The 271542-nt window shown below is 37.4% G+C and overlaps 1 protein-coding gene across 2 annotated transcripts; it reads right to left on the reverse strand.

Annotated features, from left to right (window-relative positions):
- Window positions 1-17619: 17619 nt before the first annotated feature.
- Window positions 17620-175293, reverse strand: Maob (monoamine oxidase B). 2 transcript variants are annotated; one of them, NM_001172981.1, is given in 15 exon segments: window positions 18169-18588; window positions 19594-19656; window positions 20517-20628; window positions 24303-24400; window positions 31094-31151; window positions 33275-33328; window positions 34431-34527; window positions 39100-39259; window positions 39592-39741; window positions 40763-40904; window positions 51044-51135; window positions 52184-52288; window positions 114257-114394; window positions 116260-116354; window positions 175158-175283. In NM_001172981.1, coding segments are annotated over 15 exon segments (1563 nt in total). In that variant the 5' UTR covers window positions 175204-175283; the 3' UTR covers window positions 18169-18435.
- Window positions 175294-271542: the final 96249 nt, after the last annotated feature.

A 271542-nucleotide genomic window follows, 5' to 3' on the forward strand; every position in this document is an offset into this window, starting at 1 on the left:
ACCTGAGAAATTTCACAGATGGAAGCAGCTTCATCCAGAACGGCAGAGGCAGATGAGTGGCCGGGGCAGCAGTGACCACCAAAAGGAGGTACTCTGGGTTAAGCGGTTAGAGCCTGGCATCTCTGTCCAAAAGGTGGAGCTCATTGCTTTGACTGAGGTACTAAAACTAGCCACAAAAAAAGAGGGTAAACATCTATACAGATAGTAGATATGCTTTTGCTAGTATACATGTACATGGAGCCATCTATTAAGAGCGAGGTCTCTTAACCTCGGCCAGGGCAAAGATTTAAAAAAAGGGGGGGTGGCTCCACAGATCCTAGATTTGCTGGCAACAGTCTGGCTGTCGGCAGATTGCTGCTATTCACCTGAGGAAACAATTTGGCAGATCAGGCCTCTCAAAGAGTAGCAATCACATCAGAGGGGCCAGCCGAGAAAGTAACTGCTCTGATGCGAGTCCCCCCGACCTTGTCAAAACCAGTCTACACAAAGAAAGACTGCACTGGTTGTTGTGAGCCATCTAACAGATTCTAGTCCCTGTGACTAAAAGACAAGTGCAAAATTTCTAGGAGCCACAGGACTGATCCAGAGTTTGGGACCCTGGCAAAGGTCTGTTGTCTACCTTTCCAAGACACTTGATTCTGTAACAACCAGATGACCACCCTGTCTGTGGTGATTTCCTCAGTGGCCCCCTCATAAAGGAAGCTTAAAAATTGACTTTTGGACACAAACTCTTGTTTCTTCCTGTTCCCTGGAGACTCTCATCAAGGCCCCATCAGACTGCGGATGTCTAATTCCTGAGCCATACATTATCAGGCACTATTTCTGGAAACAGCGGCTTCAAACTCTGGCTACTTTGCTGCCTGAGGATGACCCCTCGTTGCCTCACTACAATTGTACTGAGGTCATTGATCACCTCACGGGACTTCGACCTTATCTAGTGGATAAGCCATTATCTAGAGTTCCATCCTACTTCTCTGATGTCCTTATCTAGTGGATAAGCCATTATCTAGAGTTCCATCCTACTTCTCTGATGGAAGCAGCTACGTCTATCAAGGTAAGCGGGTCTTGGGAGCTGCCGTTACACAAAATCTCAGGTTCTATGGGAACAAATCTTAGAGCCAGAGACATCAACATAGTGGGCTAAACCCATTGCCCACACTGAGGCCTCAAGTTGTCTTTATCAAAAATGGGGTTTATTGTCTTCTGGAGTCAAAAGATTAAATTGCTCCCCAAATTTAGACTTGTTGGCTGCCATCTAGATGCCAAAGAAAATGGCTACTATCTGCTGTATAAGCCATTGGGCAGAAGATGATCTTGTTATAGGAAAAAATAATTTGACAAATGCCACCTTCCAAAAGATAGCCAGAAAGCCCCAAAATCAGTGGGGATTGAGATAAGCTTGACATTACTGCTGATCCCACCTATTTTCTTTGTCAGAGCCCATTTATACTTAAAAAGACCAGCATCTGGCAGCTCAACTTCCGAGAGATTCCCAGGGGCTAATATCAAGCTAGCCCAGTCTGTGAGCTTCAGATGCCCTCAGTGCCAATTGGTAAATCTAAAAGTACTGCAACAAATAAAAACCACTGGTTATCGTGAGACTATGCCTAAAAACACTAAAAAATAGATTTTACAAAAATAAAAAGCCTAAAACTTCAAGGATATAAATGTTATAATGGTTGATACTTTCATTAGATGAGTAAAAGCGTTTTCTACTTAGTCTGAGTCAGCTCTGATAGCAGTTTCCCTGATTTGGTCTCCCTTTTTATCCATGGGGTCCGACAATGGCCTGGCTTTTATAGCCTAATAACTCAAATTAACCTAAGCTTTGCAGATCAATTAAAAACTCGATTGGGCTTACCAGCCTCAGAGTTCAGGAGAGGTAAAAAGATAAGTTAGATTTTAAAAACTATAATTACTAATGGCCTTAAAAACTGGCGAAAACTGGGTAAGTCTCTTTTCCTTCTGCCCCTTTGTGTGCGTGATGCATCCCCTATGTTGCAGATATTTCCTCTTTTGAGGTTTCATATAAGAGATCTTCCTCTTATCATTAAAGGTTTCTAAAAATTAGCTGATTTAACTAATCAAGATCTTATTAAGTCTCCCCCAGACTTTTCAGCCAGCTCTGACTTCCATCCACTGGTTATTTCGCTGCTGCCCACTGCGAGCTAAAGAGCCTAGGCACCTAGACAAGCGACCTCACCATAAATCACTTGAGCTGCAATGGACTGTCAAAGTAGCTAAAAGCCTGCCTGGATTCAACGTTCCCACTGCAGACAGGTCCCCAGCTTCAAAAGACCATTAGCCTGCGGATAAATAAACTGTCATTTCTTCCAAGGACACTTTAAAGCTTAAGATTGTCTAATATAACTGATAATTTTGTGTTCTCCTCTTTTGTAGAGACCCCTAAGAGGCCTCTGTCTGACTTAAAAATTGTTACTTGTATGATAAAACAGAGTAAATTTAAATGTTGGTTTTCTTTCTCCTTTTGGTTAACAGCTTTAATGACAGCTACAAGACCTTTGTTAATCCTCCTACTGGGCCTTGTGTTATAAACAAGTTGATAAACTATGTCAAAGTTCTTAAAAGCTTATAATTTTAAAGACACATACAAGGTTATAAACAGATGCTAAAGAGTCAATGATTTGACACACTGACTAAAATCAGTGGGGAATGTTGTACCCTAAGAAAATAGCTTTGTTATATGTGTATTATAGCAAACCTGTATAGGGGCTTACTAAATGTGTTTGTTTTATCCTTTTTCCCTAACTGATATGTTAAGGGACCTAATTGATCTGTTGAGCAACACTCTCCTCTGTAAAGAATTGCAAGAATCTCACCTAATTGATATGTTAACCATTGTTGCTCTCTACAAACTACAGAAGCTGTGCTAAAACAAGCTAACAAGGGTTGTTAATCACTGCTAAGAGCCTCTATTCTCTGCTAAAGAGCTAAGGAAAACTAGAATGGCAATTAACTTACATTTGTTTAAAGTAACCTGCTTGTGTGCAGAGAGATTTGCGTGTGAGTTTAACCCTTTACCCTGACCTTGACACATTACCGCCGTTTTCTGTTCTGTATGGCGCCTTATTGCCTCCCTCTCCCCTCACCTATCTATCTAGGCCATAAAGAATTTGGGTTTCTGGTGACCTCCCCCTGACCCGGTGATGATCTGTTGTAAAATGAGCCTGCCCCAATTTTAAGAACTGCTTAGCTTAAACAAATTACCGGGTAATACTATGGCCCAAACCCCAATCGGTGCTTTCCTTTTGTTCTGTATGTATCCAATGAGTTAGATATCAGGTCTTCATAAAACTTAAGTTCCAGCGTCTCATAACTTGTGACCCCTTCGCACTCACTAGCGAAGACAAGCTGTCCTGAGATAATTAACTGTCCACTTTCTTCTCCAAATATTGCTGCAGACGTGCCACTCTGAGATAATGTCAGTCTGCAGGATGGAAATAATTTTTAAAAAACACCAGAAACTCCCTAGATTGTCAGAGCTAAGTAGACAGCAATACAGTTTCCAGACTCGGGTCAACAAGTTTGATGGCTCTACAGGTTTCTTTGTTTCTCTCCCCCCCGCCCTTTCCTCCAGCCCCTTTTTAAAGTCCTCCCTTCAGCTCCTAGGGGACAGTCTCCAAATTGGCTCCCGGAGACTGGTCGCCAGGCCTGGAAATAAAGCCTTTGCCACTAAATTTTCGGTCTCTTGCCTCCTTGGATTTTATACCGGGGCTCAAGTTATAACAAGTTTTGTTCATGTAGTCTTTGCCTACCCCTAGGGCTTCAAGATTCCTACCTACTTTCTCTTTTAGTAGGTTTAGTGTTTCTGTTTTAATACTTAGATCTCTGATCCATTTTGACTTTAGTGCATGGTGATACACATGGATCTAGTTTTAGTCTTTAGCATAGGAAAATCCAGTTTTTCCAGCACCACTTATTAAACAAGCTTTCTTTCTTCCAGTGAAAATATTTGGCCCTGTTGTCAAAGATAAGATGGCTGAGTGTGTTTGAAGTTGTGTCTGCATCTTTTATTCTGTTCCTCTGATCTTCAGGCGTGTTTTTGTGTGGGGGGGGGCGCTTTTGTTGTTGTTGTATTTGCCAATGTAATGCTGATTTTATCAGAATAGCTTTGTAGTAAAATTTCATGTCTGGGATTGTGATATACCCTTCCTTGCCTTTGTTGCCCAGTATTGCTTTTGTTATTCTTTTCTGGTTCCAAATGAATTTTCTTTAGATCTGTGAGTTATGTTAATGATAGTTTGATTTGAGTTGCATTAAATCTGTATATCAGTTATACAGATTTAGAGTATAGCCATTTTCATTATGTTGGTTCTTCCTATTGAAGAGCAAGAGATACTTTTCCATTTTCCAATAGCCTCTTCAACCTTCTTTCTTTGGGTACTATAATTTTCACTTTACATGTCTTATACATCCTTTGTTAGATTGATTACTAAATATTTCAGTTTTTTTGGATGTTATTATGAGGGTGTTCTTGACCTAATTTGTTTGACTGTTTGTTGCTTGCATAGAGAAATGTTACTGTTGAGTGTTGACTTCGTATCCTGCTATACTGCTGAATTGGGATATTAAATCTTCTCATTTTGGGGGTCTTCTATGCTGAGTATCATGTCATCTGCAAATAATGACAGTTTAACTTCTTCTTTTTCTATCTTTATTCCACTTATTGTTTCTCTTCTCTAATTGATCTAATTTCCAGAACTATATTAAATAGGAGTAGTGATAGTGTACGTCATTGTCTTGTTCCTGATTTTAGAGTGAAAACTTTCAGTTTTTGACCATTTAGCTAATTTGTCATAGATGGCTTTTGCAAGATTGATGAAAAGACCATCTATTTCAGTTTTCTGTAGGGTTTTTTTAAAAATCATGAATGGGTGTTGGCCATTTCAAATATTTTTTCTGCATCTATTGATCATGTGATTTTTGCCTTTGGTTCTGTTAACATGGTATATTACATTTATTGATTTGTGTATGCTGCACCATCCCTACATCCCCAGGATGAATCCTACCTGGTCATGATGTATAATCTTCTTGATGATGTGGTGCATTTTGTTTGCCAGTATCTTATTAAGGATTTTTGCATCAATGTTCATTAGAGAGTTTGGCTTGTAGTTTTACTTCTTTGTTGGGTTCTTCTCTGGTTTTAGAATCAGGGTAATATTTGCTTCCAGGAATGTCTTTGGAAGTACTGCTTCCTATAACATCTTTTTCCTGGACAAAAGAAAGATGTTATAGTTTGTTTCTCTCAATAGAACACTTTTAATTTGCTTATTGGCCCTTATATATGAAAGTTCTTGGGCACCATTGTATCCTCTCAGCTCATCTTTTTGCTCCTTCCAGTGCTGCAGCAACCAGAGATATAAGCTGACATCAGTACCGTCCTCAGTGCCTGGTCTTATATGTGAACAGACCTTGAAGTGAAAGAGAGTTAGTGTTTCCCACTTGATCAGGGAAATAAATACTCCCTTCTTTTGTCTATCAGATGATCTATCCTGAGGTACATTCTTCATGTCTCTTTTAAAGGTCCCCAGCAGACCTGAGCCCCAGTGACCCATTGCAGTGACCAGCTCCAAAACACAGCTCCCACTCCTCCTTCCTGGGGTAATTTCCCAGAGTGAATACAATATATATATATATATATATATATATATATATATATATATATATTTTATAATATATACATATATATTATATGAATATAATATAATATATATATGAATAAAATATACATATTTTTATAAAAACCTGATTTTTGAGGTTTTTTTTTTCAGAGAGTGGACCATAACCCAAGACACTCAGGGCTTTCAATCAGATATGTTTTCCCTAACCAAGTAGTTCTATGATCCAGGAAACATGTCTGGCTCATTCACTTGTTGAATAAATGCTGTTCTTTCAGAAAGCAACACCAGTTCTTTTCATTCAGAATCATCTTCCAGCATTTTTCCACCCAAATATAGCTCTAAAACTGAAAGAGGATGAAGGTAGAGGAGCACTCCTACCAGAAAGCCTCAGGGCCAGATCTCCAAGCCTTTCTGTATCTTCAAAGCAGCAGTCTTAGCCCTTGGTTATGACCTTCACAGAGAGAAGGGCTGTTAAATGCTCGTCTGCTACAAATCTGTTATGTTAGACTTTCCATATGTTTACACACATGAGTCTTTTCAAAGCCCTGTAGTCATTGACATGTTCACCCCTTTTAAGAAACACAGAGTTAGACCTATTGATGCACCCAGGAAGGACACTGTATCCAACAAACTATTAATGCTACCTCAACTAATATAGGCAGGGAGACATTTGATGCTTTCACAATGAGTATGAGGAAAAAAATGATAACTGAATCATTGCAAAAAGGAGGTCAGAGTCATTCCATTTGCTAAATAGGAGCTACAGGATTGTCAATCCAGTACTAAAATGAAAAGTACAGGAATCTATTATTAATTGCTTGCCTGGTAGATATGAGACACCCTGAAGGTTCAGGGTGGAGATGTGGAGAACAAAGGTGCACAGAATACAGTCTCTCAAGAATAGATGATACTATCTTAATCACTGCATTGAGTGGGGAGAAATCATAACTGTAATTTTTTATCTTCCACAGTGCATTTCAACCTAGCAAGTGAAGTCTCTCCCTTTCATGTGTTTGGAAACCCTAGCAAGCCTGTGATTCTACAAATCACTCTTAAAGAGGAACAATTCTATAGTTTGTTTAAGTCTCAAACTTCAGTCTTAAATGCAGTAATTTAAATGGGAAATTAGCAAGATGAACTTGGAGTCCGAACTTCTCTTCCAGTTAGGGACTGCTATATCATCTCAAAATGGTTAACTTTGCCTGTTCTCCTGTACTCTTTGCATTTTTTTTTGTTATTGTTGTTGTTTTGTTTGTTGGTTTGTATTTGCTAAATGTGGATTCTGGGACTTCTTGGGTTGGACACAAAAAAGGTGGAATGAAAGGGGTTTACTGGACATTCCCGCTTGACTGGTCCTTTCATGACATCTTCATGAGCTCCAGACCTGGCTGTTATGGAAACTGGCTCTGTAGGGACATTATGGAATTATTTTTCACAGACTTTTATGCTGGCCCTGACTTTGACAACAACAACCCAACATAGTACCCTAGGGCCCTCTGGTTAGCCAGTTTTGGTCCTTTTCAGCTTCTGTTTTCTGGAAATCTCTGTAGCATCATTTAACGTTCTAGGCAAAACTATCTCTTTTTATTTAAAAGAGAAAAAACACAGAAAAGAAAAGCAAAAAAACCACAACAAAGCCAAAACAATAACAATATAGGCTTTCAAAACAAGATGATAGTAATTTAACAGTGATTGTTATATTGCATATTGTTATCTTCAAAAGAATTGCTTTAGATTAGCAGATATAGACATGCAAAATTGATCTTATCATAAAAGTATTAATTGTTCTTTTCCAAGAACTAATAGAATCAGTAGGATTGTCATTTTAGCTATCTTATATATATTTATACAAATTCATATTTTTCCTTTTCCCTTCTTTATTTCCTAGTTTCCTCTATTCCAGTTACTTTTCCCCTTTGAGCAGTTTCTTACCTTTACACAATATTTATTGTAGATTTTGGATCTTATTTGTTCTTTCAGTTTCTTACACTAGGGAAACAATATAGTATTTATACATGTGAGTCTGATTTATTTCACTTATAAGTATAGTCTCAAGTCATGTCCATTTACCTATAAGAGCCTCAATTCAATCCTTCTTTATAGATGATTAGTACCCCACTGTATAAAAATACTACATCTTTTCTATCCATTACTCAATTGATGGGCATTTGGGTTGATTCCAAGATTTGGCTATTACGGATTGTACTGCTATAAGCATAGGTGCACATATTCCACTGTGGTATGATGTTTTCAATTCTTTTGGGAAAATCACCACAATTGGGATAGATAGGACAAATGGGACCTCTAATCCTAGCTTTTTGAAGAACCTCCAGACTGACCTCCACAGTGGTTGTGCCAGGCTGCACTCCCACCAACAGTGCCGAAGAGATCCTTCTTCCCCACAGTCCCTCCAGCATTTGTTATTGGTTGATACCTTGATAGTGGCCATCCTTTCTGGAGTGAGAGGGAATCTCAGGATTGTTTTAATTTTCATTTCTCTAATGACAAATAATGCTGAATATGTTTTCATATGTTTACTTACCGTTTGTATTTCTTCATTTGAGAAGTGTGTATTCATCTCAGGTGCCCATATTTGGGTTGAGTCTTTGAACTGAGGGCCTGATTTTTTTAATTCCTTTTATGTCCTAGATAGAAGTTATTTGTCTGAAGGACAGCTGGATAAGATATTTTCCCAATTCATGGGTTTTCTTTCCACTCTTGGTGATTTCTTTTAATGTGCAAAAACCTTTTAATAAGATGAGATCCCAGTTGTTGATTCTGGGAAGCATTTCCTATGCAGTTTGATTTTTGTTCATGAACTCTCTGTGGACCCCTATGTCTTCAAGTTTCTACCTACTTTGTCTTCCAGCAGATCCTGTTTGTATTTTAATACTTAGACCTTTGATCCATTTTGACTTTAGTTTAGTGCATGATAATAGACATGGGTCTAGTTTTAGTTTTTAGCATATGGAAAGCCAGTTTTTCCAGCAACACTTAAAGAAGCCATTTTTCTTCCAGTGTATGTGTTTGGCCTTTTGTGAAAGATGAGGTGGCTGAGTGTGTTTGTAGTTGTGGTTGTATCTTCTAATCTATCCCATTGATCTTCAGGTCTATTTTTATGCCAGTACCATACTGATTTTATCACAGTAGCTTAGTAGTATAACTTTAAGTCAGGGACTGTGATGCCTCCTGCCTTGCCTTTGTTGCCCAGAATTGCTTTTGCTATTCTAGATCTCTTCTGGTCCCACATGAACTTTAGGAATGATTTCTCTAGGTCTGTGAGGTGATCTAATGGTATTTTGGTGAGAATTGAATTAAATCTGTATAAAAATTTTGGAAGAATGGCCATTTTCACAATGTTGTTCTTCCTATTCATGAACAATGAATGTCTTTCCATCTTTGATTTCTTTTTTAAGGGAACTGTAATTTTCACTGTATAGATCTTTTACTTCCTTTGTTGGATTGATTCCTAAGTATTTCATTTCCTTGGATGCTATTGTTGAGGGTGTGGTTTCACATGTTTCTCTCAGTGAGTTTGTTGTTTGTGTACAGGAATACTACTGATTTTTGAGTGTTGACTTCCTGTCCAGTTACACAATTAAATTTGGTTATTACATCTAGAAGTCTTTCAATGGAGTTTTGGGGGTCTTCCATGTAGAATGTCATATCATCTGAAAATAATGATAATTTAACTTCATTTCCTATCCTTATTTCTATTATTTCTCTCTCTTGTCTAATTGCTCTGGCTAACATTTCCAGAATTATATTGAATAGGAGTGTTGATAATCGACATCTTTGTGTTGTTTCTGATTTCAGGTTGAAAGTTTTCAGCTTTTTTTTTTATTTTAAAGAGATTAAAGCATAAGATGACAGAATAAAGAAGATCAGAGCAAAACAATATAAGCAAAATGGTACTTCACCACAAGACAACCCAATATTAACAGTAGATACCATAATATCTCTTTCTTCGAAATAGTGGAGCTATTGCTTATTGAGTATTGACTTTTTATCCAGCTACACTGCTGAATTTATTTATTATATCTAGGAGTCTTTCAATGGAGTTTTGGGGGTCTTCTGTGTAGAGTATCATGTCATCTGCAAATAATGATAATTTAACTTCCTCTTTTCCTATCTTTACTCCTTTTATTTCTCTCTCTTGTCTAACTGCTCTGGCTAGTATTTCAAGTACTATGTTGAATGGGAGCAGTGATAAGGAACATCCTTGTCTTGTGCCTGATTTTAAAGTAAAGGCTTTCAGTTTTTGACCATTTAATATGATGCTGGCTGTTGATTTGTCATAGATGGCCTTTATCATATGGAGGTAAAGATCATTTATTCCAATTTTCTGTAAGGTTTTTAGCATGAATGAGTGTTTGACCTTATCAAAAGCTTTTTCTGCATCTATAGAAATGATCATGTGATTTTTACTTTTGGCTCTATTGATATGGTGGATTACATTTTTTTTTGTCTTTTTCCTTTTTTTTTTTTTTTTTTTTTTTTATCGCTACCGGGTATCAAACTCATGACTGCGTGCTTGCAAGGCAGGTGCTTATGCCGCTGAGCTAAATCCCCAGCCCCCAATGGATTACATTTTTGATTTACATATGTTGTACCATCCCTGCATGCCTAGAATGAATCCCACTTGGTCATGGTGTATAATCTTCTTGATGATTTGCTGCATCCTTTTTGCCAATATTTTATTGAAAATTTTTTCATCTGTGTTCATTAGGGAGATTGACCTGTAGTTCTCTTTTTTAGTTGGGTCTTTCTCAGGTTTTGGTACTAGAGTAATATTTGCTTCCAGGAAGATTAGCTTCCCTTTCGATTTTATTGAAGAGTTTGAGGAGTGTCAGCATTAAGTCTTCTTTGTATTTCTTGTAGAATTCCACAGCGAATCCATCTGGGCCTGTGCTCTTCTTTGTTGGTAAGGACTTAACTACATTTTCAATTTAATTAATAGAAATTGGTTTATTAAGCAGTTTTACATCTTCTTGACCCAGCTTTGGTAGTTCATATGTTTTTAGGAATCTGTCCACTTCTTCTGTGTTATTCAATCTATAAGAGTAGACGTTTTTGAAATAGGTGTTGATGATCTTCTGTATTTCCACAGAGTCTATAGTGATTTCACCTTTTTCATTCCTTATTGCATGAGTTGGAGTTTTTCTTTCCTTTTTAAAATAAGGCTGGCTAGGGGCTTATCAATTTTATTTATTCTTTGAAAGAACCAACTCTTTGATTCTTTAATCCTTTGGATTGTTTTCTTAGTCTCTATTGCATTAATTACTGCTCTGATTTTTATAATTTTCTCCCTTCTTTTGGCTTTGGGCTTGACTTGCTCTTCTTTTTCTAGATGTTTGAGGTATAGCATCAGGTTGTTTATTTGTGTTCATTCTGTTTTCCTGATGTGGGAAATCAGTGCAATAAATTTGCCTCTGAGGACCACTTTCATTGCATCCCACAGATTCTGGTAAGTTGTATCTGTATTTTCATTTGCTTGCAGGTATTGTTTAATTTCTTCTTTAATTTCTCCTGTGACCCACTGATTGCTCAGGAGTGTATTATTCAATTTTCATGTGTTTGTGGGATTTTTTTTGCAGTTTCTTTTATCATTAATTTACAGTTTTATGGCACTATGATCCAATAACATGCAGGGGATAATTTCAGTTCTTTTGCATTTACTTAAATATGTTCAGTGGGCTAGTATATGGTCTATTTTAGAGAATGTCCCATGCACTTCTGAGAAGAATGTATATTCTAATGGTGTTGGATGGAACACTCTGTATATGTCTATCAAGTCCATTTGTTCACAGTTGTGATTGAGTTCTGTTATTTCTTTGCTGATTTTCTGTCTGTTGATCTGTCCCTTTGTGTCAATGGCATGTTAAGGTCTCCTGTTATAATTGTGTTTTTGCTTGCTTGATTTCTCATTTCTATTAATACATGCTTTGTATAGCTGGGTGCTCTGGAATTTGGTTCATATATATTTAAGATTGTTATCTCTTCCTCTTGAAGTTTTCCCCTAACCAGTATGTAATGACCTTCTTTATCTCTTAGGATCGTTCTTAGCTTGAAGTTCATATTGTCTGCAAATAGAGTAGCTACATCTGCTTTTTTCAGGGTTCCTATTGCATGAAGTATTGTTTTCCATCTTTTGACTTTTAGTCTATGAGTTTCCTTTTGGGTTAGATAGGTTTCTTGTAGACAGCATATGGTTGGATGTTGTTTCTTGATCCATTCTGCCAGTCTGTTTCTTTTAATTGGTGAATTGAGACCATTTACATTAATGGTTGTAACTGTTACATATTGGTTTATTGTTGACATGTTACCTTTCTGTTGTTGTATCTTTACCTTTCCGTTCTGTTTAATTGTCTGCCTTGCTTAGTGTTTTTTTCCTATGTGTATCTAGAATGTCTTTTGGTATTCTTTCCAGGTTTGGTTTGGTGATCTTGAAATTCTTCAGCTGTTCTTTTTCATGGAAGTATCCTATTTCTCCATCCATTTTGAAGGGCAGTTTTGTGGGGTACATCAGTCTGGGTTGGAAGTCATTTTCCTTAAAGATCTGAAATACTTCACTCCCTGCTCTTCTTGACTTCACTGTATGTTGAGAAGTCTTCTGTGATTCTGATGGGTTTTCCTTTATAGATGATCTGTCTTTTCTCTCTAACAGCTTTTCATATTCTGTTTTTATTTTGGATTTCTGGGATGATTATTATATGCCTGGGTTTGGTTTTATTCTGGTTATAGCTATTTGGAATTCTGTATGCTTCACTAATCCATATGTCAGTTTTCATTCTCATGTTTGGGAATTTTTCAGCTATTACTTCTGTAAATAGCCTCTTGATATCATTTGTGTTGTCTCCTTCTTTTTCCTTTTTTATCCTTTTTCCTTTTTATCCTTATCAATCTTATGTTGTTTTTCTTTGCATCATCTTGCAGCTGTTGAATTGTTATTTCCTGATTCCTTGTTATTTTTAAAAGATATTTCTTTTCTTGTTCATTAGCTGCAATCTTGTCTTCGAGGTCTGAAATTCTATATTTACTTTCATTGAGGCAGTTTTGCCAACTTTCAATGGAATTTTTTTTATTTCCTGTATATCTTTTTGAATCTGCTTCATGCATTCTGTTTGTTTCTTATATTGTTCATCCAGGGATTCTATCTTTTTGCATTGTTCCTCTAATTTTTTAACTGTGTCTTCTTTAGATATGTTCAGCATTTCTTTCATTACTTTCTTTTTCTTTTACATTTCTTCTTTTACCTGGGAGATTATTTCTAATTTGGGTTCCTTTATTGCTTCTCAGAGTTGCATCTTTATTTCACTTGCCATCATTTCAGGTATATCAGGTGTACGGCTTATATTTTCTCCCAAGTACATGACTCCTAGGCTTTCTTGGGATGGGCTGAAGGTTTGAGATGGCATTTTGGTCTTTCCTCTTGTCATTTTCCTGTATTTTGTGTTTCTAGCAATGTTCCAAATCTTCCCCTGAATGTGTTGGAAATTGTCTCCTATGCCCTCAGCTTCTGGGACTGAATGGAGGTTACTGAGCATGGCGCAGTCAGGCCCACAGGACCTTTCATGCCACTTCCAGTGTCGCAGGAATTGGGTGGGTTCCTAACTGCTGGGGGTGATGGCCCAAAGCTCTCCCTAGGCTCGCACCAACACATTGGAACTCACCTCACATGCCCTTAGCTCCACTGATTGAAGGAAGGTTACTGGGCGTGGTCCAGTTAGGCCTGAGAAACCTCCTGAGCCTAGTCCAGTGTTTCTGGAAGCTGGGTGGGCACTTAACCGCTAGGAATAATGGTCTTAAACTCTTCCCAGGCCAGTGCCATGCGCTGGAACTCACCTCCAGTTTTCAGTTTTTGTCTATTTAATAAGATGTTAGCTGCTTGTTTATCTTGGCTTTAATCATATTGAGGTAAAGACTTCTATTCTGATTTTCCATAGGGTTTTTATCATGAATGAGTGTTGGATTTTTGTCAAAAGCTTTTCCTGCATCTATTGAGATGATCATGTGATTCTTGTCCTTGGCTCTGTTAATATGGTGTATTATGTTTACTGATATGCATATGTTGAATCATCCCTCCATCCTGGGATGAATTCCACTTCATCATTATGTATAATCTTCTTGATCATTTGCTGCATTCTGTTTGCCAATATTTTATTGAGAATTTTTGCATCTATGTTCCTAGGGAGCTGGGACTATAATTCTCATTTTTGTTTGGTTCTTTCTCTAGTTTTTGTATTAGGGTAATACTTGCTTCCATGAATGAATTAGGGAGACTTGATTGCTTCCCAATTTCATTGAAGAGTTTAAGGAGTGTTGACATTAAGTCTTTAATTTTTTGTAGAATTAGCAGTGAATCCATCAGGACCTGGGCTTTTCTTTGTTAATAATTTTCTAATTACATTTTCAATTTTATTAACTGAAATTGGGTTATTCAGCAGTTTTACATCTCAATATAAGTTTGTTAATTCATATGTTTCTAAGACTCTGTCCATTTCTTCTGTGTTATTGAAGCTATAAGAGTAAAGGTTTTAGAAGTAGACATGATGATTTTCTGTATATCCACAGGGTTTGTAATGATTTACCCCTTTCATTTCTTATTCCATGGATTTGAGTTTTTTATTTCCTCTTTTTGATAAGGTTGGCTAAGGGGTTATCAATTTTATTTATTTTTTCCACGAACCAACTCTTCCATTCATTAATTTTTTGTATTGTTTTCTTAGTTTCAGTTGTGTTGATTTCTGCTCTGACCTTTGTAATTTCCTCCCTTCTTTAGGTTTTGGGTTTGACTTGCTCTTCTTTTGCTAGGTGCAGCTTTAGGTTGTCTATTTGTGTTCATACAATTTTTCTAATGTGGGGGTTTACCACTATAAATTTTCCACTGAGAACTGTTTTCATTGTATCCCACAGGTTCCAATAAGTTGTACTTACATCTTGTTTCATTTATACATATTGTTAATTTCTTTAATTTCTTCTGTGACCCATTGGTCATTTAGAAAGTATTATTTAATTGCCATGTGCTTATGCAGTTCTTGTGGGTTTTTGTGTCATTAATCGCCTATTTTATTGCATTATGGTCAGATAATATGCGTGAAACTATTTCAACTCCTTTGCATTTATTTAAGCATGTTCTGTGGGTCTATTTTAGGGAATGACCTCTGTGCAGCCAAGAAAAATGTGTATTATGATGTTGTTGGGTGAAACACTCTGTACACATATACTAGGTCCATTTTTTCACAATTGTGATTCAGTACTGTTATTTCTTGCTGATTTTTTGTTTGACTCATCTGTCCCTTTGTGACAATGGAATATTAAGATCCATTGTTATAACTGTATTATTGTTTATTTGATTTTTCATGTCTATTAAGATTTGTCTTACATAGTTTTGTGCTCCCATATTTGGTACATATGTATTTATTATTGTAATCTCTTCCTCTTGAAGTTTTCTCCTAACAAGTATATAGTGGAACTTCATCTGTTTTTATCATTCTTGGCTTGAAGTTCATGATATGTGCAAACAGAATGACTACCCCCACTTTTTTCTGGGTTCCTGTCACATAGAGTACTGTTTTCTATCCTTTGACTTTTAGTATGTGAATTTCTTTTTGAGCTAATTGTGTTTCTTGTATACGGCATATTATTGGATTGTTTGTTAATCCACTCTCTCATTGTATTTCTTTTTATTGGTTATTTGAAGCCATTTACATTTGACGTAACATGTGTACTTACTTATATTTGACATGTTATCATTTCCGTTGTTCACATTTTCTCTCTGTTTAAGTGTTTACCCTGCTTGGTGATTTCCTTCTGCTGTTCTTCTTGGAATTATAGCCATCATTATCTCTTTCTAGAGTATCTTTCAGTACCCTTTGTGGTGTTAGTTTGATGATTATGAATTTCTCCAGTTGTTCCTTGTCATAGAAGTACCTTATTTCTCCATCAATTTTGAAAGATGGTTTTTCAGAGTATATCAATCTTGGTTGGAAGTTGTTTACTTCCAGGACTTGAAATGCTTCACTCAAAACTCTTCTTGACTTGAATGCTTATATTGTGAAGTCTGCCATGATTATGATAGGTTTTCCTTCATAGGTGATCTATTTCTTCTGTCTGAGAGCTTTTAGTATTCTGTTAGTGTGCTGAATTTCTGAGATCTTAATTATTATATGTCTGGGTGAAGATTTATTTTGGTTATGGTTAACTGGGGTTCTATATGCCTCACTTATCTAGATATCAGATTCTTTTCCCATGCTTGGAAAATTTTCTGTTCTTTCTGTAAATAGTCTTATGTCATTTGTGTTGACTACTGCTTTTTCATTGACATCTATCATTCTTATATTGTTTCTCTTTGCATCATCTTGAAGCTGTTGAATTGTTGTTTCCTGGTTCCTTGTTGTTTTTATGAGATCTTTTCTTTCATAATCATTAGTTTCCATCCTGTCTTTAAGGTCTGAAAGTCTATCTTCAGCTTCATTCAAATAGTTTTGTCAGCTTTCAATGGAATTTTTAATTTCCTGAATATCCCTTTGAATCTGTTTCATGCATTCTAATTCTATCTCCTATTGTTCATTCAAGTTTTCCATAAATTTCTTATACTGCTCTATATCTTCTTTAGATATACTCAACTTTCTTTCATGTTTATCATTTTTTTTACCTGAGATATTATTTGTTACTTGATTTTCTCTTTGGCTTCATGGAATTGTTTCCTTACTTCAGTTTCTATCATTTCAGAAAGTTCAGTTGTGTGATTCCCAGTGTCTTCCATTTCAATGTTTCTTGGGTTTGTTCTCCATGGGCTGGAGGACTGAGACTACATGTTGCTCTTTCATTTTGTCATTTTCCTGTGGGATATGTCCGGCTGGCCTGGCACCCTCCTGATGGATTGCAGTGGGACGCTGGGCTAGGCAGAACTTCAGTTCTCCAAAACCCACATGGCTATCTGGGGTGCATTCCCTGAACTATGGTGCTGGGTCCTTGCCCTGTGATGAGCAGAGCTCAAAGTCTCCAGGACCCATTGGCTAGGATGGTTGCTCCCTGATGGATGGCTCTGGGGTTCTGGGCTGGGCAGAGCTCAATACTTCTAGGATCTGTGTTCCTAGCTAAGCATGCCCCTGATGAATTTCACTTGCATGCTGGGCTAAGAGCTCTGATCCCCCAGGACCCATGCATCTAGCAGTGATGTGCCCCTGGGGTGTGGCACTAGGGCCTTGCACCTGATTGGGTGGAGGTGAGAGCCTCCAGGAACCACACAACTAGCCATGGTGCACCCCCAAACTACGGTGTCTGGGCCTTGTTGCCTGGCTGGGTGGAGCTTAGAATCCCCAGGTTAAAGTTCCTATAAATTCACACTTGTGAACGTTACTGTAAAATTAGAAACTGTATTACTATTGATTAATCTTGGGAGATTTTTTACATTTCACATAGGAACAATCACTTTCATTATCTAAAGGAGAAAGTAAAAATGATCACTTAGGGAATTTAAAATACATCTTGATAAAAAACTGACCTTGGGAGTGGAGAGGTATGAATGCTTTGAAATAATGATCTCATTTTAAAAGTATTTCAAATAGGATTTAATGGACTGTGAAGCTATGATTTTAAATTAATGAGTGTACCTAGTAAAAAGCTTTGCACTGATAAAGAATATGAAAGGTCAACTGAAATATAATTTTCCTAATAGTTTAAGTATCTTACTTATTAATATGTCAATTATTTTGACAGATTTTGGTAGGAGAATGGAAGCAAAGAAATGTGTACTTTAGCATCTTTTACCATATCATTATAAATCATTTTCCAGTTGCTCACACATATGCTACCAATGATGGATCACACAGTCAAAATGTATGCATCATCCAGGCTTCCAGAAAATTTTGACTAAATGTTTTTAAGTCACAGTTATATGCCCAATACTCCATCTTGATTTGATCTGTCAAAACCTTGAAAGTCATTACCCAAGAAGGAAAGACAGAACACATCTGGTCAATCAGCTTTATTTTTAATTACCCAAGTGTGTACTGACCTTTGTATCTAGATATAATGGAAGATATGATAGATAGACAAAGATAAGATTACTGATCTTAAAAAAAAAATTAAAGTCAGCTTTGGGGCACTGCACAAGATAGCAAGACCTATGGATATATACTGAGTAGCATTTGAGCAGCACAAGAAAATTTAGTACACAGTAAGCATACACATAGGACATTATGGACAACTATGACGAGGGATAGAGGAAGACAATTGGAGAACACATCCCAGGAGATTATAGGAAATGGGAAAAGCATTAAATGTGTGTCTTAGTTGTCTGTATAGCAGTGGCTTATTGTTGACCTTGACTGATTAAGTTGCACCTCTGTGGGATTCATTTTACTCAACTCTAAAACAGGAAGTAAAATCCAGATGGTATCTAAGATCTTCCAGCTATAACAATACAGAATTATAAGGACAAATGCAGAGAATCTGAGAAGTTGAGCACAAGCACAAAGTCACAGAAATGGGAGAAAATTAGCTGTGTGAGTAGGTAAGATCTGCTATGGGAAAGCAAGGACTTTAGGCTTATTTATTCTAAACATTCTAAGGTCAGAAATTGGAAATGGGTGAGATAGAGCACTAAATTAGGTAAGGAATACTAGCCAGGGTTCGAAACAGTGAAAGCAATACTGTGCTTCCTGTGGTCTGACTTATCCTCATGCTTCCTGCTGTGTTCTTTATGTGGTCATGGAATTTCACGGCACCCCTTCTACAAACCCACATCCCAGAGTAAAGAGAGGGGGTAGTTACAGATGGATTCTCTTTAGATCCTCAAAAGTAGCCCCCTTTTTTGGGCCAGGAAGCCAAGTGCTACTGCTGAAACAACAGTGGTCAATCCAATCAGCCTCAGCAGACCTGGCACGGAGGGCAAATGTCTCTCCAAGAAGGTCGTGGTGATGGGCTGCGCAGGAACATCCTGGATTGAGAGAACACTGGGTATTAGCATAGGGCTCATGCGTTTCATTCCAGAAAATCTGTACTTTGTCTAGTTTTCTGAGAGTGACTCCCGTTTATACCTCTAGACCATTCAACATGATGTGAAAATACAGTTGTGTTTTACTAGAATGGCCCAAGCAAAACATGTGTCATAAATATTTATTAAGTGCACCCCCTCCCAAGCCCACAATCCCTTCTCTAGCAAAAGCACTAGGAGAATGACTTTGGAGTTTTTGGGCTTGGTCTCTTTGACTTCACATTTAAAGGGCTAGAAAAATAACTTTTCTTTCTTCACTCTGTCTTCTATGCATCCTTCTTTCTAGCCAGGAAAACTCCCTGTGTTATATTACAAATAGGATAAGTATATTGAAAATGAATTTTTAATCTAAATATATTCCATCCCTTTGACCCTGGACAGAAGATAATATACTTTCATTCTATTCCTACTTCCAGTTAAGAATCATCACGTCAGATACTTATGCAATAGACGTTTATTAAGTTTTTTTAAGTTATTGTTTTTTTCTTTTTTGAGACATGTCTCTTAATGTAGTTCAGGCTGGCCTGGTCTCACTATATAGCCCAGGCTGGCCTTGAACTCACAGCAGATATTTATTGAGTTAAAGTTTTATTTCATTTTTGTTTCTTTTTGCAGTGCTAAGAATTCAACCCAAGGCCTCGTACACGATAAGCACATGCTGTATCCTGAGCTACACTCCTAACCCCTACTGAGTTCTTAATATTCAGAACTCTGAGAAATCCCTCCTCCATAAAGAAATCTTATTTTCCCTAATAATCTGCAATTAATGGCAGCTTCCAATTTATCATTTGAATCTCTTACTTCTGTCCTACTCATGATACCTATTTAAACATTCAAGAGCTGGATCACTTAGGGAAAGTGTATAAATGTGGCTATATACAAGTGTGTACTTCTTGGACATAATTGTTCTCAGAGGAAAGACATTTAAATTTATAAAATATAATGTACCACAGACTCTGGTTCTGGCTGCCAGATTTCATCTTCTGGAATCTTCCCTATGGCATTCAAGACCTGAAATGAAAGAGCGCTTTTAGTGAATAGTAAAACTGACATCTTTCTCTTAGTCTGCTTTTTAAAACAAAGAACTAAGCGAATGTCTCTTGAAATAGCAATCAAAAACACCAAGATAAAGGCCAAAGCAGTACACTTAACCTTTAGAAGTCTCTAAAAGGTCTTTCATCTATAGTATAAGACATTCTGACCATCAGTCTCAAGGTAAATTTTAGTAGTTGGGAACAGGTTTTAATGTTAATGAGATTAGAGGAGTTGTCAAGAAACATAAAAATGAATTTTCTGGATCACAATGGAAACACGTTTGATTCTGTGACAGACCTAAGTTATCTTTCAAATATAACCTCATGGGTTTTTCTGTAACCTCAGGCAATATGTTAAATGTTTTTGTTGTTACTTTTGGGTTAAGGCATTCCTTGACCTAAAACTGTTGTTATAATGGAGTTTCATGGATCTTCAGGTGGCGGCTACTGGGAAGATGGTCACAGCGTAGCAGAAAATACCCCCTTCCCATTGCTCAAGTAACCTCTTTACTTTAGTTTCTCTTACAGCTCCTGTTAATTCCGTTTCCTAGAAATGGCTGATTACTATAATTCACATTGCATGAATCAATCCCCAATTAACAAGCACTCTGCCTCTGTGCTTCCACTTTGCTATCCCATAAAAACATCCCTCCCTGAGCCTTTGGGGCCTGATACTTTGGGAATAAATCTCTGTCAAGGTAAATAAATATGTCTCCAAATCCTGGGTGACTTTTCAGTGTTTCTGTTTACTGCTGCAACAGGATCTCAGACATATCGGTCTGCTTTTCAGGCCCATGTGTTGTCTCCTTCTCCACAGTCATTGACGCAGGGCCTTACCTCTCTGGCAGCTCTCTCTCCAGCCTCTACAGCACCCTCCATGTAGCCACTCCAGTGAGTGGCAGTCTCAGTACCTGCAAAAAAAATCCTGCCCACTGGCTGACGTAGAAACCTGAGAACAAAAGCAATAAATAAAACTCACAGACAATTGGAGATGAGTATCCCTACAAGGACTAGGGCTTGTTTCTTCAAGTTCAAAGCTCCAAGAGGGACATACAATTTTTTAAAAAAATGTTCATTAGGTTCCTCCAGCTTATGCCTAATCTCAGTCACAAACAAAATGGAACAAAGACCAAAGTTCACTGCTGCACAAAGAGCTTACATCGAAGTGTTGTTGAACTGACAATGATGAAGGCAAGATACATATTTATTCTTTGATCTTTTCAAGAATTCCATGACATAGCTATCACTATTAATCTCTTTTCACACATGAGGAAACTGAAGCTGGGAGAAATGTTCAGGGACTCACCAAAAGCTATACTGCTACAGAATAACAGAAACAGGTAGGATTTGGAACTGGTCTGTCAGAAGTCAAAGTGTCGGTTTTTATCCTATATACTCTGCTTGGTGTATCATCATCACCAAATAACAGTGACCTCATACACTCATTTGTCACAGTACTTAGCCTGAAAGAAGGGGAGTTAGTTGTCACTGTGACAAAAATACCTTAGGGAAAGCACTGTCAACAAGTGACAATTCATCATATCCCAGGTTGACATTATATCAGATAAGGGATATCCAGAGTTCATGGCTATGTTTCATCTTAGTCAACACTCTATACCCTGGGCCTCTTATTCAAAAACCAAACAGGTTGATTTGCATTGGTAGGTTTTTCTTCACCTCTACTTACTACAGCTATCAAAAAATGAGGGAGGGTATGAAAGAAGATACTATATAATATTGGTAAACTGATAATATCACATGAGTTCAACTGGAATTTTCAAGAGCCTAAGGGTATTTAGGAAGAGTTTCTTTCAAGAGACAGGGGATCTGCTTTTTCATGTTCATTAAACTATGCTGTCTTTCACTGCATATTTACTTTTTACTAACAGAAGGATCTAAATCCAACCAGGGACCCCTGGGAAGCCTCATCAAACCTTACAGTTAAAGACTGGAAGTGAGAACAAAGGCTTCAAGCACTAATCATGCTAACCAAATGTAAAGATGAACTAATCAGAATATAAAGATATAAAATCAAGAATTAATTTAAACAGACAAAAATATAGCTTCCCCCCACTAGTTAAGTGGAATTTACCTTTCATTAAGGTAAAAAGTAAAGTCAAAGGAGGTAGGTAAGAAAATCCCTGCTCCTTCTTTGGCAGGTGAGTGAAGAGTCAATACATTCACAAAAAGATACAAGACATAAGACATCAGAAAGGAGAGTCCTGTGTATATTTCTTGTGACTTATGTGTTTAACTGAGTAATTAATTATTACAATCAGTTTTTTATTCTATCCAGAAGAAAAATTTCTTAAGAAATGTGTGTTTAGTTCTTTACTAAAATGATGTTTTTAATTTTTTCCTCTGTCTTCTATTAGGAAACAGAACACTGACTATTTTTAGGACCCTAAAGATAAAACTTCAGAGTATCACAAATGTCACAGCCTTGAAGGATCAAAAGAAGTCTTGTGGACCCATAATCTCTGCTCAGAATTGGTTATGTCACTAATCTATGCTGTGCCTTGGTTTATATTATACAACTTGAAGGTAGTGTTTGACTGAGGTAAGTATCCTACAAGAGGGCCATGAAAGTACTCTGGGAACACACGGTGACAGGAAGGTGTCTTCTTTGGGGAAATCTACAAAGCCCTGTTAATGCACATGCCATCTGCAGGGTATAGGAAGCAAGGAACAAAGATGAAAAAAAGTGTTACCATGATATCATCAATGCCTGATGAAATAGGGTTATTCTTGCTTCCTGTATGCCACCAGGATCAGGCCAATGCAAGTGAGTATCTTTTAGGCATTTCCCTGACATTCTCTAGAATTTCAAACACAACTCTCCACTCTGTGACTAGAAATATAATCACACAGAAATCTGTGGCACTTCGGATTTAAGACAAAACAAAAATGAAACCAATGCAGCGGTGGTCTTTCTCTATTGAAAGATCAAGTTTATATTCCTGAATGTATCATATGAGGTAAAGGGTCCTACCTACCTTTCTGGTCAGATTCTCCACTTTGTGTCTGCAATGTCATCTACTGAACTTTGCCCCAGGACTTCTTAAAACTTGTAGGATTCCAAGCATTTGCTCGTACCACTCCTACTGCCTCACCTGCATCCCAAGGAGACTTCTACCTCCCACAGGCCTCAGGTAAAGCCCAGCAGATTTCTCTGGGCAAGGCTCCATGTGTTTCTAGGGTATTTTTATACCCCTCTATTCAAACACTTATGTCAATACTCTAAAATCCAGGTTCTGATGTTATGTCCTCTCCCCATCTTCATATTACCACCCAACATTAGCAACTTCTCAACAGGGAGGGTTGTGCTTGATATTGAAGTTTCTAGCACAATTCTTGGCCTGTGGTTCGCCCTTCACCAATAAATGCTTAATGAAACAATTATCACTGACTTCTCCTACATGCAGTATAATTGAAAAGTAATGACCCGCTAGCTTAACAGGTTCTACCCTTTGACCCCAGGATATTGTTTTGGATTATATTTGGCCATATGCAGGAAAGATAAGAAAGTGCCAACTGAAGTAATTATGTATTTTCTGATAAGCAGATTGTAAGCATCCTCTGACCTGTCCATTTCCTCACTCTCTGCTTTTGTTGCATGCTCTCAACAGCCTTTCACTCACCATTCTACACTTCCCATTTTGTTTAGATTGAGTTCTTGGCATTATGTTACTGCTTGGCTTCATAAGACTCTAATGGTCATAACAATTACTGCTACATCATTAACTCATCCCTTGCCATTGTAAATGCAATTAAGGATCAATGATTACACTTGCATGCACAACACTGGAAATGCTAAAAGCCAGTGAACTGTGCACTTTAAGAAAATATGTGATGTGTGAATTATATCTCAATAAAGTTGTTTAAAATGACTCATGCTTTTATTAACATACTGATTAGTGTCCATTGTACACCACCTTGTGTTTTCTCATTCATATGTTATGGAAAGTGAGATCTGGAGAGAAGTTACTTATACAGGACAACCAAGAAAGTTATCGGCAGAGTCAGAATGGAAAACCAACTCTTTTCAAACTTGGTCTAGAACTCATTTGGCTTTTATAATGCTGTATCTACACTGGCACTTGCACAGGCATTTGAGGTAGTTTTGGTGAGTTCTAAACTCATTATAAGGAGACTTTTGACTAAATTATCTAAATTGATTATCTAAATTGCTTTGGGGGGATTAATACTAGGAATCAAACTCAGGGGCACTCCACCATTGAGCTATATTCCTATCCCTTTAAAAAAAATTTTAGATAGTTATGCTAAATTGCCCAGGCTAGCCTCCAACTTGAGATCCTCTGCCTCAGCCTCCTGAGTGGCTGGGTTTAAAGATGCATGCTGCCACATCCATCTAAATTGCTATTTTAATACTGCAACCTTCTTTGGCTATACAGTATTTGTTCCTCTAGAAGAATGAAGAATGAAAATCAGCACCGTGGTGCAGAATGAGGATGGCTTTATTCCTGAGACTCACAAAATATAAAGAAAATTGGGATTTTTGTTTCTTTTTGGTATTCACAAGGAACAGGGAAAAGAGTGGCATTAACTCATTTAAAGTTTGGATTCCAATGCTGGGGGTTTCACTCCCAGCTTTTACTCTACCTTCCATATTGAGTCATGATCCCAGGGGGAAAGTAGGCTGTGTAGCAGCCCCCAGAGTACTGCTCTTCACACCAGTTCTTGTCTTCATAATGCACCGGCTAAAAGGAACAGAAGCAATAGCATCATCACACCATAGAATGACCAGATATGCAAAGCATGATAGCTAGATTCAAAAAAATCAAACACAGTCCAGTAGACTTCACAATGGAGAACAAATTTGCAGTCAACCCTCACAATCTAAAGAGAATCGGTTCCAGGACCCCTCATGGATGCCAAAGTCCCTGAATGCTCAAGTCTCATATAAAATGATGGAGTATTTGCATAAAACTCACATCTTCTTGTAACTTCTAGTCATCTGTAAATGACTTTTAATACCTTATACAATGTGAATGCTATATAGATAGTTGTTGTACTATGCTGTTTAGAGGACACTGACAAAAAAAATGCTGTATATGTTCAAGACAGATGCAATATTTTTCCAAATATCTCCCATTCATGGTTGGTTGAATACACAGATGCAGAACCTGCAGACACAGAGAGCTGGTTGGCCCCACTTCTGGAACAGAACCTTATTATCTTGATGTTTTTGAAGATATATCTTTAAGCAGGTAAATTCCCTTAGTAATAAACTTGTAAGAAATTCAAATTAGAAAAGTTTTCTCAACTGATTCATTCATGTCTTAAATAACAATTATCAACCACAATTATCTATATCCATTTTTAAGTTAGTCTTATTTATTTATTTTTATTTTTTATTTTTTTATTTTAAAGAGGGTAAGATTAAACATAACAAAACAGAACAAAAAAGATCATAAAGAAACAATTTTAAGAAACACAGATTTCAAAGCAAGTCCACTGGAGATCTTCACTGTTTATCTTATCGTCTCTAGTTTTCTTCCAAATAGTTATCCCCATCTTCACACACATTGAATACATACTGAACATTATAGAACTAATCAAATATAACAGGATGATGAAGGCTTTTTAGGCCTTCAAGGCCTGACATTGGGGAACTCAATAATGACTACGATAATGCCTCTCATTCTCTTTGTAGTAGCTGTCCTTATCTTTACGTATGCTGAAATTGAACATAGGAGACTAGACTAATATCACTCTGAACAGTGATTAATAATATTGCTAGATTTTATATCATAATGCTACAGAATTAGCACAGGGTTTCTTAGTGTCTCTTCTTCAGAGTATCTGTTCATCACATCATGCATTATATAATCTGTTCTCATAAACAGTTTAGAAATTCTCCCCATGTGTGAATCTCTACATGTATATCTATCCTTTCTGTATTATAGGGAAAAACAGATCATAACAAGGCAACAAAACAAATTACTAGAAAAATATGAAATGAAAAAGACATATAAAATCACAATATTAGGTGGTTTACAGTAGTTACTATGCTTTCTCTTATTTTCAATAGAATTGTCCACATCATCAGGCATAATATAATTGAACACAGCATTACATAGCTATTTTAATAAAAATACAACTTTGGAAACATTGTAGGACTTCGAAAGCAGTTAATAATCAAACTGGAATGAGTATGTTATTACATCTTGTCATCTTCAGAGTAGTTGCCTCTACTCTTAGACTTGATACTATCAAGCATACCAAATTCGAATAAAATCAGTCAAGGCAAAACAGCGGTCTAACAAACCAACTTCAAATAAGATCAGTTATAGTAAGACAATGTAAGTAATACAGGGCTTCAGTTTAACTTAATAGGGAATTAAGGATAGTTACCGTGGTATATAGCCTGCTATTTTTGGGATATCCATCTGTGTCCTCAAATCTAATATGAGTATACAGACTGGAACAAAATAAAATTAAACTAAGCAGCACAATAAGACTACTGTGACATTTATATCCTGATACACTATTAACAATGTCTTCTGCCTTCCTTTCTTAGGCATTTCCTCACCTTTCCCCTTCTCAGGATGCTTTGCTTATTTTGGGTCCCAGTAGCTCCTTTAGTTTTTAGATTAGGGGGTCAACCCGTTGTCTATCTGAGTGGTGCTGAACCTTTTTACCCCTGGGCTTGATCTTGAGCTATACTCCTTTACTTACCAAAGCCACAAGGTTTTCCTTCCTTTCAGCTGTGTAAAGTTCTACACTTCACAAAAGTGTTATAACTTTCCAACCTATTTGCAGCTGCTAGACGAGTTGTACCTATTTCTCTCTGGTTCCCTGTCACATAGACATTGTTTTCTCATCTTTTAACTTTGTTTATTAACCCTCTTTCATGTTGAGTATATTTCCTATTCAGAGCTTCTCGATGGATCCTGCCTCCTAATCTACTTTGCCTGTGTTTCTTTTTGTTAGTGTATCAAGGCTATCTATATTAAAGATTATGCCTACCTTCTCTGCCTCATCTCTGCTGTTCTATTTTTCTACTATTATTTGTCCACTCTTCTCCTTCATTCCACTGTCTTCCCCATTCATTGAGGCCTCTGCCATTGTTGCTAGAATCCTGGTATTTTTTTCTCTCTCTCTAGAATGTTCTTCAGTATTTTTTGTAGAGTTGGATTGGTGGCCACAAACTCCCACAGGTCCCCCTTGTCTTGGAAACATCTTGTTTCTCCATTAATTTTGAGAGAGAATTTTTTAGGGTAAATCAATCTGGGTTGGAGGTTATTTTCTTTCAGGGCTTGAACTATTTCCCCCCAGGCTCTTCTTGATTTGAGAGTTTATGTTGATAAATCTGTCATTATTTTGATGATTTTTCTTTTGTAGGAGATCTGCTTCTTTTTTCTGACTGCTTTTAATATTCTGTTCTTGTGGTGGATTTCTGGGATCCTGATAATTATATGTCTGGGTGTAGATCTGTTTTGTTTGTAGTTGGTTGGAGTTCTGTATGCCTCATTTATCTGGCTATTGTTTCTTTTTCCTATGCTTGGGAAGTTTTCCTTAATCATTTCTGCAAATAGTCTTTGTAATTCATTTGTTCTTCATTCACGTTTTTTATTCTTAAGTTATAGATACTCTTGTCATCTTCTAGCCTTTGAATTGTTTCTTCCTGGTTCCTTGTTATTTTTAAGAGATCTTTTCTTTCACGATCACACATTATAAATCTCTCTTCAAGTTTTGAAAGGCTATCTTTAGTTTCTGTCAAGGCATTTTGTCAGCTTTCAATGGAGTTTTTAGTTTCCTGGTAATCCCTTTGGATCTGCTTCATGTAATCTAGATTTTGTTTATATTCTTCACCAAAGGTTTCTCTTCCTTTTCTGTGTTCCTCCATTCTTCCATCTGTGTTGCCTTGGGAGGGGCTTAGCATTTCTTTTATTAATCTTTTTATATCTTGCCTCACTTGGATTAGAATTTTAGTTTTAAGTTCGTCTATGAATTCATGAAGGTATTTCTTTATGTCCGCTGATGTTGTGGCTAATATTGCATGAATACTGCACTGGTTCTCTTCTGTATTTACCTTTCCTGGGCTTATTTTCCCAGGGTCAGTGGCTGAAGGTTTTTTCTTATTTCTGTCTCTTGTCATGCTTCTGGTTTCTTTCAGACAGGTCTGTTGTGGAGGTCTCAGGTCCTTTCTGTATTGCTTACAGTTTTTCCAAAGTGTGCTGATTGGGGCTTTGCTGCCCTCTCCAGTTTGCTGTTATCTGAAGTGCACACAGGGACTGTGGGCTAACTGCTCTTCTCTGAGCCAGTCAACCAGCGAGTGCCTTCCGCAACTTAGGCTGTGTTGTGATGGACATCACAGGATCATGACAGTTTCGTCCTTGGCTATTGGGTCCCAGCCAGAGGCATGGCTCAGCCCAAGTAGATCCCACCAGTCCTCTCTGGGCCAGGGGTGGCTGATTGATGCCACCATGGCGTCGGGCTCTGCCCCACTCCAAGATGTCTTCCATCCAGTGACACCCGCCAAGGAACCCAATTTTCCAGCACTCACCGAGAGAATTAATGCAGGTCTCCACCTGGGCTCCACTCCATGCTGCGCTGCATCCTCCCACCAAGGGCCTGGGACTCACCAACTCCTGTTATTGGTGGCCATGTTTTCAGCACGACCTTGAATCACCTGATTCCTCAGCGCTCCCAGCACAGTATGGGATGGAGCTCAGTGAGCACATCGGGCTCCAGCCCTACACGTTTTTACTTCCTCTTCCTACTTTTCTTTTTCCTTCAGTTTCCTCCTGGGTTCGTGAGAGTCCCTTTCCACTCATGTGGCCTTCTCCATGTTGTCAAATTTCAGCATCTGAGCTGTTTTTCCAGAGAGGCTCTCCACCAAGCTACATAACAAGCTGCCATCTTCTCTCAATCTTCAGTTAGTCTTATTTATAAAGAAGTTCTTAGTACTTCATGATTTCAAGAAAAAATTTAAGAAGGACTTAAAGTTACTGGAGAAGTTATATAGAAAAAAAAAAAAGAAAAACATGTTTGTTGAAGAAAAAGCATGACCAGATTCATGTTTTGGTGGAAGTGAGCTTTGTTAAAAGAAGCTGGGCAGATAAATTAGTGTTTTATGGCATGGAGGCACAGCTATTAATGGTTGTACTTTATTGGCTTGGAAAGTATGTTTTTGCCATTGACAGGCAAGACTTACACTGAAATCTTGCAAAATTTAAAATTTTAATAAAAATAGGAACTGGGGAGGTAGGTCAGTGTTAGAGTGTATCCCAGGAATATTCAACAATTTAGGTTCAATCTCCAGCACCAAGAAATAAAACAAAGCAAACAAAAAAACTAAACAGAAACTTTGTCATAAATATACTACTTTAAAAAGATAAAGCCAAGCAAAAATGAAAAAAAAAAGATAGAACATATGGAATTTTAATAGTACTAGTATTTAACACAGATTTTGAAAGATGTTTTGTTTAAAAAATTGTGCAATCACATAGCTGATTTTGAATAGGCTCTCGATGAGACCTTTACAAGTGTTTTTTTTTTTTTTTTTTTTTTTTTTTTTTCTGGTGCCAGGGATCAAACTCATGACCTTCCGTTTGCCAAGTAGGCACTTAGACTGCTGAGCTAAACCCTGAGCCCCTTGCATAGGTCTCTAAAGGCATCCTATTCATAAAGTATGAAGCCCAGCCTGAGGGGTTGCTTGGCTCCAGGCCATTTGCAATGTCACAATACAGGCATCTGCAGCTACTCATTCATCTCTAGCTGTTTGCAGCCAATCAGAAGAAAGGCTGGACTTTTTCTTTCACCTTTCCTTGTTCCCTGGGATTTCTTCTTTTCACACAGTAAATATCAAAGCAAGAATAAAACCAGTGGTTCTCTCTATGCCAAAAGCACGCAAGGATAAAACCAACTCATTTTTTACCATCAAGAATTAAATCATCGGGCTGGAGATTTAGCTCAGCGGCATAAGTACCTGCCTTGCAAGCAGGCGGTCGTGAGTTCAATCCCCGGTACCGATAAAAATGAAAAAGACAAAAAAAAAAAAAAAAAAGAATTAAATCATCTACATTCTTCGTACAAAGAGATTTTCTCTAAGGAAAAATGATCAGCTCTTTTTTGGATATGAGAATAAATGCTTTCTTGCCAAGTAGATTTTTCCAACTGTCTTACAAGTTGCTGGAGGAACTTCAGTTATAAAACATTTCAGCCTCTTCCTATGAGCTGGCAGAAACCATGTGTATACCAGAAAGGGAAACAAGAAGCCAGTTGGCCCTTCCCATGAGCCAGCTGGGCTGGGAGACATGCCCTGCTCCCCTTAAGCAACCAGGTAGTTCAGAGGAACACGGGCTGAGTTGTTAGCAATTGAGTTGTTAGCAACAACTTAGTGCTTATGTTGTTTGATTGACTTTGCAGGCCTAAAGCCAGTAAGAGGATAACAATATGTAATATAGCAAATATGGGTCATTTCTCTCTGTCTTGAAATCCAATATTGTTCTTACTGTTTTGTCTTGTTCCATTTTATTGTTTTGTTTTATTCAGTGTTCTGTTTTGATTGGTTTTATTCTGTCCTATTTGTCTGATTTTATTATGTCTGACGGTATGGGCAGCAATTTTCAAAATAACAGGAGGCATTATGGTAGCTGTTGTTGATTTCCTAGTATCCTGCTTTGAAGTCTTGCATCACTTTCATTGTTTTGGGGGGTTGGCTTTATTTCATTTTATTTGGTTTGGTTTTATTCTTTTTAAAATAAAATTTAAGAAAGAAAAATATATTACAGCATGAGAATTCCTCAGAATGTGACTTCAAAAAGATGGATTCTCTACCAGCCCCTTCATTAGCTTTGTCTCATATTCTGTCACTTTGTATATTGCTCTCCATTGTCTTCAAATGCCTCAAGGATAACTGGATTTAATAACCACTCTTAAAAGATGTCATAATCTATGTCAAGACATTAAAAGCCCAGCATCCTGATAACTGTTATAAGAGCAGCTATTTGTCATTTTAAACATCAATGAAGGGGGTGGTTATGGCTACTGGTTATGATTGGGCCCTATAACTCTCACCAGGTGTCCGAAGACAGAAGCACTTGCTTTGCCTGCCTGCCACGTGAACTCTTTAACCTGCCCACCCTCATCCCACCGTTAACCACTTCAGAGTTCTATTTTATTAATTTGAAGATCACCATTTCCTCAGGCTACTTCCAAAGGTGTCTAAGAAACTCACTGACAGAGATAGGCCCATCCAACTGCCTATCTTCCATCCCTAATGTTGGGACACAAGTGTGGAGTGAGGGTTAGTTTATGTACATGAATGAAATTTTGTCCTTTTACAAGATTGCCGGAGGAAAAGAAAGCTCTTTTTCACTGTCATTCTGGCTGCCAGGATCTAGGACCTATATCGTTAGGGAAGGGGTGAGAAACAGCCTTACCTTCAGAGCTTCTTTAGAGCCAAGGACTTTTGCATAGAGCTCACAAAGTTTCTTTAACCTATGGAGGGGAAACATTAGATAAAAATGAAATGGAAGAAAGAAGACAAAGAAGATATGAGAGTCACTTTATTCTCTTATTTAAAAGAAGACACTAAGCCAGGTACGGTGGCACACACTTGTAATTCTAGCAGTTTGGAAGGTTGAGACAAGAGAATCATAAGTTCCAGTCTAGCCTGGTAAATTTAGAAACTTAGCAAGACTATGTCACAAATTGTTTTAAAAAAATCAAGAAGGGCTGGGCACGCAGCTCAGTGCAAAGGGCTTTGGATTCAATTTCCAGTACCAAACGGTGAAAAAGACTGTGAGCCATGGTTTCCAGTTAGTCACTCCAATTTAAATTTTTAAAACCAATGCATTTTGTTTATTTCAAATATGTTAAACCTAAAGATCACAAATATGAGTGATGCAAAAGTGTTGTTAAATAATAGAAAGTAAAGTGAGACATTGTGAATCACTGGAGACTCATGATATTCTTGGGTCATTTGCAAAATTAGACTATGTACATCTTAAATGTTAGTCCACCTGATAAGCTCTGGTGATTTCTGGTAAGATGAAGATACAGCCCTTGTCAGTTTAATTATCCTCTTACCATGCTGTGAGGCAGTGGGAACAGAAAAAAGGATGGGGAGCACAAAAAGCTGTGATTTCAGCTTGCTGAGCTTCAATTTTATCACATGATTGTTGCATTAATGATTTAAGACTGAAATTCCCAGATCAGCAGCATCAGTATCATCAGAGAACTTGTGAGAAATGACAGTTCTTGGGTCCTGCCCCAGACCTCCTCACTCAGAAAAGAGAGTGGTAGCAGTTTGTGTCTTCACAGACCTTCCAGATGATTCTCAAGTTTGAGAACCACTGATACGAGGTGCTCTAGTCCAATAACTGGTATGTAACAAAGAAATGCTCAATAAATACTGGCTTTTAAAGGTAATGGGAGAATTAGAAATCAACAGTTATAATTAATCAATTAACTTAAGTCAATTAAGTAATTCAGTTCACATAAGATGAGTCAACTATATTTTTGTAAATACTTATTTCAGGCCTGGTTTTTAAAAAATAGTAATGCCAAAGGGTATCTTGAATGTCATTTATAGTTGAGCCAGTGGTCTTTTGTGTTATTATTGTAAACTCAAAAATTCTTTCTACAAGTAAAAGTGTATAAAAATTCTTGATTTCTCCCCTTCCCTTTGCATAATCAAATAGTTTAACATAATCAGAAGATTGTCCAGACAAAGCAAAGAAGTAAAATTGAATTTAGAAAAAGAACCAAATATATAAGGTGATTTAGAATTCATAAAGTTGGGTATTTTATTTAATAAAATGGCACTGTAAATAAATTTTATCTTTTATGTGTCAAATTTATCCATTTTAAAACCATGCTTCTAAATAGCTTATCATATATAATAAAGTTTTCCTTATTCTATAATGTTTTTTTAATCACTCATTTCCATACTTTTCTGGATTCATCTATTATATGAAAATCTTTGACCCTTCTGAAATATATTTTGGTGTGAGAAGCAATGTAGGTGATTGCTTTATTTCCTTCAAGCATAGCCAACTGTCCCAGTGGTAGCATGGCAACACATAACTTGCAGTGGTGAAAACTAATTGCCAGAAGAAACTGCAGCCGCCGGAGAAGTTAGCCCCTTGAACCTATAATGTGTAGTTTTATGCATGGCCCACGCACTGCTCTGCAATGCAGTCACTTTTTTAGTCCTAGGTTATATTCATTCTCATAGTCTCTATAGTTTTTATCATGGTGTCTTATACATAGTAAACTCAATAAATATTTGAATTCTTGACTCTTAAATTATAAGTACAATGTCTTTCTACAAGATCCTTGTAATTAGCAGATGTAACAATGGCAAACATATTATTAGGCAGTCTCTAAGATCAAAAGTTAGGTAAAATTGAAAACCAAGCAAGTAGACAAAAATGAGAAAATGGGGAATTGAGAGGAAGGGAAAAAAGGGAGAAAAGGAAAAAAGGAGGAAAGAAAGGAAGAGAAAAAGGGTTGGAAGGAGTGAGGGAGGAGGAAAGCAAAGAGGAAGGGAGGGAGACAGAGGAAGAAAAGAGGGAGGGAGGCAGGACGGATGGAGAGAGAAGCAATTCTTTTGTTACCTTTCTTCTTTAGTAAGTCGTGCCAGCTTTCTGGCTTTGTGAGCAGCGATGAATCTAAAAGTTACAGACAAGAAAAAGAGGAGAAGTTAATGATTTCTCTTGTCCTGGTCTCACTTCTGTAGTTATACACGTATCTAGTGTACAATGTTGAAAGCATCCAGCGGAAGCAATCTCTACACTAGTTTAAATCATCTTAATATTTCTACTACTGAATGCCACCACCCTGACACTGAAGAGCAGCTTTTAGCTTTGAGTAGTCGGGGATTAAAAGTAAATGAGTGGCAGTGATTTCTGCCTAGGGTAACATGAGGACTGAGCCACCTCCTCCCCACATGGCTGATGGCCAACAGGAGTGAGCCCTGGGTCTCAAATGCCCACTTACGTCTCCATCTGAGCCTTTCCAATTTCATCCAATCCCTGCCCTTTAGTTCCATCTCCACCATGGTCTCCCCTTAGTACCCAACCTCCTAAATTCATTTGGAGTAATGAGGAATCCACCTTCAATAAAGGATTAATACAGCTCCCAAGAGAGTGGATTAGTTCTTGTGAGAGTGCATTGTTACAGAGCAATTTTGACTTTTTCTCCTTGTTCTTTTATTTCTTCTTTTTGCCATGTGATCTCTTTGAATCTGCTAAACTTTTGCTTCACTTTTCTACCACACATGGAATAGTACTAGGCCCTCGCCAGAAGCCAAGCAGTTGCTGGTACCATGGTCTTGAACTTCTAGAACTATGGGCTAAGATAAGCCCCTTTTCTTTATAAGTCACATGGTCTTGAGGACTCTGTTCTAGTAGCACTAAACAGAGTAAGAGAACACCGATGCCCACATTGCCTTCACAAGAACCTGTTTTAGTAAAACATCCCAATTAAGGGCTTTATATAATGTTTCAACACAAAGTGGATTACTAAAATTTATCTACCTTAGTGCTAAATATAACATATTTAAAGTGTTGTTGGTATTCTACTTTTCTAGAAAGGCATTCCTTGGAAGACGCTGAAAAAGAGAAGGAATAGAATTTTTTCTATTGATGGATTTGGAGGATATGTTATTAATTAAAAGAAATTTATTTAACAATGTTTGATACACATTTATTGAAAGCACTTGATTATCCTGTCAACACCAAATACAGCCAGAATACTCTAATAGTGCCTTACCCTATTATGGCGGCATAGCTGCCATCAGGTTTGGTATCATCCATTGTGTAGAGAACAGGAGCTTCCTCTCCTTCAATCACCATGGTTCCACAGAAGTCTTGAAAAATGACAAGATGGAAGAACATATTCACTATCGTATCAAACTACCCACAGCAGTTATAATGAATCACACATTTTTCAACTCAAAAAGCCTTAAAATCAAATATGGCATATTATACTCTGAATGCGTGATATCAAACCAAACCAACAGCAAAATAAGAATTAAGTAGTTAACATTTTTTTTTAAAAACTCAAACTATAAACACTTCTCTACAAGCAATAAGGCAACGTTATGTTCTAAATTAATCATGGCCACTACTTCATGAAATTTGGTTTTCCCTGATACATGTTAATATTTGTGTCCCTATTTTGTCCTTCAAAAGAAATCAGAATACAGGGGTGGGGGTTTAGCTCATCAGCACAAGCGCTTGCCTGGCAAGCATAAGGTTGTGAGTTAGATCCCCAGTACATAAACAAACAAACAAACAAACAAAAAACCCAAAAAAGAAAAAAGAAATCAGAATACAATCAAAGATGTGCAAATGAAATAGTAGTCCATCCTTGCATACAGTAAAAGGAGAGTTCACATTTTATGCGGAGCCACATTTTTTGTTTGTTTTTTTGAGATGGGCTTTTGCCCAGGCTGGGCTGGAACTCCTGGGCTCAAGTGGTCTTCCTGTTTCAGGCTCTTGTCTAACTGTGACTATGGTTTTATCACATGCCTTGCCACCTATTCTATGTGAAGTATTTTTGACTCTCAGCAAAACAGGGCTGAGAGGACATGGAGAACTAAAATTCATAGCTTCCCAAACCCTAATTTTAAACATGACCTCCAAAACTCCCTTTTCCTCTCAGGAGCAATTTGGAAAACAATGTCAGTTCACTCTGGATAGAAGTGCTTCCCTCACTCCCATCCTGAAAAAATATAGTTGGGCATTTGAATCCACATGTGTGGATTCAAATCTAATTGTGGGTAGAAATACTTAAGAAAAAATTATATGCATACTGAACTTCTATGGACTTTTTGTCATGATTCCCTAAGCAATATAATATGACAACTATTTAAAGAACATTTACATTGTATTAGATATTAAAAGTAGAGATTATTTAAAGTATTGGTGGGGGAGAGTATGTGTTCTATGCAAATACTGTACCACTTTATGTCAGGAGCTCAAACATCTGAGGATTTTGGTATCCATGGAGAGTCCTAGGTCTAACACCCCAAAGATGCCAAAAACGCTGTATATATAATTTCAACAAAAGACTGTGACAAAGTAATGGTGGAAATGTCAGTCCAGAGTCTAAAAGCTTATAGTAACACCCTACTGCAGTGTGCTCTTCCTACTGTCACATCATTTAGGTTATTTGCACAAAATCAGGATGGAAGAGTTTGCATAGAAGTGTTAACAAAAGGGTTTCAAACTAAGGAAGAAAGAACTTTGCAGGAACACACCTCCCTGACCTGTGAGCAGTCACATCTAGAGGCCTTTTAAACTGCACTCACTTCTCCTCCTATGTGTCTCCCTACTGAGCACCTATGAGAATCCACGCCCTTTCATCCACTGGCACTTGCATGCCCCTTGGGTAAGCTGGGATAGGAAAGACACGAAGAAAGTCTTCAACATAGGAAGAGAAAATGTTCCAAGTCTATGCAAGAACTTAAGAATACAAGAGAACTAGCTAAAGAATCACCTGTTATAAGAAAACAGCAAAGAGGGAGGTGACACACGGTACAGAATCTCATCAGAGAAAAGAGCAAGTGTACATTGGTTGTGTAAGGATCACTGAGAGGATGAGGGTGAGCACAGGAGGGCCGGGGGGAAGCACTGCTTTCTGAATGTAGGAGCTGTTTGGATGCATCCTTCATAGAGGAAAGATAGCCTCTGAGCCAGATACCTCAGAAAATGTGAAGTAATGCGAGGCAGAAAGAAGAGTCATATGGAACCATGCAACATCAGTATGATTTCCATAACTCCCAGAGGGAAAGTGCAGGGGCCCTGCCTGCCTATGCACCCAGAGCATCTGACAGCTAGGCAGGGCCACCCACTTAAGAGGACAAGCAAGGACATCCAGATATTTAATAAAGTTCTTGACAATAAAAGTAAGTACAAAGCAGAAACAAGCAGTGAACTAACCAATCCTTTCTCTCTTGTTAGTTAATATCCCTGAGATTTTCGTTACTATTGTATATTAATGTATTTATTCAACTAATAGCTATTGGGCAGCATTACAAATCCAAATGCCCATTTTCTAGTCCAGATAATTCAGTCATGGGAAGAAGATGTAATATAAACTAGTAGTTATATAACAATATACTGAATTCTGGGCACTTATAGAAACACAGAAGAGAGCTCCAAAAGCCATCCTACATGATTCTTGTTACACTGGTAGCATTCAGTAATGCATATTTGAGGAAATCTGTAATGAAATCTGGTTGTCTCTTACAACAGGGCATCGGCATTGCATGCAGCTGTCGACATCACTGTCAAAGATACTGTAGTTAATTACAGGTTGAGCATCTCTTATCACTAATGTTTGAGGCCAGAAGTATTTTGGATTGGGAATTTTCTTGGATTTTGGAATATTTGCACATACTTAAACAGTTACCTTGGGGATGGGACCCAAGTCTAAACATGAGATTTACTTGTTTCAATTACCCTTAGACCATATATATATATGGTCTAAGGGTAATTTCAGGTAAAAGGTAGATATGATCAAACACATTACATGTATTTGTGAAAAGGTCACAACAAAACTGATTATTTTGTACAGTTAATATGCACAATTAGAATAAAAATAAATATAATCACTTCAGATCAAAAACAAAATTTTCATGGTGTAGAACTTTCCACTTGTGACACCACATGGATGCTCAAAAAGTTTCAGATTTTAGAGCATTTCAGAGATTGGATTTTGCAGTTACAGATACTTAATACGTAGTGGTAACTTAAAAGAAATCTCAAATGCTTGAGTGGGGCTATGCAATATCTATAATCATTTTTTAAGTATTACTAAGTTTCATTTCCAACAAGGACCAATTCATATCTGGTTCTTTCATGAGAGGAATTTGGGCTTTCTTTTTGATATCAGGGACTGTTTGCCTGTCAGATGGCAAATTTAACACAGAGGTTTGCAGACATGAATGAAAAGTTTGAGATTCTCTCCACACATCAAGGCATTGATAGTCATTAAGAGAAAAGCCTATAGTCCTCCTCCTACACCTCATCTACTTGCCACTAGTCAGTCAATCAAAAGTGGGACCTGGATGATCACAAATGTAAGCAACTCTGCACCAGTGTGTCACTGACATTCAAATCAGAAACTAAAATGGCAAGCTCTTTACAATGGGTCCTCTACAAAGTGGAGTTACTTGTGCAGGCAATGCACCAAACCTTGTTATCCATGGTTATCTCACAGGGAATTAGAAGCCTGTGATGTGACTGAAAAATGTTACCACAGGTAACACTGATACAGGTGAAGGATTGATTCCACAATATCTGTAGATACCAAAATCTGTCAGTATACAAATTCCCTATATAAAATGGTGTTGTTATTTGTATATGATCTAAGCACACTGCTCCATATATTTTCAATCATCTCAAGATTTCTAATTATACCTAATAAAATGTATGGTAATTACTCTGTAAATATTGTTATACTTAATTGTTTAGGGAATAGTGGCAAAAAATCCTTACATTTCTGTATAAACACATTTTTCCAAATATTTTAGATACATAGTTCATTGAATCCACAGATGCAGAACTTGTGGATAGAGGGCCAAATGTACAAAGGAATACTACCCACAGGCCAAACTGTGAATCTGTCTCCATTTGCTTTCAGCACAATCTTCTCCTTTCTCCTGTCTTTATTTTTATTTCAGCACACGCTGCCCTTTGCCCTCAGTCTCAGGGACCAAATGTTCTTATCTTGGTCTCTAATTTAAAGAAAAGTAAGTGTGGTCAGAGTAAATATGTTAGGACTCCAGCATGGTGCTGTCATATCCAGTAACTACTAGTCAAATGTGGCTGCATACAATCACATTTAAAGCAGTTGAGTCCTCAGCATCATTAGCTACACTTCTGATGTTCAGAACCCACATGTGAGTAGTGGCTAGTGGATTGAACAGAGCAGATCTAGAGCATTCCTGTCTTGCAGAATCCAGCACTTCTGTGAGAATCCCATATATTGTTTTACCAGGTAAGACAATCAGTAATAGCACACTTGATGATCACATATAAATGCATAAATGGCTTTCATTTAATGTAGTAGAATCTTGACACTAACAAGAAATGGCCTTAAAAGTTTTAGAATCCTCATCTTTGTGAATGCCTTTATAAGCTCACACTTTAAAAAACTTGATCAGAAAATTCTAATCATCTATTTGCACAACAGTTTGTGAGAATATTAAACTCTATATTAAATTATAAAAAGAGTGGTCATATACCAAGGAAAGTTAACTGCATGGGTTTGTGCCAATGTATTTTATTGGAGAAAATTTTATTTGGGGAAAGAATTGTACTATGGCCAGAATTCTAATAAAAATGGTTACATGCAAATGTAGGTCCTGACACCAAGCTTCTTGGGACCTCCTTCCTTCTCCTAAAGGTCTTTGTGTAAGGAAAATGCTTACCCATTTTCCTCCAGAAAGGCTCTTTATAATAGACTATGCACTTGATGACTGAACCCAAGGGAACACGGGAGACAAGCTGGTTTTTCATCATTGGCAGAGGAGGTTTGAAGTGAATCTTCATGCCCAGAGCAGGAGGAATAGCACTAATCACATATTTAGCCTGAAATAAAACATTGTGCTTAAATATTATTGGTGTGTTTTAGTTTTTCCCCAAAGGCAAATTTGAGAGTAGCTTGGGCTATGAAGTGAGCTCAAGGCCAGCCTGAACTGCATAGCAAGACCGTGTCTCAAAAAAAAAGTTAAATTAAAAAAAAATATTTAAAAAGAAAATCCCTCCCCTCCCCAATAACCTTGTTCCACTTTCCTTTCTTTCAAATACAGTTAGCGTTTTGTCAAGTCATCTTTAAATTCTGGAATATCCTTGATTTTATTTAAGCTTTGGTTACCTGTAGCACTGTAGCTTCTTTTTCCCAGTTTAAGGATCTTGGTTACCTCATAAATTTCATGGTTCAGGGTCTCCACGAGGACACTTTCTCCAGTCTGGTCAATGTAGACCACAGGTCTCTGTAACTTCACTCTGTCCCCAAGGAGATTCATTATCCGCTCACTTATTTGACCAGATCCACCCACAAATTTTCTCTCCTGGAAAAAAAAAACTGTGAGTAGAAATTATGGCTTGTGTTTATATGTCCCCTCAAATCCTCATGTGGTTGTACGTGGGGCTTTTTCAGAGGGGGCTGGATCTATAACGTGTGATGCTGGAATTGATACATGGAGCAATACTAGGATCAAGGATACTAGGATTAAGGACAAATAGCCTGGATAAAATACAAGGGACAGAAAGATCTGTGGTCATTTCTTATTGCTTTTGTTGTCTTCTGCATACAATGAACTGTTTCTCCTCTGTGAGGCCACTCTGCCAAGCCTCTCTGCCTTGGAGTCAGTCAACTACGGACTGAACCTCTACAAACTGTAAGCTAAATAAATCTTCACCCCTTTAGCTTTGAGTCTTGGGCATTTTATCTCAGCAATGAGAAAAGTAATCACAACAGTGGAGAAACACAGGAATGATCATTAACTGACTAAGTGTTTAGTTCTCTCTTTTTCTCTTTACTCCGAGATATATAACATTGCCTTTTACTGTTGTGAACCGTTACTTGGTAAGGTCTGCTGACTTTGGGCAAAATGACAGGTTTTCTAAGTCACCTTCAATGCTATGCTCTCCGAGGCTGAGATTCATCCTCACTACATAGGCTCAGAACCTTCATGCCTCTGCATACCCTATCCCCAGGCTAGACTCCTCCTGTCACTGGCTGTCCATCTGACCTTGAGTCAGGTACCTGCTGTTCTACAGTGAGGTGGTCAATTCACCTCACTGCACCCACCCACCCTGAGCCTAGCTTCCAAACACCCCAAAGCAACAAACGTTCTACTTGGCTGTGCACATGCTTGAGCATTCTCTTCTTAAATTTTCAGTTAAGCTAATTTTTAAAAAGACATTGTCAAAGGAAGGAGGTAGAGAAAAAGAAGAGGAAAGGTAGGAAAGGGAGAGGGAGTAGAGAAGGAGGAGCTAGGAACTTGAGACCATGTCTAGCACTGCTCCTTATGCAATTCCAGGACTGGCACTGACTTAATAGATGGAATGAGGGCAGTGAATGTCTACCTGGCCTCCATTGGTTGTTGAGATGATTCTGGTCGTGCCCCCACACTGCTTCACATACCACAGGAACCAGAGAGCGGAAACTTCATGGGTCTCGGCAGTGACACACAGGTTTACAAAAAGAGTGCCAAACTGCCTTGCAGAGCTGCTCAAGAAGAAACAAAGTAAAGTTGGTAAATGCAAGAGATCTTCTTAATCATCTAGAAATTATTGAGATAATATATTGTCTTGGCAAAGTTTAGCGAAATTTGACAAATTGCAGGAAAATGTCACTAGAATCTGATACAAAGCATGACAACAGATATTTGGGGGCTATGAGGTTTACTTCCTCACTAAGTGAAACACTTCAGTGAGAATCAATTTCTTTTCTAACCTTCTGCAACTATGATTTGTCCCTACACACCTGCTGCTGGTCTTCCAGAGATCCCATCTCGGTAAAGGGCATTAAGTGGTTAAAGCCAACACTTAGAAAACAAGTTTAATCTCTCTCTGTCTCCCCTCCGCCCATCCAATCAATCAGAAAATCCGGTCGTCCTTCATCACATCACTCTAACTTCATCACCACTGATTGAGCATCACAACTATTTCCTCTAGGCTGGTCTCTCAGCCTTCACTCATCCTTACCTAGAATCCACTGATTACATGAAAAGTCAGATGATGGTTACCTCCCTCTGCATCATGATGCTCTTTCTCAACCCTAAGTCAACTCACGTTAGTCTCTTGCTTAAAACCCTCTCCTGCCATCCCATTAAAGCAGAATAATATTCAATAATATAATATTTTACCATGGCTTCCCAACACGAAGTAATGCAGCTGGTGCATACCTTTTTTTTTACTTCATCCTATATCCCCTCCCATTTATTCTAATGTTTCCTGAGAAAGATGCACTCATCCATCCACGCAAACAAGTACTCTATACTCACAGAACCCTAGCATTCTCTGTCATCTTACCATTGTATACTATCTTTAGAAGTTTTTTCAATGTCTAAAAGTATCTTCATTATTGTGGGCTTTTCTTTTAGTTACTAAGGAATGAATCCAGGAATGTTTTGATTCTGAGCAATATCCTCAACTTTATTAGTAAATTTATTGGTACAAATTAGGTATACGCAATGATCACACTTATTATAGTGATTTTGTACCCATACATAACATACCTTGATTTGTCTTTTCCCCTTTCCGTTCCCCTCCCTCCCATTAACCTCTCTTCCCTTCCTTATTTACAAAGCTTTGTTTCCATTTTATCTTTTTCTTCTCTTTTTTTCTTTTCTCCTCCCCTGCCCCAGTTCCCCTTTCCTTTTGAACAATTTCTTCCCATTTCACTATATCTCTTATATGATTAGGTTCTTATTTATACTTTCAGGTTCCCACAGTAGTGAGATAATGTGATATTCACATGTGTCCATTTACTTCACTTAAGAGTATGGTCTCAAGGTCTATCCATTTAGCAATAAATGTCTCAAGTTTATCGTTCTTTATGGCTGAGTAGTACTCCACTACAGAAAAGTATGACTCTTTTTAGCCATTCCTCAGTAAATGGGCATTTAGGTTATTTCCAAGGTTTGAATATTACAGAATGTGCCACTATAAACATAGGTGCACACATATTGCTGTGGTATAATGTTTTTAATGCTTTTGTGAAAATATCAGGAAGGGGAATAGCTGGGTCAAATGAAATCTCTAGTCCAAGTTTTTTTTTAAGGACTCTCTACAGAATTCCAAAACGATTGCAGCAGTCTACACTCCCACCAACAGTAGAGAAGTGTTCCTTTTTCCACACAGCGTCACCACCATTTCTTATCAGTTGATTCCTTCATGAGTGAGATGGGATTTCAGTGTTGTTTTAATTTGCATTTCTCAAATGACCAGCGATGTTGAGCATTTTTCATAAATTTATTTGCCATTTATATTTCTTCATCTGAGAAGTGTGTAATTATCTCAGATGTCCATTTTTTGATTGGGACTTTAAATGTGGGCAGTCTGATTTTTTTCAGTTCTTTTTATGTTCTATACAATTAGTCCCTTGTCTATGGAACAACTGGCTAAAATTTTTTCCCACTCTGTGGGTTGTCTTTTTACTCTGTTGGTGATTTTTCTTTTCCTCTACACAACTTTTTAAAAATAAGATAATATCCCAGTTGTTGATTGTTTGTAGTATTTCCCATGTGATATGGGTTTTGTTTATGAAATCTCTGTCTATACCTATATCTTCAAGAGTTCTACCTACTTTCTCTTCCAGCAGCTTTAGTGTTTCTGTTTTGATATTCAGGTCTTTGGCCCTTTCTGACTTTAGCTTTGTGCATGGTGATAGACATGTGCCCAAACTCTTTTATTTTTTTTTCATTTTGAGACAAAGTCTCCCTCAGTTGTCCAGGCTGTCCCTTGGACTGGCGATCTCCCTATCTCAGCCTCCCAAGTATCTGGGATTATAGACATATGCCACCATCTCTGGAAATTTATTTTTTATTACTGTTTCTCACACCAGAATATCAATTTATGAGAACACAAACCTTAACTTTCTCACTCTCGGTAGTGTCTCCTTTAACAAAATAGTTCATGCCACATGGTAAGCACCCAATAGTTACTTGTGGAATGATCAATGAATGAATGATAATACAAGTCAGTTAAGCATTTTAAAAACATTCATAATGCACAAAAGACATGTTAGGTGCTGTGCCAAGCACAAAAATTAGTTACAATGTACTTTTTATTTTGCTCCCAACAGAAGACAGGTCTAAAGGATGGATGAGGAGAAAAGTGGTACATAAACCATAGATGCATGAACTTTTGCTTGTGTCTTAGAAGGTAAATAGCTAAAAGTTTTATCCTACCAAGAAGTATACCAAAAAGTGAACAATCCCACATAATTTCAAGAACTCAGTAATATGTAGCATACCCTAAATTTTACCTTAGTAATGTGCACTCTAGGATATTTTTGATAAAGACTGATTTCTCTTAACTTTTATGTGAAGTTTGCATGTTGCTTATCTAGTTACACTTGGGGCAGAATTTTTTAGATGGTAATGATAACAATGGATAGCTACCATCTTCCATTTGTTGAATTCTTTCTACACTTCATTGTCTTCAAACTTTTATCTTATTCAATTATTGTAAGATTCCTGTAAAATGGCCATTGTTTCTCCCCAGTTCACAAGCCAGAAACTAAATCTCAGAGAGTTCCATAATACATAGTTACAAAACTCAATAGTACAATTTCAAACCAGATTGTATCTGACTCAAAACTCAAAATCCTTTTAATTAGCCAATTGACAACCTTCCAAGTGCAAATATTCACCAAAGGACACCTAATTATCCTACTGTATCTTGAACCTGGAAGTTTGTAAGACTTTGCCTAACACGCAGACCAGTTATCAACAACGTCTGCAGTTCTTACAACCCAAAAACACTTTTGTAATAGTTCCCATCTTTACAGTCTGAAAAATGTTGTCACATTTACTTTGAAGTTGCTTTGAGTTAGTTTTGTAAGATTCCCCATGATAGCTGAAGGGATGGAAATTGCCATGGCAATTTGTGGTATCTATTTAAAGCAACTATCCACATATTGGTTTAAAAATATTACTTCAAGGTGAAAGATACATTTTGTTGTTTCCTGATATCTTATTTCCTTCATTCTTTATTTTACGATTGAATTTTGGGTATGAGGTGTAATAACTAAATGTAATGTGTGCTCAGGTAGATAGTCAATATTAAGCATAAAATATTGCTGATATTCTAGTTGTTATTGTTGCCAATTTGATGGGAAGGAAATAATCATAGTTTGAAATGAAGGAACATCTTAAAGTACAGTTATACCACCCAAGTATGGGGGTCCACAACTGTAAATCTGGTATTCTTTAGAGGCTGAGACAGGAGGACTGCATGGTTGATCCCAGCCTGGGCAATCTTGTGAGATCATATCTCAAAATAAAAAGGTTGTGGATGTAGCCCAACCACAAAGAAAGTAAAGTTGTCTCCCCTAATCAATAAGAAATATATTCCAGAACTCCTGTGGATTATGAACCTCATGTTATGTTTTTTCTATACATAATAAGACAAAATTTAATTTGTAAATTAGGCACAGTAAAAGATTAATAATAACTAATAATAAAATAGAATAATTTTAACAAATACTATAATAAAATTATGTAACTATAATCTTCTCATAAAAGAAATTCTCATGAAAGAAATTCAAATGGAGGCTGACCAGGAATATCTGAAATCACAAAAAGCCAAACCATGGATGGGGGAAGTTGTAATTCTCTTTGGAGGGCAAGTCTATTTCTAATCATTATTCCATTCACTCTGGGAGCTTTAGTAAGAAAAGAAGTGAGCTGAACAATATTTAAGAGATAGAAAGTCAAGAAAGCTAATGTAATATTTTTGTATTTTTGCCTTATTGACATTTTGAAAGACAAACATTATAAAGTTTTCTACATGAAAAATATGTGCATATTATATAAAATTTTTAAAAATTCATAATAGAATGAGAGGATGAGTATTGTTATTTTGGTTTAAATATGAAGCATCCCCCAAAGGTTCACATATTGAGAATTTGATCCAAAATGTAGCAATGCTTCGAAGTGAGGCCTACAAAGGTGACTGGATCATGAGTGCATTACCTTATCAATGTATTAATCACACTGAGTTCATTAGTTGAATTCCTCTCTGTCTTTCACCTCACTCTCTGCTCCCCAGATGTCATGATGTAGCCAGCTTTCCTTCCATACATCCTTCCATCATGGTGTCAGATGGAGCCAATCGATTATGTACTGAACCCTCCAAAACTACGAGTCAAACATCTCCTTTATGTTGTGTATGTTAGGTATTTGGTCACAACAACAAAATGTTGACCAAATACGAGTATACTTCATACTGTAGTTCCCCAAGAATAGGACCTAACTGGAAAATAAGCCTTAGCATGATTATTTGGGATACTAATAATATAAGCCCTAGTTAAGATCATCAACCAGATGGATGCATTTAGTATATCCACTGCAATACATAATGATATATTGGATTATAAAATAATATTAATATATAATTAAGAATAAATAAACAATATTAATATTAAACTTTAAATATAAATTATAATGAAGTATCTATAAATACCCAAGCAGGCACTTTGGCTAAGAAGTAAATGCCTATGAAAACAGATGAACTTCAGATTCATTGCCAAATGACCAATTGGAGTACACATGAACAATGTGCAAACTTGATAGCAAATGGATATGGCTGTGTCTAATATGAATCTTCATAATTCAATATGTCATGTGTTGTAATGGTGTACTTAATACACTCATGTGAAATAAAGAAACAAATCTGTGTTTTGGTTCCTGCAATTTTATGTCACTTTAGTGTGGACCATCATTCTTAACTGTAATCATTTTTGTTGCCATTCCTGTCTCTTAAGTTTTCAATTAGCACTTGATTTAACAGAAACTTTATGAAGCTAAGTCTGCAAGAGGTTGAGTCTTGGATGAATAATTTATGGAACAAAATCACTGACAGCTGTGTTGTCAATGCACTATGAGAAAGCTACATGAAAAGGAAGCAGACATTTAAGGATAGCTTGATTGCTGGACATTAGAGAGTGCCTCTACAGGAAACAGAGTCACAGGAAATTCAAACTGGAATTTGGGGTTTTCACAGTTACCACAATGTTCCAGAAGAAGATGGCAAGACTGTATTTGAATAAATTTAGATTTTAATACATGATTATAAATAGATTGTTGTTAATGAAAAATTAGACATTCCTCAAAAACAAACCCTATTGAGTCTTTTTGAGAAATAATTAATATAAGACCTGGTCTTATTTTTTGGAAATATGGTATTTCTCCAAAATATTATTACTAGTCTCATTTGATGTGTGTTTTTCTAGGCATAGGTTTTCTAAAAATGATCACATACTTGTAATCATATTTAAAATATAAGTTGTGCTTCTGAAGAGCATGCTATAAAATGACAGCAACTGAAAAAAATGATCAACATTTGTTTTTAAATGTATAATTTTTTTTTAGTTTGAATCACAATAGATTGCATATTGTGGGGATGACCTCCTTAAAACCAGCAAGTGAACCTGACTTAGAAAATTGCTTTTTGTTAGCTCCTAATATCTCAAAATATTTCATTTAGTCAGTGAACAACCTGTATTTACTAAAGTATTTACTAAGTGGAGGACTAAACCAAGGACTGGCATAGAAAATTTCAGATCTCTATGATACCAAATATAATTGGCTCTATCTTTTGGGAGCTAAGAAGCTCTCTGGGGAGAAAATAAAACTAAATTTATGAAAAACTTTTCATAATATCAGTTATAAAGCAAATGCAGATAATTATATACTCGCTATAGTTTGAAAAATTAAAGTATAGAATTATAAACATACAATTTGATTATAATCAAAATAAGTTACATTACAGACTACATACTTGTAAGAAGTGTTAACTAGCATTACATAAATGTTTAAAAGGATGCAGTTAATACTAGGCATTGATTTCATGGCATAAAATGATTTTACTATTCCAGAATGGGTTTCTTTGGAGAAATATGGGGATGTTTATTACAGAGTTTTATACAATAATGATAATATTGAAAAAACAAAAGTAATCAAGATGTCCAACAGAAAGATAATAGACAAATATATTATGGCATTCACTTTCCATGGAATATTCTGCAACTAAGAAATATGATGTTTGGCAAAGAATTTTCAATGATTTAATTAAGTCTTCTAAGCCATTTTAATATAAGTGTTTAGATTGTAGTATTAAATGTTAGAGACATTGTGATGGATTACTATCGCTTTAAGAGTTTATAGAAAGCAGTTTTATTTTTAGGAATGAAATGATATATCCCACTGTAATATTTCATGACTTCCTTCTTAAGTGCTTAATATTATTATTTCTCATCATTAAATATTTCTCTACAACATTATTTTAAGTGATTCTAGAGTATTACATTGTTTGGTGATGTAGAATTAACACAGCCAATATTTTACTACTGGATATTTTTATTTTTATTTTGAAAAGTGTTGCTTGATAGTGTCTTTCTCCCTCTCTCCCTCCCTGTACACTACAACAATCCTCCTTCATTTTAGTCTCCTTTAAAAGCTAAATTCTTTTTTTAAAATTTTTTTATTATTTAAAGAGAGAAAAAGAACGGAAATAAAATAAAAAAAAAACAAAGCAGTAAAAGGGTACAAATAATACAGAATTTCAAGGAAAAAATACAGTAAGATATCACTAGTTAATAGGTTCCATATTGTCATCTTTGAAATAGTTGTCCAAATTATAAAATTAAAGCATGTAAAGTGAACATTCATACAATGAGATTGCACACAATGCCTATCAACGATCCAACAAAAGTTCAGTAATATAGATTTTCATCCTACACACTCAAACATACATGCAGTTATATCCCTTATACCATCTTCCTTTCCTCTCTTTTTAATAACAATTACAATTTTGGGTTTTTTTACTCCCACAATTCTTATTATTTTTTGGAGAGAATAAAACCTAACGTGGCTAAACAAAACAGAGTCGGTTAGAACAAAAGGATGGGCATAGTACATGATGTAAAAATAGAATATCAGGTGATCTAAAATGGTTACCATTGTGCCTCATGATATTTTTTTAAAAAGTTGCCTATATTGTCAGGTATAATAGAATTGATCAAAACAGTACAGAACAAGACCAGTAAAACCTACACTGGAGACCTTACAGGACTTCAAAAAAGATAATAGTCAAACCATAATGGGCGTCATAGTATATCTTATTGCCTTCAAAGTGGTTGCCTATACCCTCAAACTTCATACTATCAAACAAAACAGAATATAGAATAATCAAACAGAACAAGATGGGGGAGAGCAATACTGGGGTACAAATCAGGTTAATAGGAAAACAAAAAACTTACTATAATATGTCCCGCTGTTTTTTAATTTAGTTTTCCCTTCATTAAAAAAATGTAAGAAAAAAATAGATTAATTTTTAAAAAAGGATGGGATTGAGGTAAAAGAGGACATTGTATTAGAACAACACAGGTCAGAACCGAACTATTTAAGCATCATTGTGTTTCATCCCCAGATAATCTAACATAATAGTAGTCACCAAGATCTGGCTATTACAAATTATGCTGCTATAAACATGGGTGCACATATATCACTGTGGTATGATGCTTTCAGTTCTTCTGGGAATATGCCTAGAAGTGGAATAGCTGGGTCAAATGGGGCTTCCAGTCCCAGCTTTAAAAGCTAAATTCTAAGTTAAATTTTTAGAAGTTAATTTTTTTATATCAGGAAGTATATCATTGTACATCTTTTGGTTATTTCTACATTGTAGATATAGATATTCTTAAATGTTTCCATAGTTAATTTTCAGTGTCCTATTTCTCTCCCTAGTACCAAGAGAATGATAGCATCAACCCCAGAATCAAACATATTTGCAACTACTGGCTTTTATTTTGTTTTGATTTGATTTTTGTGATACTGAAGGACCCAGGACCTTGACACTGAGCTAAATTCCCAGCCTTTTAAAAACATTTATTTTTAAAATTTTCAGACCTGGTTATACTAAATTTCTAAATTTCCCTGGCTGGCCTTAAACTTGGGATCCTCCCCTCTCAGCCTCCCAGAATACTGAGATTACAGGAGTGTGCCACCACATCTGGCTTTGACTACAGTTGTTTAACATAAACAGTCTCTTTGGATTTACCTTCCATCTCTCTTTTCTGTGGACCACAAACTCACCATGCACTTGAATTGGAACCCCTCACAATCCTTTCCACTTTCCCTGCTTTCCAAGAGCAGCAGGGAACATCTAAAAGGCCTCCACAATTTTCTTATAGGCTCCAGTGTCACCAACAGGATTATTACGTTTGATTCATAAATGCTTGCTTTCAACTCTACAGGTTTTTCATTAAAGGACAGCAGTAGGTCCAGTCACATTTCCCCGTATAGTTGTGAACTGCCTAGAAGGTCCTGTTCAAATTCTTCGAGTTGCACAACATCACAAAAAGTGTTCCAAAAGCATAAGTTAGTCATCTCTGCAGCTGACTACCAGTCAGGAGTACGAAGATATCCCTATAATAGCAACCTGATAAATGAGATCTTCATTTACCAATGGCCTTTATACTGCTCTATAAGGAGGTAGCACATGTTCTGAGGACTTCATGAAGCTAGCATGACAAAATAGAACTATAAGGTTAAATTTTTTCCTTTAGATACAAGTGGTTTCTTCAAACTTCTTTAGATCTAGAGCATAAATGCCATCTCCCCCTCTTCTCAGCCCAGATAAATGGACAGAATATGCAAATGTTGGCACCATGAGATCTGCTTCTCCAAACATCTTTATGCCAATGGTATAACTAAAGCCCTCCCCCAGCCTACATAACTGGGAAGAATAGGCAAATCTTGGCTCCAGAAGGTCAGGGTACAGGAGAGATTAAACAAGCTTGGGGATATGTATTATCTCACTGTATTTTCCTCTCCTCTTTGTTCTTTGCTGTAGGAGATGCTTGCACATCTGTACACAGGGAGATGTTGATTTGAGGCTATATCACTGATTTGTGTCAATGGCTTCCAAGCCTCATGCAGTTATGGACTCGACCAAATCTAGTCTTTGTGATCAGTTCGTTGTCTATCACTTGGAGTGGTGGTGTGAGTTCTACACCCGCCTAGGGGTAGAGCCGGAAAGGGCTGTATGGGTGGGAAGAAGGCTTATCTCTCTTGCTGGTTCGCACCTTGCTGTTTGTAGCTGGCCATGAAGGGCTGCCCCTCCATGCCATGCTGCCTTTGGCGCCACAACATGCTGCTTTGGAGCCGAGTATGGACTAAAACCTCCAAGAACTGTAAGAAATAAACCTTTCCTTCCCTAACTTTGAGCGTCAGGTATTTTGTCTCAACAATGGGGAAAAATTAACTAAGACAGAGGCAAATAAGGTCCCTCTATTCTCCTTAGAGCTATCTTTGAATAAAGCCTTTCTTCAATTCACAAAAGTAAATGGATTGGTCCTTTGACTTGGTCAGCAGTGAGAAGTGGACCTGAGCATATATGGACCTGAGTAGTTGTTAACAATATCATTTTTAGGATGCAACATTACTTCAAAGAAATAATTTGGATGCATTAGCTATCTTTAGAGTTGCACACAGTTCCAATATTTTTCAGCATTTCACTTGGCCAGTGGTGTGGTTTGAGACACAGAGCAATTATGTGTCCCATCCCCAATGAATGCTACCGCTAAATAAACCTGAAAGATGATCACAATAAACACCCGTGCCGCATGTTGAGTCTCACTTAGTCCAGCAGATCTTGTTCAGAAGCTCCTTCATGGTCATGTGGTCCCACTCTTCTGCAAGGGGGGCCTTCCATGGGGCATCACTGGGGATCTACATACAGAGAAAGAGTCGAAGGAGAAAGACAAAGGTAATTTCCATCTTCGATAACTATTCAAGCATTATTTGAGATTTTCTCACTTGAAAAAAATGTGTTTTCAAATTCCCCCAATAATACCTTTCATCTCATAAACGTTGTCTGTGTAGCTTTGCAACAACAGATCTATATCAGTTGATTTATATTTCATTTGCACTTCCTTCACAATAAACAAAGATGTATTGTAAATGGCTATTTCCAAATATGGATTGCAGTAAGTAGTTCTCTCTAATCCATCCAACATCCCAAGATGTCTCAAAATATAGATGGTACTAAACTCTATACACATACTCTTTTTCCCATACATACACATCTACAATAAAATTTAATTTAATAACTAGGCTCAGTAAGAGATTAATAACACTAATAAAATAGAATGATTTAGATATATATTATATTGAAAGTTATGTAACTAAAAAAAAGTTATGTAACTGTGGTCTATCTGTTTATTTCTATAATTTTCCACTTAGCACTGTCAAACCACTGTTGACAGTGGGTAATTGAAACTACAGAAAGTGAAACCATGGCTAAAGAGGGACTACTTTGCTAAAGTTACTCATTTACACAGAATAGTCACAAACTCAACTCTTTAACAATTATTAGACAGCTACACCAAGTCACTTCTAAGTAGAAGTTTTCACTAAAACTTTGAATGTGTGGGCTGCGGGTTTAGATATGATAGAGAATCAAAGACGCAGATATCTTGTGCTATTGTGTTCTAAAGATTTTCTAAATTAGAAACATCACCCCATGAAGATTGAGTGATATATATTCTTCTTCCTATTCACCAGTAGTTTACAATAGCAATCTGTTTGGTCCCTCATTTTTTTAGAAGTCAGAAACAGGTTCATTAATTCATTTCACAAATTTTTACTGATTGCTACTATGCACCCAGCAATATATTTGGCCCAAGAGATGAGTGATACATTGCACCTTTCTTCCCTTAAGGATTAAACTTGTCATGAAAAATATCAATATAGTCAAAGACACTTTAGGAAGATTTACCTCTTTCCCCATATCATCCATTGTCCTCCAAAGGTTGTTATGATCTAGGTAGGAAATTGGATTCCACACAGGTGGGAATGGGCCCCTGAAGGGGTATGATTTGCCCTGTGAAGATAAAAGATAATTTTAAGAGGAAGCACTGACTGAAATACAAACATAATTAAATTGGCCAGGTTGGTACGTATCTGTAAGCAAAGTCACATTAGTTACCAATATGGGACAAACACTCAAGTTTTTTGTTTGTTTTTTTCTCCTTGTATCCTTAGAGTTCTATTTAAATTTTATAGCATATGGATTTCCAACAAAATCCTTTGTTAACTAAATGTTTGGTGCCACATCCAGCATTTCTCTTTGAAACCAAAATACTTACCACATAAAATTTTTTTAAAAAAATTATTTAAGGAGGAAAAAAAAAGCAGAGAAAGGGTACAAGTTATACGGATTTACAGAAAAAAATAAACAGTAGGAAATTGCTAGTTAATGGATTACATATTGTCATCTTAGAAATAATTGTTCAAGTCACAAAATTAAAGCTTGTAAAGTGGACATTCCAACAGTGAGACTGCAAATAGTTCTGTTCAATGATCCAACAAAACTCAGTGATATCATTATCTATCTTATACACTTATATATACATGCAGTTATATCGTTTAGAGCACTTTCTTTTCCTCTCTTTTGTACAATGACAATTACCCATTTTGGGTTTTGTTGCTCCCACAGTTCTTATTACTTTTTTGGAAGGGATAAAATTTAAATGCCAGAATAAAAGTAGGGTTACCAAAAATAATCTCATTTGCCACCAATGCTTACCTTGGAATCAGGAACACTTACGTGTATAAAGAATCAAAAATTACAACTATAAAAATTACACAAATTAGGAGTGAATCAAAAATCAATTGCAGAAATGACCTGTAAAACAGGACCCAGTAAGCTTTCTCAAAGAGACAGAAGTATTACATCACTCAGAGCTCAATAAAATCAAAGCAGAAAGGTGAGAAAACTTCTGGCTTACTGAGCCAGAGCTCAGTAAAGTCAAAGCAGAAAGGTGAGAAAACTTCAGGGTTCTCTGATCATATTTATACAACATGTCCTGCTCATAGGGAATTCCTGAAACAGAGACAAAGGGAATGCATTTCTGCAAAGATTTTAAAAATAGGATAATGTGCAAATCAAGTCTGGAAGAGTTAATGTGTTGATGACAGTTAAGAGACACACACAATGTGTGTGTGTGTGGGGATATAGGTCAGTGACATAAGCATCTGCCAGCGCAAGGTCGTGAATGCAATCCCTGATACCAAAAAAAAAAAAAAAAAAAAAAGACAGACACACACACACACACACACATACATGCACAAGAACTACTGTGGGTGAATTTGAAAATGAGTCAGAAGTCAGGCTGTGCATTCTGACAGTATCTTTTAACTGAATCAGAACTCATTCTCCATAAAACAACCCCCCACGTTCCCCAGTAACTCTGAATCATTCAGCAAATATTAATCTTGTAGGCAGAGAAACTAGAGGTGAGACATGAGAAGAGATTTCAGACTGGTTCTCGTGTTTATTCTGTGGCCGTGTTGGTCTTCCCTCTCGAAGACCACAAGAATCATAGGGAAGAGCTCTTAATCAGGGTTTTACAGAGAAATAGAGGAGAAGGAGCAAGAGAGTGACAGATGGAGAGTGAGATTTTAATGGAAGGAATGAATGTGTTGGCAAGAAGCAAGCCCAAAGTCTGCAGGATAGGCCAGGCAGCAGAAAGAGTTGCAGTTCAAGTTCAAAGACAATCAACATGCAGAAATAACTCTTCTCTCGAAAGTCAAATTTTATCTCTTAAGGCATTCCACTGAGTGGATAAAACCCAGGTGTATTATGGAGGGCAATCTGCTTTATTCAAAATGTATTGATTAAAATGTTAGTCTCATCTAATAAACACCTTCCCAGGAATATCTAGAATCATGTTTAACCAAATATTTGGGTACTTGAGTTTAGTCAAGTTGACACATAAAATTTATCATCACACTTCTTAACTTACTTTATTGTGCTATAATTTACATATGATATGCCAATTTTATTTTATGTATTTTAATTTTCATGGTTAAAATAATTAAAAAATTTTAAATTGACCAACAATTGCACTTATTTACCATGGATGTGCCGTTTGAAATATACATACATTATGGAATGGCTAAACTAAGCTAATTAACATATGTGCCACTCACATTCTTATTTTTTGCAGTGAGAACTCTTAAAAACTATTCCCTTGGAAATTTTCAATAATACAATATATGGTTACTAACTATTGTCACTATTTATACAATGGGTCTCTTAGTATTCTTCTTACCTAGTTGAATATTCTTTCTTTCTTTTCTTTTCTTTTCTTTCTTTTTGGGTTTTTTTTTCCACTGAGGGTTGAATTCAGGGCCTTCATACTGAGCTACATTTCCAGACCCTTTTAAAAAATTATTTACTTTGAGACAGGGTTTTACCAAGTCACTAAGTTGTCTGGCCTAGTTTCAAACTTTCGATCCTCCCACCTCAGCCTCCCAGAGTGCTAGGTTACAGACATGTGCCTAACTCAAATTTTAGATCATTTGAACAACTATTTCCCAACAGTGTATTTATTTTAAATGCACATATGCACCTATGTAACTACTGCCACAATCAATACATAAAACCTTTCACTCAAAGTTTCCTCTCTGCGCTTCCCAGATAATCCCTGTACCTTTTTGACAACCGTTTTAAATGCTGACTGGTAGTTCATCATATGAATATGTTTTGTTTTGTTTATCCACTCATTGACGAATGATTATTTCTGGTTTTGGTCTATTGTGAATGAAATGCCTATGAGCATTCTTATACAAGTCTTTTTGTACATATTTTATTTTCTCTTGGATAAACGCCTAGTTGTACCATCAATGGCTGAGTTATATGGTGGGCATGTATTTCATAGTTTTCCAGACTGGTTGTAGACTTTACATATCTATCAGCAATGTATGAAAATTCTAATTGTTCCACACACTGATAGTCAGTTGTTTCTGACTTTTCTTTTACATTTTATATTCTAAATATATTTTTATTTTACAATAATATTAGACTTTACAAAAAAGTTACATAGACAGTACAGAAATTTTCATTTATCCTTCACCTAGTTTTCTCTCACAATACCATCTTTTATGACCTTGAAACATTTACCAAAATTGGGGTATTGGTGCATCACTATATAATAAATTTAAGGTTTTATTTGGATTTCACTCATTTTCTTATGAATATCTTTTTCCTATACCAAGATCCATCCAGTAACCCATATTGCTTTTCATTGTCCTGTCTCCTTAGTCTTCTCTGGTCTGTGGGTCTGTGACTGTTTCTCAGTCTCTACTTATTTGGTTTCCTTGTCTAGTGAAACCTGAAAGATTTGAAGAACACTATTCAGGAATTTTGTAAAACGTCCCTGCATTTGGATTTACCTGATTTTTTTTTTAATTTTCAGATGAAGGTTGAAGATATGGAAGATCGCAGAGATGAAGTGTCTTTATCATCTATCTTCACAAGGGCCCATGTGACATCAATATAACTTTTTTTTTGCCTTTTTCCTTTTTATCAGCATCAGGGATCGAACTCATGACTGCCTGCTTATAAGGCAGGCACTTATGCCGCTGAGCTAAATCCCCAGCCACAGACATCAATATAACTTATCGCTCATGATGTCAACCTTGACACCTGCCAGATCTCTCCACTGTTAAGCTGCTATTTCCCCTTTCTACAATGTGCTTTTTGGGAAAGCATTACCATGTCCAGATCACCCTCAAGAAAGCATAGCAGGAATTAAGCTCTACTTACTTTGAGACTGGTGGAGGAGTATCCATATACATTTTTTGGATTCCCCAAAGAAGATTTCTCTCATTCCATCTTTTTATTCACTTATTCAATTATTTATTTATATCAGTGTGTACTTAGATTTATTTTATGAATGCAATTATAATCTAATTCTACATTATTTATTTTGTTGCTTGAATTATTCCACCTGCAGCCAATGGGGTGTTCCTTCAGCTTAGCTCCTTGTGTTTCTGTAGCACTTCCTTCACTTCTGGTGTCAGAAAATTCTCCAGTCTCCTCTTTTCTTCCCTTAAGATCTAGTATCTGTCACTTGTCCAAGGAGGCTTAGTTCCTTTGATCAAAAGAGTGACTGATATGTAGAAACAATTTCTGGTTGCTGGATGCATGCTGATATTTTTCTTTTCCTTTGCTTGTTTTCAGTGCTAGAGATTGAATCCAGAGATTTGTACATGCTAAGCAAGTGCTCTACCACTGAACCCCGATTTTTTCTTTCATTTTTTTTTTTGTTTTTTGGTTTTTGGTTTTTTGCTTTTTGCTGGTGGTGCTGAGGATCAAACCCAGGCAAGGCAAGAGCTCTACCATTGAGACACATCAGCCACATCCTCAGCCCCTTGATTTTGCTTCTTCAAAAACTTTACTGATATATCATTCAAATACTATATACTTTGTAGGCTGACTTTTTAAAAATTTATTTAAGAGAAAAGAAAAACGAAAAGCAAAAGAGACAAACAAACATTAACAATCTCAATAAAATAACAATATAGGTTTAAAAAACAAGATGATAGAAATTTGACAATGGTTGTAATATTGCATATTATTATCTTCAAAAGAGTTTTTTAGAATAACAGAAACAGACATTTAAAATTGATCTAATCACATGAATACTAACTATTCTTTTTCAATAACTAACACAATTAGTAATATAGTTATTTTAGCTATCATATATATTTATATACACATTTTTATGTCTTCACCTTTTCCCTTCCTTCTTTCCTCCTTTCCCGTATCCCAATTTTTTTCTTCTTTGAGCAGTTTCTTACCCTTACATAATACTTATTGTAGATTTTGGATCTTATATAGCTTTTCAATTTCTTACACTAGAGAGACAATATGGTATTTACACATGTGAGTTTAATTTATTTCACATATGAGTATGGTCTCAAGTTGTGTTCATTTACTTATAAAAGTCTGGATGCAATCTTTTTATAGCTGAGTACAACTCCATTGTATAAAAATATGACATCTTTCTTATCCATTCCTTGATTGATGGGCACTTGAGTTGTTTCCACAATTTGGCTATTACAAATTGTGTTGCTATAAACATGGGTGCACATATATCACTGTGGTATGTTTTCAATTCTTCTGGAAAAATGCCCAGAAGTAGGATAGCTGAGTCAAATGGAATCTCTAATCCTAGCTTTTTGAGGAACCTCCATCCTGATTTCCACAATGGTTGCACCAGTCTACACTCCCACCAACAATGGAGAAGCGTTCCTTTTTCCCCACAGCCTCTTCAACATTTAATGGTTGATTTCGTGATCTTGGCCATTCTTTCTGGAGTGATATGGAATCTCAGTGTTGTTTTAATTTGCATTTCCCAAATGACTATTGATGTTAAAATTTTTTCCATATATTTATTTTCCATTTGTATGTCTTCATCTGAGAAGTGCATATTCATCTCAGATGCCCAGTTTTGGATTGGATCCTTGAATTGTGGGGAGCCTGATTTTTTAAAAATTCTTTATATGTTCTAGATAGAAGTCTTTTGCCTGAAGGACAGTTAGCTAAGACATTTTCCCAATTTGTGGTTTTTCTTTTTACTCTTTTGGAGATTTCTTTTGACATGCAAAAACATTTTAATAAGACATGATCCTCATTGTTGATTCTGGGAAGTTTTTCCCATGTAGTATGATTTTTGTTTATGAACTCTCTGCCTACTTCTATGTCTTCAAGATTTATACCTACTTTGTCTTCAAGCAGAGTTAGTGTGTCTGTTTTAAAATTTAGATCTTTAATAACCCATTTTGACTTTAGTTCACAATGACAGACATGGATCTAGTTTTAGTTTTCAGCATATGGAAAACCACTTTTTCCAGCACCACTTATTAAAGAGGCTGTCTTTCTTCTAGTGTACATGTTTAGCCCTTTCTCAAAGATAACATGTCTGAGTGCATTTGTAGTTGTGACTATATCTTCTAACCTATCCCATTGATCTTCAGGTCTGTTTTTATGCCAGTACCATGTTGATTTTATCATAGTAGCTTTGTCATATAATTTCAAGTTGGGATTATGATACTTCTTGCCTTATCTTTGTTACCCAGAACTGCTTTTGCTATTCTAGATCTCTTCTGGTTCTAGATGAATTTTAGGGATGGTTTCTCTAGATCTGTGAGGTAATTTAATGGTATTTTGATTGAAATTTCAGTGAATCTGTATAACAATTTTGGGAGAATGGCCATTTTCACAATGTTTGGTCTTCCTATCAATAAGCAAAGAATGTCTTTCCATTTTCTGAAATCCTCTTCAATTTCCTTTCTCAGAGTAACGTAATTTTCACTGTATAGATCTTTTACTTCCTTTATTAGAAATGATTTCTAAGTATTTCAATTTTTTGGATGCTATAGTTAAGGGTGTGGTTTCCCTTATTTCTCTTCCTTATTTCTCTCAGTTTGTAGTTTGTGTACAGAACTGCTATTGACCTTTGAGTGTTGATCTTGTGTCCACCTACATTACTAAGTTTGGTTATTATATCTAGAAGTGTTCCAATGGAGTTTTGGGGTCTTCCATGTAGAATATCATATCATTTGTAAATAATGATAATTTAACTTCTCCCTTTCCTATCCTTATTCCTTTTATTTCTCTCTCTCTCTAATCTAATTGCTTTGGATAATGCTTCCAGAACTTTATGGAATAGAAGCGATGATAATGGACATCCTTGTGTTGTTCCTGATTTTAGATTGAAAGTTTTCAGTTTTTGTCCATTTAATAAGATGTTGGCTGTTGGTTTATCCCATATGGCTTTTATCAGATTAAGGTAGCACCTATCTATTCTGATTTTCTGTAGGGTTGAAAGTTTTTAGTTTTTGTTAATTTAGTAAGATGTTAGCTACTGGTTTATCTTGGCTTTTATCATACTGAGGAAAAGACCATCTATTCTGATTTTTCATAGGGCTTTTATCCTGAATGAGTGTTGGATTTTGTCAAAAGCTTTTTCTGCATCTATTGAGATGATCATGTGATTCTTGTCCTTGGCTCTGTTAATATGGTGTATTATGTTTATTGATATGCATATATTGAACCACCTCTACATTCCTGGGATGAATCCCACTTGATTATGGTGTATAATCTTCTTGATGACTTGTTGCATTCTATTTGTTGGTATTTTATTGAGGACTTTTGCAATCATGTTCATTAGGGAGATTAGCCTGTAATTTTCTATTTTGTTTGAGTCTTTTTCTGGTTTTGGTATTAAGGTACTACTGGTTTTCAAGGATGAATTAGGGAGACTTGTTTCCTTTTTTTTATTTCATTGAAGAGTTTCAGGAGTGTTGGCACTAAGTCTTCCCTAAATTTCTTGTAGAATTCAACAGTAAATCCTTCAGGACCTGGGCTTTTCTTTATTAGTAAGGTTCTAATTACATTTTCAATTTCATTATGTGAAGTTAGCTTATTCAGCAGTTTTACAACTTCTTGATTCGGCTTTGGTAATTCACACATTTCTAGGAATCTGTCCATTTCTTCTGTGTTATTGGACAGATGAGAGTAAAGGTTTCAAAATAGGTACTGATGATCTTTATTTCCATAAGCTCTGTAGAGATTTCACCCTTTCCATTTTTTATTGCATGGGTTTAACTTTGTTCTTTCTTCTTTTTGATAAGGCTGGTTAGGGGTTTATCAATTTTATTTATGCTTTCAAAGAACAAGCTTTTCAATTCATTAATCCTTTGTATTTTTTCTTAATTTCAATTGCATTAAGTTCGGCTCTGATCTTTATTTTTTTTTAAATTTTATTTAAAAGGAAAAAGAGAAAAAACAAAACAAAATAAAGTGGTGTAAGGGTACAAGTAATACAGAACTACAAAAAAAAAAAACAGTAAGAAATCACCAGTTAATAGATTACACATTATCATCTTAGAGATAGTTGCTCAAGTCACAGTATCAAAGCATACAAAGTGGACATTTAAACAGAGAGACTGCAAACAGTTGTGTTCAATGATCCAACCAAAAACATTAATATGGTCAGCTATTTAACACCCCTAAACACGCTTGCAGTTGTATCCTTTAGAGCACTTTTTTTCCCTCTCTTTTTTACAACAAAATTTACACATTTTGGGTTTTATTACTCCTTAGTTTTTATTACTTTTTTTTGGAAGAGAATAAAGTCAAATATGGCAAAACAAAGCTGTCAGTCAAAACCAAGGATAGACATAGTACATGATGTAAAAACAGAGTACAAGGTTATCAACAATCGTTACTATAATGCCTCTTGCTTCCTTAAAAAGAATTGTCTATCTCATTAGGTATGATAAAGTTGAACAAAACAGTTGAGAACAAGACCAATAAAACTTAAACATTGTAAACATTACAGGACTTCCAAAGGAGATAATAGTCAAACCAGAATGGGCATCTTAGTGAATCTTATTGCCTTCAAAGTAGTTGCCTATACCCTCAAACTTGATACTATCATACAGAACGGAACAGAGTCTAAATCAGTCAAAACAACATGGTGGGATGGTGGGAGTATTACAGGACTTCAAATCAAGTTAATAGGAAATCAAAAAAAGTTACTATAATATATCCTGCTAATTTTTAAAATTTTTCCCCTTAATTAAAAAAAAACCATAAAAAATAACTAAATAATTTTTTAATGAATAAGGGAGAGATTGAGATAAAAGAGGACATAACAACATAACAATACAGGTCAAAGCATGACTGTTTTAGCCACCTAGTGCTTCACCACCAAATAACCCGACTTAATAGTAGTTACCATAGTGTCTGTCTTTTTCCTTGAAATATTTGAATATAACTTCATATACTATAGCTTCAAATATTTCCATAGCAAGAAACCCAGAATAAAGCCATTCCGATTAATAAGTGAAAACTTTATAAGGCTTCAAGGCCACATAATGGGGAATCATGATTACCACATACTTTTATATATTTGAATCATTACTTACATTAGGGAAACTATTCGGTATTCACACATGCGAGATTGATTTATTTCACTTATGACTATGGTCTCAAGCTGTGCCCATTTATTGATAAATATCTCAATGTGATCCTTCTTTCTGCTCTGATCTTTATAATTTCCTTCCTTCTTTTGGATTTGGTCTTCACTTGCTCCTCTTTTTTTAGAATTTGAGGTGCAACAATAGGTTATTTGTGTTCATTCCATTTTCCTCATGTGGGAGGTTAGCACTATAAATTTTCCTCTGAGAACTGCCTTCATTGTGTCCCACAGGTAATTTATATTTGCATTTTCATTCAGTTGTACATATTGTTTAATTTCTTCTGTGATCCATTGGTTGTTTAGGAAAGTGTTATTTAATTTCCATATGTTTATGGGTTTCTTGTGGGGGTTTTGGTCATTAATTTCAATTTTATTGCATTATAGTCAGATAATATGCATGGAATTATTTCAGTTCCTTTGAATTTACTTAAGCACATTCTGTGGGCTAGTATATGATCTATTTTAGAGAATGACCCAAGTGAAGCTGAGAAAAATGTGTATTCTGATGTTGGATGGAACACTTGGTACACATCTACTAGATCAATTTTTTACGAGTTTGATTCAGTTCTGTTGTTTCTTTGCTGATTTTTTATTTGGTTGATCTGTCTCTGTGACAATGGAGTGTTAAGGTCCCCCCTTATAACTGTATTATTTATTTGATTTTTTATGTCTATTAATATTTGTCTGATGTAGTTGGGTGCTCCCATATTTAGTGCATATATATTGGTATCAGGGATCAAACTCACAACCTTGTGCTTATGCACAGGTAGGTGCTTATGCCACTGAGCTAAATCTCTGGCCTGTGTGCATATATTTATTATTGTTATCTCTTGCTCTTCAAGTTTTCCCCCTAACAAGTATGTAGTGACCTTCTTTACCTGTTTTGATCATTCTTGCTTTGAAGTTCACATTGTCTGCAAACAGAATAGCTACCCCACTTTTTGCTAGGTTCTTGTCACATAGAGTACTGTTTTCCATCTTTTGACTTTTAGTCTATGAATTTCCTTCTAAGTTAAATATATTTCTTGTATACAGAATATTGATGGATTTTTTTCTGAATCCACTCTGCCAGCTTGTTTCTTTTTATTGGCGTGTTGAGATCATTTACATTGATGGATATAACAGATAGGTATTTTTCTGTTGTTGGTTTTCTACTTTTTCTGTTTAATTGTTTGCCCTGCTTATTGGTTTTCTTCTGTTGTTGTTGTTGTTGGGATTGTAGTTATCATTGTCTCTTTCTAGAGTGTCTTTCGGTAGTTTTTGTAGTGTTGGTTTGGTGGTCATAAATTTCTTTAGTTGTTCTTTGTTGTGGAAGTATCTTATTTCTCCCTCAATTTTCAAAAACAGTTTATCAGGGTACATCAATCTGGGTTGAAAGTTGTTTTCTTTCAGGACCTGAAATACTTCACTCTAAGCTATTTTTGAGTTGAAGGTTTGTGTTGAGAAATCTGCTGTGATTGTGATAGGCTTCCCTTCATAGGTGATCTGTTTCTTTTCTCTGAAAGCTTTTAGTATTCTGTTAGTGTGCTGAATTTCTGATATTCTAAATTATAATATGTTTGGGTGAAGATCTGTTTTGGTTATGGCTAACAGGGTTCTATATACATCACTTATCTGCATATCAGATTCTCTTCCCATGTTTGGTAACCTCTGCTTTTCCATTGATACCTATCATTCTTATATTGTTTCTCTTTGCATCATCTTGCAGCTGTTGAATTGTTATTTCCTGGTTCTTTGTTATTTTTAAGAGCTCTTTTCTTTCATGAAAAGCTTCCATCCTATCTTGTAGGTCTGAGAGTTGATCTTCAGCTTCATTCAGGTAGTTTTGCCAGCTTTAAGTGGAATTTTTAACTTCCTGATTATCCCTTTGAATCTGTTTCATGCATTTTAATTCTGTCTGATATTGTTCATTTAAGGTTTCCACCATTTTCTTATGTTCCTCTATTTTTATGTAAATCTTCTTAAGAGACACACATTACTTTTATAATGTTTGGCATTTCATTTTTTACCTGAGATATTATTTCTGATCTTATTTCCTCTATAGTTTCCTGAAGTTGTTTCTTTACTTCAGTTGCTTCAGAATGTTCAGTTGTGTGATTGCCAGTGTCTTCCATTTCAGCTTCTCTTGGGTTTGTTCTCTGTAGGCGGGAGGACTGAGAATGTATCTTGCTCTTTCATTTTGTCATTTTCCTCTGGGACCCATGTGGCTGGCCAGGCACCTTCCTGATTTATTGCACTGGAATCCTGCCCTGGGCAGAGCTTCAATCCTTCAATGTCCCTGTGGATAGCTGGGCTGCACCCCCAAACTATGGCACTGGAGACTTTTGCTTTGTGGTTTTTGAGGCTAGCTGGGTGTTTCCCTGATGCATTGCACTGGGTTGCTCTGGGGTGCTGGACTGGGAAAGGCTTGGATCCTCCATATGGCAAGTATGGATACACTCCTGAAGTGTGACACCAGAGCCCTACACCTGGCTGGGTAAAATTAAGAACCTCTGGGACCCAAGAGGCTAGGCCGAGTGCACCCCTGGAGTATGGTGATACTGGGACCTTGAGTATGGCTGGGAGGAGGTCAAAGGCTCTGGAGTGCACAGTGAAGTATAACACATACCCAGCATATGGTGCCAGGGCCTTGTTCCTTTCTGGGCAGAGTTTGGAACCTCTGGGACCCCCCCCCCGCCACATGGCTAGCTGCACTGCACCCCTGAACTGTGGAGCTAGAGCCTTGTGCTCTCATGGATGGAGCTCAAATTCTCCAAGATCTATCTGTTAGGCTGGTCACTTCCTGATGAGCAGTTCTCGGGCTCTGGTCTGGGATAGGCTTGATATCTTTGTGACTTGTGAGGCTGGCCACACATTCCCCTGATGGACTGCGCTGGGACACTGGACTGGGCAGAGCTCAAAACCTCTATGCTGCTAGCTCTGATCCTCCATGCAGCTAGTGTGGATGCACCCCTGGAGTGTGGTGCCAGTGCCTTACACCTGGCAGGGTGGAGTTCAGAACCTCTGAGACCCAGGAAGCTGGGTAGAGTGTAGCATGCTGACTTTTTAAAACCTCTCCTTATATTTTCTCCATCAGAACTAAGAAATTACTCAGCAGAATCTGTGGATGTATCCACAGGCTAAAAGCCAACAAAGAAGATGTGGGTTGCCATCCAAGTCTCTTTGCTAAGCTGGCTGGCACACAGCAAGTCAGTTGCTTAATGTTTCTGGGTTCCAGATATCAGTCTTTCCAATGTAGCAGCCCTTGACTCTATCATTTTCCTCCAGGAAGTATGCTAAGATTACCATAATCAACTGGTTTAAGCAGTGTCTTAGTCTCTTTTCTGCTGCTGTAAAAAAAAATACCTGAGATCAGGTAATTTATGAAGGGTAGAAGTTTACTTAGCTCATACTCTGGAGGCCCAACAGCATGGTGCTAGCATCTTTTTGACATCCACTAAGGGTCTTCTTGCTGCATCCTAATATGGTGGGGAAATCATATGGCAAAACCGAGTAAGTGTGCTAACTCAAGTCTCTTCTCCTCTTCTTATGAAGCCATTAGTTCAACCATGGAGGATCACTTGATGTTCTTTCTTAATCCCAGTTGCCACACAAACACCACCTAATCCCCAGATATCAACAACATATTAATTTGAAGATCACATTTTAGTACAAGTTTTGGAAAGGACATTCAGATCATGGACATGTGCTTCTCAGTGTCCTGAAGCTCCATTTATCTTGTACCTGCCACTATTCCACTGTCCCAAATTTATGCATTGACCATTCTGTGTCACACACTGTTCCCTCCCCCAAGTTGCAAGGGCACAGGATTTGGAGTTGAATCATTACTTTGCCACTCTGTGCTTCAGTTAATTCAACTGTAAAATGTGACAGTAGCAACCACCTCAAAAACATGCTGAGAAGATAAAGTGAGTTGAGCCATAGAAGCCATATTGTGAATTCTCAATTAATGTTATTATGTAACTGTTACTGTTTCAATTATAATCTTTATATGCCTCAAGACTGAAGTCTCAGATACCTGGTACATAGTAGCTTCCCAATACATATTTGATGTTGTGTTAGTTGTGTGACCTTGAACTTGGTATCTATTTGACACAAAATATCCTGATTTCAAAATTGAACTTTTGTACTTTGATTTTCTATGCTGTTGTTCACCTCAGTGCTTTTAAGTCTCCCACTGAGCACAGATCCATTCTGACCTCTGCAATCTCCATCAGCAGAGTAGTGCCGAGTAGGCTTTTCAGTCTTTCATATACATGCACTTATACGAAGGAGTTTCAAGATGGACACTGAAACTCAGCAAAAGAAGTGTGCATTTATGACTGGCATACAGTTATCTTCCTGGACTCCTCAGGTGGCACTTGTGGCCACAGATAACAAGGATTGAAAATAGACAAAAGCACAAGCAAGCTGAATGTTCATCTCTAAAATGGGACTAACAGTACATTTTCATTTGAAAAACCCTTAGGACAAAGATGGAGGGGAAGAAATTAGTAGTCAGGATCGGTGTGCAGAGGAGGAGCTGCGTGGATCCGGAGCGCCTGCAGAAGCCCCTTCCTTTGTCTGGAGGAGGAGGGATCCCGGGTTCCTGAGGCACCTCGGCCTGTGCCCAGCCGCGCCTAGCCATCGGTGTGCAGAGGAGGAGCTGCGTGGATCCGGAGCGCCTGCAGAAGCCCCTTCCTTTGTCTGGAGGAGGAGGGATCCCGGGTTCCTGAGGCACCTCGGCCTGTGCCCAGCCGCGCCTAGCTATCGGTGTGCAGAGGAGGAGCTGCGCGGATCCGGAGCGCCTGCAGAAGCCCCTTCTTTTGTCTGGAGAAGGAGGGATCCCGGGTTCCTGAGGCACCTCGGCCTGTGCCCAGCCGCGCATAGCCATCGGCGTGCAGAGGAGGAGTTGGGCGGACCCGGAGTGCCTGCAGAAGCCCCTTCCTTTGTCTGGAGGAGTGAATATTTCTGCAAGCAGGGAGGGATCCCAGGTTCCTGAGGCACCTCGGCCTGTGCCCAGCCGCGCCTAGCCATCTGCGTGCAGAGGAGGAGCTGGGTGGATCTGGAGTGCCCGCAGGAGGCACTTCCTTTGTCTGGAGGACTGTGGATATCTCTGCAAGCAGGGAGGGATCACAGGCTCCTGAGGCACTGCCGCCTGTGGTGAGTACCCTAACCCGGCTGCGATCCAAGAGCTGTGGATCTACCAAGGGGCAGGTGGGCGCACAGTGTCCCTGAGGCCCAGCTTGTCTGGAACCACGGAGTTCTGAACAAGCAGAGGAGGGCCATTGGTGTTACAGGCCCAATGGCCTGGGGTAGAGTGGTGCCAGAGTCTCAGTAGCTGCAAACATAGAAGGGGATTTTCAACAGATCCTGAGGAGGCTTTCAAATAACACTTGAAACACAGAAATATAGGAAAATGACAAAACAAAAGACCAAATTACAACCTCAAACCTCCAGCCCATCTCAGGAAACCCTAGGAGGAATGTATTTAGAAGAAAATATATCCCATCCACTTCATATATCAGACACAATAGCTACTGAAGTTGACAAGCAACTCCAGGAAGCTTTAAAGAAATTCAAACTCGAAATAATATCCCAGATAAAAGAAGAAATGATAAAAGAAATGAAAGAGATTCTAAATATATCTAAAGAAAACACAGATAAAAAATTGGAGGAACTAAACAAAAAGATAGAATCCCTAGATGAGCAATATAAGAAACAAACAGAATACATAATGCAGATGCACAGAGATATACAGGAAATAAAAAACTCCACTGAAAGTTGTAAAAACCGCCTTAATGAAAGTGAAGATAGAATTTCAGACCTTGAAGACAGGATTGCAGCTAGTGAACAGGAAAGGAAAGATCCTTTAAAAATAACAAGGAATCAGGAAACAACAATTCAACAACTGCAAGATGATGCAAAGAAGAATAACATAAGAATGATAGGGATTAATGAAAAAGAAGGAGACAACATAAAGGATATCAAGAGGATATTTAGAGAAGCAATAGCTGAAAACTTCCCAAGCATGAGATCAGAAACTGACATCAGGATCAGTGAAGCATATAGAACTCCAAATAGTCATAACCAAAATAAAACTACACCCAGACACATAATAATCACCATCCCAGAAATTCAAGACAAGAATAGATTATTAAAAGCTGTCAGAGAGAAAAGACAGATCACTTATAAAGGAAAACCTATCAGAATCACAGCAGACTTCTCATCACAAACAATAAAGTCAAGAAGAGCATGGAGTGAAGTATTCCAGATCCTAAAGCAAAATGATTTCCAACCTAGACTGATATATCCTGCAAAACTATCATTTAAAATAGATGGTGAATTACGATACTTCCATGACAAAGAACAGCTGAAGAACTTCATGAACACCAAACCAACCCTGCAAAAAATATTGAAAGACAGTTTAGATACACAAAGGAAAAAACCACTAAGCAAAGCAAATAATTAAACAGAACAGAAAGATAAAGATGCAACAGCAGAGAGATAAGATTCCTACAATTAACCAACATTTAACAGTAATAACCATTAATGTAAATGGTCTCAATGCACCAATCAAAAGAAACAGACTAGCAGAATGGATCAAGAAACAAAATCCAACCATATGCTGTTTACAGGAAACCCATCTAACCCAGAAGGATACTCACAGACTGAAAGTCAAAGGATGGAAAACAATTCTTCATGCAGCAGGAATCCAAAAAAAAGGCAGGAGTAGCCATTCTGTTTGCAGACAACATGAACTTTAAACCAACAATGACCATAAAGGATAAAGAAGGTCACTACATACTCGTAAGGGGAAAACTCCAAGAGGAAGAGATAACTATCTTAAATATATACGCACCAAACTCCAGAGCGCCCAGTTATATAAAACAATTATTAACAGAAATGAAAACTCAAATTATCAGTAACACAATTGTAACAGGAGACCTTAATACGCCATTGACACCAAGGGACAGATCGACCAGACAGAAAATGAGTAAAGAAATAACAGAACTTAATCATACCTGTGAACAAATGAGTTTGATAGACATATACAGAATGTTCCACAAACAACATCAGAATACACATTCTTCTCAGCAGTACATGGATCATTTTCTAAAATAGACCATATATTAGCTCATAGAACATATTTAAACAAGTGCAAAAGAGCTGAAATCATCCCTTGCATGTTAACGGATCACAGCGCTCTGAAATTAGAAATTAACGATAAAAGATACTGCAAAAATCCCACAAACACATGGAAACTGAATAACACACTCTTGACTAATCAGTGGGTCACAGAAGAAATTAAAGAAGAAATCAAACAATACCTAAAAGAAAATGAAAATGCAGATACAACTTACCGGAATCTGTGGGATGCAATGAAAGCCGTCCTGAGAGGAAAATTTATTGCACTGAGTTCCCACAACAGGAAAACAGAACGAATACAAATAAATAACTTGATGCTACACCTGAAGCAGCTAGAAAAAGAAGAGCAAGTCAAGCCCAAAGCCAAAAGAAGAGAGGAAATTATAAAAATCAGAGCAGAAATCAATGCAATAGAGACTAAGAAAACAATCCAAAGGATCAACAAATCAAAGAGTTGGTTCTTTGAAAGAATAAATAAAATCGATAAGCCCCTAGCCAGCCTTATTAAAAAAAGGGAAGAAAAAGCTCAAATTCATGCAATAAGAAATGAAAAAGGAGAAGTCACTACAGACCCAATAGAAATACAGAAGATCATCAACACCTATTTCGAAAACCTCTACTCTCAAAAGTTTGATAACACAGAAGAAATAGACAGATTCTTAGAAGCATATGAAGTGCCAAAGCTAGATCAAGAGGATGTAAAATTGTTGAATAACCCAATCTCGTTTACTGAAATTGAAAATGTAATTAAGTCCTTACCCACCAAGAAGAGCCCAGGCCCAGATGGATTCACTGCAGAATTCTACAAGAAATACAAAGAAGACCTAATGCCGACACTCCTCAAACTATTCAATGAAATTGAAAGGGAAGCAATCCTTCCTAAGTCATTCCTGGAAGCAAATATCACTCTAGTACCAAAACCTGAGAAAGACCCAACTAAAAAAGAGAACTATAGACCGATCTCCCTAATGAACACAGATGCAAAAATCCTCAATAAAATATTGGCAAATAGGATCCAGCAAATCATCAAGAAGATTATACACCATGACCAAGTGGGATTCATCCCAGGAATGCAAGGATGGTTCAACATACGCAAATCAATAAATGTAATCCACCATATCAATAAAGCCAAAAATAAGAATCACATGATCATTTCTATAGATGCAGAAAAAGCCTTCGATAAGGTCCAACATTTATTCATGATAAAAACTCTACAGAAAATTGGAATAGATGGTCTTTACCTCTATATAATAAAGGCCATTTATGACAAACCAACAGCCAGCATCATACTAAATGGCCAAAAATTGAAAGCCTTTACTTTAAAATCAGGCACAAGACAAGGATGTCCTTTATCACCACTCCTATTTAATATAGTACTGGAAGTACTAGCCAGAGCAATTAGGCAAGAAAGAGAAATAAAAGGGGTAAAGATAGGAAAAGAAGAAGTTAAACTGTCATTGTTTGCAGATGACATGATACTCTACATAGAAGACCCCCTAAGCTCCATTGAAAGACTCTTAGATACAATAAATAAATTCAGTAATGTGGCTGGATACAAAATCAATACTCAGAAATCAATAGCATTCCTCTACACAAACAACAAAACCACAGAGAGGGAAATAAGGGAAACTGGACTATTCACATTAGCAACCAAAAAAATGAAATATTTAGGAATTACTCTTACGAAAGAAGTGAAAGACTTATACAGTGAAAACTATAATACACTGAAAAAGGAAATTGAAGATGATCTCAGAAAATGGAAAGACATCCCTTGCTCATGGATAGGAAGAACAAACATTGTGAAGATGGCCATTCTCCCAAAACTCTTATACAGATTCAATGCAATCCCAATAGAAATACCATCAACATACCTTATAGATCTAGAGAAATCACTCCTAAATTTCATCTGGAACCAGAAGAGACCTAGAATCGCAAAAGCAATTCTAAGCAGCAAAGACAAAGCAGGAGGCATCACAATCCCTGACTTGAAATTATACTACAAAGCAACAGTAGTAAAATCAACATGGTATTGGAATCAAAACAGAGCCGAAGATCAATGGAATAGATTAGAAGATACAACCACAACTACAAACACACTCAACCACCTTATCTTTGATAAAGGAGCCAAGCAGGTTCACTGGAAGAACGACAGTCTCTTTAATAAATGGTGCTGGAAAAACTGGCTCTCCATTTGCCGAAAACTAAAGCTAGACCCATGTCTATCACCATGTACTAAATTAAAATCTAAATGGGTCAAAGATCTGAATATTAAAACAGAAACGCTAAATCTATTGGAAGACAAATTGGGTAGAAACCTTGGAGACATAGGAGTAGGTAGAGAATTCATGAATAGGACTCAAACTGCACGGGAAATACTTCCCAGAATCAATAACTGGGATCACTTCTTATTAAAAAGTTTTTGCATGTCAAAAGAAATCTCCAGCATAGTGAAAAGAAAACCCACAAACTGGGAAAAGATTTTAGTGAACTCTCTCTCAGACAAGGGACTCTTGTCTAAAACATATAAAGAATTAAAAAAACTCAGACCTCCAAAATTCAAAGATCCAATCCAAAAATGGGCATCTGTGATGAATACGCAATTCTCAGATGAAGAAATGCAAATGGCAAATAAATACATGAAAAAATGCTCATCATCATTGGTCATTAGAGAAATGCAAATTAAAACCACACTGAGATACCATCTCACTCCTGAAAGAATGGCCAGGATCAAGAAAACCAACAACAACAAATGCTGGAGAGGCTGTGGGGAAAAGGGAACTCTCCTACACTGTTGGTGGGAGTGTAGACTGGTACAGCCTTTGTGGAGGTCTGTCTGGAGGTTTCTCAAAAAGTTGGGATTGGAAATCCCATTTATTCCAGCTATTCCACTTCTAGGCATATTCCCAGAAGAACTGAAAGCATCATACCACAGGGATATATGTGCACCTATGTTTATAGCAGCACAATTTGTAATCGCCAGATCTTGGAAACAACCCAAGTGTCCATCAACTGAGGAATGGATAAAAAAGTTGTGATATTTCTATACAATGGAGTATTATTCAGCTATAAAGAAGGATCGCATTGAGATATTTATCAATAAATGGGCGCAGCTTGAGACCATACTCATAAGTGAAATAAATCAATCTCGCATGTATGAATACCGAATAGTTTCCCTAATGTAAGTAATGATTCAAATATATAAAAATATGTGGTAATCATGATTCCCCATTATGTGGCCTTGAAGCCTTATAAAATTTTCACTTATTAATTAGAAAGGCTTTATTCTGGGCTTTTTGATATGGAAATATTTGAAGCTATAGTATATGAAGTTTTATGCAAATATTTTAAGGAAAAAGACAGACACTATGGTAACTACTATTCTTTAAAAAAATTATTTAGCTATTTCTTATGTTTATTTTAATTAAGGGAAAAATTTAAAAAATTAGGATATATAATAGTAACTCTTTTCGATCTCCTATTAACTTGTTTTGAAGTCCTGTAATACTCCCAAGATCTTGTTTTGACTGATTAGACTCTGTTCCATTCTGTGCAATAGTAGCAAGTCTGAGGGTATAGGCAACTAATTTGAAGGCAATAAGATTCACAAAGATGCCCATTCTGGTTTGACTATTGTCTCCTTTGGAAGTCCTGTAATGTTCACAATGCCTAAGTTTTATTGGTCTTGTTCTCCACTGTTTTGTCCAACTTTATAATATCTAATGAGATAGACAATTCCTTTTAAGGAAACAAGAGACAATGTTGATAACCATTGTTAATAACCTTGTACTCTGTTCTACATCATGTGCTATGTCTATCCTTGGTTTTGACTTACAGCTTTGTTTTGCCATATTTGACTTTATTCTCTCCCCCCCAAAAAAAGTAATAAGAACTAAGGAGTAATAAAATCCAAAATGTGTAAATTTTGTTGTAAAAAAGAGAGGGAGGAAAAAAAAAAGAGCTCTAACGGATATAACAGCAAGTGTGTTTAGGTGTGTTAAATAGCTGACTATATTAATGTTTTTGGATCATTGAACACAGCTGTTTGCAGTCTCTCTGTTTGAATGTCTACTTTGTATTCTTTGATACTGTGATTTGAGCAACTATTTCCAAGTTGATAATATGTAATGTATTAACAGGTGATTTCTTACTGTTATGTTTTTTTTGTAGTTCTGTATTATGTGTAACCTTACACTGCTTTGTTTTGTTTTGTGTTTTTCTCTTTTTCCTCTTAAATAAAAAAAAAAAGAAATTAGTAGGCAGTCAAACAATTTCATTATTTAGGGTTGTCAGTTTGTTTTCATAAACACAAAGTCTCTGTCAGAAATAATGATGACTACTTGGGTTAAAAACATGTACAAATAAAACAAAATTTTAAAAATGATGATTTGAACAAGAGTGTGAGCCTAGCAGATTTTGTCAGCTGGTTCCTACTGAGTCAATGCCAAAGTCTGCCCCAAAAGCTGTGGCAGATTCTGGGAAAACAATAAATGACTGTTTCAGAAAGGGAGAATTCCAGCCTGCCTCATGAGCTTGGCCTGAGGAAAGGAGGAGGACATATAAGGGGTGAGAAACTGAAATCTTCATGTGGAGCCCCACTTATCCATGTAGCTTTGGGAGATGGGCACTTCACCATGTCCTCTCTTCCCACTCCAGGGATAAGATCTTTGCTCAGAACGAGTCAAGGGGAGGTCATGTTCAGGGATTGAGGTGGATGGTCCCTTCTGAGACTCCATTCAAGAGATCCCAGGTCAGCAACCCAACTGCCGTGTGTTAGCTGAAGTAGAGGAACTGTCTCTCAAGATGTCCCAAGCATTGTGAGGCCTGTCCAAACAGTCAGCTTTCCAGGAAAGCACTGGCGTCAGAGGACAGCTGCCAAAGTCTTTCTGATCAAGGACACTCTTAAGAAAGGAGTTGATTCAGGAAACCCCAAACCCCAAACCCCAAAATGATTACCATAAAGGGGTCTCTGTGAATAAATGGAAGCTAGATGATATGTGAAGAGCATTATGATGAAGAAGAATAAAACACTGTACCTTTTGTATACTAATTTAATAACAGTCCCAGTTTCTCATATTCAAACAGGTAATGACTTAGCTTATAGGATAGATCCATAAAAGCAAATATTCTTTTATGAGATCAGGGAAAGCTACTGAAAAAAGCAATTGTAGAACTCATAAACAACCTCAAATCTTCAAGCTTTAGGGAATAAGCAAGTCAAGGAGGAACTGTCTAATTTTATAAGATTACATGACTAAAGTCACAATAAGAGGTTGGACCTCAGATTTGGCCATGATAGAGACATCCCAGTATCTGATATGGTTCAGAACATGTTTTAGGGAGGTTCATTCTCCTAAAGAAATCAGGAAAAGCATAAGAACAAATCTCCAGATCAGGATGTCCCCAAGTTATAAGTCAAATTTCATACAACATTCTTGTTTTATCTTCAAAATAGTCTGTGATTTAGCCCAGCAGTTCTTCGTTTCATAGGTAAAGAAAATAATGAAGCACAGAAAAGTTTAAGTGATTAGTCCAGGATCTCACAGCTCAGGATTGAAAGCTACTGTAAGTTAAATTTATAGTAGCTGCATGGGCCAAAAATGTGTGCACGTTCATGTGTTAATGTATGTGTATATGTGTGACAATGTATATTTGTTTGCATGTGTAGAGAATGTTTGGCAATTGTCAAGAAACATTCATTAACTGAAAGACTTAGGCACTGGTGACTAATATCACAACTCCTATGATAAAAAGTAAGTAAGTATCAATAGCAAACACTATGAGATAGGAACACCACAATAGGGATCTGAGGATTTGAAAGCAAGGTTCATTTTTCTCTGAGTTTCCTGGAAAGAGCACTAAAGTAAATTTAGAAATAAAGAGATGACAGTTCAAAGTATCCCTGAGTTCTTTCAAGGATCTTTCAGGGAGGGTGAGTGCTAGTGATATGGTAAGTTAGGGGTGAGGTGTATGCATCCTTCAAGCGGAGAAAAACCAATGGCCAGAAGCTAAGCTTGATGCAAATGCCATGTGTGCATGTGTGCGCATGTGCACATGCACGCACACACACACATACACACACACACATGTGGTATGTATATTTTATTGACTAGAAATTCTGGATGATGGAAGAATGTATAAACAGTAAGCATGTATAATCCTGCAAAGCCAAATTCATCCTGGCTATTCATACTTCAACATGCATCATTCATCTTTTCATTTATTTTATATATTTCACACTTTGAGTCCTGCGGCACATGCAACAATTATCCTTCTAGCTTTTAACTGATGTTATATCCTAAACATATATTATGCCATCCATTAACCTTCACTAAGCATACTTTTCTTGATTATTGCATAATATTATATGGCGCACAGAGGCCAGTGGTTTTTAAACTCCAGTTTGAAGAGTGCTCAGGTTCCTGAAAGACATTCAGCGAGTAGTTGAGAATCTTCCCTTTTCTAAACACTCTGACATGAGGAAAATTTTTCTTCATGTATTTTAACCAAAAAAACACATTGCAATAGATGAAATGTCAATGCAGATAGGATTATCCAGCTATCTTCTATCTAGGCAGATGTGAATGAGATATCGAAAAAATATACATAAATTCCATTCATTCAGTCTTTGTTTCAGAAACTAGTTTTTTCCATAAAAATACAGTCTTTCAAATTGTAATAGGGTGAGCCCAAGGAAACTTTCTTCCTGGCCTGTTTACCAGGCCAGTCCCTGACAGACCGGTGAGTGGAGCAGCAGCTACAGGGAATCCCGCCCAGCCTGAGGGAGCTCTCTTCCTGGCCTGGGGACCAGGCCAGTTCTCTACTGGACAATAAGTGGAGCAGCAGTGACTGGGAATCCCGCCCAGCCTGAGGGAACTCTCTTCCTGGCCTGGGGACAAAGCGCTGATTCCCTGCCAGGTCCAGTGAGTGGGGCCACTGCAGGGAACCCCATCCTAGACTGGCAAAATTCTCTCCCACACCTGGAACAACACTTGAAGCTCCAAAATACAGGAAGATGACAAAATGAAAGACCAAAATGCAATCTCAAACATCAAACCCATCCCAAGAAAGCCTAGGAGCCATGTGCATAGAAGAAAACACATGCCACATAAATGAAATGCCTGAAATAATAGTAACTGAAATAAAGAAGCAACTCTGAGAAGCCTTAATGGAATTCAAACTAGAAATAATTTCTCAGGTAAAAGAAGAAATGATAAAAGAAATGAAGCAGATGCTAACCATAGCTAAAGAAGACGCAGTTAAAAAATTGGAGGAACTAAACAAAACCTCAAAGACAAGATTTCAGCCAGTGAAAAGGAAAGAAAAGATCTTTTAAAAATAACAAGAAATCAGGAAATAACAATTCAACAACTGCAAGATGACGCAAAGAGAAACAACATAAGGTTGGTAGGGATAAATGAAAAAGAAGGGGACAACATAAAGGATGTCAAGAGGATATTTAGAGAAGTAATAGCTGAAAATTTCCCAAACACGAGATTGGAAACTGATATCAAGATCAATGAAGCATACAGAACTCCAAATAGCCATAACCAATATAAATCTACACCCAGACATATAATAATGACCAACCCAGAAATCGAACAAAAGAATAGAATATTAAAGGCTGCCAGAGAGAAAAGACAGATCAGGAAAACCTATCAGAATCACAGCAGACGTCTCAGCACAAACAATGAAGTCAAGAAGAGCATGGAGTGAAGTACTTCAGATCCTAAAGGAAAATGATTTCCAGCCTAGGCTGATGTACCCTGAAAAACTGTCCTTCAAAATCGATGGAGAAATAAGATACTTCCACAACAAAGATGAGCTGAAAAACTTCATGATCACCAGGCAAACCCTGCAAAGAATACTGAAAGACAGCCTATATACATTTAGGAAAAAACCACTAAACAAAGCAGACAAACAGAGCAGAAAGATAAACATGCTACAGCAGGATAACATGTCAACAATAAACCAATATATAACAGTTCTAACTATTAAGGTAAATGGTCTCAGTACACCAATAAAAAGAAACAGACTGGCAGAATGGATCAAGAAACAAAATCCAACCATATGCTGTCTACAAGAAACCCATCTAACCCAAAAGGATACTCACAGACTGAAAGTCAAAGGATGGAAAACAATATTTCATGCAACAGGGAACCCAAAAAAAAAAAAAGCGGGGGTAGATATTCTGTTTGCAGATAAAGTGAACTTCAAGCCAATAATGATCAGAAGGGATAAAGAAGGTCACTACATTACTGGTTAGGGGAAAACTCCAAGAGGAAGAGATAACTATCTTAAGTATATATGCACCAAACTCCAGAGCACCCAGTTATATAAAACAAGTATTAACAGAAATGAAAACTCAAATTATCAGTAACACATTTGTAACAGGAGACCTTAACACACCATTGACACCAATGGACAGAACAACCAGACAGAAAATCAACAAAGAAATAAAAGAACTGAATCACACCTGTGAACAAATTTTCTAAGTAGACATATACAGAGTACTCCACCCAACAACAACAGAATACACATTCTTCTCAGCAGGTCATGGGACATTCTCTAAAATAGACCATATATTAACTCACAGAACATATTTAAATAAATGCAAAAGAGTTGAAATTATCCCTTGCATTCTATCAGACCATAGCACTATGAAATTATAAATTAACGATAAAAGATACTGCAAAAACCCCATAAACACATGGAAACTGAATAACATGCTCGTGAGTAATCAGTGGGTCACAGAGGAAATTAAAGAAGAAATTCAGCAATACCTACAAGAAAATGAAAATACAGATACAACTTACCAGAATCTGTGGGATGCAATGAAAGCCGTCCTCAGAGGAAAATGTATTGCACTGAGTTCCCACATCAGGAAAACAGAACGAATACAAATAAACAACCTGATGCTACACATCAAACAGCTAGAAAAAGAAGAGCAAATCAAACCCAAAGGCAAAAGAAGAGAGGAAATTATAAAAATCAGAGCAGAAATCAATGCAATAGAGACTAAGAAAACAATCCAAAGAATCAATGAATCAAAAAGTTGGTTCTTTGAAAGAATAAATAAAATTGGTAAGCCTCTAGCCAACCTTATTAAAAAAGAGAAGAAAAAGTTCAAATTCATGCAATAAGAAATGAAAAAGGTGAAATCGCTATAGACTCTATAGAAATACAGAAGATCATCAACACCTATTTCGAAAACCTCTACTCTGAAAACTTTGATAACACAGAAGAAATAGACAGATTCTTAGAAACATATGAAGTGCCAAAGCTAGATCAAGAGGATGTAAAACTGCTGAATAACCCAATCTCTATCAATGAAATTGAATATGTAATTAATTCCTTATCTACAAAGAAGAGCCCAGGCCCAGACAGATTCACTACAGAATTCTACAAGAAATACAAAGAAGACCTAATGCTGACACTCCTCAAACTATTCAATGAAATTGAAAGGGAAGCAATCCTTCCCAAGTCATTCCTGGAAGCAAATATCACTCTAGTACCAAAACCTGAGAAAGACCCAACTGAAAAAAAGAGAACTATAGACCAATCTCCCTAATGAACACAGATGCAAAAATCCTCAATAAAATATTGGCAAATAGGATGCAGCAAATCATCAAGAAGATTATACACCATGACCAAATGGGATTCATCCCAGGCATGCAGGGATGGTTCAACATACTTAAATCAATAAATGTAATCCACCATATCAATAAAGCCAAAAGTCAGAATCTCATGATCATTTCTATAGATGCAGAAAAAGCCTTTGATAAGGTCCAACATTCATTCATGATAAGAACTTTACAGAAAATTGGAATAGATGGTCTTTACCTCAATATAATAGAGGCCATCTATGACTAACCAACAGCCAGTATCATACTAAATGGCCAAAAAATTGAAAGCCTTTACTTTAAAATCAGGCACAAGACAAGGATGTCCTTTATCACCACTCCTATTTAATATAGTACTGGAAGTACTAGCCAGAGCAATTAGACAAGAGAGAAAAATAAAAGTAGTAAAGATAGGAAAAGAAGAAGTTAAACTGTCATTGTTTGCAGATGACATGATACTCTACATAGAAGACCCCCTAAACTCCTTGAAAGACTCTTAGATATAATAAATAAATTCAGTAATGTAGCTGGGTACAAAACCAATACTCAGAAATCAATAACATTCCTATACACTAACAACAAAATCACAGAGAGAGAAATAAGAGAAGCCACACTCTTCACACTAGCAAGCAAAAAAATAAAATATCTAGGAATTACTCTTACGAAAGAAGTGAAAGACCTATACAGGGAAAATTATAATACACTGAAAGAAGAAATTGAAGATGATCTCAGAAAATGGAAAGACATCCCATGCTCATGGATAGGAAGAACAAACATTGTGAAAATGGCCATTCTCCCAAAACTGTTATACAGATTCAATGCAGTCCCAATAAAAATACCATCAATATACCTTATAGATCTAGAGAAATCACTCCTAAGGTTCATCTGGAACCAGAAGAGACACAGAATAGCAAAGACAATTCTAAGCAGCAAAGACAAAGCAGGAGGCATCACAATCCCTGACTTGAAGTTATACTACAAAGCAACTGTAGTAAAATCAACATGGTACTGGAATCAAAACAGAGCCAAAGATCAATGGAATAGATTAGAAGACACAACCACAACTACAAACACACTCAACCACCTTATCTTTGATAAAGGTGCTTAGCAGGTTCACTGGAAGAATGACAGTCTCTTTAATAAATGGTGTTGGAAAAACTGGCTCTCCATTTGCTGAAAACTAAAACTAGACCCATGTACTAAATTAAAATCTAAATGGATCAAAGATCTGAATATTAAAACAGAAACACTAAATCTATTGGAAGACAAATTAGGTAGAAACCTTGAAGACATAGGGGTAGGTAGAGAATTCATGAACAGACTCAAAGTGCACGGGAAATACTTCCCAGAATCAATAACTGGGACCACCTCTTATTAAAAAGTTTCTGCAAGTCAAAAATATCTCCAGCATAGTGAAAAGAAAACCCACAAAATGGGAAAAGATCTTAGTGAACTCCTCCTCAGACAAGGGACTTTTGTCTAAAACATATAAAGAATTAAAAAAAAAAAAACTCAGGCCCCCAAAATTCAAAGAACCAATCCAAAAATGGGCATCTGAGATGAATACACACTTCTCAGATGAAGAAATACAAATGGCAAATAAATAAATGAAAAAATGTTCATCATCATTGGTCATTAGGGAAATGCAAATTAAAACCACACTGAGATTCCATCTCACTCCTGAAAGAATAGCTAGGATCAAGAAAACCAACAACAACAAGTGCTTGAGAGGCTGTGAGGCAAAAGGAACTCTCCTACACTGTTGGTGGGAGTGTAGACTGGTACAACCTTTGTGGAGGTCAGTCTGGAGATTTCTCAAAAAACTGGGATTGGAAGTCCCTTTTGTTCCAGCTATTCCACTTCTAGGCATATTCCCAGAAGAACTGAAAGCATCATACCACAGTGATATATGTGCACCTATGTTTATAGCAGCACAATTTGTAATTGCCAAATCTTGGAAACAACCCAAGTGTCTATCAACTGAGGAATGGATAAAAAAGTTATGGTATTTCTATACAATGGAGTACTACTCAGCTATAAAGAAGGATCACATTAAGATATTTATCAATAAATGGGCGCAGCTTGAAACCATACTCATAAGTGAAATAAATCAAACTCGCATCTGTGAACACCAAATAGTTTCCCTAGTGTAGGAAATGATTCATATATAAAAAAAAGTATGTGGTAACCATGATTCCCCATTATATGGCCTTGAAGCCTTATAAAGTTGTCACTCATTAATTGGAATGGCTTTATTCTGAGCTGTTTGATATTATGGCCTGTGATGCAATGAACAGCTATTCTGAAGAAAACAAGACATTATAATAGCTAGTGCTGATTTAATACCATCTTGTTTTAAAGCCCCACCAAACTATGGCTCTTCTGTCTCCATTGGTTTTATCATGTTGTATCTTGCTGGATTTTAGCATATGTGGTAAGTCGGGTTATTTGGTGGTGAAGCACTAGGTTGCTGAAACTATCATGCTTTGACCTGTATTGTTATGTTGTTAAGCCTTCTTTTATCTCAACCTCTCCCTTATTCATTAAAAAATTATTTAATTTTTTTCTTTTTTAAACTAAGGGGAAAAAATAAAAAAAACCTGCAGGATATATTATAGTAACCTTCTTGATTTCCTATTAACTTGATTTGAAGTCCTGTAATACTCCCACTATCTTGTTTTGACTGATTAGACTCTGTTCCGCTCTGTATGATAGTATTAAGTATCAGAGTATAGGCAACTACTTTGAAGGCAATAAGATTCACTTGATGCCCATTCTGGTTTGACTATTATCCTCCTTTGAAGTTCTGTAAGGTTTACAATGTTTAGGTTTTATTGGAATTGTTCTCTACTGTTTTGTTCAACTTTATAATACCTAATGAGATGGACAATTCTTCTTAAGGAAGCAAGAGGCATTATGGTAACCATTGTTGATAACCTTGTACTCTGTTTTTACATCATGTGCTATGTCTATCCTTGGTTTTGACTGACAGCTTTGTTTTATCATGTTTGATTTTATTCTCTTACAAAAAAAGTAATAAGATCTATGGGAGCAATAAACCCCAAAAGGTGTAAATTTTGTTGTAATATAAAGAGGAAGAAAAAAGTGCCCAAAGGATACAACAGCAAGTGTGTTTAGGTGTGTTAAATAGATGACCATATTAATATTTTTGATTGGATCATTGAACACAACTATTTGCAGTCTCACTATTTGAATGTTCACTTTGTGTGCTTTGATCCTGTGACCTGAATCACCGTTTCAAAGATGATAGTGTGTAATCTATTAACTGGTGATACCTTACTTTTTTTTTTCTTTTTGTAGTTCTGTATTACCTGTACCCTTACACTGTTTTGTTTTGTTCTGTTTTTTTCTCTTTTTCCTTTTAAATAAAAAAAATTGTAATAGGGTTATAATGGAATTTAAAGTGGGTTAATAAGTATTTTGAAGATTCACGCATTCAGTTTCTAATATGGGAAATATAGATATAGCCACATAAGCTAAGGCTACTTGGGATTCTGATTCATTGCAAGAATATAAATGTTTGACAGCCACTGGAATAGAATTTCATGAAAAGTGGTACAAGGTGGCTTTTAAGAGTCCAACAAAACTAACTAAAATTGACTCTAAAGCATGGTAGCTACATGACTACAGGGAAAACACACATGTGTAAGCTTCAGCTGTGTTATTTTTAATTTTAATTTTATTTATTTATTTTGTGGTATTGGGGGTGAAACCCTGGGGGTCTTGATCACATTAGACAAGTGCTCTACCACTGAGCCACAAACCCAGCCTTTGTTCTCTCACCTTTAGAATCAAAATTATGACACTTATAGCATAAGTGGATGGTAAGAAAAACTGAGATTATAATGACACAAAACGCACACACTAAACAGATATCCCTGATGACATTAAGATGATAATAAATGAAGTGTCACTTATAAAATCACTTTTTACTTATAAATCTATGTCCATATTTTGGTTATTTACTTTGGATATATTCCTAGACTCTAAAATCCTGGTTGGAATATAGATTTCTGTTTTTTAAAGAAAACTTGCAAAAAATCAATAACCAAATTGATCCTCGTGGGCCCTTATTCTGGGGCCTGTAAGGACTCGTCAGGGTCAGCAAAAACATCCAAACTCAGCCAGGCGCAGTGCAGAAAACCTGAAATCCTGGCTACTCAGGAGAATGAGACAGAAGTATTATAAATTCAAGGCCAGCCTGGGCAACTTACCATTATCCTGCCTCAAAATAAAAAAATAAAATAAAAATAAAAGGGATGGAGATGTAGCTCAGTGCTAGAGTACCCCTGGGTTCAACTAAAACACAAAACTAAAATTCTGAATTCTGCCTTTTGGAATCTTCACTGAACAGAAACAGGCTGGCTTCATGATACAAGCATTGCTAAAGACGACTTTAATGCTTCTCTTACCCTGCTCCTGACCTTTATTCTGGAGGCCAAGACCCCACACAACAGTTTCTCTCATAGCCCCTTTGCCACCGTATTCTTGGTGCTGGCCCCAGGGCAGGTAGGAACATGTGGGCTAATCTCCTAGATCTACTTCCTGAAAAGTGATTTGTTTCTCTCAGGATGTCTCCTCTGATGTTAAATAAGAACCTTTCCTTTCTAATCATGGCAACTGAAGACAGACTATCTGCCTATCTATAACTCAATCATTTTTACTGTCATAAGTTAGGGCTACACTTGGACCATAAACTAATTTGGAGGACCAAGCTTTGATTTTTATCTATATTTCCAGTTTGAGAAACTTAACCTTTCCCATGGAGTAGGAGAGATGAAGTCCTGCAAACTCTCCTTGAGCAAATGATTTTCTTCATTTGTTGATGTGCCTACTTCATACATACATATACTTCTAAATACCCAAAGCTGGCATTGACACTATCTCCCAGTCACATGGTGATCAGAATCTGCCAGCAGCACCCCAGAACATGAAAGTCCCATGATTATTCATGTAAGGAGAAAAGATAAAGATACACAAATAAAAATAACAAACAGTAATGACAACAGCTAACATTGAGTGCATCCTCTGTTCGGGTTCTGTTTGGTACACTATACATCTGCTTTGTGCACTTCACAATGACACTAGAAAATATGCTTTTCAGATGGAGAAACTGAGGCAGGGATAGATGAAATCATTATCATTTGCCTAAATTCTCACAACTAGTAAATGGCAGCAAGATTTCAATTCAGACGTTCAAAGCCAATTCCCTTGATTAGGAAGCTTCCTAATAGTACTTATAATTATTGAATGCTATTTATCAGACATTGAGCCAACAATTCCAATTATATTTAATCCCGTCAACAACCCAGTAAGTACCACTGTGGTAATAGAATGTTTCATTTTGCAACTGTGTTCTGAAGCACTGAGGGGTTCACTACTTTGTTCAAAGTTGCACGGTTTATGCAAGGTAGGATTAGAATTTAATTTCAATCTTGTGTATTTCTAGCTCAAACTCTTTTTTAAAGAGCTCTATTGATGTTTTAATGATATACAATGAGCACCACACATTAGAAATAGAGCTCAGGTTCTTACTAATTCTCTGCTCTATGAGCTACTTCTCAGTTTGTGTAGAAGACGTCTCTGGAAGGCATTTAAATCCAGGAACCACTTTACATTCTTATAAACTAGGTAGAAACTAATGACAGGTTTAATGACCAGCTGAATCATGTTGGTGGCTGTCTCTCTTTCCCAAGCAAAGCCCGGGTCAGCCAATCCTTAAATGGTTGCTACATCAGTTCATTCATTCATTTGTTCATTCATTCAACAAATACTTCTTGAGGGCTTCCTATATGCCTGGCACTGTTCCAGGCACTAGAGACAACAGCCAAAAGTTGATTTTCATGGGAATTCTAGTAGATGAAAACAAAATAAACAGGCACTAAAGAAAATCAATAAGAAGGTCATGTAGCAAATTGGAAACTGAAGGTGCTAAGAAGACTAAGAGAACAAAGAAGACTAAGCAGAAATGTTGGAAGTAGGGGTTGGTTACAATTTTAAATAAAGTGCTAAGGGGAGGCCTCATTGATAAGGTGACATTTGAATGGAAAGACGGAAGACATGAAGGAAGGAACCATGTGACTATGTTGAGGGCCAGTGCTCTCAGGGAGGTGGACACCTTAAGTGTCTTGAGATGGGAGAATGATTGGATTGTACAAGGAACAGAAGCAGACCAGCTTCATCTTCTCTTTTCTTCTCTGACAAGCATGCCCCTTTGCTCACTGGAACCAATTCAGGGTCCTGAATTTGGTTCTCCACAAAGTAACCGCCTTTGCTCTGGCCAAACACTTTCCCTGATCTTGGCAGGCTCTACTCAACACTATACTATCACAGCATCTTCCCTCAAAGACCCTTTACCTTGTATTCTCCATCAGTAAAAAGTATAAGCATATTTCTCTGACAGCTCAAGACTCACTTTCACCAAGAGGCTTTCCAAAACCTAATTTATCCCCACTGGTACTCTGCACAGCAAGTTCACTCTACATTGAGTCCTCACCATGTTAGCCTGTCCTTGCCCATGTTATCCTAAAATTATTCTCTAGGTATTCCATGTGAGTGTTTTTTTTTTTTGTCTACAGTTACATCAGGAACACCAATCATTTGTGTCTTGATATAAGATTGCTATACAGTCAACTGGTAGTTGACAAGCACTGGATGGGTGAATGAGTAGCTTGGTGGGTGGGTTGATGAATGGATACATGGGTGGTGGACAGATGGAGGATGATTGGATGAATAAGAATTACGAAGAAAGGAAATTCTTCACAGTCTGAGGTAGAAGTCTGAATGTTTTCTAAACACAATCAAAATTAAATTCTTTCAGTCAAATAAGTGTTTCACCTAGGGAGCTAAAAATTGTAACCAACCATAAAAAGACCTCATTAACGGTTTTTCTTTTTACCCTAATAATCTGTTGTAAATATATTTACTGATGGAGCTATAGTTGAGTTCTACAGAAAAGTATCTTCAAAATTAGTGTGTATACTGAACTCAAAGAATAAGAGTATGTTCCGAAGGATACATGCTTTTCTGCCCTTACTCTTGCTGCTTGACTCTGCCATTTCCAGCCATCTCACATTACCAACCATCAGCACATACCATCAGGGCCAAGAGGGAATTTCCAAAGGAGAATAATCCTCATGGCTACAATCTGCTTTCTTGTGCCAACTTTTTCACTCAATTTGTAGACACGTGTTTATTTGATCAAATAACAAGGCATCTAAAATATCTCAATAAATATTAGTGCTTTATTTAGAGCATGTAATTTTGGAATATTCCCCCAAATATTATCCAATATACAACAGCATTAGAAAAATTTCAGAGCACTTAGCCCTTGAAAAACGTGTTTTTCATTTTTAAAAATTTTATTTAAAGAAAAAAAACCACAACAGTAAAAGAGTACAAGTAATACAGAATTTCAAAAAAAATAAACAGTAAGAAATCACTAGTTAATAGATTACATATTGTCATCTTAGAAATAGTTGTTCAAGTTACAAAATTCAAATATGCAAAGTGGACAGTCAAACAGTGAGACTGCAAACAGTTGTGTTCAATGATCCAACAAAAACTTAGTAATATGGTCACCTATCTTACACACCTAAACACACTTGCAGTTGTACCCTTTAGAGCACGAAAAACGTGTTTTTCAAGAACAGAGATAACTACCCAGCAATACTGGCCTTCTGAAGAGAATTCTTGGGTTAAACATTATGCTGTCTCATCATAATGTTAGAGATTATTTTTTAAGCCAGAAATTTGATTGCTCTTCTCTGGAAAAAAAATTTTTCACTACTGGGAATGAAACTCAAGCCTCAGCTATGCTAGGCAACAATCTACCTCTGAGCTATATGTCCTGCCCTGAAATCTTGTTAAAAGCCATAGACTCTGGAAAATGGAGGGTGCAGGCCCAGGTAATTCTGTATATAATACTGAGAGAATGTATCTGAAGTTTACCTACAGGTCATCCTCCGATAGTTCAGAAATTTGAGACTGATAAATTCAGATGAAAATACCAAGTGTTGGTAAGGTTAAGAAACAACAGGGGCTGGGGATTTCGCTCAGCGGCATAAGCGCCTGCCTTGCAAGCAGGCAGTCATGAGTTCGATCCCCGGTACCGATAAAAAGGAAAAAGACCAAAAAAAAAAAAAGAAACAACTAGAACACTCACTTCCTGCTCATAGGAATGTAGCATAGTACAGCCAATTTGGAGCACTGTTTGGTAGTATTTCCTAAAGTTCTATAGATATATAGCTATAGTTCACATCCCATACAGCAATGAGAATGAACCATTTATAGTTTACCCTTTAAAAACATGAATGACTTTTGCAATATAAATCCAGAAAGAAACCAGTAACAAAGACTGTACGGTGTAGGGTTCCATTTAAAGTTCTAAAACAGGCAAAATTCATCAATGGTGATAGAAGTCAGCACAGTAGTTATCCTTAGGGGCAGGATATTGTCTACAAGGAAGCATGAGGAGGCTTCTTGGGCCTAAAACTATTCTATATCTTGGTCTGAGTTCTGGCTTCATTAATGAAGCTCACTGAGTGAACATTTATCACTTTGTGAACATATATTAAGTTGCTTGTTTACATTTTGTTTCTTTTTCTGTATCTTTTACATCAATAAAAAGTCACATGCTCAGAATGAGATTGAAGACAAAGAGAGAATTCAAAACCCTGCACTGAGATTCTATTGAATTGTACACTTTAAGTGGGTGAACTGCATGATATGTTAATTAAATCATAACAAATCTGCAAAAAATTAATGGTTCATGTAACTTCTGAGTTCAAGGTAAGGAAGGTTAGCAGCCAGGAAAAGAGGCCTGGAGTTGCTAAAGGAATACAGATTCCTTGACTACTTGAGTGGGAAGGGATTCAGCTTTCATTTTGGTTCAATCAGCACAGATCTACCATTATAAAGTCAAGATTCTTGCTCAATCTGATGCACAGAGATAGCATCCACATCACTAGACAGGGTCCCTTTCCTGAAAAAGGACATTCTACGTTCACACTGACTGTAGGTAACTGACTCCCTCAGAGAGCAAAAGGAAATAAAAGGATTGAAAAATCACATTCCCGTTCGAGTTCTAGTTGCTTTGACTTTAGAGTGGCCACTGTCAGATATGACACAGACATCGAACAGTCCTGAGTCAGCCTGGTGGTGGTGAGGCCACCCTGAGCAAAGCGAGCCACAGTTCTAAGTCCAGAAATTATGAATTTAATGTCTCCCAGCACATGACATTTACTCCTTAATTAGATGAGCTTCAGGAGCCTCCCACACCATCTGCAATGGCCATGAACAAGAATCGACATCTTCCGGTGTGATATTTTATTTCTTCAGCTCAGATATTCATTTTCTCTCCCTCTCCTTCCCCGCTCCCTCTCTGCCTGTTTTAACTGACTGAAATTGTTGTATGGACAGTCTGGTGAAATTCATGATTCCCCCTATTCTTTTCTCTACCCCTATTCCTTGCTCTTCACTCTTACTGTTAGACAATAATAATCCATTCCTCTGTAAAACCACGTTTCCTGAAATCAATTGCTTAAACTAAAAACTACCTTTGAATTTTCTTTCTTCAATCTCATGCATAGTCAGATTTTAATGTAAAATACATCTAGGAATCAAACTACTCACTTCCTTGACTGTGAGTTCCCTGGTCCAAGTCATCCTCAGCTCTGATCTTTATTGTTGCATCAGCTTTCTAAATTCTTTCCCTGCTTCCACTTTTGTCCCCCCAAATCTCCCAGAACATCCCTCTCCCAAACTCATGTTGAAATTTAACTGTCTTGGGGGCTGGGGTTTTCTCAGCGGCATGAGCACCTGCCTTGCAAGCAGGCGGTCGTGACTTCGATCCCTGTTACCAATAAAAATGAAAAAGAAAAAGACAAAAAAAAAAAAAAAAAAACAAGAAATTTAACTGCCTTGGGGCCTTTGTGCCTATCATATGTGCATTTGGGAACACTTTTTTCCTATCAGATATTTACATGACTACTCCTTCATCTCATTCAAGTCACTATGCAAATGTTTTTTCTGTCAATTTTTATTATTGCTCATAGCAACCAAAACTGTTATACATTCATTCTCAAATGTGTTTAGTGCTTTTCCCTTCTGAAAGGTAATTCCCATAAATATAGAAATTTTGTCTTTTTCACTGATATATTTACAGTACCTAGGACAGTACCTAATCAATAAATACTATGTGAACAACCAAACATTTGATACTATGTTCATCTGAAACTGTGGTTAAAGGCCAGGAGAGATTCATAGCAAATAATAACAATGGGCATATAAGCAGAAGCATATAACAGGTGTTCTTTTGTGCTTGATTTATTTCACTTAGCATAGCATTTTCATCCGTGGTGTTGTAAATCTCTGATTTTATTCCTTATTAGAGCTGGGTAATATTTCACCACACGGATATATTATATTTTGTTTACTCATTCATTAATTGATAGACATTTGACTGATGCTAGAGTTTGTACCTCCCAAAGGCCCAAGTGTTAAAGGTTTAATTCTGAGTCTGTTGCAGTATTGGGAGGTGGTAGAACATTTAGGAGGTGGGTCCTAGGGAGAGGAAGTTAGGTCACTGGGGGCTGTCATTGAAGAACATACTGGGTCCCATTCTTTGCTCCTCTCTTTCACTTCCTGGTTGCCATGAGGTGAATAACCCCTCCCCCACACACTCCCATCATGATACATTGGGCTGCTATAGGACAAAAGCAACAAGGCCGAGCAGCCATGAACCAAAACCTCTGAAACTGTGACCCTAAGAAACCTTTTCTCCTTACATATTGATTGGCTCAAGTATTTTGTCATAGGGATAAAGAGCTGACTAATACAGATCTGTTTGTACATTTTGGCTATTATGAATAATGCTGCTTTAAACACTTGAGCATTATCCTATTTCATAGAGAAATATAATCTTAAAAAAACTAATTTTCCCAGGGCCACACAGTTAATAAGTAAAGTTTGGATTCAAGTCTGCTTAAAGTCAAGCTAGTTTCCTAGATCATGCTATCTCTCAAGCAGCAAGAGACCTAAGACATGAAAAGATTTCAGTGTCCAAGGCCTCCATCACCATATTACTCTGTCTGCTTCTATATTATTGTGATTTTTAGGGCCCAAGTTAGGTAAACAAATCAAAAAATAACTATAAAATTAAATTAAACCTGAGACAGGAGTATAGCTCAGTGGTAGAATGCCTGCCTAGCATGCATAATACCCTAGGTTGTATCCCCTATACTGCAAAAGAAGTCACTAAATGTGTTTTAAATAATATAGAGAATCAAAAACTCTTACTAAAAGGCTTGGACAGGCCAGGAGAAATGTCTAGATATCACACTTTCAAGTGCTCCTAACACTTACACTATTTCTTCTTATGTAAAATAAGAACACATTAACAAGTTATGAAACTGGCTCTGGGGAATGCTCTGAAGATATAAGGATGAAATAAGACATAGTTAAGACTCAAGGAGCTCCCAAATCTACTGGAGAGGTAGGTCCACAGAAACAGAGAATAATGGCACTATAATTATAGTGACACATGGCTGGCCTCCTGACTTTGCCTGGCTACATAGCTGTGTACTGCATGGCCCCTTGAGGCATCTCCAGGCTTTGGGTACAGGGAATTATTTCATGGAGGATTCAGCCAGCAAGACTCATAAGTGCATTTATGTTATTCCAGATATCTCTATCCGTCTAGGCCCAGAGCTATCCTGTCAGCTAGGTGCAAGGTTTACAAAAGCCCCAGTATATAAAGTTTGGCCAGGAACTACTAAAGAGTGCACCTTCCAAATGGTCAGGGTAAGAAATTTAATGTCGGGGCTGGAGATTTAGCTCAGTGGCAAAAGCATCTGCCTGGCAAGCATGAGGTCATGAGTTCAATCCCGGGGACCTCCCCCCCCCCAAAATTTAATGTGACTGGCTGGGGATTTAGCTCAGTGGCATAACTACCCCAGATAGCCATTCAGAAACAACATACTTAGTCCTTCATCTTCTGGGGGTGCTGCTGGCAGGCAGCCTCTCATTCTTAGCTCCTTTCAGGCATCTTCCCAGCTGCAGAAAGCTACTTTGCCCAAGGTCATGTTGCACTCTCTGTGCAGCTTCCTCACAATGACTGAGCGACATGATGGTGTAAAGATCTTGCCTCCTTGGCCCACTCAAGAAAGCTCAGGAGTCATTCTAGTTTTAGACTTCCTTGCAGAGTTCATTGAGGCTTCCACTCTCACCACATCATATTCGATTTCTCTGCCTCCTTCCTCTCCTAGCCTCAGCTGTCGATACCCAGTATACTCCCTACCCAACCTCATGCATGCTCTTATCCATCTCCTGTGACTGCAGTGGGCATGGCAGAGCACCACAGTCTTCTGAAGACTCTCAATCTCAGGTCTCAACCTCAAGGTCTCCAGACCTCATGAGAGCCTTCTAAAACCAGGTTCAACAGGAACTTATTTGAGACTAAGGATGTTTTCATTTGGGGGAGTAGCAAGGAGATTCCAATCTTCTTCTCCATGATCCTCACCACATTTGCTGAAGAAAATGGGAACTACAGCAAGGGTTTCTGCAAACAGACTCAGAAAGGTGAGCAGACCAAAAAGGAATATTTGAGAGGAGAAAGTTTGTAATTAAATCTAAGACCCACAGGCAAAGCTTACTTTTAACTTTAAAATCCCACTAATGCTCATATCATAAAAACTTTGTGCCAGGAGTAAAGGCAAATGTGTCATACTAAAAGTATCTCCAAGGGCCTAAAATAAATTCCTCGTATACATTTTGAGTTATACAAGAAGGGAACCTTGGAGCTAAAATTCACATGATCTCGAAATTCCAATGAGTCTTAAACAAGTTTAAATATTGAAACCTTCTCTTTCACACACTTTAACTTGCTCTAGCTACACTCACTTACATATGATTCTTAAATTAAAAAAAAGATAACCTTTAACCTCACTACAAAACTTCATAAAACCTCCCATAAATAATTTACACGGAACATAATTTTCCCAGCTCTCATATTCTACTTAATTAATAAATCTGATGTGGTTTTTCACAGGCAAAATCACCAGTAAATTGCTTGTTAGAATATTATTATTTAAAAATCATAAACATTCAGCTATCTTATGACTTGGAAAATTTCACTATAGATGTAAAGTGATTTTTATGGTTATTATACTGCAAGACAGTAAAGAAAGAAAATCAAATACAGTAGTGTTAGCAGGAAAGGAACAACTGGTATCGCCATTATCCTTGCAAACCCCTATTCTATAACATTTAAATGTCCAAAAACATTTGAAAAAGATTCCTTTGAGGACTGGGTGTGTGGCTCAGTAGTGCAGCACTTGCCTAGCATGCACTACGCCTTAGATTGCATCCTCAGCACCAGAAAAAAAATACATTTTTGCTTATTCATACACGTTATTAGAGGTCAGAGGCCAACTTGGGACAGTCAACATTCCAGTAGATAACCACAAAATTCAGGCATACAGCAAACTATCTGGATCTCTGGATGTGTAGATAGAACAAATGTAATGGTGTCATTGAGGACAATGAGGTAAAATATACATCTCTGAACATAGTGCCTTGCACATAGTTTACGTATCAGTGTTTATACACTAATATGATTGTAACTAATATCATTAGTGATCAGTATTAATGTTATCATTAATAACATCAACATTGCTGTCCCTACAATTTTCTTCCCAAAGAAGGCATCTCCAATTGTCATTTAGAGTATGGGAACACTGGCTCCAGAAATGAACTAATTTTGATTCTATGACCTTAGGTAAATTATCTCTCTGATGCTTCCTGGAAAGCTCATTTCCATATTACAAATGATTCTGTAAAATTTTGACAGTTAATAACCTACCTCCAGGGCTGTGGAGATGATTAATTTAGTTAATTTATACAAAGTGTTTAGACAGATATAAGTCATCATTGTTATTAGGGTTTTGATAAATTCTACAAAACCCTTTTCGATATACACTGTGAGCATCCTGTGACCCTGTAAGACAATTCCACCATATGAGTCTGCAGGTGACTTTGTAGCAGAGAACTCAAAGCTTCCCATCCTTACAGCATTGCTGAGCATGCTGGGATCTACCAACACAATCCCCACCCCAAATGCTCACTTGAGCATGCCCTTGTTGGAGAAAGTGCTCTTCTAGTCACTTTATCTAGCAAGCCCATTCTGAACCTCTGGGCTGGACCCTGAACTCCAGTTTCCAGCAGCAGCTCAGCTAATTGAAAGCGGCTGTAGCTTTGATGGGATTATAGGTATCACATGACAGGTATGCCCCTCATCTTTTAAAGATATTATCTGAATGCTTTTAAGTCTCTGAAGTATACAGAGTAATGAGAGGATGGAAATGCTGTTTGTAACCTGGATACGTGCTTAATACAATAAAAAAGGGATCTTTTCTCTTAGATGTCAATTACTGTCTTTGGGTTACCAGACTATCATTTTGCAATTTGAGAGCATGTGATGATCTAAGCCTAGAAAAAGTGTGTCTTAAAAGTAAGTTATCAGGCAACCTATTCTGGACCCCTCTTGTTGTTTCTCAGAAGCTACTCCTATTCCCCATTCCTCCATTCTTATTCCCCATTCAATTTTTCTGATAAATTTTCCTACTTTTAAAAAAGCAAATTATAAAAAACCCTTCCTACAGGAGTTCTCTACTACACAAAATAATAATGATGAAAGTACCTGGTATTTACAAAGTCATCTTAAATATTGTATTTGATTCTCATGGCAACACTAGGAGAAAGAAACTAACAGTCCCACTTTACACAACAGGAATTAAAGCTTATAAAATCAGGCTTAAGGTCTATGGGAGTTTACTGAAAACCCAGGAGTATATCAGTCTATACTCCAAAGTTAAATGACTTTGTCTCTAGAAAGATCCTTGTATTTATCGAAGTACAACATGAGGTAATATATACATCTCTGAACATAGTGCCTTGCACATAGTATATGTGTTGAATTATCCAGCTCCAAAGTCTGCTTCTGATTAATGTCAGTACCTGCACCAACTTTTACTCCATAAATTATTTGGTAGAAATGTTGGCATTCTTCGTGATACAAACCAAAATGCTAATTCACTTGAGTCAAAAGATGAGTCAAAAGATTTCCTTAAAAAGAACTTCAGTGCTTTGAAATAAGAACCCGACTAGATAATAAATTCAAAGAGAATTTATGCACAATAGATTTCCTGGGGGCCCCAAAAGAGTTTTGATGCTGTGAACATTAATTCCTAGAGTTGAAATTATGCTGATTTAAGCAATATTCATTTCTTGAATCAGTAAGAAGTATGCTGGACAGGTTCTGACTAAAAGAACATTCTGGGGACTAGTAGAGAAAGGACATGTCAGGAGAAACCAGGAGTGAGAGTCAGATAAAGCAACAGGCAAGTTTGGCAAAGAAACAGCTTGTGAATTTTACATGGAAGACATTTGGAAACACTTTAAGAAAATTTAAATTTTACTAACTGGACTGAGATTAAAAGGATATCACAGAAGCATCTGTTCCTACGAAATAATTTTCAAAGGAACTCACTTAAGGAATACTTCTGAGTGTCACCCATAATGCTTTTAAAAATACCATTTCAGAGAACTCATGAGCAAGAAGAAAGTGGATATCTAAGTTACTTGTCTCTCATTGCTGAGACAAAATACCTGACACCCAAAGTTAAAGAGCGAAAGGTTTAATTTAGCTCACAGTTTGTAGAGGTTTCAGTCCATAATTGGCTGCGCCCAAGGCAGAGTGGCTTAGCAGAGGAGCATTCCAGAAGAGAAACACTTCATGGTGACAGAAGTTAGCAAAATCAGGTCAGGGAAGAAGAGGTAATCCTGTTTTCAACCCTTCTACTCTATCCAGTCTACCAGGATTAGGGTGATGCCAATCCAATCAGTGGACTGATCCAGAAATCACCTACCCTTAATCCTAGCATTGCATCATGAATCAATCACACATTCTCGATTCAGCCATTTCACAAAAAACCCTATGACCGCATGAGCCTTTGAGAGGACACCTAGACACAAACCATAGGCAAGATAGGCAAGAGTGCTGGGCAGGTTTCCACTACTGGAAGGAACACCTCAGATAACACAAAGAAAAAAGACTTATTTTCATCTTTAGAGGTTTCAGTAAAGGATTGGTTGGCCCTGTCACTTTGGGCCTGTGACAAGGCAGAAAATCATGGCAGAAATGTTTGGCAGAGAAGAACTACTCACTCATGACTTGGGGTGGGGGAATGGTAAAAGGAAGAAAGATGATCTGAGGTCTGATGATCCTTTTCAAGGGCGTATTTCTAATTATGGGACAACCTCCACTGGACCTCACCTCTTAAAGTTTCCACTGCCTCCCTACAGCACCAAGTTAGAGACTAATTCTTTAACATGTGGGCCTTTGGGAGACACTTAGGATCCAAACTACAACAGCAAACATAATTGCCATCACCACCAGCATCATCTTCATCATTGCCACTATCTTCATTCTCATCACCACGGCTAACACCTTCAGAACATTTGCTGTGTACCAAAATCTTTTCAAGAATTTGGTACATTTAATTTATCTATCTCTCAACAACCCTATGAGAAAGGTTGCTATAATTATCTTCATATTTTAGATTAAGAAATAGGCACAGAGAAGTTAAGAAATATCCCTCAAATCACAAAATGATTAAATAGTGACACTAAATTGAAATTCTTGCCTTCTGGATTCTAAGCTTATGGTCTCAATCTCCATATTATCATAGATGTGCTTATTATCATGTATTTTGAATTGCTTAAGAAAATATATTACAAAGCTATAAGGAGCTCTGGTATGATAAGGCCTACATATCTTGGAGCTTCTGTAAGATATTAGCAGGAAACCACTGAGACAAAGGCTATTTCTGTCACAGCTAAGATATATTCTAACATAACAGTGGGTCCAGTGTACTCACCCCTCACTTTTCTATTGTAAATTTGTACTTTAGCATAATGGTAGTCGACTGTGAGTCTCAGTGTCTTCCTCTGAGGGATTCAAGAAGCAATCTATGTGTTTACCTACTTGGTATGAGTGGCAAGGTGTGAGCACATGTGCAAAAGTGATAAAATGGGATTTTTTTATCCACCTTATGTTCTGTCTAATTGGTTTGCACATGTTTATCAAAGCATTACAGAAGGTCAAGTAGATCCACACCACTCCAGAATTTTTTTTAAAAAGTTTTCTTTTGATTTTTTTTTCTAGTAGAAGTAGCCCAATTCAGTACAATGGTACATGAAAAGCCAGATTTGCAAGTTTTGGAGGAGGTCAAAATTGAATCATCAGATTAGTCATGCATAGATGATGAAGATGATCCAGTATTATAAAATATATGATTTCATAACAGAAGACTTGTGTGGGTGGATGATAATGATAATGATGACAACAGTAATAAGAGTACATATTACAACAAGGCAAAATGTTATGAAATGGCTATGCAATACAATGGAACTATCCAATGTCAGAACTAGTCCAAAAATATAGTAAGGGTCTTGACAGAAATGAAAGGTATTGGACAGAATGCCAGAAATGCCATTCAGTGTTGGAAATTATAATAAGATAAAATGCTACAAAATGCTGTGAAATACACAAACGTTTAAATATAAGTAAAATATTCTGTATGCAGCAATAGCCATATTCAAAAATGTATTTGTTATGACACCTCACTAGCTGAACTAAAAGCATTAATTGGTCTGCTGTACTTTCACAGATTTCTCATGGTGATCACAGGAATGTAAGAGACTTACAGAAAAGTGATAGGTCAAACTATGCATACAAATGTCCACCCTTGTAGATGTTAAGACTTACGCTTTCAATTGAGACATTTATCTTGGCACTCACTCACTAGGTCCTTATTCATGTAGTAATAAACCAAATGATTTTGTGAACACACTTGTTTCTCTCATCTCCCAAATTAATCAGCATGTAACACATGACAACTGGTTTACCAGTTTCCATTTGATGTTACATTTACTAACAGAGCATAATTTGACAGGCCAGGAACTATATTCAGAAACAAAGCAGAAATTCCAAATGAAATGTTACAATTTCAAAACAGAGATTTGTACAGTACAATCTTTGGATTTCAGAAAGATGTAACATTGGCTAGTATATGGCAGAGAAAAACAAACTGGTACTGCCAATGTCAATATTGCACCATGATGGAAATATGATAGAGAAACCTCAAGAAAATGAAAGTCCTAAATGGAAACTTTTTAGAACAAAACCAAAGCTGGAATAGATGTTGAGTTATGTAGCAACTATGGTGGCACTTGAAACACAAAGCATTGGCCAATAGTTGTGTTTTACTCAATCCTAAATATATATATGGCAGAGTTTGATAGTTCACAAAGAAAATAACAAATCCAAAATATAATAGAGGAATTTTCTTAAGAGCATTAGGACTGGAGCTCATAAGAGAGCATTTATAGCATAGGAAAAGAAAATGCTTCTGACCATGAAATTACATAAAAATATTGTGAAGCACACTAGTTAGCTGACAGGTGAACAAGCAGGTGTAGCATCACAAAGACCTACTATGACAACAGGAAAACAAAAAAGATGTCAACTGTGCCTTACCAGAAAGTACAGGAAAACAAAATGCATGTGCTATCAGTGCAAGTGATACTTATATATGGAACATGAAGTTGTCATGTGTGAAGACTGCCTTGGGTGTGACAGTTGAAGCCACGATTATTTATGTGATAGACTTTTTTGTGTTTATATTGTAGTTCACATAGGGTTTTATTTGTATGTTATCTTTTAGGTTTTATAACCAAGTTACAGCTGATGTGACAATGTTGACGTCTATTAAACACTCATTATATATTTGATATGTTATTGATATCTTATTTCCCTGCTAAATTCATGTTGTACAATGTAGGGAGAAAGAGAGAAGAAGTGACAGAAAGAGAAAAGAGGTGACAAGATTGCCACATAGGAAAGAAAAGCTAAGTACACATGAGGTCAGTGTAAGCAAGACATGTGCATGGAATATGCAGTTATCATGTGAGAAAACTGCCTTCAGTGTGACAGCTGAAGCAAAGCTTATTTTTGTGGTAGAGTTCTATTTGTATTTTTATTGTAGTTCATATAAGAATTTATTTCTGATGTTATCTTTTAGGCTTTGTAAGAAAGTCCACAGCTGATGTGAAAGCATTGATGTCTATTCTAAACACACAATACATATTAAGAATTTAATGCTTTATTTTATTGATGTTTTATGTTCCTGTAAGATACACACTGTATTATATATTGAGAACCTCATGACAAAACAGCAAGATCACTGAAATGTCATCTATGTCCTACAAAAAGGCCAAGAAAGCAAAACACACATGCTGTCAGTATGAGTGATATGTGTTTATGAGCATGCTGTTGTCATGTGTACAGAATGCCTTAGGTATGATAATTGAAGGTTTTTTAAAAATATGCTATTGGTATTTTCATTGTAGCTCACATAGGAATTTATTTGTGCTGCTCTTTTTTAGATTTTGTGCACCAAAAAACAGTCGATGTTGAAAATTTTGAGGCTCTCTTATAAACAACAAATATTAAAAATTCAGTGTTTGCCTTTGTAAGCTTTTCCTGTTAAGTACTCGTTGCTTAATACAATAAAACTCAAATTTAAAATTAATAATTCATCTATAGGAATATTCTAAAGAATAAACATGGGTCTAGCAGTTCTCTGTTGCCACACCTTTATAACAAAATTATTGGTATGCTCCTAGTATGTATAAAAATTCATGATTTCTGTTAAATTTATAAGAATTTACTTCTTTCTCCTTGACATTATTTAAGGTTTTCTCACCTTTGTCTATATTTAAACCTAAGTATTTGTACTCAGAAAGTATGTTCCTATGCCAATATTTTTTTCTCTCTCTCTCTTTGATCTATATAATCTAGACCCACTCAAAATTAATCTTTTAAAAGTTAGAAGGGTCATAAAATGGCCCTAATACTATTCTTATGTATAGTTTAACTGTAAAATTCTTTTCAGGGATACTGTCTCATATGATGACTTTACCATAGAGTACAGCTAATTTATGCTGACCTAAACTAGATTTCCACATGACCTTGATAATAAGAAATGTCAAGTGGTCTAAGTGTAGTTTTTTGCAATTCTTCTCCTTGAAATTATTGCTGCCAACACTCCCATTTCCCATATATACAAACATCAGCTTCATCAGCTTCAGAGCTGGGGAAGAGAATGGCATCCTTAGAATATTTCCATTATTAACGAATGAACCGAACTAATAGGACTAGTCATGATGATAACTTAAGGCTTTATAATGTGCTGCGAGGGTTGAATGTGCCTTGTATTCTCAGACACATAATATTGGGAGGCTGAGACAGGAGGATCACTATGAATTCTAGGCAAGCCTGGGCTACATAGTGGGTTTTAGGCCAGTCTGAACTACATAGCTAGACTCTGTCTCAAAAAAAAAAAAAAAAAAAAAAAAAAAAAAAAACCAAAACCCATAGTAGTATAGGGCATTCTTATTCTAGCAAGTTTTTGGTTGAATGCCTAACTGAGGAAAGGGGATTGGTCCTTTACAGCAAAGAATGTGTATCCTTTTTTATATCTGCCCAAAAGAAAAAGCAGAATAGCAACTAGAATGAACTGTCATCTCTGAGAAGAAATATACACAGACATGAGTTTATACACATCTGCACCCAAACAAAGGATCTACTTGCACATGTGGAAACGCCTGCAGAATACTACTTTTCTAAAAAAGTTTTGATATAGACCCTCACTATTAGTTCAGAGTGGCCTTGAACTCACAGCAATCCTCCTGCCTCAGCTTTCCGAGTGCTGGGATTACAGGCATGTGCCATCATGCCTGGCAAAATGAAGATGAATCAGATCCTACAATATTAAGTGAAATAAATCAGACACCAAAGGTTAAATAACATGTTGCTTCTCTAATATGCAAGAACTAAAATATAAATAATTTAAAGAGCAAAATAAAAGAGAAAAGGAAACAAGGAGGTAGATTCTGTGGAGATGGGAAAGGAATTGGGGAAGGGGCGTGGGGGAAAGGGGAAGTAAAAATGATCAAGATGAATGTAATTACTGTGCATCACATACATATACTAATGAAAGATGCTGAGAGTCAGACTGCATAGCTTCTCTGCTTCAAGCCTTCCAGTGACTTCCCACAATACCTTGTGTTCAATGACAAACCCAGAAAAAATTTCATTTATACTGAATATGTAAAGACTTTTTTGTCACTAGTCCCTACACAGTAACAGTATAAAAACTATTTCCATAGGATTTACACTGGTGTTTAGATATTCTGAGTAATCTAGAGATTATTTAAAAGCAAAGGGGAAGATGTTCATAGGTTCTATGTAAATACTACGCTATTTTATATTAAGGACTTGAGTATCTGTGGATTTTGGTATTTGTACAGATCCTGGAACCCATCCGCTACAGACACCCAGGGACAACTATAATTGCCTACCAGCCCCTGAACTATCCAGCCTGGTTCCTTCACTTACTTTCCAGCAATGGGCTGCACCTGTGCAAACAGAGTCACAAGAACCAACTATGCACATTGTTTCCCAAGTCTGCATTCCTAGCAAGTTGGCAACTTGACACAGGGCTGCGAAATATGCATACCCTGCAAACCTACAGATAAAAGGTTCATTTGTTTGGTTTTCGTTTTGGTTTTTATTTCTGTTTTTGAAAGTGGTTTATAAGCAAACCATAGTTTTCTGGCCCCCAACTCTCCCTTGTCTCCTCTGCTCTGCTCACATGGGGCTTCTTGTTTCATAAACACAACTGTCCCGTGCCACCTTCAGAGCTCTGAATTTGCCGTTCATTCCCTCTAACTGGAATGCTTTTACCCAGAGAATCACTTTTTACTCTCTTGTCTCCTTGAAGTTTTTGCTGGAATGTTGCCTCCTCAGTGAAGCCCTCCCTGACTGCCCTACTAGACACTGGATCCCACCCTCTCACACATTCTCATAGTCTCCATTCTCTGTAACTTTATAACTCATCACTTTGTGAATATATACAGAGTCCACTGAAAATATGTATACACAGTTTAGGAAAAGAAAGATATGATTTTTTTTGACAGATTGTGTTACCCTTGAATGGAGGAACCCTAGAGGATGACATAGATTGCAGAAAACCCATTACACTGGCAGCCCTTAGAGAAGAAATTGAAAATGCATTTGCAGCAATCTCAGTGACCAAGGTGACCCAAGTAACAGTTCATCATACTAAAAAATGTCTGGAAGCTAATGGCTTCTACTTTGAGCACCTCTTCTAATCATAGAGGCCAAAGGCAACTTGTCTCATGATGTCTCAATACATTTAGTATTGCGATATTCATACCAGTTTTTCTTTTCCTGAAGTATATAGTGTGTATACATTTTTTGGCGCTCTCTGTCTCTGTCTCTGTCTCTGTCTCTGTCTCTGTCTCTGTCTCTGTCTCTCTGTCTGTCTGTCTCTCTCTGTCTCTTCTAGTTTCTTGACATCAAACTAGACTGGCAATTATTTTCTTGTAGGACTAGATTACTCGGGGCTAAACTATTTCAGTTTTCCCCAGAAGTGGTATCAAATCTTGCTCTGAAAAGGAAAGGCTTATCTAGGCATGAAGACCTGCTCTTTCAGTCATTTATGTAAGCAACATTTACGTAAGGCCCAGTTCCATGTCCTGATCCAAATTCTGAGGATATATCAGCGGACTAACTACATATAGATATAGGCATAGATACAGATACAAATATGTCTGTCCTTTTGGAGCCTACAATCTACCAGGAGAAACTAGACAAAAACAAGTATGCATATAATATGATGTCAGGCTTTTTTTCACTGTTCAGGGTCTATTTGGTGTTGTAGTTGGTATGACATTTGGTTGCACTGAGCACAGGTAGATATTTATTTTTTACATTATATGGTGATATACACTACTGATATATATAATACACAAAATAAAATCCTTTAAAACAGTTATGCACAAGACATGCAATATCGAATTTATACACTGAATCCAAGTCTGTGAGCAACTACAAAAAAGTCAGACTAGGCTTGGTTTGTAAAGTTACACAGCGGAATATCACACATCTGGTTTGAAGGGCAACTGGAACCTATGTGGCATTGGCTATGGTGTTTCAGAGATGGTAGGCTACTTTATACTAACAAGTTTAGGGCTACACAAGTGAAGTATTATCTGGCATCAGGAAAGAACTGTGGGATTTTGTAAACCATTCCTATTTCTAACTTTGGGAAACTGTTGTTTTCCCCATGCCATCTTAACAGTACAATAAAATAGACAGGAGATAATTTAGGATAGAGAATACCAGATGAGAGTGAGGGGTTACTCCTTACAATGGGATCATTGGAGAAGGTCTCCCTGAGTAGGTGATATTTAAGGTTCAAGAAAAAATATTACTAGTGGAGGGAATTATTGGTGTGTTTTGGTAACCTACTGCTGCATAAAGAAATAACTCCACAATTCAGTGGCTTTTACTCAGATTTGTTCTCTCTCATAGGTCTGTATATGGGCTGAACGGGCTCAGCTGGGCAGTTCTTGCTTGAGTTGCTCACAATACTGTATCCCATAATGGCTGAGACTGGAGTCATTTAAAGGCTCCAGTGAGCTGGACATTCAGGATTTCGGCCACCCCCCAACTGGAACAGTATCACTTCTGTCATAGTCTCCTGGTCAAAGCAGTGACAGAACCTTTCCACATTCAAAAGAAGGAAGCACGGAACCCACCTGTCTCTCTCTCCATGGAAACAGTCAAAATATGTGTGGCACATCAGCTTCAATCTGCCTCAAAACTCAAAAGCTATGGAATAGGAGTAGACTTGGCACAATAGAAGCCAAAGTGACTGAAATAGAGCTGGGTTAGGAGGTTATCAGGGGTATAACATTCAGGTACTTGAAGGCCACAGTAAGGACTGAATTTTGTTCACTCTCCTTTTGGCTTTTTCTTCCACAGGTCTACAGTCAAGAAACCTTAGCTCCAACCTGGACACACAGACAGGATGTCAACATGGCTCTGGAAGAAATGCCTGGAACCAATCAGGGAGAAATATGAGGCCCCCAAAATAGAAGCAGCACAGCCACCCTGACCTTAAAAAGAGCAGAGGCAGCTTAAAAACAACCTGTTGTTTGTCAGTGAACTCACATCCTTTCTAATCCAAAGGATAAATGTCACCAGGCATCATAATGGCACTATTCAACTGCCAAAATGTCTACTCTACATAGGTCATGCCTAAATATATAGCTTTATCTTCTCTTTTCTGCCTAATCATGAAGTTATATACAAAGCGATGCTTCTTCCAAGCTTATTATGTTCATACTTCACAACAAAAACATGAAATGAACCTGAGATTCATGTATGGGCAACTATTCTTAAGTTGATCTCATGTGACGCAGCATTCCAGGAATCTCACCAGAATGAGCAGTCTTAAATTCATGGATTAAGAATGAAATGAGGGCTTAAGATTGTATTAATCTGTTTTTCATCACTATAACAAAATACTTGAAGGTAGTTTATAAAGAAAAGAGGTGCATTGAGTTCATAAGTATGGAGATTGAAGAGCCTTGCACCAACATGTGTTCAGCTCAATGAGAGCACTCCAACCTATGTTACATCATGGCAAATGGCATTATGACAAGAGTGCTTGCGAGAAGGAGAAAGCACATGGCAAGACAGGAAGCCAGAGAGAGTCGGGAGGGGTAGTCCTGCTCTTTTATAAACGAATTCTAGAGAGAATTAATCAGGATCCCCTGATAACTCCCTTAATCCTTCCAAGGGTAGCACCAACAATGATGACCTAGTGACTCCACACTAGGCCTCACCCTTTAAAGGTCTCCCTACCTCTTAACATCTGAACATTTGGGACAAAGCTTCTAAGACATGAATACTTGGGGGACAAAAGAGCCAAATCACAGCAAATGCCTCCCTCTAGTCCTTGATTAAACCAAACGGATAGTACGTATCCATGGCCCACATGGGCCCCTGATACCACAGGAAGATTAGGGAGGTGCTAGGGAGTCAAATATGGATTTTAAAAAAGTAGTGATGTTTTATAAGATAGAAAAAGCCAGCATTAAGAAACAACAACAAGGGCTGGGGATTTAACTCAGTGGCATAAGTGCCTGCCTTGCAAGTGCATGGTGGTGAGTTTGATCCCCAATACCAATAAAAAAAAAAGCAACAAGAATTTGAACAGAAAAGAGGGTTGGACCTCAACACTCTCACCCTATTCTTTGACTTTTTTGACACTTTATTCTTTCTTAAGTAGAATGTCCATGTAGGTCAGCACCTCAGCAAAGGTGCCAGGTTCCTAAATTCTGAATGAGCTGGTTCACGGTCAGAGTCCTCCATTCTATCACTTACCAACTAGAGTATCTGGAGCAAGTCACATAATTATATTTTGTTCCTCAACACTCTCATTGGTAAAGAAAGGATAACACCTGGGGATTTAGCTCAGAGGCATAACCACCTGCCTGGCAAGTGCTAGGTCATGAGTTCGATTCTTGGTAGCATCTTCATGTTTTGGAGTATTAGTGAATTAAGCCATCTAAAGTGCTTAGGAGTTTGCATATATCTCAGAAGATGTCAGTTACTGCAATTTCTAAATTCAGTTTTGAACTGGATCTCCAACAGCCACTGTTGTACTCAGGGTTTGTAAAGAGAACAATTAGTACAGGACACATAATTTATAGTATTATTTATAATGGCCCCCAAGGAGTCAAATACAAAGAAAGTGCAGAAAATCTGTCCACACTCTCAAGACCTAGAGAATCCAGCCAAGGGCCTAGATCCCACAGCAATGTTCTGCATGAGCCCAGTTGAAGACCCGATGTCCATAACAGTGTCCCCTAAGAGTCCAACTGGAGGCCTAGAGCCACAGCAATGACTGATGTAAGTCTGTCTCACAGATCTGTGCTGGAAAGGCCTAAAGGTCAGAGGTGGAAGCTAGAAGGTCTGTGCCAGTGGGATGAAGGATCTGTGCAGCAGACTGAGGGATCCACACCACAGCCAGGAAGCAATGCTCAAAGTAATGACCAGGGCTCCCTTGAAAATTACCAAAGCAATCCTCAGTGACAAGGTCCTGAGAGCCTTTGACAGTGAGAATAGCCACGTTCATATCAGGAAGCCAGTATGAAAAGCTTCTCTTGGAGACTGAACAGCACACATCTTCCCCTTTGGAGTCAGGAAGTGATACTCAAAGTAAGGACCAGAGCTCCCCCACAGTCAACTGCAGCCAATCTTAGCGACAAGGTCTCAAACTCCTTTCATGATAACAGCCAAGTTCATTTCAGGGAAGCCAGCATGGCAAGCTCCTCCAGGAGACCAACAGCTCCAAAAGAACTAAGAGCTCCAAATGACACTCACTTGGAAAACCCACAATGCTACTCTTTGTCTCCAGATCTCCTTTTTATGCTGGCAGCTTTCCTCAAGTGGGCCATTCATGCTCAGTACCATATTGATTCAGTTCAGCTAGTGCTTAAGTTGACCACCAGTTTTTAATCCACCACAATTACCATCATGTTTGGCTTAGCTCAAGAGCTTAAAATATAGCGAATTAGGAATTGTGATGTTTTTCCAGTTTGCACATGATTACAAGGCGTTTGCAGCACTTTCCTTTAACATTTGCCAACCTAAATAAAGGGGGAACAGTAAAGGTCAGCAGTAAAGGGCTGCATGTCACTATGTAGCTGTTTTGTTCAGAATTTTTACATGAAGCATGTGTGTTGAATGAAAAAAAATAACTTCTCACACTAAAGAAGGCCTATTTTCTCTACAAGTCCTTGCTTATTGGGCTCTTCTCAGACTATATTTTAGACTTAAGACTGTCACCATTGATAGCTCTTTGGAACAGTTCAAGGGTTTCTCTTGAGTTGGTTATGGTAAGGAACACATCTTAAAAACTATTAAAATAATCTCTATAAAAGGTATTTATGGTCTCTATAAATTTATTCCCTTAGATTTATTGAGCAACATCCTTCAAAGTTTGGGGAAGTGCTCAAACCATTCACTTACACTTTTCTCTCTGGCCACTTCAACTTCATAGAGTTCCAACTTGTTCACTATATTATGTTTTAAAATCACAAGGATATAGTGTCACACTGTGCACACAATAATTTCCTCAAAATGATTCAAAACCAGTTTGTCCTTAGGAAGCAATGGAAACATAAAGAATTTCATTCTGTTTATTTCCACATTTATGCTCACATCTTTAATCCTAGCACTCTGGGAAGCTGAGACAAGAGGATGACATATTGGAGGCCAGGCCGGGAAACTTAGTGATTTAGCAAAATCTTGCCTCAAAATAAAAAACATAAAAAAAGCTAGAGTAATAGCTCAATGTAATGGTCCTAGGTTCAGTCCTCAGACTGAATAAAAAAGAATGTGGAATATTTCATTAATAATTTTATTTTGAGTATGAGTTGAAATATCTTGGGTATACTGAGTTAAATAAAATGCATTATCAAAATTAATAGGTTTTTTTACAGTGCTGAAAATCAAACTCAAGGTCCAATGGATGCAAAGTATGCATTTTACCATTGAGCTATATCCCAACCCTCAAATTCATTTCATGTTTCTTTTCACTTTTTAATATAAGACTTAAAATTACTTATGAATACACATTATATTTCTACTGGACAATGCTGTTTTAAACTACTTAAATGAGTATTTCCAGATTTCAGGCATATGGCAAAACACAGTATATTTTATTTCTCTGAATTTAGCTCTATAATCCAGTATGACCACTTAGCAATCAAGAGAGCCTCAATTGGTTTAATTGCAATTATTGTCCCATACTCTAAGGTCTAAAGAAACCAGAATGGAGCAGAAGAAAACTTAAAAGGTAGCACAATTTTTTTTTAAAAAAGCATTTTATTTCTCTCTTCTGTGATCTATTTAGCCTGTTGGCTTGTCCATATAAGTTTCAACATAGCCAAGTGCTAATCTCTGAGGTTATTCAGAATGTAGGAAAAAGACAAGAGAAGATTAGATTTAAAGGAGACACCCAGTTTAGTGTCTAACAAATCGATGCAAATCTTTACAGAATGAGTTTACTGGCCTGAAAAGAACTTGTAAAGCTTCATCTTCCCTGGTATCTCATTATTTACATTCTTACTTGGTGAGAAGTTCTACTATTACAAAAACATGTTTTCAGAAGGAAATTAAACAGACCAGCTTTCCTATTAAAATGTTCTTAGGATTGTCAGAGTATCTCTGCAGCCTTGTTGGTGACAATGACTCACTGACATCACTTAATGCAGATATCCCTCTTCAGAAATCAATGCACAAAGCATAGTAACATGGCAAGTTTCCACAAAAGGTTGAGGATGGTGATGATAACGACAATGACTGTGTGTGTGTGTGTGTGTAGCAGACAACTGGGAAAATTCTGTAGCCCAGTAATACCAGGATAAGACGCTTTGAGGTTCTGCATTAGAACAGCTGCTTTGAGATCTAGACCATCTAAACTCAAAAGATCTAAGCTCAGTCACTAAGCCTGGCTGGAAGCAGCTTGGTTATTGTTAATGACCATGTAACCTGGGAGACTGCTGCATAAACAGGTGAGAAGCTCAGAGTTTTGTCGGAAACCTAGGGCCTAACTTGTCACAGATCATGAGCTCTCCAAAGTCTGTGTCTAATTTCATTTCAAAAATAAACATGAGAGGAGATCTTTATGAAAAGTTTTAGCAATACAAAAAAGTACAAAGAAAGAACAAATTACCTCGTACCACACCATCCAGATTTTTTTAAAAACACACATCACTTGTTGTATGACATTCCAGACCTCTTTTTTAGTATCTAGAAGACGGAAAAATGAATACATGAATGCGTAGGGGGTTACTAAGGAAGGATAAGTAAACAAACGGATGATTGAGAGACTAAAACCAAGAAAAAAGAAAGAAAGGAGGGAGAGGACAAAGAAAAAATAAATGAGAACTATATTTGTTATTTTAACTGACATAAAGGTACTTGAAAATTCCTCCAATTTTTCATATTTAAAACTTTATTTAAATGTAAGTATTTAATACTTAACACCAATTTCACCAAATCTGATCCATTCCTGAATTTGTTGAGTCATCACTTGATGATATTTTAAAATGGAGTACTGCTATTACAAAAGAGTTTCAAGTATGTGTCATTAGCTTTATGTACAGGCTGTAAATTGCCAGATAACAGGTTTCATAAGATTGAAAGGTAGAGAAAATGGCAAGGCATTGGCAAACTCTTTCTTGGATAATTACAAAGCAGGCCAAGTATTTCTCAGCCCTGAAGCTCTAAGAGACACTGCTTGGAAAGTGTTAGTGATTGTTGACTTTTATGTGTAATATATTTGGTTTAAGCTATGACATAGTTCTGGAGATGGAATAGCCAGGACTAAGAACCCTAATCAATTTAATTGCATCAATTTTTAAATATTATCATATAAGGCTCTTATCTTTTCCTGGCTTGATTATGGCATGAGTATATTTTCTTTTCTTTCTGTTTTTTTGGGCTTTACTTTATGGTTTTTCCTGTTTTTTGTTTACTTCATTTCAGATCAAAAAGACAATCTTTGATCCCACAAATCCATTATCATCTATAACTCAGATTACCTCAAATTATTCAGCCCAGAACCTTCCACATACTAGATGTCAGATAAATTTTGGATGATTTGAATATATTATATTTGTTTAACAGTAACTAATTGGCTAAATTTCTACTATATTATAGCATTCCTGTGACAGAATAGTATGTATCTACTTAAAATGGCATTTACAAATGACATTAGATAATATTGTAAATTGGTCATAAATCAAAAATGGACTTCAAAACATACTCTGCAGGGGATGGGGATGTGGCACAGTGCTTGCCTAGCATGCACAAGGCCCTGAGTTCAATCCCCAGTACCACCACCACCCCCAAAAAATTTACTCTACAGGAAAAATTTATACTTTATAAACAGGAATCTAGGAACATTAAATATAAACAAAATATGCTATACAGGTATGTATGTATGTTTGTATGTGTATGTATACATATGTATGCATGAAAGATTATAAAATCTTAGAAACACAAGTATCAGAAAACTATTCATCCTACTTCCACAAAGGCTCTTACAAAGTAAAGTATAATCAAGAAACTGTGAAGCTACAGGGCTTGGGATGGTGCGGGGGTTCAGAAGAAAATGACAGAAAATTCCACCCATCCAGCCAACAGGAAACTCTTTATGGCATGTTTCTGACACATGAAGGCATTGATTCATGCTCTGATCCCACTGCTTCTTGTCTATTGCAATTAATTTACTTAACTTTTATGTCCTCAACTGATGACCACAGAAGCCAAGAGAAAAGCACAGGCTATGCAGTGGACAGCCAGGGAATCTGTGCCCATGCCTGTCTGCAGGGTGTGGCAGCAAAGGTTGTGGCAAGGCAGAACAGCATATTCGAAACCATCTTGTAGTTCCTGCTAATTCCTTAGTGCCACAGGCTGCGGACGCTCTGGAATTTGTTGAGCGGTTCCCTTACATCTTGGTTACTTTTTCTTTTTATTGAGACAAAATACCTGACCCCAAAAATTAGGGAAGAGAAGGTTTATTTTTTTCAATTTTGGAGGTTTCAGTGCATACTCATCTGGCTCCGAGGCAGGGTGGTGTGGCGGGGCAGTTATTCATGATCACCGCAAACAGCAAGCACAAACAGAGTAAAAGAGGAAAGACATGCCTTCTTGCTGCCTATACACTGCATGCCGTCTCCACTCCTGGGCAGGTGCACCACTCACATCGTCAATCCCAGCAACCAGACAACAAACTAATCACAAACACTGGATTCAGCTGTGTCCATGATTGCATGAGACTTGGAGAGGGGAATTGGAACACAAACCATAACACCTTATTCATCGCCATTCTTTGGTAGCTGTGTTGCTTTGGACTTATCTGGTGCACCAACTCTCCTCTGGAAGACTTAACCATATCACATGATCTCATGATACAGACGTGGTAAGATTTTGCACATTATTTAAACTGTATCCCTATTTTCTTCAGTGAATCTAACCATCATAATTAAATTCTATGCATTCTCTATTTCTACCCCAACATAATTTAAAACTCACTCTGTATTTCCCACAAATTTAATCTCTGTTAAATTTACCCACATCTGTATGCACAGAAAATATGCTTACTGGTTTTATATTTCAAGTTCCAAATGGAATCTGTGAAGGCCTAAGATAAATTTATTTCATAGCCCAAAATGTTACTCCACATCCAGCCGTTGAAGGCATAGGTTTATTACATGCGGAAGATCTGCCTGTATTCTCTAAAGAACACAAATGAGCATTTTGATTTCCAGAATGGCAGCATACGCTTCAGAAAGATCACTAGACAAATGGGGTTCACTTGTTGCAGAGAAAATTAAGTAGTTTCCACATTTTCACCTTTAAAAAAACAATCTTACATGATGACAAGCTGTACTTGTTTCCAAAAAATATGAAATGGGCTGGAGTCTGGGTGTAGGTAGAAGACATGATTCATTAAGTCCACCTCAGATAAGGCAGACTTGTTGAGCCAGTAAACTGGACATGGCATGTGTGAAGATCATGTAAGGGCTAGGCAGCTGTTGCTGGTGCCATACAACAGTTCATCAAAACTGGTCTGGAGACTTTCATCATAAGAAAAGCAAGTGCACTCTGGACTTTAATCTAGGCTTCTCTGGATTAAGATAAAGAGTAAGGACATGGAGAAGGGGCATGAGTAGCCTAAAGAAGATTTTATGCAACAGGATGATTTCTATTTTCCAAATACAATTATCATTTGAATGTTTTATTTTTCAGATGTGTCTACTCTAATTCTGTTGCTAATTTTAAATAGCAAGACAATTTATTTTGAGAGATTTGTCACAATGATATAATACATAGATATCTACAGTTTCTTGCCTCTGCTTTTATGTGATTTTCAAATACCATGTCTTTAGCTGGATTTCAGAGTTGTCATCAAGACAAAGCGCTATGCCAGATGCTGCCACTGCCATGAAGTTGTTTGAGCAATGGCAGTTATAGCAGAGACACGCTAGTCAACAGTTGTTTCCTCATCACGCGCCTCTGTATCCTTGAAGCTGATCATATAAAACACAAAAGAAACTTTGAACGTGGTCTTGGCTTCTGCCCACTTCTAGATACACTATGGTCTTTTTGCTCAGTTGCTCCAGGTAGCTGAACTTTGGAAATGATGAAGTCAGACTCTTAATTTTAAATCACATTATAGCTTTACACTGACCAAACTCTTAAAAGGATCACCTTGAGACCTAAAGAAGTTTCACGAGTAGTGTGATTGGACTTCAATTGCAAATTTCAGGGTGAAGAAAGCTTCTGAGACAGAGAAATTTTATTTGCTAGAATTGTATGTTGTGCCAAACCTCCAACTTTTCTAAAGTAAGGTCTCAAAAGAACAAAAACCAAACAACAAAACAACTACACACCGATGCACATGTAAATAAATGCACACATGCACAAGGAAAGAGGAAGAGCCATGAGTCAAAATACAGCAAAATTCCTTAAGAAGTGTTTGTGTTTTACTTTTTAACTATGAGATATAAAAGAGAACATTTTTTACAAGTCACTCCAAGACAGCTGAACACTTCCCTTCTAAACTATACCAACAGAAATTAGCATGACTATTTGCAAAACCTCAGTAGACGTTCAAAAATACTTAAGTACTGTAATAATTGTTAATGGCTGTAACTATGACTTTAGAAGTGATGAAAATACCTTCCAAATTATATAAATTTCAGCTGAAGTGATGCCTTTTCCCAGTAATAATTAAATCCCAGTACTATATGATATCACATCCATTACCACAAAGTCATTTTTGGAAAACCACATTTTAACAGCATAAAAACAAATCTATAGTAGCACTAAAAATGAATGCCATCCAGTAGATATAAACATTTCTGAAAGATTGGATCTAGGCAGAATAGAAATTTGTTCATCACAGTACAGCAGGAATTTATGAATGCTTATTTATGGGTCAGTATGAACACACCCTATCTATCTGCTGACCATTTCTTCTTAACCTACCAGGGAATTTATGATTCTGGGAGTCATCTTGTGTTGAGGCAACATACCTTTTCAAGAGGCTACTTAACATACCATGAGCTATTGTGTCCTTCTCTTGTTCTGGGTAGCTCAATTTCATCAATTTTAATGCCAATCAGTCGAGCTGGGCATGTAGCACAAGGAGTAGAGTGCTTACTATGTGCAAGTCCTTGAATTCCAACCCCACTACCACCACCAAAAAAATCAGTATCAAGCAACATAAACAACTTTCTTAACCTAATATCATGAAGGATGCACATAAAACTCTCTCTCTCATGAACAATCACACAAGAAATGTTTAATAAAAGATGCCTTTAAGGGGCTGATTTTCACAGAGACTCTGACAGTGTGGCAAGCAGAATACCTGATACTCTCAAGATTCAGGCTAAAAAATGCTCAGTTTGCTGAGGAAACAAGGCACAAATACACCATACATTCACATGAACCACAGTTTGCACTTGGAGACAACAGTTATTAAAATAGGCAACAGAGGGAAATGTACAGATGCCCAAAGCTCTGTCTTTCTTGATAGAAGAGACACATTTCTGGACGATATTCTCTAGCATACAATAGGAGACAGAATTTCATTTTTGTCAATAATTCTAGAAGTAGATACAGACATCCAAGATACTTTTTACAAGTTAAAAATGAGAAAAATAAAGTGTGGCCAAAGATATGGGAATGGTGACAATAGAGCAAAAGTATTTAGCTTGGGAGGACTTCTTAGATACATGGTCTTTATTATTTTTTTATTATCCTGTAGCTCACTGCTAGATATGACCACAAGGTAGCCAAAGTGGTCAAGATTGTAAAAACGTTTGCTTCATAGAGTCATTAGTGCTTCAATCTGTCTGATTAGCGATAATTAATTAGAGAGTAAATTAGTATATATATATATATATATATATATATATGCGCATAGGTACATGTTAATCTTTAAATGCTCTGATATTTCCCACTTCCTCCAGCAGAGGTCAGAAGAATAGCAATTTTGGAGTATGAAAATCTAGGAACCAACAATTTTGGAGTGATTTTTCTCAAGACAGGATTATAGCAGGCGTTTAAAAAATTGTTTTTCTTTATCCATGTTTTCTAATTATATTTTTACAGTAGACACGCTTTACATTCACAATAATTTAAAAAGCAATAAGATTTATTTTAAACTGTATAACAGCACTGCTGGAATATGCAGCTACCCTCTACTAAATCAGAGATGCTGCTTAATTATTCATATTTTCCTACCTGCACAGAGAGTATTGCAAAGAGTCTAAGAAAGCAGCACATTTGTCCATGACTATAAAAGATCATATAAGTATAACATCATCATTTCAGTAATTGGTAACTGGAAACAGTGTTTCTCAAGCAAAGGACTTAATGGCAACTATAAGATTACCAGGAAAAAAAGGCATGCTGGACATAGCTCTTAACTGACCAGAATCCCTATCTGGTCAAAGGCAGAAATGTGAATATAATCCGGCTCATCTTCTGTGTCTGGAGAAATCTAAGAGATCTGTGTATTTGGAGAAGTCAGTTTCTTTAAATTGGGTACTTAAAATAAGAAAGACATTAAAAAATTGATCACCTTGACCTACATTTTAAAAAAAACCAAAGAACCCAATAAAGAACTGTTGACATTTGTTCAACATATGACACTATACCATGTTTCATTTTCATTTCTAATTCATGTGACCCTTTTTTCTGTTAGAAGAAAGAAATGGCTTATACAACAAGATCTGATGACTAATGAAAATGCTTATAATTTAAGGAAAACTTTTTACCTACCTTATATCAAATTAAGTAGATTCTTAGATCTTACTTTATTAACCAATTCATAATGTATAGTCTATTATATGTCCTTCATAGTATCACACACAAATGTATGAGTGTCAAAATTGCTATGTAAGGGCTGGGGATTTAGCTCAGCGGCATAAGTGCCTGCCTTGCAGGCAGGCAGTCGTGAGTTCAATCCCTGGTACTGATAAAAACGAAAAAGACAAAAAAAATTGCTATGTAAATCAAAACTGACTGTTTCTGGTTTGCTTTTGGTTTTGTTTTCTGCAGTGCTGGTGGTCAAATCCAGGGAATAGCACATGGTGAGCCCACATTGAGCACTAAGCTACCATCCCAACGACTATCTTTCTAAGGGAATGACTTCTACCATGAAGAATGTGTCTATACTGCTTATTTCCACCTATGGGACAAGAGAGGAGAGACAGAAATTTGAAACCTCTGCCAGTTCTGTGAGACTCTAGGGAGGGGCCTAGAGAACATCAGTGGGATTTTTTTGGACCAAAGTGAGGATTCTGGGAAAACAGGAAACAGGAAGATGTGAACAGAATCTGAGGACCAACAAACGCAGGGAAATTGGAATCCATGGAGAAATGTGACTAATGAGGAAATCCTCAGGGGTGCTTTGGTCTAAGGAGTTACTGGAATGTGTGATATTCATTTCTAAGCTGTTTGTATTTCTGCAGTTCAAAAGCCTTCCATTGCTCAAAACCTCAGTCCTGCTGCAACACACAAATGCTTGGGGTGTGAGAAAAATCAAGATGAAGATGTGAGTTTGAACTCCGGTTGGCATCAGGATAAAGGAAGAAAAGAGTTACAAGCTATGAGCTATGAATGAGTGTAAGTGTCATGGAAGCTGGAACCATGAGAAGTAAAGACCTAGTACATGGACAGAATTAATGGAGAGATCAGTGGAGCTTCCCTGCAAATGAGATTTGGAACTTGAGCCATTTTCCCATCAGCCTTGAAGAATAATTTTATCTGACATCGGACAGAATGATAGTATTTTGAAATATTTCGTGAGCCATATTCCAAGTAATCTCTATAATATAAAGCCCAGGGCAGCATTTTATAAAATTGTACGTAGTTTTTCATATAACATGAAAGTGTCACAGGTATTTAAAGATAGATATTTAATAAAGTTATCACAAACATCTTTCTCCACTGAATTTTTCAAACATTTTAACAAATTGACAATATAACCTTCCTAAATAAGGGAGAATTCCTAATTCTTTACTAATAAAGAGTAGCTGGATTTATAGAATATATACACATCATTGAAGAAGCAGAAGATTCTCTGAGAGAATTATCTGGAAGTCACAGGGTTATATTCATAGACAATTTCAAATTTTTAGTGTCCGGCCTCAGCTTACCTTTACATGGTGTATCTGACGCTCAACATCATTCACTCTGTAGGTCTCCAATCCCAGCTCCTTGGCCAACCTTAAGATGCGATTCTGGGTTGGTCCAACATAGGCTCCTCCAAGGTCCACATATTTAACATTTTGGTTCTGTTTTCCCATGGAAAAAAAAGGTGAAAATGTGAGAAAATTTGAACAGTCCTAAAATAGGCAAATTGGCATTTTACATGTTACAGATGCATTTTGAAAAATATTCATGGAAAACTGGATTCTGTTCTCAATTCGACTTTACTTCACATGATTGAATAGTTTTTGGTTCAATCTTTACTTTAAAGCAAAATTGCTTGAATATTAAATGAGTGAAAGATTTCTGAACACCATTGTCCAATTATACAACAACATAGTTTGCCTTGAATTTATTAATTGTTCAGGAATCTCTTTACTCAGTACTTGAGGCTCATTTTGAGTGATTTAATGCTATAGAAAAAGCAAGAAAGGAAGCGATCACTTCTTTTAAGGTTTGCAAGATGCTTAAGAAATATACTACCTGGTCATAATTTTGATCTTTGATGTTGATTTTTGGCTTAATAGTATTTTATATGCTTTTGCTAGATACTTTGAATTAATATATTTTTTGCTTTTTGTTCTGTTCTGTTCTGTTCTGTTCTGTTCTGTTCTGTTCTGTTCTGTTCTGTTCTGTTCTGTTCTGTTCTGTTTTCCCAGTAGTGGGGATGGATGGAACGGAAAGCCTCATACATATTAGGTAAACCACTCTTCCACCGAGTTATACTCCTAGCCCCAATCTGAAACATTTCTAAATACTAAGTGGCAACCTTTGAATAAGAAATGTGTAGAAAAGCTCAGCTATCTCTGATCATGTCCATGCAGAACCAGGTACATATTAGGGACACCATAATGGTTGTGCTTTTTTTTTTTAAATCTAGCTCTTTATTCAACCTCCTGAAAAGGAAAACGATTTTGTATGGATGAAAAAATGTGGTTTACATACACAATGGAATACTATACAGCATTATTAAGAAAGAATTTAGAGCAGCATGAATTGAACTGGAAGACATAATGTTAAGTGAAATGAACTGGACACAGAAATATAAATTACTGCGTGATCTCACTCACATGTGGAATCTTTAAGAAAAGCTGAACTGATAAAAATAGAATGAGGAGTGCCAAGGTCATGGGTGCGGATTTAGGAAATGGGGAGTTACTGGTCCAGGTACACAAAGTTTCAGCTAGACAGGAGGACTGAGTTTTGAGAGCTGTTGCACCGTATGATGACCTTGGTCAGTACTAATACACATTTCAAAACAACTAAGAGTAAATTTCAAGTGTATTGGCACAAAAATACCCAGAGAGAAGACAGTTAAATTAATCAGGTTGATTTAATCACTCTATATTCTATATGTATCACATCATACTTTACAAATGTAGCACAATTATGATTTATTGATTAAAATAATATAGATTAAAAGTAAATAAATGAGACCAAGGCTCTCCTCACTCTACTTCCTAAATTTCCTGGCTTGTGTGGTTGAAATGATTGTGTTAATGCTTAAAGAAGCACCAAAGTTAGAGGTTAAAAGTACAAAAACTTGTGATATCTTTATCCTTACTTCATACACACACACACCATTTCTCTCTCTTCATCATAACTATAATGCCAAAATTCATGATATAAGAAAAAAAAGGTAGAAGAAAGAGTTGAAAGGGAGGCAAATTATAGGAAAAGCTGAGGAGGGGGCGGGGGTGTAGCTTAGTGTTTTCTTTTCCAAAACAACAGGGGAGGGGAGGCAGATAAACAGACAGACAGAAAGACATGGAGACAGAAGAAGGAGAGAGACAGAGACAGAGACAGAGACCAAGACAAGGATGGAAGCAGACTTTTTCAGGGCAATTTTCATGTTCGAAAAGAGTCAAATGAAATTGAAAACTTTCAGGGAAAACAAAACACAAAACTCAGCTTTGGCTCACATTTCACCAGCCCACCCTCAGCTTCTTACCCTAAGGGTGTAAGTCCTGCCTCCCACACGGTCCCGGGCTTCCAGAACTACCACATTCAGGCCGGAATCATGCAGAAGTTTGGCTGCTGCCAAACCTGAGGGGAAGGACAATAAGATATCAGGATCAAATATATCACAGGATTCGAGGGTGGTAGCATGCACCTATAATCCCAGTCTGGAAGGCTGAGGCAAGAGGATTACAATTTTCAACCCAGTTTGTGCAATTTAGCCACTTAGCAAGACCCCATGGCAAAATAAAAAACACAAAGAGATCTTGAGATGCAGCTCAGTGTGAAGGCCCAGGGTTGAACCCCAGTAACACACACATACATACACACACATGTGCTTGCACACAAAGTTACAGGGACTCCAGACAAGCTCCTCACAGTAACAGCCAGTGTGCAAGTCCACATTGGTTCATGTAATGACCTATTGTTTTGTTCAGCTTACACATTGATAAGGTTTCTCAGTAGAGGCTCAGGATCTAAGTCTCAAAAGCCAACTGATATTTCCAAAAAGACAAGAAGGAGTTCATTTTTGGCAAATACTTCAAATCATAAAAAGCCAAAGACATAAAAATTGACCCAATTTGCATCCTAAACCTCAACATACTCCATCACTGAAGAATGAAATTACTTCATTCATGCACCCATTTAATTATTCTTTAGCCAAAAATACTTAATACCTATGACATTCTCACAGCCATGAGTTCAGCTTTTTAAAAATTCAATTTTATTGAGTTAAATGTACATACAATAAATTTTACCACTTATAGTGTAAAGGTCAGTAAGTTTTCACAAAGCTTAGAGTACAGTATGTGTATGCATCCTTTGGTAATAACACATCCTAGATATCCTTTTAGTGTTGTTAAAATCTTGCATACTTAAAACCATTCTTAGGACAAGGGTATAGCTCAGTGGCTGAGTGTGCGCCTGGCATGTGTAAGTCCCTGGGTTCTATCCCCAGCACTGCAAAACATAAAACAATTTTTTATAAATGAGAAAACCACTCATCTGGGATTTAGCAAGAACTTCATCTGAGAACAGAACTCTGGTGCTCTTACAATGAATTGAATTTGCTCAGTTTCAATTACCTTACTCATTTGCTTTATGGCACCAAACAAAATCAATGAAATGCCAAGATGTTATTGTACCTCACAGATAAAGAAAACAGGTTCAATGTTGTCCTGCAGAAAGAAGAATTATGTGACTTTTAGACCTTATTATAGCAAAAAAAAAAAAAAACTAAGGTTCCTAGAAAAATAACTGATAGGCATATAATGCTCTCTACATTTAAACTACTGTTCTAAGTGTTTTAGCATATTAATTTGAGTTGGAGATGTAGTTCAACAGTACAACTCTTGTCTAGAATGCCCAAGGGCCTGAGTTCCATCTCCAGCATTGCAAAAAAAATTATATGATATTAATTAATTCAATAAATTCTTACAGCAATCCAAAGAGATAAGGTACTGATAGTTCCATTTCTGTGGCTAAGGAAACTGAAGCAGAAATACGTGTGCACAGTCACATACAGAGTGGACGGCATAGCCAGTTCTGCTCCAGCATCTGTGTTGGTGGCCACTACACTGCCCTGCCTTCCATGGACCCCATGGCCACCTTAATCAATGATCATACGGCCCCATGTTTGCTACAGGGAGTAATTACATTTCAAAAGATAATTTTACTTTATCCAAATCACCATGTCCTGAAGACACACTTGATTTTGTAGGTTAATAAGACTTCATAAAATATGAGCCCCCAGGAAACCCACAATGAGTCAAGGCTTCAATCACCATCAGTCAAAGATTTTAAAAAAGGAGTCACATTTCTCAGAGAGCTTGATAGGACATTTCATTACTTAGATTAATGTGTTTTTCCCTCACTGTTCCCATGGGAAAGGCCAAGGTTTCCAGTTGGTGCCAAGGTAATGATCCCAAAGTCCACACTTGCACATAGTGCACGTACTTGCACATACATTGCACAACCTAGATTTAAGAATACAGTGCTTGGACTTTTAACTCCAGTTTCCTCATTTTACCTCCATAAGGAAAACTGCTCAGTTGAAATTCACAACTGCAGACAATTTAATGACATTTCTCTTATCAAGCATCAGCTCCACAAATGAAATAACATGCAGCCATAGTAACAGCTGTTATCAGTGAGTTCAGATGAACTGCAGGAGCATGCTGAGGCTTAAACAAAAGGGTGAGATAAATACAACATCACTCATATGTACTAGTATATGAGACGCCACAAAAGCACTGTCTTTCAGTAAATGCAGTTATCTAATATTATCTGCTATGTCACATAAACAGTTATTAAAACAAACCAGGGGCTTATCAAACCACTGAATGGCATTCTCTAAGCTCATGTACCTTAAAACATTCTAAATAGAAAATTATAAACATCTTTAAAAAGAGCAACACAACAGTACATTATTGGAAATAAAAACCTTGCAATTTCTGTCAGACCCATGGGAGGATTGGTCCAAATGTTTGCTTGGCATGTACTGACAAAACCTGATTTGAAAAACAATTGGCCCAAATATTGGTGGTTTAAAGTCACTGCATTTTAGGAAGAGGGGATTTGGGGAACCTAAATATTGCAGAGCTAGAGTCTGATCAGGGGTGATTAAGATTGCCAAGAAGAGGAAGCTGTCAAGAGATAGTTCAGTGATGACTGGTAAAAGAATTAAAGGTTTGATTGCTCAAAGAATATGCAAACAATACGCTCTTCAGAGCCTCCCAACTTACCAAAGAGTTTTCCCCAAATGGTCCCTTCTCTATTGGTGGTTTGGAACTTTTAATACACTTTACCATAGAAACAAAAACATGAAAGATACAGTACATTCTCTGAAGTCTGAGACTTGTCAGGGTCAGTAAATACTATTGCAAAAAAAAATCATAAATTAGCAGAAACAAATCATTCTTAAAAACATTAAGCAACATAATCAGCACAGCCGAAACATAATCTCTTCACAACATAACACAATAATAGTTTTTAAAAATTAAAATACCCACAATAACAACAGCAACTACCACAAAGCTCTCACGTGCATCCATGAGCAATGGTTAGTGCCCAAAGCCTTCCTGATCTTCACCAGAAAGTTGAGAGGTATTTTTATCCTCATTTTAAAATGAAAACAATGGCAACTTAGAGACATAAAGAAACTTGCTGTAGTTTGCACAGTTAGTTAGTAGCAGGGTCAGAGCTCAAGTGCAAAGAACTTTTAGCCATCACCCATAGATCAACATGGAAAAAAATACAGTAATAATTCTGTACACCAATTCTTTTTTTTTTTTTTTTTATTTAAGAGGAAAAAGAGAAAAACACAAAACAAACCAAAGCGGCGTAAGGGTACACGCAATACAGAACTACAACACAAAACAAAACAAAACAAAACAAAACAAAAAAACATAACAGTAAGAAATCACCTGCTAGTAGATTACACACTATCTTCTTGAAAATAGTTCCTCAAATCACAGTATCAAAGAACACAAGGTGGACATTGAAACAGGGAGACTGCAAACAGCTGTGTTCAATGTTCCAAAAACATTGACAAAGTCAGCTATTTAACACCCCCAAACACACTTGCTGTTATATCCGTTAGAGCTCTTTTTCTTTTTTTTTCCCTCTCTTTTTTACAACAAAATTTACACATCTTGGATTTTATTACTCCTTAGTGCTTATTACTTTCTTTGGGGGGGGGGAAGAATACAGTCAAATATGGCAAAACAAAGCTGTCAGTCAATACCAAGGATAGACATAGCACATGGTGTAGAACAGAGTACAAGTTTATCAACAATGGTTATCAACGTTGTCCCTTGTTTCCTTAAAAAGAATTGTCTATCTTATTAGATATTATAAAGTTGGACAAAACAGTAGAGAACAAGACCAATAAAACTTAGGCATTGTAAACATTACAGGACTTCCAAAGAAGACAATAGTCAAACCAGAATGGGTATCTTAGTGCATCTTATTGTCTTCAAAGTAGTTGCCTATGTCTTCAAACTTGATACTATCATATAGAATGGAACAGAGTCTAATCAGTCAAAACAAGATCGTGGGAGTACTACAGGACTTCAAAACAAGTTAATAGGAAATCGAAAAGAGTTACTATTTATATATCCTAATTTTTTTGAATTTTTTCTTTAATTAAGACAAACATAAGAAATGACTAAATAATTTTTTTTGAAACAATAAGGGGGAGATTGAGATAAAACAGGACATAACAATATAACAATAGAGGTCACAGCATGACTGTTTCAACAACCTAGTACTTCACCACCTTATAACCTGACTTAATAGTAGTTACCATAGTGTCTTTTTCCTTGAAATATTTGGATAAAACTTCATATACTCTAGCTTCAAATATTTTCATATCAAGAAGCCCAGAATAAAGCCTTTCTAATTAATGAGTGAAAACTTTATAAGGCTTCAAGGCCACCTAATGGGGAATCATGATTACCACATATTTTTATATATTTGAATCATTATTTACATTAGGGAAACTATTCGGTATTCACACATGCGAGATTGATTTATTTCACTAATGAGTATGGTCTCAAGCTGCGCCCATTTATTGATAAATATCTCAATGTGATCCTTCTTTATAGCTGAATAATACTCCATTGTATAGAAATACCACAACTTTTTTATCCATTCCTCAGTTGATGGGCACTTGGATTGTTTCCAGGATCTGGCGATTACAAATTGTGCTGCTATAAACATAGGTGCACATATATCACTGTGGTATGATGCTTTCAGTTCTTCTGGGAATATGCCTAGAAGTGGAATAGCTGGAATAAATGGGATTTCCAGTCCCAACTTTTTGAGAAATCTCCAGACAGATCTCCACAAAGGCTGTACCAGTCTACACTCCCACCAGCAGTGCAGGAGAGTTCCTTTTTCCCCACAGCCTCTCCAGCATTTGTTGTCGGTTTTCTTGATCCTGGCCATTCTTTCAGGAGTGAGATGGTATCTCAGTGTGGTTTTAATTTGCATTTCTCTAATGACCAATGATGATGAGCATTTTTTCATGTATTTATTTGCCATTTGCATTTCTTCATCTGAGAATTGCATATTCATCTCAGATGCCCATTTTTGGATTGGATCTTTGAATTTCGGAGGTCTGAGTTTCTTTAATTCTTTATATGTTTTAGACAAGAGGCCCTTGTCTGAGAGAGAGTTCACTAAAATCTTTTCCCAGTTTGTGGGTTTTCTTTTCACTATGCTGGAGATTTCTTTTGACATGCAGAAACTTTTTAATAAGAAGTGGTCCCAGTTATTGATTCTGGGAAGTATTTCCCGTGCAGTTTGAGTCCTGTTCATGAATTCTTTACCAACTCCTATGTCTCCAAGGTTTCTACCTATTTTGTCTTCCAATAGATTTAGTGTTTCTGTTTTAATATTCAGATCTTTGACCCATTTAGATTTTAATTTAGTACATGGTGATAGACATGGGTCTAGCTTTAGTTTTCGGCAAATGGAGAGCCAGTTTTTCCAGCACCATTTATTAAAGAGACTGTCGTTCTTCCCGTGAACCTGCTTGGCTCCTTTATCAAAAATAAGATGGTTGAGTGTGTTCGTAGTTGTGGTTGTATCTTCTAATCTATTCCACTGATCTTCAGCTCTGTTTTGATTCCAATACCATGTTGATTTTACTACTGTTGCTTTGTAGTATAACTTCAAGTCAGGGATTGTGATGCCTCCTGCTTTGTCTTTGCTGCTTAGAATTGCCTTTGCGATTCTAGGTCTCTTCTGGTTCCAGATGAAATTTAGGAGTGATTTCTCTAGATCTATAAGGTATGTTGATGGTATTTCTATTGGGATTGCATTGAATCTGTATAACAGTTTTGGGAGAATGGCCATTTTCACAATGTTTGTTCTTCCTATCCATGAGCAAGGGATGTCTTTCCATTTTCTGAGATCATCTTCAATTTCCTTTTTCAGTGTATTATAATTTTCACTGTATAAGTCTTTCACTTCTTTCGTAAGAGTAATTCCTAAATATTTCATTTTTTTGCTTGCTAATGTGAATAGTCCCGTTTCTCTTATTTCCCTCTCTGTAATTTTGTTGTTCGTGTATAGGAATGCTATTGATTTCTGAGTATTGATTTTGTATCCAGCCACATTACTGAATTTATTTATTGTATCTAAGAGTATTTCAATGGAGTTTAGGGGGTCTTCTATGTAGAGTATCATGTCATCTGCAAACAATGATAATTTAACTTCTTCTTTTCCTATCTTTACCCCTTTTATTTCTCTTTCTTGCCTAATTGCTCTGGCTAGTACTTTCAGTACTATATTAAATAGGAGTGGTGATAAAGGACATCCTTGTCTTGTACCCGATTTTAAAGTAAAGGCTTTCAATTTTTGGCCATTTAGTATGATGCTGGCTGTTGGTTTGTCATAAATGGCCTTTATTATATTGAGGTAAAGACCATTTATTCCAATTTTCTGTAAAGTTCTTATCATGAATAAGTATTGGACCTTATTGAAGGCTTTTTCTGCATCTATAGAGGTGATCATGTGATTCTTATTTTTGGCTTTATTGATATGGTGGATTACATTTATTGATTTGCGTATGTTGAACCATCCTTGCATTCCTGGGATGAATCCCACTTGGTCATGGTGTATAATCTTCTTGATGATTTGCTGGATCCTATTTGCCAATATTTTATTGAGGATTTTTGCATCTGTGTTCATTAGGGAGATCGGTCTATAGTTCTCTTTTATAGTTGGGTCTTTCTCAGGTTTTGGTACTAGAGTAATATTTGCTTCCAGGAATGACTTAGGAAGGATTGCTTCCCTTTCAATTTCATTGAATAGTTTGAGGAGTGTCGGCATTAGGTCTTCTTTATATTTCTTGTAGAATTCTGCAGTGAATCCATCTGGGCCTGGGCTCTTCTTGGTGGGCAAGGACCCAATTACATTCTCAATTTCATTAGCAGAGATTGGGTTATTCAACAGTTTTATATCCTCTTGATCTAGCTTTGGTACTTCATATGCTTCTAAGAATCTGTCTATTTCTTCTGTGTTATCAAACTTTTGAGAGTAGAGGTTTTCGAAATAGGTGTTGATGATCCTCTGTATTTCTATTGGGTCTGTAGTGATTTCTCCTTTTTCATTTCTTATTGCATGAATTTGAGCTTTTTCTTTCCTTTTTTTAATAAGGTTGGCTAGGGGCTTATCAATTTTATTTATTCTTTCAAACAACCAACTCTTTGATTCGTTGATTCTTTGGATTGTTTTCTTAGTCTCTATTGCATTGATTTCTGCTCTGATTTTTATAATTTCCTCTCTTCTTTTGGCTTTGGGCTTGACTTGCTCTTCTTTTTCTAGCTGTTTGAGGTGTAGCATCAAGTTATTTATTTGTATTCGTTCTGTTTTCCTGATGTGGGAACTCAGTGCAATAAATTTTCCTCTCAGAACGGCTTTCATTGCATCCCACAGATTCCGGTAAGTTGTATCTGCATTTTCATTTTCTTTTAGGTATTGTTTAATTTCTTCTTTAATTTCTTCTGTGACCCACTGATTACTCAAGAGTGTGTTATGTTTGCGGAATTTTTGCAGTATCCTTTGTCATTAATTTCTAATTTCAGAGCGCTATGATCCGATAATATGCAAGGGATGATTTCAACTCTTTTGCATTTGCTTAAATATGTTCTGTGAGCTAATATATGGTCTATTTTAGAAAATGATCCATGTACTGCTGAGAAGAATGTGTATTCTGATATTGTTGGGTGGAACATTCTGTATATGTCTATCAAACCCATTTGTTCACAGGTGTGATTCAGTTCTGTTATTTCTTTGCTCATTTTCTGTCTGGTTGATCTGTCCCTTGGTGTCAGTGGTGTATTAAGGTCTCCTGTTACAATTGTGTTACTGATAATTTGAGTTTTCATTTCTGTTAATAATTGTTTTATATAACTGGGTGCTCTGGAGTTTGGTGCATATATATTTAAGATAGTTATCTCTTCCTCTTGGAGTTTTCCCCTTACAAGTATGTAGTGACCTTCTTTGTCCTTTATGGTCATTGTTGGTTTAAAGTTCACGTTGTCTGCAAACAGAATGGCTACTCCTGCCTTTTTTTGGATTCCTGCTGCATGAAGAATTGTTTTCCATCCTTTGACTTTCAGTCTGTGAGTATCTTTCTGGGTTAGATGGGTTTCCTGTAAACAGCATATGGTTGGATTTTGTTTCTTGATCCATTCTGCTAGTCTGTTTCTTTTGATTGGTGCATTGAGACCATTTACATTAATGGTTATTACTGTTAAATGCTGGTTAATTGTAGGAATGTTATCTCTCTGCTGTTGCACCTTTATCTTTCTGTTCTGTTTAATTATTTGCTTTGCTTAGTGCTTTTTTCCTTTGTGTATCTAAACTGTCTTTCAATATTTTTTGCAGGGTTGGTTTGGTGTTCATGAAGTTCTTCAGCTGTTCTTTGTCATGGAAGTATCGTATTGCACCATCTATTTTGAATGATAGTTTTGCAGGATATATCAGTCTTGGTTGGAAATCATTTTGCTTTAGGATCTGGAATACTTCACTCCATGCTCTTCTTGACTTTATCGTTTGTGCTGAGAAGTCTGCTGTGATTCTGATAGGTTTTCCTTTATAAGTGATTTGTCTTTTCTCTCTGACAGCTTTTAATAATCTATTCTTGTGTTGGATTTCTGGGATGGTGATTATTATATGTCTGGGTGTAGTTTTATTTTGGTTATGACTGTTTGGAGTTCTATATGCTTCACTGATCCTGATGTCAGTTTCTGATCTCATGCTTGGGAAATTTTCAGCTATTACTTCTCTAAATATCCTCCTGACGTCCTTCATGTTGTCTCCCTCTCTTTCATTAATCCCTATCATTCTTATGTTATTCTTCTTTGCATCGTCTTGCAGTTGTTGAATTGTTGTTTCCTGGTTCCTTGTTATTTTCAAAAGATCTTTCCTTTCCTGTTCACTAGCTGCAATCCTGTCTTCAAGGTCTGAAATTCTATCTTCAGTTTCATTAAGGCGGTTTTTACAACTTTCAGTGGAGTTTTTTATTTCCTGTATATCTCTGTGCATCTGCATTATGTATTCTGTTTGTTTCTTATATTGCTCGTCTAGAGATTCTATCTTTTTGCTTAGTTCCTCCAATTTTTTATCTGTGTTTTCTTTAGATATATTTAGAATCTCTTTCATTTCTTTTATCATTTCCTCTTTTATCTGGGAGATTATTTCGAGTTTGAATTTCTTTAAAGCTTCCTGGAGTTGCTTGTCAATTTCAGTGGCTATTGTGTCCGATATATGAGGTGGATGGGATATATTTTCTTCTATATACATCGCTCCTAGGGTTTCTTGAGATGGGCTGGAGGTTTGAGGTTGTAATTTGGTCTTTCGTTTTGTCATTTTCCTATATTTCTGTGTTTCAAGTGTTATTTGAAAGCTTCCTCAGGATCTGTTGAAAATCCCCTTCTATGTTTGGAGCTACTGAGACTCTGGCGCCGCGCTACCCCAAGCCATTAGGCCTACAGAACCAGTGGCCCTCCTCTGCCTGCTCAGAACTCCGCAGTTCCAGACAAGCTGGGCCTCAGGGACACTGTGCGCCCACCTGCCCCTTGGAAGCTCCACAGTTCTTCAATCGCAGCCGGGTTAGGGTACTCACCACAGGCCGCAGTGCTTCAGGAATCTGTGGACCCTCCCTGGTTGCAGAGATACCCACAGTCCTCCAGACACATGGAGAGGCCGATGCAGGCACCCCAAATCTGCCCAGCTCCTCCTCTGCAGACCAATGGCCAGGCGCGGCAGCTAAACAGGCTGGGCTAGGCTGGTAGTGTGGGCCAGCCCACCTATCGGGAGCTCAGCAGGTCTCCAAATGAAGCCGGAATGGGGAGGCTGATGTGGAAGCCTCAAACCCACCTCTCCCCTTCACTGCACCTGGAAGCCTGAGGGAACTCCAGCAGTCTGGGTGCAGATATCCAGAGTCCTCCAGACACGCAGAGAGGCCGGTGAGGGCACCCCAGATCTGCCCAGCTCCTCCTCTGCAGGCCTATGGCCAGGCGCGGCAGCTAAACAGGCTGGGCTAGGCTGGTAGTGTGGGCCAGCCCACCTATCGGGAGCTCAGCAGGTCTCCAAATGAAGCCAGGAATGGGGAGGCTGATGTGGAAGCCTCAAACCCACCTCTCTCCTTCACTGCACCTGGAAGCCTGAGGGAACTCCAGCAGTCTGGGCGCAGATATCCAGAGTCCTCCAGACACGCAGAGAGGCCAGTGAGGGCACCCCAGATCTGCCCAGCTCCTCCTCTGCAGACCTATGGCCAGGCGCGGCAGCTAAACAGGCTGGGCTAGGCTGGTAGTGTGGGCCAGCCCACCTATCGGGAGCTCAGCAGGTCTCCAAATGAAGCCGGGAATGGGGAGGCTGATGTGGAAGCCTCAAACCCACCTCTCTCCTTCACTGCACCTGGAAGCCTGAGGGAACTCCAGCAGTCTGGGCGCAGATATCCAGAGTCCTCCAGACACGCAGAGAGGTCGGTGAGGGTACCCCAGATCTGCCCAGCTCCTCCTCTCTGTACACCAATTCTTACAAAGTTTCTTAAAACATTCTCTATATCCAACTTCAAGAATCTTAAACTGTCCTTTTAGATTTATTTTATTTTATTTATTTGTTATTGTTGTTGTTGTTGTTTGAGACAAGGTGTCATTATGTAATTCAGGCAGACCTTGAACTCATTATGCAGCCCAGGCTGGCCTTGAACTTGCAGCAGCCCTCCTGCCTCAGCCTCTGGAGTGCTGGGATTACCTGCATGTGCCAACATGCCCAATTCTTTTAGATATTTAACTTTTGCAGACAGTTTGGGAGCATACTTCTAGTCACTTTGTACTCCTCAAAAACTAAGAAACTCGAATTCAATGTGAAGGATCAATTAATATTTTATAAAAAAAAATAAGAAACTTTCCCTTTGTGCTCCAGGCAGGATCTCAGATAAAGAGCTGTAGCATGGCACACATAAATAATACTAGATTAATATATAATGTCATGAAATTATAAAACTAGTGCATCTCTCCCCCTGAGTAGTTTACTTCAGAGAAATTTTATCAACGTGATGACTATATCAGTTAAGATTAGATACTTACTAGTTTAAACATTCAGAAATCAGTGCTATGCAGCTTTATTAGCTTTACGTGTTTCTACTTTTGTGCTGTGGAAAATGGCCTGAATTAGCTATTGGAAAATTCCAGAAAATGCAGAGGACTGGAAAGGAGCCTCTTCAAAGTGTCTAGAGCAGTTGGAGGTGATAGCACAGGAAAAGAAAGAAGGGTAAAATCGAAACCACTACTCACCTCATTCTTCCTTTGTCAGTCTGTTTTATGCACTTCATACAGAAATGTGATATTTAACACATTTTAAATACTTTCCGATGCAAAGTTAATTGTCTTAAAAACATTACAAAACATTAGTACTCCACAAGGATTTTTTTTTCCAGTTTAAAGTTACCAAAAAGAGTTGAGCGGACCACTGTAACTGGAATTGATCATGAAATTCACTGTACTTGTAAGTATCTCTAACCTTGTAACCACAGTAAATGATATAGGCATTCTCTCAGGATTTATAAAAGCCAGGAATATGCAGACAGGCCTCACCATTCTGGTCATTTTTGACACAGTCAAAGGAAATTGGAGGAAATTCTAGAAACAACCGAATGATCTTCTGATCAAAGAACTGGAATTCTTTGATATCACCAAGGTGAACACTTTTTTAGTTACTTAAAAAAATACACACAAAAAGGTCTAGAATAAGAAGAAAAGCATCTCCCAATTTGAAGTCAAATTTATTGAAGGAAAGTGACATTTGTAGATAAAATTCAGGTGTTTACTGAACTTTTCAGCAGAGAGGCACAGGAGACTAAACTGGTAAAGTCATTCACTGAAAGTGTTGGGGCACAATATTAATGTAAAAACACTTTTGTAAAATAGCAAACTTGTAGGTGTTTCATGATCAATTAGAGGTCTCTGATCAAGTTTCTGTTCTGCTGCTTCTGCTGAATCCAGTTGGCCCTGACAGTGTCCACGGCCCAGCTACACATCTGAGTCAGAATAATTGTGTATACCTTAAGGCCCACTGGACTCATCAAGACTGCCTTTTTAACTATGCTCACTCTGTAAGGGTCCCTTCCTTTGTTTCCAGAGTGTTTCTATATTATGATAAAGAATTCCTTTGTTTCAACAAATTCAATGTATGACTCAATACATATAACCAATTACGTAGCTTTTGTCACTTGGTACTTATTTACTTCTAAATGCTACATAAACTAAACTCTTTCTAAATTTAAAACTGTTAGACAGGCATGGTGGTGCACACCTATAATCCCAGCATTTGAAAGGTTGAGGCAGGAGGATTACTGCAATTTTGAGACCAGCTTGCCAGCCTTAACTGCACAGTGAGACCCTGCTTCAAAAACACAAATAAATAAATTCAGTGCTGTTGCCTTTGAGGAACTATCCTGCAACAGTCTGCTGGAGTAGAGATTAAATTTGCCATCTTATCCCTTCTGTGCAAAATCTTCCTTTCAGTTTGACTTCGGAATTTTCCTACAAAACAGCCAGTCTTTTGGACACCAACTGCGTGCTAGCTCCTCTTCCAAGTGTTTCACAAATAAGAATTTACTTATCCTCCCAGAAAAATCTGGGAGTGAACAGATAAGAGAAAATGAAGTACAGAGAGGCCAAGTAATGTGCTCAAGATCACATAGCTATCAAGTGGCAAAGCCAGTATTCAAATCCAGACAATCTGACAGCAAAGCACACTCAACAGTGAAACACTGAAAACCTCTCTAACATCACACACCATCCAACACTGGGGCTGTGTAAGTGAGTACTCTATAAGAAGGCACACATTCCTTCAGGTAAAATTCCCTTCAAGTGAATTTCAGGTACGAACAGCTAGGCTGGCAGAGTGGGGACTGGATTGTGTTGCCCTTTTCCTGCATCAGCCTGGTACCCTTGAAGCTCAGAAAATTTATTTCTGGAATGATAAGGTCTTAATTATCTATTATTTCTCTACTCAATGCTGGGACATAGCTGGTACCTAAATGTTTGTTCAATAACTGTATTTAATGCCCTCGACAAAGATGATGCTTAATTACTTTTCAATAAACAAAGAAATGGCTACAACAGTATCTATCTAATCATAAATATTTTTAATACAGTATAAGAAACTACAATATTTAGACATATTAAAACTGATTGCTTCTAGTCACATGGGGTGTTGGTACTGTATAGCAATACTTTTTTGAAGGCAAAAAAAGCCAGGCAACCCATAATAATAACCATCTTTCATTTGTACAGCAACGCAGAGTTTTCAATGCTCACACATTTGGTCCTTAATAAAACCCTGTATGTTTACCATCATTATGCCCATTTCTCAGATAGGAAATAGAGGCTCCAAGATTCAAGGGCTTGCTCTGAGTTACGCAGTTAGTAACTAGGTCTGAATCCTAGTTCTATTTCTGCATCTTATGAGGTTTTGTGTGCTTCGTCACCTCCTATAACCTACAATGGTTTGTGTTGTTAAATTCTGGAAGCATGCAAAATTTTGATATTGGAAATTGTTCTGTATTAAGTTTCTTGGAAAGAAGACTTTTTGCAGTACTGGAGAATACGTTCAGGATCTCTATGCTGAGCTACACCCCAGGCCCTTTCTAAAAAATTTTGTTGAGACAGTGTCTTACTAAGATTCCCAGACTGGACTTGAACTTGCAGTCCTCTTGGTACCTGTCAGTGTGTAAAGCCCAAGAACACCATCATTTGGGGGAAATCTGATTGCATGTGGAGCAGGTAGTGCTCTCTAAACGGCTTAGCTGCTACATATTACAACAGCTTTGACCTCTTGAATTCAGACTGACTTCTCTCTTTCAGGCACCCGCCATCACAACTTTTGGGAAAACTGAAATACAGGGCATAGATAACACATAGATGATAGGACATAGGATCACCGAGAAAGCCTACAATTACATTATTTGCATCTTGTCCCCCAAAATGAAAAAGCGAGACTCTAAACCCTTTTTACAACCTTTGCTCTATTTTCTGTAAGACTGTTAAAATACATAACACAAAAACAAATTGGCAATAGCTTGTAAGACAAAGGAGACCTTTACTGAAGCCTCAGGCTGTGGGGTGATTTATGCTCTTATAAAGGATAAAAAAATTCAAGCTTCCAGAAGTTACCATAGAAACCTTTCTCCAGATGCAGCCGCTTTGAGATACTAGGAAGAGACTGCCTTCTGAGGCCTTTCAGAATGTCTAAAACCATAAAAATTGTTTCTTCATCACACTTTCTATGCAAATGACTGCATTTTTCTAAAATGTCAGCAATCATAATGAATCTTGTTTCGTATCCAAGCTTTTGTCTTTACGTTTTGTTGTTAGAAAGGAGCTGAATATTTTTGTTTATTGTAATCGTGATTTACAAAATTTGTTTTTGCTTTACCTCAACATGGTCTCCCATGAATAAAGGAAGCAAACCCAGAAAGTACAGCTTTGTCTTTCTCACGTTTGTGTGTTATGCTATTGATTTTTTACTCATTTTTAAAACTAGTCTATGACTCTTAATTCACCTGCTTCAAATTCTCCTGGGAACTAGATAAACTATGTATGAATACACAAACACACACTTTTAAGAAATGTTTTTTTTTTACTCTCCACCCACATCCCATTGCTGGGGATCAAACCCAAGGGCTTACTTTTACTAGACAAACCTTCTACCACTGAACTACACCTGCTACCCGAAACTGGTTTCTAAATATCAAAGTAATCACATGATGCTGTGATGGTTTCCTTGATGGTGATTTGAAAATGAAATATCTTTTGGTCACAATAAAGACCCTACTAAAACAAAACAGTTTTTAGACTCACAAAGTTCTTGAGACCTAATAAAAACGGAAGAGTTACCAGGCCCAGAGGCTCACACAATCCCCAGATCTTTTACCGAAAAAAAAATGCCTGTTACAAATAGCAGAAAGAGGATTGAATGTCTGCATCTCTGTTAAAACATCCCCTTTCACCAAACATGAGATGATAGGTTAGGAAATCTACAAGGAGAGGATCGAATATAGGCACTGCCAAAGAAAAGAAATCTGGGTGTGGATTTATGAGTGACTTGGCCCTCCCTCCATCTTCTGGGTGCCTACTGAGCCTTTAGGACTGGTTCAGGAGGTTTACTTTGCTGACCCCTGAAACACACCTGTAAAACAAAGACCAAGGCAGTCTGCGGTATGCAAGGACCAGATTGGTAGGAAAAACACAGCCTGATTCTAGGACTAGACAGAACATTACCCCTCCATGGACAGAGCTCTCTACTTCATGGGCGCTTTTCTTGATGGATAATCTCAGGCAAGCATCTTCAGCTCTCTGGACTTCATTTTACCCTTTGTAAAATAATGCAATTAAGTTAGGCCCTCTGTAGTCTGTGATTAAACTAAACGAGACAGGATGATGATTTCATACAAGATCTCATCTCATTACATAGATGGTGTCTTCATGATCCCAAAGAATCTGTCATGTGGAGCTTGAAATTTGGGTGACATCAACAGATAGGAACAAAAACATGCAATTTTTGTGTGCTCCTAGAGGATGAGGAAATGCTGATTTAAAGCTGGTTAAGTATAGGGTGTGTGTGTGTGTGTGTGTGTGTGTGTGTGTGTGTGTAAATAATTAGTGATGAAACATCATCATATCTGTAACTTATTTTGAAATACATCTTAAACAAGTGACGTTGATAGATGGAGAAAGGAATAGATAAATGGATGCATGAAATAATGCAAATACAGCAAAAACATGAATTATAGAATCTAGTTGGTAGATATGGGTGTTCATTGTACACTTCTTTGAAAGTTTTCATAATAAGGAAATTCTGAGGGAGAGTTATCACAGCCTTAAAGTATCACATAACTCTATCAGGAGATACTACATATACTATTTATATAATTCCTTAGTCTTTATTACTTATTGAGGTATAAGGGATTGAAGTGATTTCTCTCAAGGGCACAAATTTCTCCTTTCACATTTTGAGAAACAAATCTATAGCAACTGGTCAGTTTTTTCAGTGTGGCTAAACTTGGTGCTGGGTTTGCCCAAGAACCTTCCTCTCAAAATGTAATCCTCTTTTTCCCCCAAAAAATTCATTGGTGACAGTGTCATTGTCCTCAGGCTATTCCTATAGAAGAGCTGATGTCCAAAACACGGCTTGCTTCCAGAAAAGAACAAAGCCTAATGAGAGAGGGAGCACATGGACAGGGAAGAGGGTGATGCCAAGGCTCAGTCATGATATGAATTATGATACTTTGGTCATCAATAGGCCATGTATATAACCATGGTCACATAGATCATGCTTCCCAGTGACATTATAGCAGCTTAGTTTGTGTTAGACACACAATGATGTTTGTGCAACTGTAACCAGCTGTTAGCATCAGCGACTCCATCTTGCTTTATTCCTGGTTCCTTTCTCATTGTTAAGTTTTAGACTTTACTCGCCTGCAATTGTGCTTATTTTTCTGAGCTGACTGTTGGAACTGGCTGACTCAAAACAGGAATGTCCTGCCAGCAAGATAATCAAAAATGCCGTCATAAGAAATTCACCACCTGTGCCCATATGGAGCCAGACTGTCTAGATCAAGATCTTAGAAAAATGCTAATTTTTAAAAATGTAGCCCCTAATCTGATAATCATATAAACACCCCCCACTTGCTGGAAGAAGTAAGTGGAAGGTAGTAATTGAGACATCAATTTGCCTCTTCCCAGGCTGCTAGCACCCTACTTTCTTTCTCCCCAATATTCGTCTCTCAGGCATTAGAATTCCTATTGGGAGCTTCTGAAACTGAATTCAGTAACAAAACGATGAAATCACTTGAGAACACATTCTTAGAATATGCCTGCACTGTTAAATGACATGTGACTATATCTGGGAAGGCAGCTTCCTGGGAAGGCCAGAGGTATATCTAGTGTAGCTGAGTTAAAGAAAAGCAGAAAATTATAACAAGAGAAAGAGAAGAGTACTGCAAAGAAAGGAACAGGATGCTTCCTTCTTTCTTCTTTGGAGACACATGATATTGCAGAATCACTCAGGCAAACATAGGCCAGAAGGCCTGCAGGCCATGCCCTCTGCAGTTGCCTTGAAGAAGCAGAGGGAAATGATGAGTAAATTTAGTTAGCTATGATGTTATGGAATGAATTATGCCTTCTTCAACTCATATGTTAAGTCCAGATCCCCAGGAACTTCAAAATGTGACCTTATTTGGAGATGATCTTTATAGAGGTTATCAAATTAAAATGAGGTCATTGGGACAGACTCTAATCCACTCTAATTGGTATATTTATAGAAAGGAGAAATTTGGACACAGGCACGCATTCAGGGAGAATACCTTGTGAAGATGGAGGCAGCATCAGAGTGATGACACTACAAGCCAAGGAATGCCAGGAGTACCAGCAATCACCAGAAGTTAGGGAAGAGACATGGACAGGTTCCCAGTACAGCACTCAATGAGCCAGCCCTGGCAACACCTTGATTTTCAAACTTTAGCCTCAAGAATTGGGGAAGGATGCATTTCTGTTGTTTCAATCGACCTGTCTGCATTAGTTTGTTACAGCAGCCTACCAGCCACACAGGAAATCTCATCTTCCAAATTACATTCACTTTACTGTTAATGGCACTTACTATGAGGATAAGATGGTAATGAAACTGCTAGTTAGCCATTTTAAGGTGGCATTTCTTACGTTGTCACAAGTGCTAGGCTGTCAGAAGGGGGTGAAGGATCACAGGGGGAATTTGTATAAGAAGTCCTATTTTATGTGACCTGTTGGACTTAGGGAGCAGGGTGTTGACCTAAGTAGGTGTTACATGCAGCAGATGAGTGAGACTCACAGTGACAAAGCTTCAGGATCAGAGTTCTAGCCTTAGACCTGTAAACAGGACACTGAAAGGAGAAGCTGTCCAACAATCAACACAGAGCAGTAAATAATAATGAGGCCATGTGGTATCTAGAACCTAGGAGCAACAGCTTTCTGAGATGTGTATTAAGAAATCAGCCATTAGACGGGCATGGTGGCAAAGTCTTGTAATCCCAGGACTTAGAAGTTTGAGGCAGGAGAATCATTGCAAGTTCAAGACCAGCCTGGGCTACAAAATGAGCCCAAGTTCAGCCTGAACCGCATAGTGAGAGTCTGTCTCAAAAAGACCAAAAAAAAAAAAAAAAAAAACCCAGGAATTAGTCATTGTCAAGCTTATACAAGTTTGGTCTGATATAAATTCCATAGCATTTTTAGATCTGGTGTGTAAGTCTCTCATTAAACACTCCTCTAAAATTAAAGGATTGCAATGACATTTGTGTAACTATGTAGCTCATCATGAAATGCTATGATATCAGAGTCTTACTGCTTTTCTCAGTGTCATGAAAAAGTTGTGATACACACAGACACAAGAGATTCTATCTTGCCAGCTCAGGTGCTCTGGGTCTCTAAGCACCCAGACTAGATGGCAGAGAAACCCAGTGGCAAGTCAGGAATGTGAATTTTAGTGGGACTAGGCCATTCAAAAACATGAGTGGGAAAATTTGTCCTTTAAGGCAATAATAACCACTTTCAAACAGAAGTCAAAAAAGATTACAGGTCAGTTCTGGCATTAAAACACTGGCCCCAATAGTCACAGGCCAAGCAGGTTCTTATTTTTTAAAATCTAACTTTAAAAACTCATGTTGGGCTTCTGGTAAAGATGGTGGATAGGTAAGAGCAGATTACAGAGGCTCCCTGAGTCAGACAACTCAGATGCCAAAATAACACAGTGTGGGGAGTTCTGGACAGAGGGAGATAGATCCTCTTGACCCAGGAAGAAACTAAAGTGAAAAGAACCAGTCAAACATGCTGTCTCGGGGCTACTATTGAGGCAGCTAAGATTCCATGCTCTCGCGCACCTGAATTCCCACTGCTTTGACTCACTGGAACTGCAGTCGCACTGAAGTACAATTGCACTGAAGTCAGAGGTCGGCAGGCCCAATGGAAAAGGCGGCCAGCAAGAGACCTGCATTGACCTGCGGTGAGTGCTGCGAATAAGACCCTTCCACAGGAAAGGGGAACCAACAGGACAACATTTTGGATTCAGGCAGGACTGGCAGGAACAAGGAACAGCAGTGACTTCAGTCAGTTGTTCCCTTCCCAGATGAGATTGGTGGGGTATGCTTGGCCTGGGTCATGTCCCTGGCTGAGACCCAATAAGTTGTCCCAAACCAATTCCCTACACGTGGTGCACACTAACATAGTGAAGGCCTCAGCAGGTTGACTGAACCAGAGGGAAAGAGGCAGCATATGCTTCCCCTGTTTGCACTTCAATAGCACACTGGAGTGGGCAGTATTACCTAGCCAGCACTCCAGAAGAACTGTAATCAACAAAGAAATGGACTGGGACCTCCTCTATATGTCTGTGTGGAAGAAAACAAAAACATGAAAAGAGGAAGCAACAAGAAAATTTCCCCAGCACCCGACCTTGAGAACACTGATCCAGGAGAGGCAAATATAAAAGAGATTGAGGACAGCAAACATGCAATATCAGACACTACATCAGCAGACATAAAGAGAAATCTTCAGGACCACTTAGATGAATTCAAAAGTGAAATATTTAACAAAGTAAAGCAAGATATAAGTAGATTAGTAAAAGAAATGCTAAGCACCTCTCAAGAAGACACAGATGGAAGAAGGGAGGAGCACAAAAAAAGGAGAGAAATATTTGATGAACAATATGAAGAAAACATAGAATACATGAAGCAGATTCAAACAGGTTACCAGGAAATTAAAAAATCCACTGAAAGGTGGCAAAACTGCTTGAAAGAAACTAAGGATAGATTATCCAAACTGGAAGACAGGTTTGAAATGTGGGATCATGAAAGGAAAAATTTCTTTAAAATAACAAGGAAACAAGCAGTAACTATACAAAGACTAGAAGATGACAAAAGGATCTATAACTTAAGAATAAAGAATGTGAATGAAGAAGCAGGGGTAAAAACAAAGGAACTACAAAGGCTATTCACAGAAATAATTAAAGAAAACTTCCCAAACATAGGAAGAGGAAATGATATTCTGATATATGAGGCATACAGAACTCCAGCCACCTACAACCAAAACAGAGCTACACCCAGGCATATAATAATCAAGATCCCAGAAATTCTATATAAGAACAGAATATTAAAAGCCATCAGAGAAAAGAAACTGATTACCTGTAAAGGAAAACCCATGAAAATCATGGCAGACATTTTGACACAAACCACCAAATCAAGAAGAGCCTGGAGCAAAGTATTATAAGCCCTGAAAGAAAATAACCACCAGCCCAGATTGATGTACTCTGAAAACTGTCTCTAGAAATTAATGGACAAACAAGATGCTTCCAAGACAAAGAAGAACTAGGGGAATTCAAAACCACCAATCCAGCTCTACAGAGAATACTAAAGGACATTCTAGAGAGAGAGAGAAAAGTACAAGAATAGTTGCAGAAAGGCCTCAATGAATGGAGCAGAAAGTGGAATGAAGAAGAAAAGCAGACATCTAATGGCACAAAAAGAGCACAACAGAAATGAGGCAGAGAAGATTGGCTATAATCTCTTAATACTGATGGCCTTGATACACTAAAAAAAAGAGAGAAACACAGGCAGAGTAGAGCAGAAGGTAGGGTCCACTGAGATGCTCTTTATAGGAAACATAATTAACCTGAGTAAGGGTTATGGTCCAAAAATCAAATATGAGAAAACAATGCTCTAAGTGACAGGGGACCGGTGAGTAATAGGGGCAACTAGACCAGTATTTGTGGATAGGTTGGAAAGACAGGCTTTAATAGGTAAAGGAATACACCTAGAGATCAAGTCCAGAAGGGAGAAAGAAGGTTTGGAACCACTTAAGTAAATAGCAAGTCACCTCCCCAATCTAAAAGCTAAGGGTGTTGGTGAGACCCAAAAATGCAAAGTGCATCCTGAGGGAGTGAAAGGGGAGGAATAGTCTTTAAAAAGATGTCAGAAGATTATTTATTCTGTCCCAGTTTGTCTACATGCACTAGATCTGAGGGCACACACAGCTATCCCAAAAATAACAGAATATAGTACAGTAATCATCTTTAATTTCCTACTAACTCAATCTGGAGTCCTGTATAACTTATACTGTTTTATCATGACTGACCCTAGTTAAATCTGGTTTATTTAATCACTGTTTGGTATTGACACATTTTATTCAAAACTGTTATGATTGATAGTATCAAGTCTGAGGGTATAGGCAACTACACTGAAGATGATAAAATTCACTATGATACCCATTCTGGTTTGATAACTACCTGTTTTTGAAGTTTTAAACTATTTACAAAGTTATGTTTTTATTAATATTGTTATGTACTGCTATATTTAGTTATACTATGTCTGATGATATAGCCAACTGTATTGAAGATAACAATAGACAACACAGTAACCATGGTAGAACTCCTTGTACATTGGTTTTATATGTCTTTTTCATTTCATGTATTTATTGTCATCTTTCTTTATTTTGTTTCTCCCTCTAATATAGAAAGGATAGAAATACATGTTAAGACTCATGGCATGTGTTGAACCTATAAGCAGTTTACAAGAACTAATCTTATAATGCATGATGAAATGAACAAATACTTTGAAGAAAAAGAGACACTACAATACCTAGTGCTGATCCCATAGTTCCATGATGTGAAATCCAGCAATACCATTATTCTTTGTTCGGAGTGATTTTATCCTTCTTTGGTTTGTTTAATCTCAACATAAATGAAGATATGGATAACTGCATATATGTTTAAGTGTATAGGATTGACAACCACATTACTAAGTTTTTGTTGTATAGTTGAACAGCATTGTTTGTAGTCTCGCTGTTTGAATCCTCACTTTGTATGTTTCACTTTTGTATCTTGAACAACTATTTGTAAAAGGACAATATGTAATCAACTAGTGATTTCTTACTGTTTATTTTTTTCTTTGAAGTATGTATTATTTCTACCTATTTTCTGTTTTGTTTATTGTTTCTTTAAATAAAATTTAAAAAACAACAAAAATACTCATGTTAAGACTACATAGTCCCACCGCTACAGTGTGTAAACCTTGACCTACATAAACTGTACAGACTTATGCTCAATGTCTAGCACACTACTGTAAGCATTTGTGCACAGACACATGCACAAAAACACATATACACACTCATGTGCTGGAGCAACATGCAAGACCAGGAATGTTACCCAGGGATGGGGGTGGGATGGGGCAATAATGTAAAAGCTACTACTGTTCCTTTGATTCTCATTGGGTGTTGGGTTCTGCCCTCCTGCTAAAATAAGGAATTGATGTAAGACTACCACAATGTGCAATTGTAGTTAGATTATGAAAACAAGGACTTGGAAGTTCTAACACTAACAGAATCCTTGAACTTTATTGATTGAAATAAAACAGACCTTCTATTCCAAACAGATCAATAAAAGGCCATGAGACAAAAGTAGAAGTTTAGCTGTCCTAGCAAGTGTCATCAGAAGGGGATTAGATCCCAAGAGTAGTACCTGGGAGCTAACTATCCTTGCTTTAGCAGCCTCATACCTAAAATCTGTCTTGCTAGCAAAAACCTAGATATCAGGAAACACAATATAATATCCATTACCAGGGAGTCTGCATACTCATCCAGAGTTCAAGAATTTGCCCTTCAAAATCAAAACAACAAAACAAACAAACAAACAAACAAAAAACCTCTGCATGATATTTTTTAAATTGTTTAACTTTTCTTTGTGGACTACAGATGGTCTTCTGGCTGGACTCCTTGTGATCTTCCTGCCTTAGCTTTTCGGCATGCTAGAATTACAGCTGTATGCCACCAAACCAGCCTAGTTCATTCAACTGTTTTCATGCTGAGAAAAGATCCTGCTGAAATTCATTTTAAAATGCCATTATGACAACTTTTGCATAATACATATACCTGCCTTCACTGTATTTTCTCTTGTGTGTTTCACTTTACTGAAGTTCCAACTATGCTTTTCTTCTTTTAAAATAGAAAGCAGGGGGTATTGAACATTTCCTTGATGCTGCCGTCTTATCATCAGCAACATTTATTAACTGGAAGGTCCTTTCCAGTCAATTACCCATTTTGGGACCATCTCCACATAAAACTGAATGTTGGACAAGACTGACAGACCAAAAGCATTTTCCTGGGGTGCTGTGGTGTATTTCACCCTGGTCTCCGCTTTCGCAAGAAAGGAAGATCTGGCTGCAAAGAACGTTCTACATTTGTGACTGCACAGTAAGCAACCTCTGCGTCCCATCTCCTCAGTCCTAGCCTCTGGAAATTATGTCCCTTGGCCTTCTCTTGGAATTACAGATAATGTGTCTGGCAAGATCTTCGTTTTTTATTCCATATCATGTTTTGGAAACTCAAAAGCCCCAGGGAACTGGGCAGAGATGGTAGAGCATGAAGCAGGCAGGTCTAAAACAAAAGCCACGAGCATAAAGAGCACATGCCTGAACAAAGGAACAAATTTTGAGCCAACTGAGAGGCAGCCCAAACTTGTGAGAGCTTCAGCTTATGGGCTACAATTTTAGAACATTTGCTTTAAGTTGCCATTCAGCCCTCCTCTCATTACTGGGGATGTGGCTTCAGCAGAGGACACTATTTTCCTGGGTCCTCACTGATTCAATTCAGCTGTCTGCATGGTTTCAAAGATGAAGACTTCCTATTCTCAAGCAGAATGCTTTGTCAAAACACTAAGGAAATCTTAGTTTTCAGGGTATTTACAATGTAAGGATCATTGACTATTCTGAAATTTATGAATAATCAACTCCTATCCATTTTCCCAGGTATTTTTCTGCCTTATTATTTGGGCCTGATCATCTGCCCAGAAGTTCAAGCCTAAAAACTGGTTTTCCTGGTCCCTTATTTCATCTTATCCATAATTCACCACCTGGCCCCTTCTGATTTCTTTGGCTTCTTCTCTTTCTACCCTGACTCTACACTCTGGCAATACTTAACTGTCTCCTCCATGGTTGTTTCTGTATTCCATATTGTTCAGTGCTTGCAAGATTTTGTTCTGCTGAAATTTCACCTAATTCCACCTCACCTACAAAACATGGCTCAGATGTCACATTCTCCAGACACCTTTCCTTAACTAGCTCCCAGGGTGTGCCAGGAGTCCCAAGGGGGAATTTCCACTGCAATGAATGTGTCACCTTTCCTGGATCATCCACAGTAAAAAGAAGAAAATCATAGCAGGCCAGGAGATGGCAAGCTGAGACACAGTTTGCATGTAAATCCACAAGTATCATTTTGGAAGTATTACAATTTTAAGATTTTTTCACTCAAATTATTTTTTGGAAAGAGATTTTTCCTGTTATTTTATAGGATCAGATTTGAGATAGGTTAAATCCTTTCCATGTCTGGCCAAAACCCAGCTGGTGGTTTGATAAAAGACTTAACAGAAAGCCAAAACAAGCTGGCAGTGTTTATGGAGACAAGGCCTCAAATGGAACTCAGATGAAATTACTTACGCTTTTATTAGGTTTGATCCGTTTTAGAGAAAAGTAGACTTTAAAAAATAATGATAATTCTAGATCTCAGTAAGAGGTCCTTGACTTAGTTGTCAGGGACAGTATCAGAAGAGGAACGAACATATAAAAAATTAGCAGTACTGTGAAGATTTAGATAAAAATAAAATATCTATCTCTACCTGGGGAGATTATTCCAAGGAGATATATATATATATATATATGTATATATATATATATATATATATATACCTGAGATCCAGTTTCCCCACTCACATTAGGACATCTGCTCAGTCACTCCAAATTAAAAATAAATCTAGGTGCTTTTAGTCAGAATATATAGATGTCACAGTTAGCAGTGGGTCCCAACTCTTTCCAATCCAAATGTTTTAATTAATATCTCATGTTAAACTGGCTTTCTATTACTTCAAAATGAAATTACAATGACTATAAAAATTAGGCATCTTTCATATTCTGGGTCTTCCATTGAGTAGGTGGTGATCAGATTTATTCTCTTCTTTAATTCTTAATTTATAGAACTGTAAAAGAGTGAAAATGTTTTCCCCTACCTTATCAAGTAATGGTAAAAATAAAATGAAAAAAATATATGTGTAGTATTCAGTACAATACTTATTCATGGTAAATGCCCAACAAATATTCTAATGAGTGAATGAGTCCAATATCTTAGAAAATATTTGACTTTAAAATTGGGAGAATTAAGTTCCTAACTGTGGAATCATGAAAAGTAATTATTTATTTTTCTTAATTCTAGTTTATAAAATGTGGACTGTGCCTTCCAGGGAGGACTGATGCAAAGATTATGTGAGTAAGATTATGTGTGTAAAACTGAGCCTACTGTTTCTGTCTCATGATAAACAGGCCATACCTGAGAATTAACAATTCCTTTACTTCACTTTCCTTTCCCTACAAATGCTTACTGACAATTTAGTACTTTTTGTATGACTTTATTTTTTGGGGGGTGGGGGCAGGGATTTTTAGGGATCAAAACCAGGACCTCACTAGCAAATACTCTATCACTGAGCTACATCCTCAGCCCACCACACAACCTTTTATCATTCTTTGATTCAATATAGATGATTTATCTATAGATCCAATCTTACAATATTGTTTTAACCTTCTAGGTTTTAATATTTGCTCAAACTGTGCATCATACACATACATAGATGACAATCTAAAATCACTCCCCTTTTTAACATATAGCAAAACAAAGGGATAACTTGAATCATGGATTGAATGAATGTCCAGCAACCATAGCAGAGATGAAATAAAGTTTTTTTCTATGTTTATAACATTTTAATCATGGGCCTGGAGTAATCTAGGCAGTACATGGTGTGACTGAAAACTATAGTGAATGTTTAAATTTTTAAAGTTTATTATTATTGCCATCAGTCTTCCTCCAGATATTCTCCCTCACTTCAAACACACAGCACACTTATTTATCCCATTGTCCTTGCCACCTTCTGAAGCAGTTCTAGAAGTCCTCTTTTGTGAGTGTCTTTAGCTGTGCCGTCATGGCTGCCTCAGTGTCTTGAATTGACTAAAACATTTATGTTTCATTTTCATTTTGAATTTTGGGAAAAGCCAGAAGTCACATGGTGCCAGATCCAGGGAATAAAGTGGATGAGAACAGACCATGTTTCTATGAACCTGCCTTTCCATCAAATGGCACTAGGCAGCAGCATTCACCAAATTTTTTATCACACCTTGTGAAGACACTCATAACAAACTGGCAAGAACAACACGGTAAGTGTGTTTGAAGTGAGAGAAAGCATTTTTAAGGGAGGTTAATGGTAATATGTCTTTTTCTGTAAAAATCTTTTAAAATTGAACATTCACTGTGTATTTCGATCACTCTTTTTATCTTTTCTTGCTTGAATATCATTAGAAAGAATATTACAGCATATATTTTCTGAAATTAAGACCATCGTATTTTACAGATATCTTCCTGCAATAAAATGAATAGTGTTTCTGAACTCTCCTGTATAATTTCTTACTGTCTAAAATGGCTGCTTTATGCCTTCCCTTCTTAAATTTCCTGCATGACCCCATCCCACCTTTCTTCAGTTCATGACCCTGTGTTGTGGTGTAGGTATGGTTTGTCCCTCAGGGAGTCATGTGCTGAAAGCTTGGTGCCTAGTGTGGTGATATTAAAGTGGTGAAACGTGTGAAAGGTAGAGTCTAGTGGAAGCAAATTACATCATGAGGGCTGTACATTCAAGAATGGATACAAAGAATAGGTTAGGTCTGGTAGGAGTGGATTAGTTCCCAGAAGAGTGGGTTGTTATTAAAAGAGTATTCCTAGTTCCTCACATTTCTTGCTTTCTTTTCATGATATGATCCCTTTTGTGCTCAGTCTGTTCCCTTTCTGCTTTTCTGCCATGTTGCAACATGGTCAAGAGGGCCCTCACTAGAATGCAGGTACTATGATATTTGAACCTTTCAGCCACTAAAATTGTAAGTTAAATAAAACCCTTCACTTCATAAAATATCTCAGGTATTTCATTATAGCAAAACAAAACAGACTAAGACATTCTGTGCCATTTTTATGAAGAAAATGAAAGAACTCAATTACCTTTTCAAAATAAAGCTACACCTTTACCTGTGCCTGCAGATGCTGATATACTTGTGGTAACTTAAGTGGTGTCCTCTCTTTAGATCCTATGTCCCTCCTCCATGGTTTTGATTCTCTAATCATGCACTTTATCTCCTAAGTCACCAATTTCTCCCCTGCTGGATCATTGCCAGCAGCCTTGACTCCTGCATTGGTATCTTTCATCTCCAACAAACCTAAATTTAGCCCAACATCTCCTCTTAGTTGTAACCTTCTCCTCTAAATTCCTTCCCAGTACTTCCTCAAGAGTAGTTAGGGCTGGAAGTGTAGCTCACTGGTAAAGTGGTAAAGTCTGACGGAAAGAAGGTTTCGGTTCTATCCCCAGCACTGAAATTTTTTTAATTCTTTAAAAACCAAATCTAATTTTTTAAAAATGTAGTATTTCCCCATCTCCCTCCAGTAAAGTTTTATCCTGCTCATTCTACTGAATGCTTTTGTCAAAGACATTAATGATTTTCACAATGCCAAATCCAATCTTGAATCAATCTTTGCCCTTAAATTATTTGTTCTCTTACCAACCTTTGACCATGCTCTCCTTTGCCCACTATCTTCACTTTCTTTCTACACCACACACTTCTCCTTTTTCCTTTCTAACTCACCGCTCCTCCTACTACTCCCTTGTGAATCTTTCTCCTCTTCCCAACCTCTAAAGTTTGGACAACCCAAGGACTCAGTTCTTGAACCCCTTTTTTATTTCAAATTCACAGGTGATCTCATCTAATTCCAAGGCCTTTTAACACCTACTATGTAAACTGCCTATTTGAGTCTTTGGCTATGTAGTAATCATCTCACACTTCTCATGTCCCAAGCAGAATCTTGAGTCTCTTCTCCCAAAACAATTCCTTTCTAGGCTTTTCCATCTCGATAATAATACTACAATTTACCTAGTTCTTCAGGTTAAAATCCAATAATGGTCCTTGTTTTTTTTTTCTTTTCCCCTGATTATTTTGCCCTCCAACTAATATACAAGTCATCTCTACCTGAATATGCCTATTACTATAGCACCCTATAGCACCCTATACTATACTACAGGGTGCCTGAATAGCACCCTTACTATTGCCACCTTGGTCTGAGATTATATATTTCTTTTGGAGCACAGTAGCCTTGCAATTGCTTGCAATCTTACCTTTCTAAGATTTCAATTCACACAACAGAGTATCATTTAAAACAAAGTCAAACTCAGGACAATTCCATGTTTCAAACCTTCCAATGACTTACATTGCAAACAGGAGATCCCATCTCATTACTTAATGTACAGGGTCCCAAATGATCCCACTCTTACCTGTTTACTTTGCTTTAGTACACCTCTTGCTCATCACACTCCAGTTATACTGATTTTCCTTCTGTTCTTTGAATATAAAAATGTTGTTACCATCCTAAGAGCTATGCAATAAGTATCTGCTGCAAAGTTTTCCCCCCCTAATATTATATGTCTAACATTGCAGATCTCAGCTTGCATTACCTCTCTAAGGAAGAGACATTCCCTAACTCTGTTCCATCACTCCAACCGATTTTGTTTATCATGGATTACTTATCACTAGCAACACTTTGTAGGTGGGTACTATTTGGTTGGTTCTTTGGCTATTTACTGTGTGATCCCCTCACTAGACTACAAGCTCTGTGAGAGCTAGGATCTTGCTTGTGTCCTTGTCTGCTTTATCTGTAGCACTTGGGAGAATATTCGGCATTTAGACATTCTTAATAATTACTGAAGTTAGCATGAAAGACCTCAGACAAGGCAATTAGTACAGCTGAGAAGAACAAAGAGTAGCTCGTTTTGCAAAGAACTTACTCTAGTGGGCCCATTGATATGCATTTATATTCAAAGTGAAATGTATGACAAAATTCACCTTAATGTCATTGTGATCACTTGAACACAGGAGTCATTTAAAATTTTAGAGCCCCTAAGTTTTTGTTCAAAATGTCTTTTTCATTGTAAATGTAATACAAGTCTTTTTTTCAATGACATATTAAAGCTTCAATGTAATTCTCCACCTGGACAAAGATTCAAGACAGGCCCCAAAATATTGACAGCATAATGTCAGCTCTGCAATACCTCTGCCTCATATCTAACATCTACGGATTCCCTTTAATCCACACTATAATTTTGGGCACTTGTCAAAACTAAAATTCTTCCTTTTCTGAAGCTCATTTGAGTATCTGTAATTTTTAAATTATTTTAAGGATTTTATTAATTATTAATTCCTCTGGAGTATTCAAATCTATATCTTCACTGTTAAATTGTTGAAAAGAAGATAGTCTATGGTATACTAGCTATTTACAGAAATTTCTTACGAATTAAACATGTTTCAATAATATATTGTAGCTGAAATATCTTGTGTGTACACACACATATTTAAACAAGCTCTGTAATCCTAAGCTTTGGACACAGGTCAAAACTGTCACATTAGTCCTATCTGCATTCCAAGTTAAAGGGTGAAGTGACCTCTAACAGAAGATATGAATTGCATCAGGGTGGTGGAAGCTATAATCCAGATCTGAGGAAACTTTGATCCTTGACAAATTCCACCTAGACAAGGGAAAAAAATCCTTTGCCAGCTGAAAATAGCAAAGTCTCCACTCATACCTTCAATTGCAAAAATACAACATTTTGGGTCTTTAAAGGCAAAATTTTAAATCTCAAAAATTATGCTATGGTGTCATGTTCCTCTGCACCTCATTATCTCTCTGTATTTACCTTTGATTCCATTTCTGGAGCTCTTTGCTCTGTGTTGTGTCTTTCTGGAGTTTCATGTACTGTATGTGGTTAGCTCTGTGCTTTTCCCATCCATCTGTAGCCTCTCTTAACTGACCCAAATACAAAGCCAATAAGTATTTACTGATTTTCACATTTGTCAGGCAAAGCTAAAAATATGCAGAGATTTGTGAATTATCTAGTAGTTTTGAAATTCCTGTGTACCTCTAGAACTTTGTATGCAACTTTACTCCTTTTACAATTATTTATTTATTTACTTTTCACAGTGCAAAGATGGAACCTATGGTCTTACATTTACTAGGCAAACACTGTAAGACTGAGCCACATCATGAACTCTTCCCTGAAGGGTTGTAAAGGCAGTAGAATCACAACACAAATTGTACAAATAAGAAACTACGGAGATTTTTTTTTTTTGGTGCCTTAAATTGAACTTAGAACTTCACATTTGCCAGGTAGGTTGTGTGCTGCTGAGCTATACTCTGGCCCTAAACATAGAAGAACATTATGCAATCAACATGTTCAAGGAAGTCTACTTATTGGATTAGGTATTTTTAATTGCAGTATCAGAAATCACCTGTGGCAGTTGATCCTGCACCTGGCTGTATAATCTTTACACTGAAAGCGGATGTAAAAACATAAAAAGGAGTACACAAACCAGAAAGGCATGAGGGTTCTCAAGGCCAAAGAAAGCAACGTAACAGCTTGACTAAAATATTTCTAGTATTAGCTACCTAGCTGTTCAGAAACATCAATATAAATGAACACTAGTTTATTCAAAACAACAAATGGATCTATGTTCCAACTTCTAGTCAAGAAAAAAAAAAGAAATAAAAATCACCCTCCTAGAAAATATAATTGAGTTATAGGCACCAGAAAAAAAGTTTGCCTTTGCTAGTAATTAAAAATGAAAAACAATCATTCTATTTCTCAAAGTAAGAAAGATTGAACAAAAGGGATCATATTAAATGCTCTCAACAGTGTGATTAAACAAAGCTGGCTGAAAGAGTAATTGAAAACGCTCTTGAGAAAAGTAATTTAGCAGTATCTGTCAAAAAATTTAAGCTCCTCATATTACTAAATCAGCAATTATTACTGTATGATTAAATTTTAAATAAATAATACCAAATATGGAAAAAGTAATTATTTCTAAAGATGTTTAGTAGAATGTCATTTATAATAAAAATACACACATAATAGATAATGTTTCATAGTCTGGTATTAGGTAAGTAAATTATGAATTGCCTTATTCGATGTTATTTAAATTATATTCATAAAGACTGTAATAATATGGAAATTTTTTATTATAATGTCAGGTCAAAAGACATGAAATTGTGTTGATAAAGACTGCAAACATAAATACATGTGCACACACACGCACATCAAACAAACAAATATATGAAAAAAGGCAGGAAGAAAAAAAAGAACCAAGTATTAAGAGTAGTTGTTGTTTAAGAGTAGGAGTTTAAAATAAACTTGCAAAAATAATATACCCGGGGGCTTGAGGTAGCTCAAGAGGATAGTACTTGCTGACCACGTGCAAGCCTTTGGATTCCATCCCCAGTCACATGCACACACACACACACACACACACACACACACACACACACTCCAAAATTAGTCTCCAAACCCCTATTTAATCATGACAATGCTATATGCACAATTTCATTTATTGAATCTTTTCCAGAATGTTTTCTATAATCAACTTTTCTTAATAAATTTATACTTTCTTAGAGACACAAATTAAGCATTTAGAGTGATGTAACTACAAAATTTCTCTATAAATGACAGTCCATCTTCCTTTACATGGCCACTGATGCTATTTCAGAAAAAAAGGAGGCAAGTAAATTAATAAAAATACTTTTCTAAAGGTCAACTGTATATTAACTTAAAATAAATTCAACCACTTGAAATTTTATGAAATTTATTTCAATTACAACCTAATGAGCAGACCAGGGACTAGTGAGAAGAATGTACATTATTGTTTCGAGGCTAGAGAGCTATTTCCCTTAATTGCTTTTTCTTTATACCACCAATGTATCTTTATTAGATTACACTGTAAACTTTGGAATTTAATAACATCATTTATATAATGTGCTTTCTAAACTTCTGAAGGCAATGGAATTACTATTCACCAATTAAGGAATTCAATTTGGCATCACTATCGGTAACTTCAGAAAATACATATTGCATGTTAATTACCTAAATGTGTATATATATATATATATATATATATATTCATGTAAACATACATATTGTAAACATATATATGAATATATTCATGCAAGTATTGTCTTTAAGTCAGGTTTTCATGTGAATGTTGGGGCATTTTATATTGCAAACATATATTCAAGATACATATACACATACACTATCGGTATGCATAGTCATTTTTAGTGATTAATATGTTTTGCCTTCATTATTCTCAAGAGTATCACTAATGGGGGCTGGGGATTTAGCTCAGCAACATAAGCGCCTGCCTTGCAAGCAGGCAGTCGTGAGTTCGATCCCTGGTACCAATAAAAACGAAAAAGACAAAAAAAAAAAAAAAAGAGTATCCTTAATGAATGGAAACGTAAAGTGTGTCAGAATTTTGAGTTAGTTTGCATTTCATTTCTGGAAGCTTCCCTTCATTTATGATAATCCCCAGGAATACACCAAATCAGGGCATGATCCAGCAAATAATCGCCTCCAACAATAGATGGGTAAACATTGCTTTGATAGATGGGAATAACCTGGCAAATCTGAGATCTTATTTGGATTTGGGAATTAACTACACAGAGGATACTTGTGTTTGAATATCAATTCAACATTCAAGATGGCACAAAGTCAGCTTTTAAAGGATGGGAGTGGTGTGGTTTGACAAGGTTCATTGATTCCACTCTTCTCTTTAGCCTGCGGAAAGCTAAATAAGATCAGAACTGGGTTGGTCTCAGGGCAACATTTTTCCGGAAGAAGCTTATCTGGTTAAGCATTTTGTCCAGTGGATCTCTTCCATAACCATCCATCTGGGAAATGCATACTAGAAAAGAGGACAACCCAGTAAGCGAGGCACCTTATCCTCTTCACAGAAGGCAACACATAACAATGAATTTTCTCAGTGCATCTGTGTTAGAAGGCATATTTTTACATCTTAAGATGATCCTCAAAAGATTAATCATAGAGTTACCACATGGCCTACAACTTTTACCCCTCAGACATATACCCTAGAGACAAAAAAAAAAAAACACCCACAAAAAAACTTGCATACAGGTGTTCACAGCAGCACTATTCATAATAACTAAAAATCAGAAACACGTCAAATGTCCACCAACTAGGGATAACATAAATACATTATCATTTGTCTGTGCAATGGAGCATTATTCAGCCTTAAAAAAGAATGAAGTACTAAAAAAAAAGAATGAAGTACTAAAAAAAAGAATGATGTACTGATACAATGGCACCCAGTTCATGAATACTGTTGTTTATGAACAATTTGTTTCTCAAACAAAAGCATCTGGAAAAAAAATTTTTTTGTTCACATACTGCACATCAGGAGACAACCATGACTGTGGCCACAAATGTGGCCATCTTAACCAAAATCATGGAACAAATTAAGCTCGTGAACTGAGGTACCATTGCACATGCTACCACCCAAATGAACCTATTTTTTTTTTTTTTTGTCTTTTTCATTTTTATCGGTACCGGGGATCGAACTCACGACCTCCTGCTTGCAAGGCAGGTACTTATGCCTCTGAGCTAAATCCGAACCTTAAAAACAACTATGCCAAGTGAAATAAGCCAGGCACAAAATGTCATGTATTTTTTAAAATTCCAGTTACATGAAATGTGCAACAGAGGCAAATCCATAGAGACAGAAAGTGGATTAGTGGATTAGAGGTTGCCAAGGTTGTGGTGGTGGTGAGGAATGGGGAATGACTACTAATGAGTACAGAGTTTCCTTTTAGGGGAACAAAACTATGTTCAAAAATTAAATTGACATGATTATCACATGATTCTCTGAATGCAAGAAAAACCAAGGAATTGAGAGTGAACTGTATAGCATGTGAATGATGCCTCAACAGAACTATTATTTAAAAATCTTGAGATTAAATTTTGGAACCTAGTAAGATTGAATATCATTATTATTCTAACTTCTTCAAGCTACCTGGAAGTTTTAATGAGAGATCTGCAGCAGGTGTGACTGAAGCCCCATCCATATTTCCCTTTCCTGCACTTTTATCGACAACCGTTGGTTCTTGGAGCCCAAAGGCTTTTGTCTGGTCACAGGCACCACTGAGCCCATTAAATCCTAAGCTCCTTTATGCCTCACTAGAAATAACTGAGGAGGATCCTACAATGTGTCCCCAGTTCCCCAGTAGGACTGAACTCCAGGTTTGAAAATGAGCCCTTTTTTCATTCACCTCCCTGCCTGCCCTGCCTGTCTCCTCTACTTCTCTACTAGAAGCTGGCTGAGCTCACCTCTGAAATAAATGACTTGCATTCAAACCCTTGTCTCATTATCTGCTCCCAGTAGAACCCAAACCAACATTTCTACTCTTCTCAAATAATATTCATCTTTTGGATATTTTCCCAGAGAAATTGAATATGTCATGCCACAGCAATATATTGTCACCCATGTTTATAGCAGCACAATTTGTAATTAGCTAAATCTTGGAAACAACCCAAGTGCCCAACAACTGCAGAATAGATTTAAAAAGTGTGATATTTTTATACAATGGAGTATTACTCAACTATAAAGACAGGTAATCTTGAGGCTTTTATAGGTAAATGGAGGCAACTTAAGGCTATACTCATAAGTGAAATAAATCAAATTCACATTTGTCAATATCTGATTGTCTCCCTAGTGCAAAAATCACTGAAAAAGTAATATGTTCCAAAATGTACAATAGATACTGTGGTAATGAAAGGGAAAGAAAGTGCTGAAAAGGAAAGAACTGGGATAGGAGAAAGGAGAAAAAGAAGAAGCAAAACGATTATATGTATATAGGTATACATATATATGTGTATGTATATTATATATACATATATATACACACACGATAGATAACTATACTACTAATCTGTTCGATCATCAAAAAGAACAGTTTATGCTTTCATTGATTGTTTGATCATTTTTTCATGCCTGAATCTTGTAACCTGAATAACTACTTATAAGATAGCAATATTCAATATATTAACTACTGTTAATTTCCTATTTTTTGAAATTCGGTATCATTTCTACCCTTTTTTTCTGTTTTGCTGTTTAAAATAAAATTTAAAAATATAGTTCATAGCTTGCCTTATTACAGAGATACTAAATGATAACTAAGCAAGTCACTGAAAACATTTCTGTGGTTCTCTGTTTGGCCAACACAGAGAGACAGATGTAGGATTAGATTTTGTTGATTTGTGTTAAAAACCAACACTAAGTTGTCCTATATCACCATAATAGCTTCAGAATATCTTTTGAAGGATCAAATCTACAGACTGGGCTGCATGGGAAACAGTGGTCTCTGGAGCCACTGCCTCTCACTGGGGACACAGACCAGAAGATTTTGAGGCCATGGTCTACCATTGTAGAGGAGCAATTGACTGGGCAACTGTACCATCTCTGGCCCATGGAAACACCAGAAAAGACTTCAGGGAATCAGAACAAGTCCCAGGGTGGCAGAAATGAGCACATGGAAGGTTCCAGAATCAGCCAAGTGTTAGTGAATAGGAAACCTTCCATGTCATACAGGATTTAGTATGAATGATGGCCAAATTCAGAGGGACACAAAAGTGTCTGCTATGGGAGTACTTCCATCAAAGTGCTAAAAGCACAAAATTAGGACATTTTGTTGGATCTTCCACATACAAATTTTCGCTAAAGTTTGGTGGGAATAGTTACATCCTTTTTAGGAAAAATGAGCATATATGTTAACAAAAATACCAACAAACAAAAACTTATGATGAACATAAAGATAATGATCATTTCATTTGAAGCATTTTTATTTTCCAATGTAGGCCATTCTCCTAGTGTATATTTTAAATGATTTTCCTAATCTAAAGTCCAAATGCATTTCACAATGATGAACTTTTCAGATTTGAAAAACACAACACAGTGTGTTTGCTCATGTTGTATAATAGTCCAAGTGGGAACTGAGAAAAACACCCGTAACTACCTACATTATTATATCTATAGTGAAGTAAAACATGGTTATCAAAACCAACTAGACATACTGGTAATGGTCAAGTTTTGCTGAGAATTCAGAAACATATTTTCAATTTTCAGAGCTCTGGGGGGTTAGGAAATGCAGATAAGATACAGTAGACTGGATTATGGTAGACTACAGCTGCAGTTGCCTTCAAATAAAGTTGCTGAAGACATAGATATCAAAATTGGGACCAAAAAAAAAATCTCAGAGAAAGTGAAAATACTCCCTTCATTATATATCTAGTTTTACTGGCCAACTAAGTGGTTTCAAAACAACTGTTACTAAAACACACCCTTTAATTCATCACAATAATTATATTAAATTAACTCAGAGAAAAGGACAACACTGAAGGGCTCAAATACAACTCGAAACCCAGGGTTCTAAATTTATTTTTCAAATAAAGATTCATTAATCAATCAATATTTATTGTGAACCTACTATATGTACCAGGAAAGGTACAAATGGTGAAGACAGACATAGAGCTTGCCCTCCTGAATATATGGCAGGGAGGGCAGAAAAGACACAGAACAAAGTGCACAGGAAGGCAGAACAGGGAGATGCAATACAGTTGCACAGGTGGTCCAGCAAGAAGCCCAACACAAGTAAGTTTTAAAGTAAACTCAGGAGGATGATGAAAAGTTACATAAGTCATGGATGGAAAGGAAGAGAGCTAGGAGGATATTCTGTGTGGAAGAAGACCAACTACATAGATCAGAGACTGCAGTAGATTGTTTGAGAATTTGAAAGTGGCCAAGATGGATTCAGAGCCATAGGGAGAGCAAGAGATGAAACTTGCGAGGTAGCGGGCAGTCAGATCTGCCTGTGGGCCACAATCATCATTTAAGACTTTATTCTGGGGTTCATGGGAGGCCACTGAAGAGAGCTGAAAGCAGAGAAGTAATCTCAGCAGGGTGACATTTTAGAAACACTGCCCTTCCAGGAGACAAGTACCGAAGGCCACATACCAGGCTGTTAGCGTGGGTTATTTCAAGAGGGAGGAAATGGAGTAAAGGTCAACAAATACAGTAATTAGCTTTGGTTTTAAATAAAAATTTGCTTCACTTCTAACAATAATTTGTTTTGTTACCTTAAAAAATTCCACTAGAAACATTGTTCTTGTGTAGTATAAGAATGGACTGGAAAGATGAATCTTGACAATATGTGCTAAGTGAAATAAGCCAGACACAACAGGGCAAATCCTATAATACTGCACTCATATAAAGACCTAGAGCAGTGAAATTCAGAGAGACAGAAAGAATTGTGGTTGTCAGGGGATGCAGGGAAGGAGGAATATAAAGTTAGTGTTGAATTTCTCCTTGGGAAGAAGAAAAAGTTCTGGAGATAGATGGTGATGGCTGTATGTCAAGCTGAATGTACACAATGCCGTTGAACTGTAAACAGTTAAAGTGGCAAGTTGTATGTTATGTATGTGTTTGACAACAATAAAAAATACATAGAATGGGCTGGAGAATAACTGGACCAAATGATGGGATGTAAATGAAAACATTCTTTAAAATACTATAGAGCCCCAGATTCAGAAGCAGTGTGGTGAACACGGTGAGTTATATAAGTTTGAGATATATTTTGAAACTAGAACCAACAGGATTTTAGAAATGATAAAGGAAGACAACAAAATGTATCTAGAATAGTTATGTCTTGGCTTGAGTTGATCTAAAAGCAGACCCTGAAACACAGATTTGGACACAGCTAGTTTGTTTGGCAGATAATCTCAAGAAACCCAAGTAGGGGTCTAGGAGGAGAGACAAAGGTGGACAGCCAATAAAGGAGACAGTGTCACATGGCTCACAACTGTGGGGACAACTGGGAGACAGTGTGAAATATGCCTCAGTATTCTATGCAAGAGGTGAGGATGCTGGGTTACTTATCCATCAAATCACATCAGTCACAGGTTGTCAATTGCCCCTGGGAGATATTAAGCCCACTCCCATTGCTAGCCTGCCCTAAATATGAGCTAAGGGTACACCAGTGGGCAGAGAAAACCACAACGCAAAGACATGCAGCATACAGAAGCCGTTAAGTCCACAAGTCTGAAATGAGTGCCAAGGGGAGAGGGCAGAACCCCTCCAATGCCTGCCACAAATGTCAAGAGTCTTGGCTTAAAAATAGGCCTGATGGTGTTTCCATTTCCCAAAACAGGAAACCCTGCAGACAAGGCAAGGAGGACTAGGCAAAGGAAGACAGCTGCCAACAGAGACAGAAGAGCAGTTAGAGATTTAAGGGGAAGCAGGAAACTGGTATCATTAGAGTGACAAGGGACAGCGATGTTTTGAACGTACAATGAATGCACAAGAAGCTGCAAAATCTTTTCTTAGATGTGAAAGCTATTTTGGAAAACAGTATTGGTAAAATAACAGTACTACACTGTAACACAAGCCTCAAAAGCCAATGATAGAGCAAACAATATTCAACTACACAGCAGTGTGAAATAAAATAAGCTCTCAATTGGTTGCCACCCTTCATTTTTTCCTGACTTTCCATACTTAATGCATGAATTATAAAAAGCACTATCCACATAATATCTTATAGGAAAAATGGTTTTGTTGAAAGAAAAAAAAAACAACACTGCCTTTCTTATTAGGAGTACAAGGATTATACGTAACTAAGGTTCTTTAGAAATGCCAGGCAGATATTATTACTATATTTTGCATGTATTTTACTTCTTCACACACAGCTGTGATTATTTCTGCAGCAAACTGAATAAGCTCTTACTTCATAAATTACCTCCAGACATCATTTTTCAATGTCAATGAAGTCTTCATCCATTGTATTGGAAAAATGGTGAAAAATAGCACTAAAATCTTATTTACAAATTACATTAATCTGAATACTGGTTTAAATTCCAATTGCTAATATATTTTTCAATTCCTATTTTTTAAAAAAGGTATTCAAATATCTTACATTAATATATTTACTGGAAATTTAAAATTCACTAGAGCTTTTAATTTGAAAGACTGGCCTTAAGTTTATCCTCAAGCAATCTCTCTTTCAAAGGAATTAATGCACAGGGAAGGGAGCCAGGTTTAAAAGATAGATGTTTGCTGAAATATATCTTTAAAAGAACTCAGCAAGAGAAAAAAAAGAGCTTTCTTATTTTACCAGCTTCTTAGAGTTTTCTGCTCACAAACTGAAATAAAGCCAGCACAACTCCCAAATGATTTTTCTTTATACAAAAAATGCTTTTGCCTTTCCTACTTTCCTGTCATCTCAACCTCTTTGTACTTTTCCCTATTGCTCAGACCTGACCACTAGAAGCTCAGTACTGTGGACTGGAAAACTAATTTATCTACAGAAAATTCATTTTCCCCGTGGACACACTCTCTGCACAATCAGAGAGAAAGGAAAGAGGAGCGAAAAGTAGAACATGGGCAGTGCATTTTGGATGTTCTGTCTTTTATCAAGTAGGACCACATGATTTCCTTTCAGACACCACAGACTGCTCCTGTGTACAGCCCAATCCTTGATAACATAAAAGGCATGTCTGATAGTCTACTTAACCCTCTTAAGACAGAAATATCACACCACCTAGGAGTAAATTTTTTACAAACTAGCAGAGGACAGAGAACTTGGAAACCAAAACCAGTGATCTTAGAATCCTTTCTGACTTTGTGCACAGGTATGCTCTTTTGCGGGAACAGTCTTGTTTCATTGGAAAAGTACATTTTTGTGCCTGGGCTAATGATAAACAGGCACAGGAAATGTAATTTCATATCACCTAGTGTGTGTGTGTGTGTGTGTGTGTGTGTAGCTGGAACTGTTACCTAATTGTTCATTCTAGCATCTAGTGTGTAAAAAGCATTTAGTTAATGTTTTCTAAGTGGAAAGACCAGTAACAGACAGAAAGACAGAATGGCGTACTGCTAGCCAAGATTCAAGTGGATCACAGAATTAAAAACCATCTCTCCAGTTGGGCACAGTGATGCATGCCTATAATCCCGGCGTTCAGGAGGCGGAGGCAGGGAAATCACCATGAGTTCAAGGCCAACCTCAACTACATAGTAAGACTCTATCTCAAGCAACAACAAATTCCACAAGTTTCTTTTATAGACAGGTCCATAAGTAAAATGTTTTTTTCTCAATCTGATAAGAGAATTCTCATGGTACTACACAGGATATCTCTGTGTAGATACTACTAGTCTACTGTCATTAGGTTTGCTTTAGTGGGGCATGAGAAAAAAGATAGTGCCCCCCCCCCCGCCACCTGCCTGTATGGTTTGCTGTGGAACAGGACAAAGCGCTATCCCTAATTGAGTTTAAATAATGTTGTTGCCAGGGATAGTGGTACAGCCTGTAATTCCAGCACTGGGGAGGCTAAGGCAGAAGGATCATCATGAGTTCTAGTCCATTCTAGGCTATGCTGAATTACACAGTCCTTGCCTTTTTTCTGTATTTCTTATCATCTTCAGGAAAACAAGCTGGTATATAAAATCTACCTTTGCCTCCCAGTCTCTTCACACTGCTGGACACTGAGTACCTGCCATGTGACCCCTGCCCATCCTCCTGTACATCACTTTCCTGTACTCAAATTGAGGGGTAATCCTTCCCAGTAATCTCATGCAACTGTAACACACACAGCTATTCAGAATTCTCAGGACCCATACTATATGATTTTCTGCTTTTTTTTTTCAGATTAGCACAGAGGCCAATCAGACAGCTCTAAACTGAGACCCATATTGTTGTCTCTTTGGTCTTACTGGAAAATTAATAGTTGGTTAGTATTTTCCAAAAGAAATTTTTTTTTCTGGTTCATAAATCATTTGCTGATTCACACGTAAGTTTCTATATCAGAATGTGCAGATTCAAAATGTTACACATGGGGATTTAGGTCACGTATCAGTGTACAGCATTTTCTTAGTATGTATGTGGCCCTGGGTTCCAGTCCTCAGCAATGAAATAAAAGAAAACAAGGAAGAAAATATTATAGTAATTTCCAAGGAGCACAATCAAAAGATTAACCATCAAAATCCTACCATGTAATCCCCCACAATCATGATCCTCTATTCTTCTAGTTTACTTGCTCAGATTTCTCTAAATGGACATCCATCAGCCAAAGACCTTTGACCTATTCTCCTCTTTACTTGTACCTACCAACCAGCTAATCCACTCACAGCTTCACTCTGTCCCCTTTCATCTGGGATTCTATTGTCCATTTTTACAATCATTTTCAGTATCTTCAACTCCTTCGGAGAAACCCTACAGAAAGCTGCACAAAAGTATGGTAGGTTTAGGGAAAGAAACAGAGGTATGCACCAACAGTGCTATTTTTTAAAGAACCCAGAATGTGAGTCAGATCCAAAATGGTAGCCTGGAATAGAAGGACAGCCTCTGAGCTTCTCTATCCAGTCCTCAGAGTTGAGGATTGTCTCATCATCTCTCCCTCTTGGCTACACTACCACAAATGTCTCCATTAAAGGAAGAAATCCATATTTGCAGCACTTTCAAATCAAAGGTCACAGATCTTAGTTCTGAAACACTCCGCACGCTAAGACAGTGGTGCATACCTGTAATGCTAGTACAGCCAAGGCAGAAGGATCACAATTTCCAGCCCAGCCTGAGTAACTTACTGACTTAGCAAAATTCTATCTCAAAATAAAAATTTTAAAAAGAACTCGCTGTGCTGCTCAGTACAAAGGCACTAAGCTCAATCCCCAGTACTGCACATGAAAACAAAAAACATTCAAATAAAAAAACAGGCCATAGAATGGTGAGAGAAGTAGATTTCTTGGAGCATGTTTGGGCCAATATAAGTAGTCAGCCTCCACCTTCTGTCTTTGTACTGGAGGCTTTCAGGGCCCTCGAAGAAAGACTATTGAGGACGGATGAGGCTAAACGACCTTCTTGGGCCCTGTTGGTCCCTTATATCCTCAGTGGGAAAGGTCATGTTCTTTAACAGTCTCCACCTTGAACTGGCTGAAGCTTCATCATTACAACGTCTTATGACATGTCAGGGAAAAATACTCTTCAATCAATGTTTGTCTAGATTAGGTTTCCTAGCAAGAAGCATTGGAGAGATGTTTGCATGTAGAAGCTTTATCACAGTTCAACACATGTAGAGAAGGGAGGGAAGCACTGATCAGAGGGAGGAGTTGAGCTGAAATTCAGCTCAACTGTCAATCCTGTAGGCAGCCCTGAAGCTGGGATGGCCCTTCACAGTCATCCTGGATTGAGGCAAGGAGGTCAGGTCTTTAAGCCCTTGTATTTTTTCAGGAGGCCTCCAGGGGAAGGGGATACCCTTGGGTCAGTCAGTTTGCTTCAGTCAAGGGCAATTTCCAGAGAAAGTCTCAGGGTGAGTCAGAGCTGTCAACAAATCTCAGCAGGTTCCTGAAGGGGAATCCAGTAGCTTACTACAATATCCACTATCCTGCCATCTTAGGATCAACCATGAAAAGAGCAAAACTGAAATTTCAATGCCTTAGGTCTGTTAAAGCATAGATTTAAATTTCAATCATAAAGCTATTGATGTAGGGAGAGTATTTGAACAGGCTGGCAATCTCTCCAATATATCCCACTGCCAAATCTTCCCTCAGTATCTCTGAGACACCTGACGTTAAGCTACCATCTTTTCCTTTGTTTCTTCTAACCCAGATAAACATGTCTTTCTCATCCCTCAGGGAATTCACCTGTATTTGTCTGCCTCCCTCCATTTAATGTACCCCACAAAGGTGGCCACGTATACTAGCCATGGATATATCCTCATGCCTACCCCACTTTTGGTAAACAGTGTCCTGAATTAAGGTTTACTAAATAAATGGGTGAATGAATGAATGAGTCAACTGATCAGACTTATTTTTCTCCTCTGCAGAAACAAGGTAGCAAAGCACATTTAATGAAATGATGACAACTCATTTTAGAACACCCCTTTATGTGTGCCTATCATCAGTGCTTCCAAAGGCTCTTTGATTTTGATTAATTGGCACTGCATAAAAGGGCTATTCTGAAACAGTCAACTATATCTTACAGGTCTCCTAAATAAACTAAATCTATCACAGGATTTGAATACAAACTAGAGAGGAAATTAAAATGTAAAACATGAAACAGCTGTTTGATCAGCTGTTACAATAGGCTGTGGACAAAGGTATATTTATGTCTTATCTAGATAGATAAAAAATACTCATAGAAAATGGCTAGTTGCAAGGCTATTATCTTATTTTTTTCTACACTGAAACACAACAGTCAACTAACTAATGATGCCAAACTTCTAGAAGCACAGGATAAATAGTAACAAATAGATTAAACAGTGCTATAAAATGTACATTCTCAGTAAATAATAGTAGGCATTAGATAATTGTTGCAAAAGCCACTTTGCCTCAATGCTGGAGAGAAAAAAATTTACTTGCTATCAACATCAATGAATTAGAACTATAAACTGGTGAAAAATCATGGTTTTCTTTGTGCTGTGCCAAAGGTTGGGAAAATGTTGGTTTCCTGTTGAAATGGCCGTTATTAAAATTCCACCATAAAGTAAATTGGTAAAACTTGCCTCAGATGACAACTTTGTAATAATTATTAAATGCCTTAGAATGATTTCTGAAATGTTCTAAAGAAATAATCACACTTATGCACGACAGTTTAGGCACACACTAGCTTTGTTTAAAATAGCAGAAACTTGGAAACAATGCAAATATTGAACAATTTTAGGCTAGTTATACAAATTTTAATACAATCATGTGAAGTGATATTTAAAGTTATCAAAATCATATCGGATAAGAGCATTTAAGGCATGAGTAAACATTCATAGTATGTTATGATTCATTTTAAAAAGGATGCTGGTTAGTATAGTAAGAACAATATATGATTTGCATAAAGAAATATAGATGGCAGTAGTAAGAGTTATTAGTTTTTGTGTGGTCCTATTATGGATAGTTTTAATTTTCTTCTTGCCATTTTCTGTGATTTATAGACTTCCACAGTGAGTATGAATTATTTGTGCTATTAAAAAAATTCCCACATCTCTAAAAATTCTTCAAACATCACACCACCACGATGGAATGCAGCTGCATCTTTTCCATAAGAATATTGAGGGACTTTTTTATCAATTAATTTGGTTGTTGATTTTCTACTAATCCTTCTAAAAAGATGACCTGTCACATAAGAAGAATGCCTTCAAAGAGGTGGATACTTTAATGTAGAAACTTAGAAAATAACATGAAGTGGGATATTAATTAAAAACACATACTATATAGATACAATTTAAAATAGAAACATAACTTAGAACACTGGAACAAATGCTGCCCCAACTCCAAAATATGAGGTCAGAATTCCAGATTCCGTATAAAAAGTCATTAGAAATATTGGAGAAGATAATAGAAAGAGAGGATTATTTACAATGGAAGGGGAGCAAATAAAACTAAGAACCTGTTTGGTCACCTTCACCATTGTGCAATTCTGATGAATGTTGATGAAAAGTAGGCCAGAGTAAAAGTTGGAAGACTAACATAAGATCCAGGGCTTACACTTCAGGGATGAAGTGGAAATAACTAGACTATGACATTTAAGATGCCATTTAACAGAGATTATGCTAAGAGGACTAAAATTTAAAAGGTCAGACCTACCTGAAGACTCATTCTGATCGTACACCCTCTGTCACAAAAGGTTTCAATGACAGCTTTTATGGAAAAATAGGATGGGTTACTCAGTGTTAGATATTGCTCAAGGCATTTTTTATCATTTACTAATCAGAGTCACTGCCCTTAAGAAGAAAACCTCTCTTTTTTAAAAAAGAAAGAAAATTGTAAATACAGCCAAGTCCTTTAATTAAAATTATAAAATGTCCGCAAAAAGTCATTAATTATTTTTGTTATACTTCTTTTCTGAGTTGGAGCTCAACAAAATAGAAAAGAATGCAAACTCCCTCTTGCATTCCTTTGAAAACTCCCTTTGAAAACTCCCTCTTACCCACCTTTGTCTACTCCCTATTCTCTTTTTGAAACCTCCCTTAAGTATTAGGATTATCTGATTCACTGCAGTTAGATGGCCATATCTAACCTGTTCTTGAATCTCTATCCATTTCTTGGCTTATTTTGCAATCAGGCTTACAACCATCCACCCCTATCTTTATAGCATACATTTTCAATGGCTCTCTGTTTGCAACCACAGAAACAAGTAATTTATCACTTTCCTTGTCAGTGTCTCATTTTCTGACCTTGCCTTCCTTCCAGTAGCTTTATTTCCCATTTTTTCTTTATCCTTTTATTCTAGATGTGCTGAACTGCCTGTTGTCGTACAAACGGACACATCATCTGCTTGTTGATTTTCTACTGATTTTATACTGCTGATTTTTTATCTGGAATCTCTGGCCATGTCATTTACATTTTTCTACTATCTTCATGCCTCACTTTTCTTCTCTACCCACCCAAAACTGGACTATTCTTCAGGAGCTGCTAAATTTCATTCCTTTGGACTTGGGGTGTAATTCAGTGGTAGCATACCAAAGGCCTTGGGTTCTTTCCCCAACACTGCAAAATTAATTACACATTTTTTCTTTCTTTATTTTGCAGAGAATAAAACCAAATGAAACAAAATAGAATAGAATCAATCAAAACAAAAGGATGAATATGGTGCATGACTTATAAACAAGGAGATCAATGATGGCTACCATAATGCCTCTTATTATCTTCAAAAGAATTGCCCATATCATCAGGCATAATAAAATCAAACAAAATAGTAAAGAATAGAACCAATAAAAACAAAACAGTGGAAACATTATAGGACTTCAAAAGAAGGTAGTAATAGAACCACAATGGGTATCATAATGCATCTTATTGTCTTCAAAGTAGTTACCTATGCCATCAGACATGATACAATCAAACAAAACAGAATAGAATAAAATCAGTCAAAACAAAACAGCAATACAGGGCTTCAAATCAAGCTAACAGGAAATAAAAAATTGTTACCATAATATATTTTGTTATCTTTTAAATAGCTGACCATGCCATCAAATATAATATGATTAGACAAACTGAAACAGAATAAAACCAACAATGAAAACAATATGGGTTTCAAATCATGAATAGGTTAACAGTGGCCACTGCCTTCCCTTTTTAGACAATTCTTCCCTTTTCACTTTCACAGGATGTATTATACATTTTGGATCCCACTAAGTCTTTTAGTTTTTATACTAGGGAGGCAACATACTATTTACCTATGTGACTCTGAAGCTTTTTAACCCTGAGCATGATCTCAAGAGCCTCAAGGTTATCTTTCTTTTTAGCTGAGTTTCCATTGTATAAAATCGTCATGGCTTTCTAATCAATCTGCAGCTGATGGGCAAGCTACCCGCACTTTTTTCTGGTTTCCTGTCACATAGAGCATTGTTTTCTTATCTTTGACTTTCAGTTTATAAATCCCCTTTAGGGTTAAATGTCTTTCTCATATAAAGCATACTGATGGACTCTTCCTTCTGATCCACTCTGCCTGTGTTTTTTTTATTGGTGAATTGAGGCCATCTATATTAGTGATTATGGCCAACCTTCTCTGCCTCATCTCTGCCATGCTATTTTCACGTGGTTGGTTGCCTACTTTTCCCCTTCATTATATTGTCTGTCCTGCTCAGTGAGCTCCTCTACCACTGTTCCTGAAACCATGGTCTTTTTTTTTCTCTTTCTAGAATGTCCTTCAGTATTTTTTGTAGGGTTAGCTTGGTGGTCATGAATTCCTTCACTTGTTATTTGTCATGGAAGTATCTTGAATCTCCATTAATTTTGAAAGAGAGTTTTGCAGGGTAACTCTATCTGGGTTGGAGATTATTTTCTTTCAGGACTTGGAATACTTCACTCCAATCTCTTCTTGATTTTATGGTTTGTGTCAAGAAGTCTGTCATGATTCTGGTGACTTTTCCTTTATAGGAGATCTGTTTCTTTTCTCTGACAGCTTTTAATATTCTGTTGTTGTGTTGAATTTCTGGGGTCTTGATTATTATATGTCTGGGTGTAGATCTATTTTGGTTATAGATGGCTGGAGTTCTGTATGCTTCACTTATCTGAATATCATTTCTTTTTCCTGTGCTTGGGAAGTTTTTTGTAGTTATTTCTATAAATAGCCTTTGTATTTCATTTGTGGTCAAACCCCTGCTTTTTCACTCACATTTATCATTCTTAAACTATACTTCTTTGCATCAACTTGTAGCTTTTAAATTGTTACTTTCTAGTTCCTTGTTACTTTTAAGAGATCTCTCCTTTTACAATCCCAAGCTGAAAACCTGTCTTCAAGGTTTGAAAGTCTATCTTTAGTTTCTTTCAAGTGGTTTTGCCAGTTTTCAATGGAGTTTTTAATTTCCTGGTAATCTCTTTGAATCTGTTTCATGTATTCTAAATCTTTTTTATATTCTTCATTCAAGGTTTCCCTCATTTTCCTATTTTCTCTATTCTTCTATCTATGGTCTTCTTTAGGGGTGCTTAGCAATACTTTTATTGTGTTTCTCAATTCTTCATTTACCTGAGATAGTATTTCTGGTCTAATCTCTTTTATAACCTCATGAAATTGTTTCTTTACTTCAGCTGCCATCACTTCAGAAACTTCAGATGTGTGACTCCCTATCTCTTCCATGTTGACATCACCTGGACTTGCTCCTCTTAGTCTGGAGGCCAGAAACTGCTTCTTCCTCTTGTGAAATACCTGGTTTCTTCTAGACAAGTGGGTAGTGGGATCCCTGGCGCTTCCTGTGCTGGCTACAATTTCTCTGAAGTGGGACTAATTTTTCCAGCCAGGGCTGCCTAGGGATATTTGATGGTGACCATTTGGTGCACTGGTGTAGGGCTGTCTGCTGCTTTTCACCAGTGGCTGGTGGAGTGCAAGCAGGAGCACAGGGCAGGCTGCTGCCTCCCTCCAGAGCTGGTTAACAGCAGAGAGCCTCCACCACATAGAGTATGTGCAGGGGGCAGAGATGGCTGGGAATAGATTTAGGGAAACCTCATCGATGGCTGTTGGAATGCGCAGAGGAGTGGGACTCAGTCCAAGCAATTTCCACCTGCCTGCTCTGAGCTAGGAGTGGCTGAAGGAAGCTGGTTGCAGTTCTCGTTCTGGTCTTATCCTGCCTGACTCCAAAATGGCTCCCAGCCAATCACTCTCTCTCTCTCTCTCTCTCTCACAGAAGGACTGAGTCCTCTACAGTCACTGCCAGCCAGTGCAGTACCCTGTCCACTGCTCCCCTCTGCCACCACATCTCTTTCCAGAGGCCTTTGGGCTTGCCAGCTACCACCTTCACTGTGACCGTGCAACCCCAAGTTTCAACAGCTCTTCTGGCATGCTGGGTCCAGCTCTGGGTGAAAGCACTGCCAGCTACCACCTTCTACTTTGTTTAAATTTTTCTTTTTTACTCTCTCTGTGGGCCTCAATTCTCACTTTAGGTTCTTCCTGGGTCAAGGAGACCCACTTCCTTCCTTCTTGTCTTCCCCACAATGTTATATTCCAGCATCTGTTCTGTTTCTCTCAGAGGCTGTTTTCTCTGCTGCTTACTGTTTTGCCGTCTTCCCAGAAATCCCTTAATTACATAATTTAATTTGATTCCACTCCCTTGATAGGAGCTTCTCCAACTCCAGTGCTCTTCAATGATGTCTTCTAACTGGTAGTGGTTTGAACTGGAAGTATGCCCCCAAAGTCTCAGGAGCTGTACACTGAGTCTCAGGCTACTAGCTGAGTCACTATTAGAAGCTGGGTCCTGGTTAGAGGCTGGTTATTGGGCCATGACGTGGAGGGATGTAGCTCCTGTCCCACCTCCTCTCTTCTCTCTTTGCTTTGTAGCCATAGTGATGTGTTCATTTTTAATCTACCCAGGCCTTTCTACCATGCTATTCCTGCCTTAGAGACAGTTGATCATGGACTGAAAAGATAAACCTGCACTTTACATTGTGACTCTCAGGTATTTTGTCCCAGCAATGAGAAAGTGATTCAGACACATTTTAATACCAAGAGTGGATTCACTGCTGTGAATCCACTTATGAACCACCTGGCCACGTGATTCAGAAGTCTTTGGGACTGATTTGTGGAAGGAGTTTGGAATGATTTGAAGATGCTCTCTAGAAAAGCCTTACAATGCTGCAAGCCAATTTTGATGGAATATTTTGCCCTTAAGAAGAAAATGTATTTATTGTTCCTTTTAATAAAAGAAAGACATACATCTTTGGTGGATGGAACAACCAGACAACCGAGACCCAGGACAGCCAGGTCAGGTGTGCGGGCACACACAAACCTTTGGAGGGTAGAGTAACCATAAAGACCAGCAACGTGGAATTGTCTGAAACAGCATAGAGGAGCCAGCAGCCCCAACATTCAGGTGCTTAGATCAGCTCCACACCAAGCACGGTTTCCATGGCAAACTTGGCTTGAAGTACACAGCATATTTCTGGGATCTGACAGGGACACTATCACAGAACTGTAAACATCAGAGATATTTTACTACTTTTATTCTCCCTTGTTCGACTGATTGGCTATCCTTTGTTTTGTTGGATGCCATCTTGTTTTGTTTTGTATTATGTGGTTATTTTTGCTTTGAGGAGAGAGTTTATTTTTTTCTTCTTTTTCTCTTCTCTTTTTTGATCTCCTTTTCCCCTCTCCTTTCTTTTTTTTATTCTCTTTTTCTTTCTCTTTCTCTTTCTTACAACTTTATTTCACTGTTTAGGCTTCATATCTTTATTTTTTTCTACTGATACTCTTTCTTTCAACTATTTATTGAATTTGAAGTTTCAAGTGAGTAAACATTGTCTCTTCCCTTTCTGATTATTCCTTTGCATTCTGTTTTATTTTTCTCTCCTGTGATTCCAAGTTCCCCAAAACTCAGGAGAGCACACTTTGACCTCCAGCCTTGACTCTACTATATCTGACCACACTCGTGACTTTATCCTGTTGCCTACTCATTTTAATCCTCTCCCATCCCCCACAGAAGGGTAAAATCACTCCACTAAGGGGAAAATCACTGCATACAAGTACATGATATATGTTTGATTTTGTTATATAACTTTAGAATTTGCTCCTGTGGTCAGAGGTATCAAGTTAATGGTTATCATAGTTTATCAGCAGATAAGGTATACTTGAAACTGTTGATGGGAGTGTATTCTACTGCTAACACTGTGGATATCAGTGTGGAGATTCCTCAAAAAACTAGGATTAAAGGTGCCACTCTATTCAATTATTCTCCTTTTCAGTATTTTCCCTGAAGAATGAAAAACATCATACCACAGCAATATATGTTCACCCATGTTTATAGCAGCATACTTTGTAATAGCTAAATCTTGGAAAAATTCAAGTGTCCACCAACCAAGGAACCGTTAAAAAAAAAAGTGATCTTTTTATACAATGGAGTACTACTCAGCCATAAAGAAGGATAAACTGGAGACTATTATAGCTAAGTGGATACAACTTGAGACCACACTCATAAGTGAAATAAATCAGACTCACATGTGTAAATATCATATTGTCTCATGAGTATATAAAGCTGAAAGAGCAAATAAGATTCCAAAATGTACAATAGATATTTTGAAATGAGAAGAAACTGTTCAAAGGAAAGAGAAACTGGAACTTGAAACAGGAAAAAATAAGGAAAAGAAAAGAAAAAAAGTATATATATGCAAGATAGTTATACTACTAATTTCTATTAGTCATTGAAGTTTGTGTTTATATGGTTTAATCAATTTTGCATGCCTATATAATGTTTCATGCCTTGTAATCTAAACACCTACTTTGAAAACAGTAATGCACAATGTATTAACCATTGTTATTCTCCTACTACCTTGATTTTAAATTTTGTAGCATTGCTTTTATTGTTTTTTCTCTTTAAAATAGAAAACCTAAAGAAAGATAAAATGAAAGAAAATTCTAAATACAGTAAAATTTTCATTTCCAATTATAAAAATTCAGCAGGAAAGCTTAATTGTTGTTTATGATACTTCCTTCCTGGGTTGGACCTCAGCAAAATTGTGAAGAAAGCAAACTATGTCTTTGAAAACTACCTCTTACCCACTTTTGCCTCAAAATTTAGAAGACAAGTACCCTGATAAAATTATAGACAGTAAAGAGCAGGCTCAGAAAGTTTTAGTTGAGAACACACCATTGGCAGTTGGACTAAAGGCCACACATGCTATGATCTGGCAGAAAATTTGTCTACATTTTGTTCATGCCCATGGCACTTTCTGGGAAACCAAGATTAAGGATGGCTGACTAAATAATGTTGCAGAGAGAATTTCAAGGAAGCCAAATATTCAAGCTATGGATTTCACGTCTGTTAGCAAGTTTGTATTGATAAGCAGGAACAAAGCACCCATTTGAGATGTTTTTAGTTTTGCCAGAAAGGAAGAGCGAGTACTACTCACTCTGGAACAGCTGGAACAGAGGAGCGCTTAAGTGCTGAAAAGATTAATATTTTTAAAATGCCAAGTACTTTACATAGGGCAAGAAGAAAGATGCCTTGAGAGCATCTTAAAATCAGCAAGACCCTACCCATCACAAGTTCAAGAACCCCAAACTATAAAGCTTTCATTTGAGAAAAAAAATCCCTAGGCCTCCTGCTCAAAAAAAGGCTACGTAGGGCAATGGTTCTTCAGGATTTGTTTTGTAGTCTTCAGCAACTCTGGCACTCCAAGGTCTCTGCACCCATGATACAAGAAGGCCCTGGCTGCTATTTGAGCTGGAAACAGATGCTGGCATCATCCACATCATGTTGGTTTATAGACATGCAAAATGCAAGAGTTTTGGGGTCAGGAAGGCTTCACTCAGATTTCAGAAGGCCTAAGAGATCAGGCAGTGAGTGAAGCAGTGATAGGGAAGTCAAAATGCAGTAATTTGAAGAAGACAGGGATGTAGAATGTCTGTTGAGGACGGCCACAGTCAATGAGGAATGCCAGCTCAAGACACAAGCCTGCAATCAGTAATGCTGTAAACACATGCCTGCCCAAGTCCCTTGGAGTTCACATATTGTCACATCTTGCCTTAGGTGCAGGACCAGGAACCACACAATTTAATGTTTGCCCTGCTTGGATTTAATCTCACACTGTTCCTGTTCCTTTCTGTCTCTCATTCCTCCCTTTGGAATGGGAATATTTACCCAGTGTCATTATATGTTGGCAGTGTTTAAATTTCTTTTTTTTTTTTTTTAATTTTTACTGGAGCTCATAGTTAAGAGTTCATCTTGAATCTCAATGGAGACTTTGGCCTTGGGCTTTTCAGCAATACTGAAACCTTTCAAGACTTTAGTAACTCTTACAGGCGGATTAAATGCATTGTGCATAAATAGATGTGCATGAGTCTTCTGGGAGCCAGAGGTGGAATGTTGTGGTTTGAATCTGAGATGTCCTTCTAAAGCCTCATGTGGTCAGAAGTGGGGCCTGTGGAAGGCAATTGGACTATGGGGGCTCTAAAACTGAGTTGCTGTTAGGAGGTGGGACCTGGTTGGATGAGGTGAGACATTGATGGTGTGATCTCGAAGAGTATGTCTCCCTCCACAGCTGCTTCCTTCTCTCTCTGTTTCCTGCCCATGATGATAGGAGCAGATTTTCCTCTACCCAGGCCCTTCTACTATGCTATTCTTGCCTTGGAGCCAGCCAACAGACTGAAATTGCGAGGCAAAATACACCTCTTTTCCTTCAAGATGGGAGTGTCAGATATTCTGTCCCAGCAATGAGCAAGTAAATAAAACATAACTTAATCTGTTGGTCTCCAGTTCAGAATTCAATTATACATTGTTGTTGTTTTTGTTTGTTTGTTTGTTTGTTTGTTTTTTACTGTTCCTTGTTTCTATGTACCAATCTTGTGTCTCCAGCTACATTTTAGGTTTCCTGAGGCTAAGAGTTAGGTATTACTATTTTGCTGTACTTCTCTTCAGGAAATAAATGCATGCTGACTGTGGAAACACTGCTAACCAGGGCTTGCCTTTCTATGATATCTTAATTTACTAAGTTAACTGAAATGGCCAAAGGTAGATCCATTTTGTGAACATCAAAGTAGGAAACAGAAGCACATCCAAAGTATTACTGATTTTTCCTCCTAACCAGCACCATCTGTCAGATTACATTTCCTCCTAAGGTTGAGGGTTCATCCCTCAGGAGAGTAAATTTCTTCAAAAGAAGTGGCTGTGAGCTACAATCAGCCTATTGGCCTCTTTGTCTGCTATTCCTTGCATTTAAAACCAGGTGATCTTCCCTAGTAGATAAAATTCTAAAGGCGCTTTCATCTTCAGACCCTATTGATCTATTAATGAAAAATATTTTTAGCTTGGAAGACGTTTTGTCAGTTGTAAATTCAAAATTAGAAAGGAATTTTGCACCCTCAGACTTCTCTCTTAGGGGAAATATCTTTTATACAGGCATACTAGTAATTTCTAAGTTTAACACACTTGAAGCCTTTGTAAAAATGATAATGATGCACAGTTAACCAGAGCAAATCTCCAGAGCATTCTGTTATGGGAATAAAATCACTACTTCTTCAGATGCACAGTACATCTGCATGTGGTCTCTTATTTGGCTCTTTGGATGAGGAAGAGTATTTAATCTTCCATGTTTCCAAAGTTCCCTCAGTGGAGTATCATCACCCAGTGACTTAAAAAATAACAAAATCAACATTTATTGATTGATCCTGGAATAAACCAGAAGACCATTCCTACAGTTTATAATTGAGGAACTGAGGATGAAGAAGTAAATAACTTGCCAAAGCTGCACATTTAGAAGAATAGGTGGAATTCGAATTGAAGTTCCAGGTCCACGAAGCCCTTGTATTTAGCATCAAGATTACCCCACCCTTTCTGCCAGGAGAGACAAAATCAACTCCATTTTTTTCAATAGGTTTCCACCTGTGAGGTTTGCCTTTCTTTAGTTCAAAGACTTGAAATTACTTCTGTAAGATTAATTACTCTGTCTTCCTTAATCTTAGGCTCAGGCAAAGTGTATGGATACTAGCAAAATGCAGACAAACTTTCTGCCAAGGTATAACACACATCATCTGAGTCCAACATTCAATGCAGTTCTTCTTCCCTGCAGGAACATCTTGAGCCTGGTCTTTACCAGCAGGATTTGTGTCAGCTTTCTGGTCTTCTGAGCTCTGACCAGAATCTCCCGTCAAGTATTGCCTAAGGTGTTCTGGCTGTACTTTTTCAGCCGGCATTTTTGAACCTTTCCAAATTGTTCCCACAAATCATTCCCAAAGACTCCTGAACCACATGGTCAGCTATGGTTACAGCAGTGACCCTTCTTTTGGTACCAAATTCTGTCTTAGTTACTTTTTCATTGCTCATCCTGGATGTACATTCTTTTAAACCTTAAAAGAAGCTGGTCAAGTAGAGATTATGAATACACTGGAAAGACAAGATAAGGGCTGGGGATGTGGCTCAGTAGTAGAATGCTTGTCTTGTAAGTGTGAGGCCCTGGCTTTAAAACTCAGGACTATGAAAAAAAAAAGGGAAACATGTTGATTTAAACTTTTTCTTTAACAGCTGTCTTGATTTTTCTAAATCCAAAATTTCTCTTTTTTTTCCCCATTGAGGAGATGTTCCATCTTCCCTAGTTACTGTGAAGTTTTGAGATCATGGTACACATTCTAAAACATTTTTGTTTTGGGTAGTTTTGTACAGTTTTTATCAATCATTAAACCATCTAGTGAGGAAAGGAAAGCAATGAGGCAGCTGAAAAACAGGGAGGTTATGTAATATACTGGGTTAGTTATACAATAGACAAAGTATAAGAAACAGGATTCACAGCCAATCTGCCACTGAAGCCTGTGCTTAGTTAATATTACCAAGTTGTTTCTCTGTTCTCTCTTTGACAAATTTCCAAGCACGGCTACATAGTTATTATTTTTTAGAACATTGAAGTAAGTTAAATAGGTCCAGAGAAGTTCGCATGTTTCTTCACCAAATGCGAGAAGGAGGCTTGGCCATCAATACCTGGGGCCACATCTCCCCACAATACCCTTCAACTCACGATACTTCATGAACTGTCTTTGGCACTTCCTATCCAGACCAGTCCCAACAGCCAGCAGCTAGGATTGCTCTCTTGTCTGCACAGGTCACATGCCAGGTGTTGGTTACAATTTGGCACCCTGGTTGTGACATAGACCTCAAACTTAGTGCTTGCTACCCTCAAGTGACTGAATCTTTCTCCCAAGCCCTGCAAAAAGCTTCTTTCCATTTAATGTTGGCCTTTTTTAACTTTTTATTTTGATGATTGAGCAAGATCCACTCCAGAGTTGCAAAAGATAGTTCCCATGGTTCCACCAACCCAAACTCTAAAATTGAGACTTGGAACAGAAGCAATGTGGTGCTGGCTGACTACACATGAGAAGCATTATTTGCTCTACCAATCTCCAGAAATGATCTGTCCAAATTTCAGTAGAGATTCATTTATATTCCATATACATTACTAAAATGGTCTTCTACAAGTTCCTTGGAATTTTCTAAACATCAAAAAAGAAAGTTACACATTAACCAGCTATTCTCCCAGTGTTTCTCTTTATCCCAAAGACAGTGATTAAAATACATTGACAGCTCTTAAATTATCAGAAAATTGCCAGGATGTTCTAATCATTAAAATTTTAAAATTAGAAAAGAATTCAAAGACATTTGAGCATAAATCATTGCATCAATCCCTTACAGATTTTAAAATTCGATACTCTACACTTTTGGTTTTGGCTATTTCATTTCATATAGAGGCTTCAACTAAAACTTATCTGTCATCTACCTCTGTAATCCCAATTTCTTTCCCACATTTCCAAGTGCTAGAGTTGTCTTCCCAGCTGTCTTCCTAGTACCTTCAACTCTAGATGCCATCTTTTCGCAAAACCCATCCTCTCTCTTTACGTCCCTTTTTGCTAATGACATCTCCATGTACCCATTTATTTCATCTGCATAAGTTTGTCAATGAAAAATTGTCAGCACCACTCTGAACATGCAAGATGCTAAACTTTTGGGGAATGATACATAAGCCCCCCATTCATCCCAACTGGCCTTTTTAGTTTTGTCTCCCACCAGACCCCAACTTTCAACACTAAAATTCTTAAGATGTCCTAAACATGGTATCATGTTCTTTCATATATTGATGATATATACAAGTTGTTTAGTTTAAATGCTTTTGTTATCTAGTCTCTTAGTGAATTCATTCTTATTCTTTCAGATTCAATTCACTGCCACTTTTTCTGTGAAGACTTCCTAGATTTTCTGAGTTTTATTTTCTAATAGCCTTCCCTAGAATGTTTGACAAGTGCTATGAAAATATCTATAATAGGCCATTAGTTATTAATTGTTCGTGATTCTGTCTCCCATTACCATTTTTGAGGGGTCCAAGAGCAATGGCCAAATATAATTCATCTTTTATTTCTTTGGGGCAGGATGTGGGACAGGAAATAAATATTCATTAAATGAATGAACGATGAAAGGGACCCTCTTGTTGCATACATAACCTTCTTCAACTTTGTATTGCCTTTTTGTTGTTGTTTTTCATTGACACATAAAATTGTGCATAATTTATCAGGTAGCAGCTGATGGTCCGATACAGGGATACATTATGTAATGTCTAAATCAAGGTAAGCATATCTATTTCTCCAAACATTTAATATTTCTTGGTGGCAAAAATATTCAAATCCTTTATTCTAGTTTTTAAAAATATGTAGTACATTAACATCATCTATGTTAATCTATGTCACTGTACTGCACAGTAATAGAACACCTGAGGTCACTTCTCTTTGTATCTATATTACTTGTATTGGCTTTGTTTGAGTCTCCAGTTCCCCTGTTGGATTGGTAGTTCTTCCAGGGAAAGGACAACATTATCTGGTTTTTAATCCTCTACCACCACAGTCTTCTATAAAGCCTATTTCTTGAATAAATGAGTAAAACTCTTGTAGGACCTTGTGCCATATTTTATTTTATTTTTCATTTTTTTCAGTGTTGAAAATAAAACTCAATGCTCTACTCGTTATATCCCAAATATGTAAATACTGAGATAGCATTTATATATATTTTGGGTTTTTTCCTTGCATTCTGGGGATGGAATCAAGGCATCATGAATACCAGGCAAATGCTGTACCACTGAATTACATCCCCAGCCCCCACCCCATGCCAATATTTGATATTTTGCAAAGCTACTGCACACACATTGTATCATGTGCCCTCACAACAATGCTGTAATCTAGCTGTAACTAATAGTGTCATCTCCTTGTAGATGACTCAATGGAGAATGGCTAGGCCTTGAAACCCTGTTTTTTTTTTTTGCTTCTTAGAACAATGTTCCTTCCACAGAATGCTATCAGTCTTTTGTTCTGAACAGATTTGGGAAGTGAATGCAGAAGGTTGATCACTTCTTATACAAACACCAAAGCCCTTATCTCCCTCTCCTGCATAAATCTAACACAAATAATTTAAGTCAACTTGAAACAGTGTAACAGTCAAAAATACAATAGGGGAGGAAAAGAAGAATTTGAATCCATGAGGGATACTCTGGGTAAGAAAAGAACTTTAGGGAAAGAGAATCTTTAGTTTACATATATAAGGTAGGCTCAGCAAAAACAGTATAAGATCCACTTAGTAATATTTTCTAAAACATCTTGTTAGATATGCTTTTTAGTCCAAGTTCCTCTGGGAGAAAAGATGTCAAAAATACTTTTTTTAAAAAAAACTGAGTCTCTATCCAGGCTTGGCGAACCTCAACAGGCTGTGCTTATGCATCAGTGCATCAAGTCAGAGACCCAGCAGAGGGGAGCCCATCAGGGCTGCTGGACAGAGGTGGTAGCTGAATTTCTGAGCTGCCCAAAGATGAGGCAGACTGGAGTGAAGGCAGTAGCACAGGACCAGGGGCAGCTCCCAGCATCCAAACCTGGGTTTCCTTTCCAAGCACAGAAGTGTCCACCTCTGTCTTGCCATCCTCACAGGGAGCAAGGCTGGCCCCGGTTCCTGGAGGCTGCTTAAAATTTGTTGTGGATGAGTCTTAGACCACACATTTCTGGGTTCCAGAGGTAGCTGAAATACCAGGAGAGTCAAAACATCCCCAGGGGTCTGCTAAATGCACTGTGCTGGGAACCCTCCTTACTCCTTCTGTGTCCTGCACCCCAGTACCATCTGCTTGATCCTCTACAGAGCTCGAGTTCCTCCACTGACCCTCTTCTTCCTTCTGAGTTTCAGGGCTCCTGATGTGTCCACTGGTCACTTCCCTTGCAAAAGTAACAGACTCTGTCCATTTTCTTGCCTAATATGGGCTGTATCAGAGAGCCTAGTTGTTTCTAGGCCACCCTGTGCTTCGGGTGGGGGAACAGGGCAAAAAAGGTTGGATCAGAAAAGAAGCGCTTGCCAAAAAGGTCCTGCAGGCTCAGGTAGGCCCATGACAATTGGAACCAGAAAGAACTCACGGAGTCTGGAGAGGTTCTGGCAAGGGATCAACCAGGGTTCAATCCCTTTCTCCTGTTTAAAGCTATTTTCCCGACACCAAAGTAACAATATGTGCCTGCCTGCTGCAAGCTAGGGAGAGTGTCTGCGTCAGATTGAAGCAAAGGACTGATCTTTGCAGCATTCCCCAACAGGTGCCCCTGTCTCCCTGTCTCCGTTTTTCTTACTGCATAAATCCCTGCAAGAGCAGGCCTTTCTGCGAGAGAAATTCAAAGTTTAGCCCCAGGTCTGCCACAAGCATCTAGTCCCCAGGTTTCTGTGCAGGGGGACTCTAAATCCTTCCCCCAGGGCGAGTTCACTGTGTGGCGCGTGAGCCCCGCTGGAACCCTGCCATTGCGAGCTCAGAGCTCAAAGTGTGGCTCTGGGCTCAGCCTCAGCCCTGTAGCCGCCCCTCGTGTCTCTCTCGGCTGCGCCGCCACCTGTCCGAGTGCGGCGATGGGAGAAAGAGAGGGCGCAGCTGCCACTGACCTGAGATGCCGCCCCCCACCACGACCACGTCGCATTTGGAGTTCATGGTGCTTGCCCAGCTCCAGGCCGCCGGGGTGCCTGCCGCTCCGGTCTCTTGGGCCTCTATCCCTGCCCGCTGCGCTGCGCACTGCCCCCGCGCACTAGCGTCTTAGCCAAACGCTGTATTGCTGGCCCCGCCCGCAGCCGGGTGGAGCCCATGGCCACCGCCCCTTTCCGCAGCTCCAACCCCCCCCCCCCTCCACAGCCCAGGTTTGGGAAGGGCGGGAGTCCCTGCTGACAGGTGACCTAGGATCGCAGAGTCCCTCCCCAGAGCCACTACCCTTGGCCTTGTGGATGGTATCTTCCAATCAGTCTCCCTAGTGCTCTACAGAGCCTTAGGGGAGGGGAACAGATGGGGTGTCTTCCACCAGCTCCCCAGTTAACCTTGGTCTGGAGCAAATCATAACACAGTGCTTTCCAGATACTAGGCACTGTGCTCAGTGGTTCAAGTCTGATTCCTGTTCAGTCTTACAACCCATTTTACAGCTGAGGAAAGCAGTCAAAGTAGTGAGAAAACCCTGACTGTGAAAAGAAAGCCATGTACCAAAATAACCCCTTGTACCTGATAAATACATACAATTAACATGTGTCAATTTATTGCAATAATAATAAAAGCCAGGAAGATTCTGAGACTCATTTCAAACCATCATACAATATTACCATTATCTTGACAGATAACAGGTAGAATTCTCAGTTTCCAGACGTTCACTTCCTTCTGTACTCCCTGTGAAAACACGTGAGGAAGGCACCTCATTAATGGGATAAATGCAACCTTGACAGTGCCTTAAATTTGTTCACTTTTACAAGTGATCAAAACACTGGCTATGGAGACATATGTCTGTAGGAGAGCACGTACTTAGCATGCACCGGCCCTAGGTTCCATCTCCAGCACCACCTCCCCAATACACTCACAAAAAGGAAGGGACAGGAAGGGGGAGAGTAAAAGGGGACGGAGGGAGGAAATTGTTGAGGCTGGTATACAGGAGGGTTGGTGGGCAGGGAGGAAGCCCTCGATGAGCAGAGCGGGATTTAGAGTTCCCCTAAATGAGCATGACATGTTATTTATATGACCCTAGGATGTGAGTCTGGGATGCGGCTTTTCTAAATATATTATTGCTATGGTTGGAATCCAAAATATCCCTCTCCAAACATTCACTGATTTTTTTAAAAGAAAAAAGAAACAAACACAAAAAAGGTAGAAATAATGCACAATTTCTAAACAAAATATTAACACTAAGAAATCACTAAATGACGTTACATATTATCCTCTTAGAAATAGTTGTTCAAGTTACAAAATCAAAGCATAAAACGTGGATAGACACTCAGACATTTACAGTGCAAACTATTCTGTTCAATGATCCAATGAAAACTTAGTAATATGTTCATCTATCTTACACACTTAAACATACATACAGTTATCTTCTTTAGATCACAATCAGCTCCAGAGTCACTGGTTTTAAGGCTTGGTTGCTGATTGATAAGCTTTAGGGCAATGGATTGGATCATTAAGGCTCCAACTTTGCCAAAGAGATCAATCCATCCATGAGTTCTTAGCTCAAGGAAACCTGTTGGAAGGTGGGGCCTAATTGGATAACATAGGCCACTGGGAGCACAGCTCTGAAGGGTATATTTTGTTCCCAGTTCCTTCCTCTCTAGTTGTCTGGTTCTTTTTCTCTCTGTCTGCTTCTTGGGTGCTATGAGCGGAACAGCTTTGCTCTACCGCACCCTTCTTTCACGATGTCCTGCCTCAGTATAGGCCTAGCCAACTACTGACTGAAGCCTGCAAAACTTTGAGCTAAAGTACGTCTTTTGTCCTTAAAGTTCGTATTTTCAGGGGTTTTCTGTTGTTGTTTTGTTTATTTATTTTGTTCTATATTGTTTTGTCACAAAAACATAAAGCTAAATAGCTCAAAGAATGATTCAGCATGGTTATATTTGCTCAAGTTCGTGTGGTTTCAGGTAAAAGAGTCCTACTTCTTCAGTGCAGTAAGAAAGCCACCTATAAGAACTGAAAGTGGGAAGAAGTAATACAGTGTGACTTTTCAAGAAATAATTGGATGAAGTGCTTCTTTTCAGCCTGTGAGACTGGCTCCAGGGAATGGATGGAATACTATTCTACTATAAATAAGGGAAGTTTTGAGTCATATTGTAGCTTGTATATAGATGCCCCCCAAGCCTCCTGCAGTCAGAGATGGGGCTTTTCAGAGTGACTGAATCTAGATAGTGTGAGGCTGTGTTTAAGGATGCCATAAGGGATGAAGGATGCCCCACCCTGGATGTGAGTGCTACTAGCCCTAGGGCTCCTGTTATCTCTTTCTGCCTTCCTACCTTCTGCCTACCATGAACTGTTTCTCCTCTACTATGCCCCTCTGCTATCCCACCCTGCCTTGGAGCCAATCAACTATGAACTGAGACCTCTGCAAACTGTGAGCTGAATAAACTCTTTCCTACTTTAACTTTAGGTGTTGAGCATTTTGTCTCAAGAATGAGTAAAGTTACCAAGACAAGATATTTGTTCCATTTATGTCCATCTGCCAATAAGATCAAGAGAGGAACCATGGTTCCATAGTGTCTGGAGAAAACTCATTGGCAAATGGCAAATGGTCCTCAGACAAAAGTAATCAATTACCTTGTGTTCTATGAGATACAAAATGGGGTGAACTAGAACCCCAGCTTTAATGGTTAGGAAATAGGGCCATAAAGGGTCCCTAAGGCCACTTTTCTAAGGCCCACAAACAGGCAGTCATGTAGATCTGTTCAGGATCTTCACTGTTGCCAGTGGGATAGCTCTAGAATCAGTCTTCTCCCTCTGTATCATGTTGGGAAATGAAAAAGTGCTTCTCTCAATTTTTTGAACATTTAATTTTATACGTAATAAAAGTACTAAACATCTCACCTATAATTTAATGATGAAGGAATTACAAAAAGGTGTTTTATTTCTATAACCAGAAGCAGATTTATAATGAAGCCAATGAAGCTAAAGTCTCAGAGCCTTCAAGGGTCCTTCCTGGCCCTAATTTTATTTTATCTTATTTTTCATTGTTTATTTGTGATGCATAATGTCTGCTTTCTTGGTGAGTATTTGATACATATAAATTACACATCTTTATTCTCTTTTGTGTCTCTTCACCTGACCCCCTTTCCCTCCACTTCCTGGTCCCCTTCCTATTTGCAAAAGATCCATTTCCTTTTATTTACCCTTTATTTTGCTTTTTATTTTATACTTTGGATTGCTGATATGAAGAACTCACACAGGATTTAAGCTTGTGTTTGATTTTTGTCATTTAACATTATGTTTATAGGTACATCCAGTTTTCTACAAATGATTCAAAACTATTCTTTTTATAGCAGGGTAGTATTCCAGTGTGTATGAGGGCCACATTTTCTTTATCCACTTGTCTGTCTGTTGATGGACGTGGCCTGCTTCTAAGATTTAGCTATCATGAACTGTGCTGCTATAAACATGGGTATGCATGTATCACTGCAATATGATGTCTTTAACTCTTTTGAGAAAATACCCATAAAGGAATATTTAATATTGGTTTTTAAAGAAATTTGAATACTGATTTTGATGATTGTACTAATTTATGTCCCTTCCAACAATGTAGGAAGGTTTCTTTTGCATCAGCACTTTTGCACCAGTTAATGTTTGATTTCTTGATGATAGTCATTGTTTCTGGAGGAAAATGAAATCTCAGTGCTTTCTTAATTTGTATTTCTTTAATGGCCATGATGCTGAGTGTTTTTTCATATATTTATTGGCTAGTTGTACTTCTGAGAAAATTCTATTCCCCATTTTGTCTGACCCATTTTTGACTGGGTCTTTTGTTTTGGGGAGTCTAATTTTTAGAGTGCTTTACATATTCTTTATATTAGTCTTCTGTCTGAAGTATAGCTGAAAACAAATTTTTCCATTCTGTAGGTTGTTTTTGCACTGTTGATAGTTTCCTTTGCTATAGAGAGGCTTTTTAATTTGATATGATCCTGTTTGCTGACTTTTGATGTTATTTCTTGTGCCATTGAATTTTCATTCAGAAAGTCCTTCACTACATCTATGAATTCAAGAGTTTTGCCTACTTTATATTTCAGCAGGTTAAGTTATACCATTTTAATATTTAAATCTTTGACATACTTTAATTTTACTTTAGTTCATGGTGAAAGATGTGGATCTAACTTCAATCTTCTACATGTAGAAGAACAGTTTTCCCAGCACCATTTGCTAAAGAAGCTATCGTTTTTCCAGAGTAATATGGCATCTTTGTCAAATATCAGGTGGATAAATGTATCTGTGGTTTTTCTATGCCCTCTCTTCTGTTCCATTGATTCACATGTCTTTTTTTATGCCAGCATCATGCTGTTTTTTATCACTGTGGATTTGTAATATAACTTGAAATCCTAGATTGTTAAGTCTCATGCTTTGCTCTAGTTACTCAGAATTGCTTTGACTATTCTGGGTCTCATGGTTCCATATAAATTTTGGAATTTTTTTCTAGTTCTTTGAGTAATTTTGTTGATATTTAGATTGAGACTGCCTAAATTCATCTACCAATTTGGCGACTATGAAAATATTGGTTATGCCTCTCCAGGAATGGGAGATATCTTTCCATTTTCTAATATCCTCTTCAGTCTCTTTTTTCAGAGTACTATAGTTTTTGTTGTGGGTAGTCTTTACTTTTTTATTTAAATTAATCCATAAGTATTTAACTTTTCTTGATGCTACTGTAAGTTGTATGGTTTCCTAATTTCTTTATTGGTGAGCTCATTATTTGTGAAACACTTGATTTTTATGTGTTGAAATTTCATCTTGCTATATGGTTGAATTTGGTCTTTAATTCCAGAAATCTTTGGTAAATAATTATAGTTTGATTTTTTTCCTTTCCTGTAGATATCCCTTTTATTTCTTTCTCTTACCTGATTGCTCTAGCTAATATTTTAAGTACTATGTTGAACAGAAATGGTCATAGCGGGCATCCTTGTCTTGTTCTTGATTTTAGAGAGAAAGCTTTCAGCTTCTCCCTGTTTACTATGATATTGGCTATTGGTTTGTCATAAATGGTTTTTAACAGATTTTTATAAGGTCTTTATATAACTTTTCTTTTCAGATTTTTATCATGAAAGTGTGTTGGATTTTGTCAGAAACTTTTTCTACATCTACTGATATGATCATGTGATTTTTGTCCTTGCTTTTTTATGTGGTATATTATTATATTTATTGTATTGCAGATGGTGAATCATCCTTGCAACTCTGGGGTGAACCTTACTTGGACTGGTGCATGATCCTTTTGAAGATTTGTTGCATCTATTTGTCCATATCTTATTGAGGATTTTTGCATCTATGTTTAGTAAGTACATTGGCCTGTGATTTTCTTTTCTACTTGGGTATCTATCTGATTTTGTAATCAGAATGATGTTAACTTCCAAGAATGACTTTAGAAGCACTTCTTGTCTTTCAATTTCATTAAAGAGTTTGAGAAGATCTTGCAGAATTTAGCAGTAAATCCATTTGGTTCTGGACTTTTCTGGTTGATTTTTCAATATTGCCCCAATTTCATTGTTTGTCATTGGATTGTTCAGCATTTTTAAGTTCTTTTTGGTTCAGTTTTGGTAGTTAACATGTGTTTAGAAATCTTCTAGACTCTCTGTTTTGTTGCAGCATGATTTTTCATAACCACAAGTTTTTCTAGATTTTGCGATTGCAACTTTTCACTTCTAATTGCATTGATGTGAGTCTTTTCTCTCTTTCTTTTGGTTAGTTGTCTCTTAGTTATTTTTTTCTCATTGCTAAGACAAAATACCCAACAGTCCAGATTCAAAGAGAAATGGTTTATTTAGCTCACAGTTTGTGATGGTTTCAGCTCACAATTGACTGGTTCCAAGGTAGAGTGGCACATGGCAGTTTATGGCAGTGGAAGTCAGCAAAAGGAACAAGTGCAAAATCAGGAGTGACAATTCTTTTTCTGACCTTTAGGTTGTATTCAGACTACCCACCCTAGGGCAAGTGTAGCACTCCTTAATCCCAGCATTGGACCATGAATTGATCACAAATTCTGGATTTAGCTACCTCTGAAAAGTCTGCCCCACCATGACCAGATGAGGCTTTGGGGGGACATTCAGACACAAACCAGAACAGTTTGGCTAAGAGTTTGTCTATTTGGTTTATTGTTACAAAAAACAGCTTTTTGATTCATTGATTCTTATTGCTTTTTTAGTCTGGATTTCATTAATTTCCACTTTATGATTTATTTCCCTCCTTAAACTAGGTTTGAGTTTGGACTGGTGTTTTTTTATTATCTTGAGGTTCATCACTAAATTATTTCTTTGAGCTCACTCTGCTTTTCTAATGTAAGCACTGACTATGAAATTCCATCTTAAGACTGCTTTTATTGTATTGCATAGATTCTGGTGTGTTTTACTGACATTCTCATTTGTCTCTAAGACTTAATTTCTTTCTTCATTTCTTCTGTGGTCCATTGAAACCTCGGGAGCCTGTTATTTAGTTTTTCAGTGTTTACAAATTTTCTTTGGCTTCTTTTGTGGTTAATTTTCAGTTGCAATGCACAATGTTATGGTAGTAAACATGGGATGACTTGGGTACTCTTGTATTTATTTAAGCAGGCTCTGTGGACTATTTTTGAGAAAGCTCTACACACTGTTGAAAAGAATATGTACTCTATTAAGTCCACTTCTTCAAAGGTTTAGTTGAGCTCTGATATTTCTTTGTTGATTTTTATTTAGTTGATCTGTCTCTTTGTGAAAGTGGGTTATTTAGGTCATCCACTATGATTGTGTTGGTGATTATTTGATGTTTTATGTACAGCAGTATGTATTTTATAAAGTGTTAGGTGCTCCAACATTTGGTCATATACATTTACATTTGTTATCTCTTCCCATTGGATTGTTCCCTTACTAATATATAGTGACTTTCTTTGCCTCTTCCAATACATTTTAGCTTAAAGTTTATTTTGTCTCAAAATCAAATTACTATCCCTGTTTACTTTCAGGATCATGGTACATAGAATATTGTTTTCCATCCTTTGATTTTTAGTTTATGAATTTCTTTTTTGATTAGTTGAGTTTCTTGAATGCAACACACTGGTGGATTCTATTTTTGATCCAGTCGCCTAATCTGGGTCTTTTACGTACTTGACAGTTGGAGTCATTTAAATTGAGAGTTACTCAATGCCTTAGGTTAGTCTTAGTGTCATCTAGTAGCTGTTGGTTGATTTTTTCTTATTTTCTTATCAATTTTAAGACTTCTCTGGGAAACAGTACTTCTTAAACTTGAACATGCATACACATTATCTAAGTCTGGGGTGAGTTCTAAGGAAGCACATTTCTAACAAGCTCCAGGTGACATCAAAGCTGCTGGCTTATGGAAACTTTTTTGGACACATTTTCTTCCACTCTAGGCCTCTGATTTCCCATCAGTCCCCTAACTACCTCCATGCTCTGAAGTTCCTTACCTATGTGAGGGCCTTCCTAATGAAAAGGTTCTGCTATGGCTAACGCATGCATAGGCTTAATTTCTCAAAGCAATGACACTGAGGTCCACTTTGACTTTTAAGACCTTAGGTCACAGGAGATCCACACTCAAGAAGTGATTAATGTGGTTATCTTGAGAATATGTTAGTTGATGCAAGAGTTTGTTGTTACAAAGTATTACTGGCACCTACCCTAACTCTTACTTGCACATGTGCCTCTTTTTCACATATACCTGCTTACCCTTTTCCACCATGCCTGTACCATGCTGTACCATGCTCTTAAACGTCCAGAATGATGTGCCAAAATAAATTTTACTTTATGAATTATTCAACCTTAAGTATTTTGTTATAACAACAGAAAATGCAGAGATAAAATGTGTGTTTATAACACCATTATTCTTTGAGCATCTGTTATGTGGAGCCCTGGGGAAGAGAAGAGAAAGACAGAAGCTGCCTCTGCTTTCATGTGTCTCACAGTCCATCAGGGAAGACATCCAGGAAGTGTCACAAGTATAATTCTGAATGTGGTCATTGAACAAACAACAGGGTCAGAAATTCTAGCCCATGAAATCATGGAGGACTTCTAGAAGAAAATGATATTTCTACTGGAATGACTAGAGCAAAATGAACAGAGGCCAGTCAACCACTGAAAGCTAACCAGGCAAAATAAACAGCAAGAACTAGACTGGAGCATAGGAAAAAATAGACATAGGCTGGTGTAGGAAAGAAGCATCTTTGGTCCAATTCATAATAAACTGCCATCAAATAAGATGATGGCAGTGAAAGCTTAACTGTGCATAAAATAATATAAAGCATCATCTGTTTTGGGTGCGTTTCTGTCTTCTTTTCCTAACGATAATACATTTTTATAGGAGGAAACAAATCATTATCTTTTATTCACCCATTCTAGAATAATTCATTGAGTAACAACTCAGTAGCTGACATTATGCTCATCATTAGAAATATGTTGTTATAAACAAAAATGATGCTAATCATAGGAAAATTAAATATGAAAACAGCTAATTACAAGAAGCCTAATTGATGTTCCAAAGGAGCAATGCTCAATACCTCTAATCAGTACAGACAGGGAATGCTATTTGCCCCTTAGAGTATTTATTTGCCTTTTCAAATTCATGAAATCTGTGTTTCTTTCATCAATTAAAATATACATGCTTTTCCTTTCATTTTTTCTCTTTAGAAGACTGACAAAGAGATAAAATGTCCTTATTACTTCTTTCTTGCTGTCCAGTTTTTCATTAACAGCTATTTTAGGGAGTCTCTTATGATGCTACAGGGGATTTCAATAAAGAAGCAGGCAGAATTTACCAGATACTATCTCAGTTGTACATTTTGCATTTTTTTAATGAGAAAGCTTGACAGGGAGAGAAAAAATTTAATATTATATTCTTTGAGCTTCCCAGTTGCTTTTTCCCAATTATTCTGTTAATTTCTTAACATATAGAATAAAATCATGAGAATCCTACCATCAAGACCAGGACAGCGCTTCAATAATATTCAATTAGAAGTATTGTAATATTGTCTCTTCACAGTGAAGTATGCATCATTAGCTTGGGTCCTAATCTGAGAATGCCGTAACTGCCTCCTTAGGGTCAACAAGATGGAAATAGAGGACTTTTCAGGGGACCAAGAACTTGCTTTTGCCCTAAGGAGTTAGTTAGGAGGGAATTATATCCTCCAGCAGTCCAAGCAAGAGAAGGAAGGAGCCCACTTTAATCCAGGGCAAAGTCCCTTACAGGAAGCTGAGCTAGAGAACTGAGATCCAATTCAAAAGTCCATAGGCTGATCTAAGATACCAAAGAATGACCTCCTACTCCAGGGCCAGGGGAATCGTCAGGAACTAGACCAGAGCTGGCAGGGAACAAATGATGGATGGATGTTCTTGACTTACCTTAGGAGCTCTGCAGATTCACTGAACTGGATTATCATAAATGAACAGACAAATGACTCTTCTTATCCCCAAACAGAACAAATATAGCTCTTTCCCCTAGAACTTTATTGTCAAAGGACATGTAGGATGCGGAACACAAGAGTACAACACAGAGGGGTTGGTTGGAGAATGCATGGAGTTAGGCAGGGAGACAAGCTACAAGACTTCAGAAAGACAGAATTCATCCCCAGACGTGTTGAAGAAAAAGTTGAGGCAAAATAAACCCCTACTTTTCATTATAATTGTTAATTGATCTGTACATAAAGTGAATATTTTTACAATGGCTGATGTTGAAACTATGAATATTTCTACAAATTATAAATAGGGTCTTAATCAAGGAGTGATGTAACAGATTACATGGTATGAACTATATGGGACACACAAAGGAAGGGCAAACAACCAAATATTCAGTCCAAGGAGAAGAGAAAATTAGGATAGATATTGCCCAAGAATGTCAAGTTAAAGCTTTTCACCAATACTTTTCATAAAGATGAAACTAAAAATTAATTAATATTAGATGTCCACTGTATAGTAATTATTGATTGCTGAATAAAATTATTTTCAATGAATTTTCCTACTTTATATACAATCTTAGTGTGAGTTCACTAATGCATCAACGATTCTTTGTACTTATGTAGAGTTACATAATCTCTAGATTTTTATTATAAATAGATATTTACATCATGTGGGCTCCCAGTGATTGCAATCAAGAGTCTGGTGAGCATAGTAATCAAATAAGAAATGTAACACTTCCTACAAGATATATTCCTGGCTGAGAGGGCTGGTAACCAATCTGATTAGAATCTTGGAATTTCAGTTTCATTACTCTAAACTTCAGCAGAAGATTGAATTAATCAACAATGGCCAGCAATTTAATAAATTGAGTTCATGTAATGACACTTCTGCCGTAAACCCCTAAACAATGGGTTTTAAAGAGTTTCTAACTCAGTGGATACATTATGTGCCAGGAGGAAGGTGCACCCCAACTCCATGAAGACAAAAGCTTCTGTACTCTGGTCCTTCCGGACTTTATCTTCATTTGTATCCTTTATAATAAGTCAGAAATGTATGTATGTAAAGTGGCTTTCTGAATTCTATCAGTCAGTCTAGAAAATCATCGAACCTGAGGTTGTAGGAACCCTCAGTTTATATCCTGTCAGTCAAAAGTATCTGTGGCCTAGGTCCTGAATTAGCATCTGAAGTGGGGAGTTGATGCTAACTCCAGGGAGATGGTGTCAGAACTGAACTGCACAGCAGGACAATCAGTTGACGTCAGAATTGGTAAATATCAGAAGGAAAAGACAGCCTCTCACATTATTCCAAACAGTGCACAATTTAAAACATTAAGAATTGTTTATTTTTGCAATTTTCATACCTTGGTTGACCACAGGTAACTAAAAATATGGAAAGTGAATCTACAGACAAGGAGAAATTGTGCATGTGTATGTCACAAAATAAGAGTGTTTATAGAAATTCCATTGAGACTAACTTGTCCAAGGGAATGTAGACAAGATTGTGGCCCAGCAGTTGACTGTGACTTGGGAACAGTCTCTTCAGGAGATATATCACCATATTTTCTCAGGCCAAGACACCTCATATACAAGAGAAGAAAGACTATTTCATGAGAAAGAGCAAGCGAGAGACACTACAAGAGGTTACCACTCTTCAGCACCTGAATAGCACTGAGAAATTATTTCTCTCCATAAATTGAGAGATTATCTCTCTCCAAGAGTAGCCTTGTGCCTGTATTATGAGGCTGGGATTAATGTGTCTAATCCCACAGTACTGATCATTCTGTACATACTGGTTTATTTCTAGATATCCCCCCAAAGTCTCCTGTAATCATGGGAGGGACTTTGGAGAAGTGATTGGATCATGGAGATGTGACACTCATCAATGTATTAGTCTAGTGATGAGTTTACAGCTAAATGAGATTTAGGAGGTAAAGCCTGGTTTGAGGAGTTGAGTCACAGTGGGTATGGCCTGGAACAGTCTATCTCCCTTCCTCCTCCTCCCTTGATCTCTCTCTGATTCTGACCTCCACACCACGGACCGTTTCACAACTGCCATGTTTCTTTGCCACGCAGCCCTGTGTTGGAGCCAGCCAGGTGTGGACTAAAACCTCTACAAACTGTGAGTCAAATACATCTTTTCTCTTTTAATTTGTGGGTGTCAAATAATCACCTCAGAAAAGAAAAGATAACTAAAACACTATTTTACCTGGGAAGCAAGGAAGAAGTGGGATAAACAGTGTTCTCAGGATTGTCTTCAGAGGTGAAGGAAGGAGCAAGAAGTTGACGATTGATTCCCAGAAGAAAAATAGCTCTGATCAGCTGAGGCAATTCCCAAATTGGCTGATGGATTAATTTCTTAAAATATTGTTAAACTGATTTGGGAAGAACCAATATTTTTCTGCTGTTGATTCTTTTTTTAATCCAAAAACAAGAACTGGTTTTGTTCAACTGTAAATTTGTGTGTTTCTCAATTGTTTTACAATTTTCCTTATATAAGTCTTGGATGCACTGTTAACTTTAAACCTATTTTAAAATTTTATTGGTATGTATACGTTTTCAATATATAATAATTAGAATAGTTTTAGGGAATTTAAAAACAATATCAAAAATAGAGATAATTTTGCTTTAAAATATCCACATGCCTTGGGGAAGAGGAAGGAGGCAAAGATTTGGCACCACCAGACAAAAATATATGTAACTATAGTTCTTCAATTTTAATTTTTTGGTCTTTATTCAATTATAATTAACAATTAAAATCATATATATTGAGTACAATGAGATAATTGGATATACATGAACATTATGAAATGATTACCATGAGTGGATTAACACATCAGTCAGTACATAGTTACCATTTGTGTGTGTTTTTATCTGTGTATGTGCACAACATCAACTCTTTTAAGTTTCAGGTAAAGTACTGTATTAATCACTATAGTCATTATGCTGTACTTTAGATCCCCAAAACTTTATTCATTTTATAATTGAAATTTTACACTATTTCACCAGCGTTTCTCCATTTCCTCCATCCTCAGCCCCTGGTAACCACTATTCTACACTCTGATTCTATAAATTTGACATTTTAAAAATCCACATATAAGTTAGGCCAGGTAGTATCCATTTTTCTCTATGTGGCTTATTACATGTAGCACAATGTCCTCCAGTTTCATCTATGTTGTCATAAATCGTAGGATTGTGGGGCTTTTTATTACTTTGCACATATACACCACATTTTCTTTAGTTGCTTACCCATTGACACTTAGGTTGTTTCCACCTCTTGACTATTATAAATAATGCTGCAATAACTTGGGTGTGCAGATGTCTCTTTGGCATACTGATTTCATTCCTTTATCTACATAGCCAGAGATATAACTTCTGGAAGATGTGGTAGCTCTTTTTTAAATTGTTTTGAGGGTCCTCCATATGTTTTCCCATTCCCACTGTAATTTACATTCCCACTAACAGCGTACAAAGATTCCCTTTTCACTGCACCTTTACCAACTCTACTCTCTCTGTTTTGTTTTGTAATAATAACTATATTAAAAGTGTGAGGTGATAACTCATTATGGATTTCATTTGCATGTCTCTGATGATTAGACATGCTGAACATCCCTTTTTACATCTAGTGGCATTTTTAATTTTGGTTTGTTTTTTCAATGCTAAGGATCAACCCCAAGGCTGTACCACTGACCTACATCCTCACCCACCTGCTAGTCAAATTTTGTATGTCTTCTTAGGAAAAATGTATATTCAGATGCTTTATTCCTTTTTAATGAGATTGCTTGTTTTTTGCTATTGAACTGTATGAGTTTCTTATACAGTTTGGTTATTAACTCTTTACCAATGTCCTAGTTACTTTTCTCATTGCTGAGACAAAATACCCAACACCCAAAGTTAAAGGAGAAAAGATTTATTTGGCTCACAGTTTGTAGAGGTTTCCATCTGTACTCAGCTGGATCTAAGGCAAGTGGCATGGCAGAGGGGCATGGCCAAAGAGAGAGTACATGGCAAGGTAAGGCAGGCAGAAGGCAGCAAAGCAGCCAAGTAGCAAAGCAGAAAACAGCAAGTGATGGCAGCAACTCTTTATCTGGCCCTTATATTCTATCCCTAAGGGTTGGTGGCACACTTAGGGTGGGGCATCCTTAGCCCTAGCATCACATCATTAATCTCGGCATCACACACCCTAGATCTAGCCATCTCCAAAAAGCCCCACCTGTGACCACAAGAGCAGGACATCTAGATATGAGCTATAATGATCAGTGCATGTGCTGCTGACGTGATCACAGGCTATAGCAATCAGATACAGAGTTTGTAAATATTTTCTCCCATGGTATATTGTATGTCACTGGGAAAATATTAAAAGAATAGATTTTTAACATTCTCACACAAGTGTTAAATTGGTAGGGTGATGAAAAAGTCAATTAACTTGACATAATCATCCTACAATGTATACATGGGTCAGCATATCACATTATATGCCATAAATACACAGAATTTTATTCATCAATTTAAAAATAGATATTGCTGATTCCAAAAGTTCTATATATTATAATCGCTTATGCATGGATATCTAACCATGTGTAGTTTAGTTATTGCTATATTAAGAACCTCAAGATTCCCTGAAGTCGCAGAATGTTTTCTAAATTATCCAACAGAGAAATGTTAAATTATGTTCATTATAAAAGAGATTTAAGAAATCCAAACTATTGCAATGTGTGAACCCTGATTAAATACACTATTTCAGAAACAACCAGGGAAATTTGAATGTAGATTGGCTACCAGCTGTTATCAGGTAATTCTTGCTCGCTCTCTCTCTCTCCTTTTCTTTCTCTTTCTCTCTCTCTTTCTCTGCACATAATGATCGTACAAAAATGTCCTTATCAGTTAGAGATGCACACATAAGTATTTGAAAGTAAAATAGCATATTTTTAGATTTGTTTTTAAAATACACTGTTAAAAATAGCAGTAGCTGTAGGTAAAACTGGAAAAATAATGACAGTTGTTGAAACTAGATGTTGTACACAAAGGATTCACTATGTAAGTTTTTCTACCTGTATTTATGGAAATTTTCAGAAAAAAAGTACTTTAAGAAATATATTGACTATGGTCTTATTAAGCACACTTTAATATGCTCAAATTATATGAATATTAGTCATTAACTGACAAATTTGTGAAACTCAATTGAGGGCACAGTGTATTAGGGCACAGTGTATGCTAAAAAAATAAAGTTTTTCCCATATCCTCACTGTAGCAAATTATTCAATTTATTCTCTACTTGAATAGTACCCAGAACAAATACAATTAAACCTTCACTTCCTCAAGACACATAAGAAATTAATACCTTTCTGTCTTAAAAGGACTGATGATGTCAGCCATCTGGAGAACTGGAAGAGACCTTTGGAGCCATCTGGTTTAAACCTCCTCTGTCACTTTCCTGTAGCTGTCCACCTAAAGAAGGGTATAATCTCATCTCTGACACCCATTCCTCCTGCAAACAGTAGGACCATTTATACAGAACACAGGACTTTTGTCTGGGAAAATCAAGTATGAAAAGAACTCAAATGCTGTGAAGCTGTCATAGCATTTTGTGTGACTGTAGCTCCAGGGCATTTAGTGCCAATTCCACTTAACCAAGCATTTTAAGATACAAACAACAATACTCACAGTTGGCATCTGACCTGCTGGAGTCAGGATGGGTGCTGTCTGGGGAGGGTCATGTTCCATCAGTCTAGAGATTTCAGCATAGCATTCAGACTTTTCAGTCATGATGTTTACTGTAGAAAGTGAATTATGTTCATTAATAGCAAAGTGCTAGATAAGAAAAAAATTGGAGATTAAATTTCCATGACTAATTATCTGTATAATTGAGGTTAGAATAAGTTGTGTCTCTATATTATCACTATACAATACCAATGCCATTTGTAAAGCTCAGGCTTCAAATGTTAGAAATTAAAAAGCAAACTTTACCCACCCTATCCTTCTGTGGAAAAAATTCCTAGGGCCTGGCTCCTCGACTCTCCTCCTCAGATATTTTAGAAGACACCTGGAAAACACCATCACTTCCTAGAAGCCTGTTCCAGATCACAACTGATTTAACTACAATATGAATGTGAACTAGGAACAAATTATTCACTCTCCTTACCTTTTCATGAAGAATATTTTATTATCTACCCACCTCAGAGGAATAAGACAACCAATTCTTATTTGGATACTGACTGTGCAGCAAGCTCTGCAAAACAAGTCCTTTGAGGATGTAGAGAAGATGTTAAGAGTGTTCTTGCCTTAAACAGGGTTGCCAAGTTTATCAGGCTATCCAATTAAATTTCAATCTCAGATAAGCATGAAAAAAGTTAACATAAATACGTCCCATGAAACATTTCCAATATACTTATGCTAAATGTCAGGTCATTTCCCTGAAATGCAAATGGAACCACATGCTCTGTTCTTGTCTGGCAATCCTAGCCAGAAATCGAAACAAAAAAGACAAATTAAGAGGAATAAGTAACAAAATATGATCAAGTATTATATTATGGGTTACATAAAAAGGAAAGTGTTAACAGAAGTCAGAATTCTTCCAACAGGCAATGAGTTACTCAAGGACCTCTTTCACTTGGGGGTTTTCCTATGTCCCCAGCACATGGCAGCAGTGGTGCTTAATGGATATCAATATATTTAACAAATGTACAATCAGTCAGTAGGAGAGGACTCAAGGCAGGTCTTGAAAATATATTAAGATCAACATAGGTAAAGATAAGCAGAGAAATGGAATGGGCATATCCATTTTATCAGGAAGCTGGGCAGGGTGGGGAGGTTGTTGCCAAAGACAGTTTCAATAGCAGTGGCTCCTCAAACTTTCTGATGAGAATGGCTTAGGGTAGAGCCAAATAGTTTACAACCTCTGATTGCTATGCTTTCTAGTTGAAGAACTAATTAAATAAAACTCTATGGAATTTCATACGATGTCCCCAGGATGACTAATATGAAGATAAACGTTTTTAGATCATTCTTTCTGTCTCCCAGGATTTCTCACCAATGACCCTGGACTGTGTTTTGAGAAACATTTGATCAGAGTATAGATGCTAAGTTTTATGAACTGGAAAAATGAAAAATAAGAGACCAAATGTTAGGTCCTTGGCATTTAAAATGAAAGTGTTAGTATCAAATCCATTTATGACTATCTGGGACCAAGAAGAAATAAGGCTTAACTTTTAGAACTGCTTCAGGATATATCAAGGTTTTGCAATCTTGGCATAACTCATGTTTGGATAGGATGTTTCTTTGTTGAGGGACCCCACCCTATGCATTATAAGATGTTTAGCACTCTGCCGTTATAGGATGTTTCCCAGGTCTTTGTGCACTTGCTAAAGCTTGCATGTTTATGTTCCTCGAAATCATATTGAAATTTAATCCTCAATGCAATCATGTTAATAGGCGAGACCTTTAGAAAGTAGTTAGGTCATGAGATCTCCTTTATGAATGGGCTTAAGGTATTCATAAAAGAGGCTTCACACAGCCTTGGTCCCTTTTTACTCCTTTCTTCTACTAGGTGAGGACACAACTTTTGTGCCTTCTGCCTCTTGAGGACACAGCAAGAAGGTCCTCACCATACATTAAACCTCCTAGAACCTTGATCTTAGACTTTCCATCTTCCATATCTGTCAGAAATAAATTTTTCTTCTTTATAAATTGCCCATTTATAGGGATTGGGAGTGTAGCTCAGTGATGGAGCTTATGTGTGAGGGCCTGGGTTCCATTTCAGCACCATATAGATAAAAAATGCAATAAATGTTTAAATTTCATAATTTATTAAAGTAAAAGCTGCATTGTCATTAATCCTCCTCAAATTTCCCCCCTTCATTTTGAACACACTTCTCTCATTGTTCTTGCCACTTTCTGATGCAGTTCTGGAAGTTCTTTACTCATGTCTGTCTTTAGTGCACTGTGATGACTGAACCCACATTCTGAATCAATTCAAATCATTTATCTTTGAAGATCATTTCAACTTTAAGGAAGAGCAAGAAGCTGCACAGTGTAATATCTGATTAATAAAGTGAAAGAGAGTACATTGTGATGACTTTATCAGCCTGCCTTTTCATTGGATGGCAGCAGCTTTCTCTTATGTTTGGTCATACCTTGTAAAAAACACAAAACAGGACTCCCAGAAAAAGAATGACAGGATATGTGTGCTCAAAATGAGGGGGAATATCTTGAAGGTGATTAATAGCAATGTGTCTTTTGCTGCAATAAATTTTTAAAATTTGAGCACCTTAAAATGTAAACATTCACCATATAGTTTGATCACCCTTGTATGTATGTGTGTATGCATGTATGTATATACACATAATCCATAATTTTGAGTCCTATCTTCTTTAATAAAATGAAGGTGGAAAAAAGAATTTATTTAAGGCTCTGACTTTCCCATAAGAAAAAATAGTTTCTTGAATCAGGAAAAATACAGTGATTGTTGTATGGAAACATATTACCTATCTTTCCCACAGAGATCAATGATGATGAACTCACAAATATTAGCTGGAAGTAGCACTTGTGTCTCCAAATGATGAAGTGATGCGTCTAATGCAGGATAACAAGAGCCATGCAACATGGGACAGTCTTAATTTGAAAAATTCTAGAGGAGTTTTGAACTGATATACTATGTTAATCCATTGAGGGAGTTGCCTCTTGGGAAGGACATCACATTTCCAAAGTTCATTCCCCTTTCTCTTTATCATGGGCAAGTTTTTGTCCAACATTGTAGGTGCAGAAGCATACAGTAAAGGTAATAATTCCTGTAATTAGCCAGCAACTATTTACTTTTCTGTCAATTGTACTCATTGCAATAAGTGAATCTAACTGAACTTGACCCAGGACCACTGAATTTTGGAACTTTGAAGTAAATGTACTTGATCTTAATGGATATAGATCATTATCTGCCTTTTCATCATCCAGTATTCATATCTTGCAGCACTTTCATTCATCTTTGAGACAAGTCTGTAATGCACAGGCTTTACTTGCTCAAATTGCCCCTTATTTGCCTCAGTTGGATAGAAAAAGAATTACAGTAGAGAATTCTTAGGCATCTAATTCAGTGAATACAAGGTAGTTTTGTCCATACTAGTGAATAAGGGCTAATTTGGCTTCCAAAGGACATTTGGCAAAGTCTGGAGACATTTTTTGTCACACATACACACACTAAAACAAGGGAGAGGATGCTGTTATCTAGTGATATGTTAGTCTATCTGTGCTTTAACAACAAAATACCGTATATGTGTGATAAGTAATGTCTTAGTTACTTTCTTGTTGCTGGGACTGAATACCTGACACTCAAGGTTAAACAAGAAAAGATATTTTGGCTCAAAATTTGTAGAGATTTCAGTGCATAGCCAGCTGGCTCTAGGCAGGGTGGCATGGCAGGTGGAGGTTAAACAGTTTATGGGGGGGCAGATGAAAGCAAAGCAATGAAGCAGTAAAGAAGCAAATCCGAGCCACCTTAGCAGCTTTTTTCGGACTCTTTTATATTCTATCTGGGCTACTGGGCTTAAGGTAGGCACCAAACCAACCAGTGGACTGATTTAGTAATGACACACTTTTAATTCTGGCATCACACTCTAGATCCATCCACCCCTGAAAAAACTCTCACATGAGGTTTTGGGGAGACACCTAGACACAAGCCCTAACAGATATCCAGAGCAGAGGGAGTGGGGGGGAGATTTGGTGCTGGGGGTGGAATCCAGGGCCTTACACATGCTAACCAAGTTCTCTACCAGGATCACTCAACACTCCTAGCTGAAGTAAATTTATATATTTAATGCTCACTGTTTAAAAATTAGTGTCCTATGTTAAAGTCTCCCCGCACCACTACACACTTCCTGTGAGACCCCTGCTGGCCCTGAGGAATGCGCACCACCCTCGGACCTTGGCCTGCACCTCCATGTGCTTCCTGCATGCCTCCTGCCAGCACTGAAGAATGCCTCACCACCCTCAGACCTTGGCCCTGCCACCGCGTGCTTCCTGTGTGACCCCGCTGGTGCTGAGGAGCACATATCACCCTCAGACCTTGGCTCATGCCTCCATACACTTCCTGCACAATTCCCATTGGCCTGGAGGGACGCCGCGCCAATGGACAGTGCCCTCGACGCTCTTCCCCATCTCATACACCAAGTACTTCACCTTCAGCTCCCACTTCTCCTCCCAGAACCTTAAACTGCAGTGGATTAACTGTGCTGAGTTGAAGGGAGACTTAGTGACCGCTCACCCAAACAGGGGACCTCAGCAGGCTCCAATCACTATGTTCCTATACTTCTCCTGACATTTGTCCTACAACTTCAACAATCAGGTGAAGTTATAGCTTCACTAAGTAGAATAGGACCAAACAGAATGAACCCACTCAGAACAGAACCATGAAAGTGATATAAGACTTCAAAACAAGATAGCGCCCCACAGACACCCAGACTGATGCCACCGCCTCACCCCTCGGCCCAGGACAGCATATGCTGCTGTTCCACACTTCCCACATGCCCTGCAGACACTCAGACTGATGGCACTGGCCCACCCCTCAGCCCAGGACGCTTCCCACATGCTCAGCAGACACCCAGACCCAGGACACCTGCTGGCCCCTCAGGGCCACTCCCTATCTCCTGGACCTAATACTGCTATTGATCTTCAGCTCCCACTCTTTCTCCCAGAACCTTGCACTACAGCAGATTAACTGTGCTAGCTTGAAGGGAGATTCAGTAACTGCCTCACCCAAACAGAAGATCTCAGCAGGCTCCATTAAGTGTCGTGAGTATGTCCCTAAAATAGAGGTGTACAATGGGTAAATAGGGCCAGTAGTAAAGCTCCCTCCAACTAACTGTAAGACATTAGTGAGTCTGATAAGAGTGTGGGTGACTCCTTCCTGCACACAGAAAACATAAGGCAGAGTGAGGAATGTGCCAATAAGGACTCCCCCCAACTTGGAGAAAATCAAAAGGGCTTATGACACACACAGGCACACAATGGGGATTCAAAAGGGCCTTAACCAACACAAAAACTATAGACATGGAGATTTGGTGACCTGGAATAAACTGAAGGTGAAGTAACAGCAGGAACTAAAAGTTGACCTATGCCAATACTACTAAGCTTGTCAGCCCAGAAAGAATATAGGACTCACCCAAAAGGCCCTGCAGGGGGAAGTCAGGTGACTGGCCCACCTCTTCATTATGGGACCCAGCAACTGGACAAACATCAACTTTACTGTAGGACTCCAAGATACACACTACCAACAGTTGACACTAGTGGGATTAAAGGACCAAATACTAACTCAAAAGGGGAAAATGGCAAAACAAAAAAGCAAAGTGCAATCTCAAACATTTAGTCCAACAGGAGCAAGTACAGGAGACATTGAAATAGAGGACTTCAAAAGTAACACACTGGAAATCTCTGAAAAGATAGCGAGTGAAATAAAAAGCAACTCCATGAGGCTATAGAGAAAATCAAATTAGAAATACTCTCCCACGTAAAGACAGAAATAACATTAGGAAAGGAGTTGCTCAGCACAGCTAAAGAAGAAATAGAGAAAAAAGTACAGGAGCATGGTAAACTGATTGAAACCTTGAATGAACAATATAAAAAACAAATAGGATTCATAAAACAAACTTAAAGAGATAGCCAAGCAACAAAAAATTCTACTTAAAGCTAGCAAAACCATTTAAATGAAACTGAGGATAGCACTTCGGACCTTGAGGACAAGATCACAATTAGCGATCATGAAAGGATAGAACTTCTAAAAAGCAGCATGAAATGACAATCCAGCAGCTTCAAAATGATGCCAAGAGAAAAAATATAAGATAAATAGACATCAGTGAAGATGCAGGAGTCAATGTAAATGACATAACTAAAATATTCACAGAAGTGATAACAGAAAATTTCTCAAACATGGGGAAAAATCTGATATGCAGATAAGTGACACATATAGAGCACCAAACAATCACAACCAACATAAATTTACACCCAGACACATAATAATTAAGATCTCAGACACAGCAAAAAACAGAATACTAAAAACCATTAGAGAAAAGAAACAACTCACCTATCAAGGAATGTCCATTAGAATCACAACAGACCTTTCAGCACAAACTCTCAAGTCAAGATGAGCTTGGAGTGAGATATTTCAAGCCCTAAAAGAAAAACAACTTTCAACCCAGATGATGTACCCAGAAAAAAACTTTCATTCAAATTTAATGGAGAAATAAGATACTTCCATGACAAAGAACAACTGAAGAAATTCATGTCCACCAAACCAATACTAGAAATACTATTAAAAGACATACTAAATAGAGATAAAAATGATCACAATCTCAACAACAACAACAGAAAGAAACCACTAAGGGGAAAAGCAGAAAGCAAACAACTGGAACATAACATGGCAAAGTCGAGCCAGTATTTATCAGTTATATGCATAAATGTAAATGGCCTCACTTAATCCATCAAAAGAAATAGGTTGACAGAATGGATCAAGAAATATGATTCCACAATATGCTGTATACAAGAAACACATCTGACTTAAAAGGAAACTCATAGATTAAAAGTCAAAGGACGGAAAACAGTATTTCATGCAAAAGGAACCCATGAAAAAGCAGGGATAACTATGCTATTTGCAGACAGCATGAACTCAAGCCTAAAATGATTAAAAGAGATAAAGAAAGTCACTACATACTTGTTAGTGGAAAAATTGAAGAGGAAGAACTAACAATTATAAATATATATGCACCAAATACAGGAGCACCCAACTATATAAGACAAATACTAATGGAAACGAAAAACCAAATACATGAGAACACAATTATAACAGGGAACCTTAACAGCCCATTGTCACAAAGAGATAGATCAACTAGACAAAAAATCAGCAAAGAAATAATAGAACTGAATCATACCTGTGAGCAATTGGACTTAGTAGATGTTTTCAGAATGTTCCACCCAACCATATCAAAATACACATTCTTCTCAGCTTAATATGGGACATTCTCCAATATAAACCATATATTACCCCATAAAACATTCTGAAGTAAATGCAAAGGTACTGAAATTATACCATGTCTGACCATAGTGCACTGAAATTGGAAATTAATGGCAAAAGAAATTTCAAAATCTGCATAAATACATGGAAATTAAATAACAACCTTTTAAACAACCAGTGAGCAACAAATGAAATTAAAGAAGAAATAAAGCAATACATACAATTCAATGAAAATGTGGAAACAACATACTGTAATATATGGGATGCAATGAAAGCGATCTTAAGAGAAAATATATAGCAAAAAATATATATAGCAATAAATTGTCATATCAAGGAAACAGAATACGCACAAATAAACTAATGCTTCATCTCAAGCTTCTAGAAAAAGAACAAGTTAAACCCAAAGCTCATTGAAGAGAGGAAATTGTAAAGATTAGAGCAGAAATCAATGCAATTGAAACTAAAAAAAGAATTAATGAATCAAAAAGCTGTTTTTTGAGAGAATAAACAAAATTGACAAACCTCTAGCTAACCTTATCAAGAAAAGGAAAGGAAAAAACCCAAATCCACGCAATAAGGGCTGAAAAGAGGGAAATTACTACAGAACCCCTGGAAATTCAAAAGATCATGAATAACTACTTTGAAAATCTCTACTCACATAGAGTGGAAAACACAGAGGAAATGGACAGATTTCTAGAAACATATGAACTACCAATGTTCAACCAAGAAGATATAACAATTTTAAATAACCCAATATCAGCTATTGAAATTGAAAACATAATTAAAAACTTACCAACAAAGAAAAGCTCAGGTCCTGATGGATTCATGGCTGAAACCTACAATAAATTTAGAGAAGATTTGATGCCAATACTCTGTAAACTCTTCAGTGAAATAGAGAAGGAAGCAATCCTCCCTAAATCATTCCTGGAATCAAGTATTACTCTGATACCAAAATTGGAGAAAGACCTAACCAAAAAGGAGAACTATAGGTCAATCTCAATAATGAACATTGATGCAGAGATTCTCAATAAAATACTGGCAAATAGAATGTAGTAAATCATCAAGAAGATTAAACATCACAAGCAAGTGGAATTCATTCCAGGAATGCAGGGATGATTTAACCTACACAAATCAATAAATGTAGTACACCACATCAACAGAGCCAAAAACAAAAACCACATGGTTATCTCAATACATGCAGAAAAAGCTTTCAATAAAGTCCAACACATGTTCATGATAAAAGCTCTTCAGAAACTCAGAATACATGGTATCTGTCTCAACTGCATAAAAGCCATCTATGACAAACCAATAGCCAACATCATGCTAAATGGACAAAAACTGAAAGCTTTCACTCTAAAATCAGGAATAAGACAAGGATGTCCACTATCACCACTTCTATTTAATATAGTTCTAGAAAAACTTAGCCAGGGCAACCAGACAAGAGAGAGAAATAAAAGAAACAGATAGGAAAGGAATAAGTTAAATTATCACTATTTGCAGATGACATGATATTCTATGTAGGAGACCCAAAAAACTCCATTAAAAGACTGCTAAAGGTAATAAACAAATTCAGCAGTGTAGCTGGATACAAAGTCAATGCTGAAAAGTCAATAGCGTTCCTGTACACAAACAAAAAGCTCATCAAGAGAGAAACTATGGAAATATCACCCTTCACAGTAGCATCTAAAAAATGAAATACTTAAGAATCAACCTAAGTATGTAAAAGATCTATACACTGAAAATTATGCTATGCTAAAAAAAGGAGATTGAAGAGGGTATAAGAAAATGGAAGATTATTCCTTGCTCTTGGCTAGGAAGAACCAATATTGTGAAAATTGGGCCATATTCCCAAAACTTTTATACAGATTTAACATAATCCCAATCAAAATACCATTAACATACTTCAACGATCTAGAGAAAACACTCCTAAAATTCATCTGGAAACAGAAGAAACCTAGAATAGCAAAGACAATTCTGGGCAACATAGGCAAGGCTGGAGACATCTCAATTCCTGACTTGAAACTGTACTACAAAGCCACAGTGATAAAATCAGCATGGTACTGGCAAAGAAATAGACCTGAGGATCAATGGGAACAGATTAGAAGATGCAAGCACAGCTACAAATATACTCAGCCACCTGATATTTGACAAAAGGACTAAACATGTTTGCTGGAAGAAGGTTAGCCTCTTTAATAAATGGTGTTGGAAAAATTGGCTCTTCACATGTTTAAAGTAGATCCATACCTATCACCATGCAAAAAACTAAAGTCTAAATAGATCAAAGACCTAAATATTAAAACAGAAACACCAAATCTATTGGAAGACAAGTTAGGTAGAAGGTTTGGAGACATAGGAGTAGGCAGAGAATTCATGAACAAAACACAAACTGCACGGGATACACTTCAAAGAATCAACAACTGAGATCTCATATTATTGAAAAGTTTTTGCACTTCAAAAGAAATCACCAACAAAGTGAAAAGAAAACCCACACAATGGGAAAGAATTTTAGCCAGCAACCCCTCAAAGGATTGCATCCAGAACATATAAAGAATTGAAAAACATCAAGCTCCCCAAATTCAAAAACCCTCTCCAAAGATGGGTATCTGAGATGAACATACAGTTCTCAGATGAAGATATACAAATTTGGCCAATAAATACATGAAGAAATGCTCACCATCACTGGTCTTCGAAAAATGCAGATTAAAGCAGTTTTGATATTTCATCTTACTCTGGAAAGAATGGCTGCCGGTTGGAAACTGAGACCTGGGACCCCAAGAAGAAGCCAGGACTGCCCTGCTGCACCAGAGGAGATTGTGAAAGGCTCTGGAGCTCCGAAGCTGAACACTGTGCAGGGAGCGGGGGAGGGCGGGTGGTGTGGTGTGCAGTGGACCTGGGAGGACGACATGCGCCGAACCCTGGTGAGTACTAGGGACCCCGCGGCTGCTGGGGTTGGCCAGAGAACATCTTGGAACTGGGCAGTGCCCGCCACCATGGGGACATCAATAACACAGAGAATCTGGCGGCAGACATCTTAGAGTTTGGCAGAACCTACAGCTCGGTGACATCACCGAGTCCCCCTGTAGGGAGGAAGACAGCTTGAAATTGGGCAGAGCGTGACGCTGTGCTGGCTTACAGAGAACTAGTGGTAGACATCTTGGATTTGGGCAGACCTGCTCTCCTGGTGCTCCTGTCACAGAGAGGTCTGGAAGAGAACAGCTGGGATTTGGGCAGAAACCTGTGCCATAGTGACATTCGTCAGCTGCTTCTGGTACAGGGAGAACTGGCAGGAGCTACTGGGGCTAAACCAAGCCTTTGCTTGGGGCCCAATAAGCAGATACAAAATAGTCACAACTTGGTGACATCCAGAAAGTACAGCCTAATATATGGATTGACTGGCGCAGAGGCTGGAGGCTAGCCTGTACCGCCCCTGCATCCCAGCCTACCCCAGATAACAGCAAATTGGGGAGGACAGCAAAAACTCAAGCCAGCACGCTTCTGAAAGGCCCTAAGCAATTCGGAGAGGGCCAGAGAACTCCAGGACAGTCTGAAAGAAACCAGAAACATGACAAGAGATAAAAATTAAAAAAAAAAAATCTCCAGCTGCCCAACATGAGAAAATAAGCCCAGGAGAAGTAAACACTGAAGAGAACAAGCACAGTAACCATCCAATACTCAACACAGCATCAGCCAAAATTAAAAAATACCTTCATGACCTCATAGATGAATTTAAAGCTGTACTCCTGATCCAAGTGAGGCAAGATATAAAGAGATTAATTAAAGAAATTAATCTCCGCCCAAGAGAACACAGATGGAAGAACTGAGGAAATCAGAAAAGAAAAAGAAACTTATGAAGAAGAATTTAAACATAACTTAGAATACATGAAACAGATCCAAAGAGATTACCTGGAAACTAAAAACTCCATTGAACACTGGCAAAATGCCTTGACAGAAACTAAAGACAGCCTTCTGAAACTTGAAGAGAGATTTATGGCATATGATGGTGAAAGAAAAAGCCTCTTAAAAATAACAAGGAACTAGAAAGAATTCAAAAACTAGAAGATGACAAAAAGATACATAACTTAAGAGTAAAGAATGTGAGTGAGGAAGCAAGAGTAACCAAAAATGAAATACAAAGAATATTCACAGATATATTAAAGCAAAATTTCCCATGTATAGCAAAAAGAAATGATATCCAGATAAAAGATGCATACAGAACACCAGCTACCTACAACCAAAACAGATCTATGCCTAGACATATAATAATCAAGATTCCAGAAATCCACCAAAAGAACAGAATATTAAAAGCAGCCAGAGAAAAGATGCAGATTACCTACAACAGGAAAATTATCAAAATAACAGCAGACTTATCAACACAAACTCTTAAGTCAAGAAGGGAGTGGTGAGAAATATTCCAAGTCCTGAAAGAAAATAATATGCAACCAAAGCTCATATACCAGTCAAAACTCTCTCTCAAAATTAATAGAGAAATAAGATGCTTCCAAGACAAGGAGGAACTGTGGGAGTTCGTGGCCACCAATCCAACCCAACAGCGAGTGCTGAAGGACAATCCAGAGAAAGAGAGGAAGGGATACCAGGATTCCAGCAACAGTGGCAGAGAGGCCTCAGTGAATGGGGCAGACAGTGGAATGAGGGAATAAGGTGGACAAATTATAGCAGAAAAGTGGAGTAGCAGACATGAGGCAGAGACAGTAAGCTATAGTCTTTAGTATAGACAGCTCTGAAACACTATTTTAAAAAAGGCAGAGGTCATTGTTAATGGTGTATAAGGATTTAAAAGACACAGTAGTCTTATCGCCATATTTAGTTTGAATTTAATTTGTTCTGGTCTGTCCACTCATGTCAGATTTGAGAGCACAGACGTCTTGACCTAAAAATAGCAGGTTATACCATGGTAACTATCCTTACTTTCCTATTACCTTAAACTGAAATCCTGTATTACTTACATTGTCTTACTATGACTGATTTTAATTGAATCTGAATCATAAGACTATGGGTTGGCCTTGGCTGATTTTATTTGAATTTGGTATGCTTGTTAGTAATCAACCCTAAAAGTAAGGCAACTACTCTGAAGAAGACAAGATGTAAAGGATATCCATACTGGTATTAACTATTAACAGCTCTCAAATCCTACAATGCTGTCAAAATTAAGTTTTTATAAAAATAGGTAATACTATGTTTAACTATAATAAGCCGGTGTTGTGGACAAATCTATTGAAAATAACAAGAGAAAACATAGTAACTATGGAAGATCATCTATATTGTGGTCTTGTATGTCTTATCAATTGCATGTTTTTTCTAGGAAATTGTTTTGCTGTCTTGCTATGACTTGGTTTTCCCTATAATACAGAGAGGATAGATATATATGTAGAAATTCACACATGAGTTTTTTTAAATTATTTACAGGAACAGATTATATTATGCAAGATGTAATGAACAGATACTCTGAGGAAGAGATGCTAAGAACCCCGAGACTAATTTTGTAGCATTATGATATAAATTCTAGCAATACTATTGTTCGCTGATTAGAATGACATTGGACTGGTTTCTTGAGTTCAATTTCAGCATATGTAGAGATGGGGACAGTTATCACAAAGAGAATGAGAGATGCAATGGTGGTTATTATTGTCATCCCTAATGTTAGATCTTGAAGACCTAAAAAGCCTTCATCATCCTGTAATGATTTGATTAGTTCTATAATATGCAATAAGTATATAAAGTGGGTGAAGATGGGGACAACTATTTGTAAGAAACTGGAGACAGTTAGATAGACAGCGATGATCTCCAGTGGACTTGCTTTGAAATCTGTATTTCTTTAAATTGTTTTTTTAACTGTTTTGTTCTGTTTTGATATGTTTAATCTTACCCTCTTTGAGATGTAAAACAAATGTGTAGGACTGATAACCATATTACTGGGCTTTTGTTCGATCATTGAGCAGAGTTGTTTGTAGTGTCACTTTTTGAATGTCATTCTAAATACTTTAATTCTGTAACCTGAGCAGCTATTTCTAAGATGACAATATGTAACTTATCAACCAGCAATTTCTTACCGTTTGTTTTTCTGTAATTTTGTATTATTTCTACCCTTTTTTTTATCTCCATGTATTTTTTTTGTTTCCTTTTCTTTAAATAAAAAAAAAAGAAAGAATGGCTGCCATCAAGAAATCAACTGATAACAAATTTTTGCAAGGCTTCAGGGAAAAAGGAACACCGTTCCACTATTGGTGCAAGTGTAGACTGGTGCAACTACTATGGAAATCAGTATGGAGATTTCTCAGAAGACTAGGATTGGAAGTTCCATTCAATCCAGCTATTCCCCTCTTGGCTATTTTCCCAGAAAAACTGAAGAGGTCATATCACAGTGATATATGTGCGCTCATGTTCCTAGCAGCATAATTTGTAATAGCTAAATCTTGGAAACAACCAAGATACCCATCAACCACAGAGTGGATGAAAAAGATGTGGGATTTTTATACAATGGCATATTACTCAGCTATAAAGAAGGATGATCTTGAGGCCTTCATAGGTAATGGAGACAACTTGAGACTATTTTCATAAGTGAAATAAATAAGAATCATATTTATTAATATCACATTGTATCTCTAGTGTAAAAAGAAATAAGAACTGTAGGAGTAATAAAACCCAAAATGTGTAATTGCTATTGTAAAAAAGAAAGGAAAAACAAGTGCTCTAATGGATATAACTGCATGTATGTTTAAGTGTGTAGAATTGATAAACATATTACTAGGTTTTTGTTGGATAGTTGAACAGAACTGTTTGCAGTCTCGCTGTCTGAATGTCCACTTTGTATGCTTCACTTTTGTAACTTGAACAACTGTCTCTAATAGGACAATATGTAATTTATGAACTAGCCTTTTCTTACTGTTTATTGTTTTGAAATTATGTATTATTTTTACCCTTTTTCTGTTTTGCTTTTTTCTCTTTAAATAAAATTTTTTTAAAAGGAAGAAAATTCTCTTATCTTTGGCTTTTAAAAAGTAAGGCTTTAAATGAAAGTTTCAGAACTCCAAATGATGATTGTCAGTAAAAAAAGATTTTCAATGAATTCTTTTTATTTCCCTCTAATGATAACATTAAAGAATAATCATATATATAAGACCTCTATTGTAGTAACATAATATACTGCCTGTCCCAAAACCTTTCTCAAAAAAGTACAGCTGAAAATTCAAAGAAAAAAACCAGGAAACATCACATTTTTCTAAGTGAAAACAGACAGACACAGAAGATCACATTGCTGTGTGACTTCCTTTTTTATGAAATATCCAAGATAGGTAAATCCGTAAAAACAGAAAGCAGGGACCAAATGGAAATGGAAATGGAAGATTAACTGCTCAGTAAGCATGAATAGAATTTCCCTTGGGGATAATGAAAATTTTTAGGAGTAGATGAGGTTGTGGTTGTCTAACAATGGCAAACACAAAATGCCACCAAATTTGTACAATTCAAAATGGTTACTGTTTATGTGACGTAGCTGTTACCTCAATAAAAATATAAAAAATAACATCTTTTTAAGTTTAGAGCCAAATTAGCAAAGTGATAGAATTCCCAAGGGCCCCAAGAAAGGGAGCAGAAGGAAATAAAGGAATTCATCTGAAACTACAGCTATCCTGAGGGCTCTGATGATTTTCCTAACAAGGAAATCTGATGTTAAGGGCAGTATTGGGACAGAAGGCATAGCTATAGGCCTATGTGGCATGAAGTATTGGAACTGAGACCTGTAATGGAAACCCAAAGGAATGAATTAAAGAAGTTCTGATTAGACACCAGAAAATTGCATTGAAGATGTAAACAAAGGAACATGTCTTGGACTGGGATCTAGATTTGAATAAAGCAAACCAAATGAAATGGCTCTGTAACAGCCAGTTATAATGAATGGCGTTAAAGGGGAAAGGTAACAGGTAAAGATTTATAGTGAGAGGGATAACTATTTATCTCATCAAACAATTAACTAAAATTTAAAAATGATAAAATATAAGGATTTGTAATCAAAAGAGATTATTGAATTTGAAGCAAAAATGGAAATAATTAAAATATGTAAAGATGATTTAAAAAGAAAAAATTTGGTAGGTGATATATAGCTCAGTGATAGGGCCCATGACTAACATGCAGTGGGCTCTGGTTTCAATCCCCAACACTAGGGGAAATAAGTCGATAGATAATCACGATTTAATTATTTGCTTTTTGTGGCTGGAGATTGAACTTAGGGCCTTATGCATGTTAAGCAAGCATCCTACCACTGAGATACACCATCCCAGATTAAAGACAAGAGTTTTAAGTATACAAAACAAAATAAGGACTCTAATTCTTAGAAAAAAATAATTTTAAAACAAATTAAGCAGACTAAGAGCATACATAACCAATGCAGAAATGCTAAGCTGCAAATAATTTTGAAATAAAATAAATTTGGGGCTGGGGATTTAGCTCAATGGCATAAGCACCTGCCTTACAAGCAGGTGGTCGTGAGTTCGATCCCCAGTACTGATAAAAAGATTCTTTTAAAATGTAAAAAAATAAAATAAATTTATACCTAATCACGGTACAAACAGAAAATAATGGCCATATATCTAGCAGCACTATGGATGAGAATTTCAAATCTAGAGTGAAAGACTCAGGCCACACCAATGGAGGCCTGAGTAACAGAGTATAAATTCCAGAGGTGAAAGCCTATCCTTTGATTATTTACCAGATTACCTGAAATCCAAATATCCACCTAGTCCAAACACACAGACAGACAGATACACACACACACGCACACACACACACACACACACACACACACACACACACACACACACACACATACAATAATACAAGGGGCATATGTTTCTCTCATAGTACACGGCTTGCAAATGACAGAGCTGTTACTTCACTTCTGGTCTTTAGAAGTTAATAACATAGATTTCTGTCATGTCCTTGAATTCTCATCTCCAAGAAAACAAATGGTGAAAGAACTTATTTTCTTGACTTTGAAATCTCACAAGTGCTCCCTATTGTTGGGAGAAAGAATGAATTAAGACAAATTCTAACCTTTTTTCTCAAACCAAAGAGACCAGAGCTGGGTAAGAGTGCTCAGACAGAGGCAGGGAGGACACAGGGGCCAAAGTGTGCAAAGAGAGGGCAGTGGTGCCTGTGGGCACCCAACAGGGAGCCGGTGATACCCACACTCTCCCCAGGATCATCATCTCTCCTAAAAATAGAATGCCCCAGGACACTGTTGCACAATTTCAGAAAGCTAAGATTACACTAGTTTGGAGATCATCACTGAATGTGACATTATCTCTTCATGCTTTTTTGGTGTTAATATGCCCTGTCTTTTCCAAAATGATGACATTTGAGAAAGAAATTTGACGACTTTAAATCAAACAATCAATTGATCATTACTATTATTTTTACAGAAATTGCATTAGAGTATGAAATGACAAAGCGTCCTGCATTTGAGGGGCAAAGAGAAAAATCCTTAATAAAAGAGCACCAGCAGCCACATGTGTGTGCATGAAAGAGAAAGGTAAACACATCTAAAAAATCAAAACAGATAAAGACAAAAAACAACAACAAAGAGAAATGGGAAAGTCACTGTAGAACCATGGAAGCTTTGGAAAGGCATTCAGAGAACACAGAGAAGGGTGACCTGAAGTGAGGAGGCTGGAGAACACCAAAACTTGTCTCAGGTCTGCACAAATAGGTACTTACTTTAGTCTGGGTTGCTCTGAAAAGCAGAGCCTGCAATAACTCACCTGAAGTGTCAGCTGCATGCTTTGGTCATATAGAAAGATCCAAAAGCAGCTGTTAAACTCATAACAAACCATAGTTTACAAGGAACCTTCAACTGGATGTGATATTCTTTCCACAAACCTTTAAAAACTATGGCTTAATTCTGGGGATAGCTTATTTAGGCAAGTGTTCTTTTAATATGCCGTGTGCCCAGATGACACTATACCTGAAGTCTCAGGGGTTTTCACTTCCCAAGGTCCCTAATGTCCTCTCAGCTTACACAGTGGCTGCAGTGACCTACTCTCTGCTTAACTATTTAATTCAGTTTCAAGTGTTACTATAATGAGATTCGCATGATCCAAACTGGCTCAGGCCCAGCCAGAAACAAGTGAAAACAGTCACATTTGTACAGACTTACTGAAGTTACAGAGCATTTTCACATCACAGTTCTCACCTGACCCTCACATCAAACCTGGAAGAGTAGGTTCCAAGTGTTAAAAGTGACAGCTATATTCCAGCTGTAACTTAGTGACCTACTCTTAACGACATTAGAATTTCCGACAGTGTTCCCTCCTTTTGAATATTCTGCTTCTTGTTTACACGGATTTGAAAACAGATCTGAGGCAAAAATTACTCTCTTCCTACAAGTTAAAGCTAAACCATTGCACTATAACCAGCTCCTATCACATTTGTCAGTGTGACTCCAGTAAGGTACTTCATTTTCATTGCATAACAGAATGACATCAATCGTGCCTATGTTGGGAAAGAAAGAAAATGTTGGGAAGATATGTATTGCCTCATAGACTAAGGGGAAGTCTAAAGATCTAGGCTAATGGATAAACAGGAGTTACAGGACTAGGTTACAGGGCTGGCTAGGTTATCTTTAAATGGCTTAAATCAATAAAGGCTTATTTCTTGCTCACACCACATGTGCACCCTGGGGTGACAGAAGACTCTGCTCAATGTAGTTATGCAGGGCCCTAAGCTGATAAAGCACCCACTGTCTCAAACACTGTTAGCCACCATGCCAGAGGAAAAAGAAAACTTTGGAAGCTTTCACCTAACAAATTAGGTTCTCAGCCCTGAAGGAACATGCGTGACTTCCAGACCAACTCAGCGGTCATACATAGTCATGTGGCACCACTCAATCACAAGGAAGCCAGAAAGTGAAATTGTACTATATAGCCAGAAAAATAATTGGAAACAGTTGGAAAAACCTCACCCAGGACTAACATACTCATGCAGAAGGAACGTTCCCTAATTAAGGTGTCACCTCTGGACATTGTTGATCATCATAGGCATTGCTGGAATAAATCCTGAGCGACCCCCATCACTCATGCTGTATTCAAAGTCCTGAATTCATCGTAAATTCAAAATCCATATTAATTTATTGATCTGGGACCACATGAATGCACCCTAGCAGCCAGGATATGTTTCCTTCCATGTCATTGTGTGAAATCCATGGCAGATTCTGAAACTGCAAGAAAAGGATTTAGGTCCTGGGGAGCCTAAAAGGGGGGAAATGTCCACTACATGATAACCACCTAATACATTTGACTTTTAGGAAGAAGTAGTAAATAGTTATGTGTAAATATTCCTATTCCAAGTGTCATCCCTACGTGTTTTCTACATAGTATGGAAATCAGTGTCACATAGGCCATTCACTTTATCTCCATTCACATGAGCTAGGCAACAAACGTTTAGTGAGATACTATCTGCTTCCAGGCACTCTAAAGATACCAAAATGACCAAGGTATGGCCTCTATATTCTAATAAAGTGAATGTTAAACCAGTAATTTCAGTATAGAATGGTAAATCTTATGTAGAGATTCATGCTAAGGGATGGCATTGGCACAATGTATAATTAATTTTATGAGGAGAGGGGTGGGACGCACTACTCAGGAATGATCATTCTGGACAGAAACTCATTGGGGAAGCTTCACAGCACATGCCTTGAGCAGAGATAGATAATGGAGCATATCAGGGACACATAAAAGTTGATAGAGCTGAGGCTGAAGAGGGAAGCCAAAGTCAAATCAGTGGAGCATTTTTCTAGCCTTGCTCAGCATGAACTGTGCCCTGTTGGCAGTTGGAGTGCTTACATTAGGAGTGGTTTGATTAGTCCAGACTAGGGGAGGGTAGACTGGCACCTGTAGATTGGTACATCCCTTGAGAGGGGCAGGAACTTCCAAAAGGCAACCAAGTAGGATGGGTGGAGAGCCCAAATCTCATGTTCAGGGTCACTGACAGCCAGCAAGATAAGGGAGGGTCATTCACACTAGCTCAGGAAGTCAAACTACAGGAAGCAGGCCTCGCCACTAAACTGGAGTCAGCCACTGGGCAATGCCCATTGTTGGAAGGTGTGAACTCGCCACATTCTACCAGTTGGTGGCAGGTGCAAGGGAAGCACAAACTTAGATGCTGCAGCTTGAGGTTTGCATCAGTGACTTGAGGGAATCAGTGTTTGATACCTAGTTCAATTTAGGCAATCTCCAGAAAAGTCAAAACAGAAGACCAAAAAGTCGAGGCCATCCTATCAAGAATTTTCTGGCTTGATTTGTCTTTTCAGTGCTAGAGTTGGAAATCAGGGCCTCATACTAGACAAGTGCCCCACCACTAAGCTACAGTTTCAGCCCAGAATTTATCTCTTAAAGGTCTAAGTATAATAGAGTCTATCAAACATGAGTGAATGGTCTAGACTGATGGTGAAGAACATGTGGCACACATGTGCAGCCAGCTGTTTGTTATTGTTGAAAGCTCTAAAAGGTTCCCTGTCACAGACCTAGAAAGCCTAATTCTAGTCTTGAAGAAAGAAGCAGAGGTACTCAGCATGTTGCCAACCTGAATTATGATAATTGACTCTCAGAGAGAGTTGTATTCAGAGCACACCCAGGCATGTCCTTTACTGAAACATGGTTCTGTAAAGACAGTACCATGGCTTTGCTGCAGGAAGAAAAAAGAAGGAACTTGGGGACAGAGAGCCAGGCATGACTTCACTAATGTAATTAGAAGTATTGACATGATGAAATTCAGAAAATATAGGCCTTTGCTACAAATATCTGTATTCTGGGTCTGCTGGTAAATCATTCTCATTCAACCTTCTATACCTTCTAGGTTTGCTCAAGATGAAAAGAATTAAGTATACATTCCTTAGCATGTGTAACGTCAGCTTTTCATTATTGTGACCAAGTATCCAACATGCACAACTTAAAGGAAGAAAAGCTTATTTTGGCCCACAGTTTCAGAGGCCAGCTGGCTTTAAGAAAGAAGAATTTTGGTGGAAGTGTGTATGGAAGAGGAAACTGCTGCAGCAGAGTGAGGAGGGAAAGAGCCAAAGAGGAAGGGGCCAAGGACCGGATAACTACCCAAAGTCAGGCCTGCATGACACACCTGGACACATCCACTAGTGTGCTTTACTAATCCCCTGGGCGTTTATCATGTCAGTCAAGTTGACAATCAAGATTAATCATCATAGTATGGCGTTCCCATCCCTTGATCTTGTCCCTACCTATCTTAACCTTCGTCTGCTATGCTTCTACCTCATATTTAATCCTCTCATAATGCCACACTCTTTGCCATTCTCATCTCTGTGCTTTTGTTAAAGCTACCCCCCACCCCCAAGTTAGAATTAGGACTGATAGATTTAGCAAGTAAAAACATAGAATATCTGATTAAATTTGAATATAACATAAACAAAACATAAATTGTGTGTGTGTGTGTGTGTGTGTGTGTGTGTGTGTGTATGTGTGTGTGTGAGAGAGAGAGGGAGACAGAGACAGACACAGAGAGAGAGACCCATGTCTTGTGCAATATCTGGTATATATTTATCCCAAATGTTGCCTGTTGTTTATATGAAACTGAAATTTGTCTGTGTTTCATATTGTACTTTGCCAACTACTTTGATTTGAATGTGTCTCCCAAATTTCATGTGTTAGAAACTTAATCACCAAATTCATGTGCTGATGGTGTGGTGGATTAACTAATGGTCAACTTGTAACACCCAACTGAACTGAATCAGTATGGTGCTGGATGTGGATGGTCCACCTGAGGATTGCTACCACCAGTATAAAAGGAGAACTGGCAGGGAAGACGGTGTGCTGTTGATTCTTCCAGAGAAGCTTGTCACTCTGGTTTTCCTGGTAGGAACTCAACTGTTCTCATTGTCAGAGGATCTCAGGACCTCGTTGTCCCTGAGGGTGGCTGCAGTCCTCTTCAGGGGAGCTCTGGTCCTTACCTTGAATGTCATTTCCTGGCTCCAGTGCAGATCTCTCAGTCTGCTGCCACAGATCCTTCATCCCACTGGTGCAGACTTTACTGCTCCCATGTTTGGGCCTTCCCAGTGCAGATCCTTGATACAGACTTGTGTGAGTCATTGTCATGGTCTCTAGGTCTCCAGCTGGGCATGTAGAGGACATTACCATGGGCTTTAGGTTTTCAACTGGACTCATGCAGGACATTGCTGTGAGTCCCAGGCCCTCAACTGGATTCTTTGGGTCTCTAGTGTGTGGACAGATCTCTCACACTCTTTTACATTTGACTTTATATATATGCCCCCATGTTAGAGCAGCACAGTTTGTAATAGCTAGATCTTAGAATAACCCAAATACCCATCAACCAATGAATGGATAAAAAGGATGTGTTTCGTTTTATATAATGGAGTATTATGCATAGAGAAAGATAAAATTGTGGCAATTATAGCTAAATGGATGGACCTTGGGACCATAATCATAAGTGAAATAAATAGGACACAAGTGTAAATATTACATTATCTCTCTGGGGTGAGAAACTGAAAATGTAAATAAGATCATAAATGTACAACAGATACTGTGAAATGGGTAACTATTACAAAATAATCCTGTAACTTATGTGTCCTATATTAAATATATTTCCCTGTAAACCCTGACTAAAACAGATGGTATTTCAGAGCAAGGCCTTTGGGGAATAATTAGAATTAAGTAGGATCATTGGGGTGAGATTCTCATGATAGAACTGGTGACTTTATGAGAAAAGAAGGAAAGGCCTGAGCTAGCACTTTTGCTGTCTCACCATATGTTGCTCTCTCTGTATTAGGATGAAGCAACCAGATGTTGAGCAGATGCCAACACTGTGCTCTTGTGTTTTCTAGTCCCCAGAACCATGAGTCGAATAAACTCCTACTCTTCATAAATTACCTGGTCTTGGATATTTTGTTGTAGCAACAGAAAATGGAAACCTTTTCTTACTCATTCTCCTAGATCTATTTCAAATGTACTATTTCCTAGGAAGCTCTCTCTAAATCCAGGGTTGGCTGGAATGCTCCCTTCTGAAAACCTCTGGGCCAGTGTTTTTGCCTCCATCCTTACATACAGCACATTACAGTGAAGTTATTTTTGAAGGAGTATTGACCTCCATTACCCTCTAAGTTTCCTCAGAACCTGAGGAAGCATGGACTTTGTGCTCTCATCATAAAGTTACTTAATAAATGATGGGTTGTCCTAAATTAATATCTGCAGAAGTATACAATTGGTCCTACATATCCATGAGTTCTACATCCATAAATTCACTCATTTACCAAAAATGTATGAGAAAAAATGAGCCTGTACTGACATGTGCAGACTTTTTGCCATTATTCCTTAAACAATAAAAACTATATACATTATTATATTATATTAAGTATTATAACTAATCTAAAAATCATTTGAAGTGTACTGGAGGGTGTGCATAGGTTCTATGAAAATATTGTGCCATTTTATATTAAGAACTTTGAGCATCTGGGAATTAGGCAGGGAGATTCTGGAACTAATCTCCCATGGATACAGAGGGATGGCTATATTTTTAGCTTTACAAATAAATGTCACAAACACACAAGCCTAAAGTGAGTTAAAGAAAAAGTTTGTTATTTTATTCTCTGTTTCTCAGGTGATAAAAGCAAGACTTTCTAACGGCTGAGCCCATACGTTACACCAGTGCAGGGTGAAGGTAAAAGACAGTTGTAAAGAGCTTTAAGAATCAGATAACTCTCCACAAAGCACCAAAGTTCAAACAACGAAGAAGTTTGACCTTTGAATGTGTTTGCTGTGTGACTTTACAAAAAAAAAAAAGATACTTTGCGGGTTTTCTATTTTAGGGTGCTACTGAAACAATAAGAAAAAGTGAAGCACCTACTGCTTTAAGAAGAAAATCATTATGGCAAAGCATTAAATAGCCTAGCAAGGAAATCAAGCTCCTCAACTCAAATCGAGATAGAAACCATTGCAAAAAATGATAATGCAGCCAAGAATCAAATGTCCTTTATTAGTTCAAAGCTACTACTTTATAGATAAAAATTAAGATCCAGGGAGGCTTAGTGACTTGCCTAAGGTCATGAAATTGATTAGTAACTAAGGGTTAAAAGTCTTCTGATCCCTAGCCCATAGTTTATAGAAAACTCAGATGAAAGATCACAATGTCATTAGAGAATCCATTGAAGTGCTTGCTAGAGGATTTTATTATCAAAATTTTCTTGGGCTGAAATTTCTTGGACTGTATTTTAGTGACAGAGTACCTGCCTAGCAGGTGCAAGACCTTATGTTTGATCCCCAGCACTTTCTTTTCTCTTAACTTATCTAGTTCATTCTTTTCAAAAAGAAGATTTTAAAGAAGGAAAAGCAAGCCTCACCATTGCCAATTTGTGCCTTGTATTTTTAAAGGAATCTTGCATACTATTAAGTTAATCCATAGGTGGTCTCACTGTCAGACAAAAACAAATAACTTTTCATTAAGTTTGCTCTCCTGGAAATTCTCTATTCCCTTGGGTTTTCAACTCCTTCTTAAGTAAGAGACTAGAATAAATATGACATTTTAAAATGAATTTTCCCAGTTTGAGAATAAAGGTAGAACCACTTTTATCTATTTTTTAATACATCCCTATACATACTACATTTACACTTCCTTTAAAGAAAAAAGTAGGAACTAACTTTTAGTTATCCACTCATGATTATGCCTTTAATTCTCAACATGATAGCTTTTCTATCAATAGCAAAGGCTCAGTGAGGTCCCAAGGCCTCTGCTGTGTGACTTTGCATTAATGTCTTGCATGCCCTACACCTTAAGGGGCATCTTTCACCAAATATTAGGCTTACACACTTTTATTTGCTATTCTTATGCCCTGCTCTTAGGTGTATTTTCCTAAGATCACAAAACCACAAGTATGCAAGCTATAAATCTTATCCAGGACCAAGTATATCAAATATCAAGGAATTTAAGTCTAGAATTCCCTCTTGGCTGATTCTTACTCAGTTTCTAATGTGCATTTCATTTAATCCTCTCAGTATTTAGTATAGGTTGTTCTTATTTTTAATCTAAAAAGTCTCTATTTGCACTGCAATAACATCAGTTTATCTTCTTAGAGACATTTCCTTATAAATTTAGCTCATAATCTTTTAAAGTGCATAATTCCTTTAACTTAATTTAAAGTCAAGCAAAAAATATTGCAATAGTATTTATAAACTGTAATATTGAAGAACACAATAAATACTAAAATCACTTGTAATGTTACATAAGAACTTTTTCTACTAATCAATAACTTTTCCACAAACATGCAGTGAAATAATTTGTCGAATACTTTGTTGAATTTGAAATTCACTAGTTTTCTGAATCCTTTGCTTAGAGGTTCCATTAACATTATCAATGAAGATTATAATGTTTGCCTTGTATCTTAGTGAACTCATTCTGTCTTTCAACAATCATGACCTCCTTCCGTGTGTCCCAAACAACCCCTTTGCTGTCTGCTTTAGAGATTTGTTGGGCAGTTCTTTCAAGCACATTCTTCCCTGTTTCCAGGACTCAAATTTTTGTCCCTTTTGGAAAGTGAAATCATTTTTCCAACTCCAAACTAGATTCATATTTTGTTTCCACATTGTCTGACAAAATGCACTGATCATTTGACTTCTATGGATTGCTAAATTAAGCATGGGATTCTTGCATTGTCTTTGAACTTGACTGGAGTGTATCCAGAACTGTAGCATTCAAATGATCCATCTGTCTATGGTAATGTAATAACTAATGTTTACTGTATACCAGGGAATGTGCTAGGCACTTTAGAAGAATCATTTCCTTTAAGTTTTACAGTACTATTTTAATTGCTATTCTTAGCCCATTTTGTGGTGAGAAACAGGGACTTAGAGATTTTATAGTCCAGGATAATCAAAACACCAGAAAAAGTAATTGTCAAAGCAGAAAGTAGGATAGATACAGAAGAAAGGGTTAAAAGCTGCCTGGACTTACAGAGGCTTTAGTAGCTTTTTAGTTCCTATTTTCAATACTTTCCTCGGCCCCAATTTTTTTTCAAAAAAAATCTCTTTATCTAGCTCTAAATGGCATCTATTACTTAAAATGTAAGCGCTAGGAAACAAGTGCAGTTCTGCACACCTCTTGTCTGTCATTCAGGAGGCTGGGGTGAGAGTACCACAGGTGGATCACTTGAACCCGTGAATTTTGAAACCATACTAGGCAACATACCAAGGCCCTTCTTTTTAAAACAATAGCAATTATAAATAAATCCTAACAAGGAAGCCTTTCTGGAAGACATTACAGATAAAATTTAGTTTGAAGAAGTAAGAGTGTACCAAACAAGTAAAGAGCAGACTCAGAGGACACAGCATGAATAGGATAGGTGGCTTCACACAGCGCTATGTCCAGTATGTCTCAATGTCCCCAATAAGAAGGGAACCCCAGGTCTGCAATGAAGAGCAAGGTGGGGTGAGAGGCAAAAGCCAAACCATGTCAAACCTTCCATATCAAAGGTAAAGAATTTTAAATGCACATAAAGGGGAAAATTAATCCTAAAAGTAATAAACATAAAATCAAGAAAATAATTTAAATACTTGGTAATTAAGCTGAAAAATGTTTTGAGGCAGTACTGAAGACTGAACACAGGACCTTTGCACTGAGCTCCATCCTCAGTCCTTATTTATTTGTTTATTTATTTTGGAGACAGTATATTGCTAAATTCCTAAATTGCCCAGGCTGGGCTTGAACTTGTGATCTTTCTGCCTCAGCCTCACAGAGTACCAGGATTATAAGCATGCACCACCACACTCAGTTTAAACTAATAATTTTAAACTGGAGAAGGGATTTGCATGTTGGCCTGATCATGAGAACAAAAGCACAGTCAACTGGCAGAAGACTGTGGGTTCCAGTCATCTGAAAAAGTGCACAAGGAGTCTGAACCAAGGCAGGCATGGTCACATCATTAGCTACCTAAAAGGTGAAGGGTTTTTTCTTAATTTTTTGAGAGAAGTTTTTGATTCAAAGCCAAAGTTAGCAGAATATGCAATGATTTCCCATGTCCTCCCTTCTCCTATACAAACATGACTTTCTCCACCGTCAACATTCTTGACTTCAGAGGTTATAATCAATAACCCTAGATTTTTCTTTTGGAAACAGGGTCTTGTATGTATTCCAGACTGGCTTTGAATTCACTATGTAGCACAGGCTGGTCTTGAAGTTGTCATGATCTTCCTGCCTCAGCATTCCTAGTGTTGCTATTATAAGTGTGCACCACCTTGCATAAAAATGATGAATCTACATTGATGCACATTTATTGCCAAAATATGTAGTTTATATTAAGAGTCACTCTTTGTGGTGTACATTCTATGGATTTGGACAAATGAAAACAACATATATCCACCATTATAATATCATAGAGTATTTTTGCTGCCTTAAAAATTTTTTGTGCTCTGCCTATGTGTCCCTCTTTCTTCATTAACATGTGACAGACACTAGTCTTTTCACTGTCTTTAATTTTGCCTCTTTCAGAATGTAATATAGGTAGAATCATTAAAAGCAAGAGTCTTAAATATTAATTTATTCACCCAACTAAAATTTACTTAAAACCTACCATTTAGGATGGTCTAGAAAAAATTAAAAGCATGCTAAAAGAACTACATAAACAAAAATGAAGACAAGTTACTTGAAATGTCCAAACCTTAGGGATATTTTGAGTGATAGTTCAAATCACCCGAGAGTTACCTTTTGATGCTACATTTCAGGGAAAAGATCTCTTTGGACTCAGTCACACGCTGCTTCTTTCTGATCTACAGTGCATCTGGTGAACATGAAAATAAATCTAAAGAAATGTCTCAAAAGGAAGCAAGCACATGGAGTTCTACAGTTCATCTATGTGCACAATCTAAGCACATTGAAATTTTATTTCAGACACAAATAAATTGACGAAATTAATATTTTGGGTTATGACGTCCCACCTATTTTTATTCTGCAGGCATATTATCCATGGCAATATATTGAGGATTCAGAGCAGAGAAACATAAGCAATAAAGCTGGAGGTTAAGCTTCTATAAAACTTTTATTGCTGTATGAACAGTTATTTTGAAGAAAACAAGACAATATAATAGCTAGTGCTGATTTAATATCATCTTCTTTTGAAATCCCATCAAGCTTTTGTTCTTCTGTCTCCATCGGTTTTAACCTGTTGTATCTTATTGGATTTTATTATATGCGATAATATAAACAAAAACTTTTATAGACAAGGAGATTATACAGAAACCATTGTTCATTTTCTGTTAGTTGATTCTAAATACCCTGTAACACTTTCATTCTCTTGAATGGTTTTACACTGTCATGTTGTGTTTGATGCTATAATATCCGAAGTTATACTCAAATATTTCAAGGAAAGAGATGCTATGGTAGCTACTGTTATGTCAGGTTATCTTGTGGTGAAACACTATGTTGCTTAAATTGTTCTGTTCTGACCTGTGTTACTATGTTGTTCTGTCCTCTTTTATCTTAATCTCCTTCTTTCTTTTAATTTTTAATAAACAAACTTTTATTGCTGAGATTCAAATATTTCATGTTAGTTTCAAATAGCAGTAGGTTTCCAAAATTGTTAGAATTTTAAAAATTGTGCCTGAATTATATTTACATGTTTGTTAGCCACATTCTCCTTTTATTTACACATGAAAATAACGGCAGTTTTCCCTCCACTCAATTAACCAACCCAGAGAATCTTCAACCCCCTAAAAAAAGTCTTCCTGTTTTGTTTGTTCACTTGATTTTTTTAGTATTAAAGAGCCACGACTGTATACATTGTTCCTGTGTGCTTCAGACTTCAATACCGCATGTATTTTTCTTATACTATTGAGCCCGTGTTATGAGTCAATACACTATCTTTCATTTAACAAAGCCTGTGCCCTTTGAGTCATTCTAAACGATGTTGATGCCTGAGGCACTATGCATCTAGAATCTCTTCACAGTAAATAGCGTATGGTAGAGCTTAGCCAACTATCCTGAGAAAAATCAGGTGTTATTTAAATTCTAGGGGGAAAACAACTTTCTTTACTTTGTTTTTCAAGATAATTGCTTGGCCTCAAATTATCCAAAAATAATGAAAAATTTTATCAAAGACAAATTTCATTACATAAGCTATATTTCATTATATCTAATTTTGATCATAACAACAACAATCATTTTTAAAATTTGCCAGTTGTCCATGCCTGAGATGAGACGATGGGGGTGTATGAACATAAAACAGAAGATAGATTTCATAGATTCAAGTTCTGATATTTTCTTGACAATGTGATCAGAAGTTATGAACTACATGATCCTGAAATCCTTCCTTAGAGGAAAACAGTATCTCTTTTATTTAGCTCAAACCTCTCAAAACAAAAGATATCTCTAAACATCAAATTCCAAACATGCTTTAAGTATGCCTATGAAGCATACAAAACATTATTTATAAAACTATTTCAAAATATAATTTCAGTTTTACATGAATTTGCATGTCTTCATATATATACATTTTTAGTAATGCAACTTTCTGTTCTGTTTTTCAGTTTGCTTGACTTTTCCATCTGCTTACTCCCTGTACTCTCACTCACAATCATCCCCAACACACACATACGTGCATGAACATAAACACACAAATGTGTGTGCACATACACACACGTTATGATGACTCCCTTGTGTGTAATTGTCCAGGTTTCTTACTAAGTTTATGTAATCATATATAAAAATACATATGTGTTTATCATAGTGAATCAAGCTGCAAAATCATTGTTGTACCTTTCTTTTCCTAACATTCTTATTAGAATCTTTTTGAATCAAATGGTGTTTTTTTCTTTGTTTTTTGTCATACTGCTGATGGAATCCACAGTTTCACACATTCTAGGTAAACTCCAACCACTGAGCCCGAGGCCCATGATTTTTTCCTAATAGCTGGGTAGTAGTACATAGTTAGAGAATATAATGTATGGTATTCAACAATTTCCCTTCTGATTAAATTTGTTTCCAAAATTTTACATCTATGAACCACAGAACAATAGATCTCTATGTAAATACCATTATACACTAGTGATTTATTTCTAAAAAAGAGATTTTCAAGACTGGAGCACTAATTGAAAGACATTTTCTCTAATTTCAGAAACATTACCAAATCACTTTCCAAAATGACTTTTCTCTTTCATGTTCTGCACAGTAATGCTGAGAGAATCTTTTCCCTTGAATTCCTGCTTGCCAGACATAGTTGCTATTAACCTTTATTTGCTAATTTTATAGTTATAAAGTAAAATCTCATTAATTCAGTTTGCATACTTTCATGTATTTGTTGGATTTTGTACTTGTTCTTCTGTCAATTGTGTATTTATAGCCTTTTTCCAAGGTGTATTTATAGCTTCTTTTCCAATTGTAGAGACTCTTTATAATTGATATTGACTGTTTGCCACCTTATTGCATATATTTATTTATTTCAAATTTCACTAATCAATCTTATTCATGGTACTACTCATCCCCAGATATACTCAAACTCTCTATACTGTGCTTTGTGAGTTCTGAGTTTCAAGATTTGGTTGAAAATGCCTCCTCATCCTTAGATCTGCTCTGTCCAACATAATACATACAGGTCTCTGGTAGCTATTGAGCACTTGGAATGTGATCAGTCTAAGCTGAGATATGCTGTAACTGTAAAATGCATGTTAGATTTCAAAGACTTGATATAAAAATCATTAATACCTTTTAATATTGATTGTATGTTGAAATGATTATATTTCAAATATATATGATTAAGTCAGACATATTAGAAATTATGCCTGCTGTTTTTATGTTTTTTCTATGGATATGAGAAATTTCATATGTTTTATATATGTGGCTCACATTATACTTCTACTAGACAACCCTGTTATATTATCCGTGTAGGATTATTATTCATGCATATTATATGATTTTTTAAAAGTTTTATGTTAGGGCCAGGGTTTTAGCTCAGTGGTGTAATTGCCTGCCTGGCAAGCATGAGGTTGTGAGTTTGATCCCCAGTACCAAACCAAAACAATTTTTATATTAAAATAATAATGGATTCACAGGAATCTTCAAAAATATACATGGAGGCTCCATAGTTTTCCTAATGATGGCATCTTATATAAATATAGTATAGGAAAACAGGCAAAGATCGTGCATAGATAACAGCAGGCTACAGAGGCTCCCTAAGATATTCAACATAATACAACATAATACACCATGGGGAGTCCCGAACAGAGGGAGATAAATTCTCTCATCCCAAGAAGAAACTAAGGTGAGAAGAACCAATCAAACCTACAGTCCTAGTGCTACTATTGGAACAGTTAAACGTTCGGTGCTCCCACTGCAGCACCCAAACTCGTGTGGCAGCTACTTACCAGGCCATCCGAAATCCTGCTGCTTCAACTCACTGGAAATTCAGTCACACTGAGGTCAGGGATCAGTGAGTCAAACAGAGAGCTGAGCTGGTGGGGAACCTGTATAGACCTGTGGTGAGTACAGGAATAAAATCATTCCATAGAAAAAGGGCCTCTAACAGACGACATTCTGGGACCAGGCAAGACTGGCAAGAACAAGGGGCTGCAGTGACTTCAGTCAATTCCTGAACAGGATTGGTAGAGTGAGCTTGGCTTGGGTCATGCGACCTGACTGAGACCCAATAGGTTATCCAAAATCAATTCCCTATGGCGGCAGCACACACTAACACAGTGAAGGCCTGAACAGGTTGACTGACTCAGAGGGAAGGTGGCACATATTAGTACAGGGAAGGCAGCACATACTAGTAGAGTGAAGGCCTCAACAGGTTGACTGATCTGGAGGGGAGGGTCCAGCATACACTGTCCCTGTTTGAAACTCACTAACACACTGCAGTGTGGAGTCATCTAGCCAGCATGCTTCCGAAGAATTGTAACCAACAAAGAAAGAAACTGGGGCCTCTTGGAAGAAACAAAAAAGATGGGAAGAGGAAGCAACAACAAAAAGTCCCCAGGTCCCAACCCTGAGAATATTGACCCAGGACAGGTAAATACAAAAGAGAATGAGGAGAGCAAACATGCATTATCAGACACAGCGCCAGTGGACATAAAGAGATAACTTTGGCACCACATAGACAAGTTCAAAAGGGAAATATTTAGCCAAATAAAGCAAGCTATAAGAAGATTAATAAAAGAGATACTAAGCACCCCTCAAGAAACACAGACGGAAGAATGGAGGAACTCAAAGGAGAGAACCATTTGATGAATATAAAGAAAATATAGAATACATGAAGCAGATTCAAACAGATTACCAGGAAATTAAAAACTCTATGGAAAGATGACAAAACTGTTTGAAAGAAACTAAGAATAGATTATCCAAACCAGAAGACAGGTTTGCAATGTGGGATTATGAAAGGAAAAACTTTTTAAAAATAACAAGGAAACAAGCAGTAACAATACAAAGGCTAGAAGATGACAAGAGGATCTATAACTTGAAAATAAAGAACGTGATTGAAGAAGCGGGGGTACAAACAAAGGAACTACAAAAGCTATTCACAGAAATAATTAAGGAAAACTTCCCAAGCATAGGAAAAGGAAATGATATTCAGAGGTATGAGGCATACAGAACTCCAGCCACCTACAACCAAAACAGAGCTACACCCAAGCATATAATAATCAAGATCCCAGAAATCCAATATAAGAACAGAATATTAAAAGCTGTTAGAGACAAGGAACAGATAACCTATAAAGGAAGACCCATCAGGATTATGGTAGACTTCTCAACACAAACCATCAAGTTAAGAAGAGACTGAAGTGAAATATTTCAAATCCTGAAAGAAAATAACCTCCATCTCAGATTGATATACCCTGCTAAACTGTCACTAGAAATTAATGGAGAAACAAGATCCTTCCAAGACAAAGAGGAACTTGGGGAATTCGTGACCACCAACTCAACTCTACAGAGAATACTGCAGGGCATTCTAGAGAGAGAGAAAAGTACTAGGATTTCAGGAACAGTGGCAGAGAGGCCTCAATGAATAGAGCAGAAAACAGAATGTAGAAGACAAGCAGACAACTGATGGCAAAAAAAGAGCATAGAGTCCCAGAGGCCCTGCATCCTAAGGTAAGTGCCCAGCGCACTCTCCCCCAGCCCAGCATGTTCGGGACCCTCGAGCATTCTGGGTGCAGTGAAACAACTAGGAGGGTCAGAGGTGCCTACATCCACCTCCCCATTCCGGCTGCGCTGGGAGAACTGTGGAGTTCCAAGCAAGCAGACGGGCACACACTGTCCCCGGAGCCCAGCCTGTTTGGGACCCTCACACCAACTGGGTGCAGTGGAATGGCTGGGTGGGTCTGGAGCGCCTGCATTCACTACCCAGTTCCAGCTGTGTTTGGAGAACTGTGGAGTTCTGAGCAAGCAGGGGGGTGCCCACTGTCCCTGGAGCCTAGCTTGTTTGGGACTGCGGAGTTCTAAGCAAGGAGGCGAGTGCCACAGGTTCCAGAGGCCCAGTGACCTGGGGGAACTGGGTGCCAGAGTCCCAGGAGCTGTGAATATAGAAGTGCATTTCCAACAGACCCTGAGGAAGCTTTCGAATAACACTTGAAACACAGAAATATAGAAAAATGACAAAACAAAAGACCAAATTACAATCTCAAACCTTCAGCCCATCTCAAGAAACCCTAGGAGCAATGTATATAGAAGAGAATATATGCCATACACCTCAAATATCAGACATAATAGCTACTGAAATAAACAAGCAACTCCTGGAAGCTTTAAAGGAATTCAAACTTGAAATGATCTCCCAGGTAAAAGAAGAAATGATAAAAGAAATGAAAGAGATGCTGAACATATCTAAAGAAGACACAGTTAAAAAATTGGAGGAACTAAACAAAAAGATAGAATCCCTAGATGAGCAATATAAGAAACAAACAGAAAACATAAAGCAGATGCACAGAGATATACAGGAAATCTAAAATTCCACTGAAAGTTGTAAAAACTGCCTCAATGAAAGTGAAGATAGAATTTCAGACCCTGAAGACAGGATTGCAGCTAGTGAACAGGAAAGAAAGGACCTTTTAAAAATAACAAAGAATCAGGAAATAACAATTCAACAACTGCAAGATGATGCAAAGAAAAACAACATAAGATTGATAGGGATTAATAAAAAAGAAGGGGACAACATAAAGGATGTGAAGAGGATATTTAGAGAAGTAATAGCTGAAAATTTCCCAAGCATGAGATCAGAAACCGACATCAGGTTCAGTGAAGCATATAGAACTCCAAATAGTCATAACCAAAATAAAAATACACCCAGACATATAATAATTACCATCCCAGAAATCTAAAACAAGAATAGATTATTAAAAGCTGTCAGAGAGAAAAGACAGATCACCTATAAAGAAAAACCTATCCGAATCACAGCAGACTTCTCAGCACAAACAATAAAGTCAACAAGAGCATGGAGTGAAGTATTCCAGCTACTAAAGCAAAATGATTTCCAACCTAGACTGATGTACCTGCAAAACTATCCTTCAAAATCGATGGTGAAATAAGACACTTCCATGACAAAGAACAGCTGAAGAACTTCATGATCACCAAGCCAACCCTGCAAAAAATATTGAGACACAGTTTAGATATGCAAAGGAGAAAAGCACTAAGCAAAGCAGATAATTAAACAGAACAGAAAGATAAAAATGCAACAGCAGAAAGATAACATATCAACAATAAACCAACATATAACATAACCATTAATGTAAATGGTCTCAATGTACCAATTAAAAGAAACAGACTGGCAGAATGGATCAAGAAACAAAATCCAACCGTATGCTGTTTACAAGAAACCCAATGAACCCAGAAGGATACTCACAGACTGAAATTCAAAGGATGGAAAACAATACTTTACATAACAGGAATCAAAAAAAAGCAGGAGTAGCCATTCTGTTTGCAGACAATGTGAACTTTAAACCAACAATGATCAGAAAAAAACAAAGAAGGTCACTACATACTCATTAGGGGAAAACTCCAAGAGGAAGAGATAACTATCTTAAACATATACGCAACAAATTCCAGAGCACCCAGTTATATAAAGCAAGTATTAACAGAAATGAAAAATCAAATTATCAGTAGCACAATTCTAACAGGAGACCTTAACACGCAATTGACACCAACGGACAGATCAACCAGACAGAAAATCAACAAAGAAATAACAGAACTGAATTACACCTGTGAACAAATGGACTGATAGACATATACAGAGTACTCCACACAACAACAAAAGAATACACATTCTTCTCAGCAGTGCATGGGTCATTCTCTAAAATAGACCATATATTAGTTCATAGAACGTATTTAAATAAATGCAAAAGAGTTGAAATCATCCCTTGCGTGGTATTGGATCATAGCGCTTTGGAATTAGAAATTAATGATAAAAGATACTGCAAAAATCCCACAAACACATGAAAACTGAATAACATACTCTTGAGTAATCAGTGGGTCACAGAGGAAATTAAAGAAGAAATTAAACAATAGCTACAAGAAAATGAAAATGCAGATACAACTTACCAGAATCTGTGGGATGCAATGAAAGCCGTCCTCAGAGGAAAATTTATTGTACTGAGTTCCCACATCAGGAAAACAGAACAAATACAAATAAACAACCTGATGCTACACCGAAAACAACTAGAAAAAGAAGAGCAAGTCAAGCAAAAAGCCAAAAGAAGAGAGGAAATTACAAAAATCAAAGCAGAAATCAACGCAATAGAGACTAAGAAAACAATCCGAAGAGTTAACAAATCAAAGAGTTGGTTCTTTGAAAGAATAAATAAAATTGATAAGCTCCTAGCCAACCTTATTTTAAAAAGGAAAGAAAAGCTCAAATTCATGCAATAAGAAATAAAAAAGGTGAAATCACTACAGACTCTATAGAAATACAGAAGATCATCAACACCTATTTCAAAAACCTCTACTCTCAAAGGTTTGATAACACAAAAGAAATACACAGATTCCTAAAAACATATGAAGTACCAAAGCTAGATCAAGAGGATGTGAAACTGCTGAATAACCCAATCGCTATTAATGAAATTGAAAATGTAATTAAGTCCTTACCTACAAAGAAGAGCCCAGGCCTAGATGGATTCACTGCAGAATTCTACAAGAAATACAAAGAAGACTTAATGCCAACAGTCCTCAAACTCTTCAATAAAATTGAAAGGGAAGTAATCCTTCCTAAGTTATTCCTGGAAGCAAATATTACTCTAGTACCAAAACCTGAGAAAGACCCAACTAAAAAAGAGAACTGTAGATCAATCTCCCTAATGAACATAGATGCAAAAATCCTCAATAAAATATTGGCAAATAGGATGTAGCAAATCATCAAGAAGATTATACATCATGACCAAGTGGGGTTCATCCCAGGCATGCAGGGATGGTTCAACATATGTAAATCAATAAATGTAATCAACCATATCAATAAAGCCAAAAGTAAGAATCACATGATCATTTCTATAGATGCAGAAAAAGCTTTGGATAAGGTCCAACATTCATTCATGATAAGAACTTTACAGAAAATTAAATTGTTGGTCTTTACCTCAATATAATAAAGGCCATCTACAACAAATCAACAGCCAGTATCATACTAAATGGCCAAAAAATGAAGGCCTTGACTTTAAAATCAGGCACAAGACAAGGATGTCCTTTATCACCACTCCTATTTAATATAGTGCTGGAAATACTAGCTAGAGCAATTAGACAAGAGAGAGAAATAAAAGGGGTAAAGATAAGAAAAGAAGTTAAACTATCATTGTTTGCAGATGACATGATACTCTACATAGAAGACCCCTTAAAGTCCATTGAAAGACTCTTAGATATAATAAATAAATTCAGTAATGTAGCTGGATACAAAATCAATACTCAGAAATCAATAGCATTCCTATACACTAATAACAAATTCACAGAGAGAGAAATAAGAGAAGCCACACTCTTCACACTAGCAACCAAAAAAATGAAATATTTTTAGGAATTACTCTTGCCGGGAAAATTATAATACACTGAAAAACGAGATTGAAAATGACCTCAGAAAATGGAAAAGCATCCCTTACTCATGGATAGGAAGAATAAACATTGTGAAAATGGAAATTCTCCCAAAACTCTTATACAGATTCAATGCAATCCTAATAAAAATACCATCAACATACCTCATAGATCTATCACTCCTAAAATTCATCTGGAGTAAGAAGAGACCTAGAATAGCAAGGACAGTTCTAAGCAGCAAAGGCAAGGCAGGAGGCATCACAATCCCTGACCTGAAGTTATACTACAAAGCAACCGTAGTAAAATCAACATGGTACTGGAATCAAAACTGAGCCAAAGATCAATGGAATAGATTAGAAGATACAACCACAATTACAAACACACTCAACCACCTTATCTTTGATAAGGGAGCCAAGCAGGTTCACTGGAAGAATGACAGTCTCTTTAATAAATGGTGCTGGAAAAACTGGCTCTCCATTTGCTGAAAACTAAAACTAGACCCATGCCTATCACCATGTACTAAAATAAAATGTAAGTGGATCAAAGATCTTAATATTAAAACAGAAACACTAAATCTATTGGAAGACAAATTGGGTAGAAACCTTCAAGACATAGGAGTAGGTAGAGAATTCATGAACAGGACTCAAACCGAATGGGAAATACTTCCCAGAGTCAATAACTGGGATTGTCTCTTATTAAAAAGTTTCTGTACGTCAAAAGAAATCTCCAGCATAGTGAAAAGAAAACCCACAAACTGGGAAAAAATCTTAGTGAACTGCCCCTCAGACAAAAGACTTCTGTCTAAAACATATAAAGAATTTAAAAAAATCAGACCCCCAAAATTCAAAGACCCAATCCAAAAACGGGCATCTGAGATGAATAAACAATTTTCAGATGAAGAAATTCAAACAGCAAATAAATACATGAAAAAATGTTCACCATCACTGGTCATTAGAGAAATGCAAATTAAAACCACACTGAGATTTCATCTCACTCCTGAAAGAATGGCCAAGATCAAGAAAACCACCAACAACAAATGCTGGAGAGGCTGTGGGGAAAAAGGAACTCTCCTACACTGTTGGTGGGAGTGTAGACTAGTACAACCATTGTGGAGGTGAGCCTGGAGATTTCTCAAAAAGCTGGGACTGGAAGCCCCATTTGACCCAGCTATCCCACTTCTAGGCATATTCCCAGAAGAACTGAAAGCATCATACCACAGTGATATATGTGCACCCATGTTTATAGCAGCACAATTTGTAATAGTCAGATCTTGGAAACAACCTAAGTGTCCATCAACCAAGGAATGGATAAAAAAGTTGTGGTATTTTTATACAATGGAGTACTACTCAGCTATAAAGAATGATCACATTGAGATATTTATAAATAAATGGACACAGCTTGAGACCATACTCATAAGTGAAATAAATCAAACTCAGATGTATAAATATCAAATAGTCTCCCTAGTGTAAGAAATGATAAGAATACATAAAAGTATGTGGTAATCATGATTCCCAATTATACTGATTTGAATCCATATAATGTTATCACTCATTAATTGCAATGGTTTTAACCTGGGTTGTTCGATTTTAATATCAGTGATAGTACGAATAGCTATTCTGAAGAAAACAACACATTATAAAAGTTAGTGCTGATTTAATATCATCTTGCTTTGCAGTCCCATCAAGCTGTTGTACACTTGTTTCCACTGGTTTTAACATGTGGTATCTTACTATATTTTACTACATGCAATAATATAAGCAAAATTTTTATAGGCAAAGAGATCATATAGAAACCATTGTTCGTTTTCTGTTAACTGGTTCTAAATACCCTGTAATACTTTCATCCACTTGAATGGTTTCACACTGTCTTGATATGTTTGATGCTATAGTATATGAAGTTACATTCAAATATTTCAAGGAAAAAGACACTATAGTAACTACTATTAAGTCAGGTTATTTGGTGGTGAAGCACTAGGTTGCTAAAATTGTCATGCTTTGACCTGTATTGTTATGTTGTTATGTCCTCTTTTATCTCAATCTCCCCCTTATTCATTAAAAAAAATTATTTATTTTTTTTAATTAAGGGGAAAAAACAAAAAAATTAGCAGGATATATTATAGTAACTTTTTTGATTTTCTATTAACTTGATTTGAAGTCCTGTGACACTCCCATTATCTTGTTTTGACTGATTAGACTCTGTTCCGCTCTGTTTCATAGTATCAAGTTTGAGGGTATAGGCAACTACTTTGAAGGCAATAAGGTTCACTATGATGTCCATTCTGGTTTGAGTATTATCTTCTTTTGAAGTCCTGTAATTCTAACAATGTTTAGGTTTTATTGGTCTTGTTCTTTACCGTTTTGTTCAATTTTATTATACCTAATGATATAGGCAATTCTTTTTAAGGAAGCAAGGGGCATTATGATAACCATTGTTGATAACCTTGTACTCTGTTTTTACATCATGTGCTATGTCTATCCTTGGTTTTGACTGACAGCTTTGTTCTGTCATACTTGGTTTTATTCTCTTCCAAAAAAGAAGCAATAAGAACTATGGGAGAGCGGTTCCGGGAGAACATGGCGGACAGACAACAGCAACTACCGGAGGCTCTCTGAAAGGCTTGGCTCAGAGGCCAGGAATGATGCGGACTAAGGAGACATGAACCGGTAGAGATATGCTCTGCTGACTCAGGAACGAACTGGGCTGAGAGAAACCAACTTAGAATACAGTCCTGGCACTAAAATAGGAACAGAAAAGACTCGGTGTGGAGGCTCGACCCCGCGCCATTGGAAACCGCGATTTGGGTTTCCCGCCGCCCTGCGGCTGGCTGCCTCCACTGCGGCTCGGCAAGGAGAGACGCGCAGAAGCTCTGGGAACGGGAGTCTGCGAACGGAGTCGAAAACAGGACGGACAAGGAGGCGTACATGAAAACTGACTGGTGGCGAGGTGAGTGAGAGAAACTGACCCCCTACCACAGTTTGACTCCAGCGGAGGACTTTCTGGGCTCGGGCAGTCCTGTAAGAGCAGGGCGCGGTGGCAACTCCAGCCACACATTCCCCTCTTGGACGGGATTGGTGAAAAGTGCCTGGCCTGCGTGACGCGGCTGGTGGACTAGGCACGCTGGCCTAACCCAGCTCCCAGAGCCTGACGGTGGCCCGGAGGAGCGACTGACTCCCGCATAGGCTGCCTCCTCCACAACTCCCTGGTGCGCAGTGGTGGGCGGGAACACCTAGCCAGCGCAATTTGATCAGGCTGTGGCTGACAGGCAGGGAAGCCGGGCCTCCTATGTAAGCTTGCATTTTATAAGGAACAGAAAATATGGGGAAGGGAAGCAACAAGAAAGGCTCCTCGGCCCCCAATTCTGAGAGAGAGGCAATAGTGGACACCGCACCAATATACATTAAGCGCCATATAGAGAGCCTCATAGACCAATTCAGGAATGAAGTTATCAATGACCTGAAGCTAGAAGTATGCAGAATAGTTAGAGAAATGCTAAGCACCACCCAGGAAAAAACAGATGGTGGAATGGAAGAACAGAAAAAGAGGGGAGAATTGTTTGATGGAGAAAACAGAGAAAGCATTGAGCATGTGAAGCAGGTTCAAAGGGACTATCAAGAAATTAAGAAGTCTATCCAAGACTGGCATAACAGCTTGAAAGAAACTAAGGACAGACTATCTGAACTGGAGGGCAGACTTGTAATATGGGAGAATGAAATGAAAAACTTCTTAAAAATAACAAAGAAACAAACAGCAATAATACAAAGACAAGAAGATGATAAGAGGAGCCATAACTTAAGGATTAAGAACATAAAAGAAGAAGTAGGGACACAAACAAGTGAACTACAAAAGCTACTCACAGAAATAATCCAGGAGAATTTTCCTAATTTAGCAAAAGGTAAAGATACTCAGATGTATGAGGCATACAGGACCCCAGCTACCTACAACCCTAACAGAGAAACACCCAGGCATATAATAATAACAATTCCAGAAATTCAATACAAGAACAGAATATTAAAAGCTGTAAGAGACAAGAAACAGACCACTTACAAGGGAACACCCATCAGAATTACAGCAGATTTCTCTGCACAAACCATCAAATCACGAAGAGCATGGGGGGAAATAATTCAAGCTTTGAAAGATAATAATCTCCAGCCAAGATTGAGATATCCTGCACAACTGTCCCTGGAAATTGATGGAAAAATGAGGTGCTTCCAGGATAAAGAGGAACTGGGGGAATTTGCAACCACCAATTCAACCCTACAGAAAGTAATGCAGGATATTCTAAAAAAAGAAAAATACAAAGAACCCAGAAATAGTGGCGGGGAGGCCACAACGAATGGAGCAGAGAACAAAATGAAGAAGACAAACTGACAGCTACTGACAGAAAAGGAGCTCAACAGAAATGAGACAGAGAAGATTGGATGATAGGAACAGCTATTTTGGAGAAAATGACGTAATACTGATTTAGTATCATCTTGTTTTGAAGTCTCATCTAGCTTTTGTTCTTCTGTCTCCAATGGTCTAAACAGGTTGTATCTTATTGGATTTTATTATGTACGATAGTATAAGCAAAAACCTTTTAAAGACAAGGAGATTATACAGAAACCATTGTTCATTTTCTGTTAGTCGATTCTAAATACTCTATAATGCTGTCATTCTCTTAAATGGTTTTACATTGTTTTGATATACTTAATGCTACAGTATACGAAGTTGTACTCAAGGACTTCAAGGAAAGAGTCAATATGGTACCTACTTTTGGGTCGGAATTATCTGGTGGTGAAACACTATTCTGCTTAAATGGTTATGTTTTGATCTGCCCTGTTTCGCTGTTATGCCCTCTTTTTTCTCAATCTCCACTCCATTATTTACTTTTTTATTTTTATCCGTTTAATTAAAGGGAAAAAAATAGCAGGATATAATATAGTAACCCACTTTGACTTTCTATTATCTCGATTTGAAGCCCTGTATTACTCTCACCATCTTGTTTTTGACTGAGGTTCCTCTATTCTGTTTTGCTGGATAGTATCAGGTTCGAAAGTTTAGGCATCAGCTGAGAAGATAATGAGATTCATTATAACGCCCATTCTCATTGACTTTTATCTACTTTTGAAGACCTACAATGTCTCCAATGTTTTGGTTTTGTCGGTTTTGTTCTTTACTGTTTTGTTCAATTGTATTACAACTAATGATATAGGCAATTCTATTAGAGATAGCAGGAGGCATTATGGTAACCATTGTTGATCACCTTGTGTTATGTTTTTATATTATCTATTATGTCCACCCTTTTGACTTGACCGATTCTGTTCTGTTATGTCACATTTGGTTTTACTCTCTTCCAAAAAAGCAATAAGAACCGTGGGAGCAATGAAACCCAAAATGTGTAATAGTCATTGTACAAAAGAGAGGAAAAGAAAGTGCTCTAAACTATATAACTGCATGTATATTTAAGTGTATAAGATAGAAAATGATATCACAGAGTTTTATTGGATCATTGAACAGAACTGTTTGCAGTATCATTGTTGGAATGTCCACTCTACAAGCTTTAATTTTGTGACTTGAACAATTATTTCTAAGATGGCAATATGTAATCCATTAACTAGTGATTTCCTACTGCGCATTTTTTTCTTCTGTAAATCTGTATAACTTGTACCCCTTCACTGTTTTTTTTTCTTTTCTTTTCTCCTTAAATAAAAAAAAAAGAACTATGGGAGTAATAAAACCCAAAATGTGTAAATTTTGTTGTGAAAAAGGAGGGGAAAAAAGTGCTCACTGAACACAACTGTTTGCAGTCTCACTGTTTGAATGTCCACTTTGTATGCTTTGATCCTGTGACTTGAGCAACTATTTCTAAGATGACAATGTGTAATCTATTAACTGGTGATTTCTTACTTTTTTTTTGTAGTTCTGTATTACTTGTACCCTTACACTGTTTTGTTTTGTTTGGTTTGGTTTTTCTTTTTTTCCTTTTAAATAAAATTTTTTTTAAAAGAGCATAACAGAAATGAGGCAGAGAAGCTTGGTTATAATCTCTAATATAGATGGCGTTGATACACTAAATTTAAAAAAAAAAAAAAAAAGAAGAAGAACCACACGTGGAGTAGATGAGGAGGCAGGGTCCACCGAGATGCTATTTTTAGGAAATATAATTAACATGAAAAAGAGTACATGAACTGAAAATCAAATATGAGAAAACAATGCTCTATATGTGACAGAGAACCAGAGAGTAATAGGGGCAACTAGACCAGTATTTGTGGATAGGTTGAAAAGACAGGCTTTAATAGGTAAAGGAATACAATTAGAGATCAAGTCCAGGATAGAGAAGGTTTGGAAACACTTAGGTAAATAGCAGGTTACCCCCCACCTCCCAATTTAAAACCCAGGGTCTTGGGCAGACCCAAACATGCACAGTGTACCCTGGGGAAGTGAAAGGGGAGGGAGAGCCTTAAAAAAGATGGCAGAAGATATTGATAATAGTGTATCAGGATTTAAAACCCACATTACTCGCACCACTCTGTTTAGATAGATTTTATTCTGTCCCAGTTTTTCTAGTTGCATTAGATTTGAGGGCACAGACAGCTATCCCCAAAACATCAGGATATAGCACAGTAATCATCTTTAGTTTCTTATTAACTTAATCTGGAGCCCTGTATGACTTATACTGTTTTATCATGACTGATCTTAGTTAAATCTGGTTTGTTTGATTGTTGTTTGGTATCTATAGATTTTATTCAAAACTTATATGATTAATAGTATCAAGTCTGAGAGTATAGGCAACTACACTGAAGATGACAAGACTCACTACAATACACATTCTGGTGTGATTATTGCCTGTTTTTGAATTTTTATACTATTTACAAAGTTGTATTTTTATTAATACTGTTACATACTGATATATTCAATTGTACTATGTCTGATGATATAGCCAATTCTACTGAAGATAACAAGAGGCAATACAGGAACTATGGTAGAACTCTTTGTACAATGATCTTATATGTATTTTTCATTTCATGTGTTTATAGGAATATCGTTTGTTTTGTCTTGCTTTGTTTTGTTTCTCTCTCTAATATAGAAAAACATGTTAAGACTCATGCATGTGTAGAACCTATAAACAGTTTATGAGAACTATCATACGACACATGATGAAATGAACAGATAGTTTAAAGAAAAAAAGACACTAAAGTACCCAGTGCTGATCCTGGAGTGTCATAATGTGACACCCAGCAAAAGTATTATTCTTTGTTCAGAGTGATATTAGCTTGCTTGGGTTTATTCAATCTCAACATAATTGAAGAGATGGATAACTGCATGTATGTTTAATTGTACAGGATTTATAATCATATTACTAAGTTTTGTTGAATAGTTGAACAGAACTGGTTGCAATCTCACTGTTTGTATCCCCACTTTATATACTCCACTTTAGTATCTTGAATAACTATTTGTAAAAAGACAAACAGTAATCATCAACTAGTGATTTCTTACTGTTTATTTTTTTCTTTGAAATTATGTATTATTTCTACCCATTTTCTGTTTTGTTTAATATTTCTTTAAATTAAATTTTTTTAAAAAAGACACTACGGTACAGTGCTGGTCATCGAGTGTCATGATGTGAAATCCAGCAATACTATTATTCTTTGCTCAGAATGATTTTAACCTGCTTTAGTTTGTTTAATCTAAACATAAATGAAGCTATGGATAACTGCATGTATATTGAAGTGTATAGGATTGACAACCATGTTACTAAGTTTTTGTTGGACAGTTGACAGAACTTTTGCAGTCTTGCTGTTTGAATTCCGACTTTACATGTTCCATTTTTGTATTTTGAACAACTATTTGTAAAATGACAATATGTAAACATCAACTAGTGATTTCTTACTGTTTATTTTCTTCTCTGAACATATGCATTATTTCTACCTATTTTCTGTTTTGTTTAGTCTTTTTTAAATAAAATTTTTTAAAAATAGCTGATACAGATAAAAAAAGAAATGTTCAATATCAATGGCAATAGAAAATGCAAATTAAAACAACACAGTGATATCATCTTATCCTCAGAAATAATGGCCTCAGAAATAATGGCTATCATCAAGAAATCAAATAATAGCAAATGTTGGAGAGGCTCCAAAGAATTAGGAATCTTTCTACACTGTTAGTGAGATGTAAACTAATGCAACCACTATGGAAAATAGTGCAGAGATTCTTCAATTAACTATATCTAGAAATTCCATTTGACCCAACTATTTCCCTTCTAGGTGTATTCCTATATTAAAGACATAATATTACAGTGATACATGTATGCTCATGTCTAAACCAGCACAATTCATAATAGCTAAAATTTGGAAGGGACCTATATGTGCAGCCACAGATTAATGGATTAAAAAATGTAGTATTTACACATAATAGAGTACTATTCTGCCATAAAGAAAGATAAACTTGAGTCATTCATAGGAAAATGGATGCACTTTTACACCATAATTCTGAGTAAAGTAAGTCAGACACACAAGCTTAAATGCCACATGGCTTCTCATATGAGAAACCAAATTATAAATAATGAGTAAAATAAAAGGTAATAGGAAGCAGGGAGATCAATCTTTCTCAAATGAGAAGAGGATCTCAAGACAAACAGAGCATGGTTAAGGGTTTAAAAAGGAATTAAGATGTGTTGTGTACTTGTAACAACTCCACACAAGGAATGTAAACATTATGTGCTATAAACACGTACTAACTGTATCAGCCAGAGTTTACTAGAGAAATAGAACACAAGATATACAAATATATAAGAAATAACAAGATCGGCTTACAATGGTCAACCACAAAGTTGAATGAGGCACCGTGCAAAGGATGTCTGCATGCTGGAGGCTGAAGGGTCCAGCTCAAGGGCCAGAACTTACTGCAGTGTCCCATAAAGCCCATTTCAAGACGGTGATGAGTCTATGATGAAACACTGAAGAATCTATGATGGAAGGTTGAAGAGTCTACAACAAAAGCTGAACAGTTTAAGACAAAGGCTGAACAGTCCCAGCAGGAAACCAAACAGTCTGTGCCAGAAATCATGAGACTACCTCCAAGCTGAAAGCAAAAACTGGAACTCCTCCAAAGAACCCTCAATTAGCCCCTTCTCATTTGCCTTTCATTGTATGCAGGCTACTCACCTGGGGTGGGTGTAGCAAACACACCATCTGCGTGCCCTCCTCTTGCACAGGCTGAGAATGTTACAAACTAAGGACCTTGACCCCCTGTTGAATCACTTAGTTAAACTTCTGACCTTCTCAAATTGACACAATGAACAATATTCTAGAATGCTAAAGGTTTGTCCTCTATATCCCAGGAGTTAGAGCTACTGAATCCTTTAGTGAAGCTTTTAGACTTCAAAATTTGACACAATGTATAAACCATAACAAGCCACCCCTTGTCAACTTGGCAACCAGACACATTTTTAAACTGATTTCCAGATATAAGAAATGCTTATAATTATGCCTAACATGCTGTAACTACCCTACATACAAAAAGAAATGTACTAATTCCCTCACCAAAATAGAAGATGAATTTTCCTTGGGTGATGCTTATCATTTCACAACTTGAACATTATAATACAGCTTAACAACCCATAAGAACCAGTGTTCAGTCTATCAACATTATGTTATATTAGAACCACATTGGGGTCATAGGTTGCAAGTCGATCACCCCAAGGACTCAGTGTCAGCTTCAACTGCTTGCATATTGGGCATTCAGCCATGACTGTAGCTAGATCAGCCTTGGTGAGTGGGAGTCCATGTTGTTGAGCCCATATATCACCTGCATCCCTTCCAACATGGCCACTCTATTCATGGGCCCACTGAGCATGACTTGGATGGCCAAAGAAGGTTGACCACTACCCATAGAATGAGTCATCTTACCTACTAGATTATTAAAGTCCTCTTCTGATAATTTTGCCTTTTGGTGAACACTTACACGAGAAACAAATAGTTTTACATCTTCTGCCCACATGGAGAGATCTGCCCACGTACCTCTCTGCTCCCAAATATCTTTGTCACCAATTTTCCAGTTGTGTTCTTTCCAAGTTCCTGACCATCCAGCCAGACAATTGGCTATAGCTCATGAATCAGTATACAGTCATGCATCTTGCCAATTATCTTGCCAGGCAAAATATACTACTAAGGGAACTTCCCAAAGTTCTGCCTACTGGGATGATTTTCCTTCACCATCAAGGATGTCTCAGAAATGGGCTATATCATACTGCAGCTGTCCACTTGCAGGTGGTGACTGCATAACATGTAGAGCCATCCATAAACCAGGCCCTAGCTTTCTTGTTCTCTTCTTCTTTCTGTTCATATGGTACACTCCAAAAGACCATAGGTACATGCTGGGAAACAGAAGGCAATATAGTAGGTACAAGAGCCAAAGTTTGGGCAACTTTCTCATGTAATTTACTTGTACCTTCTGGACCTAATCTGGCTCAATCATGAATATAGCATTTGCATTTAATGATGGACTGTTGCTGTGCCTGCCCAATCTTAAGACTTAGTGGATTAGATAATGCCCATGATAGGCAACTCAGGGACCTGGTGTCCCATGGTCAAACATCAGTTTCCACTAAGGCCCAGTAGCAGGCCAAGGGCTGTTTTTCAAAGGTAGAGTAGCTATCTACAGATGATGACAGAGACTTGCTCCAAAAGCTTAAAGGCCCCTGATGCCTGCCTGAGACTCCAAATAGCATCTCTACCTGCTACTGACACTTCAAGTACTATTGAATCTGCTGATATGGCCCTAAAGGCAGAGTAGCCTACACAGTGGCCTGGACTTGTTGCAGAGTCTTTTCTCATTTTGGGCCCCACTCAAAATTAGCAGCTTTCTGAATCACTAGGTAAATGGACCATAACAAGACACCTAAGTGAGGAATGTGTTGCCTCTAAAATCCAAATAGCCCCACTAGATGTTGTGCCTCTTTTTTGATTATAGGGTAAGCCAGATGCAACAACTTATCTTTTACCTTAGAAGGAATATCTCTACAGGCTCCACAGCACTGTACTCCTAGAAATTTCACTGAGGTAGAAGGACCTTAAAATTTTGTTGGTTTTATTTCCCATCCCCTGACTCTCAAATGCTGTACCAACAAATTCAGAATAGTTGCTACACCCCCCTCCCCACTCACTAGGCTTAACCAGCAAAACATCATCAATGTAATGAACCAGTGTGATATCACATAGAAGAGAAAGGCGATCAAGATCCCTATGAACTAAATTGTGAGACCAGCTAGTGAGTTAAGGTAACCCTGAGGCAAGATAGTGAATTTATATTGCTGGCTTTGCCAGCTGAAAGTAAATTGCTTCTGATGATCCTTATGGATAGGTATGGAGAAGAAGACATTTTGAAAATCAATAGTTGTGTACCAAGGACCAGGAGATGTGTAAATCAACTCAAGCAAGGAAACCACATCTGGTACTGCAGCTGCAATTGGAGTCACCATTTGATTCAGTTTACAGCAATTTATTGTCATTCTCTAAGACCCATCTGTCTTTTTCACAGACCAAGTGGGAGAATTAAAAGGACATGTGGTAGGAACTACCACCCCTGCATCCTTCAAGTCCTTGATGGTGGCACTAATTTCTGGAATCCCTCCAGGAGTGTGATACCGCTTCTGGTTTACTATTTTACTATGCAAAGGCAACTCTGATGGTTTCCATTTGGCTTTCCCAGTTCTAATAATCATCATACAACAGGTTACAGAGCCAGTGTGAGGATTCTGTCAAGTAATAATCACATCTATCCCAATTATACATTCTGGAACAGGAAAGATAACTACAGGATGGATTTGAGGACATGTTGGACTTACTGTGCGTCAGACCTTTGCTAAAACTCAATTGATCACCTGACCTACAGTAAGGGTAGGGGCCAGTGATGCTTTGGATCCCCCAGAATCAATGTTAGCTCAGAACCAGTGTCTAGTAGTCCTTGAAACATCTGATCATTGTCCTTACCCCAGTGTGCAAGGTACTAGGGAAAAAGGCCTCAGGTCCCTTTTGGGAAACATGAGAGAGAGACTGACTGTATAAATTTTTGGCACATAAAAATCCTTCCCCAAGGGGACATGACCTCTCCTTCATTCAAGGCGTTCTGGGTCTGTAAACTGGTTCAAATCCAGAAACTGGTTGGGATTCTCTGCTACCTTTAGAGGAAGTAAGCGTCTGTTCATTTGCCCTTAAATTTTTTCAGTTATATAAATCCAGCAAAAATTTTGTAGGCTTCCTATCTATTTCACTTTTGGGAACAGCATGGCTAATTAGCCATCATCATAGGTCTACATGTGTCAGATTATTCTGGTCATCATTCTGATTCTTCGGTCCATTGCAGTAAGTTTGGGGACTCTGCATTTGGTGACTGAGTGCTGCCACTTGACCTCTGCCACTCTGGGATCCAATCAAGCCCGTTGCCCTTGAATGTTCTAATTGAGTAACTTCAGTCCCCACCATAAGATCTGGCATATAGAGAAGGGCAATAACGGGGCTCCTCAGAGATGCTGGTGCTCCCCTCACAAGTCTGTTTCCTAAGGTGTTGGTGAAGGATACATTTTCTGGATCATCTCAATATGGAGGATTAGGTTTGACTTGACAGATCCACTCCAGCATTCCCATTTCCCTAAGCCTCTGAATCCCCTCATCAATAGTAAACCATGGGATATCAGGCCATATTTCATTCACAGTGGGCCATATTTTGAGCCATAGTTCTGCCAACCAGCCAAATAAACTATTTACACCCTTCTTCACTCCACAAGCTGCAACATTAAATTCAGAATCTCTGCTTAATTTAGCCTGATCTAAGTGTATATCTTTTCTGTGATTATTCTACACTCACAAAACCCATTCCCAAGCTTGCTCATTAGACCTCTGCTTATAAGAGTTAGAAAACTAAGGAAGTTCTTTGGGAGAATAGTGTACCTCCTCATGGGTCACATTATGTGCCTTATCCTTAGAAGCCTTCTTGGATTTGAGCCTGGTTATAGGCCTAAAGGCAAAAATGGGTGGTGAAGGTGGGTCAGGAGGAGCATCAACATTATCATGCATGGTCAACACAGGATTAGTCTCCCCCGGCAAACTGGGAGATTCCAACACCACACAGGGTGGAGCCTCAACTGAAATGGGTGGATATATCTCTTCCTCTGGCAAAATAATCTCATCATCATCTAGAAACTCAACATCCTCAGCTTCCTCAGGGTCACTGCACACATCTCCATCCCAGTCTATGACACTGCATTCTTTTCTGAGCAGTGCCCTCACCTTAGCTTCAGATACCTTTTAAGGTTGAGCATTAAACTTACATTGCAGTTCGGTCAATTGAATCATGAGGGACTGTGTCTGTGTTTATGCAATCTCAGCTTTATGATTAAAAGAGAGGAAATTTTCTTTCAGGTCACACTTACAAACTAAAATTTTTTATCTGTTCCAGAAACCAGAAGACTATGTCCAACTGAAGGTTGAGGACTGGAGCTCCTTTGAAGAATTCACAATCAGTTCCTCCTCATTTGCCTGTTATCCTATGCAGGCTACTCCCTTGGGTGGGTGTAGCACTCATAACATCTGTGTGCCCTCCTCTTGCACAGACTGAGAATATTACAAAGTAAGAACCCTGTTCCCCTTCTGACTTAAACTCGCTTAAACTTCTGACCTTGTCAAATTGACACAATGAACAATATCCTAGAATGCTAAAGGCCTGTCCTCTACACACCAGGATGTAGAGCTGCTGAATTTCTTAGTTAAGCATTTAGACTTTTCAGATTGACACAATGTCTAAACTATAACACTAATGAAAATTAAAAATTAAAAAAATGGAGTTTCAAAAATGGCAGCTTGCTATGGGATTGGGCGGAGAGTCTCTGAGGAGAAATCATATTAGATGCTAGAATATGACAACATGGAGAGGGCCAGATGAATGGATAATGATTCTTATTAACCAAGACAGCACGGCTGGAGGATTTAAAGTCATGCTGAGACTGGGGCTGCTGATAACACGCAGCACACTAACCAGTGGATCCAAGAGGAAAAGCTGTATTGGCTTTTGGTGACTGCTGGAAATTGAGACCCAGGACCCCGTGAAGCAGCCAGGGCCACCCGGCTGCACCAGAGGAGATTGTGAGAAGCTCTAGAGCTCAGAAGCCGGACACGGTGCAGTTTTCTGACCATTCCACGCTGTGTCGGGAACACAGTGAAGGCAAGTGGTGCAGTGTGCAGCAGACTCAAGAGGAAGACCTGTATTGAGTCCTGGTTAGTACTAGGGATTGGGTCCCATGGCTGCTGTGGCTAGCTGGGAGACATCTTGGAATTGGGCAGAGCCTGCAGCTCAGTGACATCAGATAGTCACCCCTGGTGTAGAAAGATCTGGTGGAGGACATCTTGAAATTGGGCAGAGCCCGGTGCCATGATGGCATCAACAACACTGAGAGAACTAGTGGAGGACATCTTGGAATTGGGCAGACCCGGTGTCATGGTGACATTAGATAGTCACTCCTGGCACAGAGAGGTTTGGTAGAGGACACATGGGATTTGGACAGAGCCCTGTGCCACGGTAACATAGGTCAGCTGCTTCTGGCACAGAGTGAACTGACAGGATCTACTGGGGCTGAACCAAGCCACTGGTTGGGACCCAATAAGCAAATACAAAATAGTCACAACTCTGTGACATCCACAAAGTACAGCCTAACTTGTGGATTGACTGGCACAGAGGCTGGAGGCTAGCCTGCATCTCTGCCTACCCCAGATAACAGCAAAATGGGGAGAGCAACAAAAACTCAAGTCAGCATGCTTCTAAAAGGCCTTAAGCAATACAGAGATGGCCAGAGACCCCCAGGACACTCCAGTCTGAAAGAAACCAGAAACATGACAAGAGATAGAAATAAAAAAAAAATGTCCAGCTGCCCAACATGAGGAAATAAGCCCAGGAGAAGTAAACACAGAAGAGAACAAGCACAGTAACCATCCAATACTGGACACAGCATCAGCCAAAATAAAAAAAAATATGTCCATGACCTCATAGATGAATTTAAAGCTGTACTCCTGATCCAAGTGAGGCAAGATATGAAGAGATTAATTAAAGAAATGATAAGCCCCACCCAAGAGAACATAGATGGAAGGATGGAGGAACTCAGAAAAGAAAGAGAAACTTCTGAAGAATTTAAACATAACTTAGAATACATGAAACAGATCCAAATAGATTACCAGGAAACTAAAAACTCCATTGAACACTGGCAAAATGCCTTGACAGAAAGTAAAGTTAGCCTTTTGAAACTTGAAAAGATATTTATGATACATGATTGTGAAAGAAAAGACCTCTTAAAAATAGTGAGGAACCAGAAAGAAACAATTCAAAGGCTAGAAGATGACAAAAGGATACATAACTTAAGAATAAAGCATGTGAGTGAGGAAGCAGGAGCAACCAAAAATGAAATACAAAGAATATTCACAGATATATTAAAGGAAAATTTCCCATGTATAGCAAAAAGAAATGATATCCAGATAAAAGAGGCATACAGAACACCAGCTGCCTACAACCAAAACAGATCTACACACAGACATATAATAATCAAGATTCCAGAAATCCACCAAAAGAACAGAATACTAAAAGCAGCCACAGAAAAGAAGCAGATTACCTACAATGGAAAAATTATCAAAATAACAACAGACTTAGCAATACAAACTCTTAAATCAAGAAGGGAATGGGCAGAAATATTCCAAGTCCTGAAAGAAAATAATTTGCAACCAAGACTCATAGATCCATCAAAACTCTCTCTCAAAATTAATGGAGAAATAAGATACTTCCAGGACAAGGAGGAACTGTGGGAGTTCATGGCCACCAACCCAACCCTACAGAGAGTGCTGAAGGACATTCCAGAGAGAGAGAGGAAGGGATACCAGGATTCCAGCAACAATGGCAGAGAGGCCACAATGAACCGGGCAGACAGTGGAATGAGGGAGTAAGGTGGACAAATTATAGCAGTAAAGTGGAGTAGCAGACATGAGGCAGAGACGGTAAACTATAATCTTTAGTATAGATAGCTTTGATACACTATAAAAAATGCAGAGGTCATTGTTAATAGTGTATCAGGAGTTAAAAGACACAGTAGTCTTATCGCCCTGTTTAGTTTGAATTTAATTTGTTCTGGTCTGTCCACTCATATCAGATTTGAGGGCACAGACATCTGACCCAAAAATAGCAGGTTATACCATGGTAACTATCCTTAATTTCCTATTAACTTAAACTGAAACCCTGTATTACTTACATTGCTTACATTGTCTTACTTACATTACCATTGTCTTACCAGATCTTATTTGAATCTGATTCATTAGACCGGGGTTTTACCTTGGCTGATTTTATTTGAATTTGGTATGCCTGATAGTATCAACCCTAAAAGTAGAGGCAAGTACTCTGAAGATGACAAGATGTAAAAGATATTCATATTGGCATTGATTATTAACAGCTCTCAAGTTCTACAATGTTTTCAAAGTTGTGTTTTTATAAAAATAGCTATGTAATACTATGCTTAACTATATTAAGCCTGATGATGTGAACAAGTCTATTGAAAATATCAAGAGAAACATAGTAAATACTATAAATCACCTAATATTGTGGTCTTATGTGTCTTTTTCATTGCATGTTTTTGTAGGAATTTGTTTTGCTGTCTTGTTATGATTTGTTTTTCCCTATAATACGGAGAGGATAGATATACATGTAGAAATTCACACATGAGAAGATTTTTAAAAACTATTTACAGGACCAGATTATATAATGCAAGATGTGATGAACAGATACTCTAAAGAAGAGACACTAAGAAATCCAATGCTAATTCTATAGCATTATGATATAAAATCTAGCAATACTTATTCACTGATCAGAGTGATATTAGTTTAGTCTCTTAAGTTCAGTTTCAGTATATGTAAAGATAAGGACAGCTACTGCGAGGAGAATGAGAGACACTATGGTAGTTATTATTGTCTTCCCCAATGTCAGATCTTGAAGACCTAAAAAGCCTTCATCATCCTGTAATGATTTGATTAGTCCTATAATATGCAGTATGTATTTAATGTGCATGAAGATGGGGACAACTATTTGGAAGAAACTAGAGACAATTAGATAAACAGTGAAGATCTCCAGTGGACTTGCTTAAAAATCTGTATTTCTTTAAATTTTCTTGAACTGTTTTTTTCTGTTTTGATATGTTTAATCTTACCCTCTTTAAGATAAAAAACAAGTGTGTAGGACTGATAACCATATTACTAAATTTTTGTTGGATCATTGAGCAGAACTGTTGGCAGTGTCACTATTTGAATGTCATTTTACATACTTTAATTTTCTAACCTGAACAGCTATTTCTAAGATGACAGTATGTAAATTATCAACTGGTGATTTCTTACCATTTATTTTTCTGTAATTCTGTATTATTTCTACCCTTTTTTATATCCATGTATTTTTTTATTTCTTTCTCTTTAAATTAAAAAAAAGAAGAGAAAAAATTTTCAAATTTCAATTAATAAATTTTTAACATTCTTACCTTGAAAGTTGAGCAACTCTAGAAGAATAAGGTAAATGTACTTATCATGGACTGTCTTATACTGAAAATCAATGATTACTGTGTTGGATTCATGTGCATGTTATTTTCCAAGCAAAAAAAACTTATTTTGATAGAAAGTTTTTCATTTTATAATTACTCTATGAGTTTCTAAAATATCATGGGTTCATTTATTCCTAAAACAGACAGTTAAAATGTACATATAACATAACATTATTTATTTTTAAAATGACCAGTACTCAGTTTTTAAAAATAGATCACAAAAAGATAAGAGATTGTAAAAATTGTAGTTTACTTTTTTTCAGTGCTAGGAAGTGAACTCAGGGCCTCCTAAGGCTAGGCAAGGGTTCTAGCCTAAGCCACACTCTCAGTCCTAAATGCACGATTTTTAAACTAATACACTTTGCCGTCAATTGGAAAATTGGATATAAGTTTTACTGCTTTTGTGAAAACTTCAGATTATATCTTTGAGAGATCAAAAAATAAAAAATTAAAAGCAAAATTTCCTAGAAGTTCTCGCATGTAAGATCTATTTTTAGATAGAGCTCATGCTTGAGGGTCCCTTGAATAGCCTTAGAGGTGAAGACCTCTATTTCTCTGATCTAGGAATCATTATTGTCAGTTTTGTCAGTGTTTTCATCCTCATCTGGAACTGACTCTAAGACCTCATTAGTGATAAAATCTATTGCAGAAATCTAATGCTGAGGAAGTAAGACTTTCTTCCTCGTGATCCTAATCATGTCACATATTTCATTTCCATTTTTGTATCTCATCTACTAGTCTACAAGGTTCCTAACAGTAAGATCTTTGTCAAAATCTATGCAGAAAGTACAGTATTTAAGACAGAAGTGCTACCAAGTAAAGTTAGGTTGAAATTTATTAACTTTGTACATGTGGAAAACCTATTAAACTGAGCTTCAGTATTTTTATCTACAGAATGGAGAAACTAAAACTTCCTATAACTGTGTTAGAAATAGTAGATATGAAAAATGTTATCACTTACTAAATATTCAATAAATTGTAGTTAGTGATAGTAGTAATATTTCATGGAGGAAGGGCTAAATGCACAATTCTTGATGAAATTATGTAGTCAAACTCTTTGAAGAAAAAGTCAAACCAATCTCAAGATGCATTGCTACACATTATTATAACACTTGCTCATACTTGCATACTTGCTCATCTCTAAAACATTATTTTTAATAAGATGCTTAGAGTAACAATGTCTTCACCCAAAGAATGAGCTGTCTTTGTTTCTATTTCTTGTCTTTTTTAGATTTTTTGAGACAGAGTCTTGGTATGTGGCCAAGACAGGCCTAAAATTGCTGGAATCCAGCAATCCTACTGTCTCAGTCTCCCTAGTATTGGGAGGACTAGTGTGCTAAGAATTAACTTCTATTACCTCAGCTTAGTAGTGCAATAGGTGAGCTAGGGTATGATTTGGGAGCAGCCAGAATCTTGATGGAATAACACTCAATCTATGTCTTAAATACAATAACAAGATGGTTAAATTTCAAACATTGACAAGATTTTGAAAATCTTCTTATCCACCCACACTCAATCAGCCATTTCCTAGAGAGGAGAACCAAGCTCCAATGAGCCAAAGGAACTCCCCAAGATAGGCAAGGTTAGAGACAAGACTAGAAGCTACACTAAGCCTCTTGGTTTCCAGTTTGACATCCCTGATATTATATTTTATTATAAAGAGGCGAGGGAATAGGAAGAAGTAGAGGGAGAGGAAAAGGGGGCAAACAAAGAAAATGGTAGTGTCGCCACCTCTGAAAAAAATGTTATATATGCAAAGTCTTGTTTTCACCTTGTTCTGGAAAGGAACATTGATTTACAATAGCATGGTGCAATGCACTGAATTGGGTCCCCCTCAAAATTTATAAAAAGATTCCCCAACACTCACTACCTCAATATAACAATATTTGGAGATAAAGTCTTTAAAAGGGTAATTAGGTAAAATAGGATTATTAGGGTAGACCTTAATTGATCTGAGTGGTATCCTTATAAAGAGGAAGTTAGGATCCAGACACTCTCAGAGAGGTATGTGAGGACATGGGGAGAAGGTAGCCATGTGCAGACCAAGGACAGAGGCCCTACCATGACTCCATCTTCATCTTGAACCTCAAACCTTCTGAACTCTGAGAACAGAAATGTCTGTTAAGTCCCCCAGCCTGTGGTATTTTGTTATGGCATCCTTAACAAGACATTCATGTTTTTTTCAGTAGTGGGAATTCAATCCTAAGGCACTTTACTACTGAACTACACCTTCAACTCCCTTTTTTTGAGACAGTGTCTCACCAAATTGCCCCAGACTAACCTTGAATTTGTGATGCTCTTGCCTTAGCCTCTTGACTAGAAAAAAATTAGAGTTGTGTGTCATGTACCTGGCTCATTTGGCTCCTTTTATAGATGCAATTTAACTTCTTGTTGGCCAAAAGTGATCTCAGCAATCATGCTTTCTCATGGGAAAATTTTTATTAGTGAAAGAATGAGAGGAATGAAAAAGGTGGAAAGATAATTCAGTAGAGGGATAAACGCTAAAAAAATGATGGGAGGAAATAGAATAGAGAATAGAATGTTGTTTAAAAACTGACAGAGAATATAGAACATATCACCATTGTGAGTGAACTTTTTCTTGAGTTTACAAAAGTTTTCTTTTGTTCAGAGATTTCAGTGCTGGGCTAAGTGTTCTTTTCCTTTCTTTTAAGTCTTTTTATCACTCTCAACATTATCATCACTGTATTCAATTACATAATGACTGTATATTTTATGTTAATTTTGCAAGTGAAAGAGGAATACTGTCATGGTTCAAGGAACATGTGATCACTCAAAATTGTCGTTAAATATTTTACATAATAAATCATATGAACTGAAATACATAAAAATACTTCTTTTGCTCTACAGTGACATGTCAGATCCAGAACAAAGAGGCCTGTTTCACCTTTGTACAGTTGACCAGCTTTACTTTGCAAATAAAGATGTGCATCATAAAAGTAGACCACCATGTAACAGTTCCACTCTCTTTTGGCAGTCTTCCGAGTAACCGGAAGTCACCTTACTTACTATTTACAACAAGGATATTTATGTCTGCATCAAATCAAAATGTATTTGTTTTTTAAAATGTTAATGTGCAGTTTGACTTGTTTCTTATTTTAGTGTTGGCTCTTTTTCACCAAGCTAATGAAGAACTTAGAATGTTTCAGTTTTAGAATATTTCATTACAAAGAGTGCTTTCTTTTTAATCAATCTGTATCCAAACACATTTAAGTCTCTGTATAAAGATGTTTGTGTTTATTATTCCCCGTTTACCAATATTATAGCAAGAAATATCAAATGTATGCAAAAGCGAAGTGGATTTTTAAAATGTTCTAAATTAAGTTTTAATGTATAAATTAGAATTCATACTGTGTTATCAAATAACTTCTTCCTAACTTAGGCACAATGTATATATCATGGTTAACACTCTAGCAACCAGAACTATAAGCTCTACTGGCAAGCTTATAGTTATGAAGATTTTTTCTTTTTCTTTTTTGATAGAAAAAAGATTTCTGGGACAAATCTCTTAAGGGCAAAATATTATATTTCTGGCTTTTTCTTAGAGATGACTTAAAATTGCAGGTGAGAAAACAGTATGTGAAATACTGTATAGTACTTTCAAACACCTTGAGTTTATTAAAACAGCAAAACTCTTGCTGATTACTTATTAGAAACTGAACAAGGTGGTACCTAGCAGATGAAGAAAAGTAAATTTAATCTTCAGCTTAATTAAATAGCAAAAGGTTGTGATGAGCATATAAATCATACATTTTCATGGGAAAAGGATCCATAAAATCTAGCATATAAGAATTGATAGTGTAACATTTTTGCAATTTTAAGTTTTGGAATTTCATGATAAAATAAGCACATCATTTAAGTAAGACAAGGGTGACAAGAAACTTGTGCCCCAAATTTAGAGCTAACAGTGATCTACAAGACGGTTTTATGCAACTGTTGGCTTTAGTTTCCTCATAAAGTGAAGATCATCACGATATTTTTGTTCATTTGTTTTGCAGTGCTAAGGATGGAACCTAGGGCCTAATTCACGTTAGGCAAGCACTCTACTATTGAGCCACATCTCTGTCATTTTTACTTTTTACTTTCAGACAAGGTCATCCTAAATCTCCCAGATGGATCTCCAAAATATAATCCTCCTTTGTCAGCCTTCTAAATAGTAGCTAAGATTCCAACTATGTGTCACCACACCTAGTAACAAATATTTATTTTCTCACATATATCTTGACAAATGGTGGTTTAAGAAATCAACCAAATGAAAATATTTGGTCATTTTGAACTTTGTATGTCTGTAAGATTACATAGACTTTTCAAAATAGATACAAATATGCTACTCCACTAGTTGGGGAACTAAAACAATGGGATAGAGGAAAATATAGTTTTAACTGCTGCAGCAGAAATAATGTATTGTTCTTTGGGAGTTGAAGAAAACCATCTTGCTAAGCATGGTGATGTATGCCTGTAACCTAGCACGTGGGAAACTGATGCAAAAGGATAGCCACCAGTTTGAGAACATCTGGGTTACTTAGTGAGCTCAGGGTCAGTCTGGACTAAATAGTGAGACCCTATCTCCAAAAAAATCTCCCTGTTTCTTCATGCAGAGGATATTTTCTTGACAAATTTAAAACCCATCAAATAGCTTTTAATTATAGTTTAAGTACATTGTGATGAAACAACATAATGTCACTCGGTTTATACTTAGATATCACTTCCCCCAAAAGCTTATAGCTGTGCTAATAGGTGGGGATTTGGGGGAGGTGATTGGATTGGGGGGGAGGTGACACTCATCAGAAGATTAGTACAATGATGAGTTTATAGCTAAATGTGATGTTGGAAGATGAATTGGATGTAAGCCACTGGGGTCATGACCTGGAAAGATCAGTCTTCCTCCTCCTTTGATCTCTCTCTGCTTTCCACTACCCTGCCATGAGCTCTTTTTCCTCTACCATGCCATCCTGCCTAGAGGCAGCTGAGTATAGACTGAAATCTCTACAAATGGTGAGCCAAGTAAACCTTTCCTCCTTTAATTTGTTGATGTCGTATATTTTGGCCCAGCAACAAGAAAGTAACTAAAACACTGGTCAATATTCTTAGTTAACAAGAAAAACAGAGTTTCACTGATTTTAACAAGTTTCATCAAGATTTAATATCCAGCACTCTTTATTTGAAAATTCTCTCCTATCTCCTACCCTCCAGTTACTTAATATGTCTGTAGTCCTAACAGTAGACAAGACAGGGGTGTATTGATAGATGCTGACAGGTTGATAGGTAAGGCCTTGTGGCAAATTATTCATTATTCAGTTCATAAATGGGGTGCAAAAAATCTCATGAAATGAGTCAATTCCTTCTTCCAAAACATTGGCAAAGGCTAAAGTAAAAAATGTGCTAGCTGTTTTTCTGTCTTAATCTGACTTCTTCTAGAACTCCATGGAGCTTTCTTTCAGCTCCATGGGTCCTCAAATTCCTCTCAACAGCATTTGTGTGCCTATATCAGTTAGCTTTCGCAACACAATAAATGACTCCAAGATTAAGTTGCTGAAAACAATCATTGTTCAACTTGTAAGTTTATGGATTGGCAATTTGTAGTTGAATCAGCTAGGAACGTTCTTCTGCTGGTTTTGGCTGAGTTATTCACATATGTAGCACAAGGGATGGAAAATATTTTCTGGAAAGGATAAGATAGTAAATATTTTAGGCCTTGTGGACCATACAGTGTCTGTCACAGTAACTCAGGTTTGCCAATACACCACTCAAGGAGTCATGTATAATACAAAAAAATGAGAATGACTGTTTTCCAATAAAATATTATTTACATTATAAGGTAGGTGTACAGAGAACTCTACACCAACCCCTACTCAAGGGTCACAAGCTTGTCAGCTCTGAACCACCTAGCCTGAAAAGTCCTCCACTGAAAAAAGTTAGAGATTGTAAATTTCTATTTGCATCCTGTTTGCTCTCTCTCCTTTAGTCAAAACAGGTTGCTTCTTGCTAAGTAAGGAATGTTTGTGGCCATTTGTAAGCCTTTAATTTCCAGCCAATCATACTTCACCTATTTAAATAATCTAATATGTAAGACACCATCCAGCCAGAAGTCATAGCAGCCAAGCACATTCACTCAGGTCTTCTGTATCAATCGTGGATGCTCCCGCTACTCAAGAGAGCTGGAATTTACAAAATCTCTTTAAATGGTTCTACTCTTCTCTAGGGTGAGTTGACATAGCCCTGAGGATGACAAGTACGGTAATCTGAGAATGAAAAGGGATCCCATTGGAGCAAAAGCAATGGTGCTAATATTATTTCTTCCATCATTCTCAGTAACTATTTGTTGAATAAATAAGTGAATGGATCAATAACAGAATAGCATCCAAGAGATGCATGAAAACTTGAAAGACAACATAGACAAAGTATTCAAATCAGTCTGGATTATGGTGTTTAAAATCCTTTTTATATATAATGTGACAAGTTCTAATAGCACTGCTAGTGTTTATGCAAAAGGGAATCATGATTCAGAGTCTAGAAAGAGACCCAATTAATGAAACAAATGGATCATTCTGACTGAAATGACTGCGTTATATTGTATTCGAACCACAAATGTGAGTGCTTGTTGATGTCATCAGCCAGTGACAGGTGACACTGTATATAGAAGGTATACAAAAAAGAAATCCTTCCCAGTAGTTTCCTACTTCATCTTAGTTGTAGTTCTCAAGAAATATTAATCATAATCCTTTTATTTTTCTATACTTTATCACACTTCACCATCTTGAGATCTCACAAACTCCAGGAAGTCCTGCTCCTCTTAGAGTTAGCTAATTTAAAGACAAAACAACTTAGTGCATACTAAGCAATCCTACATCTATACCCTCACTCATCTCTTTTAATTGGATTCTGTTGTCTTGGGACACTATACCCCTGTCCACACTCACTGTATGATGGCTACCAGGCCACTGTCTGCCAAAACTATTCAACTTGTTTTATACTAAGGCTGTTCCATATACCTGTCCTGCTTGGTTCATTACTTCCCACTAAAGCCACACTACTAAGTGTGATTGAAATTACATCAAATGTTAAATTAAACAATGGGTCTATTTTAGCAACAGACTCATTTCTCATAATCTACCTAAAAATACTCTCCCTCACTTAGAACAGTTATCTCACCATTTCTGCCACTTTTGGAAGCAGATCTAGAAGTCCTTTTTCTCGAGTGCCCTTAGTCACTCTCGTGGCTGTCTCAGGGTCCTCAGTGAATTCAAAACGTTTACTTTTTGATCATTTTTACTTTGTGCAAAAGTCAGAAATTTAATGGTGCCAAATTTAGTAGATAGGGTAGATGTGGATTCACTGTAATGTTTTTACCATCTTGACATTGACTTTATATCACACATCCTAAAAACACTCAGGAAAGAGGAGATCTAGAACTGTTCAGAAAGCCACAAGAATGATGCAGGAAGTATGTTCAAAGGAAAGAGGAGTATTTTGAGAAGGAATTAATGTTAGCGTGTCTTTTCCTGTAGAAAACATTTTAAAGTTAAAGATTCTCTTCTCTATTTATGATCTTTGGATCCTGATGGACAGGAGTGACCTTCTCAGGGTGGTAACTCAGATAGATGCATTGTTTGTTCGTTTTCTTCTTCCTTTTTCTTTCTTTTTTGAGATACAGCCTCTCTAAGTTGTCCATGTTGTTATCAAACTCAAGATCCTCTGCCTCTGCCTCGTTCTCCTGAGTGCTGGAGTTACAGGCATGTACCACCATGCCTGGGTATTGATGATTGTTTTCTGAAGCAGAAAGCTCTTATGGTTCTCTTAAACTCATGTCAAATGTCATGTCTTGAATCTCCAGGATGAATCCCCAATCCTAAGAATGTAATTTTTCCCTGTCTATAAATACTTTCTTCCAATGCATTACTGTCCCTTCCTGGTTCTATTTCAGGTAAAAACCTTTAAATAATTCTCTTCACCTATGAAACACACCTGAGGATTAGCAGCCTCCATTGCTCTAAACAAATAGTACTAGAGCAATAAGGCAGAAGAAAGAAAAAAGAAAGGAATTCTGACTCCTGATTTACATTATTCACAAAAATTTGGAGAGAAGACACGTAAATCTGAAAATAACACCCAGAACCATAAAGTCTCCATGAGTATAAGAAAGGCAAACATTTCTTGCAAAGTATGCAAAAAGCTCTACCAATAAAAATTCTGGTTATTTAGGTTGTTTATTTATTTTGGTGCTGAGGATTGACCCCAGAGCCAGGTCATGCATGCTAATTATGCTTTCCCACTGAGCTACTCACTTTATTTATTTAAATAGGTTATTTGTTCTGCCACACCCCCCAAGTGAATATCTTGCATATCAGTGATGGTGAACATTTTAGAGCTTTCAATGGTACAAACAGGCTGCTGCAGCAAGTGTGCCGCAGGTTCACCACCACTGCCCTATATATCATATATTTGCCATGCTGATATTTGAAATTTGATCCTTTGTTTGTGAGAATCCTAAATTTTAAAAAGGTTCTACTTATTAATATCAGTAATAATGTATTCCAGTGAATTCTGGATCAAAGAGGAAAACATATTTTAAAGAGTATTATTGTCCCAGAATAGTGAAAAGAACAAAGCTGGAGCCATCACAATATCCAATTCCAAATATTTCTACAAAGTCATAAAACAAAAACAGCATGGCACTGGCACAAAAATCAATGCATACACCAATGGAATACAATGGAAAACACAGAAACCCACACAGCTGCAGCCATCTGATTCTGGACCAACTATTCCCTGGAGAAAACACAGCCTCTTTAATAAGGGTACTGGGAAAACTGGATACCTACTTGTATATGATTAAATCTAGATCCCTCTTTCTCACCCCATACAAAAATCAGTTCAAATCGGTCAAAGTCCTAGATATAAGACCTGAAACTTTGGAACTGTTAAAAGAAAGCATAAGGGAAAAACTTGAAGCCATACACCTGGCAGATTTGGTGAATAGGACCACATCAACACAGGAAATAATAGCAAGAATCAACCAGTGACACTAAATCAAACTTTAAAGTTTCTTTACAGCAAGGGAAACAACTACCAGAGTGAAGAGACAACTTACATACCTGGAGAAAGTCTTCCCCAGTTCCTCTTTCTGACAGAAAATTATTATCTACAATGTGAAAATGATTCAAAAACTTAACACCAGAAAATCAAATAACTCAATTATTAAATGAAAAAATGAATTGAACAGATACTTCTCAAAAGAATAAGAACAAATGTCTAATAAGTATGTGAAAAAGTTCAACATTGTTAGCTATTAGAAAAATGATGATCAAAACTATACTAAGATTCTATTTCACTCTAGTCAGACTGGATATCACCAAGAATTCAAAAAATGCTGGTGATGACAACAATTCATAAAACCACTATGAAAATCAATATAGAGCTCCCTCAAAAAACTAAAACTAGAGTTACAATTTGATCCAGTTGTACTATTCCTTTGTATGTGCCTGAAACAGTTCAAGTCAGTATACTATAAGGATGCCTACATACTTGTATTTATTGCAGCACAGTTCACAATAGCCAACATAGGAAACCAGTGTACATGCCCATTAACAGATGAATGGATAAAGAAAAGGTGGTATAAATGCACATTGGAATATTATTCACCCACAAAAAAGAAAGAAATTCTGTCTTTTGCAAGAAAATGGACGGATCTGTAGACCATCTCATTAAGCAAAATAAGTATGACACAGAAAGGCAAATATCACATGTTCTGCCTAAGGAATCTAAAAAAGATGACCTGAAAGTAGAAGAGAGAGTATTGTTAGAGAAGAGAATGGGAAAAGGGGGAAGGAAGTTCAAGGACAGGAAATTGGAAGGATGGATATAAGCAAAATATATTATATGCATTGAACCTGCCAAAACTGTGAAACCATGAGGGGAGGGCCAGGTGATGGGGGCAATGGAGAACTAAAATGATCAAAATATGCTATGCATGTATACAAATCTACCAGAATGAAACCCACTGATCTTTATAACCAATAAAAGTTTGAAACAATTGGACTAACAAGATGAATAATGGTTTACAAGTACATTTCAAGAGCAGCAAAGATAGTGACTATTGAACCAGTACCATGTATGGGCGCCACAGCCTGGGGTCAGCCAGACCCTAGCCTTTTCCCATGAGTCAGCACCATTCATGAACTGAGGGGGAAGAGAACAAGAAAGAATCAAGCTCCCTCTGTGAACTAGCGCCATGGACAGGCCGCTGCCACCAAGAGACAGGCAGACCCCAGCCCCTGTGGCACACTGGCTGGGAAACAAGAAAAGCAAACCCCTCCATCCTGTAAGCATCCAGCTTACAGGATCCACAGAATCACAAGCTGCAGTGATAGCTATTGAGGTGAAATGCAATTAGATGCTTGTGTTCGGTGTTTCACTGATTGCAAGTGTAGGGCCGGTGGTCTGATCATCTATTCAGAGGATCAGGGTACACAGTATGGCATCTATGGGGGATCTCCTTCTGAAGGTGGTGGCCATTGTTAATCCCCAGTCATCTTGTTTTGAAGTCCTGTATCATCTTCATTGTGTTGTTGGGTTGAGTTTTATTCTGTTTTTGTTTTGTTTGATTTTGTTGTATCCGATGGCAGGGGCAGCTATTTCAAACATAGCAAGATATATTATGGTAGTCATTTTGGTTTTCTCATTGTCTTGTTTTGAAGTCCTTTATTGCATTCATTGTTTTGTTTTTATTGGTTCTACTCTGTTCTGTTTTGTTTGATTTCTACTGTCTGAAGTTATCTATAGCTGTTTTGAAGACAAGAGTCATTACGGGTAACCATTGTTGATTTCATATTGGCTTTGTTCTGTTTTATTTTGCTTGTTTTTATTCTCTTTAACATAAAAATAAATACATTTTAAAAAGTTAGTGTCTATCAGAGTTTAAAGTTAACAAATGCAAATTTTTTTGTCCTTTTCGGTACCAGGGATCAAACTCATGACCGCACACTTGCAAGGCAGGCGCGTATGCCACTCAGCTAAATCCCCAGCCCCAATAAATGCAATTTAACAGGCCCAGTGGTACATAAAAATGGTCTATAATAAACAAGCCTTATATAATTTTAAGTTTGTTTTTAATTTTAAAGAGTTTGTTTTTAATTTTCATTGCAGTTGTGGCAATTTATTGCAATGATAATAGAAAACTTAACAAACATCTGCTGTTATAAATGTGCTGTTAACCTTACATGTGTTTCTTCTTTTTACAGATTTACAACATATTTTCTTATAAATACATAGATTAATTTTATGGTTCATAAATGGAACGCTATTTGTATAGTATTACTTACATATTACTTGGTTCTCGCCCCCTCAAACAGTATGTCTTGAGAATATTTCCACATGAATGCAGAGAAAGCAATGTCATTCTTCTAAAGACTTACTCAGTAGAATGGAGGTCCTGTTAATAACTTTTATTCCTCTATAAATGAACTTCTTATTGCTTTCCATTTTTATTGATTTATTTTTGCTATTACAAATAACACTAAAATAAAAACCCTTAAAATACCTCTTTATTGTTTCAATTTTGTGCTCCTTGAAATGAGAAACCTATAAATTCAGGAATAAATCATGTAAAATGTGTTACATGTTACCAATTGTGTATAATTCTACTTGTCTTGTTATTATTTTCTGATTAAAAACTCAAACTGCCATAGTTCTTGGGCACTAGCATGTTCTCACTTTACTCAGCTTTCGTAGGGTTAGGTGTGGTTGACCCCTTCTCCCTTTTGAAGCACTTTTTTCCTCCCAGTTTCCTTGATCATAGATTGCCCAACCCTGTTACTGTCTCTTCCTTAGCTTCCTATGCCAACTCTTCCTTGCTTTCCCACGTTGAATTATGTTCCTATTAGCTCAGTTCGGGACTTTTTCTCCTTTTTTCACACTCTCCTTAACTAAACCTGTCTCTTATGAGATGTCAAAGACTATTTTCTACCTGATTGCCAGTACTATATCTTTGACTTAGACTCAGCTTCTTTCTCCCTTAACTTGTGCACCTGGATGTTTTAGAAAACTTTAACTCAACATGGAAGATATAAAAGAATTAAAATTCAAATGTCCAAAGCATAAAAAGTCTAGAGTAGGAATATATTTATGTTTATCTTCTGCTTCAATGTCTCTCCAGTAGCATTTTTTAAAATATTATTATTGATATATGATTGAAATAGCAATGCACTGCACATATTTATTTTATATTATTTATTTATTTTTTTGGTACCAGGGATGAAACTCACAACCCCGTGCTTGCCAGACAGATACTTACGCTACTCAGCCAAATCCCCAGCCTGAACTACATACATTTAAAGTGCACAATTTAATCAGTTTGGAGATGTGCAGATACTAGTAAAGCCATCACAAAAATTTCTTCACGTTTGTTTGTAATATATCCTTCCCTCTACATCGATTTACAGACAGCCATTAATCATCTGTCTATTACTGTAGAGTCATTTGCATTTTCCAAAATTCCATATAAATGGAATCAGGTGCTATATATTCTTTTATGCCTGGTTTCTTTCACTCACCAAAAAATGTTGAGACTCATCCATGTTGTGTATAGTTCATTCCTACTGCAAAGTAGTATTTCATTGTAAGAATCACAGCTTATTTATCCATTCATCTGCTGATAGACATTTGAGATAAGTCCAGTTTGAGACTGTTAAAAAATAAATCCACTGTGAGCATTCATGTATAGATCTAGATAGGAAGATACGGGTTTTCCCCCTCAGGTAAAATCTAACGGTAGAATGGATGGATCATATGGTAGGTGTGTATGAAGTTTTTCAGAAACTGCCAAAATGTTCACCAGTTACAACATTTTACATTTCTCATAAAATTATGATATTTCCAGTTGTTCTATATCTTTGCTAACATTTTATCTTTTTTATTTCCAATATTCAGTATGTAGCAGTATGGTTATGCTGTTTTAATTTAGAAGTTTTTTGTGTGTAAGGATGTAGAGCATCTTTACAAGTCTTTATGGGCCATTCAATCATTTCTTTTGTATGGAGCCATTCAAATCCTTTGATCACTTACTTTTTAGAGTCCTTTGTATTCTAAATGCAAATCTTTTTCTAACATATGTATTGTGAATATTGGCTTCCAGTATATAGTTTGTGTTTCAGTCTTACTTATGATATCTTTCAAAGAAATAATTTTTTAATTTAAAAACATCATTGAGAAAATTGTTTAACAGAACTGCATAATTATACTCTGGTTTTGTAAGAGAAGGTCATTTTTTTAGGGAATGCATGATAAAGTATTAAAGAATGAAGAAATTAATGCCATTTCCTCTCAAATATTTTAGGAAAAAATATATAGAGGGAGGGAAAATAAATGTAGCAAAATAATAACAATTGAGAAACCTAGGTGAACATCATTTGAATATTCTTTGTACTTTTCTTACGATTGTTCTGTAAGTTAAGAATTATTTTTAAAATTTTTTTAAACTGCAACAAACATTCTAGATGAAATTGAATTGAAATCTATCGCTTAATGATTTCCCATCTCTTTGGATCTAATTCTGTATCTGACATGATCTTTTTGGGCAAATTTTCTCTACTATAATAGAATTTTACATATTAGAATAATAACATAACTCTCTCAATCTTTTTTCTCACCACAACATCTGGATGGAAACTTTGTCTCTCTCCTATCCCCGCCCCCTTTCTATTCCTAAATCCTTCTTTAATCAGGATGAATACGCACAATACCACACATTCCCACAAATGTCACAAATCTGCACCAAATGTGGCATCTGACTTGAGGAACCTACGTCAGTTCCCACATGTGCAGAGCCGTCCATGGGAAAGGACAAGGTTTTATTTTCCTTCCTGTATAGAAAACCTCAACAGTGTCCAAGGTCTGTCAATGCTACTGTGACACAGCCTGTCACTCACTGCACTGACAAAGAAAAACTGGATAGTAAGGCATTGTCTCTTTCAGCAGGACTAGGAGACTAATGGAGCCTTGGGAAGTCCAAATGTATGAAAAAGGAGAAACACAACATAAAAGCCTGCTGTAGAGAGGTTGCTATGGTGTGATGTGTTCTTTCCTGCCCCTCTTTTCAGAGCCAGAAAAAAAAATTTAATGATGCTAAGTTTCACCAGTTCTTTCTCAAGCAAATGAATGAGACTTTCCTGAAGAAAAACTGTCTCACAAAATGAATGGCTCCATCACACAGTCTGGTAACACAATTAGACACTTATGAACCAGGATCTCCACAAGTGTCAGGCAATGTGCAATGACCAGCATAACTCTGAATGCAGAGATGTATACTCATGTTGAAAATATTGACTGATTGCATGAGATCTGCCTAGAATAGTCTGGTACATTTCGCATTACCAAAACCTTTCTATGGCAACCAAAACCCCAGAAATATATTTTTATTAAGATCCTTCCAGGTCTCTTCCATCTCCTTGATTCTGAGTACAAAGCACTTGCAGTGTCTGCATTACAGTAAACCATTAGCACCATCTAAAGGCTACATACCAAATGTCTTGCCAGTGTGTATGTTGCTCAAAATGCTCTTTGCTCTGATGATGTAATTCTTCGCAGGACTCACATTCTGAAAAAAATTGCCTACACAGAAAGAAGCAATAGACCACAATGGCATGCTATGTATCTGTGATGGTTACGTGCCTGGAAGGGTGCATACTGCCCCTAATGCTTGCCTATTTGAAAGAGATCAAACAGTAGGCAATGTATCAAAAGCTGTGATGGCTTGATTTCTTCTTTAAGCGCCCAGTCCATTTTCAGCTTAGGATAATCACTCTGCCAGTAGTCTGAACTTCACCATGAGTGCTGGAATGAAGGTGGTGGTGGGAAGGTTGGGGCAGGATCCAACAGCCATTACCCTGAACCTGAGAGATTGGCTCCAGTCCTGTTTGTGTGTGCAAACTTTGTAACTTAAATATCTGAACTTCTCATCCTTAAAACAAGGCAGCTCAACTGTGTTATATCTAGGTGCTCCTCCTGTTCTGATATCAGTGAGTCCCCAAGTTCTGGGAAAGTAATAAAAGTGGCTTAGTCTTTTCTACTTTATGTCATTGCAGAGAGTGAAATAAAATTCTCCAGGTAGGTCTTAGGATGCTTACGGGGCCCCCAGTGGTTGGCTGCAGTCCCTGGAGTTTCCAGAAGCTGGAATGCACCCAAGAATCTTTTAGAAACACAGGTTGTTCTTAAAAAAGACTTGGATGATAAGAGGCTTTTAGAACAAATTGACGTTGAACTCGACACAGGTGAGATGACGTAGTCATCCAGTAGGAAAATGTTCTATCTAATGGTCAAACCTAAGGAGGTACTAAGAGGGAAAGTAGATGGAAGAAAAAGAAAAAGAATTTTAAACTTAGGAGACAGAGAGATATATGTGATCAAAGTTTGCTCCTGCTCCTTACTGACTCTGAACCTCAGGATAAGTGACGTCATCTCTCCAAATTTTGCTTTCTGCATCTGTAAAATGTGGCTAGTAACAAAGTTATTGAAAGGATTGTCTAGCTTAATGCTGTTTTAATTGTGTCCATCATACATAGCAATATACTTGATGCAGAGTAAAGACACCAGGAGTGATTTCACTGGCTTCTTTTCTTAGTCACATACTAATCTCTTGTTCAGAGAACAGGCCCCTACAACAGATTCCAAGTCTCAGATACAGAGCACACTTGTAAGGTTCCTCTGACACGTAGCCCAGGGCCTGGCCTTTGTCTTTCCAAACGTCCTTTCTGCCCACTGCCTCCTGAGAATCTGCCATCCGCCCTGCCTTTCCCCTGCAGGATCTTGCTTCTTTCGGCTTTCAGCACAGGTGGCTTTTGCTATCAGAGTATTTGAAGTTTCCCTTTGATGACCCTGCAATGAAGCAACTTATTATGAATGAGCATTCTGCCTAAACGCTTGTATCCCTCTTTGTTTTTCCTTCAAATACCCCTGGCAAACTTCCAATGCCTCAGTACCCAAAAGCAAAGGGATGGCTGAGCCACTGAGCCATCCCCTGTTCCTGCCCATCCATCTGCTATTTGGGGCATTTGTTAGAAGAGAAGAGAGGAAGACTGAGCTAGGAAAAAAAGAAAAGGAAAATGGAATATATTTTCCCTGAAACATACCATCGTCAGTTTTTTTAAAAATCTCAAAATGAATAATGCATTACGAGCAATTCTGCACTATGTAATGTAATAGAGTTAACTGTGCTATGATATTGGGCATAGCAATGTTTTAATGAGATTATTAGATTTCTCTCACTTTTAATAATGTATGTAAAACATTGCCTGATGTTCTTTTTTTTTTTTTTTTTTTTTCCGGTTCTGTACACTGAACCTAGGGCCTTGTGAATGCTAAGCATATGCTCTATAGCTGAGCTACATATATGCTCCAGCCCCATGCACAACTCCTAAAAAGAAAAAAAAAAGAAGAAATAAGGGAAAATACAAGCTTTCTTAGTTGTGGAAATAAACCAGGAACAGATTTAAACAAACAAAAAGTTCCCACTGATTTGAGGATAAGTATTAGGGAGTGTGTATGAGAGAGAATGTTCATGATATAAGAAGATATCTTCACAATCTGCTCTAAAAAATTTAAAAAACAGAAAGTTGAACTGATTTGCTTGGACTTACACAAATGGTCAGCTGCAGAGTGAGGGGAATTTTTGGGCTGAGTCACATTGGCAGTCAAGGCTCTGACACAGCCAAGTAGCTATTGCTTGCCAAGTGCCAAGGTGGCTCATTCATGATTTGCAGGCCCATCCACTTAGATTTATATCACCATATCTGTCCTGTTTTCCCAGTGATTGTAGTACACTTTCAAAAGCTCAGTAAGAACATGTAGCTCAAATTGCTATGCACTGTGTCAAATATACAAAAGACTTCAAAGACTTACTATAAACAAAATGTAAAATGTCTCATTAGTAACTTTTGATATTGATTACAGATTCCAGTCAACATACTTGAGATATATTGGATTAAGTAAAATATGTTATTAACATTAATTTTACCTACTTGTTTTTAATTTTAAGTATGATTATTAGAAAACTTAAAATTATATACATAGATAACTCCTGTGTTACATTTCTATATTGGCAATGCTGACTTAAGTAATCTGATATTGTAATTTTACTATTTTAATTTGTTATTCTACCTTTTGTTCAAGTCTCAGACTTTCTATGACAGTTTTTGGCTTTGAATAAATGGCTGTTGTGAAAAAATGAGAATTAATGTAAGAAACAAATGACTAAGAGGTATTAAACTGTGCTGATAAGTAATTGTGCTGTTTTTAGAAAATGTATAAACATACTTGCCTTGGCAGCACATAGACTGGAAAATACACAAACTGTGATAATCAATAGTTGCACTGTTTTGGAAAAATAAATATTAATGTAAGGAGTCAAATGTATTAACTTGACTATTTATTATAATTCTTTCTCCTTCAGAACAGAACATACTGTCCCTGGCTTTCTGGTGTTCTTAAATTTAAAGTTGGGTCTGAGGATGTAGCTCAACAGCAGAGTACTTACCAAGCATGTGGCAAGGCCCTGGCTTTCATATTCAGCACTGCAAAAATAATAACAGTAACTAAAGTTGAGTGTAAGGTTTACTTTCATGAGTCTCTTCCCTCAGATCACTGATAGCATATATTCTGAATAGGATCACTAACTCCCATCTTTGAAAGTAATTTTGAGAATAATTAGATGACGGACAAAACAAAGCCATGTATTTACTTAAAAGTAAGATGATTTCCCAGAGAAAGCATGGAGAACTTTGTACATTTTGTTGCTTTGTTTCATTCTAAGCCTGAGTCAGCCATGTAAGTGGGGTACATAAAATGATCTCAGAGGCATTTCTGTCACTAGTATGAATGTAATTTGAAAGCAGAATTCACAAACTAAAAATTAAGCTATAAAGTAACAGTGAGCTCCAATTTTGTTCTGTCAATGTAGTGCTACCACCGTAAAAAATGAAAACTTTTGTTGTAGCATAATATAACAAGAAGTCTCAAGAATGCATCATTTTTGCAAGTGAAAGAATTGGAGTAAGAATTATATTCAGCTTAACCAAAGCTATATTTGAGAAATTACATCTTCCTCAAACTACAATGTATAAACAAAAATAATTATTAATATTCATGAATGCTTACCAATTGCCAGGCAGAGCCCTAGGTGTCTAATATCATATATTAACTCATTTAATGCTCAAAACAGCACCAGGAAGGTATGTTTTGTATATTATCCTCATTCTTGTCTTACAAATGTGGACTCCAGGTACCACTCACAGTCACATAGCTAACGAACAGCAGGTCAGAAACCTGTAAACTCAGGTAGTTTTGGCCCTGGAGGCCATGCTTTTAACATACAATGGTGATTTCAACAACAATAAAGGATGCTTGCATTGTCTGTAAGAAATTGTCATGCAAGAAAAAAAACCGTGGCATTAGCTGATTGGATAAGCACTGGTTGGAAAGACAGAAAAAAAGGACCAAAAAACTTCTATAAAATGAGCAAGTTGGACTATGCGCCTTTCCTGTTCCCTTTCCGATCAGCAATTCTGTAAGTACTGTGGTTTCTCATGACTTTTAACAAACATTGTCTAAAGAGTCATAAATTGCAAACAAAATAGTGGAACCTAATAAGGGAAAGAGAAAGAGACCATCCCAATGCAAAGGAGGGAACAATTGGATATATTAGGTTTAGTGGGGGGAAACACACTGCTTAAGTAGACCAAACATTGGAATGAACACATTGTTAAGAATTCAGTTATTTAAAACCACAAGCAGGATTTAGAATGTCAGCCCTTACAAGGAGAGAACTTACCTCTAAATTTACTGCCAGAACACATATGCATACACAGATGCTTTGTCTACATTGGTTTGATTGATCGTTTGGAAAATGAAAATAATGAAGAACTCTAGAATTCAAAAAACAAAAAAGAGTAGGAGCAATAAGTACTTACTTACACTACCTGTAAAGTGGGGGCTGCTGAAAGGATTAAATGACATGAAGCAGGGATAGTACCAAGAAGAATGCTTGTTTTACTACATGTTGTTAAACAAGGTTAACAATGATAATGATGACGACAATGGCAAGCCACACAAATCAAGCTGCTTCTAGGGACCCATGCCCAACTCAACAATTTTTATCTAAAAGTTTTACTTTATAAATGTTATGACACTAAGATCTTGAAGCTATTCAAAAGACAAATACTACAGAATGTTAAACTCACAAGTACAGCTTTGGTTTCATGTATAATTTGGAATATATTTATTTTCCCCAGAAATTCACAGTAGAATATGTTCTATGAAACTCTATTAGGTCAAGGCCCTGTATCAAAAAGCTCTTCACATTCTGGGATTATACTTTGCTAATGAGAACTGAGAGATACCAACACAAGATGAGTTGGTAAGACTTTGCTTCTGATTAAGTGCTTTAGAAAAATGAAAAAGAATCATAGCTGGAATCTATTTTTTAAAAAGTAGTTCTTAAAGAAGTAAAGAGAACAGTGAATATCAGAGACTGGAGAAGAGGTGGGAAGAGGGATAGGGAAGTCAGGCAATGGGTACAATGTGGCAAGCAAAGCTCTCCCAACTTTCCACGATAGCTCATGCTGGGTTTCCCAGACGCAGCATGTACTTTTGTCTTTTGTCTTACTCTCGTGTTCTGTTTAGTTGGCTTAAAGTTGCTCTGCTGTGGCAGTTTCTCTCCCACTCTTCACTTTTCCTTTCTCAAATAAATTTTGCCACTGCCTTTTGCTGGTTTCATTCAATTCTTTGTTCAAGACCAGAACCTAAAATCCAACTCTGGAAGAACAAGCAAGGAATCCAGAACCCAGTAAACTTTAGTTCTTGAGCCACTTTTTATGAACAAGCTACCATATAACATTTTTGGTGATCACATACAGAAGGGTACATTTTGGCATGGGCAGCCAAAAAGAACAATTTGATGAGCTGAGCCAGGAAAGAACATTTTGGCATGACCAGGCATGAGTGTAATGCCCAGGTACTGGAGACTGTTAGATTTTTTGGTGCAGTTGAGAGACAAAGACAGAGATAAGAAAAGCCTTTATTGCTGGCACAAGAGGTCTGCTGGAGATTGCAGGAACTGGGGAACAGCTTTTATGGAGTTGGACTGGGGATGGGAGACAGGATCCTGGTGTTGGGAGACGATTGGAGGGTCTTTGGCATGTGCTCAATAGAAGATCAGGAAGTTTATTTTGGGTTTGGAAGAAGAACACAGAAATTAGTATTGGTGGGACACACTGTTGTTCTAGGGCCCAGCACCATGTTGGACAGGCACCCTAGGAAGTCTGGCAGAGTTCCATATGAGCAAATCCATCACTCCCTTCTTTTTGTTGTTATGGGGTGACTACTCTCATAAACTGCTTCTGGCTGATGAGGAGCATCATGGTGGGGGCTGTTGTAGTTGTTAGGATGATGGATTGGGCCTCTGTAGAAGCCAGTGCCAAGGGTCTCAGCCAGGACAAGGAGTTCTCTGGTAGTGAAAGCCATATCCTGGATTGAAGAAATCCCCAAAAAAGCTTAAAAAGGAAGGGTGATATGAGCAGAATGATAGATAACAAACATTGTTAATGGCTTCAGTACAGGATATAAGGAGTCCAGGATCCCCATGGTAGCCAGTGGGGAAATTGGGAATTCTGTTGTTCTTGTCATTTTTTTCCTATGTACTCTGATATGTTTTACTGTGTCCATGATGATTCCCAACTGGTTGACCAAAAAAAAAAAAAAAAAAAAAAACAGCATTCTTCTCTTGGCATGGCACAAGTTCCCCCTTATTCTGCTGTGAGGACATCTAGGGCTCAATAGTTTTGGAGTACTACCGCTGCTAAACTGTTGATCTGGTTTTGGAGTGTTTGTGTTGAGGCTGCCATCTCACTGAACTGTTGGGTAAGCTCAGTTGAGAGCTTTTGGTAAATGTATAAAGATATTGTAAGGCTCCCTGTCCCCAGCCCCACTCCCACAACAGAGAAGACTCTTACTCTGAGGAGTAGCAGAAGGTGAGCTTCCCTTGTACTTATGTGGTGTGGTTCTAAGCGAGTGATACTGGTTTTGCCTGCTTGGGATTGTTGTATCTGCCCCTGAGTGGCTAGGGAGACATGTGGGTTGAGAAATCCTCTTGTGCAGTAGTAGAACCAAGAGCTCAGAAGGTGTGTATATGTCCCCTCAGGGCCTATGTAAAAGGAACCTGATGGGGGACAGGTGGGATTGTTGGGGTTGGGAGGAGGCACTTAAGTAGAACAGTTAGTCCAGTGTCCTACTTGACTGTCAGAAGAGACACTGTGGCTGAGGCAAAAAAAAAAAGGTTCAGAAGTGGAAACAGGAGAGAGTGGTAGTGGATTTATAGAGTAGAGGTGTCTGTTGATGTTTAATTAAAGGGAGCCCACATGATTGGTTGGGCCATGTATAAGTTTTGATTGATCAGGAGACAGAACCTGCAGTGGTCCAGTTTGTATGCTCAGAAGACTGCATAAGGGCAATTGTGTGACTGAGAATCTCAGGAATACTGGAGGAGTGGTGTAAAGAAAATAGAGGTGGAGGTGAGGTAAAAGTGGGAATGTTAAGGATAGGTATCTCTTCTGGTTTGGGTACCCATTTATGTTTATGCTGAAGAGTTGTGGATCTGTTCCCAACACATGGTCTGATCCACCAGGTGTGGCCTGTCAGCCAGGAGGAGTCAGGGGGTTGTGTGATTGTTAGATTGATGTGATTGCAGGAGCCCTGCGTGCTGCAGGACATGGTAAAAGGCTAGGAAACCTTGACCAGGGCTCCTTTTGTTTCCAAGAGCTAGTAGGTCCTGGACCCAGATACTAATGGTCTTGTAGCTCCATGTGGGACAAAAAGCGTGATGGGGGGCAGAGCAAGAGGTTTCTTGTCAGTGAGGGCAGAGGTAAACTCCAGCCTTGTGGAGGGCTGGATCTTCTTCATGTTGAATGCTTCTGCAATAAGGCTAACATCCCCAAGATCACTTTCTGAGGGCAAAATTTGAGGTAAGTCAATTGCAATTTGAAGCTCAGCAGAATGGGAGCCATTCAAAAGGACCTCTTGAATCTGGACTTTTGAAGATTTCGAGGGTGAGGGTAGGGTTTGTGAGAAGTGCAAGAAGATAGGGAGGAGAGGAACAGAAGGGTTAGCACCTTTAAAATCATGACAGTTGTTATCTTAGACAGTCAAGAGTGCTCAAGCCTAAAAATCATGGCAAGGAATAAAATACCTATAGTCAGTCAGCTTGGTATCCTTAGGGGAAACAGTCCAAAGTGCAGTAGCAGATATGACAGCCAGATACAGAAAAATAGCAACAAAGGATGCTAAGTAACAGAACATTGAGATTTAGGGACATGTCAGGGGAAGACAAGTGGGAGACAGAAGACGTGATGGCCAATTTGGGGTCAGGAGTTTGGAGACAGGAGCATCAGGGCAACATTTAACCTGGGTGATGTGAAACCAAGATGAAAGACCAGTGACCATGATTGCTGTTGTTGTCACAAGGATGACCATATACGGTCCCATCCATCTTGGTTGAAGTCCTGTGAGGTTAAAGGATTTGAGATATATTAAGCCTCCAGGAGTTATAGGAGGGTCTGGTTTTGGGATATTTATTAGTTGTGGGAGATATAGATTAACATATTGTCACAGAAGATGCCTAAGAAAGGAGAGGATTGGGATATAGTGAACAATAGGGGGAAGATTTTGTGAGGTAGATAAATTGCAAAACAGAAAGGGTCTACCATACATGAGCTCGAAGGGACTTAGGAAAGTGAGAGCTCAGGGAAGTGCCTTGGATCAGGATAGAGGTAAGGGAAGGAGTTGAGGCCAGGGTAGGTGTAGCTCTAGGATGAGTTTTGTGAGGTGTGTGTTTAGAAGACCATTTGCCTTTTCTCCTTTACCTGAAGATTGTAAGTGGTATGGTATATGTAGATGCCAAGTGATGTTTAGGCTCAAGGATACCTGTTGAGTAATCTGAGAGATAAAAGCTGGTCCTTTGTCTGATTGGATAGTTTGAGGTGAGCCAAACTAGAGGCTAATCTCTTGTATGAGGATTTTAGAAACTGTGTCTACAGTCTCTTAGGTAGTGGGGAAGGCTTCTATCCATCCCAAGAAAGTGCAGACTAAAGCAGGAAGATATTTGCAAGTCTTATGATAAGGCATGTGTGTGAAATCTATCTTCACCTGGAGTGTGTCCAGGAAGTTGGTGGATTCAGAAAGAAGGGGGAGGTAAGTGTCCCTGAGCAGAGGTTTTGACACAGAGATGACAATTGTGGGTAACCTAGTTAATAATGGGTTTTAAAGAGGGATGGGTGGTGACTGGAGTTAGGAGTTTATAGAGAGCTGGCTACCTACCTGAAAGCAGTTATGTAAATCAGAGATAATGTTTAAAACCTGCTTTTATCTCTCAGATTACTCAACAGGTATCTTCGAGCCTAAGTATCACTTGGCATCTACATATACCATATCACAATGTTCACTAACAGCGGCTTCTCTCCCTATAGCCTCTGACACATAGTTCAGAGATGGCAGCTCAACCAGTACAAACACTCAAAAAAGGGGAGGATACTTTACAATCAGTGTGGGGGAAAGGGGTAGGGATAATCTGTAAGACCTCAATGCAGTTGTGGTGAGGGATTTCATCAGGGGTGGGGTGTAAAGTGGCTGGGTTGAGGGGACTGCTGCTGGTGGAGATAGTGATTGAGGAGTCTTGGATGAGTTTTAAGTGAACTTGTAGGCAGGAAGGAGTCATTAATCAGGGAGTGTTTTTTTGTGAAATAAGTTCATTAAGGTGATGAGGTGAGTGGACTGGGATTGATGGTCCTAAAGTGAACTGTTCTGCCTCTTGTAGTAATGTGGTTGCCTAAGCAAGAGCCCAAAAAATGGTGGTGGGGGGGGTAACATATTGTATTATCTAATTGTTTTGAGAGGTAATTTAGCACTGATGTCAGGGGCAGATTAAGAAATGAAAATGGAGTTAATGAGGACCATTCCCTCAGGGGCTTGGGGGCTGACATTAGTGTATCTGGTTAGGATAGCAACAAGACAAAGAAATTCAGCAGAGTTTACATCTGCGCGTTGGGCTTTTTCATGATGTCTTCTTTTCTCCTTTTTTCCCTTACTCTGTAGGCCTGAAATGCAAGGAACTGTTCTCAAGGTCTGCAGTGAGCTGTTTGCTGCTTTTTTAGCCAAGAGGAATGGAGGAAGGGAATGTAGACTTTGTTTTTCTTTCTGGTGCTTGCACTCACTCTGTGGGTCCTTGTTTTCCCCACATTTGTTGTACTTTGCTACTCTTTTTTTGAAATCAACCTGGTCTCTGCATAGCCTAGTTTGCAAAGGGCTTCTTTTCTGCATTTGAGTTGCATTGGTTTGCTACCTTTTTGTTTCTTTTAAATCAACCTAGTCTTCACTTACCCTGATTTGTAAATGACTTTTTGTTCTCTGTGTTTTAGTTAGGGGCACACCCATATTGCTTTGCCACATGGCCAGCAATGAGACTATCTTGCTGTGTGGCCAGCACCATCTCCTCTTGCATGACTAAGTAATTTATATGTGGGCATGTGTCACCAACCATCACCATCTTTTTTTCACTGTCTCTTTTTTCTTTTTAAAGTAATCATTCTTACAAGCTAAACCTCTGCTTTTAAACAACATATGAGCTTATGGAAAACCAGAGAAAGGAACTTTTATCTTGTTGAAGAAAGAATAAAACTATGCACTATCCCTTTAAGAACTCAAGCAGCCTTTTGCCTGTTCAAAATACAAAACTTTTGAGTGGGAGATTCTCTGGATGTAGCCCCAGGCAAAGGTGGCAACACCACCCAGTGGGACCCTGCTTCCATTCCTGCTGGGCATGACCATTTTATCTGGCTAGCTCCCTGTTTAACTGCAACTAAGTTAAATACCAATGCCTGATGATTGAACAAGACAGTATTTAAAAATTGAAGTAACTGTAAGTGTGTGAAAACAGCCATCCCAACACTTCTGTACCTTTTCAGTCATCCTAGTTAAGTAGAATCGTCAGAAGACTAGAAATACCAGCTGAGTCATCAAAGGGTTCAGCATAAATGCAAGTTGAACCATCAAAGGGTTTAACTAGGTGGCTGAGGAAACCTGATTAAGTAGAATCATTAGGGAACTCAGCATACCAGCTGAGCCATCAAAGGGTTCAGAATAAGTGCCAGTTGAACCATCAAGGGCCTCAACTAGGTGGCTGAGGAAACCTTGCTTGAGGAAGTTCCTCCCTTACCGCATAGGAATTTGGACTAGGCAGGGCTAACAAGTGACTTCACTCTCTTCTCCCTTAATGGAGGCAAAAGTTTCTGGGGAACTGTGCATAATGATGTCAGCATGGCTCAGATAGTGATATCTACCTACCTTGTGTTAGGGTCTCACAAAGGATGCTTTGTGGAACCCTCAGGTCTGTTCCTTAAGGAATGCAGGCTTAGTTGTCTCCTTTTCTCTATAGGGCCCAAGACAAGCAGATGGGAAATCTATTGGAACCCTTAAATATTATGTTTACACAACAAATCTAGATAGCTCTGGATCAAAAACTAACATACTTCTTTACTTTTACAGGCCAATAAATTTACTAGTGCAAGCTCTATCCTCAAAACTTTGATACTGAGGTGGATTTTGTGATGCCAGTTATTTCTTAGGAATCAGCACCCATGGAAGGCAATGGGGAGAAGGAAGCATAGGCAGAAAGAGAATTAGAGCACACTTCCACCAAACCCATGGATAGCTCTGGAGCAAGGAGTGCTTATTCAAATTGGCCTCCTCTGATCTTAATGCCCTGGTCTTCATCAGAATCAGGATAGGAAGCTTCCCTGGAAAAAATATGTCCCTAGGCAAGGTAACTTTGTGCAATGGAAGCAGCCCTTGAAGGGCTAACAGTTGAGACAACAAACCCTCCCTTGAAAGGGACCTAGTTGATATGTCTCCATGTTTGCTATAATCATCCAATTTAGAATTCTTACTGTTTACCATGTGAGAAGATGTCATTGGGACTGGGATTTGAGGGCACAGATTGACTTTAGTCAATGAGACATTTAAAATCACATTCACCACGGGATAAAGGAAAAAGCTTGTGGCACTCTATGCTCTCATAAACTTATGGTATAATGGATCAACACATTTTATTAATACAGCAAAGACTTGGAGGATTTGGTGTGTGGTGTCATTTACTTATGAAATGCTCTCTTTCAACAAGTATGCCATGTGCATGGAAACAAGCATCACTAATCCAAGAGCTTCCTCCAGGTTGTAGCAATACAGCCTTGGATCAAACTTTTCCTGGCTCCAAGCTTCTACTTATTGTGTTTCCTAGAGGGTACAGGTGTGTCCAACCATCAGGGTGTGTCTGTACCATGGAGTTATGAAGTGAGTAGCACCAAAAGTCTATTGGTCAGATTTCTATTGTTAAGACAAAATACCTGACATACACAAATTGAAGAAGAGAAGACATATTTTGGCTCATAGTTTCAGAGACATCAATCCACGGTCAGCTCATTCCAATGCAAAAATATCTTGGCAGAAGGGCAGGAAAGAGGAAAGTTGCTCACCTTGTATCAGTCAAGAATCAATAAGATCCAATCACCTTCTAAAGTCCCACCTCTGAACACATGAGAATTTGAGGAAACATTTTAGATGTAAAACATAAAAATCAGGATATGGTTTCCCTTTCTGATATGTCTTCAGGCCACCACCACCATCAGTCTTTCTGACTCCCGCATTATGGCATATCATCTTGGGCAGCTTTCTTGCTTAAGAATGTGTTCCATTAAAACCTGAAGGTATAACCAAAAGTAAATCTGTACCTTAATTCCTTCAAGGTCAAAATGAAGAAATCTACTTATTCAAGTAGTCCCCTAGTCCAAATGTGCATGTAACCTGCTCTGCCTAATGCAAAATGACGTATTAGTTCGATTAGCAAACACTTGAGTTTAGAAGAAATTCACCCCCCCCCTTTTCAGGACCAATGATAGTTGATTTGTCATTCATTCTAAGCTTCTAAATAAAGTTTAGGAGCCTAATTGCATGTCTAAGACTTAAGGAATTGGTCTATGAAGCTGGAATCTCAAGAAATTAAGTATATAAACCCCATATATTCTGCAGCAGTAGTAACTCATTATTATTAATGCTTAGAAATGATTAAGGTAAGATTCATTTACAGGAGGCTTTTCTTCCACCATGAAGAATTATCTCACATATTTATAAAATGTAAATTATGAAAATTAAACACTTAATTTTCTTTTTTATGCATAATAAATGGGGAAGTCA

Source organism: Cavia porcellus, unplaced genomic scaffold (assembly GCF_034190915.1).
Source record: "Cavia porcellus strain 051 isolate PalLab524CR breed Dunkin Hartley unplaced genomic scaffold, mCavPor4.1 scaffold_3, whole genome shotgun sequence".
Classification (NCBI taxonomy): domain Eukaryota; kingdom Metazoa; phylum Chordata; class Mammalia; order Rodentia; family Caviidae; genus Cavia; species Cavia porcellus.

Bases quoted from the DNA above. Each gene is read 5' to 3' on its own strand.
- Maob (XM_063245532.1), bottom strand. From the start codon at position 52,204: ATGGATGATATGGGGAAAGAG. The intron at 39,260-39,591 runs GTAACCAAGATC...GTTTTATTTCAG, and splicing joins TGAACCATGAAATTTATGAG to GCTAAATATGTGATTAGTGC. The intron at 24,401-31,093 runs GTAAGGCTGTTT...TGTTCCTTTTAG, and splicing joins GCTCTAAAGAAGCTCTGAAG to CCGGTGCATTATGAAGACAA.